We start from the raw sequence: 238,182 nt of genomic DNA, 5'->3' as shown, positions 1-238,182 counted from the left end.
GCATGTCACCATTCGAATACTTTGGCTTCATGCATGCTCTCAACACCAAAAGATTTAAGAAAAATGCCAACAGCAGCATACGGTCTTCTGTTTCTTTGGTCCATTCAAAGCCTAAAAACTCCACCCTTTAGTTCAGAAGTTCCCCAAAACATTTCCGTTTGCGCATCGCCTCTATTTGTTTATAAATCAAATTCGGCAGTGGAGCAGTTAAATCAGATTGACCCGCCCAGCACCAGCAAAGAGAACAGATGTGTTCCCAGATCTCCGAGCCATGTCTCATACGAAATAAATCATCTCTCGAATTGTCTGTCTGCCATTTCACTGTCAGCATTTCCAGAAGATACGCAGCCGAAGTTCCTGTCCTGGTTGAGTATTTATTTCCAGCGCGGCCATGCAACAGTGTCTGAATGAATAAACAATCGCTGAAAACATTTCTGACCCTCCCAAAGGTAAAACAGCCGTGTCAGGAGGGGAAAAAAAATGAAATGTATATTTAATCCCTTTCTCTTTAAGTCGCATACTTCAAAATAAGGCCGAAACCCCATAAAGGTTAGATTACTGCTCTCTTGGTGTTCTCTTCGTATTCATAATTTCACTCTCGTTCTCCACATGCCGCTTCATGATCATTACTTGCTTCCTGTACAGCATTCGTTGAAAAGCTGAATTTTACGATCGTCCACCTCAAATCATGTTTCGGGATTTAATACTGACCTTAAATGTACAACAACAACGTTAAGCCTTCCTGAGGCCAAGTGTATGCCAATACCAGATGTAACAAAATTCCCCTCGGGCATTCCTGAGATATCGAGTTTCTATGAACCAGGCAACCAATGGGAGAACACGCTGAAAACAAAACAGTTTTGGAAATACTTGTTGCTCACATGAAGGCTCAAACGCATTATTTAGAAATCATTTTCTACAGGTTACTTGACACAAAAAGATCAGAAGTCGTCCTGTGAAGACAATGACAAAATGTAGTCACATTTTATGGGTGGGCGGGATATTTTATTGCATGCCACTCATACATATAACTAATAAACTACTGATTACAGGTTCTTAACGGAAAGTAGTCTTCAAATAGGACCCCAACACACACACATGCAGCACTCATAATTCATAGTGAGGACACTTCTGGCTCAAGAGTGAGGTGAAAATAGCATTTTCTTCTCATCTGAGATTTCATCCAAGGTTAGCGGAGTGAGAAAGAGTTTACCACATGATGTGTTATTACTCTGCCCCACAGTTATGAGTGTCTGAAAAAGGTGGAATATTGAGTTCTCTACCTTTTCTTTCATTTACTGCTGTGTTCTGAGACCTGAAAATAGTGAAGCGGTGGTGTTAAGTGCAATGTGATAATTGAATGTATTCCTGATAGGATAGATGGAACCTTTATAGTTTTTTTTGCAGCTTTTCATTGTTCTAAATGATGCGTTATGGTTCAGGGTTAACATTCAAATTAATTACAACACAAGATATCAGACACACATGAAATATTAAATTAAATGAATTCCTAATTAAACATTTATAAGAATTGTGTCAAATATACGGATCATTGGAGGTGTGGATGCAGTGTCGGGATAGGGGAGAATGCCTAAAGCCTGGTGTGAGAATGAAACACTCCCAAGAATGGTAACCTTGTTGGCATCATGGAGATCCAGCAAAGCACAGGAGTTTCTATTTTTACGAAAAGACTCTCCTAGTCTGCCAATTACCTGTAGGGAGAGCAGATGGAGACAGGTAGGAAGAGTGTCAAATCAATAAACGCTCAAGTGAGTGCCAAATGGGATCAAATGGGAAACATGAGTGGAGAAAGTGTATTTTGGGGAAAGATGTCTGCCAATAGTTTGTTCGATGTTTGAAAGTGTGATTAAACAACATTGTATAGATTTTTGTCAGAATGATTCCTCCTACTGTACACAGACTCAAAAGTGTGTAATGTGCATGCCAGGCCTTTAGTTGGCGCTGAGTCAAGAAATGTTGCACAGGTTTAGCAACTGCTTGTCCTGGGGAAAACTGTCACAACCCTTCAATAGTGTACTCTTTGTTGTACAAAACGTGTGTGAAGATTTTTTGAAGGAATGTAACAAATGTACATCACTACTAAAGAACTATGGCCCATGATTTCACCGGTTTTGACTGGAGGTGCGTTATTTCGTAAAGGTTTATTATGAAACGCAAACCGGATGTTGTTGCGTATAGTACTTCCTGTTTCGCACGTACGGTGGCGCAATGAAAGATCGACTGCACACTTCGTCTTCTGAGCCAAGCACTGCCTGTACGTGTATATATTCTAAAGATTTTCTGATATATGTCAGTAGTCATTTGCTTATGATTAGCCTTTAAGCTAGCGATTAGCGCATTAGGTCGCGAACATTAGCATGTTATTTTAGCCAACTGTTTGTCATGTAGCAGCAAAGTGTGAAACATGTTTTTGTTGTGTTTTATTATGGAACAACACTTAAGTATTTTATATGTTTATTTTTACAGTTTTACACTTTCCTGACTCCCCTCTGTGGTGAATAAATAGTTGTCTGTCTGCCTAGCTGTAGCGGGGAAATAGCAAGCGCAGACCAACAGTGAAACCTCTGAAGTTGACGCTCACTTAAAGTCGAATTTGGAATTGAACCACCATTTTTCCAAGTCAAAATATTCCTTTTGCAGAAAACCTCAGAGTTCAAATTGCTCTCGTGGGTAATCACATGGGATGTCAGTGTATATCACGCAGAACATCATGACACTTTGGTTCAGTGCTGCGTACTTAGTCCAAAAGAAGGCACTTACACTAAAAATTGCCTTAACAGTCAGTGAGAATATATACAGTCACCTGAAATGAGCAGAATCAGGAGCAAAAAAGTGTCTCCAGGTCAGATGAGGAGCCGAAGGCGTCCGCTATGCAAATCACCTTCATATTATACTTTAATCATGCCTCATTAAATTGAAGATGCTGGGCTCTATTTTTGTAGACGGCGCATCTGCGGTGGGGCGCAAATGCCGGCGGATTCTGCATTTTGTGCCAGGCTTGCTGTGCTTGCCAATTTAGACAGACAGCTCACCGCCAAGATGGGCGTGCCGGCACTGCAGAGGGAGTGTCGTCGGAGATGCGCCTGCCGGAGAGACAAATTGGTGGATGGGAGTCGATGTAAACTTATGAAGGTGCTTTCTTGATCTGTTTTTGGTTGTCTTGTGTTCTTTGTGTTTCCCTTGTGTCTGCCAATCAGCTGCTTGTCTCTTGTCCAGGTGTTTCTCATTGTCTGATCAGTTGGCTTGCATTTAGTTACCTGCATTCTGTCATTCGTTGTTTGCTGTGACAGATTCCTTGTCCCAGAGTTGTTTTCCTACCGTTTGTTTTGGTGCTGATAACCATGTTTTTTTTTGGACTTCTGTTTATTTACTATTTTTGATTAATCCAAGTACCTTGTTTGACTTTTTATTCTTTTGAAATTACATTTTTGGAGTACACCCCTGCCTCACCACGTGTGGATCCTCAAAACTATCTAACCATAAGAGTTGCATGGAGGAAAATGCCATGTGGTGGATGTTGGCGGATTATATTAATAAATATCTGAACAGGAGTAATCACAGCCTCTGAATCGTTGTACACATAATTAAATGTGATGATTATCATTAAGATTATTATTTTTAGTCGTTGGCGTATGTTTTTTTTCATCCCACCGGTTGGTACAGCCGTGCGTGTGCGTGCGTGTGTGTGTGTGTGTTCTGGGGGTGTCGAGCACCATGTCAGTGCACGACTAATATGACACAATTAAAGGTAATGACAGGAGCTGCTTTGATTGGCCACGGTTGAAGGCAGCTGTGATCACTCCCACAGCGGTGCAGACCTCCCTCTAATATTTTCGCCATTACCAACGCCGGATTTAACCTATTCACAACATTCTTGAAAATAGAACCCCTCGTGTTCATTGGTTTTACTTAAAATGTTTTCAGTGGTTAACTTATTTTAACACGTATTCCAACAAACATACACACTCTGTTAGCAATAGATAATTCCAACAAGTTCCAACTTTATTTTCCTAAAATTCCAAACAGAAAAGATCATTTTGTTGAAGCTTTACTTGATTTTGGTCTTTTCACTTGAGTTCAAATAGAAGTCGAATTATTGCTCCACAGCCATGAGTGTACTTAAAATGAAATACAATCTTTAAAATTGCAGTGCTTTATATTTCGTTTCTTTCTGATCACATGCTCTCTGTCGTTGGATTGAACAGCACGCACTTTTTTTTTTTTTTTCACATCCATCATTTCTTCGATACTCTTCCCTCCAACTTCTTTACATATTTGCTCTGGAATCCTGAAATTATAACCGAGTGTGCGGTTTATCGTTATGGTAACGTGAGGAGACATGACTGCAGTGCTGCGGCCAGTCAGTCAAACATTTTTTCGCGGACAACTGATCCCATCAATCATCAGCAATTTGTTGTCCCTCAGCAGTTCTTGATGGCCCTTATTCCTTTATCGGTGTGTGCATTTTAGTGTGTCTGCACGCACCAGATGGGCCTCTGTAGGGGAAGCGAGATGTGTTGAATACACTTATCTCGCCGCTTCCCACCGCCCTCATAAAACATGGATAACAAAGAAGCTAATTAGTCCATACCCAAATACATGCGAGCGTACTGTATATACACAACTGACTTAACCTTACATTAAAGTTTTATTGTTGTGTCGTGTTTACACACATGCAGCCTTGGTCCTCAATTGACTATATTAATAGGAAGTCATTTGAGAACATTGCAAATTAATGCCTACTCTAGTTTATAGTGATTTATGGAACCTTCCGAAATAAAATTCTTGATAAAGCTTTTAAAAAGTGCTGTTCAAGCCAAACATATTGTTTCAGAAAGCTTTTTAGGAGCTTTCTTTGTACGGGTTTTCGTATTCCAGTGAATGTAAATTCCCCGAGTTGGAGTAGGTTGCCTCCTTTTGTTGTGACAAATGCTCAGCCAGCACATTTCATTTATCAGATCCATGGGTGCCTGATAGGAGCTGTGCTTATTCAAGCATAACCAAAATGATTCAAACATGTCAAGATGAGGCAGTAAGGCATGGATGCTGACAAATAAGCGGAGCGAACCCACGCTCGTTGTTTGTTGACCATGTTACAGTGCTGCACGCGTGTGTGAAGGTTGTACAGTGATGTGATGCACTGGAATTGGAAATGAATTTATAATTTGGTATTTTTGTGACTTGGTTCTTTCATGACCTTTTTTTTTTTTTTTTTTCAATCATGCCACAGCTGTGTACCTCCAGTCATAAAAGCTAATCTGATACCTCTGCTTGTCTGTGATGCAGCTGTGCGTGCATGTGGGCTTGTCAGTGATGAATCTCTAAAATATATATTTTTCAAAAAAAAACGCAGTATCATTGAACTTCAACGTCCAAGGTGTACAGTAGATACTGACCAGGAAATATTGGACTTTTGTCCAATATTTATGTGTGTGGCACATATTGCATGTATTAAGTATTTTGTCTGCTCCTTGGCTCCCCCTGGAGTTATAAAGTGGAATTTACTTTCATGACATTGTCATAAATAATGTCTGTCTGACATTTACCTCAACTTTTCTTTTCGGGTTGAGACATTGCCATACTTCAAGTTTCTGCAAGAACTGCATACAAGACTGCAATATACCAAAAATTTATTAATTTCCTTCCCATTCATATACAGTCACTTTATTAGTTTCGGTTTGTAGCCACGCATCGCGCAATATTTCTGGCGTCTTGTTTTGTTAACTTTTGTATGCGCCATCTGAAGTGTTTACACTTTTGCTTTTCACACTTTCTGAAAAGTGATGCTCCATGAACCGTGTCCACTCAATTGTTTTATTCGTATTGGAGATGTTATTATATCCAATGTCAAATGTTTTATTTGAAGATAAACGATAACCCAAATTGCTGACCACGAAATGGATTTGAATGTGGAGTGAGTTGACATCATTTAAGGTACGAAGTGAGTGGAAGGATAGAAGACCGTCCAATATTTTTTACATTTCAATCAACCGCCGTGAGTCACGAGTTTAGTAATAGATCCCTCTCTTTGGGAATTATTTGCCGGTATAATGCTTTATCCTGGATGTTTAAATGTATTCCAAAATGTGGTTTTCAAATGACAGCTAAATCCTTTAATACATGTTGCGGTTTGTGTGTTCTTCTTTTAGTTGTCATACAAATGAGGTGAAACGAAGAACTGGGATTTATCAATGTTCCTGTCGCATTGTTCATCATTCAAATGAAGCTAGAAGAGCTTTTTTTTATTGCTGTGACTGTTACATCACTGTGTGTACATTTAAAAAAAAAGGTTTAATGATGAAACTGGCGTGCACACATTTCTAATCGACCTCAATCGGAATACTGTTCAAAAAGTCACCCAAAAGGCGAACCATCTCGATGGTTTTACAAAATGTTCTTGAGAAAGAAAACAAAGATCCTCTCTGCGAATAAGATCGGTAAAACCACACAATGGATCATTGAGACAACCTTTCTCGGATATGAGCAATATTCAATGGATATTGCCGTTAAGAATCACTGATGGAAGTGATGAAGCTAAATGAGTTTTTTTTCTAATTAAAGTCAAGACTTAGAATGGCTTTCTCAGTGGCATACTAAGCCCCCCCCCCCCTCCTCATCTCTGCCCTCTTCTATTCTCTTCACACACAATGGCGGAGCACGGTGTGAGCGAGCAGGGCAGGGAGTCTCAAAGGCTTAATCTTGCCGCTTGCAAGGTACAGTCATAAAACTGACAGTCTAACTAATTATCCCTAAAATTACAACATCTTAATGTTCATGCTCACAGCATTGTTGTGTGTCTGTTGTGCGTGTGTGTGTGTGTGTGTGTGCACGTGTGATGAGGAGCTGTTCATTAAGCAAGCAGCTGGAGGTGGTCCCCTGCATGTATAGTCGAGAGCAGATGTGTTGCTGCTTATTGTTCGGGTTCTTACGCTTTGTCAATTTAACTAAGGCAAAGAAACACGTTAGAGTTTGCTACGTGTACAATTTTTCAAAATAAAATGACACATGGACGCCCTTCATGTTGATGTATAGTAGCTGCCTTCCATTGTCGCCTCATCGCCTGATTTGAGTCTGCAAATCTTGAGGTACATTTCAGCTTTAGGTTTCTATGACAGTGGATAGGAAAGGATGGTGATAAGAACTGTGCAAATACTATTTATTTCTGATTCGCATCTGCGCTAAGACTCAAATACCCCGTCGGAAAGCAGACACGGGATTACGACAATGACATCAGGGATTTACTTTAATCTCATTCTGCTCCTGACAAAATACCACAATGATATGCCGTGGTCGATGTGGTTGTGATTATTGTAAAAAAAAAAAAAAAAAAAAAAGAAGTTGGACATTTTAGGGTAAAAGCCAGCACATCACAGGAGTACTAATCTGTGTTTTTTTTTTCACACGAATTAAATTGAAAATAAGATGTGTGTGGTGTGTGATATATATTGCCCTTTTTACTTTATTCGCCATTAATTTGTTTTATTGTTTGTTGTTGTATGACTTAATTTAGTTTCATGTGCAGCACTTTGCGTACAGCGGTGGTTGCCTTCAAGTGCTTTAGAAATAAGAGTCGAGATGCGTTGAGTTGAGATTAAACCCCAGATCATGATATACTTTAAACGGTTAATGGTAATAATTAATAAAAAAAATATTTAAATATGAATATGTATTAGTGCTGTCTAATGATTAAATTTTTTATTTAATTAATCACAAAAAAATTCATAATTAATTACAAATAATAACATTTTTAAACTACTATTTTTTGTGAAGCTTGTAACAGATATTTACTTAATATCTTAGATTTCTGTAAGTGCTACAGTGGAACATGAAACAAGTGATTTTTGAATGTAACTTTTTTTTTTTTTTTTTTCTAATGAAGCAAAGCAAGAAATGCGGGTCACACAATTTCACTAATACCCCAAGGTCATTCAGTGTCCCAGTTTAATGGTGATTTCATTAAGTATATGAATACTGCATAAGAATCACATCACATAAAGCTTCCATGGCAGGCTTCTTTTGAAACTGATTTCCCCAAGTAGTTTTCCAGAGTAAAATAATACTGGTTAAGCAAAAAAAAATAGCAAGTCAGGGCGTAAAATTAAAGAGAAATGTTTAAGCTCACATTACAGTTTTTTTTCTGCTCTGAAAGTAGTGATTCTTCACTCTGAGAGTTTACCAGCTGTATCATAGTGACACAAGGCCACCGTCGCCGCTCACCTCAGGCAGAGTTTCGGGGTAAAGGTTTATGTCTGAAATTGTCTCTGTGCGACAATATGACGGCCGAAGCCCGTGAAGTAAATGAATGTGGGAGCAGGTGCTGGGAAAGCGAGCTGAGGATGATTTGTTACAGGTATGTGGTCAAGTGCTTTGCCGTCATCATTACATTCTGTGGATGACACGGCGCCATCTTTTGTTGACACGTCCTCTGACCACAAGAAAGGCCAAGGCGAGGGCACGCAGAAGAAATTGTGTGAAATAGAAAATTACACTTTCCGTCACACTGGCCCTCAAAGTGTCGGTCGGGGGGAGAGAAGGAATGTAGAGAGTAATTATTTTTATTTCTTTTTTTTTTTCCAAGATCTCAAGTGCAAGTTCCCCCTTGCCGGAGAAATATTTGAGTTCCCCTCTCAAATTGATCCCTTCATTTAATATGAAGTGATTTGTAGCAATGTAGGTTTTACCTAACATTGTTTTATCGTTCTTGCAGACGCTTGACAATTGTGTGCCAATACTGACTAATAATTGGAACTGATTGTAATTGCACCCCCCCCCCCCCCCCAACCTTTTCGAAAGCCCGGGTTCCATCTGAAGAAAACCAGACCCAAAGCATGACGCTGCCAGCACCAATTGAGATGGTCAGAAATCTGTCATGTGAACAGGGGTGTGTAAACTTTTTATATCCACTCTGCCTGGATATGTTTTTGACTAAAGATGATGACTTTGGTGCCAATATACATTTGTCAGCCTCCCAGTGTCTTTTTTTTTTTTAAATTTCTTTTTTTTATGGAGCTGTCTCATTAACTCTCTGGTGGAAATACATGAACAAATAAAGACGCGCCAGGAAGAAACAAAATAGACATGATAATATATCTGGTATTTATTAGACACATTTTTCTTTCCTTTCCTTTTTATAATGCCAAAGTGCTTTACACAGTGCCATCATGTTTATAATTCCGGTTACGACCTTAACATATCATCACATATCTCTTATTAATTAAGTGGGCGAAACTGCTCGCTAATTATATTCTATGCATTCACATTTTCCGCTTAGTGACCAAGCACAGGCACGTCGCTGAAAGCTCTGATGGGCTTTGCATCTGCTGTGTGCCTTATGAAACACGTTTAGCTTTTACGGACTTCCACTTATTTGCTGTGACATCTGGATCCAATGTGAGCTCCCCAAACATGTGTATATACAAACGAATATACTTGGACAGTCACAAAAAAAAAATAGAAAATCTGAACAAACAGAAAAGAACGTTTCATCGAAATGAAATTACACACTTGTTGCTTCTTTGTAAGGACTTTGTTTGCCTGATTTAAAAGAGCCCATAAACACAACTCAGTCACAAAATCAAATTTAAAAAAAGTGGATGTTTTTTTCTCGAACACCATATAAATATACCGTATTTTCCGGAGTATTAGATGTTACTTTTTTCCTATATTTTGCACCACGAGGCTAATACATTCTATCACCAGTAGGGGCGCTCTGTAGTTCAGAAAATACACTAAATAAATCTCGATTTTTTAAAATAATTTTTCATTTGATTTTTTTTTCCTCTTGGGTCTGTTCTCTTTTAATTAGCAAAGTTGTCATTGATCATTGACATTTTCTGGTGAGTTTTAGTTTTATAGTCCGAAAAAGCTACAGTACAATAAAGACTAATAAATCCAGAAGTCGATACCTGCACTGGTCACAGGTTTAATTTATGTAAAAAAAAAAAAAAAAAGAGGCAGCTACAGATTCTCCATCCAATTCCTGGCCACTGGCGTCTCGTCATCCATCAAGTGGGAAGTTGACGCCCAACTGCGGTATTCCGTGACACCAGGGCTGTTTCCCGTCAAAACACACCTATAAGATCTCTTTCACTCCATTTTTGTTACAGAGCTTTACTGTCTCACGCTCATTTTTGAGGAATTTCACTTTGAAATCTGTTTCTCACACCGTCTTTTATTGTTAATCCCGTCTCAAGGTCGCGCGCAGCTGACCAGTCTGCCGTGCGTCGGAAAAGCACACATGGTACATTTCACGTTTAATCCAATCAACATATCTGGACGGACATTTTGTTGTGATGTTTTATTTCTATTTTGAGAGAGCATTTCATTCTAAACCTCAGCAGCTGGCATCTCTTCAAAGTGGTATAGTGATATCAACAAGACATGCTTTAATCAGAAGACCACCAATCTGCTATGTTACTGACCCAGCGTGCATGGAACAGCTTTCCTGTGCTCCGTTTTTTTTTATTTTTTTTTTCTTTGTGGTAAAGGGATACTTTATACACACGGCGGTTGCAAAGCAAAGTTAGACAACAACTTACAAGGATGATAGCCTGCGAAGCAATCAGCTAGTAAGTCTTGGCCTAGCGAGTGTGTGTGCGTGCGCGTGTATTTATCTTATCGTATTAAACTCGTTTAATATCAAGTTAAATAATAGTCTGTTAGCATTTATTGATTTTGAAGCCTCAAAGTTGTTGAGGCTTCCCCACTGAGGTGTGTCTCCAATTTTTTATTTGTCTGGAGGAAGAGTGTGACAATGATAACGTACAAAAGCTTTCTGTATTCCATTTGTCAGATGACTAACATTCCACATTGAAGTCTCAGCTGTCCTCTGCCCACAATCCAAATGTAAACTTTTCGGAGTCGCATGCGCTCACACGCAGGGTTACATCAGAACTATTCTTTTGATATGAATCCAGGCCAATTGTTTAACTACATTTTGGAGGGGTGGGGGGGGGCAATTCTAAGATGCCCCCCAGCATTTTGTAATGCACAGACAGGAGCAGCATATCCCCATGGATTTATTTTAATACATTTCCACATTCCATGGAAATGAGCGCACTCAGTAAATGTAATCAGGAATACCTAATGCATACGCGTAGAAATTAAAGCCACCTTAGTACGAGAAGGAATAAATGATATCGCTGCCTCTTTGCTCTCCAGTGCGTTTTGCTTCAACCTCAAACTCATTACTAGTGGTCTTCGATGAAATACCACAATTTTTAAATTGGAATCAGAATTGTATTGCATACAAAAACATTTCGGCCTAAGTGCATCGCTTGTTGTTGCCACTGAAAATGTAAGGACTGAACTTGTTGACATTTGACATCATTAAGATTGTGACGTAATTGCAAATTAAATTACACGCGTGCACACCTGGAAGGGAACGAAGACATTACTGTAAAACATTACATTATATTTCATTATAAGCATGGACAAGAATCTTTCCGGAGTGAAATCATTCTGGCTTGTGATATAGTTTGCATTGCTGCTTAAAAAAATACGATTTTGTTAAATTCATTTTGTGAAGGTTTCCATGTCAGGGGCAAATGTATTTCTTCAAATAAAAACAGTTGATTAAAATGTGTTCACATAACTTAACTCATTACCCCCAACAATTTAGATTTTTGAGTGGTGACAGATTCCGCTATCGACATGTTTTACTCAAATATTTTTATAGTATAGTAGTACATACAAAGACACAGATGAAGAGGGAAGGAGGTTGTCGTCGTTCTATAAACTTTGTTTTAATTCTGAGATGATGGTGTTGCATTGCATGCAGAAAGTAAAATTTAACTCCCTTCGAATTCTGTCAAAAGTTATCTTGACTCCCAGCTGGACACAGGATCGCAATTCCTTGAACCTTTTTACATGATGCCTGACACCCCTGCTAATATTTCTCTCACCCTTGCTGTCCGTCTATTAATACTGTTCTCTCCCACTTCCTCCCCGTCTTCATCTCTCTATCAAAGTGTGAGACAGTCTCCGGCTTTGCCTTACGTGACTGCGGCTCATATCAGGGAGAATAATTTATAAAAACATGAATAAGAAATGCAGTGGCGTTTCCAATGATTCAAATCTGGAATGGAAACAGTCTGAAATATTTGGACAGTGCAGGATTGAGTGGGCTGTGTTCACCAGTCTGTTGTTAGCAAACGTGTCAGTAAAACCAGCTGTCAGAAATACCCACGGGGAACGCAATGTAGAGAAGAGGGCAGACAGGAAGAAAGGTAAAGGGAGGGAAATAATGGAAGGAGGTAAAAAAAAAAAAAAAATTATGAAGCTTGTGTCAATCAATGTATTGTATGCTGATGAGGCGGTTTATTCTGCGGAAATCTGGCATTACATTGAAATAAGCAGTAAACACGATTTGGACATTTAAAAGTGTGATCACTATTTTTAAGTTCATGATAAATGTATTTACTGTGTTTTCCGGACTATAATCCGATACTTTTTTTTTTCAATTTTGAACCACGCAGCTATTACAACGGTGCGGCTTTTCTGTGGATTTTTATTCCACCGCTAGGGGGCGCTCTAATAGTTCAGAAAATACACTAAATAAATCGTGATTTTTTTTTTTTTTCTCTTGGGTCCGTTCTGTTTTAATCAGCAAAGTTGTTGCCATGTTAAAAGGCACGTTTTAAGAATCTGTTTATGTACCTTTATGTGTATTCACAGTATAACATCGTTCCGTAAATGCAGTAAACAACACATTTTTGTCATCATAGAAAACTGCGGCTTATAGTCTGGTGCGGCTTGTATGTCGGGTATTTTAGTTATTTATTTATTTTTTAGTTGGTGCAGTTTATATGCTTGGTGCGTCTTAAAGTCCGGAGATACAAATGGGGGGAAAAATAATAATAAAAAAAAAAATATATATATATATGAATTTAATATGCCGAATATTTGCTATTGGTTATCTTTGTGTTTATTTATTAATATATTTATAGGACTGTTTTACTTCATACTACTATATTAACTCATTCTAAAGGTTTTATCGAGATTTGGCCGGACAAAGAAATTATCCAAGAAGAACCTCATCCGCCTCCCCGGAAAATTCACCAATCTGTCAAACAGCTCACAAACATGAGCTCATCATCGGAGAGTCAAGGGATGGAGAAGAAGAAGCTCAAAGATATCATTGCTCTCTTGACACACCTGTCAGGATACTCCGTCATTACTAGCATGTACTTTTCTTTTATTTATGACCTCGGAAGTGACATTGAGAGCTTGTGGAAAAGGTAGACTTTGCCATTTGGCCACGGGGTTATGGCGAAATAGCCACCGCGGACCGGCAACATATGCTGGACTTACTGTTTTTGACATAAGGGTTGCTTCCGTGGTTTCGCCATGATTGACTTCTCAGGTAGCTATTTGGATATAATCTCTGTGTCTGCTAAAGATTATTTTGATAAAGAACCATATATTGAGTGATAGGGAGTAATCATCAGCTGAGTCCCACGGGATGGCACAGTTGCTCCTCTGTATCAGCACATATTTCAGTAACGCCGCATGCCATAGTGTCACTTGTGAGGAGGGTGGATTTCAGCACCTGTGTGGGATCATTCTATCACAGTAGCCTCCTTAAATGGTACAGTGTACTAAACTTTTCTCCATTCGTGAACAGCTGTCAGCAAAGAGATGTCATACAACAGCTTCAATTACTTTTGCAATTCTTCTATATCACCCAATGGTTGGTGTGAAAGGACATTGGGTGCAAACCTTGATATTGTTTTTAGCGTGGACGTGTGCTAAAATGCAACCTTACAGACCGTAGGTCAGACATGTGACACCGGTTAAGTGCGGAACAGAGTCGATTTGAATCACTGGTCAAAACATGTGTGGCCCACACATCAAAATGGCTCATCCCCGATTTAGATTATCTACGAGCATACCTGTCGATTTGTTTCATGTTTTGATCAATTAGCTGCTTCTGTTAACTCTTAATGAGAAGAGTCTTTCTCGTCAGGTGGTTTAGAATCCCAAAAAGTGCAATTTCTCAGAAATAATGCCGATGACCGTCGTATCCGAGATGTTTCCCCGAACTGTGGGATTGCTGACAAGATAGATTATAGACCAGCACTTGGTTCCTGATGTCCACTGTGAAGAAAAGTAACACTGTCTCCAAAAGCCCCTTAAAACCATCATCTGAAGAATGTTTCTGTATTAGAAAACCATCTGTTCCTTCGTCAAAATGTCCTGCGAGTATTTATGAATGCTGTGGCAGCTGCGTTATTTTGATATCATGGGCTGATGTCTGTATTTTCTTCCATGGGATTCCTCCGTATGGATTTCATCCAGCATCCGTGCAACTAAGACAGACAAAGCAGCTCTAGTGGGGAGGAACTAAGTGGCGTGCAAGTGAAAATGTCCCAAGGAGGGAGAACAATGAGGTTGGATTTACACTGCGTGTGTGTGATGGGATGACAACCACCATAAGAAAGCACACATTTTGACATTTGAAAAAAAAAAAAAACAATTGAACGTGAAGTATCGTCACATGCATATGTTGTAAATTAAGATTCATGAGCTTAGTAATTAAAAAACAATTAAAAGTACCTTCAGAGAATTTTAGATGCAGGTACCTTAAAAGGCCAAATGATACCGTGGCATTTCTTTAGTTGTTTTTCTGTTTTAAAAATCTCACTCCATTGAAATTCTCAGTCCTCACACAACGAGACTGTTTATTTCATTTCCCATAATTCCGTTGGCCAAATGCGGCAAGTCCAGTGATAGCTCCCTGTCTTCGGGTGGTGGGAATCCCTCCCCCTTTCCGATGCCCTCCTCCACACCGAATCGCAATTTAAATGCCATTCATTTCACATTTTTGAAATCTCATTAACTGGGTATAAAGATCCCCAGAAATACATTGTAAATAGAATAGCTTGGCTCTGGATGAAGGATAATGTATTCATGATTAGTCTCCTTTTCTTCCCCACTTCCATCTTCTCAACACAGCACCGTTTAAATGCATGTGAGTGTCAGCAGTCACTATGAGGGTGAAGCACCTCCATACACCTCATCATCTTTGAAACAGATATGACTGAATGCGATATATAGCAAATGAACTTCAAATATGCACCATTGAACGTAATAAATGGGATTCAGAGAATTAAAGTAAAAAAAAAAAAAAAAAAAAAAAAAAATATATATATATATATATATATATATATAAGTGAATATAAGTGAATATATTTTCCACATCACCAGCTTTGGCAGCACAGTGGAATAGCGGTTAGCATGTCTAGCGAAGAGCAAAGAGGTACTTAGGTCCCCTCCCATTTTCCGAAAACAGGCATTTTTGATTAATTGATTTGCTCATAGGTGTGAATGTGTCTGTTAATGTTTTACAATTCACTATATGCCATGTGATTGGCTAGAAACAACTACTGTATATACCTCACATTTTGCCCAAGTTACCTTAAAAAGGAAGTCAACCCCCCCCCAAAAAAAAAAATATTTGCAATAATATGTTCTATGTGCCTTCAGTAGTCTAAATGTGAAATTCTGATTCATATTTGTAGCATATATAATAAATAAAACCATCCGTTTTTAGCCATCTCAAAGGGACGACGGCCGTTTTGTCACTTCTGTCGACTGAAAATGACATCACAGTTAATCAGGGCTCAGGTAATTACCAAACACGGCTAACCTGTTTTCTGGATTTTACTGCGAATCTCATATTCCACTAAAGCAATGTTTCCACTTTTGAGGCTGCCTAGTACAAATTATTGTAAATAACAAAACAAAACAAAATTGGCATAGATGTATTTTAATTCTGAAGCAAATGTATTATTTATTTATTTTTTTCATTACTCGTAAAATGTGAATTTTCTCATACTTATTTAGTTTTACACAAAAGTTGTCAATATCTCTAATCAAACCCACTGACAGTCAGATTGGGGGCAAAGGGATATGCGGTTGTGTGAGGCTAACAAAAATCTGGCCAAGAGTCAGGAGCTTTATGAAGACCCAGAGGTGGTTGCCGACTGGAGCCGGGCCACTGTAATCCATTACACTGTGACACTTGGTTGGGGCAGACTCAGTTCCCGTGCTGCAGGTCATATTTCATTAGAGACATACTTTGCAACATAAAGATGATAAATCAATTTTTATTTCAAGAGTTTGCGCAGTCTGTTTCAAACAGGTTTCCTTCAAATCACGTTTCATGTGGGTTGTCATTTTGAGAAAAAAAAAGTGGTATGGACAGCTGATCATTGAATAAAGTTGCGTATAAAAGTATAATGATGCGGTGGGGAAATTGGGATCCGCAAAGTAAAAAAGAGATAGCAGAGACAAAGTAAAAAAAAACGGTAATAAAATCTTTCAAATTACACATTAGATGTAAAATGTAGAGCAAAAATCAGGAAACTAGCCTCCAAGAATAAAACACTATATAATTACAGAAGACATATAATTATGTCAGCATATTTGGCTGTTTTGACGAGCGCTATGTCAGTGTCATTCGTTGTTCTGATTGTATTTAAAAGACTTACAATGTTGACATGGTAACACACACACACAAAAAAAAAACTATTCAGGATGAGCATGAATTTAATATTTTGGTGTCATAATCTTCTACAGTGATGGGCAACTGACAAAACAAGGGGGTGTGCTCGATTCCTTTAAAAAAAAAAACCCTACATACCCCAAAATTATTCAAACTGAGTATAATTCCACAAAAAATAAAATAAAATAAAAAATAATAAAGAGGAAAAATTCTGGGAAAAAATGTGAAAAATCCAAAATATTGGTTTAAGTTGCAATATCTCCAGTCCCCACTAGATGGCAGCCATTTGTCAATTTCACCTACACTGGGTCTTTTACCACTAAATACAGCGACATGAGGAGGCCTAATTGCATTTGGAATGATCTGCAGGACAAAAAATAATGCTTCAATAATTTAAAAAATTCAAATGAGGTGATTTCTGTGAAAAAAGTACAAAATTAGCTTTTGGATTACTGGATTTGTTTTTTTTTTTTTTTTTTTACATCTACTGACCTATGTACCTAATTAAGAGTATTCATTTTGCATTCTCGCACGTTGTCCATATTTAAGATACATTTGTTGTTCCTCTAGTTAGGAAGTGTGTGGTCCTACGTGGCCATCCCTGATCTACTCATTTCAAAAACTTCACAACAAATACTTTTCTCTCTCAGTGTAAAATACATCAAGAAGCGTGATGTCCATTTTACTGAGTGTTCCAAACCCATTGACCATTTCCTGTCATGTAATGAGGTGCTGGTGAAAGACATTTGGTACTGTCTGGCCCGACCAGACAATCTGATGGGCGCATTCATGCAGCCAATACAATACATCTTAATGTCAACAGCACAATTATGTTTGACTTGTAGACTACACACAACTTTCCACTTTTGATTAGGATAGCAGGAATTGTGCTGAATGCACTTACCGTATCTGCAATGGACCGCACACGGTTTCCCCTCTCAGTTATCCAATCGAGTAAATAACATTATGAAACTTTGGGAGCCATCTAATCAATTTCTGTGTTATTTGTCGACAGGGCAAAGTAGAACATGGAGTCGAGATCATATTTCGTGGTAGACTGACTGGACTAAGCTCTGACGATATCTTATTGGCTCATAATAGTCCGTGAGCTCTTTCGCAAGGTCAAAAGAATGACTTGTAAAGAGAGAGTAAAAAAAAAAAAAAACATAATTTCTGACCTTTTTTTTTTGTTTTTTTGTTTTGGTTTTTTTGCCTTTAAATAGAAATCTATAGGACGAAAAAGTAAGACTAATTTTACCACGAAATGTAAAGTCCATGCTCATTGTGTCCTCGCATGCTGGAGAGAATTTACGATTCATTCCTTTTGCCATTAAGTGAGACTGAGTCCTCAGAGACAAATTAATTCCCCCACATCTCAGTTCATTTTCACCTCACCTCTGTCCCAATGTGTGCCACAGATGTTTGCATAAGGCATAATGTCTGCTAAGGCCTGACAAATCGCCATTTATAATTATTGCATATTAGCTCCCTCTACTGGCTGCATCGCTTCTGAGCAGCTATCATGCATTTTTTAACTTACACATTGTATTTGTGTGAATATTGTCTTGGCATCGAATGAATGCAGCTAGAAAATAAGTCTCATTTTCATTGCAATCTAGGTTCCGGTCCAAACTGTAGCGATTGTCATATCACATCATATTTGTTGTGACATCACAATATGCTGACATTCGTCATTACGGAGGACGTAGATTGCTATCAACCTGCTTTGGGTGCATGAAAATGACAACATAATTAACACAATCACGTATCACACTTCAACAATAATTTTGTGTCTGAAATTCTTTTTGTGTCTATAGTTTCATTGAGTATATGTGTGTGTTTTGTGTTTATACATTTGGTTATGCATTTCAAGAACCATGTTTTAACAACAATGACCAGTATTTATATCTGCTGAATTATGCCATATATATATATATATATTAGGGGTGTTAAAATTAAAGCATTAACTCTGGAGATTAATTGACATTTATTTTAACTCAGTTTGATTTACTTCAAAAATAATTTGCGTACTTTGCAAATATTGTACCATATTAGCTGAGAGAGAGAGAGAAAATTGTTATTTTAAAAACTTTAAAAAAGTGCTATGTGATATAACACATTTTCTATTATTCAAGTTTTGTTCTGCGTGTAAAAGAACCATTTGGTGAGGAAAAAAATAAATAAATGGAAGAAAATTGGGTGGTTGTAAATATGACGTGTGGTGGGAGGACAATTTTCAAGAGAGACTTTCAGGGAATGTGTGGCTAAAGCTGGCTCATGGCCTTAAGTTGTCATGAACAATTGTTCCACAAAGATTTCTTTCCTGTCATCTTTAAACTTGTCTTGATTTGCCGATAATTACTTACAGTAAATCAGTAGAATGACATGGCATGACAGGAATACAACTACAGGATACAAAGTGACAACTCTCATTCTGTTTTTGTTGTCACTTTCAACCGGCAATTATGTCAGTGAACACTGGATGGCATTGTTGCTGCTCTGGAACCTGCATCTCATTTTTTTTTTTTCACTCTCTTTCTTTCTTTAGTGGAGTTATGCAGCACAGCATGCCGGGCAGCATAATCATATATTGTCATTTCCTTCCCACGTTGAAGCGTTCATACTTAAGACATTTATGTTTTTCTTTGAAAATGTCACCCCAATCAGTGCGAGGCTGAGGAAATACACAACATTTCTGATGCTGCTGAAATGCCAGTAAACACCTCGCAGAAATCCCACCTGGTTCCTCTACAAGACCCAAGGGGGACCTAGTAAATAACATGTTCCCTAAATAAAACACCATATTGATGGGTAGCGTTTATTAGATGTCTGGGAGAAAATGTCAAACTGACTTATTAAATGTCAATCCTGACAGTCAGTCTTAACATTTGTTGTTCAAGTTGAAACATGATTGTTTGTTTTTAACCAGCAACAAGCTAGAAAAAAAATAAATAAAAATCACCTCTTTAGAGGACGCTAACGGTTCTATTTACACAGATGGGCTTGTGGGGACTGAAGGCTCAGTCGTCATAATAGCAGACAAACCCGTTTTTCCCGGTTTCGTCTTGCCACACCCAAGTCACCTGCAGCTCTCAATTTATGAGCTTTTTTTCTGGTTTATTATATCTCACATGGGTGGAGCATTGTTAAAGTTATAAATATGTGTCATTATAAATTATTGAAAAGAATACATATATTATATACTGTACATTCAACCAATGGTATGATTACCGTATTTTCCGGACTGTAAGCCGCTACTTTTTCCCTCGATTTTGAACCACGTGGCTAATACAACGGTGCGGCTTTTCTGTGGATTTTTCTTTCACTACTAGGGGCGCTCTATAATTCAGAAAATACGCTAAATAAATCGGATTTTATTTTTATTCGCATTTGAAATAACTCAAACTGAATGAATCCATTGTAAATTATTTATGAACTTGGCTGGCAATGTTTTAAATTAATTTTTTTAACAATTTATCGTTAAAAAAAATAGGAACACTCTTTTTGCCAGGTTCCAATGTCAAATCTCAACTGAAATGATCAGACTATGAAATGAATCCCATTGAAAGGTTATGAAACAAAACATGTAAATTTCCCCCGCAATATTAAATTGAAGCTTGAACTGAAAGTGCAATGCCTGAATATCGCGTTTAAAAAAAGCTTCTCGTGCTTGTGGTCGAACAAAAAAGTTTGAACAACGCAATTTGTGATGAAGCTGCAGAGGTAGCAGTCTCGTTGGTGACCTCTCGCAGATGACAGTGAAGGTCTCAAATAAAGCGTCATGTTGGTGAAGAGCACTCAGTGAACTGTCTCTCCCAATAGGAGTCACTTCACACTCTCTTCAAAGAAATAAGTGCCTCAAATATCAATTCCTGGCCTCCCCCTTAATTGTTTTCTATGCTCTGCTGAATCTGTCTTCACCGTGGCTGTGTTCAACAGCAACAACCGCGCTACCGTAACCTTCACTTTAATGGCGCTCCAGTCCAATGTTGTTTACTTCCAACAGGTAAGGACGAGACTTTAAATACAAGCTGCTCGAATCCAATGCGTCGAACTTTAAAAGCAGCATTTCCAGGGAGGGCAACAGCAGCAGCAGATCTGACGAAGAGGGTTCTTTCTTTTGTAGCGGGCGGCCAACTTGAACTTCTCATTAGAGGCTGCAACGTAATCTTGGGTCCTCTCTACATTGGTCTGGATGTGCTCAATGTGGTTCCCTTGTTCCTCCACCAGCATGAAAATGTCCATGAAGAGGTCCCTCATCTCATTCATATTGCTTTCAAGGCTCAACAACTCCTGAAGGATAAGAGCATAGAAAGAGTGTCAGTCAGAACTAGAAAGGGCTACGATATCGCAATACCCAAAAGTGGGAGTTCAAAGAGTTTCCACTTGCATTTTTATATGAAATATAAATAAATGTAAAGGATCGTCTGTTCATTGAGGTTGCAAATCTGTTATTTGGGTCCCTCGTTAGGCTCGCAGACAAGAAATTTCCAGCAAGAACAGGACGCTTCAGTCCTGTTCCTCGTGGGATGCTTTCCTGGATGTTTTCCATCTCTCTCTGCGGCAACACACCTGATTCAAATGATCAGCAGTGTCTGCAGAAGATGGATAACGATCCTGATTATTTGAATCAGGTGTGGAAAAAAACATCCAGGGAACCGGTCCTCCAGGAACAGGATTGAAAACCTGTGAGCTAGAGGATGAAACTTGAATATAATTTTGGAACTTTAGAGAGGTCAAAATAACAAACGAAAAAAAATGGCAATCATTAGAAAATGTTTGTTTGCCGCTGTCACCTTGTGCCGCTGTTCAATCTCACACAGTTGGGACCGAGTGATTCGGACATCATTTAACAGGTTCTCGTTGAAGACTTCCCATTTTCCTGTGGCAACCATCTCGTTCACCCCCGCTTCCGTCGTATCCCTTCCCGAGACTTCCAGTTGTCGGATAATGAAGTGCTTACAGCGCTCCTGCTTGGTCAACAGTCCTTCATTATACTGCCGCATTACCTGCAAAAGATATAAAAGAATTAAAAAAAAAAGAGCGGATGAGAAAGGAAGAAGGAAATTAATGAGAAGAAGACATTTGGGTCCCATCTTAATCTCTTCTGGAGGCTGCAGGCAGAAAAGAGTCATAAAGTAAATTGATTGAAGAAATGAAAGTGATTTTCCCCGTATTGGTTGTAACAAGTTCCGTTTTCCATTCAGAAAATATGTCTTTTCATCTTTGATATATTTGCCACCCTCTTTACGCAAGTGTATATAGTTTATTAGCGAATGAGGCATTATTTATTTATTTGTGCTGCAATCTGCCAGTTTAATTGATTTTTTTTTTTTATGTTGTTCTAAATGACGATTAAAAAAAATAAAACGTCAATTTAAGCTAAGAAAGCAAGTTGTGTTTACCAACCTGCTGGAATTTGAGATAAATCACTGCATGCTGGGAACGTTGTATTCTTGTCGTAACAGCAGCAGGGCCGTGCTGCTCTTCTGTTTTTTGCACTTGTTTGGAAAGCTTGTCCAAACGTCGGTGGATGCTCTCCGCTTGGAGCTTGATGTCCCTCGTGATGCCGCTCTCCTTTTTCATGATACTAAAACGCCGCATGGTCGCAACCAACATCTTCTGCTGTTGGTTGAATTTAAGGACCTGGTTGAGATTAGTGAGAGTTTTTCTAACGTGTTGGACATGACAAAATGAAGCAATGTGAAATTCCGACATGTTCTCCAAGTCTAACCTCAATATCCAACGCAACGATATCATTTCGGATTTGCTGAATTTCCGACAGGAAATTGTCGATGACTGGCTCCTCTTCAAAGAGGACGGCTTGTGGTGTTATGACGTCGACAACCGCAGACTTGTCAGCGTCGTCCTCCTCCTCCGACTGGGGGTTGGAACTCTCACTTCCTGCATCGGAAAGCTCCCGAGTCCTCGCGAGTAACTCTTTTAAGCGGTCTCTCATGGTGGCGGAGCGCTAGCACAACAGAACAGAATTAGCTTCTGCCATCAAGTGGAAATCAAACACATGGGTTGGAATTTGGCTGGAACGTAATGGTGACATCGCCGAGTGGGTGATACGGCTGGAAGGAAATTTTCACGATGGATCTGGTGGGTCACGTCCTCACTTTGGCCCAAATACAAGTAGACTAAAATTGGTTATACTCAGTCAGGACCAAAATATGAAGAAAATATGATTCCTTTGTCATCTATACACTCATTCTCAAAAATTGATTTCATACTTTTGGAGTTTTCAGTGTACTGAAACTTTTACTTTTAGAGTTTTCAGTGTACTGATGTATGATTTTTTTTTTTTCTAAAAGTTGATTATCTTGCGCGACATCTCACGATACTTTGACAAATTTATAGAAATCATTTTCCATGAAACCGAGTGGTGTCAGGCCAGCAAATTAAATTAGAGTTTGTGCAGAACCTTAGTAAACTTCAAGACAGGTGTGGGGAAACTATGGCTCGGGGGCCACATGCGGCCCGTTAAACGTTTTGATCCAGCCCGCTGAACTTGAAAAAAATTGTTTTATTTTCTAAATACTGTGTTTTTTTTAATACATATATATTGTTGTAATACTTTTGTACATTTAAAATTAAATGTATTTTTTTTCATTTTCAGATGAGGTGAGGTTACCAAAACACTCCATCCATCTGCTACTGCTCCAGCCTCTCGGTCACATTTTAGAACTCATTGTGACCCGCCAATCAAAATGTTTGCCCACCCTTGCTTCAAGAAGTCAGGTATGTTTTCCTGAGTACCTTTTTCACTGTTAAACAATATTGTCCGTGTTGTAAAAGCACCGCGACATCTGAAATATAAGACTGTGCACACACATCTGTGGAACGGTGATATTTGCTAAAGCTGAAGCAAACACGCGGTACTTCTGATTCCAATGACGATTCAGTGCTACATTTTCTGAATTCCTTTGAAAGGTGAAGTGCATTGCATTCATTGAATTAGTCATGCGGGATTTTCAGTCGGACTTTGTAAAAAATGTTGAGTGGCTTAAGAGAATGTGAGAGTTTCGATGCTGTCGAGTGGAGGATCATAAAACGTTGAGGAACAAATATGATACAAATATATACTTTATGAATATGTGCAAAGTTTTTTTTCTCATTGGGATTGCGTCAAATGTCGCATATTTATAGAATGAATGTGAGTACAAGGCCATCCAGCTTGTCCCATAAGTGGATAAAATGTATAAGGTGAATTTAGGGAATTCCAAGATTTTTTTTTTTTTTCTTTAATTTGCCAAATAGTTTAAGTTGGGCCATGTAAACAAATGGTCGCAGCAAAGTGAAAAGAAATAATCTTGTAGAGGCTTATCAGAGCTTAAGAATAGAATGCAATTCATGCTTTCGTGTTTTCCTGTCGTGCTCACAGCTGGGCCGAGATGAGCCGATTAAAAACAATTATTGAGAGGATTTGGAAGCACGTTCTTTGGCATTTCAACTAAAAACCCGGAAGAAAGTGACAGGGTTCGTTTCACTTGAGGAACTATTTCTGCGACTAGAAAACAGAACTTGTTACTAATTTGTGTAACTATGTCAAAGAAAAAAAAAATGCAGCAATAATTTCCAAGTGATTGTAGATTCATAATGGAAAATGTATTTGATGTTAAAATATATGAAGTTATTTCTCAATACAGGATGGTTGTATATTGGATTATGTTATTAAATAGCAAATAAGTTATTTAATAATTCCTGTTGATGTCTTTTGTATCGGCACTTGACAAAACAACAAAAGGTAAACATATTGGGGAGTAAATGTATTTATTTTTTTTATGTAATGTAAATGAGAGAATCACATCGGAGGTCAAAGGACAGCAAGCGAGATTTTGACGATGGCAGATGCAGGCCATTTTTTTTTTGTACGCAAGCATCCATCTGGCTGCCAACGTTACGTGGCACTGCGATATGTGTCTTAAGTAGTTGCCGTAATTAATTGGGCCCTTAGATTAATATTGTGTATTTGGACAAGTTGCGTTTGATATTGTAAAATTTCAAGGGTTTGATTTGTGAAAAAAATAAAATAAAATTTTATAGTTTTTTTTTAGTTTTTAAGTAAATGTTGTAATTTATATATATATATATATATATATATATATATATATATATTTTTTTTTTTTAATTAATTATTATTTTTTTTAGGTTCAGTGATTTTACAAAGGATGTTAGTACTCTTTAAGATAAAGAGTAGTTTTAGAGACTGGTGTTTGACTTAGTGAAAAGTTAGGGCACATATTATCTGTCATTTAAGACAAACTCTTCAATTTGAAAACCTGAAATCGATGCACACACGATAAATACAGGGACTTTATTTGCTAGAACTTAAAGTTGCGTGTGTGTGTGAGCACATGGCATGTAGTAGTTTACATAATTCAGTCATTTCCGCACAGCTACACAAAAGTTGTGCTAAACCATGTTAAAAACTGAAATCTATTTTGAACAAAGCATTATATTTACCTTTAAACATTTAGTCATCCATTGTAAAAATCTCACTTGAGTTTTTCTTCCCACATTTGTCCGAGAATATAATCCATGATAAAAACCCTGCAATCTTCAAATCTCACTTTCATTCGCCATGTTCGAGCCCTCCATAGCAGCCACCAGCTGCTCGGCAACACTCAGAAAAAGTTGCACTCCCAAGCTGGGAAACTTTTGAGGAAGTCTCTTGGAGCACCTCCCTTCCTTGTGAGGAAGGCCACTAGGAACGGGGCAGACCGGCGGCTAATTTGCTTATCTAAAGAAACGCCAGATGACGTGATTACTTTCAGTTAAGGAAAGGGAAGAGACAACACAGGGGAGGAAGAGGATCCTCTCAAATCCCTCCCCCGTATTTCTGGTCAGGTAAACAGAGCACAGCAAATAAAAGTGTATTGTGTACTTTTGCTGGAGCCGAACAATAGGACTTAGGTGTCTAGCAGGGCGTTCGGTTTCTGATGCACAAAGTTGATTTCTATGTGAAATGTCTGCGCTCCCGGGATAAGCCCTCTGGGTCTGGGTTATTGTACTCCTTAGGCCCCAGTAAGTCCACTGAGTACTTTTGACAGATTTCAACTGACAAGCTCCCCAAAACCTCTGCGCCTTTTCAGCACGGCATGCGACACACTCGGCTAAGCTGCTCCAAGTGTGGTGTCATGAGTTTGTGGATGAGACAAGTTTGGGGAGGTCAACTCTTCTGTCTGGGTCACGTTCAACTTTCAAGGCCGGTTGCAATATTTCATTTTTTTTTTCCCCCCGCTCAGCCTACTGTGTGTTCATAACCTTGCTGCAACGACGATGTTTGGTACAGTAGCTAAATATGCCTCTGAGGCAGGTTAAAGGGTCAGAGAGTTAATTAACCTTAATGCATATTTTAGTCTGACTCTGAAGCTTGATTTACATTTTTTTTGCATCATAGCAGGTTGCCTTAATTGATTCATTTTTTTCCAGCACAAGGTGGACCAATTAAGCCTTTAAAAGTTTGTAAATCATCATTCAGTTTATTTCTAGTGGGTGGCATTGCTTTGCCTACATTATGACAATTAAAAGACACATTAAATATACGATGACGATGGTGAAAATGAATCCCGCTATACCTCCGTGCATGTAATAAGGCTGCGTTGTTATGTATACCATGAGTCAGTCATCCCTCAAGGCAAGATATTATGACAACAGAGCAAAACTGGTTTGTGAGCTACGAGCTTCACCCTCATCAGCATCAGCTGTGCATACTGCATGAGAAACTTTTCATTCCAGATCAGTCGTCATTGCGCATTCGTAAATCAGTCATCAAGAATACTTTTAAGGGTCGCCTTCCCCAAAGTTTTGGTTTATATAATTAGTTTTTCATTTTTCTTCAATTGTCCGAAAGGTTGTCTTGTTTAAATAGACTGTTCACTAACTTTGTTGACACAACATTGCGTTAAAGTTCAGCAACGTGTTTACATCTTCGAAGATCTCATCCACAACTGCCGCTACGAAACACCAGGCAATGTCTCTATGTTATCCCGATATATTGTTTTTTTTCAATCCGTAAGATTGAATGGCGACAACTAGCCAGCTGAAGTACAATTGCCATATAAAATATTAATAATAAAAAATAATTAAAAAAATAATTGAATCGTAAAAAAAACGTACGACTATTTTTGTTCTGACAAAAAACACGCAATAGCAAGACGAGAGCTACAAGCTCAAAAACAATCTCTGAAAATATACCCACCGTCAGATTTGTAAGGCATATGTGCTTAACAGCTGGCAACTGCGCCTGAACTTAAAACAATTCTTGCTAAATGGCTACTTTTTGGAGAGACGTGACACCCAAAATGGCATCACAGCGCCTTATAAACTTCCCGTACGTATCTAGAGAAGATAAATGAGTTTGGCGCTATAGCTGGTCAGAGGGCCAAGGATAATGAGGGCAAAGCCACCATCATTAAGCCAATGAGAGAGATTGATACTGAGGTTGTGGCCTTGCTTGGTCAAATGAAGAATTAAGAATCTGTATACATGTTCCCTTTGGTGCAATTTCAATTTATGGAACTTCAGTCAGACGCTCGTAATTTGCTTACTTTGCTGTCCTTATGAACAACTTTAGTACTCTTAGGGATATATTTTCCGCGACACGCTGTCTGCTGTGGGGCACAAATGCTTGTGCAATCCTGATCTATGTCATTTTCGCTGAGCGTGTTTAAGAGTTTAGCCGTAACTTAAAGTTTAGATAACGCAACAGATTTTCTTTTTACGCCGATTAATGCTCATCCATGTATGTATTGCCCTCAAGAAATGCACAGCACTGCAGTTAGTATACGCGATGCTTAAAGAAGAAAAAACTACAGTGGAGGAATCATCTGGACGGCGGAGCACCAACACAATCTTCATTGCTTCCAGGGGAGAACGTACTTGATATGATGCTGGTTACCAGTTAGCACAGAGCTAGTATAAAATTTACAAAATAAATAAAGGCATACAATGTTGTGCAAAAGTGTAATTGTAAGACATTTTTTGTAATAATAAATAATAATAAATGTGTTTCTGCGGATTGGGGACTTGTTATTTTCAATGAATAAAATGAACAGGATTTGATTTATGTTCTAACGAAATAAAAATAAACAAAAAAAACACACAAAAAAAAATAATAGGGATAATTTTTGGACTATGTGGCGCACCCGTATAAAAGCCACAGCAACTCTTTCTGGGAAAAAAAATTACGATATACAAAATTGAGATTTATTTAGCGTATTTTCTGAACTATAGAGCACCCCCTACTGGTGTAAAAAAAATCCACAGAAAAGCCTCACCGTTGTATTAGCCGCATGGTTCAAAATCTAGGAAAAAAGTAGTGGCTTATCCTCCGGAAAATAAGGTACTCTTAATTTGTAAAAAAGAAAAAATGTACCATTACTGTCATCAACGTCCAAAATATGAATGCCATCATGTGGCATAAAAATGACCTCAACAACAATTATGACTCAATGTTTTACACTTTTTAATGAATTAACGTAAAATTACATTATTAACTAATAATGTACATAGACTATATGTATGAAATAAACATTTAAAATACTTACCATGACTGGTTAAAGACAAAACGGAAAAAGTGGGAGGTGTCACAGGACAGGTTAGCAATGTGATAGACCACATCCCGTCATATCCTGCTGAAACACACATACATACACAAACATGCTCATACTCATCTCCTACCAGGCGGCCATCGCTAATCGAGATAGAGGCAGATCGAAATGCCTGCAGATGACAAGGTGCAAATGGATTGGCTTCCGTGCCCTTGTCATGTTGCTCCATCTGCACCAAACAGAGAGGAAGACAGATGGAGCCGATGGCAGAAGGCTCGGCAGGAAAAGAAGACGGGTAGGAGAAGGCCAACTGATGCATCCAAAGACAAGATGAAATAGACAAAAACATGTTTCGCTCAGTAAAAGAATAGATAAATCTCTTTGTTGGATTATTTGGTCAGCTTTTCTTTTTCTCACGACAAAATCCTGTGGAGTGTGTGTGAGGTGGGATAACTCGCTGCTTGTGATGACTACTTGACAATGACACATCGCACCGTCCGCTTCCTTTTTGAAAATCAATATTCAATATCTTGAGAACATCTTTCACTCATGTCCCCGAATGCAGTGTTGTGTTTCCCAACCTTTATTGATCCGAGGCACCCATCTACGTCATAAAATCGCACACGCCACAACCCGGACAAAAATGTCACCAACGTTGTGGATACGGAAATAGTGATGACAACTGTCTATCAACTGTCAGAGCCCGTTCTGCCAGCACGGATGAGCCTGAATGCTTACAATGAAATCTGCCTAGCAACACAAGTTAGCTGAATTCTGATTGGATATTATAAGATAAACAATTATCATAAATTCAATCATGATTTCTTAATTTTTGGTTATTAGGCCAACAGAGAAGGCAGAGAAGGCCTTGACCGCCCATCGCTGCATTATATGAATGGCAACAGGTGAACATGGATTTATTGTACCTTTTAATGAATGTACATTTCAAGTCATTGTTTTCACGATTTGTAGCTGTCATTAGTATGGGAGCAAATTTAAACTGTAGTGCAGGGGTGGGCAAACTTTTTGATTGGCGGGCCACAATGGGTTTTAAAATTTGACAGAGGGGCCGGACCAGTAGTTGATGGATGAAGTGTTTTGGTAACCTCACCTCTTCGGAGAAAATTATTTTTAAATGAAAGTGAACAAAAGCATTACAATAATATGTATGTCTTTGAAAAGTACTTAGAAAATAAAACATTAACACGGTTTAATCATTTAATTTTCTTTCAAGTTCGGCGGGCCGGATTAAAACGTTTAACGGGCCGCACGTGGCCCCCGGGCCGTAGTTTGCCCACCTGCTATAAAGCGTATGTCACTAGAATATTACCTAGGATTGCGCAATCGTAGTCGTACTTTGGAAGGTGTCAGTTACCTTTGCTGAGGTGCTCATTATTAGCTCTCCCGTACATCCCGTGTTTAATTCCTTCGATAATTATGTGGTAAAATACCATCGCGCTTCTAAACGCGTTCTATAATTTACTGTGAGACCAATGTATTTTCTGCAAGGTGATGTCGTGGCAAATGCTGAGAGGCAGGTTAATGTTGTTTCCCCTCTCAGGCGGATTAATCACCGACCTACTACCTGCCAAGGTAATCTTTGTCAGGAGATAGGGAGACTCTGCCAACTGCTAAACTGCGAGACAGCAGGGGGAAGAGCGAGGGAGATGGCAGGGGAGAGAAATTAACCACATTAAATCTCTTCATACTTTCCAGAACCATTTTTTTTTGTCATCCTCGCTTTGTTATAGTGCCGCTCTTTCTTTTTGTTTATCCTTCTATTGATGGCAAGTTTATTCTCGGAAAGAGCAAAACTTTGGTACGAGTTTGTATTTTATGTATGAATTTCAATTTTCTATTCATCATTGTAACGTCCCCATACAAACAATGATATGATATTGTGTCCTTATCTAAATAATGTTTGTGTTTTTGTTGCTCCCTTTCAGTGAGCTTGCTCAATAAACGACATACTGTACCGATTGGAGGTCAAGATGTGCGGAGACAAAAAAAGTGAATGCCACGCGGAGCCTTTCTAAAACGACATGTGAAATTGAGATCGAAGCAATCCCATTTGTTCCTGTTAGCTGGGCGTCTCTCATTGACATCTGCTGATGAGAGTTTGTCTTGCGCGATGTCCTTCATTTCACCTCCCGAGGTCTCTCCCATTATTCCCTCCCACTTTCCTTTCTTCCATACTCCTTTTCCGATGTTGAGATCATAAATTGCGGAATATAAAGCCTTGTTTCCAGTCCGTTAAACGCACCAGCCAATGCCAAGGGCCTTCCATCCCCTGTTGCTCCTCTGCAGGCACTTAGGTGAAAGCAAAAAAAAAAAAAAAAAACGCTTTTGTCTCAGTGCAGTTTCGCCGATGCGTATGCCTCATTCAAGCAGAAAAACTAAACAATATCCGAAACAACATCCCATCTCAAGGCCATGCCACCGCTACATCCGCTGAGCAAGAAGGCCAGATGTATTGATTTTATTGTGCAGTTAAGATTCTTTAGAATTATTGTCCTTCTGCGGTCTACTGAGCCCTCGGTCCGCAACAGACAATATCAAACTTTTCGACTACATTGTGTACTATACGCGTCAATCCATCCAACCTTTTTCTAGACTGCTTGTCCTGATTTGAATTTCTTTAAGGGATCCTCGTGTGTATGGGCAATAAACCTTCTACGTTAGGGGAGGGCAAATTTTTTGATTGGCGGGCCACAATGGGTTCTAAAATTTGACAGAGGGGCCGGACCAGGAACAATGGATGGAGTGTTTTGGTTACCTCACCTCATAGGAGAAAAAAAAAATGGATTTAATTTGAAATGAAAGTGAACAAAAGCATTACAACAATATATTTGTCTTAAAAAAAACACAGTATTGAGAAAATAAAACATGAACAAGGTTCATTCATTTATTTATTTTTTCAAAATACGTCGGGCCGGATTCAAACGTTTAACGGGCCGCATGTGGCCCCCGGGCCGTAGTTTGCCCACACCTGTTCTACATCTACATCATCAGAGTAGTGGCTTGTCTATCCAGGATACCACAAGATCATCAACGCCCTGCATAAAAAGTCACCAGAGAAAAAGAAAGGAAGATTTTTTTTTATTCTTTCCATGATCCCAAAAAGAAAAGCAGGTGAACGTGTACGAGGTTCTGTCCAACCCTGGTAGAATTCCTCATCAAGTTATGCCTTGAGGCTATTTCTGCTGCTTCTAAACTTGGCAGCAGAAGGTCTGCAGCGCTCTGATCATTGACATGTTATTTTGTTCGACTAAGTTGTCATGCCCTGCACGTGAACTCCTGTAAAAGACAGGTGAAGAAGACAATTGTTTGAAATGTTCTTTGTTGTGGTTCGATGTAGCCTCAGTCGCATGTACAGAAGGATTTGCTATAAACTGTTCTTTGTATGTAAATTTTAAGATATGAATCATTTCTCAGGTAATGGGCCTCTCTTCAAATTTAAAAGCAGGCATTTAAAAACAAAACAATTCCCCCCGCCCCAAAGTCACTGCAAATATATCGCTTTTGTCGGAGAGGACAATCACGTGGAATTGCCCGCCTGATCCACCCGCACGATCTTCAACAAGGTAGTTTCATTTTAAATCCCCGAGGAATTATTCATTTCCTTTCAACGATCGCCCCTCTGCTGTCATAAATTCTTGCAAAGACTCTATTAAATTCATGTAGGACACAGGTAATTTAATTCCTAAAACAGAGCAGATTACATCAGAGTTGTAACAGCCTAATGATGAAGCATGGTGTTTGAGTTTCGGTTAGTAGGATTGCTTAATAGATGACAGAGGCCCGGCGATCGCCCACTAGGCTACTAAGGAAACACAAGACACTTGCCAGGACCTCTTGCGAGCATTGAGAGCCAAGTGTAACTGATTGCAAAAGATGTGTGTGTGTGTGTGTGTGTGTGTATGAGAGAGAGAGATAGGCCTGTTTTGTTTTTGTTCGTTGAATTAAAATGCAGTCTCCACAACAACTCCCTTGTCGCTCGATGCTTTTTCTCTTAATTGGATTCATATCAGCTTCCTCCATTCCAATTAGTCCAACTTATGAGTAATACTTTATTTACAAAACAAATTATTTTGCTTTCTCTCTCTACTGCTGTTTTTTGCTATCCTTGCATACTTCCACTATTGTGATTTTGAACGACAGCATCTGCATTTCCCTGAATTTTGTCTTCGTTCTCCATGTGCAGCAACGTTGGATTGGCACGGAAGAAGCAGGTGGACATTTTTCCCTATTAGTAGTGATGGGAAAAATGAAGCTTCATGATGCTTCATGAACCATTTTTGACTACATTCTGTTCCACTAAGGTCTGAAAGCACTCAGAGTTGCCATTTCTTTAAACCAACAGTGCCATCTAGAGGAGGCAAAATATACAGCATCTGGTTCATGAAGTATTTTGAAGCGTCATTTTCGGATCACCATCTAAAAACTCAAGTGCCGGCAGATAAAAGTAAAAAAAAAAATCAATAAAAAAGTCCAAATAAGAAATCAAATAGATCTATATCGATATCCTAGTAAAAATAAATCTTCTTACAGTAGCTAAGACCAACCAGCAGGTTATAGTTTGCATTTGCGCCGTAATAACGCACTCCAAACTTCCGACATTGTGTCGCTCACTACTGGCATCAATACATTCGGTGAGAAAGTGAGTGAGTCTGTTGAATCTTCCAAAGTTGGATGGTGCTGTTAAAAATAGTGACCTAGTTCTGATAAAACCTCTTTCTCACTCTGTGCAGACTCTGGATTGGCCTTATATCTGTTTCATTTTCATTTTGTGACCAACTTTTTCTCCTGCTCACTGAGTGGGCCTTGTCCCCAGGCCAAAAGGGATAATTAGATTTGGGAATGCAGGGGGAAAAAAAGTCAACGCGCTTGCCAATACAGTAGCAAATGCCCAATACGGTCTAGATTATGCAAATCAGCAGCTCTTGCTTCCTTTGAAACGTAGAGAGATAAACAGAGAGTTCAGGCAGAGGACACCAGAACGAGTCGCATCATCCGCCTGTAATAGAGGCTGCATCACTCTCATTAAGTTTATTGGTTGTTAGAGCTGTGCCACGCCGTGTTTTTGCAATTGATACCAATTGAGATGGTTTTATTAACTGGAATTCTATCAACGTTATAACTGCCTCACAATTGGTGTTATAGTAATCGTCAACTATATTTCGGTTCTCGCGTCGCAGTCCCGCTAAACTGAAGATTTATTTTTTTTCTAAGCTATTCCCGTTGTAACTCATTTGTAAAATATTTTTGTGTTACCAGTTGCTCTTGCTTGCTCCCAATATAGTATGTGCTTAATTGTTTCAAAAAGTGTGTTTAAAGATGTAAAATAAAAAGTGTTGTGAATGCTGAAAAAACGTGCTGAGCGTTTATTTAGATCTTGGGATATTATATGTTCAAGATGGAATGAGGAATCTTTCTCTCAACTTCGCCTTATAAAATTAATTATTCTACCTATTGGTTGGTAGTTTAAAAAAAATGTTGTGCGAGCTAGCATGCGCGAGCTAGCATGCGCGGGCTAGCATGCGCGGGCTAGCATGCGCGGGCTAGCCCTTTAGTTGGTAGTTTTAAAAAAATGTTGCGCGAGCTAGCATGCGCGAGCTAGCATGCGCGAGCTAGCATGCGCGAGCTAGCATGCGCGGGCTAGCATGCGCAGGCGCGCCCAATCTAAATATTGAATACAGAAATAGCACCCTAAACTGGTGCTGCGTCCTTTTGAAATAAAAAATCCGTTAATTTTTTTAACCTTTCCGGCATTCTCAATGTCCTGTGGCACATTGCTGCGTCTCACAGGTCTATTTGGGCACTACTGTATGTAAGACTAATTTAACAGTAATCGTTAGACTGACTCCAATGTCACTGCCTCACGCATGTCACTGAGTTGAATTGAGTCATGGTGCCTTGCCTCAGTGTGACTGTTTATTTTTTTTTTTGTATTTATGAAAGGCTAACTTCTTCCACTTTAGAACTTCCACTCAAAGAAGTTCTAAAAGCGAGCCCACAGACGAAGCAAGTGCAAACTGGCAGCGGCAGATAGACGGTGAAGTGAGCCTTAAGCCGGAGCTTGGCGGCGTTTCGACGCACTTGAGAGCCTCGTTAGAACAAAGTCCTGCACTTAGGTATGCGGATCCACTCCTACCTCCTCTTTCCATCATCATAGCCTCCCTGTCATTAAAACTTTTAATTGACTCATTCCCACCTGCTCATGCACCGCCTCATTTGAGACATGCCACCACCATGGAACAGATAATATGAGCAATGGTGCGTTCAGTTACCTACGGAAAAATCACGGCGCCTCGTTCGTCAATTAAATATATTCTTACAGTCATTTGTGAAGTGAAGTGCAAGCTTTTGGAAAATGACGCTTATCGTGTTGATTTGGAAACTTTCAATTCAAAGATGGCGCTCTTGGGTTGGTAGTTGGGGCGATCTGGTAAGACGTTTGCTTGTTTACTTTCCGACTTAGCTTGTAGCAGACGTGCGTGGCATCCTGCATTCTGCGCTGTCTGATCAACCGGTGAAAGGAGACTTTGAATCGCTTCTCTTTCATCTGTAAACTCTTCAAGAATGCAGGAAAAGATTTTGTGGGTTTGTTATGTTTGCAATATTGTTCATGATTTATCTCGTTTTGTTACAGCTGCAGTTAAAGTCGATTTGAGTAAAACCTCATGAAAATGTATTGTACTTAAAGGTAACAGGTCCCTCGACAATATTTTATCTCTCAACTACCACTTAGACCGGGGGTGGGCAAACCTTTTGGTTCGTGGGCCACAATGTGTTCTAAAATTTGACAGAGGGGCCCGACCAGGAGTAGATGGATGGAGTGTTTTGGTCACCTCACCTCAGCAGAGAAAAAAATAAATAAATAAATGAAAGGGAATAAAAGCATTACATGAAAATATATGTCTCTGACACACCACAGTATTTAGAAAATAAAACATTAACTAGCTTTATTCATTTAATTTTTTTCAACTTCGGCGGGCCGGATTAAAACGTTTAACGGGACGCATGTGGCCCCCAGGCCGGAGCTTGCCCACACCTGACAGTTCATTTATTATGCATGGCAAATGCCGTGACATCATCTTTAGTAGACATGTCCATGAAATAAGATCGAGAAGTGTTGCCTCGTCCCCTCAAAACATTTCTACCTCCTCCCGCACCACATTGAGATGATAGAATTAACCCTTAAACGCGGAACCACTTTTATTTCCTTAAACACTATGCCATGTGACATCATCCTATGTGTGCATATGCGTCGCATCACAGACATATAGCTTTCACATAAGAAGTCAAACTCGATTTTGTAATGTAAACAATTACATAAAAAGATCGGATTTAACAAAAAATCCACATAAATCATAATTCTCTTTTTACGGGGTTTTGCATAACTGTCCAGCAATTTTTTTACTGTATAATTAATCGCACATAATTAATACAAGTACAGTATGTCTGCACTCTCCCCTGCCCAGCTTTCTTTCAACGTGTTTGCGCCCATTTTTCCAATTTGGCCTGGTCTCCTCCTTCATTAATAAAGGCTTCATCAAAATCACGTTTCCTTTATGTAAATCATAACCTTTTGGAGCTGTCAGGAAATGAAACGTCTCAAAATATCACACAGAAGCAGGTCAGTGGAAGCAAGTGGCCAGTTGTTGAGTGTCCAAATTGTAATCCATCACAGACCGAGTGTCTCGGCAAGGCCTTCGTACGCCATCATGAGAACATTTCACTTTTGGCGCTATTAGCGGCCATCTCGGTGTGCACCGCGCAGCTGCTAATGGTCTTCCCCTCTTCATATCCCTTTTTAATTCAGTTCCGGAAAATATGAATGACCACTTCCAGTTTGCACTGACGGGCGCCGATTCCGCTACATTTCACTTTTGCCAACGTTTTCCTCCACGGTGTCTTTGCATTTTGTGACTAATGAGACTTTGCAGTGCCCTCGGAGTGTCAGAGGTCAAAATGCTAACGTTCGACTGAATGTGTCAGCATGTATTTTGACGGGGGAGGAAAAGCAAACCGCCTACGTGCAGAAAACTCCCCCCACTCTGTAGACCAATTAAAATAATGCAAGTGTTTTTACTCGGAAATAACATAATTGTGTTCAATCGCCGAACAATTCAGATTCAGTCGTTATTTGAAATTAGCCATCCACATCCATCATTGACGACTCCAGTAATTGCTTTTGTTTATTTTGTTCAAAATGTGCGACAAAATCTGAGCTGTGATAGATTAACGCAGTGTGTCTGTGATGCGATACCGAAGCATGTCTAACAATTCCTCAAGCAGTTCAGTCAGTAAGATGATTGCATTTAAAATATGATTTAGAAATATGGCGGCGCACTTAAATCATGTACAGTATTGCAAAGCGTTTTATTGCGTGGAATGTCATAATAATTTTGTTTTTTTTGGGGGGGGGTGACTCAGGGTGTGAGTGTAATTTAATAATCTTTTTTTTTTTTTTTTTTTTTTTTAAAGTAAAGTTGCGTCGGAATTGCTTGGACAGTTTCTTCAACTCTTTTCTCAAGGTTTTCCCCTCCTAGGCCGTGTGCAAAAATGTGACTTCTCTTTTTTTAGACTTCAATTCCGTGTTTATTACTTTGCAGACTTTGTCCTGGTTTGCCTTTCCAGTTTTCAAACTTGCTCGGAGTCCCATGTTTGTTTTTTGGATGGCTATTTTTGCCTCCAGTGACTGTCTACCCAAGTATGGGCTGTGTTTGTTTTCACTCTCAAAGTGACACTCTCTTTTTAGGAATCCCAGTTTGGTGTTGCCAGAAGGAAATGCAAGCGGTACATTGCACTGGCAGAGCTAGAAGGTGGGGGCCGCAGGGGCAACGCCCACCCCTTCCCCTGTCGCACATTGGGGAACATACCATGACTATTTACCTGCATTTTATGATTTTTTCTTTTTTTTTTTTGTTAATAACTATATAAATAATTTTTTTTGCGGCCCCGCTCAGATTTCTTGATCAAACCTTAGCAAGTAAGAAGCAAGATTTTTTTCAGTTCACACACAACTGATGTGACAACTGATTGAGTCTTGGCTGATAATGATATGCGATTGAATTTAGTCATAATCACTTTAAAATTATCCTTATTAACCACGTGGCTCAAGTCATCATTTCGATGTCGGGGGGAAAAAAAACTCTGGATGGCCTAATGACTCTGTGGCCTTCAGTTCCGCTTACTTAAAGTGTCACACAATTGGTGACTAAAGTCTTGTGAAACTACACTGTGCGTGTGCGGTCTTTCGATAGCCTGAAAACAGAAAAAAAAACAAAAAACATTCCATAAAACCAAGAGCTCTTTCTGCCGTTTTCATACTCTCTGCCCCCTTCGGACTTCACACTAGAGATTAGTTCCCCTTGAGTGATCCTCGCTGCAGGAAAATGGCCTCATTAAGAGCCGGTGAAGCCACGTTGAGGGCAATCTGACTCTGTCTGCGATTAGGCTGCACAAGACCCTTAATCTGTCGTGCGCATAATGGACACTGGCTGTGAAATTGAAACCGTCCATGGTGCCGTAGGTCAGCACTATTGTGTAATGTAAAGAACGGCGGTCTCGGAAGGTGAAAGACGACAAATATTTGTACCATTTTCACATATTTGTACTTGACTTTATATATCCGGTAATTTTTATACCACTACATTTCCGAGATGCAGCATTCTTTTTATGGACATGCAGGTAGTGTCTTTTTTTATTTTAACCACTCGCGTTTACAAAATAATTCAATTTGAATGCTGGCTGGCTACACGAGCGCAAATTAAATTAGAGCCACATTTTTTGGAAGTAGCCCACTGCACAGAAACGAGACTTCTTCATTTGTTTTGAAAGCTCAACAAATTTTTTGGGGGGTAAAACCTCAGTTCAAAATGCATGTGAAAGATTTACATTTGTTTTGTTCATTATTTATTATGAAATTTCAGGATGTCACCAATCGGCATCGAGGGCAGTGAAATTACCTGAAATGTTTTTTTTCCCCGTGTTTAAAATGTTTTATGGTTATGTACCGTAATATAGCTAAAATTATATATGTTTTTTCGGAATACAAAATCCTTAAATTTTCTCACAAATCGACAGGGGACCTTATAATCAGGTGCGTCTTATGTGTGGATGTTGAATGCAAGTGTAGCAAATTATTTTTTGTGCTGGTTTGTTTAACTTAAGTTGCAGTAATGCGCTTTATAGTCCAAAATTGCTCATTGAGACTGCGCTTTATAAACCAGCGCCTTTATGTCCGAATTGGTTGCCAAATACCAAAAGATCTGTAGCACCGATCCTTCCAAAAATAGTTACTCTGAAAGTGTTGTTTATTTTTTTTAAGGACAAAAGTTGTCATCTTCAGCGTGTCTTTAAAATCCGAATCCTCTTACAGTACACCGTCCGCCGGCCTTCGGCAGTAATCCTAACTTATCTGATAATAGTTCGTTTAAGCCCCCTGCATCCTTGTGCCTTTCCAGATTGCTTAATTTGTCAACATGCCAAGGCCTTGCATACAATGCATAATTATAAAATGATGAATGTGCACACGGAGTGCCCTATAGAACCTTTTGTGCGCTGATAAAATACTGTGTAAGTTATCGGGCTGTTGAAGATGCTTCTTAAGGTTGTGTCACACTGTATAGCCGTGACAGATTTGCTGCTGATCACCGAAAGAGTCGTAGTCTCTCGATCAGAGTGCATCGCAACGGTCACACTGCGTGATCGCAGATGAGTTATTGACCACCCACAAAACAAAGGCTTTACAGCGACTGCGGCAATACATCAAATGCTCCGTGAACGGTGATCAAAATCTTGCAAGGCTTTGATGAATCCAACAAAAAAAAAAAAGTCCTTCTTCCGTTTTGCTTTTGCAAAGTCTGTTCTTTTCGATTCAAAATGGATCCGGACAATATTATTAAACAAAGTAACTCATGAGCCGTGAAATAAAATGGGCATATTGCATGGTACGTTGATTGGACCCTCTAAATCAGAGGTGGGAAAACTACGGCCCGGGGGCCACATGCGGCCCATTAAACCTTTTAATCCGGCCCGCCGAATTTAAAAATAAATTAAGTGAATAAACCTTGTTGATGTTTTATTTTCTAAATACTGTGGTTTTTCAAAGACATGTATTTTGTTGTAATGCTTTTGTTAAGTTTCATTTAAAATTATTATTTTTTTCTCCGATGAGGTGAGGTTCCCAAAACACTCCATCCAATATGCTCCGATCCACTGATGTTTTTTTTTTTGTTTTTTTTTCAAAACGTGTTCCTAACCATTATGATTAACTTCATCATGAGCAACAAATATAAGCGGATTGACAATTCTGTCAACATATTTATTTTGCTTCATTTTCTGTCCAATACGCAAACAATAGCAAACGTCCGTTGTTTGCTGCTTCCCCCGTGTATATTTGGATACACACATGTATGCACGTGAGGATCAAACCAATCATATACTGTTGGTGCTTTTGCGTGTGTACACGCCGGAGGACGACCCGCAAGGTGAACCCCGCTCAATTAGATAGAACAGATGAAATGTGTGTAATCCTCCCCGTTGGAGCACGGACAGGTCCTGATCAATAGCTGCCTCTCCGGGCCCAGCTATTAGCAAACAGCGCCATGCCTAATAACTGAGCGATGACCTTTTAGTTTAATGCTTTCTGTCCCCAGTTCCCGGACTCCCTCCGCCACAATGCTTTGTACTGGCCGACAAGGAGAAAAGGTGAGTGTTGTTTTAGTAGTTTGTAAATGTAATGCAGATTGATCACTGTCTTGCAGATGGTATTGCTGTTCGTCAAGGCTGCCGGGAATAAACGCCACGGGGATGCAGGGTTCTATAGAGAGGTGATTCATTGAGCTGGTTAAATGAATTTATATGCAGTCATGGTGTGTATAGAGGCGCTGGCATTTTTATACGTCACGTCATTTTCATCTTTCACGCATAACTGTGGGCCATATATCACTTAAATACGTTCAAGGGAAGATATTTTCCGAAGCCGTTCACAAATTCTCAGTCATATTTTGTTTAAAATAAACGATAACTCTGACACGAACATAATAGAGCAGGATGGTTTTTTTGTTTTGTTTTTCAATTGAGAAACTCCCCTCATACGGTCCTTCTTTGAATTCTTCTTGATCATCTAATTCACAGCGTCTCTGTGGACGCTCTCTGTGTGAGCGCTTTGCATAACGTAGCAGATGCACATCTCCATTATGGACCCCTGACTGAGCCACTTCCACAGTCTGTCCATCAAACTCTTGTTCTCTCTGATTCGCTCGCTCCTGCAGGGATGACAGAGGACAGTGAGGTCCGCAGTACTCCTGCAGTGAACTCAGCTGCTTCCAGTCAAGCCGATACTTAGTGATGGTGTAAAACCTGCATTTATCTTCGGGATAAGTCTCGGTAATGTGTTCAGCCATGCCAAAAAGTATTGAGTTGTCTAGATTTAAATTGCATTTGTGTCCAGTGTTGACAATATTCTCATCCAAAAAAAAAAAATGTGTTTTGAACAATATGCAAATGAGGCTTTTGTATTGATCTAAAGTTGTTCCTTTCCTGTGTTCTCGATAGCAGTTTGTTTTTCTCTTCAGTGTAGAAGTTGCCGCACATCTCGTTGTCCTTTGGGTGAACCAATATTTTATCTGAGGATGTTGCTTGGTTTCATTGTTCATTGTTTGGGATTTTGTAATTGTCGAAAATCCGCCCGTGTTTCTCTGCAAACGCTGAGGAGCCTGAACATCACTGTGAGGAGTATTTGTGACATCTCAGCAAGTAAAAATAGGAAAATATAAAATAAGGAATGTATTCAACCCAAGGGACAGGGCTTTTCATTTTTTTTTTTTTTTTTTTTGCTACCCGTCCCCATTTTAAAATAAATGTAATAACATACGAATAAACCGTTTATTACTTGCCTCTGATTTCAATGGGTTTATAGTCATAACTGCCCTCCGAACTACGATGTGGCCTGTTACAAAATACACATTTGTATCTCCAGGAAGGGTGCAATATAAGGAAAGTATCATTTAGGCTGCTTGTTTATTAAATTAATAAATTAAGTGAATTTCAGCTTGGTGAAATATTTTTTTTTTGTAATCCAAATATGGTACCTCATTTTCAAAAGTAGGCTAATTTCTTTTCTAATGGTTTTTTTTCAGCTACACTAGCGCAAAGCTCTATTTAAAAAAAAAAAAAAAAAAAAAGCTAATTTGAAGCAAAAACACAACAGTCAAGGATTAAATGTGTGTTTCGAGTTGACATTCACCACCGAGATGATGACAGGTAAACAGCTCTTTGCCATCGGAGGAAAAATGTGATAATTCAGCATTCTTGCTTGAGGGATGCCTTTGGGTTGTTTTTTGTTTTGTGGTACTAAATGAAAAATAAATTGGCTTGGCCAGATCAGAGGTGTTCCAAACAAGGATAATCACAAATGCGAGATCACCATTTAAGCGAAATATTATAGAAGAGCTAAAGCGCGAGTATTATTTGCGGACATATATATATATTTCAGAATCTTGTACAAAGTTTTTTCTCAGTAGAGGAGACGCTGTCCTGTGCAATAATGTTGCAGTTTTTCCATACTTTCTGGCTGAGGTTCAATTTATCCCAGCCACAATTTACGACTGATCTTCATGAAAGGGCCATGGATTTTTCTTTCATGTCAAAGCAAGAGCTCTGTGGATTATCTCGCCAAAAGAAGCTTGAGGTGACTGGGGTCATATTGATGCGCAATATTTTGTGCTGACAAACGAAATTCCTTCACTGACAATTTATTTCAAATCAACTCTGCACAATACGAGCTTTTAAAATGACTTAATGAGGGGTTTCATTTTTTTTTTTTTCCCTTTACGTGTCTTTTTTTTGTCTTGCTGCAGACAAGTTCCCATTGCAGGACAAAATAGTCTATCAGATCCGAATTGACAGAATAAAAACAAAACATTTACATTGAAGTTAATTGAGATGTTGTGAACACCTTTGTAAGAAATAGCTAACTTCCAAAAATAAACTGCACAAAAACAGCTGTGATAATCAAATACAATGTTTGTTTGCGTGTGTGTGTGTCTTGGAAGTAACACCCAACGCATTGAAAGAGTGTCACGCTTAGCTGTCGTCGCGGCAGATGGGGATGAAAAAGCAATGATAACACAGCTGGTGCTGTACTGCAGCTCTCATTGATCACCGGAAAGTGTGCCATCATTTGTCCTGCAAGAGACCCCTGTATATCAGCCTACCTTGAGTTGCCGCTTACCCAAAAATATCTCCTTATGAACACGTCAGCATTGGCTAATTACCGCCGTACTGGCGCTTGCGACAGCAGAAAGTCTCAGTTCGAATCGGAACGCTTTGCAGAAATTGGGTTTATGTATATTTTCTGTTTTAGATTTATGAAGCTAAAATATGGGCCAGTTCAGAATTTTCAAATGATTTTTTTTTTCTGGCAGTGAATGCATAATATCATTATATATTTTGTTATATCCTGATTTTTTTTATTTAGAATATAATTTAATCTTATTTTTTTTATTTAGTACTACATGTCCATTTAAGTTTCACTTTGTCAATTGTTGGTCGAGAACTTTTTGGGGTCTGATATTCCACAGGTCAGAGCCCAAAACAGGAACAAAGAGTTATTGGAAACATTTTCTAGGAAAAAACAAAGAATAGAATCAAACACACAAAGACAAACAAAGAAAAGACTTAAACACACAACACCAAAATGGAAAACGGCACTGATCCCCTCCCGAAATATGGTGCTACGTGAAAGCGAAAACAAAAGCACAACAATGAGGGGGAAAGACAAGGAAAGCGCGTGGCTTACGATGAGTCACGGAAAAATCTAAATAACTAAGACTCTCCAACAGGGAGGAGTATGAAAAATATCAATGGCGCGAGATATAATGCAAGATGGCAACACAATGGAACAAGAGCACCAATTTGGTGTGGGCACAGATCTTAAAGGGGAAGTAAACCCCCAAAAATATTTGCAATAAAATGCAAATCTATGCATCCCTAGTCTAAAAATAACATTCTGATTATGATTGCATTTATTTATTGTAAATTCCACCCATTTTTAGTCAACTCAGAGGGCTGCCATTTTGTCATTTCTGTCGACTGAAAATGACATCACAGTTACTCGGGGCTCAGCTAACGACCAATCATGGCCAAGCTTCATAAAACAGATGAGCCGTGATTGGTCGTTACCTGCGCCCTGATCAACTGTGATGTCATTTGCAGTCGACAGAAGAGAGAAAATGGCCGCCTGCTGACATGGCTAAAAACAGGTGGATTTTATTGCTTAGCTCATATTGCGCAAACGCAATATATGTGTTTTTTATTCCAGTCGAGAAATCTTTGGGGTTGACTTCCTGAGCTCCTTTCTCACTCCTGCTAACTCACCTTGTCAAAGAGAAACCAGAAACAACAAAGGTTAAAGCCAACCGATAGAAAAATTAAAGACAACTCTGACAGAATGGACAAAGTGAAAGCAAAACATCCCGTTGCAACATTATCATAGCACTAATTTTACCATTTTTTTGTTTTAGCCATGACAATATACGTTCAAGAGTCCACCTGCACTCTTTTGATATCACGTTTGAGAATCAGACTGATTAGAAATTATATTCAAGTGCCCTGATTTACCAACCTCAAGTTGGTTGTCAGAATACTTGAACCCGTTTGCATCTACTTAACTGCGCTTTTGTACCTGTGTGTTATTTTTTTTTATTTTATTTTTTTTAGATGGGTTATTATGGACATTTTGACACTGACTGCTTCTGACCTAACGCCTCAGTTGTTGCCAATGTTTTTTCCCAGCAAGAAATTTCTCCAATGACTCCCACAGCTGCTCCATTTGGAACATGCCTATCTCCCCCGCCCTTAGCCCCCCCCGCCGTGTCTCTGTATATTTGTTCTCACAGTCCGAGGGCATGCAGCTTGGGTTAATTAGATATTCTCGGCAGGAGGGTCTGTAATTGTGAATCATTTGTATCAGACATGTCGTAAGCTAACAACCTGTGTCCTCTCAACTCTGCCTTTACATCCACCGAGTGTGAACATGGCAAGATAAATGAGGCCTGCTTACAAATTGACATGATCTATGATTCTATGAAAAGCACAAATGGGCTGAAATATTATCTCCACTTTTGAGGCGGGGGGGAGGAGGGAAATTCCACTTATTGTTCCGGAATCAGCCAGCTGACAGATGGTGTGGTAAATGTGTGAATGCATTATCAAGTATGTATGCGGGACGATGGTGCACTGGATTGAAGAACGTGTTATGGCACAAAATGTCTTTTTGTGTTTGCCGTGAGATTCTTTTCAAGTGCCAGTTGTCGACGATGTCAATTCAAAATGAGCGTAACAACAGTCTCGAATAATATTTCTTTTTCCTTTCATCTGTGCAGCCGGCTGCGGCCCGGTCCAAGGTGGCCTGCGGGCCGGTACTGGTTGGGCACCACTGATTTAGCAAGTCACACATCAGGAAAACATTCTCTCGTTTAAAATTTGATTTAATCCTAAATGAAACAATTTGGGGTTTTGATCCCTGCTTAGTTACTCTTATTTTTTTAATAACAGTTTTCATTAAATTTGCAGTTGGAGCTTGAGCCTATCGCGTCTTTTTTACGGTGCAACACTGAACCGGTCACAAGCCAATCACAATGCAACTTAATTTTTTTCTGTTAATATTGCGTGCTTTAAAAAAAATGTAAAAAGTCGATGGGCATCATCATTCACCGAATTTTGCAGCCTATTGATTGCAGTAAGGCCACTATTTTACCGTAGTTCCGCATCAGGAACACTATTGACTGCGTGGAGCTGCAGTGTGTTGCGGCATTAAAAAGAAACGATGAGTGTGTCTGTCTCGCTATGATGGATGCTTGTGGGCTGCGTAGGAGCTAATTGGTCCTTGATGAGACCGGTGTTGCAGAGAGAAAATTTACCAGGCAAAATTAGCACATTAGCGAGGTTAATCAATGCGAGAATAGAGTTGTGATCGTCTATTTCGGTTTTTATGACTGAATTTCCTAAGCCACATTATTGCAGACGATTCATTAGGAACCGCTTTGCAATTTAAAAAAAAAAACTGCCACCATAATAATAAACGTATTGGTAAATGAATAATTCCCTCTGATGTGTCAATAATGAAAACATTATTATCTTTATATTGGATATCATTTCATGGGTTTATGCCTGCCAATTATGAACCGCCTTCTATTTTCATGTCAGGTTCCAGATGTCGAAGTTTGTGGCTAATTTTGCTGGTTCAAATAAGCAGATGGTTGATATTGTACATTTTGAAACGTAAATCAATAAACTGCGCTGAATCGTTCCTTTATCATTATTTTTTTTTTTTCGCAGCAAATATTACACAGATCTTTGTCATCGTAAATCTTGAGAGTGCAGTTGTATGCAAGGTTCATTCATAGTATACATTCGTTTCAATGTGTTGATGAGTGAAATAAAAGAGATAATCTAAATCTAAATCTTTTTTGGGTATTTTATTTTGAATTTATCTTTGTTGTTGTTGCCATATATATATATATATATATATATATATATATATATATATATTGTGTAAAAAAGCAATAAAAATATAGTTAAAAAAATGTAAATCTAAAGGGTAAGCGTCTGAGAGGTTCTGCGTTCTGGTTAGTTGATGAAAGACATAAGACCAGATTGTTTTTCACCATTGTCTCTACTGAGCCCCCCCCCCCCCCCAATTGTGTCTTGCGGTATTCCGATTTCAACTCTGTCTGAACCCTGCATTTAAATTCTTTTGTAACCCTCTGGACCCCTGTCATACAATTTTAAAGACGCCTATAGTATGGTCGCCAACTTTCATGTCGATCTGCATATCGTCTTTTCCGCACAATGTGGCTCATTTCTGAAATAGATTTTGCTGAATTGTCAATTTGATTATATTCTTCTGACATCGTTTCGGTGACTTCATCTATTTTCACTTTCTTCCTGTAGGTGGGTATTCATTTTTCCGTTTGAAAAAAAATCGCAATAAAATAAAATACATAATTATGGTTGATGCTTTTTGCTTTTCAAATTGTGCAAAGAAAGTTATCTTTTAACGTTCACCTCCAGATCACCTCCACCTCAATTTGGAATTATTCACCACTGCTTCCTGACGCATGTTTGTGTAGAATTATTAATTGCACTTGAAATTTTCTCTTCATCAGCTCAAACTGGTAACTTATTTTCTTACCGTTTATAGATACTTTGGATGTACTATGGTTTTATGTTATTATTTTTATTTGCTGATAATGTCCCTATTTTGCAGTAAAATGGGTACACTATGTGCTCATCATAGTACTAACATTCTTACAATATTTTCAACATAATATATTCGGAAAAATTAAATCTATAGTATAAATTATGTCATTTTCCTCATTAATTTGAAAATGATCAGTTAAGCGCCGGCAAATGATTTGCTTGAACGCATCAGTTTGTGATACCTTGATGTGCCAATTTCAAAAGAAGAGGAAGCGTGCCCCTGGACTCTGCTAGCTTTCCATAATCTTCAACTTTGTGCTTCTCACTCCTTTTCAACCTCTTCTGTCGGGCCCCGACTGTTTTATTCCCAGATGTGGATCAATTAGCCACATCAAAAAAAGCCTTCATCATTCTGAGGAACCACCATTTGGCCTTGGGGAGTAACCTCAGAATGAAGGTGGCCGGGGGTTGACCACGGATTCGACATTTCTAAAAAGACATTGGTGAATTTCTGAGATGAATGAGGAAGACTCCTCTGAGACGTTTCAATATTGTTTAAAAATATAGAATGATGTGTGTGAAAGTTTTCAGTTCAAGGTCTCACTTTTTTTTTAAGCACGCCTGAGATTGTGCAGAACATATTAAAAATAAGAAAGTTTGAAAGTATCCTTATTTATAATTGAACATGAAGCCATCTTTTAGATTTCAGAATTTAAAAATATGTACACAATAATCAATTGATTTTTTTTTTCATGTCACAAGCAAATATCAGCTCCCGAATAATGGGGCAAAAAAAAAAAAAAAAAGATAGGTCTGATATGATATTTAAACCTACCCATGCTGCTCAAGGCCCAAAGCAGCACATTTTTCTATGTGCATGATATCTTAAAATAAATATTGAAAAGGAATACAAGAAAATGTAATCTTCTAAAAGTGTTTGATCTTGCAGTGCATTGTGTCTGTTGCAGAGGAGGCCCATGTCAGCCATGCGCTCGCTGTGATTGGCTGCCACTGCACTGACTTCCTTTAGGGTTGACCCTTGTTTGAACCAGCTGCTTTTCATTTGCATAATACGGATGACAGCTCATCAGTGCACCCGCTCGGTAAGCCTCCTTATTTCCATCCCACAGTGTCTCCTACGTGTGTTTGCTTGTTGGCTCCTCGGCTGATCCCAACAAAGTTGCATTATAAAGGCTGTGGTGGCGTTCCTCATCCAGGTAGGAGGTATTTGTTTGTGGTTTCAAGTGTGGAGCATTGTCACACGGAGGACTCATTTTAGAGAATGATTCCAATGAAGGATTATGTCGTGTCAGACACCGACCAAATCTAGTCTTCAAATTTCTTGGTGGACAAAGTAGACCGAAATCCCATCGCTTTGCCATGGATCCAAAATGGTCGCCTCCTTGGTGTGTTCAAATACCTGCAAGGTCACATGCAAAGTAGTTTTTCTTTTCAGACAAATTTAAAATCTAGATTTCGGACAAACCTCCTGTAAGTTTTTCGGCAAACAACCAAGATTAATCTCACCCTGTACCCACGTGCCAACAACTACACATGTATTTTGTTGTTGTGTTTGTGACCTTTTAAAATGTGGAAAAGGATGAGGAAAGAAGAGACGGTTATTTATTTTTTTTATTCGTCCATATTAAGTGACCAATGTAAGCGCCTCACTTCACTTTTCCCCTTGCTGTTTTAAGGCCTACCAATCGCTAGTGCGTCCTATTACGGAGATGCAGTGAACTTTTGAGCGGGGCAGATTGGACTGCACAAGTTTCTGCCATCATTACACATCATACTTAGTATGCGCGTGCAATTTAACTCGGGTGGGTTTGCAATGTGACGCGTAAATTGCGTCACAATGCAATTTAGAATGGTGCACTAGTGTGTGGAACTGGATTAAAATTTGATGTACTGAAAGATCAAGTCAATCACAGTTGAAGGTCAACGTGTTTCCCAAGGCTGCCGTTTTACAGAAATAGTCAGAAAATAAAACACCGCTTGGATCTTCCAACGTGACACACGGCAATGTCCTTTCAGGTTCGCTCACCCCCCTCCCCTTTTCTACTCTTTCTTCCATTCCTCCCATCAAATCGAATTGATTTTAAAGTCTCTTGAGGATTCAAGTTGATTGACAAGTGGGAATTAGGCACGTGTAAACACTTGACGCATCCATTTGCATCCCATCATCCCGGGCGTCACGATCTCAAACACCCTCTACCTACACTTTTTCTGCTGTTCTCCACATTTTTTCCTGTTTGTTGAAAGAGGAGAGCAGAAGAGGAAATGAAATGAGATCTTTTACTTTAAAAAGGGCTCAATTTTCCTGCATTTTTTTTTTCCGCATAGCCAGGTGCAGGTAAAAGGGGGATTGGCGCCGTTGTGGGCGAGGACACGGTCACATTTTTTCCTATTCAGTGCAAGCGGCTCCTTTCTTTTCGTGTCCATGGCGAAAGGACTCGATTGAGTCCATGCAGGAGATCAATTCGGTGCGCGTTGGTCATTTAAAATGAACCGCAAAAAGATCTCCAATTGTGGATGTTGTAAAATTGGAAGTGGGCCACTTGGAGACCATCTTTCACCCATGATCGTACATCCGTTTGTGGCAGTGCACCCTTCTCATGCCCGTAGTTGTGCTGCGACCAACGGAATACTTTTAAAAATATTTTAAAGATGATGATAATGGTAATAATAAAAATAACTCGCAATGAGGAAATAAAATGCAGACAAATTACAAATGATGGAAACGGGGAAAATAAATGCGGCCTGCTGAGTTGAATCAGACATTCACTTTTTGACTTTGGTCTTTTATCAGAAATCCTTCAGAATAATTGGGACAACTTTTTCTGAGCCTGATTGTGAAATAATTCAGAAAATTTGTTTACTTTGAATTAAATTTAATTCATGAACATAAGACAAGAATATTTTTGAAGTCACTATTTTGTCAGAGTCATCGTCATGGCTTACATGGCGCACATTTTGGTTTTTTTTTGCTCATTCCTTAATTTGCCTCATGAGATTAATAACATTTATCCCGACTGCAACTATGACCAACTGTTTCAGCGTCCGGAGCGCTGCAAGTCTGAGCACGTTGTAATGACTGACAACCGAGCAGCAGCTAATGCAAATTAGACACTCGTACCGCAGATGAACCCATGCATCTGTCTTGGTGAATTTACGGCTGCACGACTCACCGTATTCATTTTGAAATGCCCTTCTGCGACTATTCGTGTATGGCTGAGCTTTTAACGAAGTGAACAGTTTCGTTCACTTTGTTTTAAAGAACACGTGTCGACAATCTGCTGTTAGGAACGTAGTGAATTTTTCTGCGGCTAACTGACAAAGACTCGTAAGACAAATAATAAAAACGTCTTTACTCATTCATTTATTTTCATGGAAATATACTGACACAAGATCAGGAGCCACTTCCTGGTTGTCGCCCCTTTTTGACCACTGAGTAAATTTGGCTTTACAAATGACACATAAGGTTCATTTACTTCTGGCACTGGATTTCGGAGTGAGTTGGGCTGCACACAAATGTGATCCCCTTGCCGGCAGACTTGATGACTTGCTGTGGGGAACCTCCTAAAAAGCAGGGGTGGGCAAACTTTTGGATTGGCGGGCCACAATGGGTTCTCAGATTTGACAGAGGGGCCGGACCAGGAGCAGATGGATGGAATGTTTTGGTAACCTCACCTCTTTGGAGGAAAAAAATACATTTAATTTTAAATAAAAGTGAATAAAAGCATTACAACAATATGTCAGAAAAAAACCACAGTATTTATTCATTTAATTTTTTTCAAGTTCGGCGGGCCGGATTAAAACGTTTAATGGGCCGCATGTGGCCCCCGGGCCGTAGTTTGCCCACACCGGTGGTGTGATTCTGCCCAAAAGATCTGATGTGAAACTCAACCTGTAAGACAAAAGCTGTGTTCGGACGGGGAATGTTGCGCAATCGCCACTTTTGATTTTAGGGCTCACCTGTGTTCGAAATAAAAATTCAGGTATTAATTTAGCAGATGCTAGCCTACTTCCTGTCTACTCGCAGGTTCCCAAAGGCCTTTCTTTCCTTGGTGCGCTACAATAAAGATGTACTAATTAAATGTATACTTTCGGTATTATGGTTCGCTTGATAAATTAAAAAAAATATAAAAGAAACAATAAATGAATAAAAAGCTTAGCATATTGCTGTGTGCTCATGTTGGCTCCGTTTGGTGTGCTCTGTGCATATGCTACAGTACTTAACAAGCTTTTATTTCTTGTTGAAATTCCAACGTTACTTTCCAGCTCTAATCCCACGTTGAACAACAAGCATCATTGCATCCACGCTTATGAGCCACTTACCGAAAATAACTATCTGGTCTAACAAGGATGATTGCAGCCAAAAAAAAAAAAAAAAAAAAAGTAGCCCCCTCGTGTATCGTCTGCAATGTAAAGCTGCCATCTTATCGTCAACAGATGGCACGAAATGCCCGGGCTGACTGAATAGCAATCCCGCTACCCCATCTGTTTTCTCCTGCTTACATTATTTTTGATGACATGCACTCAGTCTTCTGTGAGATGTCCCGACATCCATTTTGCTGCAACTACACGACAATGTCACGGAGCTGTTTTCATTCTCCATTTTTCTTTTTTTTCTTCTTTTTTTTTATCTTCAGGTATACACAGGTGAGATATAAATAATAATCAGTGCTGTGTGGAGATTCTTTTCTGATATGATTTATATTGCTTGACGGCATCCGAATGTGACGTGTGAGATTCTGGTAAAGCAGGAGCCTCTCGATATAATCACTCTTCCATAAAACTTTTTTTTTTTTTAGTCCCTAGATAGTTTTCCTAGCTTGTTTGTGTACGGAGTACAACAACACATGAGATTGATAAAATCGATCCTTTTTAGCTTTTTACACCTCAAGGTAAATTGTTTTTTTTTTTTTTTTTTCTACACAGTTCAGCGTGAGACATCTCAACGAGACTTCTGTGGGAATTGATGACAACCTTCAGGGAGAGCTCAGAGACGGCTAATAAGGTAAATAAAAATACAATTAAACACAAAATACATGACAAAAATGTTTTTAGAATTATTGAGTTGGCTACTTTAAATTTTTGTCAAATATTCCATGCCTGTATTGATTTCCTCGCGTCTCCGCCAATCAGGTCTCTTCTTCCACTCCATCGATTTGTCCTATCCAGGTGTGTCTCATTGTCTGAATTTCTGATTTAGTCTTAAATTAGTTCACTTGTGTGATGTGTTGTGTTGTCGAAATCCCATCTCCTCATCTCCCGCACCGTTTTGAGTTTTGGGTTTGAATCTGTGCTCCGGCCTTCCTGTGATTGGCTGTCAACCAGTCTAGCATTTCTACCAAATTCAAAAATCGGACTTGATTGAAAATGGGTGGTTCGCATCACATGAATTTTGTTCTTTTTGTTTGTTTGTTCATCCCAAAATACCGTATTTTCGTGACGATGAGGTGCACTGTATTAAAAGGCGCAGGCATGCTAAAACAAACCTTAGCTTAGCACGCATGCTAGCGTTATGTTTTTAAAAAGGCAGTGGAAGCAAAACTGAGTTAAGTAGTACTTCATTGAAGTATTCAACAATGTACACACACTATTTTTTTTTAATGAGTCCTCATCCATAAATCCATCTAAGTCCTCATTTTCTGTGTCCAAAAGGAACAGCTGGGCAAGTTCTCCATCAAACACACCAGGTTCCCTCTTGTCATTTTTTCGAGATAGGCGTGCATGGAGTCACAGATCAACGGGGACGTTGGATTTAAATAAAATAAAATCGGTGCATTTTATGTACTCATTTTCTGCTCATCCATTCCGCCCTTTTGATTGTCCTTAATGATGATTCCAGCTGGAAAATTTCCTTTGGGCAGCATCTGTTGTGTAAAGGTTACGGTTAACGTTGTCTATGTCTCAGCCAATCAAAAATGGCTGAGATGGCTCGGTTAGAGCGTTGTCGTGAGTGGTGTTGGAATGCGAGTTGAACATCGGCAGAATAAAGCTGCAAATCACCGCATCCATTTTGGGGAAAAAAAAATTCAGACTTTTAGGTGTGCCTTATGGTTGCAAAAATACAGCCAAGAATAAATTTGCGTTTTGTAGATTAGGACTCTAATTATTTCGGAATTTTCTTTTTAGTCAGAGGAAATTCGCCAGAGTGAATCGCTATGCTTCCAATCGTCGTCCAAAAAATGGTGACATGCATGCCGACCTGCATTCTGTGCGTCACCTGTTGCACCACCGACTATGATATAATAGCAAATAAATGCCTGGGCCAGGTAAATTGAGAAATTTAGCCCTGGTTGCTTTTATCGGTTAAAATAAACTGTCATATAATTCCACGACATGTAAACTCGATGACGAGATGGCTACACCGACAATTGAAGCGTCGGGACGTGAATGAAGCACACGGGGCCCAAATGGACCCGTTTCAGGGGAGTGTCCCCACCCAGTATTAATGAGGGTATCATAAACCCTGAGAAGCCTCCGTCTTGCAGAGTCCAGGGTCAGCACAGCCAGTCTTACGGCCATGAATTATACATCAGTCTATCTGTCTGGCAGGTATAAATATTTCTGTTCCATTCTGACTGAAGCATTGTGATACAAGGTCACAGTCCTTCCACAGAGTCCCAACACAGTTTGACATGGGTGGGGAATGATGATTGGCAGGGTAATGGGATGCGAGGTGAAGTGCAGTGGGTTTCCTATTAGGGACGCAGAATGATGTCCGACTGCCGAGGAGGGATTGACGCTGCGTGTGTGTGTGTGTGTGTGTGTTTGGAGGTGTGAAGTCAACCTGATCACTGCTCTTCAGCAGGACAGCCTTTTCTTAGAGAATTCATTTTAACTTCATTTAACTCATTTTGAAGGAAATGTATTTCCTGTTTTTATTCATTTTAAACAAAATGCATTAAAAGACAAAAAAAAAATAAAAATAAAAAGAGAGGGCATTTGTTAACACAGCTAGCAAGATTTAAGGTTTGGGTTGCCAACTTTAAATCACCCGCTCGTGCTGGTCTGCTTGCAGTTCCTCATAAAGGCAGGTTTCTTATTCAGGTTTTTTTTTCTGGTGGCAGATATTGTGCCATAGTTGCAGCCCAAGGTAAGAGGTCAGAGTGAGGCTGCGGTGTTGTGTCCGCTATTACTGTGCCCGCGAGTGCACCAGAAATGATTGACACCATCTCTGGATGTTTTTCCTCATGTGCGGAGGCAACTTGAAAAATAAACGAAAGGCACAAGATGGAGCTAAAGAGGATTGATTTTTCATAGATTATTTTACTCATGTACTCCTGTCTGGTCATGTTGATAGGTTCAAGAAATATGATAAAAAAAATATTTTAATAACAAAAAAGAGAAAAAATCATTTAAATTTAGCTGTCCCATCATGTTGTTGATTTTAAAAGTATAATTAAAAAAGAAATCTGGCCCATATACACTCTATAACCATTTTTTAAATTTATTTTTTTATTAATTGGCCACTTCCCATGCTCCCTTTACTTCAAACATTATGGTTAGCAGCAACCTGACACCTTACCGAGGTCTGAGAAGATACCAAAGGGCTTTATTTATTCCCCCCCCCCCCCTGTCTCCTCCCAACCCACGAGGTCGAAAAAAGGTCAGGCCAAAAGAGGATCAAAGCTTGTGTTCCCAGGCACTGAAGGGGAACCGTTCCCTTTGATCGCCACCTTGGTGTTGACAGGATTGTGAACTGCTGCCTGCTGCTTCGGACCACTGTTTACTTTGCCTCGGATGTGCTATTGTGGAAGACATCTGCCGTATTAGTGGATGGAACATCCTAGGAATCGGCTTTGGCTGAAACGGGCTGTATTTCCATCTTATTCTGTTAGCTTTTACCATAAGATGCTGTATTTATTTATTTATTTTGTGTTATACCCCCAAATCCAAGTACAAATTTCCCCTACATTCCATGTAAATGTTGCGAAATGCTAATACCAAGCCAAAATGGCTTTGGGGCATCCAATTTAGAGGGAGCTGTTCTGTTTTTTTGTTGTTGTTTTTTTTTTTAAATATCAACTTTGGACTGCCATTTCTTAAATCTCTTTCTTTAACCAACCATCTGGAGGAGTCTTAAAAAAAAAAAAATACAACTGGTTCATGAAGCATCTTGAAGCTTGATTTTCCCATCACGACTTGCAACTATTCACTGTTATGATAATAAAAATGATAATAATGACAATGATGAATCCTAGAATCGCCACTGCCAAGGTGGTCGGGGAAAATGAGCATCAAGCAACAACCTGTGATGCTCCTTTTGAGGGCCACACTGTAATTTTGTGCATCATGTACTGTAAATGCACATGAAGACTGTAGTAGTATAGTTTTTTTTTTTTTTTTGTGTACTGTATTTGTCAGTGAGACTCGTTGAAAATTAATAGTATTATGACTCGGAAATGATTCTCCATCATCTTGCTTTTTGTGTCAATTTACCGAAATGATTTGTGTGTATTTTTTTAAGTCAAGTCCGAGATAAATCTGTAAGGCGACACTTGATGTCTGCCTGATATTTTGTCACATGTATGTTGCATTATTGCACAGTCACGGTCAGTGTCACGTTCTATCTTCTGCTTCTGATCTTTAGTTTGCAACCAAAAAGTGGAGGTATTTCTCTTGAACTTTTAGCTCGCAAAGTTAGCCTGCTGGGAAGAATTGCCAGATTTTAAGAGGAATGCGATGCATCAGGATTCAAATATATTTCTTTATATTGACAGGGAATGCTGTAAGTGGACTGGTAAAGTTAACTTGAAAGTGTGCGACAGCGCGTTCAAAAATGTGAATCACGCAGCTACTCTCCAATGTACTGTCATAAAAATGGCATCCGTCATTGACGTTCAAGTCGATATGCAAGAGGCGGACTGTCAGGGAGGCTCATTCCAGATGACAATCATGATTGCGTTGAGTGCCATCTAAATTTAACACGAGTTGTAATTGGTCCGCTCTAAACATGTCGGTTCGGCTACAATAAATGCAAACGATACAATTGTCTCTTTTTGCGTCGAAAAAAAACAATGTGATTAGCGGCAAACGGGTTTAAGGGAAATTGTTTTCCAATTTTCATTTTAATGATTGCCTTTTTTTTTTCTTTGTATTTTGGGACCGAGTTATTTGTGTTGTCTTCAGTCGTAGAAAAAATATACGTAAATTCCAATTGTAACGGTATTGAATTTATGCACGTATATGGGAATCAAGTAAAGATAAGAATAACCTCTGGGGGACAGCATCTAATTAGAATCTTAACTTAAATCATCGAAATCTAATCAGCTAATGACACGCAGCGGTCCGTGTGTGTGTGTGTGTGTGTGTGTGTATTTGAGCAGCTTTTGTTGAACGCTATTGCCAAGGCCGGCCAACTCGTATGCATTCACACCCAATTCACACTTTCAAAACAGTTGTTTTGCTTGCACCAGCAAACTGTCACCATCCGAAAGTGTGACATTGTAGGTGAGGTGACGCCACAGTCCCAAAGCATTCACTGCACGAGCAGGAGAAACCCTGTTAAATTACTTTTTGTCACGCAAGTCACCACCGTGTTGCTGTTCGACTTTATTGCCGTTGTTTACGACTTGGCTCTTGGATCGACGTCGTACTATGTGTGGAGTATTTTTTTAAATTTATTTTGTATTGTATCTATTTAAAAAGGCATCATATAAAATTAATAGGTACTAGTTGGTGACTAAGATAAATGCATCATTTGAAAATTAGAGTTAAGATTAATTAGCATTGTTTTAGTGGCAAAGGTGTTCTCATTTGCCGTACAAAAAAATTCCTTTGCAGATATGAGGACTGTAGCCGTTATGGTGTTGCGATCTAGCTGCAGTCGTTTTTTTTTCTTTCAATGTATAAACTTTTGCCCCCTTCTTAAATTAATGACAACATTCGTCGACTGATTAATTCAGTTGTATATATTGCATAAATTCCAAAGAGGTTACATGCACAAGCTGCTTATAACTGCAGAAAAAAATGCTGGAGGTAAATTCATTATGCATGCGTAATTCCCACAAGACTATTTTCTGAACTGAGACATATTTCCACAACCTGAGAACAATTTTCCTATAGCGCTTTTTTTTTTCCTTTCTCTTCTGAGGAACACTTTACAATGATCGGTTTTAGGAACATGAATAGAATTCTGAAGTTGTTCAAAATGGCTGCTCACGAGACAGATTTCAAGTGTTTTTATGATGTTTTATTTAAAAAGGGAAAAATATAAACATATTTACAACTTGTGACTGTGTCATTTTTCGATCAATCAGGTTGGGAAAAGCTTTCTAAAGGTTGTAGCGTACCTATCTTGTTTACTCGTTGTAAAAAGTCAAACGAGCTTTAAAGTAGCAGAAAGGAATAAATTGTGAGGTGTGATTTCCTTTTAAATCACTGAACAGTATAATATAAAGCTAAACAGAAGGAAATGGACGTGTGGATTAATTCTGTCATTTGAAGTTGAAATTATTCCCTTCATTCAATTTGCATTTATATTAGGAATAAGAAAGCTGTGTAGAGTTTCAAATCAGATCCGGGAAAGTCGACCCACGTCTTATTTGACTTAGTCAAATATTGACTTCCGCCACCTATTCTTATTTAAGTAAACATAAAATGTATTCATTTCATTATACTTTTGTAAGAATGCTTAAGTCATCCGAATTCATTCAGCAAGTATAAAACCGTTTTTTTTTTCTATCCTGTTTCCACCCATCTGCACTCATCTGTCTCTCTTCCTTCACATGAGTGACTGATTTGAAAGTGCAAATGATCCTCCCTGCTGTCGTTGGCCTTGTAGTCCGTTTTTTTTCTTTTTCTATCCTCCTTTCCTCTTGGATTAAATTTTTTTTTTCTCGATTTTGCTTTTTTTTCCCCATTTAACAATGAGCTGATATGTCAAGAAACCTCATTATACCAATCAAGTGGCCTAATTGCTTATTACAATGTTATTATAGTCCTTTTTTTTTTTTATTAAGTTATCTCTGTGGCAAGTTTTTGCCGTGTTTTCTTATCAAGCAACAGCAATTCCGTGTTCCCTTGGTCATTCTCCCCAAGCACACAAAATAAAATGGCTAAATATGTGGCAGTAGCCGTGTGTGTGTGTGCGCGCCATTCATTTAGCGCCTGATGTTGAGCCTATTAGAACAAACAGCCATGGGGGTGTGGCTGTCAACACTCATTAGCATCGCTGTCACCGTCGCCACTCGAATAATTAGTCGCATTGTAAACGGTGCCGTTTCTCTATTCTCCGCCGCTACCTGTGGTAGCGTCAGCCCTTGCCGTGGACAGCCAGTTGGTGCTGTCGAACACAGTGAGTCATGACAGATTAACGAGCACGCAATGGTCCTTTTCAAATTGTGGCCGCACTCGGAGGCCGGCAATTGTGAAGATGCGAGGGGAAGGGGCGTCGGTTATTTTCTAATCCTTTTTTTTTTCTTCAGGTCAGCTTCAATTAATGTCATTTTCGTCATTAGCCATAGTGTTGCTTGGCGTGAAAGTTTGATAACGGAATAATTTTTGGCGCTGGAATGTTGCACTCCACAAGATTAAAAATGCACCATTCATTTTAAAAATGTCACTTTTTTTATTATGTCGATTACATTTGTTTTTGTTTTTTTAATCGTGCATTAATGAAGGATTGTTGGTTTAATGGCTGAAATTTTAATATTTTTCCAATAGTTAAATAAATTGTAAATGAATGAGAAGTTAATATTTACTCCAATTTTTTGTTTCTATTTTTCCTCAATTTGGACTTGGCTGCATAGCAAATGTCATAGCTGTGTAGCCTTTTGTATTTTATTTTTATTTATTTTTATTTTTTTAATTGAGGGGTGTGCTCTTTCAGTTATTGTTTTGCAAGGCATGCAATGTGCATTCTTAGTTATTCTTAGTAATATCCGCGTTCTCAATTGTTATGCGATAATTGGTTGGCCCTCATGTGCAGTTTGCTCTAAAATACATCCCTCAATGAATACATATGTGGCATTTGCAGCATGAGACAACATGCAATCAGGGAGGCACTGTACTAACGTCCTTTATAGACTGGTGTGGAATACTAGGAAAAAATATAATGCAGCTCGCTTGCGATTGTTTAATGTATCCCAAAAGTCATAGCATCTCGCTAATATAGTTAAGTTGGCTTCCAAAGCAGGACGGGAAAATGTTAGACTTAATTAAATCCATCCATCAAATTAATATTTGCTTTGACCTCACTTGGAGAAACCCAACGTCAGCAAACTTCACAAGGCTGGGGAAAAAGGAGGCAATCTAGATTTGCAGTAGTCGGTGCAAACGATAGCCCGCGGGCCACTTGGTGAGCACCACCCAGAGCGGGAATTTTAAACATGCACCCATTCACAAGTATGCAAAGACGCGCATGGTGTGCATGAGTTAGAAAATACAAAAACTTTGAAGCAACTATATATTAAATTCGATGTAACAAGAGCAAAAGCCTCATTTCTGTTTTGACATGTTTACCACCTGACCACAAAAAGATAGATGTGCTTGCTTATAACGGCTTTTTTTTAATTTGCATTCTTGCGGGCTTGTTCTGAAACGTACGATAGGTATGCCGTTATTAACAGCAAGGGGAAAGTGAATGATGAGGAGAAAAATGACAGTTAGGAAGAGAAGCCGGCCCACAAGGTCGGCTAAGGAAAACCAAGGAGAGGTCAACGCGGGGTCGCGGAAGGCCCGGCGGCCATGAATGTTTCTCTGCGAGGACAGTCACTGATAGGGTGCAGGTTGCTCGCACCGTGCCGAGGTTTAAGGGGGCACCGAGATAACAGCCTGCTGATAGCATGAAGCAACTCAGCTGGACTGCAGATAAGAAGCAAGGACTTGTTGCCCTCAACCGGAACAAGACTTGAGCTTTCTATTATTTCAGCTTTTTGTTTTCTGCATTTCCAGCACCATGTTTGTGTTTTTTTCAATTTACCCCGAAAATATAATGCATCACCGTGCTTTGGGTATTTTGTATAATAGAAGGGTGAGTCCGAGTTTTTACCCGCAACTGGAGATGATAGCGTAAATATTTTTTGACCTCTTTGCCATTGTGCATTTATTCACCTCTTAATTGGACAAAATGATTAGCTGGACGTAAGTGCCGTATGTACGATGCATTTATGGGAAGTATATTAGTGAGCGTGTCTTGTGCGCACCCATCTGCATAGCTCGGTCAATAATGTACTCCAAAGAATAGTTTTACAGTACTCGTTACATTTGATCTATAATTTACGACGGTGCAAAGGCTTCTGGGGAGGTGAGTCACGCGATGGGGCAAAGACTCAAATTCAACATTTTCTTTTAGCCGACCAACTTGTGTCAGAGATGAAAATGTGTTTTTAAAAGGATAATGAAGGCCTCCGTTGTGGTTTAAATTAAGTTGGTTAGTGGAGTGAATTGCAAATATATTATATGAAATTATAAAATGCAAACGCCGACTGCACAAGACCGTAACTCGATAGACATTTGCGTCATTTCCAATGAAAAAGATCTTTAATGGCTTCCATTTAAAGGCCGGGCGGCGAGGGAAAACAACCAATCATTAAAAAGTCAAAAAGGTATGACTGTATCAATATTGTGCACTACTTAAAAGTCAGTGGTTGGCCTTGAAAATTGCTCCCGTCACCGTATTCCTCATAGGACCAACTTCTTTATTTATTTTTCTTCCTCCTCATCCACGCTGAAACCAATTCATCCATTACCTTTGTCACTTCCTTCACACCGCCTCTCCCCGGAGTCACCTTTACTCCTCCTCTTCTTCATCCTCATCCTCCTACTCCGCTGTGTTTTATGACTAAAAGCTGTTATTCCACTCGGTTGCAGACTGAGTCCTCTCTGTACCATTTCATTCATCAGAATAATTAAAGCGGAACATTGGTTTCCCGGGTGATAATTAGGGTTTGATGAGTGAACCTGAACGGCACCAGGACAAGACAGCTTGATTACTCTCATTTGCTGGTGTCTGTGATATCGCTGGGTTATTATCCATTGTCTTGTCAAGCAATGAGATGATGAAAACAACCATGAAATGGAGAAAGGTGAACAGTCAAGTGATATGTGCCGTTGGAGTTTGCGATAGTTGGGTGAATGTTTTTTTTTTTTTTTTTTGGGGGGGGGGGGATTGTTGCATCAGCATTACGTTAGCGCTTCGGCGGATCTTCAATATGAACAATCGTGTCCTTTCGCCGAACTTTTTAGCACAATTAAAAATGAATTCTTCCACTTTATATTTTTAGTCTGCCGATTAATTATCTTTATTAATATGTATACTGTTTACAGCTAATTTTGAAAGGCAATTAAAGATGGAGGAGTTCTTCCTCAAGCAACAAGACTTTTTTTTTTTTTTTAACAATTGAAATGCGTAAAATCTGCGTGAATTTTTGTGCTGAATACACAGAAAATTGACACGTTCCCTGGTATTACACTGTTTTTAAAATAGTCTTTGTTGCATTAAATGATTCCGTTAATAGCTTTGATTTATTCAGAAATTCAGTTTTCTTCCCCACCAAGTGTCTTGGACATCACTGATGTATGCTAACATTATGGGCCCTATTTAATCTACGTCTAGCTCAAAGCGCCGTTGTGGGTGTGAGCACGGTTGATTTGCTTCATGGCCAATGGAAGCGTCTCCTCGCATTGCTTTTAAATGAAGCACAAGCTTAGTCTACTTTTGGCCACTAAATTGCCAGATAAGCCAAAAAGGAACCCCCCCCCCCCCGGTCCAAAGGAACGCCCACCATGTGGTCATCCAAATTCCCAAACATGTTCGTAACAGCACGAAACTCAAAATGTGCCCGTTTTTATGTGCGTGTGCCGTCTATGAAAATGAAGCCCTATGTCTGCAATGCGCATTTGTGCATCTGTGTTATCCATTTCCAGTTAATTTACATAAAATATTCCCTTAGATGTCATCACCAATCAATTCCTCAATAAGACCTTCCCAATTCAAGGTTATGACCTGAGGGGCTAAACCCACGATGGTTATTTTTAAATATTGACCTTCTCAACAATGAGCATCACTTTGTGTTTCTGCGCGTTTCATGTTGTGATATGCAATCGTAGAAGTACATATAAAGATAACGATTCAATCAAGCATCTATACAGCACTTTCTTTGAAGCATTCCTTGGTGTCCAGAATGGACTGAACAGCTCATAGATGTCAACAATTACAGCGAGGCCGTGCAAAATAAATCGTGTTCTTCCCCGATTTTCCCTATTTGAAGTTGCCGTTTTCGATGAACATCACCAAATGTCTTTATTTGTCTTAAGCTGCCCCCCCCCCCCCCACACACACACTCAGAAGCTAACGCCATCCAAAAATATAAAAACCCTAAAGGCCTGACAGATTTGTCACTTGCGAAATGAAACGAGTAAAACACGACCGTTTAAGAAAGGTGTTTTCACCCAAACTACAATTGCCGTTTTGAACCGTTTCAAACGCCACGGGGTCACGCTTGGAATTATTATCTTGCTGGAATCCTTTGTGTGTATGTATGTGTGCACACGCGACAGCTTTCCGACCATGTGGAAGTAAACTGCTCCCAGAGCTTCTTCCGTCCTCTTTTTAGGGCAGCTGAGTGACATTTCATGGGGCCGTGCATGGCACTTCCATCTCAATAGTAATCACTTCAAACTTGCGACGCTCCATTTGCTTCACGATTAAACAGAGAGGAGGCTGAATGAATGTTGCAACTAATTCAACGCTTTAATGAGCCTGGTAATTAGAGTTAAATGTTAATGAATAGTAACTTACGTGCAATTCCATGTCCAAGCTGAATTTTCCTGCTCATTTTAAAGGACAAATGTTACTAAACTGTAGAATCCTGTGACATCAATGAAAAATTGCAGCGTCACCATGTTAGGGGTGAACAAATTCCTTAACAGGCTTTAAAACAGTGGGCAAACTTTTTGTTTGACACACTAGAGTATTTAGAAAATAAAACATTAAAAAAGTTTATTCATTTAATTTTTTTCCAAGTTCGGTGGGCCGGATTCAAACCTTTAACGGGCCGCATCTGGCCCCCGGGCCGTAGTTTGCCCACACCTGCTTTAACATAAGTGCGTATTTTAGTTATGAGCTGATTGAGTTGGAAAACGGTGGTGAAAAAAGTCGTTGTGTAGTTTGTACACCCACCCGTGGGAATTTGAAATGGTTTTAGTTGCGTGTATCGGTTCAAAAAGCCTTCACGGGTCATTCTTGTAAATGCGAATTGCATTGTGGGGCCAATTAAGTGTGAATACTGTGTAAACCCATTATGATAAAACTGTACTCAACGTTATTGGAGGCAGTAGGTTAAGAGGATGGTACAAACGATGTACGGCGAAAATAAATCTAAAATAGCGTGGTCAGTACGTGGGGGTGGCGGGGGATGATGTGGATGATGATGATGATGCAGCCTGTGTGAATGTAGGGGAGACAGGGAGGGAGAAAGGAAGTGGTTCTCCCCCTGCAGCAGTCTGTCGGCTTGGCGTTCACGGTGGCTGAGCAGAGTGGAAGGCACAGCCAGCCCGCAGGGAGCACTTGGCACGCCATCAGCTCTGCACCGGGCACGCTCGCTCAGCCAGCACAGCCCAAACACACAAGCACTGGCAATCAAAACAACGCCAAACAAACACAGACCAGACACACTGAATACACGCGTGTGTGTGTGGGGGTGTGGTGTGTAAGAGGGAGGGGCCTCAGATACAGCAGAGTGGCGGTGGAGAGTGTACAAGGCAAACGAAGCATCTTTATCTTGCTTTCGCAGATCAGATGCCGTATTGATTCTTGGAATGATTTGTATATCAAGCTAGGAAAAAAAAAAAGTACTTTTACTCTGGTTGTCTTAAATATCATTCACTAATAGAAATGTGCGATATTAGTTTTTTGAGTTCTTTTTAGCTAAGCCGTTGCTATTGAGTCCAGTGAGTGTAACATTTCGGCATCAGTGACCCCAAATGAAATAATGAAAATAAAATCAAAAATACTTTTAGTCCTTTTGATATGCTTTGCTTTTCTCCTGAAGTAGTATATATATATATATATATATATATATATATATATATATATATATATATATATACATTTTTTTTTTTTTTTTTTTTTTTTTAAATCTTGATCACGTGTAAAACACTTTTTCCAAATTGTTTTTGGAAAAAAAAAACTTAAATTAATAAAAACTAACAGAGCAGCTCGGCGCACTAAATAAAACTAAATTAAAATAACTCCAGAGAAAATAAAAACAATTTTTTTCCCCAAACTATGATAAAGCTGCATAAGATATGTCACACTATGTAAATATTGCCTGACAAAAAAATCTTTTGCTTATAAAATGAAAAACTATCGCAGAGAGTCTCATGAAGTCAAAAGCAAATGTCCAAATTTTAGGTTCGAGGTCATCATATTGTATACACTCCCAAATACTCATCCTCGAGGTAGGACCAAATGAAAAAGTGACATTTTGTCGGAGCGATCATTTGAAAATGTCGAGCTTTAAAATGTTGCTCATTGATATTTATTAAATTTCCCCATTGTGTTAAATAATTATTGAGAATTATGCTGTGAAGTGTTTTCACATCTGAATATTATTGTTACCTTCAACATATTTATAATTTAAAAAAAAAAAAAATTCTAACGAGTATCAAACTGTTGACATTAAGCAGTATCCTAGAAGTGGCTTTCAGTTTCAAAAAGGTTGTTGACCCTTAGACTGGAGACTTCATCACTCCAGCTCGCAATAATCTTTACAAGCTCGCAGTTGGACAGCAATCCCATTTCAAGATGCTCCTCATCACCTACACGGCCTTTTTACAATCTGGCTCCTGGGATTCAATATTTAATCATCAGCTCTTTTGTGAGGGCTGAGAGAGCTGAATAGGCCTTCAAATGAATAACTCATTTCATTAATAAATCACCGTCTGACGCAAGAATAACGTCGACACGCCAAGACAAAAGATGATCTCGCCGTTTCGTTTGCGTTACTTTTACTCTCTGACTAAAGTTCGGACACAGCACCTCCGAGCTGTTCGGATGACTTCTTTCCAGGGCCAAAAAGGACAGTGCTTAGGACCTCCTTAAAACAGATAAATATTTAGTCTTCGTAAAGTAATTAAACTGTAATTACTAATGAGTAATTATTAATTACTTTGTAATAGCCACAGAGGCTAGTAATTAGTAATTACTGACGTTAAATCGAAGTAATTCGATTTAACGTATCATCGGCCGCATAGCATAAGAGCATTTTTTTTTTCTATATTTTTGGACAACAAGAAAAATAAATTGAGAACACCCATTGGGAGGTTTTACTGGGCCTTTTTTGTTTTGCTTGCTTGTTCACCTAACTGGTTGAAGTTTTTGTCGCAATATTAAGAGCAAAATACTAATGTGTATTTTTTTTATGTCTGACAACAAATATTGAGAAATTTAGCACTTTTTTTTTTTTAAATAGAAATTTTAATGCAAGTAGACGTTCATGTTTAGAAAAATCACAACTTACATTTTTACTGAATTCTCAGCAACTTTCGGAACTATTTATATGGCATTGCATGAAGATTTTAAATGTCTCATTGTGCCTTACATTTTTTTTTTTTTAATACCCAAGCAGCTGCGTCGTGGCAAAATGCAGAGCGTTGCCGGGACAGATTTCTTGATTAAAGAGTCAGTGAGCAAAGACAAAAAAAAAAAAAAAAAGTTGCATTGCAAATCGGTTAATAAAGTCAACATGGACAAAATAATCATTACCAAATACAAAACTGGCCAATTATCCACTTATTTTCATATATAGTTATACGAATTCCTTTACCTTCAGTGTACAAAATTGTGCTTTCACTATGCTGCTTAAATTGTAGCTATCCATGGTGCTGAAATCGTGTCGGACATAGAGGCTAAATAGCATCGCGCCCAAGCTAACTTTGAAGGCTAATGTTGCGAAGGCCCACATTATGCTCTGGTCCAAGAGCCCTTCAGCTCTGTGCCGTGTGCTTTGACCCAGTCAGCCGGTAGCGTGACCAAGAAGCGGCATGAGAAACAAGGGTGAGAGGAGGCGGTGGAGGAGACGGGCCGCGGGCAAGCACACAAGCACGCATACACGTAACTAACTTCATAAGCTCAGAATACACGTTAAATGGACATCTTTGCAACTGTCAGTGGGAGAAAATATCAAGTTGTTGCGGCCTTGACAGCGGTAACGGCTTTTATTCGTCGGTGGAGAAGGTCGTTGGGGTTTTGTCCGTTCATCCTGAATGATTTTCAAAGAGGGAGTGGCTCGCTACCTCTGTTTGAGTTCATCACAGTAGTTTTTGAGGTCAGGGTTCAGAAGATCTTTGGCGCCAAACTTATTCAATATATATATTTTTTTCTTTCCAAATCTTGCTTTTCGTAAAAAAAAAAAAAAATTGACCAAGCAGCTATCAAAAGAGAAGAAAAACTGCGTTTTTTTTTTTTTTTTTTAATTCAATAGCACAATTTCATAGTAAGTAAGACATGTAAGCATTAAAAAAAAAATATTCTCTGACATTTATTGACTCGGGCTGGACTGTACAGCAGATTATCGACTGCACCGTCAGACATCTGAAGCCAGAGGCCTCTCGCTGGGAAGAGAGGGCACATTTACCGATAATTTCGAGTTGCCATATCACTTGTCTGGTTACTCGCATCCAAGCAACTTGAAGGGCCCTGTTCTCGTAGATGGTATTCGAGCCGAGGCATGTCTGGTTGACCGTGTTTGGGAATCTGGCAGACTTATTTTTGAGCACATATTGCACCTGACAATTTTGTGAGAGAATATACGACCGCTTTTTAGACCACGTGAAAGCAGGTCTAAGTTGTGGCACAGGCGATGTTACACAATTTTGGTGGCTGTGCTTGCAGGTGCATTGGCAGAAATTCAGAGTTAGTTTAATGAAGGGGTTTGTTAGTTGTCTGGAATGTAACATTTATAATCCAGCTGCCGCAGTGATCCCATTTGCAAGTGCAAATTAAGATTTCTCAGCGACTGCTTCACACTTCTCCGTGAAGATCTACAGAATGCAATTAGATGCCAAATGATGTCTGCCTCTGCTTCCACGTTCTCCCTGTCCGTCTTTTGTGACTGCTGGAGCTTTTCTGACACACCTCACATGCCACATACGGTCGCAAATGAGCTGGCGTCTACACCAGCTGACTTTGTGCGAGAGGTGTGGTGCGCACGGCCTTCCGTTTAATAATTGAAAAAAATATATATTTCAAATGCATTAATAAATTGCATGTTCATGACTCAAATTTCGATTGAAGGCAACATACACATCCAGATCTGCCACAGGTGTGAAACCTGAGGCTTGGGGGCCAGATCTGGCTCTTCACAACTTTTTATGTGGCCCAATTTTCATGATCCTGGCTAAAATCTAGACTAAAATTCTTGAGGAAAATATTTTTGAGATTTTTTTTTTTTTTTTGCTGACCCTTTTGACAGTAAATTGACCTGACTTTTGTTTCCATCAATTTGTTGTGCATATGCAATAATTTCATGTGATGATTAAGCACTTTGTTTTAGAGTTCTATCACGGCCCTCTGAGGGAAGGCCTTAATTTGTGGCCCGCCACAAAAACGACTTTGACATAAAAAAATATATAATAATACTAATGCTTTCAAATTTCGATCTACTTACAACCACCAAATTGTCAAAAAGGCCCAGCTTCTAGAGAGATAAAAAGAATTCATCCACTTGTCGGCGTAGAAATCAGGATATACTAGTTTTTACGCTCAAGCGCCGTTTCCCAACAGAGCTCCAAAAATCCTGGTCAGTTTGATGCCTCGTGTCGATTTCAAAATTCTGATTTGATCATCGACACTGGTGTTCTCACTTCCGGTTAAAGCCTCAAGGTTTGAATGACATGGACATGGGAAGCTTTTGGTGTGAAAGCACAACTGTGGGCGTTTTTGCGTGTGCGTGTGTCGCTCAGCAGGTGGAGGCTTTTCCTGCTATTACCTGAAGGCTGTTATGTAGACAGATGCCGACGCAGCAGGGAACAAGCCTCCAATACACGCTTACCCACATGGGGATGTCCTGACTCGCATCCAACTAGCGTCATCGGACAAAGACGATATATTTTTTTTTTACATGACAGCAGACGTCCCGAAAAATGAGACGCTCACCCACGCAGAAAGCCGCGTGAACCACTACACCACATTTCAAGTCAAGGGTGACTGATTGCAAGTTTCTTGTTCTTTTTTTTCGGCTTCTCCTTGTGTTTCCACATTTCTCCCATAATTTTGTTACCTAGCACCAAGATGAGACGCGCATTACTCTGCCGGTGAGAATTGCAAATTAGCTTTGAGTTAGCTCTTGAGGAGGTGGGAGGAGACGGGAGTCGAAGGCGGAGGAGATATAAGCTGATGAGTATGTCGGAATTAGACCTCGCTCGCAGTGGGAGAGACGCGAGGCTGCTGATTCCCAGAGGGACTTTTGGTGATGCTTTGCTGTGTTTTATTGCAAACAGTGACCGGGTTCCATTTTTTTTTTTGTGTGTGCTGGGGATTACTGAGCAGCTTTGTAAAAGTGTACAATTTAATTTCCAAAGACGTGTTATGTTTTATTCGTGTTTGTCGGCGATCCAAGCTTATAGAAAAAAAAAAGTAAGCATTTTTTTTTCTGCATTTTTGAATAAAAAAAAAAAACATGGTTGTTTAGTTAAACACGCCTCCTTTTGATATTTGAGCATTTCTGCTCCTTTTTTTTTTTTTTTTTTTTTTTTTTTCAGAAAGGCCAGATTAAATTTCAAGCATAAATAAATATTGTGAAAAGGTCACCTTGCATCTATTATTTGTGCAACCTCTAAAAGTAATTACATCCAGAATTGTGTCAGCAAAGCGCTTTGTGTGCGTTCCTTGTCTAAACAGCATATCTCCCCGAGCTCATTTCATATACAACTTTGGACTGTGCCATTGTAAACAAGGTTAAAAATGTGTGACATAGTTTCATTTACAGGTATTAATTTTAAGTCACTCTCAGTAACTCTGCTTTCGTGTATTGGCCCCATAACCTCTCGCCATATTACCATGAGTTGAAACCATCCTTTTTTTTTTTTTTTTTTTTTTGGGGAATTACACTAGACCTCCTGAACTTCAATGCAATAATGCATCTATTATAAATGACATAACGGGATGCGTCCTTGGCTGCTGCGGCGATCGCGTGCTTGCCTCCTTTTAGGAGCAGCAGCAGAAAGAGGTCAAACGTGACATCAGGGGAAGGCAAGTGATGCCACAGAAGCAGCACTCCGCACTCCGAGGATAGAGACAACGAGGCAGACAGTGGAAGAGAGCGAGAAGGACGAGGAGGGGGGAGGGGGGGGGATCTCTTGGGATCGCCTTTAAATGCCAGGAGACTGCACAACTTTCAATTCAATTACATTGGCTCGTCCAGACAAAAGAGTTGTGGAATCAAACGTTTTCAAGTCAAAGCAACGGTACTGTCTATTAAATGCGCCGAATGTCATAAAATCCCGGCAACATTTAGGGGGGTGGAAATCGCCGTCAGGATGGGAATAGTAAAGTACATAAAGTAGATGCAGGCTCCCCTGGAGGGAAACAGACGGAAATCTACAGAGGAGCGGTAAGCAACTCAGGCCTCTGCTGGGTACTTTCATCTGAGTTGACGCTGAGAGACGTTTACTCCGCAAACTCCCGCAAGAGAGCACAAGTGGATATAGAATGTTTTTTTTTTTTTTTTTTTTAAGTTGCACCAGCAGGCTTTAGCCTCGTCACTTGCGACTGCCTTTGCTTTCACTCCATGGAAGTTAAGATCATCTCACACTGGAGAATTGTTATATTAATATTTGAACGTTGCTGTTGTCGCGTTGTATAGTAAGCTTCGTCGCATGGATATAAACGTACACGAAATTGCGCCTTGCAAAAGCTACCTGTGTAAAGCGTTCAGAGTGCCTCATCGTCTGCCCTGAGTGCACGCACATCACGGAGAGATGGAATCGAAAGGGGAAGAAAAATACATGAAAAGTTTGACCTGACAGCCAGTGAGTGGTCAGGGGCTTTCTGCTGGAGAGGCCGCTTTAGAGCGCCTCGTTGTCACTGCGTGGAAAAATGACCTGGTGGGATTTTCAGGCCACCTGTGGCTTTGTGATATCGACATTTTTAGCTCAAACATGTCGTTTATATGTAGACCTGAGAAAAAATGCTAGATGAAGTAGCAACCATTTCTTTTTCTAAGTTGAGGAAATTGTATTTACTGGACAGTTAAAATAAGCCGTATTTCGGCCAATTTGAGAGGGGAGACAAAGGCTTGATGTCAGCCACATTTTTTTTTTTTTATCCTCAATTTTTTTTTTTAAATCATTTAACTTTGGCAGGGTTGTTAACAACTCTTCTTCGTGTCGTGTCAAATTTACAAGACATTTATTTTCACTTTCCAAGGACTTTAATGGAAGTCATCTTGTTATAACTCAGTTAACCGTCTTAACAAGGGCCAAAGTTCAACCCCTCGGTGATGTGACTGAAACGACTCAGGCCAGAGTGTAAAACAACATTTCAGATTGATGCCTCTGATCATGTGACTCAGCACGCACGCACACACTCGGTGTACAGCTCCACGCTGTTTGCCTGTTTTCCCCCTCGTGCCCTCCTAGAACTGAACCGCCGTTAATGGGAATTTACTGCAGTACCTCTGGACCGCCTACTCGGTTGCTCATTGGTGAGATAAACAAGCGATTGATGAATCAGCCGTAATGCACGGGCTTACTGGCATAGACGGCATGCAGCCCACAGTAAATATGCGCAGACAGGATCACATTTCGACATTAGCAGCGAGGAGATGCATTTATTCGCCGCTCAGCCAGGATTCATAACAGTGCCGGACTTCAATTACCATGTCTGAGAGGTGTAGATAATACAAGCAATCGGCACCACTCTCAACCATTACCATCTGTCCGGTGTCTGTGTGAAGTGGCTGTACTGATTTTTTTCTTTTTTGGTACATCTACACACTTTTTGATCTCCCCATGATAGAACTGCGAGAATTTTTTTTTTAATAGAAAATAAGACGGAGAACAGGAAATGTCTCCAAGGCAAGTGTCCTTCCACTTATGCAGCAAATGAATGTATTAGCATGACTCATACGTCGGCAAACTCCACACAGGAAGGCAGAACTGAGGTGGATGAACAAAATACAAATAAAAACAAAGATTACAAAAGTGCCTCATCCTAACCTGTGTCTGAAATCCTCCGATAATTTGACTTGCACTTTAGTTTGAAATGCAAAACCATCAAAGTTACACAAAAGACTTTTCTCCACTGCCTCTTTTTCATTCCAAGGACGCCCACAAGCACTCATTATGGAGCTCCAGGCCTTTCCAAGCCAGCAGCTTTGCCCCGTGCCGTGCTTGTAGGCCGGGTCCGCTGTGAGTCCCCTCCCCTCTCGTTTCATCCACCCACTGGACGCTAGCCTTGGATTGTGTTTTGATGTTTGCACAGCCCTACAATTGAGCCCTATTCCAAGCAGCCAAAACAGACATTTGTCAATTCATATGCATCAGAGCACATTTTCCTCACACCCCACTCCCCCTCTTTCGCCTCCTTACTGTGTCTTCCCCTAGTTTTATCTCCGCCACTGTGCCCGGTAACATGAATCCAATATGAGGAAGCGAGTGACCAGGAGCCCCCCCCCCCGTTGCGAGTAATGTCACATGCTATTACCATTATTTATAAAACTCTCTCAGACTCGCTGGCGATGTTGGCTTCACCCAGCCCTCGGCCCTGCACACTACAGTCAATATTTGCACGCAATCCTGAACTGTTGAGAGTTTCCATGGTGGTGAGAGCCTCCATTACATGAAATATTCAGGACCCATGGAGACTCCCGTGAGGCCCAGCGCAGGGTTTTTACTCCGATTTGATTATACGGCATGATTTTTTCATGAGCTATGACAGTCCTGTTGAATTAGAGTCAGCTTTGAATCCTTGTGATAGTCACGGAAACCGGAGTGAAGGAGGAGCAGGCGCTTCTGTTTTCCAAGAGGCTCAAGAAAATGACCATTTCATTGAAAACAAACAAGATGCACGTCAGTGGCTTCGTGTTACTAAGCAATGTCACCGCGTGGCGTTTTAGTTTCGAATAGTAATATTTTTCTTGATTTAGAAATATGTGACTCTGGCTTGTCGACAACAATTTTGAAACTTATGAAAAAACTGTGTAGTATCACATTACAAGTTTGGTAAATGTAGAGCAGGGGTGGGCAAACTTCTTGATTGGTGGGCCAGAATGGGTTTTAAAATTAGACAGAGGGGCCGGACCAGGAGCAGATGGATGGAGTGTTTTGGTAACCTCACCTCATCTGAGAAAATAAATGCATTTTAATTTGAAATGAAAATGGACAAAAGCCTTTCAACAAAAAGATCTGTGTTTGACACACCAGAGTATTTAGAAATTAAAACATTAACAAGGTTTATTGATTTTTTTATTTTTTTATTTTTTTTTCTCAAGTTCGGCGGGCCGGATTAAAATGCGTAGTTTGCCCACAGCTGATGTAGACGGTAAATATGGAGTTAGTCACGTATGTGTCCACATTAAAGATGCGCTCAATGTCATTACAACAGAAAAACAGTCCAAAAAATCTTTATGTAGTTTTTTTAATCCAAATTGCAATTAAACTTTTCAAGATTTTTAAAAAAATTTTTTTTAGCAGATTACAAGTTTGCCCACATTTTTTTCTATAGCACATCGATTTTCATAAGAATCAGATTAATCCAATGAAACATTAAATATGTAATATTGGAATAAATTTAGTTCAGTTCAGCAACAGGTGGATTTTCCTTTTCTTTTTTTTTTTTTTTAAAGCATGATAAAATCTATATTGCGCAAGCTTTTATAGTGCAAATTTTTAATCAAAAACCTGATGTGCTAGAAAAAAAAAACATTCTCTAAATTGGCGTCAAATATACATTTATCAATCTATTTCTGATTTAAAATTTGCTTTTGGACAGGGTCATTAAACTCCCTAAACTGCAGCATGTGTGCGATTTTTTTTTTTTTTTTTTTTTTTTTTTTTTTTTTTTTTTTTTTTTGCGGCATGGGAAAAAGTGGTGGTGATTTATTTTGAAGCATCCAGTCAGTAGAAGTGTCTTCTGGAACCATTGCGTGCATGAATACAGAAAGCAGCGGATGAGAGCGGGCGAAAGCACGTAAGACATAATGAAGTATTTAACAGTGGTGCCTCAGATAGTCACGGTCTTATGAGCGTAAAATGATCATTAGGGGGCCTCTAATGGTAAAATCAGTCATGCTACCACACCCAGGCTGTGTTCAAGGAAGTTAACAATCTTGTGTTTCCACCGTGTGATGATTTTATGCTCCATAAAAAATGGGATCCATTTGATGTGATGGCCGTGAAGCGGAACGCGATATCTTTTAGGCACCTTGCAATGACTTAACATCTTTTATATAAACAACATTGTAAAATTAAAAGTTTGATGTCCAACTATTGTTAAACGGAGCGATGGTTATTAATTAACACAGTGAGAAAACAGGAACAGTCATGAGATTTTATTTTTTTATTATTATTTTTATTATTATTATTTTATTATTTAATATTTTATTTTTTTATTTTTTTATTTATTAAAATCAGATTTGGCTGTCTTTATAATATGATAACAATTCTACTAACGTGCACTTCAGGTTGAGGAAGATATGTGGAACATATTCCAATTTTTTTTTTTTTTTTTTTTTTTTTTTTTACATTATAAGAGGGCCACTCTGAAATTGTCGCCAGCCAATCGCAGGCCACAAAGAGACTAAGGACTCTTCACACGCATTTATATTTACGGTCGACATGGAAATTTCAAGTCTTTAATGAACTTTCAATTAACCTTAAATGAATGTGGGGGGGAAGCCGGAGTACTTGATGAAAACCCATCCAGGAGAGTCACTCAGTTTGGAATTGAATTGAAAGTTTCTGAGAATAAAAATAGTGGGAATACAATTTACAGTAAGAGTAATATCAAAACAGAAAGTTCATGAATACATCCCTGAAAATGCAAAATGTCCAAGTAGTATTTTATTTGAGATTTTTATCAAAATGTATAATACCCAATACGCCTACCAATGAAAAATCAGTTAAAAAAAAAAAAAAAAAGAATACGCAACTCAGAGATAAGATTTTGTCACCTGCATTACATGCATCTAGTCTATATGTACAGATTTTCTATTTTTATTTATTTATTTATTTATTTATTTATTATTTTATATTTATTTATTTTAGATGTATTTTTTATTTTATATTTATTTTTTATTTATTTATTTTTATGAACAACCGGAAGAATTAATTTGAAAAATGTCCTGATGTGAAAACAACATAATCCTTTGCATATCATGTTCCTCTAAAAACCAGCAAATTTGATCAATATGACCAAATTTTCTCAATGTCGTCACTGTTCACTATTCAGCATTCTGAACAGCAACGTGTTGTTGCCGTACGTCTCATATCTGCTGACATATGGACGGCCAAGGTCATTCTCAACGCCTGCCTTTGGTTCAGTGCACCACAAGATTGTCAGCTGAGTCCAACATTGTCAATTTGGCCTTTGGAGTCACACAAATACATCGAGAGGACGAGCGCACACGCATTCGTACAGTGTGCCAGTGAGCAATAGTTCAATTTAACCAGACGGAATCGAGGTAAACTACTTGCAGGATGTGCAATGCAGTTAGAAATAAATCATTGATCCGAAAGCAGTTTGTGTAAGTGAGACGAATGACAGTGCCCACACAAACGATACATTGCATTACCTTTTATTAAAAAGCAATAACATAATTAGAATAACGTAGAAACGAGACTAATGTGGCTCCTGAATGGGTTCATTGCCGGATGCAATTAGTGGCTCCTCTCTCGGTCACCTCAGTGTGGACGTTTTCTTTAACCGAGACAACAATTCTACAATGAAATCCATCTTAATATAGATCTCAGTAAGTAAATGAATTAAAGGTGTTTGGAAAATTCTACAAATTTTTGGTTCCACTGTCAATAATTTTATGTAGCGGTGTTAGTCAAGAGATTCAAGATGAATGGTAAATGTCTAGATTGAGGATATAAAAAGTGTACACACCCCAGTTTAAATGCCAGGTTTTGTTCATAAAAAAAAATTATTACGGGAAAAAACATTTCAAATTATTTCCCACCAAGAATGTGATCAATAACCTGCACAGCTAAAAATAATAATAATTATAATTATTATTTCAATAGGCGAATTAAAATAAACTACTGTAGCATCATTTCGCACACTCACTTATGACGGATGTGATGCAATTAGAATTAACCAATCACAGTCAAGACCATGCATACATAATTACATTATTTAAACAACCTCTGATTGAGCGGCAAATAAAATTTTCTGACTTTTTTTTTTTTTTTCCTAGTACTGTACTTCGGAACTGTTCTCATAGCCGCAAAGCATGATGTTTATTTTTTTGGGGTGATGAGCAGTGTTGTTGTCTGCCTCAGTCATACCGTTGGGGATCATTAAATTATACAGGATGTTCAACCTTGGTTGCAACGGACCGTAACACCTTTTCCCACATGTTTTTGCTTCATCTTGAAAAGAAGGCTGAACAGCCACGTCCTTGTTTATAAGGGGGTGTGCACATTTTTGCAACCACATCTCCGTTGTCCGTATTCTTTTCTCATTGGAGTTATACAAGTTTTAAGCATAGACTTTTTACATCCCCTTCATGCGATCTATTCTTTTTTTAGATGAATCACTTTAGTGCAAGAGATTTAATGCTTGTTTAGGATGTAAAATGTTGCCGATTATTTTACATCAATGACCATTTTGATATTGATTTAAATATTTCCTGGATTCTTCTTTTAGTGAGCTACGTGAGGTTTCGTGGTAATCCTCTCGCTCTCCTAAGTGTCATAAAAGTGTTTTGAGTTGGCCACTGCCCATCACTTGTCATCTATCTTGTCACTGTGACCATCAGGCTGAGCCATGCATATCTAAAATGAATCTATTTTGTCATGAGAAAAGGTCAGGTGTGCATATTTACTTATATCATGTATGTATTTATAGGAGGTCATCCTTACGGTTGAATCTCAATGTGTCGTTGTGAAGAAAAGCAAGCTTCTGTGGAACAAATCACTTTTATATGCTGCTCTTCCTCATAAATGTCGACTGACCTCTTTCTAGACCTCCGAATCCTCCCTTACATGAATGTCACTTTACGACGGGCTTCGTCCAAATATAATTAACCTTTACGGTGGAAATTTATAAAGGGGAAGTCAACCTCCAAAAATGATTTACGAGAAAATGTTCTATGCCACTTCACTAGTCTAAATATTGTGTTTGTGGAATTGGAGTTAAGCAGCAAAATCCGCACCTCTTTAAGATAATCTCAGGCGGCGACCATTTTGTCATTTCTGTCGACTGAAAATGACATCACAGTTGCTCAAGGTTTCTGGTAACGACCAATCATGGTGCACCTGTTATCTGAATTTGAGCCATGATTGGTCGCTACCTGAGCATTGACCAACATTTTCAGACCACAAAGGTGACAAAATGCAAAATATTCTTAAAAAATGGGGGTTGACTTCCTCTTAAAAAAATAAAAATTAAACACATAAACACGACTATTAACTCATTCAATCCATAACAATACATATATGTTTTCAAAAAAAACTCCCCCCCCTCCCAAAGACGTATTTATACGTCTTAGCCTTTTTTTGCGTTATAGCTCTATGTTTTTATAGCTTTAGACCACAATATTCTGTTGACCTCGTAAAAACGCTGGAATTGAGGGATTTCCTTCTCGTGAAAATTTCTGGGATTAAATGAGTGAACGCACACATTGAGAAACTGCCAAACTTGACTTGCTGTTGTCCGAACAAGAAAATTATGTTCCAGATTAGCGCGCATGAATGCTAAAGAGAAGTGGAGTAAAATGTGTCCATGCCTATTATTTAATTGCATGGGCATCCGTGTGTGTGTAAGTGTTTGTGGGGGTGTGCGTGTGTGTGTGTGTGTGTGCAACCGTGTGCGGCTAATAATGATGTGACAGCTGCTGACAGTGAGCCCAACTTGAGGCGTGCAAAGAGGTCATAAATAAGACAGGAGTACTCGAGGCCGGCGTACACGTTCTCTTCCTGTGAAAAGCGGGAATTAGCATGTCAGCTGCTATAACGCTAACATGGAGGAAACTAGCCAAGCTCACTCGCCTGTTCAGTCAATAAAAATGATGAGGAAACTATGAAATTAACCAAAAGGCACGATGGTGCTTGGGAAAAAAAAAAACGATTTTTTTTTTTTTTTATCCATGTTTTTCCAGCTATAAGCACAATCACAAGTATTACAATGACGTCTATTTCCGTACGTGTGCGTGAGAATTAGCGCGGTTCACAATTGTGTGCCGTTCTACTTGGTGTTACAAAATGCGCAGTTCTCAGAGCAGAGTTAAGCAGACATTCGTGCTCATCCGGTGAACTTCACCCTTGAGCAGACATTAAAATAAATAACTACCTCGCTAGTCCAGGTGCTTTTCTGTCAACCGTGAATCAAAATGTTTCTATTTTTAACGGTGAATGGGAACCTTTGCTGCAATTTTTTTTTTTTTTTTTTTAGTCCTCCCATTGCTGTTTTATATTGAGTAGTTTGTAACATAAGAAAGCAAGATGTGGATTTGAGCCTGATATTGATAATGACTTGATTTATAATGATGTTACACAGAGGAGAAAAGAAAAAATATATTTTGTTCAAGATGCCATAAATATCTATTTCTGGATAATTCCAAATAAATTCCACCGGTAAAAAGATGGCACGAGCGACTATGAGATTGAGGAATTATTGTTTTTGATTATTTTTATCTGATGTTTCTGCTTTTCACTTGACAATCTCGTCCGTTTCTCAAGTGTGAGATACTTCCTGCTATCGAGCAATGGCACCGTATTCGGGAAGGAGCGCAGACACAAGTTCACGTACATTATTTATTAGAGCTGAACTTCAAGTGTAGCTGACACGGGGGGGGGAGTTAGCATATATTTTTTTTAAGCAGTACAAATAAGATACAATTGCATACACTTGATCTGTGAATGTGTTCTTCGATATCATAGACCAACACACACACACACACACACGCGCGTCTGCATGCTTGGCCCTGTCAGCTCACGCTTGAAGACACACACACACACACACACACACACACACGCGCGCACACACACTCAGCAGGCCACCTGTCTGCAACTGACTGCAAATATTGCCATGTCATTGTTTATTGTTTTTCAAAAGGATATGAATTGAATTGGACGGCTTCCCTTAATCCCCGGGGTTATATGAATATAGCGCAGCAAAATATTGGAATGGAAAGCATTATTGTGAAGACCAAAAAAAAAAAAGTCTCTTGCCATCCATTTTGTCATTTTACAAACCTGCGGATTTTTGTTCCTGGTGGTTTTAGGGGTCGCATACGAAATGGTGAATACTTGGACTGATCACGTATTTTCAGACGATTCCCGCATGATATAATTGATCCTTTTTAAGTACATATATTGTCAAAGCTGATGAGGCAAATACTTCAGGATGGTTCCAAATTTTCGGTTGGTCTACTACTACTCTACTACTCTTGGGTTTGTCAATTTTTAAAAACTTTTTTTTTGCATTTATAGCAATATTTAATATTCAAAGTAATTAGCAGCGGTTATCATGTTTAGCGTTCATGGACATTGTTTGGATTCCTCCCATTTAGCTTTACGCTACAGAATCATCAGCTTTATACCGATATCCGTATGTCGCCGTTAGAGAGTTACTGACTTCTTTGTTATTCATATCATGACAAATTTCAACTTTTAACTTTCCGACCCATTATTGACTTGTCTCGCGAAGTCCACCTATGTGACTTCCGACTCATTCTGTGTCACCGATTTGTTTGACGCAGCCACCACTCAGCACCTCCTCAGGACTTCACGTCCGCTTCACCAATCTGGTCCAAACGCCTCTCATGCGATGCTTAAACGCACATACTATCAGCAGTTGAGGTCAACGAACTACTTCAAAAGAGATTCATGAGAACTTGCGAAGAAATCCATGAAGAGCCAAGCCGTAAAAAAAAAAAAAAAAAGGGTTGTCAGACTCAACTGCGCTCTCTGGCCGAATTTAGCCTCTTTGATGGACGGGTCATTTTATACACCGTTAATCCATCCATTTGTCAATTACTAATGGAAATTTGCGAGTTAAGGCGTGGAAGGCAGGATTCAGGAGCTGTCAAGTAGCTGTATGCCACCGAGCGAGGCCTTCGAGTCGCTGACTGTGATTCGAGTGTGTCTGCAAGTCAACTGAAAGGCTCCAGAAAAAAAAAAAAGTGCAACGGGTGATAATGATGTTTATTAGCCTTCGTGCTGATTATCAATGCTGCCATTTCACGTGGTGATTCATTTTGTGTATTTTTATTGTGCTGAGCGCCGTGCATTGTTTTGTTGCCTAATGAGCAAGTGGCTTGTTGATGACATGGAAAATTACAATCGAAAGATAATGGAGATGGATTTGTTCCCAGACAAGTTTTAAACTAATAATAACACGAATGGCTCGACATTTTTGGGCGATTCTACCAATAAAAGTATAATTGTGTAGACGCTGATTTCTTTTTAATTGAGTCTTCGGAGAGTAAATTAGTGAGACGGAACTATTTCAAAGTGTGAACCCATATAAATGGATTGTTTGTTCTAAAACTACGTTTTCAGTCTATTTTAAAAAGGGGGGGGTGGTAACAAAAAAAAATGCTTGCAATCGGTCAATGTTATTGAACGTCAAAAAGACAATTTGCAATTTTTGATATTGTGGCAAGAAACATGAAGTCGACACATGATTTGCCTTTGCGGACCACAAAATGATTTGGTGGGCCAGATCTGCGCCCGCGGGCCTTGAGTTTGACAACTTTTGTTATACAGTAACTTGTATAAGGGTATATTTAATCCTGGCTCTTTATTTTTTTTCCTTTTTTTTGCAATACATCAGTCTTATCCAAGCACTTGAGGTGAGAATTTCTTTTTTTATTGTAATTTCCCCCAAAAAATTAATTTTGCGAACTTTTAGCAGTCAAACTAATGGATCACACACTTACACTTCACGGAAGTTACAATTATTTAACGTATTATGGAAGTCAGCTTTTAACTAGTCAGTGCTGTCTGGCAAATAGCTCGCTTGACCATATATATATATATATATATATATATATATATATTTTTTTTTTTTTTTTTTTTCTTCACAAATCCATTCTAATGGGCCCTCCCCGCGTCGTCTGTAATTTTTACACAATTTTAGCCAATTTAAAGCGATGAAAAAGTCTTCCGCTCTTGAATGCATCTTATGTAAGGGCCACAACGGGTTCTAAAATTTAACAGAGGGGCTGGACCAGGAGCAGATGGATGGAGAGTTTTGGTAACCTCACCTCATCGGAGAAAAAAAAAAAAAACATTTAATTTTAAATGAAAGTGAACAAAAGCATTACAACAAAATATCTGTCTTTGACACACCACAGTATTTAGAAAATAAAACATTAACAAGGTTTTATTAATTTAATTTTTTTCAAGTTCGGCGGGCCGGATTAAAAGGTTTAATGGGCCGCGTGTGGCCCCCGGGCCGTAGTTTGCCCACACCTGCTTTAGACCATTAAGAAAGCGTTTGTGAAGATGTTGCAGGGCGGACGTTTGTTTGCTTTTGTGACTTTCTGCACAATGGGAGCTTCTTCACATGATCAGACGTTGAAGTGTTCCTCCCGACAGCGGGGATCTGATTAAAAAAAATAAATAAATAAAATTATCTGTCGGTTCACACGAGTGAACCTGTTAGCGTTATAAAGTTTCATCGTCTCTGTCGGTTTTGCTGATGTGGTCTTGTTCCAGCTTTTTTTTTTTTTTGCCGGTGATGAGTACAAATGGACGGAGCTTGTTCTTTCGGCACAGGGGGAATAATAGCTCACTGTTAGGCCCTCGCCACAACAGTCACACCTCACTGGAAACCATTACTGCAACGGAAACCAAATCATTGCAAGGGGCAGCGAGAGAGGACCTCTTGTAAGTGGGTTATCTCCTTCAATCATCATTCTTGTGAGACTTGTCACCAGCTTCACCTTCCACAGAGACATAATCTGCTTTTATTGACACGTTATTTATTTTATTTTTTTGACCAAACATATGTACTGAAAGGAAATGTAGTTATTGTAGCAGGAGTATCTTAAATACTGGTCCAAAATGGGAAATGGATCGGATTTAGAAAGACGCTACAATTCGGAAGGAAATTGTTTAAAAAGAAATATCTGACCCGTAATATAAAATTCATTCACTGCCATTGACGGGAATAGAAGTCAAAAAGTGGATTAATTTTACCTGGGCTGGTCGTGAATGAGTTAATCTCATGGGGCGGCCATTTTGTCATTTTCTGTTGGCAAAAAAGTTGCCGGTAAAAACCAATCAAAGCTCACCTGCCTCCAGCAGCTGATCCATGATTGGTCGTTAACTGAGCCCGGAGCAGCTGTGATGTCATTTTCAGTCAAGAAGTGGCAAAATGGCCGCCCATTGAGATGGCCAAAAATGAGTGCAAATCAAATCAGATTCCACAAACTTATTAAGCTTGATTTTTGCATCTGCATCTCTCCACATCAGACACAAAAGCACGACTGTTGTATAAATTCCATCGTAACATCTATATAACGTCTTTCGCGGTTGCGTGTGTCGCATAGAAAATGTTTGCCGGCGGTTTTTAACCTTTGTGTGGCGATTGGCTGGCGGCTAAACATGGGGGATGGATCGTGATGTTGATGTATTTACCTTCGCCGTGCTGACAGCGAGCTGTTTCTATATGCCCTGATTGACTGCGTCGCATCACGGCAGCCAGCGTAGCTTTGTTTAACCCGGTGAAACAGCGGACGGTTTGCTTATTCACTCATGAGCCGTCCATGAAGATGAGGGCAAGACCTTCGATCTTGGCTGACATTGCCGGCTCGGCGGTCCAAGCGGTGATGCGTTGCTTTTGGGGTGGAGATAATTGTTGTGAGACGGAATTGGTCCATTCGGATGCTGCGTTTGCGTCAATGTTTTTGCATTTTAAGGTGAAGAATAGAAAAACGGGGTTTGCACTTGGCCCTGCAAATGTTGAGAAAAATTCACCTGAAAGCAGCAGGGATGGAATCGACAACAATGTGCAAGTTTATTTGAGGTAGAAGTGGAGCTTTTTAATATGCAATGTAAATGCACAAAAGCAAGAATATTCTTTTAGCCAGCCTGTGTAAAATTAATGTACTTTTTGACGTCTATATCCGTCAATGGCAGTGAGTGAGTTAATAAGTTTGTGGGATCTGGGGGGTGCTAATCAGAGTAACCAAACCTTTATTGAGTCAAGGCGCCACGTTAGAAAAATCTTAACACTACCAAATGAAAATTCTGGAATGAAGAGCTTGTCAAAATGTACTTTGTTTGAAATCTGGCTTGATTTAATTGAACACAAAGTATGCATGGCAACAGGCGAATTAAATATACAGAATTTGTAATGGGTCAGCACGGTGGACGAGTGGTTAACTCGTCCTCTTCACAGGGAGGGTTCGGCTCCGGCTCCGTCCTTCCTATGTGGAGTTTGCATATTCTCTCCATGCCTTTGCGTGTTTTCTAAATTGTATGTGAGGTATGAGTTTGAGCGCGGATGGTTGTTCGGCTTTGTGTGCCCTGTGATTGGCTGGCAACCAGTTCTGGGTGTACCTCGCCTACTGCCCGAAGACGGCGGGAATTGGCTCCAGCACGCTCATGACCCTCGAGAGGAGAAACGGGACAGAAAATGGATGGATGGGTGTATTTTAATTAATAGAATGATTTTTATTTTTTTGTGTGAATAAATAACCCTAATAAGAATTGCAGTCTACTATATGTATGCTAATATTTTTTTTATATTTTTTTCTTTTATATAAAGTGACCCCCAAACTTTTGAAGGGTAGTCTAAATTTTATGCATGAGGGAGTAAACCCCAAGTATGGCTAGAATTTGCGAACGAAATAATAATAATAATATTCCCTTAAATAGTCCCACAATGGGGAAATTCGAGATTCGAACCAAGGCCTCCTGGGGAGACTGGGTCCTGATGCGGCGCCTTAGACCACTCGGCCATCCTGACAGCATAGTCGGGCTTGCGCAAGGATTCGAACCCCAACATCAGAACTCTGATCCAGATGAACAAACCACTTCCCCACTTGATTATCCACGACTCCGTATGTGGCTCTAATTATCTTGGTTGTTCAGCTTCACTATATGATGCCACTGTAATCTTATCGAAGCACATGGCACAAGCGCGCCCCCATAATGGGCTCCTGACGCACGCCAACACGCACACGCGCGCACACGCATTGCCTTGTCAGCTAACCCCCTCTAGCGCCGAGCCTCTCGTCCAGATGCGCACAGTCTCCGTCCTCGCGTGCTTCGATCATCTCCTCTTCCTCTCCTGCCCTCCTCGTCGTCATCTTTTTTAGAATCTCGCTCGCCGCTGCTGCGGTCCGGACGGGAGGCACACATCGGGACACGATTGGGACGCCACCACCACCACCACCACCACCACCGCCGTCGCGCGCGCGCGCGATGTCGCCTCGGTGCAAAAATTTTTGCGCAATGCTTGAAGTGATGCGGTAACTTGGGAACCGGCAGGAAATGTGCGAAGTTTGAATCTGCTTAATGTTTCTTGACTGATAATTTTTCTTTTTTTTTTTTTTTGTCAACTTCCGTCTTGGCACCTTTTTTGCTGCTTACGAAGCGAAGGAATGGATGTCATGATGTGCTACCAACGGGACCAAATATAAATCAGGAGCATTTTTTATTTTTTTATTTATTTTTTTGCGGGGGAGGGGGTGGGGGGCGACACTGCCAAGCTTTTCTTACCGGCCACGCTCGCTCTCGGCTCCGCTGCAGCCGCTGACCGATGTTGCAGCAGATATGAGTGTTGGACCAAGATTTGTCCCTGTTGCACTTTTTCTTGGAATGCTCCTCACTCGCTGTGGCCACTGCAACCAAGGTGAGCGACTTGGACGCTTCTTGCGTCTTCCTTGGAGACACGTTTCCAATATATGATTGCAAAAAAAAAAAAAAAAAAGTCTCTTGACATCATCCATAACTTGCATGCATGCGTTTTGAAAGGACAAAATATATTTGGCTAACTTTTCGATTGTGTCTGTGCTTGAGAAACCAAAGGATAGCATTGCTCCGTTTTTTTTTTTAAGCTTCTTATTGTCAACTGCTACTTTAAGTCAAGAATAAAATGTCTGCTTTTGAAAATTGGCTGCTTGTATCGAAATGCCCCTCAGCTGAATACACCTGCATTAAAATAGAATTATTTGTATTCAATTATATATTTTTTAAACTTCCATAAATATCATTGTCGCTCTGTTTTACGTGTAACATGCTGACAGACCAAATTTTGCCTCGCTCCAGGTTCTATTTTAAATACCAAGAGATAAGAGTGATTTTAATTTTACAAGCGCATATTTTTACTTCATTTACAATATTTCAGACTTTCTAGCTTTACGACGACATGAATATGCAAATACACAAAAATCGAGCGGCACGATGACAAATAAATAGCCATAAATAATAATAGTAAAATATTAGCTCACTGTGGGCAATTATTAAAAAAATTTTCAGCACACCGACTGAATGATAAATGAAGTGTGATATCTTTCGTATCGTGTTAACGTCAGCTCTGTTCGCACTGTGCGGAGACACATGATGGTTCCATGTGCTTTGTGTGAATCTGTTGAAGGTGGCAGGCGTGTGGTGTAAATTAGAGTGTGATTGTATTCACACTCCCACACACTCCTCTGTGCATGTCTGCTGTCCCTTTTTTTTTTTTTGGTCCGCGCGTGGAATTAGTGCCACTTACATGTTCCTTCCATCGCAATCTGTCGATTGTCCTTGCAGGTATCGGGCTACTTTATTGACGTAGATTAAAATAGCCTAGTATTTTGTTTTACACACTGACTGATTGAATCAATGAGACTAAGAACTCTCCGGCAGCATTTCCGTCATTTTCGCCAATTATAGGCTCAGGTGTAAATGTTTTTCGCCACTTCATGTTGTCCTCACATTGCTTTTGTTGATTACTTTGCCCAATTTAAGTCAAAGTGTGCGATTGTGCTCCGCGTGCTCGTTAGGAAATAATCCCTTCATTTGTCTACTGACGATTGGCTGCGTTTGTTGGCGTGTGACTTCTTGGCGAAAATATTTACCGGGTATTCCTCCTATGGAACGAGCATGATAATCGTTGACTTCGATTGTTATTAATTGTTGATGAATTGCATCTTGAGGCAAAAGTGACGAGCGCAGTCCTCGTCTGCTCTGTCAGCACTGTTGATTCCGTCTCAATGAGTCGGCATGACATTAGATAAGGCGCTCCCAACCATTACTGAGCCAAGGCAACCATTTGAAATGAGGAAAATCTCACGGTATCCACCATCAAAAAAAAAAAGTATGAATAAAATAATTTGCATATTTATTTGTAAAATTTTCATTGTTCTGCCTGTCATGATACGTCGCTGGCATAGATAAACGAACAAAATTCGATAATTTTTCCGATTTTTTTTTTTTAACAATTTTTTTCTTAAGTCGGAGCATTTCGCTGACATCAGCAACATTCACAGTCGAGTATTTGCTTCCAAAACGTCAAAATAAATATATTTGGACATTCTAAGTGAGATTATTAGATCCCATTTAAAAGTGTTTTAAAAATAAATTCATGTTGATCGTCTACCTTTCACCTCTGATCTCGTTGCACACTTGAGTACAATGACAATAAAGGGATTTCTGATTTCTGATTGTTTTATAAAGACTAATGCATCAACGCAATGGAGTGGTCGGTCCTCACCACACAAAAAAAAAAAACAGACACGGATTGTGTGTAACACAATCCACTCGGCAACGTTCCAGATAACAAATGACGGCCGTCTGCTGCATACGACGTGATATGAAGTCACACAGTCGCCATTCAGCATTCGGGTCCAAGATGGTCTCCCCCCCGCCCCCCTCCTGTGATTGAGAAAATGAAAATTCCCTTAAAAAAAATTTTCCTTTCATTGCTTAGCTGTACTTTGTGTGCCCGTATCTGTTAATGCTCTTCCGCTCAGACTCGCTTTTATAAATTGATGCGTTTGAAATCAGACACAAACGACTCCAAAGGCCTGAGATGTAAAAAGAAAAGAAAATAGAATCCTTTCCTATCGTTGGGGAGAACAATCAACCGCAAAACAACATTTAGCAATGTCATCTTTAAGTTCCAAGAGCATCACATAGACACACAACCCGTCATGAATTTATCTCCATTTTTTTTTTTTTTTTTCTCCTCGCCTTTTCGTCGACGGCAGCAATCTTCTCAAGAATGAGAATTCATGAATCCAATTCCCTAACTTGATTCCTCGAGACGCTTTTAGACGCAGCACAAAGGCAATCTGAAGATGAGGACTTTGTTCCTTATTTCCGACATTGCTGAAAATGCGATTGTTCTTCGGGAGGCAGAGTTTCACGATTTACAAATCAGGGATGTAATCCATCCTTGGCCAACGTGTGAGTCATGAGGAGGATCGAACAGACCCTGCGAGAAAGTCTAAAGGCAGCCACGAGTGCACGTTGGGAATACACTCGGTAATTTTCTCGCTATAGGAGCAGAAAGTGACAAAATAGGAAGTGTGCGTTGATAATAAAATGTAAATGTGGCCATTTTTTTTCGTCCTTTTGTTCTCAGAGGTGCCATCGGTTCGGATCAAGTTCAAAACCTTCGATTGGATTCAGAAGTTGACTTTGTGAGGGAAAAAAAATCAACTTGCCAATCAGGGCATCAATTTGTTGACTTGGAGCTCTGGCGTGGATTTGAATTCTTAACGCTGAGAGAATAACCATGTTTTTTTTTTTTTTTAAATATTTCTTTATTTTAATGCATTTCTGTGTAAAATGTCATTTAAAATATATTTAACCGTTATGTGTCAACGTGACCAATTCAGCCTTTCAAATGATCCTCAAGTTTATGTAACTGAGAATAAGCACCGTACATGTCTTTTTTTATTTTTTTTTCCTTCTCATGTCCTTGACCTTGTTGTACAGAATATACGTGAGAGCTTTGGAGACAGTCTTTCCTCATCCACTAAATGCTAAATCACACTTTATCGAAGTAAATGTATGCAAGCCTTTAGCCCGGGGGTCAGAAACCTTTTTTTGAAATACGAGAGCTGCATCTTGGTTACTGGTTAAGGGCTACCTGTTTGATGCTTGTGAATTTGTTACGTAGGGATGAGCAACTTAACTACCGGGGTGGGGATGGTTTAGGAACATACAACATTAGTTTTGCAAATAAAATCACATGAGAAAACTATTCCATGGATGAAAATCATCTTTAGATACTGGCAATGCCAAGAGTGCTGTCTCAATCTGAATACATTTTGGCTTTTTGCAAAATTTTTGTGCAGATAGCAGGCGGTACATGCGGGAGATTGTACTTTGAGTGCAGATTATCTTTTTTTTTTTTTTTTTTTCAAGTTCACTGTCACTTTAATTGTTCCAACAAATTGCTGCTGTTGCTTCTGTACAAAAAAAAAAACCAAACAAATTAATGACACTTACTTTGCACCACGTCGTAATTGTCATCAAAAGATGTAACGCCAGCCGACGCTTCGTTTTCTGTCTGTCAAGGTGTGAATCGTTTCCAAGTCTGAAAATGTGATTAAGCCAGGTATGAAATTTTTATTCTATTAGGGCTATGTGGCTAATCGATTTTCCACGCCATAATGATTAATAGGCTTAATTTTAAGATTTTTTTACTCCGTGTATTAATCGATTAATCGTTTAGATACAGCCCCTCAACGGTAAATGTTCTTTGATTCCTGTCGTCTTCCATGAGCGCAGACTGATCTTTTTTTTCAAGGCATGCAAATCTTCGTTTACCCTGGAAAACAATGATCAGCATTTTATTTCATTTTAACAATTTTATATATCAATATTGTTTTTCTACCGATTAATCGACAATCAACAGAATAATCGACTATTAAAGCAATCGTCACCAAAGTACTTTTTAAAAAAATTTTGCACGATAGTTTGATACACGTGTATTTATTTAAATTTTTGTTTTAGAAAATACGATAAAGTATAAACGGCCCATATTTGTCGCATAAATGGAAGAATATTTCAAATGAAAAAAAAAATGCCATGTATCTGCATCGATACATTTGCAAGAAGTTGTATTGGTGTCGAAAAGGAATTTAGAAAGTGTGCCATCTCCCAAGCTCTCCTCAAACATCTAAATATAACACTGGTAATAATTTTACCATATTGGACGCCGAATCCATGTTTGAAGCGGCATAGCTCATTCGAAATCTTTTAGGACAGAGTTTCTTAATGATGACCCATTATTCAAAATATATCTTCTATTGTTGCATGATGTGCCCAATTGACTGCAGACCGTATTGACCCGTCGCCAGTATCCCAGTTTTTGGAAGAATGCAAATTTGGATGAAATACGAGCTATAAGAGACTGTCGCCGGATATGCTGCTATTTCAGGGTGTTTGCGAGGCGTGCGAGGGCTCCAGGACAGACAGGAGATGTCATCATTTCGCAAGAGCTCCATTTATTTGTGAGTTGGCCGGCTCATGTTCTATTTATACCGAAACCAGTTGAAGTCCCGGCGGACCGCCTGCTCCAGGCTGAGTCTTTGGGTGCCCCTCCTGAAAGATAACTCTCGAGAGGATAGAGCAAGGGATTGATGGATATGTCTTGTATATTGAGGCCGATCTAGTCCACACTGTTGACGTAATGTACTCTTTTAGAACTACAAGTGTGGAGGCGTGAACTACAAATCAACGGTAAAAGTAAACGCACATTCTAGGGCTGCTCGGTTATGGGAAAAAAAAATTATGCACAATATTTTTTTTGGGGGGGTAGTAATTTAAATCACGATTATTCAAATGATCATTTATTTTTGGGAACAAAATGTATGATGTTTAAAGCTAAAAAAAATTAGTAAGACAAATCAAATTCCTGGAAAGACTGAAATTATTTAAGTTCTTCTTGGACCAAACAAAATTCATAGAATTAGTTACATAAAAAAGAAAGTTGTGAAAAATTCAAGTAAGGTTTGCTTGTATAAACAGTGCATTGGAGTTTATTTGCTATACACCATAGAACTAAGTCAGGGTATCGATTAAAAATTCCAAAATCGACTTGATCCGATATGCAAGGGCCCGATTAAAATCGATTTTCGATTCATGATTCACTTTGATTGATTTTCAATACGATCAAAGATTTCACGCTGTACCAATTTTTATTTTTATACGAGAGGCATTCTTGGAAGAAGCAATGCTGCAATTAGTACAAAGTTCTTGCTGTAACTAGATTCATTAGTAAAAATACTCATATTTACAGTAAGAATTAAAGCCAATACAGTTACCTTAATCATGTATGTTTTATCTAACTTTTTTTTTAACCCAGCCCTACATAGATAGACTATCGTAATATTTGAATAAACACTTAAAATCAATCTCTCAAGTGCAAATTTTGAAATCAAATATGCTCACTACAGTACTAGATATTGTAAAATGAATACTATGTGAAGAATGTTAGAAACAGCCTGCAATAATGTGTATGTAATGTATTTTTTGGTGAGTTTTTTTACAATTTCGCCAATTTTGTAATCAAGTGTAATAATTGAAATTGAAATTGAATTTCGATTAATTGCAGAGCCTTTTTTTTTTTTTACTCCATTTATATTCCTCGTTTCCAACACATTATTTTACGTGAATGAATGCATCATAAATTGTCCCCAAGGTGGGTTGCAACATTTACAAATGAATGATAATGTCTTCCTCCCTCATATTCATCGCTTATTATTTTTTTTAATTCAAAGAAAGTGAAATTGAACTGCCCGCCGCAGTGTGTGAGCAAGCGGGCCAACCTTCAGTAATCAGGCTGGGCCCTGGGGAAGGTACTGGGCAGGTAAGCAGCGCAACGTGGCCTAATGATGCCCAATTAAACTGTTGGCTTTTGCCAACTAGTCTGTTCAACCTGGCAGTGGCCCTGACGTGACATCCGCAGGCGACGAAAGACAGAGAGAAAAAAGGCAGCTCTTCCAAATCCAGCCACCGTGAAGCAAATATTAAATCGAGCTCAAAAAACAGATAGGACAAAAAAAAAAAAAAAGTAGGAATTTAAACATCAAGGCTTGCCTGGCAGTCTCGATGCTAAAAAATTGATGTCATAATCTTATTGAACATGTTTTCAAATCAGTCGGCATTTACGGGGCGAATTAAAAGTTTAGTGCTTGCGCTCCGCTTGCTGTTTGCAAGCCTGTTATTTGTTCTGTGGTAATTAAAGACCTGATTGTAAAAAAAAAAAAAAAAGTCTTCCAGATAAAATTGTGTGTCTCAAAGTGGGGAAGATTTATTGTAATTGTACAACAAAAAGACAAATTAAAACAATGAAATGAGATTTGTTACTCTCGTCCATGATTACGATGTCACACATTGTTGATCGCAATTTAATTTGTGGAGGACAGACTGCATAGTGTTTGTAACGTACTTTAAGGTGCTTGTAAAGAATCAATTTTGAATTCAAACTCTTTGAGCTCATCGCCTGCAGCAGAAGGTCAAAGCAAATGACTACTCACGCGAGCGAGAGCCACTTTGTATGTTTGGAACGTTGCCGGTCCACTTAAGTGTCTGGAGGAGTCTTTGGGACTGTCGAAAGAAATCGAAAAGGTTCTTTCTATGTGGACGAGAAATTTTCATTCACGCCAAGGTGGCAGAAATGCACACTGCCATCATAGTCGGGAGCCGCATGTCGGGCCTTCATAATTCTCTAACGACTGCACTTGATCTAAAAAAAAATAAATAAAAAATAAAAAACATAAATGGCTAGGAATGACAGTAAGACAAAAAAAAAACAGGGGAGCTAAATATAATATTCATGTCACAAAAAGAGACAGGGAAAAAAAATCAAGCTGAAGTAAAATGCTGATTTGTTGAAAACAAAAAAGTGAACATGGCAAGGCGGACGAGGGCTGACTTGAAAATGAGATACAAAACAATACAGGGGGGAAAAGAAAAAAAACAAAAACATCCATCGCTGTTCTGTGTTGTTTATCAACTTTATAGAAAGTGGATGAGCTGGCGCTGCCAACGGTATGAATGTCAGCTCCACAACAAAGACGACCAAATATTTGACCTAAAAGCAGCAAAAAGTCCAACGATGGAAACTTGAATATCGACGTGTCCGCCTCCTACGCATGCACGGCAAATTCACTGACTTTGAAAGTGACGGTGCGTGGATCAGCGTTGCCCATAGCAACTTTTGAGAACGTGTGACATACGTCAATGAGCCAAACAAACCCGATCATGAAGTTCTGGGTTCGATTCCGGGCTCTGGCCTTCCCGTGAAGAATTTGCATGTTCTCCCTGTGCCTGCGTGGGTTTTCTCCGGGTACTCCGGTTTCCAACCCACATTCCAAAAACATACACGGTAGGTGGATTGAAGACTCTAAATTGGCCCGAGGTGTGTGTGTGTGGGGGTGTGTTCGTCTATGTGTGCCCTGCGATTGGCTGGCAACCAGTTCAGGGTGTAACCCGCCCACTGCCCAAAAAATAGCGGGGATAGGCCCCGGCACCCCCCGCGGTACAGATTAGGAATGGATGGATGCTTGCACTTGGAAAGTTATTTTTTTTCAGTGGTACCTCGTCAAACGAAGTGCTGCCAGCCCGAATGAAAATGCAATTTTTTTTAATTTAATTTTTTATTTTTTTTAATTAATTAATTAATTTATTTATTTATTTATTTTAATATCTAGTCTCAGTTTTACGCAAGTGTGATTCACTTCCAGTCCGGGCACAAAGAGGTGAACTGTTCCTGTTTTTTTTAATTAATTCCTGAATTTTTTTTTTGGATCACTGGTTTCTCAAGGATCTTGAATATTTGTTAAATATGTCGTCAGCCGGTTTACTAGCCTTCCCCAAACTCTGCCGCTCGTCATCTAAGTAATGAAAACCATTATTTTGCACACCCCTGCCGTAAAGGAGAGCGGGGTGAGCAGTGGTTCATTTGCATGAGACGAAAACTATTTTAACTTATGAAAACAACACAATTCCTCAAACACACCCAATTTCCATCGCAAAGTTGGACTCCTGCTGCGTTTGTGTTTTTCTATCGCAGTCGCACACAGCCAAGGAAGCAGATATTGTGTCTGAAAATGACGTAAAAACGGTGGAAGGGCAGGCAAGGGAATGGACTGTTGACAGCAATTTGAGGGCAATCTATCAGCCCCCCCCCCCCAAATTGTGTGGCGAGTGGCAGCCCTGTTGTTCCTGCCGTTTGGGTTGCCATGCTGATAAATATTCATCCAAGAAAACTCATTCCTGTTATGATAAAATGCCTAAATGAACATGTTTATGACTGATATTTCAATTTCCAGTGTGAAAATGGAACTTTTGTGCGCTGACAGATGGATAATAGGCGGATTCCCCCCCCTCCCCTCCCTCCCCCTCCCTCCTTTTTTTTTTCATTTCAGTTGTGCTGCTGGATACAACGTCTGTGCTTGGAGAGCTCGGATGGAAGACGTATCCTATAAATGGGGTAAGGATTCCGCACACAACTCTTACACTTTCTGTATTTACTCTCCACGTTTCTTTTTTTTTTTTTTTTTGGGAGGTTGGTCTTGGTTACCTATCGATTACCGTGACGTGTACGTCTTTGTTTTCAGAGGCCTCTCAAGCCTCATGGGAAATAAAGCAACTCGGAAGCAAATGATGAGATAACATTTCTTCGGAGGCTTTTATAAAACGTTCAATCTTTCCCGGTTCAATTCCTTTCCGGTCACGTCACGGCCGAGCCACACCAATATTTCACTCCCCTTAAATGTGAATCGGTGGCAAGCAAATTGGATGGCCATTAGTCCGAATATCCGACAGCAGCTGGAATACGCATAAATACAACCAGGGAGAGCGTGGACGTGATGAGGGAATAACATTTCAATGTGCATCTGGACCTCATTTCACCTTTTGGGTGGCGGTGCTCCAAGACGAGAAAAATTATTGCCTAACGCTGTATTTATGACAGTCTACTACTCGAAAATTTCCATTTTGCTCAGACAAGGCGCCTGAAGCGCAGCAGCTGACTGAGAAATGTGAACACGTGTATTGTGCCATCCGAAGGTTTGGTTTTATTGAACTAAAAAAGGAGAACTCCGATTTTATAGTGCAACAATTCATTTTTTGCTAAACCGTGGAACATTTGCTATTTCGGTCAATTACCACGCGTGCCCATATTCCTCAATTTTCCGAGTCCCGTTTTGGTTGTTGCTTCCCTTTGAATGGACGTCCAGTGACTAAAAGTCCGGGGGGCCTAATTTGGTGCTAGTTGAACACAAAGTGCAGTCTAATTTTGTGCACGGGTGGACTTTTGTTCGTGTTTACTTAGACATGGGCGTTGGCGCTGTTGTGGGAGTGAACACCTGGCTTGGATGCCAGTCAATCGTAGCGATTCTTCTCATTCCCCTTAAAGTCAGCACTGGTGAGACACTCGGTGAACGTGGCGGAGTCACTCACTGGAGTCCTTGCAAGAAATCGGCGCGGGTGAAATACGTTTATAAGGAACTGCAGCGTTGCGTAGCGTTGTCTGCGTGACCCGCCCCACCACCAAAATGAAGATGTTACGTCACCAAAAGACGAGGCATTGTTTTTGCCCTTATTAACATTTGTCATGTCACGGCTGCTCTGATCATGCTCAAGTTTACTTTTCAGGAGACATGTTTAGCCTCTCACATTTGTTAACGACGAAACATAATTTATTCCCTAATTCCGTTTCCAAATGGCATGAATCTGTCCGTTGCAGTCGCCGAGTCCGACTTTTAAGTGGCACTTTGTACAGGATATATCCACCGGAGTTCTCAGTGGATTTCCATTTCCGTTTATCTCCCCAAACTACTCATCGTACTTTTTCATTTGTTTTCATCTAAGTTATTCTCTCACGAACCTTCGGAAAAAAAAAACCAAAAAAAAACTTTTATTTCCATACCTCATTCGCGGTTTTGTTTTTTTCTGCCAGAAAGCAATTTTCACAAATTTTAAAACAGCTACTTACCTCGCTGAGAACTTTTGATTGGGTAAACCGCCGCCTAAAAAAACAACAAACAGCCTTTTCTCCGCAAAGTGGCAATATTCAAAGTTTTGAAAGGAACGAAGATATTCGAGCGCTGACGACTGTGCAAAAAAAAAAAAAAGCAACTTCTTCAACTTTAAACAATTACTGCACAATCTTTTTGTTTTTTTTCCCCTAAACTCCACTCTTACTTTGAGTATCGTCTTAAATGCTCCTCTTCAGCAGAATCCCCGAGGTCCCCCCCTTTTCCTCGGCGTGCTCGTCTCCCTCCATGCGACGTCGGCAGTAACCCATATCAGGGTTACGGGGGGGGGGGGTGATGACATCATGTAGGTCGTGGTGACAGCCAGCCAGAGTATTGAGGAAAAAAGCAAGGGGGGGGGGGGGGCACTGGCGCCACGATTAAGCCGTCAGCCCTCTCCCCTCCTCACTCCATCCACTATCCACGGATTTAGCATTAATATTTAAGGCATCAAGGTGAGAGGGCCTAAGGGAAGGTGTGAAGATCTTGGGAGGTAAAATAGTTGAAATCCTCTTCTCTTCCTGGGACCTGGCAAGAGGAAGTCAATCCCCAGCGTATTAGACACAGCCTGGTATCAGGGCAGCTTGAGAAAGCCACCTTGTAGCTGCCTGCCGGGGATGGACCAGTGGTAGCTTGACATATCAAGCGGGACACCGTTTAGGAACGTATGAACAGCCGAATAATAATAGAAAAAATAAATAAATAAAATAAAATAATGCAGGGATGATCTTGAACAACCCAGGGCTCATTCCAAGATTGCGTCGCCAGCCCTCAAATGATTTCAATCAAATATTATGTATTTTATAAGAGCCAAGTGTGGTGAACGAACTGATTGTGCAACTTCCATCAAATGAATGTGACAATTTTAATTTAATTTAACATTCCATGTGGTTATTTGATGCCGATGGTCCATGTGAATTAAAGTGTCCTATTTTAATTCAATTACCAAGTAAATGCAATTAGAATGCTCCTGTTGGCATGTTTAGCAGTGGAATTAGACAACACAGTCACCCAGGATCAGAGGTGGGCAAACTACGGCCCGGGGGCCACATGTGACCCGATAAACGTTTTAATCCGGCCCGCCCAACTTGAAAAAAAATGTAATGAATAAACCTTGTTAATGTTTTATTTTCTAAATACTGTCGTTTTTCAAAGACATGTTTTGTTGTAATTCTTTTGTTCACTTTCATTTAAAAAGTTTTTCTCGGATGAGGTGAGGTTACCCAAACATTCCATCCATCTGATCCTGGTCCGGCCCCTCTGTCAAATTTTAGAAGTCGTTGTGGCCCGCCAATCAAAAAGTTTGCGCACCCCTGCCCTAGATGGCATGATGTCATTGATATTAGGTTCGTATTTCATCAAGAACCGATGTTCTTAGCAATAGTCAAAAATCGTTATTATTTATCATTTTACTATTTTTATGCATATTCTAAAGCTCACAAATGCAAACTCTGCATGTGAGGTGCCATATTATTTTTGTCCACTTGGTGTCACCATCGTCATGAATTTACAGTACTGTAGTATCTGTGACTGAATGCATGTGGCTTTCAAAGGCTGGGCCTGGCCTGTTGAGGGATGTGCGTTTGTGAAAGGGAGAATATATCATTTTAAAATTGCTAGCAAGATTTGAATGTAGCTTCATGTCACCATTTTCCTCATGGAGAAAATTACAGTATGTAATTCACGATTAGCTTTCATTTGGATGATTTTAGTCGAACCTTTGTATTCGTTCACCGCATCACTGCCTCTGTCCACTTGGAGTGAAATCTCTCATTCTAAAATAGATTTATTTTATTTTGGACTCTTTATTCCTGTCGAGACTGGAGAGAAATGTCACAAACTCAGCCCGGAAAGAGCGATGTCAATTAGTTGAGTCTATCCCAGCATGTCTTTCCAGGAATTACATCCTGGAAATTATTTTTGTCAAGGTGATAGTTTTGGTCATTTTTGAGCAAATGAGGCGTGTGACTGAAATGGCGGATTTTCTCTCCGTAATCAGAGCCATGATGAATAGTGAAGAAACTCAGGGTGAATGAAGGAAGGACTGAGTGAGGTGAAGGCAGAGAGGTCTGATCTGGCGTCTGCGTGGAGCCACATTAAGTACAAGTCCGAACGGGCAAATACTCTGCTGAAATATGCATGAGTCATTTCCCATGTGCTGGGTGGGAGAATTGCGAGGAAACCAGAGTGGAACAACGTCCAAAGCATCCCCTTTTTAGAAATGTCGCCATTAACAGAAGGAATTGCGATATTTTCCAGACCATAAGGCGCACCGGTATATAAGACGCAGTTTTCTATCTTGAAAAAAAAAGGAATTGTTTTCTGCATGCACAAAACAATTTTATACTGTGAACAGTGCCTTTTAACATGGCAACCACTTTGCTAATTAAAACAGAACAGACTCAAGAGAAAAAAAATATTTTGCATCATTTTGCGTATTTTCGGAACTATAGAGCGCCCCTAGTGGTGAAAGAAAAATCTGTAGATAAGCCGCACCGTTGTTTAAGCCACATGGTTCAAAACCTGGGGAAAAAGTAGCGGTTTATAATCTGGAATATACGGTATTCTCTACGTATTCAAATGTCTATAAATGACACATTGGTACCAGAAATTGACATTTCGTCTGAGTATATAGAAAACTGTTGTGGCCTGTATATCGTTTTTTTGTTTTGTTTTTCCTCCCCCACAAGAGTTATATTCTTGTCCTTATAGCCCTGAAAATACGATCATAGCATGCAAGGCGTAAAAGTGTTGCTTGAAAGAGGCAAGTTCAAGAAAAAAGTTGTTTGTATGTTATTTCTGCAAAGGCAGTTTCTCAAGTAATTTTTTTTTTTTTCATCGCAATATTTAACCGACTTGCATCTTATCTCAAAGCACTTTCTGCACACCTGATATGACTACGGAGTTGGAGTATACTTGTCTGAAGGAGACTGACATAGTTTACCTTCGGCGTCGTGCGCCATGGCCAGCGGTGGGAATTAAAAGAGGAATAATCTGGAAAACACTCAGCTTCCCCCAACGGAGGCTTTGAAAAAGGTAGAATGATTTAGCATGGCGCCGTTCATCCCGGTGACCTCTGCCATAACTGGGCTTAAACAGTAGCGGGGGGATTCCTTAATTGGCTTGTTTCTTTTCAGGGACACACGAGGGCCGAAAGCTAATGTGCTCCCATTCGGCATCTCGCTGACGGCTTTTTGGGCTAACCCTCACCGTGTGACGGGTACTGTGGGAGGTAGAAAGATCGGCTTTTTTCTAGTCGCATCTTCAAATCTGTCTAAAGACTTTGAAGAATTGCTGACTAATTTGAAAGCAAAAAAATAAATAAATAAATAAACTGATTGCACAATACTGCACCCCCCCCACACACACACAAAAATCTGCTGTTAAATTTGAATAAATCTCTTGTCTCTTAAATAAAATCAATTTAAAAAAAAAAAAAAAAACAGCACTTGACAAAGGACATGACATGACAGCAAATGAGTCACTCGACATTGCGCTTTGAATATTTTTTCAGTCATCCTTGATTTGCTCTCTTTGCTGTCTGCGACATCTTGTCATGTTTCACACGTTAACGGCGGTTGATTCAAACAGGATTTGTCTCCGCTGCTGCCTATATCGTCGAGTAATAGCCTCGCACCTAGCAGAGCAATCACAGCGCTCCATCAAGCTCTGACACATCCATTTGTCTCACTCTTCGTGGTCCGAGAGAAAACCAAAGGAAGACACGGGCACGTCGTGACTTTTATTGTATTTTGGATTTCTTAAGAGAACAAAATTTTCACTCCTCACCTGTTGTATTGTTTTAACGCACACGTGCCAGGCCACCGGCAAAAAAAAAAAGGATTTTGATAAAAATGCAACCTGACACTTTCAAATCGGGGGAGGAAAAATGGAAATACTGCAAAGTAGGATTGATCGATGCAATGTTGACATTTTCTACCTGCGGATCAATGTGGTCAATAAAAAGCGAGCTTGTGGACACGCGGAAGATGCATCATCACTCGCGGTCGCTGTTAATCTGTTAGTCTGTCATTGTACTCTTAATAATCACAGAAATATATATATATATATATATATATTTTTTTTAAATGTAGTCTGAATTAAAAATGAAACTATTTTCGAAATAAAAACCAATACATGTATTGTTTAAATCTGAGTTGGGGCAACTGGCTTCATTTTAAAAAATATAAAATACTTACATATTAAAGGTCTTGTTTGCCATAAAAGACGAGGGGTAGATGGCAAAAAAAAAAAAAAAAGAAATTAGAAATCTGCAAATAACAGCGACTGTGTATCACCTGTATTTTTAAGTTGTAATATCATCTTTCACCACTAGATGGCGGACGTGACTCGTTTGCACTTACACTGGGTCTTATACTGCCCTATACGACTGACTACATGAGTAGACCAAATAATTTTGGGCGGGTTTGGAACAAACACAGTATCTCAAAATGTTAAACTTTTGAGTGAGTTGAATTTTTGTGAAAATAAAATGCACAAAATTGAGTTGTTGGTTTGCTGTTCGGCGGTTTTGTGCCATCCTTTAATGGTCATTTTTATGGCCTTTTCACTAAGAAAATAAATAAATAAATCTGAATATGATTATCCTGTTTAGGTTGGAATAGCGGCAATATGAAACGAGCATTGAGAAATAAATTATGGAAAATGAAAAACATTACGAGCGCATATTTTGAACCTTTTTGTCCGACGTTAACTTGCCCGTCGCATTTGCATCGTCTTCCACGTGTGTTTTTACGTGCGGTGACGGGAGAAACGGAAACATCTTGTTTCATTATCAGCTCGCTGCTCTCACTCCTTGTGGATCCTGCGAGAAAGTGGGTTTGGGTATTCGGGGTCAGAGCGTGGAGCCTGTTAGAAGGGATACGATTTCACTGGGGTCGAACGATTAGTCTGGCAAGCTTTCTAAAATGCACTTAACATATTATCTATTCCGAAGATGCTGAAAGCTGCGCTTTACCACTTGCTCGCTCTGACAATGTGTCTTCTGCTCCCTTCTGGCCTAATTGATCGAAGAGACCAGACAATCCCATATTGTCTGCACTCATTTCCAGTCAAGCTAGTTTAGGCGCTGCCCGCTGGAGTCAGGTGGCTTTGAGCAGAGAAGACATCTCTCCTGATTCCACCAGAAGGACAGACAAGCCATTGACAGACCATAAAAGAAGAAAACACTTTTGTTCAAAAAAAAAAAAAAAAAAAAAAAAAGATTACTAATGTAAGTGGCCAGTTAATATAAAACGTTTGTTCCGGTTTGTGACGTTGGTGCAAAGAGAAAATTTTGCAATTGCTGGTTTCGATGTCCTTAAAAATACAAGTTAACTGAGCAAATCCTTGAGGAAGAAGAAAATACGTACCCCTGTGAATTTTTCTCACACTGCAATAATATCGGTGTTATGATTTTATTGCCATTCGAGCACAAGCTTGAGTTCCTCAAACCAGGTATTTGATTTAATAGATCCCGCCATCCACCTTAGCGAGCTTTAAAGACGCTCTGCGCTGGTAAAACATGTCAACGTAGCAAGTTCTACTTGGTTTAAAATACTACCTGAAGCACCAGTCGGGGCAGTTATTCTCCAAAGCAGCTTGAAAAAAAAAAAAGGGTTTGGTCCTCCAGATAAAGAGAAAAAGCGCAGAAGATGTCCGGAATTGCGTCATATTTTTCGACAATTTTTGGTCCTGAGATTGATTTTTTTTTATTTATTTATTTTTTTTTTTTTTTGCGTGTGTCTATTTTTTTTTGCGTATCGATTTTTTTATTTTTTATTTATTTATTTATTTTTTTTTTTTTTTACCTATAAATTGAATTCCAAGTACCGTTGACTGTAACTAAAACCACAAAGCTTCTCAGCCTTTTTTTTTTTTTTTTTTTTTTTTTACATTTATATAATCTTCCCAAAGCTTTTTATTTTCTTATGTGATTATTTCCTCTAAAGAACACTCGGACTTTACACACACTGTCAGTCTTGCGGTCTTTGGTTTCCTTCTGTGCCTATTTATCTTTGACTCTCTGTCCTGTCCTGTCCTGTTTGTCTGTCACCTCCACATCATTCTTTCCTTTGTTTTCGTTCCATCTCTCGCCTTCTCGCTGACAGCCTCTTCTCAGCGGTGAGTGGCAGGTGGCGAAAACACAAAGACAGTCAGCTGCGGATTTGCTTGTGTTGTCCTTTCAAAGCTTCGCTGTAGCCAAGTGCGCACTCGAGATAATGTGCAGAATGAGCTGACCCTTATACAAGGAAACGCACGACTTGCTGCGTCTTTCAAGATCATTTGTAATCTGTGCTTTGAAATGGGCAACGATACAATGAAATTAATTTATTTTTCCTTATGGAGGTCATATTTATTTCCGAACGTGTGTCGCGCAATCAATAGAACAGGTTTTTTTTTATAATTTACAGTCCAATTAAATGCGGCTGATTCAGGTCTGAGCGGGAATGAGATCGTAACGACCTTTTCAAGATTTTAGGAAGCTGAAGTTGTCTTCATCCTCGACGTCAGTATTTGCGAGTTGGAAGCGCTGATTTGAAGATGTATCGTACATAAACGCTTTTTAAAGGTCCGCTGCGGGCTACAGTTGCGACGGGAAGTAGTCTCATATCAGTTTTTCTTATTTCTTTAAATGCCAACACCATTAGCATTCAGAAAAAGTCCCAAGGAGCCTTTTTTTTTTTTTTTTTTTAATAAGATACACGGATCCCTTTTTGTTTGGAATATAAAAAAAATAAAAAGGATAACTCCATTTTTAATTAATGTTGTGTATTGACTGTGTGTTTGTGCTGCGTGCTTTTCGCTACGTGGGAGGGCCGGTCTTATCTAAATGGTGTAGTTGCACCCGCTCCTCAAGTGTGTGTGTGTGTGTGTGTGTGTCTCACTCGTGTGTGCAGCCATCACTTTGATCGCACATCAGTCAGAGGATGCTGAGCACACATTGACATTCTTGCCTCGGCATCTCTGGCAAAAATAGATATGTAAAACAATGAGCTCTTCCTTCCCGTTTTCCCACGCATATTTTGTCAAAGCTGGTGGTGGGCCGGGCGAAAGGTCGCTCGTCTGTATCCGAAGATGACGAATCACGCCGTTGCAGTGGAGATGAACGGCTCATCATCATTTAGGCGGATGAGATCAAGAATGGTGACAAGGATTCGGTTTAACCAGGAGTGATTTTTTTTTTTTTCTGGAGGAAACGAATGAGTTTAATGTGTAACATGACTGTTTACTGTAGAGGTGTGTGGCTGTTTTTCTTGCGACGTTAGCCAATGAACAAATTCTGCTCAGTTTAGTTACGGTTCAGGCAAACATTGCCAATATATATGCAAATGATCGTAATGGACGTGATCGCTGCGCATGATGTCATGTTGAAATCTGAAAAATGAAAATACGTAATATGTTCTTATTAGACCACTATTGCGACTATTTTTTAATGCGTGGAGATTTTGTCACTGTTATCTTGTTAAATCAACGTTTATTTATTTATTTTAATTTTTTTTATTAAAATTTTTTGTAATTATTTTTTATTTTTTTTACATTTTATTTATTTTATTTTTATTATTTTTTTTAATTTGTTTATTTTTTTTTTCTTATTTATTTATTATTTTTATTTTTTTTTGTTTAACCACAAAGCTATAATATATTTTTGATCCCTTCTGGATTATATTGCAGCCCGTTAACTCGGCACTAAATGGCATCATTATTTAATCTGACAAAACAGATACGAGGTTAATCAAGCATCTCTGTCAAGCAAACTCGGTATGCCAAGTTAACTGTGAAGGTTTTTGCCCGTCATAACTCAACAGCGATTTCACTGCAAATGTGAAACTGCGGGGCCGATTAATATTGAGTCGAGTAGTTTTGCTCTGCAGGAATCAATAAGATCTTGATAGGTGGTCTTGCTCATTGCCCTCGGCTGGTGACACATACGCGGCGGCGACCGGCCGGTCTGGGTTCTTTTCTCGTCTCTGCATGAATCCAAGAGTCAGACAACGAGACACCCGCGGGACACAGTTCAAATAGAACTCTTTACTCAAGAGTCATACACGGAAAGGCCGATGGCAGGAACAACCCGAAACATAAAAGGACAGACAAAATTAACCCCCCCCCGCTAAAATTGGATAACGAAGCCAAACGGGAACCTGAAAGACATCCGCTTTAGTTTTTCTTCTGAATACTTTAGGAAAAAAACAATCACTTAATATCAGCTCGAAATATAAGTTGAACCTCAACGGCCCTTAAAGGGTCATATGGGCTGAAGTCTATCTTGAGTGCCCTTTGGAGGATGGCTGAGGCCTTGACCAACCGGGTGTCACCGTTGCGATAACACTCTTGAGATCGCCATGGCGTTGACTGATGGCTGCTCAGGCTCCACCCCGCTGGCTCGCCATTTACGGTGATGGATGCTGGAATGAGAGGAGCGCAGGGTCTTTTGGATTTCATTTGCTCGCCGCTGTTCACTTGCCATTATTGATTTACGGGTGTACTGGTAATAGGTAGTGGGACACCGCCTGTGTGGGCGTGTGTGTGTGTGTGTTCAGAAGAGAAAGTGATGTATTGGTAAGCACGCTCCCTAAATGCCATATCATCATCACATTTAAAACAACAGACATAATCATTTTTTTGCCATTATGGATGTTTGCTTCATCGCATCTTTGTATTTCTAATGTGGCTCGAAATTGGGCAGTCAAAGCTCTGTGAGGGGTCTGCTTGAGTGTGAGCACTGCACTCTACTTTTAGCCGAAATTGTTTGGTGTAAAAAAAAAAGTGAAAGTGTAATAAGTTATGATCAACATTTTTTGGAGTTAAAAAAAAATCTCTCCGTGAAGATAGGTTAAGACGATGCTGGTAGCTAGTTTCCCAGATAAGCGCATGCGGGTGGATCTGCAAGAGGGATGGCTGTGCCGCTGTGGAGGTGGTCACATATTACTTCAATTATGATCTGTTCAAGCGGTTCCTTTCATTGCGATCAGACTAGAGCGTCAATTAATCAGTCTTTTTTTTTTCTTTGATTAATCAAATAAACGGATTAAAATATGAATTCATATCCCTTTATTGAAAAACAGCGCATTTAAATAATTTTTTTTAAAAAAATCATAATTCTAGTGGAATGTGATGTTTCTGCAATTAAAAGGCTGCCGACATTTTTTTTAACAGCACATTTTGGATTCTTTTATTCTCCAACCGTTAAAATTGCTTTCACACGCCGTCTTTTGGTTTTTGGTTACGAGACATCAGACAGGAGATAATACCTACAGTATCTAATTGAGAAGCTTAAAATAGCTCTGACATTCAGCCTAAATCCAAATCCATTCATCCATCCATCTTTGATGCACATTACAAAGAAGTGGATCTTCTTTTTAACATAAGAATGGTTTCCATCGATACCACCTGTCATGTACAAGGTCACAGGGAAACGAAAGTCTGTCTCAACTGACAGTGGGTGAGAGGCACGTATCGGCGAGAACAGCTCATCCATCGACCTCCTACAAACGATTCACACATGGGAGTGTCACCGGTGACTTATGACCTCGTGACCAAAATCTCACTTTGGGCCCACCCATGCCAACGCTACAAATTGGATATATCGTTTCCTCTCGTTTGACTGTCGCTGTTTCTGCTGATCTTCTGGTATCTCTTTTTTTTTTTTTTTTGGAATTTGCGTTCTAATTTCCCGCTAATTTATATTACACCATATGGAAAGCGCTTTTGTTACGGCACCAGCTGTTGTGAAATGCGCTATAAATGGGAGTATTATTTTATTTATTTGTATCTTACACAAAAAAAAAAAAATCTAAAACTGTTCTGACATTTTGTAAATACAGCTCGCCGGGACGTCTGCAGTGATTATGACAAAATTGTGGAAATTGATTGCAAAATATTGCAGTGAAGTTAGAAATCAATTGTGGAGGTGAGGTTGTCTGCCGCCTCTCACACACACACACACACACACACACACACTTAATTATTGTTTTGCTCATAAAGTCACAGAGCTGACATCAAGTTCCCCAATGAGTGCACACACTTCATCCATCTCCTTAATACTTATTACTGTACCAGTAGGGGTGTGTGTGTGTGTGTGGGGGGGGGGGGCGGCGTTTCCATGGGTGCGCGTTCTAAAGGTAAAAGTTTTTCATCCATCACAGAGGGAGTCGAGCATTGAATAAAAATATCTCAATCGCCGTGACAGTCACAACACACACACACACACACACACACACCAGTGAGTTACATGTTTTTGGCAAAGACAAAGACCGAGTGGAAAAAAAAAAAGCTTCGGGTCGACACATGAGTTATGGGAAAAGAGAGAAAGTGATGGATTAGAAAAGTAAAAAATATATATTCTAAGACAAACCTACAATTTTTTTTCAAGAATTCGAATATTTAAAATGTTTTGCTCTTTTCGTGGCCGGACAAGACATTTAATAATTATAATAATCATATACTTGTATACATCCGTCAAACAATTTATTAATTTTTTTTTTTTTTTATTAAAGACCGACGTCTAATAATAAGACGGAGAAACTCGATGATATCCTCAATCCCCCTCTGACACGGCTGAGATGCGCTGTAATAAACTATTCGAAGAGAGCGTCGCTAAGGGCGCTGTCTGACATTGCTACTTTGCTTTTTTTGGTTCGGGGGAAGGGGTTCACTGGCTTGCTCAGATGTCCTTCAGCAAACGGCTGCAGAACACGATTTTTTTTATTCCCACACTTAGCATCGCTGCTATTATCATGCCAAAGAACTTCATTGATTTGAAAAGCGAGTGAAAACGCAAGTGAGCGACGGGATCGACTGCTTATTATCTGGCATTATGTGCTTCTTCTATCTGTTTTCAATTGCGTCATTGATGGAGATGCTCAGCAAAGCGAAAAGATAGATGACAAATATTGTCTGTCATTTGATACGTGTTATTATGTATGAGTGAATTGTACAAATTCTTTGTTATATATTGATGTTCATACTTTGTGGATTATATGCTGTCAACTTCCCTGTGTTATTTTATGTCTATTCATGAGATGATTTTGGGGTTGTGGCGTAAGGACTTTTAACTGATTCTTCACCGCACTATCTTGGACTACTTGACTGAAAAAATTAACTCCAAGCGGAGTTAATCGTACAAATGACGAGCTGCCAATGACAAATAGTTTTAGAGCTGTTTGTTGAATGATTGAAGGAAATATGATTTAACTTAATAATGATTATCCTTGGCGTCAGATGAAATTCTTGTTTTTTTTCTGACTTTTCGGGAAATTAAAATTAAAAAAAAAAAAAAAAAAGGGTTCATAATACATCCTATTTCCAGCACTTTAAATTAGTCAATTTAGAAAAATAACAAATCCGCATTAGCTCGGACTATTCGAAGAAATTCGTCAAAGAACGAATGAAATTTGGGCACCGGAGGTTTTCGGCCCACAATGACAAACATTACCCAACATTTCAAATTTGTGTCTTCCACTCCCAGCGACATCACCGTCATTGAAATGTTCTTTTTTTCAATCCTCAACCCTTTTCTGTTGTCTCCATAGTGGGATGCCATCACAGAGATGGACGAGCAGAACCGGCCCATTCATACCTTTCAGGTGTGCAACGTGATGGAGCCCAACCAGAACAACTGGCTCCGATCCAACTGGATTTCTCGACAAGCGGCCCAAAAAATCTACGTGGAGCTTCGCTTCACCCTGCGCGACTGCAACTCCATCCCATGGGTGTCGGGCACGTGCAAGGAGACTTTCAACCTCTTCTATCACGAGACTGACGAAGCGCACGGCGTCAAATTCAAACCCGCTCAGTACACCAAGATCGACACTATTGCCGCGGACGAGAGCTTCACGCAGATGGATCTGGGAGACCGCATTTTGAAGCTCAACACCGAGGTGCGTGAGGTGGGACCCATGAGCAGGAACGGCTTCTATCTCGCATTCCAGGACATCGGGGCCTGCATTGCGTTGGTCTCGGTCCGAGTCTACTACAAGAAATGCCCGTTCACGCTGAGGAACCTGGCCTCGTTTCCAGACACGGTGCCTCGTGTGGACTCTTCCTCGTTGGTGGAGGTCAGGGGGGCGTGTATTGATCATGCTGAAGAAAGGGACACTCCCAAGCTCTTCTGTGGAGCTGATGGTGACTGGTTAGTCCCACTCGGAAGATGCGTCTGCAGTGTTGGGTATGAGGAGGTCGCCGGTTCCTGCATCGGTAAGTTGTATTCGCTTTTTTTTGCTAATCACTTGCAACCTAATAAAGATTTGCGGTATAGAAAATGGATTTATGGAGTGTTGAGATACATTCTGAGGCATCGGAAATTTGGACAATTAGATGAGTAGTGTGGATCAAAAATATCCACCCACTTAATACAAGATTTAAAAGAAAACTATCATTATTTTTTTATTGGTAAAAAAAAAATTCATTACCTCCATTTTTGTCTTAAAGGGGAAGTCAAACCCCCAATTTGATGTAAATGATGTTCTAAGCAGTCCCACTCGTCAAAACATGGCATTCTGATTAATATTGTGTTTGTGGAATATGAGTTAAGCAGTAAAATTTCAGGGGGGGGTTGACATTTTGCCACTTGCTATAAACTGAAAATGACATCACAGTTGTTCAGGGCTCAACGAACGACCAATCATGGCTCACCTAAAATGTATTTATTTATTTATTTTTAAATCAGGTGAGTCGTGATTATCACATGAGCCCTGAGCAACTGTGATGTCATTTCCTGTCGACCCGAAGTGACAAAATGGCCGCCTCCTGAGATAGACAAAAACTGTGTGAATTTGCTGCTTAACTGAAATTCCACAAATGCAATATTAATTAAAATGCCATGTTTAGAATAGTCAAGTTGCAGAGCACATATTGCAACAATTTTTATGGGGTGACTTCCCCTTTAAGATTACTCGTTGCCTTCTGCTGCTGCTTAATGCCCTTCTTTAATTTTTTTTTCTGCCTCCATGTTATTGCTTGCTGTTTAGGCCTCTAGAGATTAAGATTAGAAGTCATGTAATTTTGGACCTGCGCAGCGTTGTTGAGATCTTATCCGTCCGTCTTTGTTTTTATCTATCTATCATGACTGTTTACAGGAATTTTAATTATTGCCTGTGACGTGACTGTGGACTTGCAGCGCGTTTGTCTTCTCTTGGGTTGAACGAGCTTCTGTGCGTGGGCGTGATCGGGTATCTGCACTGTGCACGCCAACTGCGACTGCAAATTATCCACAGTGACTTGGTAGCAGTTTGAACCGCAGCTGTCTGATATGATTTTTGGATTATCCCGAGGACAATTCAATGGCACAAAGGGAGACACATTTATCAAGGTCTACTGAGAGTTTTGGGGAAAAATTGGCCAAATTCCTTTTTGTGACTTCGCATTTGATGCAGTGTAGTTGCATCATTGTAATTTACTCAAAATTGTATTCACAATCCCGATTTGGATCAGAACCAGACCTGACCTGGATCACGATTTAAAAAAAAAAAAAAAAAAAGGTTTTATATCATTTCTTTATACTCTGGCTTGTATTGCACAGTCCATTGTGTATGCCATCATCAAGTATCAAATTTGTTGGCTCAAAACAAATTCAAAGCCGATGCCACTATCGGGATACGCTGTGAGCTCATTTGTAAAATGTGTTTAACCAGATGTGCTTCTCCAGTTCTGTATGATTAATGACGTGGTTGCAATTTTCACTAGGCACCATTGCAATCAACACATTATAGGTTAAAAGCGCTGCTAGATCCGGAAAATATGCACGTGCAGACAATAGCCGCGTGTCAGAAAATGTTAAATCGCGCTAAATGAAGACTCTATTGAGGGTAAAACAGATGGCGTTCGGTATTGTGTCCGAGTTGTGTTTTCAAGCGTGTTGTTGATTCTACAGATGCTCATGGAATGTGCTGTTTTTTTCGCCATCTGCTTTTTATCATTCTGGACTTTTTATTTTAAATGGAATAAATAAAAAAACGGATTTTAAAAATGCATTTCTGCAAAAAAATAATAATTATAATAATTTAAATATAAAAAATATATATAAATAAATAGAATAAATATAAAATTTATATATAAATAAATATAAATAAATAAATAATATAAAAAATATATTAAAGAAATACTATGCTGTTCCATCTGCAGTAATGAGTGATCGCAAAATGATTGGCTATCCAATGCAGATACCTCAAATGCTCTACTCTGTACAATGTCTTGTATCCATCACCTGTCAATCAATGAGGAATGCATTTGGGAAGCTTTGTCAGCTGATGGGATTTTTCCACAAGCTCAGCAACTCAATTGAAGACGGTTCGTTGCTGTCTTTTTAAGAAGGGCTGACAGGATTGAAGCAGCAAGACTAATGTCCATATTCCAAAAAACGTGTTATTTAAATGCTAATGCTTAGCAAAACTACAAGTTTGTTGGTTCAAATTGAAATACTGAAGCAATAATCTTCTGTTGAAGAGTGCAATACCAATTTCAATTTCACTATATTGTGTCACACTTCCACATGTACGTAGACCGTTTAAAGCAATATTTTTCACAGCTGTGTCGTTTCTCTTGTAGCAGTGTCTTGTGAAAATGTCCTTCCATTTGATGTACGATAAAGCCATTTCGTAATTGCTATGCTGCAGTGGCGCAAGTAAAATGGTGGAAAACGACTGATAATTGTTTCCTTTTCAAATGCTCCCCCATGATCAGCTAATCTCCACTCATCTAATCGAGGTTACAATAAGTAATGTGAACGTCGGATGGATACACATGCTTCGCGGATAGCATTTTATCGACTATGATGCAATTTATTAGGACTCATTACTGCCCTCCATTAGGCCCTCATTCAGTGATTTGAGCTTAACACTGTATACAGTGCTAGATGTGTTCATTTACGGTGTTTGAAATTGTCATGTTGAGAGTGGCTGTTCGGTCCTTAACTCATTCACTACCAGCCGAGTAAAAAAAAATATATATATATATATAATTAAAAAAATAAATGGATCGTTGACGTCTTTAGCCGTCAATGGCAGTCAATGAATTAAAGGGCATGTCAACCTCCAAATTTTTTTAACAAGTATTGTTCGTTGTTCCCCCACTATTCGAGACATGATTATTATTGTGTTTGTCGATTATGAGTTAAGCAGTAAAATCCACTCGTTTTTATACATCTTAGGGGACGGACATTTTGGCACTTCTGTCGGCTGAAAATGACATCACAGTAGCTCGGTGCTCAACTAACAACCAATCAAGGCTCAGCTTCAGAAAACAGGTTTTGCCGTAATTGGTTGATTGCTGAGCCCTCAGCAACTGTGATGTCATTTCAAAGTGACAAAATGGCCGCCCCCAGAAATGGCTATAAACGGGTGAATTTTGCTGCTTAACTTATATTCCAGATATTAATATTATTAATATGAATCCAAATGCCGTGTTTAGACTAGTAAAGGTGCATAAAATATTTTATTGAAAATATTTTTTAGGGCAGACTTCCCCTTTAAGGAAGACCTCACAGCAAGTTTTTAGTGACGTGAAAAAATAAATCTTCATTAATCAACTCATTCGAGGGCAGTGCAAAAGTCTTGTGCCACCATTATTTTGGTAGTTATAAAGACTTTTAAAAGCAGTCATTTTGATATAAAAAAAATATATATATATTGTTGAATTACTATATGAATTATACAGATTCTTGAAAATAAACAGTGTGGGGAGAGCAAAAGAGATGTTTACTCACAGGTCACACTGCCGGGACACTCTCATTGTGACATTTTCCAAAGGAACATCTTCAGTTTAACAACCGTGGCCCTTCAGACTTCATTAGCAGCGAGGAAGCGAGAGGAGATGATGATTGTATATTATCAGGTAGCAGACAAACCACCCTCTCCATGCTGCATATAAACACACTCGCAGTTTTGCATTCATGTCCTTTATCCCGACGCTTTTATTCCCTCTCAGATTTTCTCTGCCTGTCAATTCATTACGTTCCAAACATTATTAAATGAGAATATTTGTCATCACACACGGGTACATTTGTAAATTACGAGTAATTTAGTGGAGGTTTAGAAATTACCCTCCTACTTTCATGAATGCAAATCATACAGTATGACGGAATTTGAATGCGAGGCTTTTTTTTTGTTTGTTTTTTGTCTCTGCAGCGACTGCATTAGCATTTGCTTCCGCGGCGATGACAAAGAATGTAATTGAGAGCTCTTTGATTGTGTGTACTGTATTTCCCCTGACTTGTCATTCAGCTCAGTGTACCGACTCGGCTACTCTGATGCGGCTTCAGTAATGGCTCATGCAAATATCTGGGAGCATATCTCCGACGAGAGAGAGAGTAGTGCTGATAAAAGACAACATCGTTAAGTCACTCTGGCTGTTTGCATTTGACAAAAGCGTCAAGAGCCTGAGTTTAGTTGTCGACAGCACCTTGGTGTGATGCAGCCGTGCTTAAGTATTCTGATGATGTACGTGTCAACACTTTTAATAAGGCAACGATGCAAAATACACCTCATGTAAAACTGGTACATTTAAAAAAAAAAAAAGGATAATTTACACTATGTTGCATTGAGTTGTGGAGCCCTTTGGAGTGTTTTGACATTGCCTTCTTTGAGAGGAATATTATTTATTTATTTATTCATTTTGGTCTCCAAAAAAAAAAAAATCACAATTAAAAATATAATAATAAAAAAAAAAAAAAAAAAAACTCTGACCTCACCCTCTTGTAAAAATAAATAAATAAAAACCAGTGGCTGGGGTTGCGGCATGACATTGATGTGTATATAGATCATAAAAAAAAATAATAATAAAAACATAGGATTAACTCAGGCGTGGGCAAACTACGGCCCGGGGGCCGCATGCGGCCCATTAAACGTTTTAATCAGGCCCGCCGAGCTTGAAAAAAATGAAATAAGTAAACCTTGTTCATGTTTTATTTTCCCTGTAATTCTGATGTGTCCCCACTAGGAGGCGCAATCTAAGACATTTTGTTGGAATGCGTTTGTACAATTTTCTTTTAAAATTAAAGCATATATTTTCTCTATATACTATATATTTTTTTTTCTCAGAAAAAGGGAGGTTACCAAAACACTCCATCCATGTGCTGCCGGTCCGGCCTCTCTGCCAAATTTTAGAACCCATTGTGGCCCACCAATCAAAAAGTTTGCCCATGAAGGATCGATGCTATAAAGTTTGTACGTGGATCATGCAAGTATCGGACGACTAAAGAGAGCCGTGCGTCAAAGCGCAGTTGAGAATTGCATGCCAAATGAGGTAATAAAATGCCATCTGAATTAAAATCCCACCCAGATGGCGTTTTCTTTTTAGATTTCGGGTAGAACTGAGTGACTTTTTAAACCACGATTGGATCAATGAAACATCAACAGCTTCATAAATGTTTTAATCCAAATCTATCAATAATATGGAAGTGAAGCGTTTTTCGAGCTGATGCACGACACTGTTGAAAACCAATGCAGGCGTTTTTTTATTACGAAATTTGTAGACCACATACAAAAAGAAGAACCGGTCTAGAAAAAATATCATCTCCTGGGCAGCTGTCCTGTATTCTGCCTTTGTTCTGCTTTAAAAGCTTATGCAAATTAGCTCGCCGCCGTCATGCCACATCAATAACATTTATTGTTGTAAGCATTGTTGGAGTTTGGCACGAGGGAAGTAAACATTTTGTGCAGCTAAAATCCAGCCGTGTCTTTAGAAAAGTATTCACTGGAACGTTTCTCAAGTGCGACTATATACCTTCACCTCTTTTATTCCGTATGATGCAATGGCCGTCAATCCAGTTTCTTTGGCATGCAAATTGGCGGCGTTTCTGTGATGTCGTATTGTGCCACAGGCAGATTCATAGTTATAAAAAAAAATAAAAAAATAAAAAAAGGTAAGTAATGTGGGATTTGTACTAATCAGGTTCAAACAGAGGTCAGGTAAAAAAAATGTGTAAGAGTATTTTTGGACCAAAAAAATAATTAGGGCCTTAGGATCAAACGGAATATTTCCATACATCCAGGATTTGTAATTACTTTAATAGAATAATATATATATATATATACTGTGTAATTAAAGTAATATTTGTGAGTGTCAATCAAAACTAAGGATGATAAATTTTCTACATGCCGTTCATGTCAACAATATCTTTATCTGGGGAAGCTATCGCGGACCTAAAAATGTCACTGCTGTGCTGATCGTCTTTAAAGACTTCAGTTCCAGTTACACCAATTCAGCTTTGTGACGCTTTCGCAACCGCCGACTATCGTCAAATCAGTCACTTGATAAGCATTAGACGCTCTCGTGTTGTCGCTCTTCAAAACTGTAATTGAGAACAAATGTGAAGAGTATTTAATTGGGCTTGTCAAGCAGGGAGGCGGGCTTTGTTGGGCACCTCGAGATCTCTTCATCTTTTTGCATTTTAATTGTTTCAAGAATAAATTATGCAAATTTAGCGTTTTTTTTTTGTTTTTTTTTGCGAGCCCTAGTTGCGGCGTGAACTTTCCGTGACTTCTGCTCGGCTTATTTCTGCCATCACTGAGAGTTACTTCAAAGCTGAAAAGTGATCAAAGACAGTGGGAAAAATATTCCCCAGCGTAGCAGCACCCTGCATACATACATTTATACAGCTTCTGCCCGTCTCGACATGGCGTACTCTCTCACTCTCGAAACAAAAGCATGTGACACCTTCTGATGTTTTGCTTTTTTTTTTTCTTTTCCCCCTCCCCTCCTCAAGGATAGTCCTGTCAGATGCTGCAACATTTCAACTGATTTCCATCTTCTCCGCTGCATGCGCGCGTGTGAGTGTTCTATTTTAGAACATCAGCCAAAGGACTGAATTAGTCATTAAAGTGTATGTGTAGCTCATCGTGGCCCAGATAGAATATCATAGGCCTCAAATGAAGGAGAAGACTTGTCATAAATGAAAGCCCACTTTGGGAGCTGAGACAGCTGCTACGCTGATTAAAAAAAAAAAAAAAAAAAAAAAAACGAAGAGGGAAAAACAGGGGTTATTTGGGGGTCAGCCTCACTGATGACTGGGATTTGTCTCCATGGTAGTTTGTTTCGCTGGCAGATGTAACGTAGACTTACCCGTGTCCAGTAATTGACACGTGTGCTCTTAATGATTTATGGGCAGCACTCGTAAGTAAAGGTTTGGCAAAGGTGTGTCGGAAGGTGCCACCGAAAAAAAAATCCCGATGGATGACCTTTTAGATTACACGATCGATTACACGACCCGGTCGTACGTACGTATGGTCAAACCATTTGCTCAGATTTTATTTTCAATTTTTTCAATGTTTTATAGCACATTAATTTTTTTTAAATAATTATTATTTACAGCAGACCAAATTTGGTGGTTTTAACTGAGATAAACCACAAAGGAAAACCCTGGAATTCTGTTGCACAGCAAGTTATTTTTTTTTTCTAACCGTTCAATGGAAATGTGCATTAAACCAGCCGAGTTTAAAAAAAAAAGGATTTTTGACGTATTTAACCGTCAATGGTATTGAACAAGTTAATATCCACAATCGAGCGTGGACATTTTTTTTCTTCCAGAAGGCGAGTAACCCGGGTATATAACACAAAAAACGGAAATTACAACAAAAATAAGAAGTAGCACCAATACTTTCTCTTAAACATAGAAAAAAAACTCTTAAGGTTAAACATAAGTGATTAATTATCCATCCAAATTAATACTAATCTCTTTTAGAGAGCATTCATAGTTTTTAACAGCATAAATTATAAAAAGTCCTTAAAGGCAACAAAGCAAAATATGTATAATAATTTGGTCATATACTGGATATTATTATATTATTAAATTAATAATACAACTTTTCATCATTACTATTTTACTAAATCCAATTATTCTACTGCATTGTTTATTCAACTAAAGAAGTTACCATTTGATTTCTTACTCATCCCTTTTTCATCCAGCATCTCTGACTTCAGTGCTACAATTGAGTCTATTTTCCATTTTATTTGGAAAGTCCTTCCGTATTAAATATTTACACGCTGCAACATGCCAGGTGTTTTTGGAGTAATACCACTCTTGTTTTGCCGCAAAACAAAACCTCAACATTGGAAAGGTGAGTGCAGTGACAAAATGAAGTGTCCTTTTTTTTTTTTTTTTTTCCTCCACAAAAGTGGACCATACCATGCTATTTCAGGACTCCATTCCGGATGAAACAGCACGAGCCTACATCAGCCGAAGGCTGCATTTTAGTTTTTGCTTTTTGCTGCTGCCACCAAAAATGTGCGCACATTAGTGGTTGAGTAAGTTACTAAGAACTTCCTTTTTTTTCTTCATCTTTCTCTAGTCACTGACATTTATGAGTTGTGTTACAGTTACAAATGTTTCTGGCATTCCTGTTGAGTTACTTTTCCAAAAACACCTGTGCAATTCTAAGGGATGACATGAAACTTTAATACAAAGAGGACTACTGTCTCACAAAATCCAACATTTGCTATCCGTTTTTACAGCCACTAAATAAAATAAAATGTCAGTTGCTGAAAATCAAATGTCAGTGTTGTGGGCTTTACCCTGGCCTACCTCCAAATAACCATTTATTTAACCTAAAAAAAAAAATCAATGAATGATAAAAAATAATGAGAGAGAGAGAGAGAGAGAGAGAGAGAGAGAGAGAGAGAGAGGAGAGAGAGAGAGAGAGAGAGAGAGAGAGAGAGAGAGAGAGAGAGAGAGAGAGAGAGAGAGAGAGAGAGAGGAGAGGGGGAGAGGAGAGTGGGGGGGGGGGGGGGGGGGAGAGGGGGGGAGAGGGAGAGGGGGGGGGGAGAGAGGGGGGGAGAGGGAGAGGTGTGTATATATTTATTCAGGGATCATTTAGTCATGTCTAAGCAAGAACTCAGTTTTGATTTTAAATACTATCGAGACTGCCAAAGTTTGTCATAAATCAACCCCCTCCAAGTCCAGCAATCCACAAAAATGTGACATTTACAAATATCATCTGTAATATCGCTTTACTGTCTCGCTCAATCGGAGGGATGTGTTTGGTCTCCACGCAAAATAAATTGCAAATTGAAATAGCGCCAAGAGCTTTTTGTTGCCGTTGACGTGTTGGTTGGTTCAGGTCACAACACAATGTACAAAATAGTCCTCCCCTCCCTGTTTTTATTTATTAATAAGTCTATTTAAATGCATTCAATTTGTTAAGCGCTTTGCCAACGAAAATGGGATTTTGGCCCCACGCGGAAGCCCAAGCGACTGGACTCGTCGTCCTCACCCTCTTCCTTCCATATATGAGCAGCAGCAGCAGTGAAGGGATGGAGCAAATGACCCCGGGACACAAAAGGCTTTGACTAGCAGTAGGTGTCTCAGTCTGTCGGAATGAAACTGCCAAGCTTGTTAGTCACACTGGTAGAATTGCGGCTGCTCGCTCACACACATGGAGGGAAACACACACACATGCACACTGTGGATCGACTTAATCCAGCTATTGAAAGCAGCAAACAGCGATAGCAAAAAAAAAAAAAAAGTGGGTCAGGTTTAGAGAAGACTGCGGTAGCAATCCGTTCCCCTCCAATTGGATTGAGGCCTGAACTTTGGCTGAACCCCGACAAGTAGAAACACACAATGAAGCTCCGAATTGACGCGATGATATCTGTGTGAATTAATGCTGGCACGCTTGCTTGATCAAGTTACAGCGTTGGTGTCGGACATAAGAAAGGTTTGCGCGGAAAACGTGGAGAGACTGCATCACATTGCAGGTTTTTTTTTTTTTAACAAATGGAAATTGCATGATGGTGGTGACAAACATGTTGTCGGTTGGCTTTAAAAAATGAAATCTGCTTACCCCTCGCTTACCACTGTCCTGCTTTCCGGAAAAAGTGACACAAAACGGCAAAAGGAAATTTGCCGAACCAGCAGTTATTTCATAAACGAGGTTGAGTGAGGTATGCTGACTTCTTGTTGATGCCGAGTGTGTGTTTCTTTACAAGGCAGTTGCGTAATGGTGAGATGTTGAAAGAACTAATCTCACTGGTGTAAACAACTCTATCCATTTTTTTTTTTGCATTCAAATTGTGTAAAGCCAACCGATAGCATGGTAACGAAAAACATGAACGGGTAAATCTATTTATCGAGCCGGTGTGTGTGTGTACAGGACGTTTATGTTCTTAAGACTCATAAAATATTTTATATGAGGTCACTATGTTCTTCCTGTTGTAAAATGTCAAACGGTTTTACGATTTGTGCTTTGTCACAAATCAGATGACCGGGTGGTCATTCGCCCAATTTTTTTTTTTTTTGACACCATCACTGACGACAGTCGCTAAAACCCAAAGAATGTATCGGAGATGAGTGAGCATTAAAGCTTATTTTGATTGATCGGACTCTGCCTAAATATGATCCAGATCAATACAACTTTATTTATATAGCGCATTTTCAGAACAGCTGGACTTTTAACAAAGCGCTTTCCATATGGTGTCATATAAATTAGCGGGTAATTAGAACATCACACAAACACAAAAATCACAGCAGTGTTCTCTTTGTTGACAACCTACAATAAAGCTGAAAGTTAAAAAGTATGCATAATATTTTATATAATGCACTTCTCTGTGCCCAAAGGTATTGAGGTCGTGGGGGTTTGGGATTCATAAGTCTTGGCCCAAACTGATCTTGGCCCAGGACGTTGGGATGGGATTCCTCACGTTTATGACGTTTTGTCATTCTATGGATGGAACCTGGTTGCCGGGCAGATTTGGAGGACATTTATTGGCCCGCCAGAGTCCGGTGAAGTTCAGAGTTAGCATCAGAACTGCGGTGACATGCCACTCAATAATGTTGGATAACATAATTACTTTTCTTGTGGTGGTATACTCGCTTGACTTTGGTCCAGGCAGGATGAGTTCAGTTCTCACTTGGTGAGAGTGTGAATGAGTAGAAGCCGAAAAGAAAATGGACAGGTGGATGGATGGAGCGGTTGATAGCAAGACATGCAAAAGAGACTGTTGTTCACATTCACAATGCTCTCTCTCTCTCTCTCTTTCTCTCTCTCTCTCTTTTGCATGCTCTCTCTCTCGCTTGTGCTCTCTCTACCTCTTGCTCTCTCTCTCCCTGTCGCATGGTTTCTGTCTCTTTCTCTCTCTCTCTCTCTCTCAAATGCTCTCTCTCTTGCATGTGCTCTCTCTTTCTTTCTCTCTCTCTCTCTCTCTCCCTCGCTCGCTCACTCTCTCTCTCACATGCTCTCTCAGTGCATGTGCTCTCTCTTTCTCTCGCTCCCTCTCTCTCTCTCTTTCTCTCTTTCTCTTTCTCTTTCTCTTTCTCTTTCTCGTTCTCGTTCTCGTTCTCGTTCTCGTTCTCGTTCTCGTTCTCGTTCTCGTTCTCGTTCTCGTTCTCGTTCTCGTTCTCGTTCTCGTTCTCGTTCTCGTTCTCGTTCTCGTTCTCGTTCTCGTTCTCGTTCTCGTTCTCGTTCTCGTTCTCGTTCTCGTTCTCGTTCTCGCTCTCGCTCTCGCTCTCGCTCTCGCTCTCGCTCTCGCTCTCGCTCTCGCTCTCGCTCTCGCTCTCGCTCTCGCTCTCGCTCTCGCTCTCGTTCTCGTTCTCGCTCTCGCTCTCGCTCTCGCTCTCGCTCTCGCTCTCGCTCTCGCAGACAGTTGTACCACGGTGGGATTGTTAGTAAATACACATGCCCTAGCTTTCAAAGAGTTGTAGATGGAGGTAGCAAAAATATTGTTAGTTTTTATGTTTTACGCTGTCATTTTACATATGATAAAAACAAACCAGGGATTGGCAGTGATTGATTTTGAATCCTTTTACTACATCTGTTATTCTGTTTAGTTTTTTTTAGTAGTAGTTCTCCATGAAATCACATTCATTTTAGCTCATGCAAACCAGTCATGACTTTTAGCATGCCCTGTGTAGTCTGCCTACAACACAAATTTATATGTCAGCCCCTGAGACTGTTGTGCATGACTGCATAGCTTCAAACACGCTTGTCACAATGCCCCCTTTCCTTCTGAGTGTTAACAGTAGCAGGACAGGATCATGGGCAGCGATTAACATTATGTGAGCTACAGGGCACCAGAAGACCCCAGGGTGTCAGACCAAAATCTCTGTACCCGAACACTGTCTGTTTGATGTCTCTGATACACACTGATGCACACACACAGTCGCAGACTCAATGGAAAGGCCACTTTACTGGCCACTGTGAGTGAAAATATGTGCTTGTGTTGTGCTTTTCAGTGGTCTTGACAACTGACGCAACATTCACAGCCTCGGTTTTGCAGATGCAGTGGTGCTGTTATTTAGCAGTGTGAATCACAAAGGAATTTTAGCCGACTGCTGACATTCATATAACACATTATTCCAACATTCCCTTTTTGTGATACTTTTGTTTGGGATATTTGTTTGGTGCCTTGGCTCAATAAAGGTCTGGAAACATTGATCTGTTGTGTACATTCTAATTGAGCTCCAGTAAAAGTTTATAGCCCAGTCAATTGATACTGGCCAATTGTTCAAGTAAAGTAAGTGGTTGATGGAGGATTTATAAGTAAGCTTATCCATTGCCACATTTATTTTTCACCCTCAGTTTAATTAATTATTAACCCAGAATTTTTTATTGTTGGGAGTCGTACAGCTCAGGAATCCATCTGTGAAAATGTGTCTCATGCTTCCTGAATCACTTACTTGCGATTTCAATGTTGATGAATTCCAAAAATTTTATATTGGCGCATATTCCCAGAAATGATTAATTTATGCTCACTTTTCAAAGAATGAGCTGGCAACAAATTTAGTCAAAGAGCACTGTGTACATTGAGCTAACCAACTGAAGCAAGGACAGGCTTGAGCAGTAAGCGCAAGGCATGCGAACCTCCAGTTAATCCAGATGTGGGCAACATCGGAAAAAAAATAATAATAATTTTAATTGAAAGTGAACAAAAACATTACAACAAAATGCGTCTTTGACACACCACAGTATTTAGAAAATAAAACATTAACAAGGTTTATTCATTTAATTATTTTCAAGTCCGGCGGGCCGGATTAAAACGTTTAACGGGCCGCATGTGGCCCCCGGGCCGTAGTTTGCCCACGCCTGAGTTAATCCTATGTTTTTATTTAATTTTTTTTTAACCCAGATGTGCCCAACACTCTGAAAAAGTGTAGATTTGGACTTACAACACGACTTGACCCCTTTCCATTGCTCTCGAGTCCGATTTTTATGCTCTCTGCTCAGGCAACATACTGTAAATGTTGCAAATCCCTTGAGCTCCTTTCGCACTGTGCAACGGAAAATGCTTACAATTCGCTATCAAATATAAATCTGAGTTTTACTATTAATTTCCAGGGATTTCTTTTTTTTTTTTTTTCAGCCACATTTTATGTTTCGATCGACTGATTCAGGACAGTTTGTCATCATTTCCGTGCTTATAAAAGGCCACCGCAAAGTTTTCCTTCTTGTTGTAATTTGGATGACTGAATGGATCATGCGTTCCATTTGAATATTGTAATTAATATTATTATTATTAGCCAACTCAGGGGGCGGCCATTTTGTCACTTTCTGTCGACTGCAAATGACATTTTTTTTTTTTTTTTTTTTTTTTTTTTTTTACTGCAAATGACATTGCAGTTACCTGAGTCCGGAGCTGTGATGTCATTTTCAGTCGACAGAAGTGACAAAATGGCCGCCCCGTGAGTTGGCTGAAAAAAAGGTGGATATTTCTGCTTAACTCATATTCCGCAAACGCAACATTAATCAGAATGCCGTGTTTCGACTAGTGGGCCTGCAAAGAACATATTCTTGTAAGGAACATTTTTGGGTTGACTTCCCATTTAAAGAGAGCACAGCACTTACTAATGACCCTTGTGAAATGGAGAACAACCGACGGGGAAAACTTACATTATTCTTTACATGAGCTACTTGAGTCATTTGGATCAGTTCTTTAGTCGATATGAGACAACCATCAAATTGGCAAGCGTGACACAACGGTGTGTTGCTGACAATATCCACATATCTGCAGTTTGCGCCGCAGCGGTGAGGAATGGCCTTCCATCACATGCCTGAGGGGACAGAAAGAGTTCCAGCTATTTCACTTCGATGCGGGATGCAAGCAAGATGTGTTTATCTGAAGAAAAGAAAGTGAAATTATATCGAAAAAAAAAAAAAAGAATAGTGAGGCACAGGAGAGGCACTTGCGAGGGAGGTGACACAGGACAGAATCTCGGCTTGGATTGTTTTGGTTGTTTAAGAGCTCAGGGGGACCAGCAACTGGGAAAACAGATGTTCGATATTTCTTGCTTAAAAAAATGTTGCCAATCGGATTTTTGCTCTTGAAATGTACACAGACAAAAGGCTCGTTCATGCAGTAACAAATACGACGTTCCAAAAGTGGATCGTTCCCAATTTGGCATCATTGATGTAATTTTTACTTTTTTGCGATAGATGCTGCAAACTATTGCTTTTAGTGAATTTACACATCACATTAGATTTTTAATTCTTTTAAGATCCTTTGCTGTGGCGGACACTTTTTTTTTTTTTTTTTAGTTCAGTAGTGTTCAACATTTTGGTGTAATAATTGTCAGGTTTTTCAACACAATTAAATCCGCAATTTGACTTTGGTGGACAGTTAAATCCCCGCAATTTAACTTCAAATATTAATATTCATTGATTTATTTGTAAGTCCTTGCAATTGTGATAACGCTTGATATTTTTTTTTGTTGCATCCAATAATTAAGTTTGGCTCATCTAATAAAATTTCAAAGTGCGCACATGCTTCCTCATAATTTTAAACGTCAATTTCTCACTTATTCACCGCCCAACTCAAGAGGATGTTTTAAAAACACTCCGTTTGAATATTCTTCTGAGCACTTTCACACATTCCACGTTGCATAACCATTTTCTTTTTGGAGCAACACATCACAGAGAAACCAGCAAGAACTGGAATGTGCATTGCAAAAATGAAACTTGTCTCTTCTTTCGCTTCTAAGCAATCATATTGATGTCTCAGTATTCCGAATATGCCACGTTGAAGGTTCAGCAGCCCACACGCGGGTGCGCGCGCACACGCACACACACACACACACACACAGTGTTCCGATGGGTCTGTCTGATAGTGCTGTCAGTGTCATTGGATTCTCAGGAGAACGAATCTGTTAGTAGATCCATCTGGCCATGCAATTAGCTGGTGAGGGGATTCTTTTTGCTGTTGGTTTTTTATTGTTTTTCCTCAGTTGCAGATGTGGAATAGGCTTTGACGAGGTCTGTCAAAGAAGTCGAAGGTGGCACATTGGAGAAAAGCTGATTTGTCGGATTACCATAAGAAGGGGCATTCATCCTTTGGTGTGTTTATCAAATTAGGTTATATTTCTTTTTTTTTTTTTTTTAAACGCTCAATATTGCATCTTAGCTAATTGCCTCGCCTGAAAATGAAACTTGACAGCGCTGCTCCTATTGCGATTGCTTTTCCAAATGGCTTTCGGTAGAAAATAAATACAGACTTTGTGACAGATGCTCAAGGTTACCTATAGAGTCAGATCATTTCCGCTTATAATCACAGGCATTATGTGAGCTTCCAACACACCTCTCTGCCAATTTCTCTGAAGGAGAAGCTCAAATGGATTGCATCCGCAGAAGTGCTGGAATATTAAACTGCGTAAACATTTCTTTTTTTTTTTTTTTTTTTTACCTTTGCAAAACTTTCAGATTGAACTGTGATGATTCTCAGGCAGGTTTTCTAGAGAAACTGTGAACTCTAAAGTTTTATTTATTTATTTTTAAGGGAAAGTCAACCCCCAAAAAATGATTTACATTAAAATATTCTATGGCAGGATTCAGATTAATATTGCGTTTGTGGAATGTGAGTTGAGCAGCAAAATCCACCTGTTTTTTTTTTTTGTTTTTTTTGCCATCTCAAGGGGTGGCCATTTTGTCACTTTTGTCGACTGAAAATGACATCACAATTGCTCGGGGCTCAGAAAACGACCAATCAGGAATCACATGTTCTCTGAACCTCTTTCTCACTCTCTGAGTCATGACTGTTTTTTTTTAGCTGATCCCTGAGCAGCCGCGATGTCATTTTCAGTTGAGAATCGTGCGAAAATGTCCATCCCCTACGATGGCTAAAAGCGAGTGGATTTCACGGTTTAACTCATATTCCACAAACGTTATATTAATCAGAATGCCGTGTTTCCACTAGTGAGCATCTACAGTACATAATCTTGCAAAAAATATTTTGAGGTTGACTTCCCCTTTAAGAATGTGAAAATGATATGGCCAAACACTTTTCTTCCCATAATTCTCTGCATGATGTCATCTTCACAACCTGCTCACAGCCTCTTACCTTCGCGTTAAAACATTTCAGTGCTCTATGATCAGGTTGCCGAAGTGCTACCAAACTTTGTGGAGGCAAATTTACACATTTTAATCTCACTTCGAGTCGGTTTATTGCTCCGGTGCTTTGATGCCAGGATGATCTGGATCACGCCGGAAAGGGCGAAGCAGGCGTTTATTGAAGCTCACTTTGCTGACTGACTGCTATCCAATAACTTAAAAGAAGAAACTAGGAAATGAGGACGCAAGTGTATGTTTTTGTATGTATTCTTGTTATGGCCTTTATTTTAAAAAGGATTCCATTATACATACCTGATTTATTTATTTATTTATTTATTTATTTTTGGAACTTACACATTAGACCATGTAGTATATAATAAACAAGATGAGAATGCCCGGTTGGGTCTACAACCATAAATTTCTGATTGCTGATCGTCACAATATGCATCGTAATAATCTCGCTTGGGTGTTGCGCTTCATTTGAACGAAACTTTGGCTTCAGCATCACACCCAAACCAATTTACAATTTTTTTTTTTTTGTTTTTGCTCTGCCGCAGTTATTACGTATTCACAGGTGTATATTTAAAAAAAATCAATCAAAAATCTCGCAGTTTTTTATTTACATTTTCTGCTTGAATTAAGAGTGGCGAAAAACATGCTTGGGGAAAAAAAAATTGGCGCCTAAACGCTACTTGAAAGAGTACATGGGCGTTATAATGCATGTGGATAGGCTCATGGCTTTTAGCATCATCCGTTCATATCAAGCATTTTTTTTTTAATATGTTTGAACTGCTGGAAGACGCCACTGGGGTTTAATTGCAAATGTGTATGTACTTAATTAAATCCCTTTACTGGGCTTTATTTGCATTTTATTCGGGGGCGGAGCAACACACTTTACAGAAGAACTCTTTTGTTCCGAATTAGAAAATATATGTTTGTTTTTTTTCTTCTTCCCACGTTTATATTTAGAAGAGACAGGCTGGCTTGAGGGAGCTTTTGGCTCAGTGAAATTATTTGAGAGCAGCACACTGAACAAGTTAAACTGATTTCAATATATTTTTGTTGATATAGTGTCTGTGCGAGCGGTAGACCCTCGGGAGTCTTGTGAATATATTATGCAGGCTTTGAACAACATCACAGCCGCATTATGACAAATGCGCCCGACTCAAATAAAACCTACAGCCCTCCGGTGCGAAGTAAGTTACGCTTGGTTATCATAAAAGAGAGCCTTTCCGTTTGTTTTGGAAAAGTTTCACGTACGGACGCCAACGTTGTCAAAATAAATCACATAAACAAATGCACGGGTGAAAACGTGATCAACGTTTCATGTCCGTACAAATTTTTTTGTTCTTGCTATCTTATTTAAAAGTGCATTTTAATTTGTAACATTTTGCGTGTCTCTGATTGATTCAAAGTTTGAGTTTTTAAGTCTTAGACATGCTGTTGTGATACTAACACCCCCGTAAACCTCACGACTTCCAGAGCTTTTAGTCATTACGCTTTTTTTTGTTTTTTTCAAAAATCTAATAAAAAAAAAAAAATCAGGTCCTATCTTCATTTTGCCGATAATGTAAAAAAAAAAAAAGCAATCAATTTAGTTCTGTGCTTTGTGAAAAAGAAAATTAATTGTTACTCAACAGTGAGCGCTTTTTATGTTCTTTCAATTCAATTAATTGTTACCAGGACATTAATCCATGAATATTTTTTTTTTAACGAGTTTTTGTTTGTTTTACCCGTTATAATTGTTTCTTTGTTCATTCCTCGCAAAACTAGGGCACTACGTGTGTTATCTGATGTTGATGTACTCACAGCCCTGACCCGAGCTACCCAGCTGTGGCGGTGACAGCTTGAATTTGAATGCTGGTGGTCAATGTGATTAGAGAACTGCAGGAGGCTTTTTAGAGTGAATCAACTACCCTGGAAAATGAGGACTGACAAATGAACAATTAGAAAAGAAGGCAGTTGCACTGAGGGGGGAAAATGGTGACGCGGTAATTTTAGAGATGCACCAGTATTTTCATTGAAGTACTTGCTGATCGATCGCAAGTACTGATATTTTAATCATGTATTTAATTTTGATCAAATCACAAATTCTTGAACATGGCTTAATAACACGTTAATAACCAACTGCATGTTTTTTCTCATTGTCTTGCCTCATACTTATGTAGCCTGCAACACGAGGCATTTTTGTTCAAAATAAAACTGCCAGGACAACTGACACGATGCATTACATCATCACTTAAAAAAAAAAAAATAAGTGAGGGACAGGGTCTTTTTTATGATGCATATTATGAATTAATTGACACAATTATTTATTTCCATTCAATAAGTTTAACTCAGTTGAGACTTACATGGATTAATCTTTATAGATTACATAGATATGTTACTGCCAGGACCGACTAAGACGACTTCGGGGCAACATGTTGCCTGCCTGGCCCAACACGATATATATAATATATTATAATTTGCAATTGGCAAACAGTCTTTTCCTTCAAGTACCTCCAAATTGCAGCTACCCAGAAGGAATAAATCAAACTGGTCAAGTGGTATCAGTGTAGTAGTATCAGAGCAGTTTTACACAAGTAAGAGTACAAGTATCGAGGTGCAGTATTTGCCCCTGACCCTGTCCAGGTATGAGCACATCGCTTGTATATATTGTTACATGGCTCACTCGCTCAACTGCTCGAAGGAATATTGTTCATTTTTTTTAATTCCTACAATTGTGAATTAACTACAACAATTCATTACGTGTTATACAATGGAAATTACACTGCACATATTACATTCTTAATTTCAATTATGAACAGAGAACCAGTCACTAGTTCATTTTCCAGTTGGTGGGATGCTGATGTATTCAGATATGATTTATTGATCACGTTGCGCGCATTTGTCTCCCCACTGTGTTCAGTTAAAAAGCAATAACACGTTTTACACCCTCCGTTCCACGTGAACGCAATAACACTAAACTAATTACACAAACTGGGGACAACGGTGTGATTTGTAAAAGCCACAGCTGGTTGTCGACTCACAGCCAGAGATTATTTGGAGTAACCCGGCACAGCACAATATTTCATAATTCACACACACCTTACTTAGTATGAGAAAAGTAAGCCGCAAGACAGATGCGACAGTGCTTACATATGAATGATCGCTCGTATCGTTCCGAGTCTGTATCCTCATTTTACTGCGAGCAACGGTGACTCATCCATGTCACTCTATGCTAATGCTGAAGACAAGATGGTGGTTTCAGGTGAACAGATTCACATCAAAGTCCACAAATCATGACAGACACAACAAACACTCAAGCCGCCGCAGATTTTCCTGCAGTGATGAGTTTCCTGATGAGTTTCCTTCCATAACCCAAAAAGATCCGTTTAACACGAGGACTACGAGAGCAGTCATTTTGACGGTTTTCAAACTATATTTCATTCTCATAGTGAAAATGCTAAAAATGTGAGTCATTACTCCTTTAACGACGACGTGCCGGTCAATTTGATGGCACTATTTAATCTTAAGCGCTTTGAGTCGGGACTGCACTGCCGGATTCCGTAGACTGGGCGTTAAATCAGCTTCAAAATATTGACGAGTCAAAGGATGAAATGCAAGTCAGGGTATAAAGAGGACCCGTGTCGTGTGTCGTAAAAAAGTCTGTTAGATGTGATAGTCATCGGGTAATAATCATCTTAGTCGATGACGTCATTGCTCGAGCGCAGCCCGTCAAAATGACGGCTCTGGGAGGTCTAGTAGTTTCAAAATTCTAAATTCACAGAATTTGGGATCGGCTCCAGCTCACCTTCACCTCTAGTGAGGATACGCGACATAGAAGATAAAAGGACGGACAATTGGTCGACTGGATGGAAAAATGGATCAATCGAATTGCATGGCGCTACAACAGTAATCGGCAATTGTATAGAATCGTATGCCTCTGCATCATAATTGTATCAAATCCAAGGGTGGTTCCTAACTAATCTCATCCTCTCTCTTATAGAGGACTCCCTCACAGCTAGCCAAGAAGTGTCTCCCAGGTCATTAACAATATTTACAACATTATATACAACAGAGGTCAGTCTAAAATAAGCAACACCTTGCAATGCGGCACCTTCTGGTAAGAAGCCAGGATGCTGAGAGGGGGACGACATCATTGTAAATTAGACGCCATTAGACTCCCTGGCAGTCAGCAACAAACGGTCCGAGATAAAGCCACACTTGAGAGATGTGCCCTTTTTGTGTTTTTACTTACCCAGAGGGAACATTGACACATACACAGCACAGAGGGCTTGCTTTTGTACCTCCATCACGGCAAAGAATGTTTGAGGGTTGTTTTCATTACCTTGTTTTTTTTTCTTTCATTTGACACATCACAGTGCCCTCTCTAAAATTGTGTCGCTTTAAATAAGTAAATACGAGACAGAAAAGGAAAGTTCCAGGACTGCTGTCACATAAGATATATTTCAAACGCACCTCCGTATAAAAACGTATTCAACACGAATGAATAGAATACCAAAAGGATTTAAGAAAACGAAGCGTCCATCAGCTTTCTCTCCTCGTTCATTAATTGATATTTGAAGCCTCGTTTTTGTTCATTGAAATGAACTTTTGGAGCGCAGAGAAAACAGCTGAGCCGATGGAAATGGAATTGGTTGTGTGTCGGTGCATGACAGAGTGGGATTATGCCGGTGTAATAGCAGCCTTATTAAACACTATTAAACTCTATAGAACAGACAGGAACCAGAGAGCAAAAGAATATACTGACTACTCATCTGTGTGTAAAAGTCGCCGCGTATGTGACGTTAAATGAGAGAGGAGCCACATTAAATTTTATATTTAGATCAAGTGAATGATGTGGTCCACCTCTAATAGAATCCGATAAACGAGTCGATGCAGTCAATGTCATTGTTAACATACGACATTGGGAGCTCAGCTCTGACAAAGGCGTTCGGTACGATATTTAATTTGGTTTAAGTTCAGCATCGCAGTCCAGAAACGCTATGCGGAACGGGGCTTCTGGATTTTTTAGCTCTCTAAACTGATTATTCGTTGACGTAGAGCAGGGATGTCAAACTTGATCACACACAAAAAAATCCATTTCACAGGACAGACACAGAAAATAATTAAAATACTTCAAAATCAAAATATTTCTTTACTCTTGTGCTATCCAAAGCTGGAAATTTTGCAATTCTTTTTCTTGGCATGATACATGTTTACGTTTGGGGGGTAAGCTTCTGTGTTTTTGTGGAGTTTCTCAGGATGTGTTACAGGCGTCCATTAATGAGATGAGATTATTTTAATATTGTGGCAATCTTGAGGAAATTGTCAAAAGCCTTCAGCTTTTCCGTGGAGGTGACTCTTCATTTATGCGGGTAATAGTCAACATTTGAGAGGCAAGGCGCTGGACATATTACGCAAACAGACAGGTGCTCGATAAACAACACGAACCTCACTCAAGGAGCGGACAAAATGACAGCACAACACAGAACAGGTCGTTAAATACACACAGCGACGACGAATAATATGCGGAGATTAGTGTGAATTTTGAGTCTCGACTTTACAGGTTTTCTTAGATTCCACAATGTTTGTGTCATCCGCCTCCTCCAATTAAGAGTCGATTTATGGGATTTTTCATTATGGCTCGTAGTCATACATTTGTGCTAGAGGTCTGTCAGACAGTGTTGTAAAAAGTCCTTGTTACTATCCATCCCAAAGCGATCGTCAGACAGCGTTTGCTCAACTCTAGATGGGAGTGCGTTAGAGCAGGCTTGGGCAAACTACGGCCCGGGGGCCACATGCGGCCCGTTAAATGTTTTATTCCGGCCCGCCGAACTTGAAAAAAATTTAAATGAATAAATCTTGTTTTATTTTCTAAATACTGTGTTTTTTCAAAGAGATTGTTATAATTACACCGTTATGATGCTTTTGTTCTCTTTCATTTAAAATTAAATGATTTTTTTTTTTTTCTCCGGCGAGGTGAGGTTACCAAAACACTCCATCCATTTGCTCCTGGTCCGACCCCTTTGTCAAATTTTAGAACCCATTGTGGCCCACCAATCAAAAAGTTTGCCCACCCCTGCGTTTGTGGCGAGGATGTGTTTGTGGTGTTCATGAGTGTCAGTTGTTTTCGCGAATGGTCATTTGAATGCAAGACCGAAATTGGCTGTGTTATGTTTGGGATGTGTCACTTTGTAATAGAGCTTGTTTCAATCATTAAAACATAACTTCATTTCAGTGCGACTGAAAGCTGAAGTTGCATTAAACGGTTCGATTCTGGTGGCTGAGAGCTTCATGTGACTGCTTGAATCTTTTATAGAGGCGCTTACACTCTCAATGCAGTCAATGGCAGAGATAATTAGCTCTGATTATCCTTTTGTATACTGTTTCTTTTGAAAATAAGCAGAATTAAAACAGCTTATTGCCTCTCTTACCTTTCCAATAACGAGACTGCTCCCATTTTATCGTAGCCAAGCCCGATTAAATTCAACAAACCGCCATACAAGACGATTGTCTTCTAATTAAACCGGTGAAAACTACCACTGTAAATAAAGATTAAATAACAACACCAGAAATCTTCCAATTTTACAGAGAATCAAATCCATTCTAAATTCACAGTATCAAATGTCAGCCTATTTGTATTCAATTTGAAATTATTATTATTAAGTGGTGTAGACGTTCTCAGTAAAAAGAGGTGTCAATTTGGGCCAGTCGTGCCGATGAACAATGAATAATTTTGGCATCAGGAAAGCAAGCTCTGTTGGATATGAACAGAAAAAATATAATGAATGATTGTTGCATCATGTTCAACTCATTTACTACCATTGACGGCTAAATACGTCTTTTTTTTTTTTTTACTCGGCTGGTAGTGAATGAGTTAATTTAACTAATATAACGACTCACATAAGCTAGTCAACTATGAACAGAACACAAGAGGACCAGAAAAATCATATTTACTTTGTTTTTTTGTTTTTTTTAAACACTTCTTTGGTTTGTGATTGAATAATATGGCACAACTGACCATGAACATACAGTTGGTAGTCAATAAAGGATAAACTCTTTAATGGTCTCTGTTTCACTCATGTTCATTTTACCTTACTGTCAAAACCCTCGTGGGCGTGCAAAGATCCAAAATTACAAAAATTGTTGTCACTGTCCAATTGAATATCGACCAGATTGTGCCTTCAGCTTCTGGCTGCTGTTTGTGTCCTTTACCCGTCCTCATCCATCCCAACAAACCAAGACACTGGTTCAATACTCATTTACTTGCCGTGTGATCACCAGACACCTGGCAGAGTAACTCGTGATAGACACTTAAATGAGGGCGGCCAGCGAAAACTGTGAGCGATCAAGGCAGTCACCAAAAAACAAACATATTGAATGTGATGCAATAAATTACAAAAAAAAAAAAAAATGAAACGAAAGCATGTAGACCCACTTTCCTATTCGTGTTCCGCGGGAGGAAAAGAAAATATTAGATGTGAGTTTTAAAGCAGCATTAGTACAGCTAATAAACGGTTGAGCAACTCATTCTCGCAAACTGAATAACACCATTCCCAACACCTCAGCCGAGATGCGTAGTGAGGCAAACTGTAATGCTCGAGTGCAAATCAGAGAGCGTGCACTCACGTCAGTTAATGAAGATGGTGGCGAGAGGAGAGGTGGGGGGTCGCATACGTGTTGCAGGCGTGTTAAGGGCTTCGCTCCGGATTGCATGAAATACCAAAACCAGAGTGCCACTTCTCAAGAGACGATGGAATATGGGAGCATACCAAAACAGATTCATCGAGTTGATTCAACCAGGAACAGTCATTTTGTCGGTGCTGGGGGATAATTAAATGGAGGAGGGAGGGGGATTTGGTTTTGTTAAAGTAGAAACCAGATTGACAAAATCCGAAGAGCCTAACTGCAAGTAATGAGATCCTCAATGTGGTTTGGGGATCGTATGCGTTCCCTACAAGAGTTGTAATTACTGCCGTGAGTAAAAACGGACAATTGAAAATTAGAAAGTTGCATTTCATTTTGGTTTTCCATGGTTTGAGCCTTTTTTTTTTTTATCAACTTGTGGTGCCGCCATCTCTGTTGCGATCTCTTCTCATTTGCATCGCCTCCTCACCACACTGCTTTTGATTTCAAGAGCTGAACTATTCTGCAACATTTGTTGATGTGGTTCTGCAAGTAAATGCTGCAGAATTGTGCTCCTCTTGGAATTGTTCTCCTTCGCTGACCACCGGGGAGAAGGATTCACCACCCCCATCGGCTGCAACGACTGCTCATGCTAACGACGAACCTGCGTATTTTGCATGCATTTGACCAGTTATGACGCAGGACTTGAATAAATGTCACTGATATGGTTTCGAATGTATGAACATGCTCATTGATTTGAGAGAAACAATAAAATCATCAGTTTCACAACGTGGGAAGAATGCTTGTTTTTGTTTCTGCCAAGATTTAGAAAATCGATACCACCTACATGCATGTCAAAAAAAAGAAAAATGAGGTTTGTTTGTTTGTTTTTTTCCCCTCGGAATTGGGTGGTGAATAGATCAATTGTCCGGGATTTCAAATGTATAAATCCTCTGCGCTTACCGTAATGATCATTATAAAGAATGTTATCATGAAAAGCAATTGTAAAAAAAAAAAAAAAGAAAAAAAAAAAAAGGGGGGTTTTGTTTCCTTCTTACTCATTCCATGATTGGCTTCATTTGAGTCTGCTTCAAAATGAGTTGCATGGCATCCCATAAATGTAGTGGGCTCACACTATTTCTTTCATGTCAAATAATTATTCAAAAGGTGGCCAATCCACTAGTTTGGGTAATCATCTGGAAGGCCTCTCAACGACTTAAGGCTGTGAGGATGTTCTGGATGACTTCCAGATCCCATTAACCTTGGGCGGAGGGCCAATGGTTGACCGCTGCCCCAAAGGCCAGTGAGTCAGAAAACTATTTTCTTGTACCCAGCTCGAATGTGTTCACCTCCGAGATGTGCAGAAGGGCTGCCCTCTAAAAGTGGCTTCTTCCACGCATCGGTCAAGAGATCCAGTTGGATGTCTTTTTGTCAGTTACAGAGCTCACAGCCATATCTGTACCCACACAGATAAGATACTCCATGTTTAGACTTGATGGAAACGGGAATGTCAGGCAAGCCGCCCTCTCTGAGAGTGAGCTATAATTTTTGTTTTCAACATTTGGTGCTTTTTACATGATCCATTTACAAAGTATGCCCTTAGTCATTTAGCAATCCGTTTGATCGAAATGTGCACTTACAGTACAGTACTGTTTGGGTGCGCATTCTTGAAGGCATGTTTGTGTGAGTTCTCAGTTGATTCAATGTCAGCCACCGTGAAGCACCACTGTGGCCCTCGAGTGTAGTCTGACCAGACAAATTGAGGCAGAATGTTGTTACAAGGGTTTAAAAGAAACATCGCCTCGGTTCATGAAAGATGGACCGACGGCCCCCCATTAGGTTGACAGAGTCAAAGGGATTTTGTATAGAGGGGGGGGGCGTCGGGGTTGACAGACAGATTGGTACTCAAGGACACAAGGTATACAAGGTTAATGATGCCGGTTGCCTTGCCCTGCCGTGAGCATTGACACTATTCATTGTGTTGCAATCTTGTTTTTGTGTGTTATTTTTTTTTTTCGCGCCTTGCTGCATCGATTTTCATACTTGACTGTTCAATGTTAAATCAGCTACAATAAGACATCACAGAAATAGTTTGCATTAACTAATCGTATTTTTCATTTTAAACAAAGAAGTTATTCAAACCTAAAAGTTGGTTTACCAATTGAGGCTGTTAATCATATTTCACGTCTGTTTGTCATATTTCACTCACTGCCTTGTTTTTATGTTTTATTTCTTGTCCCATTCAGCGTGCCAGCCAGACTTCTACAAGGCTTTTGCTGGAAACATCAAGTGTTCAAAGTGCCCGCTAAATACTTTCAGCTATGGAGAAGGAGCTGCAGTCTGCCGATGTGAAGTGGGATATTTCAGGGCCGAGAAAGATCCTCCAACTATGGCTTGCACACGTGAGTATGCTCGATCATTGGCACATGTTGCGGTTTTTCAAATTATAGATTACAGAAAAATGCAAAATTGAAGACTATTACTACTTACTATGAGTTCTTACGGAACATGTACACATTTTAGAGTTTACCCAAAAGCAAGCTTATGTCAACATACCTGATGTCCAATGCGAATTTGAGGACATTTTGGTGTACCCTAACTGTACAAAATTAAAGAATAAATAAATAAACAGTTGCTGGCTAAGCTAGTCAAGTCATCGCAACTCAGTCAGCAAATGTCAAAGGCTAACATAGCGCTAGCTAGCAACTCGTCTTTACCGCCTGTTGAATAAAATTCAGAGACACAAGGAGGTGAAACGTATCATTTTGGGTTATATGTTATATTCTGTTAAATTGTTTATGCATGAACTTTTCTCCCCAAAACAAAATTATAGTGTTCTGTTGACATAGTCAAATTGATATTTGACAACCAAAATAAGCTTGTGTTAATGAAACAACAACGACCTTATCTGCAGCTATGATAAATTATTTGTTTTGTCCTTGTTTAATTAAATTACCTTAAATTCATAAATAACAGCACTACATTTGTCTAAGACAATTTTTGTTGCTGTATTAATAAAAATCATCATCATTTTCATATTATCTAGGTTTTCTTCTAAATAGGCTCAACGAAGTTTAGCTACTTTTATCATTTCCTTGTAGCTTAGCTTGCTAGCTTAGCTTCTTTGGTGGATAGCTTCAGTGCAGTGACGCTACATTTACTGTCGAAATAACTTCAGTAGCTTGCCCAACACTCCTCACTGGACCCATACTGTATACATTTAACCGCACATTGCTGGGTTTTTTTTGCGTCACAGTACATAATCACGTGTCTCTATTCAGCTGTGAGTCATGCTTCATACTGGGGAAAGTGATTCGCCACTCGCTTTAAAGTGGCTAATTGTGATTGACGTGAAACACGGCAACTTATTAATACCTGCGACTCGGGATGATCCTTGTGATATTTAATACGTATCTGTTCAGAGTTCAAAGTGCACGATCTAATCAAATTAATTGCGCTTGGATAGGCGATCCAATCCTTAGCCTCCTCTTCGCCGTTGATTCCCGGACGGTAATTACAAAGTAATATTTGCATTTGATTAAAGTTTAATTAGACTTATTCCCTTTTAATTAAAACGCCATTTAGCTGTCGTTTAGATAGACGAGAATATCACTGAAATATTTCTATGGATGGGGGATAGTACGATTTGTACTATGAATGGTGCAAAAAAAGTCATTCTGGGAGTTAAATCTGCAAGGAAATTCTCCGCTTGTATATTAATATTTCACTCCTAATATGAATCAGGATCTGCCGGTTTTTTTTGGCGCAGCGCCACAAAATCATGTTGATGCGACAGTATATGACATGCTCGATAAGGAAAATAATTTTGACCTCTCATGTCATTGAGTTTACATTTTAGAGTTCTTGGCACTCCTCATTGTGACACAAAAAAATGCTCTTTAAAAGCCAAATACAGGAAGGAAGAAAGCAAGAATATCACATGGGAAGAGATAAAGGTGGCGGAAACATGGGTGGAGTAGACATTGAAGGAAGAAAGAAAGGAGGATACCGATCCCAATCTCCCTCTAGAGGAGAATAGAAGCTGATTGATGGCATTGGGGTTGATCCACAGGAGGGCCAGGTGGGTGGATTCTGCCCGGTGGAGAGAATAGAGGAGCTGCGATGATGGCCGATAAAGGCAGGGGCAGATAAAGCGAAGGGGAGAGAATGGACATACGTTGACAGAAGTGGAGGAGGAGCGTTGCTGTCTGCTGAGATTTCAAGCGAAGGTAGAGCGGGATGGAGGGTTGCTAAGGGACAGGGAGACATCGCATTGTCTTGGCAGACAGCGAGCTTGGCAGAAAAGGAATTTTCAAATCTCGCAGGCCTTTTAACTCCACCCTGTTGACGGCCGACTGCGTGCTACAGCACAATGCTTACTCTGACGCACAAACACGCGCATCCGGGGAGCACAAAAATACCGTAAACACTCAAATAAGAAGGAGGCCGAAGAATGTAATGGATGGCGTTGTTTAGTACAGCCGAGAAACAACCTGTTAACCTTCTCACGTTGCATTTTGGGGAAAACTTCTTCCTATTAATTTAGCAGCGCTTTGAGAATTCTCTTGCTCTATGCCCCAAGGGTCAATCCTAGGTCCTGTTCTTTTCTCACTACGTGTGTTCCACTGACAGTAAGACATTGAAGGTTGTTTCTCCCCAGAATAGCCAAGTAGCTTGGTTATGCTGAAGGAATGCTTTAGTGAGATGCAATTACAGAATGGACCGACGTGTTTTAAGAACTCACTTACGTTTGTGGGAAGGTGTATTTTGAGCGGCTGTTTTATTTATTTATTTTTTGCTTTTGGTTGTTTGTTCATTTGCATATGTGAAACAATTATTCTCACTGCAGTCTACATTTAAATTTATTTTTGTATGAGTCATACTGGCACCAAAACCATTCATTAAATTTAACCGATATAATAACCAATGTTCCCCTATACAATTTGTAATAAAATTAAAAAAAAAAAATGTTAAAAATCCCGATACTTATGTTCTCCTTCCTTCTTTTAACAGGCCCTCCATCCCCGCCACGTAACCTACTCTTCAACTTCAATGGCACATGTCTGCTGCTGGAATGGTCCCCCCCCAGTGACACCGGAGGTCGCCGAGACCTCACTTATAACGTCCAGTGCAAACGCTGCGGTCCAGAGCCCGGCCAGTGCCAGCTTTGCGAGGAGGAGCTGCGATTCCTGCCCCAACCGTTGGGCCTGACGACCGCCTCTGTCACCGTCATGGACTTCTCAGCGCACGCTAATTATACCTTTGAGATCGAATCACTCAACGGCGTTTCAGAATTGAGCTCATTTCCTCGACAGGTCGCCGTCATTACTGTCAGCACCGATCAGCGTGGTGAGTGTGAATCATTTGAAAACTTTTTTTCCTGCTTTTATTGTGACCTATCACTTCATTAGAAAAAGAAATATCTTTTCTGGCGGGAAAGTAGGAAAAACGCCGATATTGTATAGGCACGGGTGTTATGTGGCTGTGTGCCAAAGCAGACGCATTCAAGCTCACATAAAGGAAGAACCAATTTAAATTGCTTTGGATTAAGACCAATCTCATTTTTGTGGATCACAAAAAACTCATTTGAACAGGGGTGTGTTGACTTTTTATATACGCCGTAACATAGTATCTCGTCTCATTCCTTGTTAATAGATGCATTATTACATCTGTTGACGGAAATACCTAAAAAAAACAATTCTTGATTTTTTTTAAAAAATAATTTTGGTGCATGCTCTCCTTTTTTTGGCTTAAATACAATACATTTAAAACGGAATAACCTTGCGTCACTCCTCCATTGTTAAACTTTCATCACAAAAAGCACACCAAAGTCATAATTTCATCCATATGTATCTTCCTATGACCTTGACTTTCTTTCCCACTACACTAATCACACCTCTACCAATTGTCTCAAAAAAAAAATCACTTGCTCTCTGAAGAACATCCATGAGCAGATGTTCAATTAAAAAGCTCAAAATGTGAGATCTCAGTCTAACAAGCTCTTAACGACATGGTAATTAAATGAATTTTGACTAAATGCAATTAAGTACCTTTAGTAGTTGTTTGTTGTAATATTGCAAGCATACGTCATGTCTTTATCACTTTTTATATACCCTATTCAGTACTAAATTCCATTGCACTCTCTTATTTATTTATCTATTTTATATATTTGTCTGTATTATTGTTGTATTGCACTGGAGAGGGGAGCCCTCTAATCTCGTTGCACACTTGAGTACAATGACAATAAAGGGATTTCTAATTCTAATTCTAATTCTTTAAAGAGATGAGCCTATTGCCTGACGTATAACTTGACGGGAAAAGGAGAAGTTCGGACTTGTGGCTTTGGAGACAGATACGTTTTGGTCTCAAGCCAGGAGGGCCCGTTTGTATCCGGTCTATTTGTTAGTTTTCCAGAAAAGTCAAACATAAATCTTGCTGTGGGATTTGATGGATTGCCCGGACCCTGATGTGGGGAAACACCTCATTAGCTTTTAATGGGGATATTGCTTCTGCAAGGCCGTTTGATTGGTTGGCTCGCTTCTCTGCAGGTGAGCGTCCAACATTATTTTCGGTGCCATTCACCTGTTGTGGTTTGCTGGGTCGATCAATCTGGTTCTAGTTTTGTAAGATTTGATCCGGTCATTATTTTATATGGCTAAAAGGGACATTTAGTTTATCTTGATCTGCTCAAGGTTTCTTCCATAGATAAAAAAAAATTAAATAAAATATTTGTTATTGTTGCCAAAACCCTCATATGGGGATATGTTGGGCTCCACGCTTTTCAAAATGCCAAACTCTTTTTTTTTTTTTTTTTTTTGCAAACCCACTTCTGTAAATAATGACAAAAAATTAATGAGTGTTTTCTCACAACCCGTGTTCTCGTAATAAGAGTTTTTAAGTTGAAAGGACCATGTTTCCTGCGGGATATGGTATGGTGTGTAGAATGTAAAGGCTTTTAATTTCTAATTTGCAAACACATTTTTTTTTTTTTTTGTGTTCCCCCGCCTTGTGTTCTTCTCTAGTGTACAGTTTTCTGTCATCTTTGTTCGCTGGCTCCATCCCACCCTCTGCTCCTCTGTTGTTCAGGGAGTTTGGGGGAAAAACACATTTTCTCATACAGCCACAACACATTAAATGCATTATTCTGCGCGTGTCCAGGGACAGCTCGGCAGTCTTTGCAGGTAAACACAATGTCACACCTAGCCTTTTTATTTCATTAAGATTCCCCAAGTTCAATGCATAGACACACAGCAAGTCCCTTGGCTTCAAGACAGCGTTAATATACACTAGGTTAATATACTCAGCTACAGCTTTTTAAAGTGCTTTAGGGAGCTGGAGTCAGGTCGATCATTTTTTTATTTTTTTTTTCAGAGTAATTTTTATGGGCATGTTTGTTTTGATTTTGGCTCGATTGAATAGATATTTTGAAAAAAAAAAAAAAAAAAAAAAAGAAGAGTATCTGATCCCAATGAGGCCAGGAACCTGAGGCTCCATCCCTGCTCTTAAGTGGTTTGGGACTTTTTTGCAAAATTGTTTATGGCGGTATGCATCGATGTGAATATGTCTGGCATGCATACAAGTTAAAATATCATCATATTAGAAAGAGGAAGATATAATACACTCTACAGATCTCCAGAACTTTCCTCAGAACTGTGAGGTCGATGCGACGAACTCAAGACAAACTGTGCCAGGGTTTACCTTCTAGACCAGGATTTGATAGCTTTGTCAAATGGGAGGTTTTGCATTTTGGCCGTCGATATGTCAAACGACGTCACTGTAATGTTTAAAATGAATGAAACTCTGATTCCAACTCCAAATTTTTGTAAGATTCTTGAAGCAAATTTTACAAAAATGATCTGGCCATTGGGCTGATTATTTTTATTTTATTGTATTTATTTATTTACTTGTTTTTTTTTTTTAAATCAATTTATTTGTTTATTTATTTATTTATTTATTTATTTTATGCATAACTGCAGTTTGTGAGATCCACTTAAAACTCTATGCTGGCCGATTCGGAAAGGGGAAGAGAAAACACCATTAGCATAGAGTTGCCATCAGCAGAAAAGAGGCATGTGGTTTCCCCGTGTGTTGGGAGGGTTAGCAACAAGAATCCTGTAATAATGCACTGCAGCCAAAGATAAATTAGTCTTAGATATTAAAATGCAGATGGCGCTTTTGGTAAATACTTTATGCCTGTGAGGTTACCATATATGATTTGTTATGGCTTTAATGGGTTTCTTTGCAAACACACACACACACACACACACCCACACAAACCATCCTTTCGTACTCAGAAACTATATGGCCTGTGATAATTTGCTGTCAAGCATAACCTTTTCTGTATTCTGTGATTCATATATCTATATATGCACAAACATCAATCTCCATGACATGCATACTTTATACGCACTGAAACTGGCAGAGAACGGTAAAAATAGATCATCCATCCATATCATCCAAGTACTTCGAGATAATCTATTTCAATGCAAGACAAACTACTCTGCCATATGACCACAATTAGCTGCTTGCTCATACATGGATCGGCTGATGAAAATGAGATTCTCCAAACAGGAGAGGGCTTTAAAAAAAAAAAAAAAGGATTTCAATGTAAGCAGAGAGGAGCAGGACAGAGACAAATGAAATGAAAAGACAGAACCAGAAGAAGGTGAAAGGGAATATAAAATGAGAAGTAGGAGAATGGGAAGATGATTGCATGGGGATGTGAATAGAAGACAAAAAAAAAAGGGATGCCGGGATGAAAAGGGACTAAATTACCTGACAAAGAGTCAATCATTGAAGTGTAGAAGATGGTTCTCATATAATGTAAGTCAATTATTGTCGATCAAGGCTGAACATTGTACAGTCTATGCCCTATTTTGGGATGTGAAATCAAATTTACATTGAGGTCTGTTCCATTAAAAAAAAAAAAAAAAAAAAGGAACTGTAAAGGTGTTTGAGTTATATCAAGGAAGGGTACTAAAATCATAATAACATAGAGAAAGTGAATTAATTGAAAAAAACAAAAATGTCGGCTTGATTGAAAAGTAACATGGGTGAACATTTCATTATTTAAAATAAACACGTAAGAACAAGAACAAAGGAAAAGTATCAACTAAGAAATAATAATATAAAAAATATAATCGCTCTAATCTTATGTGGAAAATATTTCCATTAGTCAATGAAATAATGTTATTACGTTACTCATGTGAAACAGTCCTTTCAACTTCACACTGACTGCAGGAACACGTCCTGCGAACTTGTGACGTCGTTGTGAATTTTATAACTGACTTTCAAAATAGCAACGAAACGATCGAGTGGCGAAATGAAGGTGGCCAGGTGTGTGACTGTTGCAAGACGTGGCAGAAGCTGGCAAGAAGATGTCCTAGAAACGCGAGGGTCTTTAATCACAGGAAGCAGCTTGGTAATTGTCTATGTCACTGAAAGCAATCAGAGACGGACGGGTCAGGCTCTCAGCTGCCGTGTCACATCAGAACAGAAACTTGAGACTCCAATCAGGCAGTCTTTTGTAGATGGGAGGAGACAAGAAAGTCAGTGGATAAAATGCTTATGAAATGATGTGGGAGGGTTTATTATTTATTTATTTTTTTTGGAGTGCCATTCTTTACCTTCACACTGACTCTTAACGGTCTGATTTACTAAAATGCCAAATTATGTGCTGGGAAGATAACTTTGAAAACGTAATTGCTATTACAAGCTACGCTGTTGAAAATGTAATAGAAGTTTAAACTTTTTCAATTACTTTTATTATTTTAACTAATTGCATTTGATTACATTTTTATGACATTTTTTTTTTCATTTGGAATGGAAACTCTTCGCTGTTAATCATTTTCACATTTTAACACCTTATAGTGTTAAAACTCAACACTGTTGAAAAATGAATAGAAGTTTAACTATTCAATTGCTTTCTCAAAGTTATGTAACTAATTACATTTGTGTTACTTTTCTTAATTGGGAATGGAAGCTCTTAACTCGTAACCATTTTCACATTTTAACACCTTACAGTGTTACAATCTTTCCACAGTATTTATTGAAGACAATACGATTTAAATTTAAAAAAATGCCGCAATATTGTTCGGTTGCTTTTTTGTTTTGTCGCCTGTATACAGTGCACATAATTATCTAATATACCAGTAAACTTTCCAAGTCAAGAATTTCAACAATCAATGTCAATACCTGCAGATGTGACCTCAGGTTTGACCGACTGTTTCAACGTCGACAGCACCGCTGCCGGAAACCACTCTTTGCATTCTACTTTAGTTTCTAAAACTGTCGTCATGTACGCAAAGTGACTCAGTAATTGGAACTCCAAAAACAATTACTGTCAAAGTTGACTCGATTGTTCAAGTCAAACTCTATTAAAGATTACGTCTTTTCTTCCTTGACCTGTGATGACCTTCTGCCTTGGAGCCCAGCAGGCGCCAGGATCAATTTGTAGCTATAGTTATAAACGAGTTGAATGCATGAAACTGCTAGCCTTCTCCGCCACCACGCTCCTTCTAGGCAGCACCTCTCCCAGCATCACACCATGCTCTAACTAACTATGACAAATTATCCCCACACTTAATTACCAGCCAGGGAAAATCTCAATGATGTTTATTAGGCACGGCATCATAAGGCGGTTTGTCCATGGCCCGAGACCAAAGCGCTGTGCTGCAGAAACACTAATAACAACAACAGCCATACAAATTAGATGAGTTGAAAGACCGTGGGCCTCGATGCACCGGTTGGGGTGGCATGAGAGGGGGGGGGGGGGGAGGGGGGAGAGGTGACAGTCTTGAATGAATCAATAGCGATCACCACTGCGCTGAAGTGCTGAGCTCCGCTTTCCTTTTAGCCACGTTTCCTCCGAGCACGACATCAGTTTAGCTTGCCACCCAAGGTCTGAAATAGGAAATTCTCATCCAGCTCATATCCCCACCACCAGTTTTATACTGTGGGTGGGAAGGAAATGTCAGCCACATACACAGCGTGACGTCGTAGCCGAGTCGTCTTTTCCATTGCACGGCTCGCGATGTGGCTAGTCGCTGCAAACATTTACGCATTTTAAGATTCGCAGTTCGAGATGACAAAAAAAGCAAAATTCCAAAGGTAACATATCACTATTGTTGGTGTGCCAATGAGCAATACAATATTCGACATCTGCATATAAATGCAATCCATTTCTCCTCCCCCAAAGCATGTGTATGCCTGCATGCATGTGAGACGAGAGCTGGACTGGAGGCACCGGCCTTGGGGAGTGGGCGGCCATAAATATAACCTCCGTGCTAGCTGGCTTATTAGAAGTTGATTTATCAGCCTCTCTGTGAGGAATACACGCCCTTGGCACCTCAAGTGAGGAAATCCACCAAGGGAGCCCCAATTACCGTACAGCATATGGAAATATTCAATGTCAAGCCATGAATGTCATGTGTCCGCCTTGTGTCGATGCGGATGCTACTTCTCATGCCCGAGTCATCGTTGTCATGTCTTTCCGATGCAAACACACATACGCCCACCCCTACACACACACACACACATTCACACACACCCCTTAGCCTTCTGTTCAGGCAGATAGAGGGAGGAACAATTGGGCAGGATGAATGTGTTCGACAGTTCTCTGCCTCCTTAGTGATTTATCAAAGTATTTATCCTGGTAATTTGCCTTATCTCTTATTCCTGTCTCACTCCATCCCATCCTTCATTTTCTGTCGCATACATTTATGATGAAGCTATGAGTGCGTTTGCATCGTTAAAGTATTGTCAGCATGCACTCCTTCCGAATATATTTTACTGCAACATGATAGCAGTGTCGCGTTGACGGGCTAAAGGTTAAATGGCTTCGCTCATGTTCTCCAAAATTGGCGTATTCCTGTCAGAAGCTGTTTAGATATACGTCAAAAGTAATAAAGAAAATCCTTGGGAGCTTTGGATATTGGATAATCAGGCGACTAATGCGGGGAATAATATATTTTTAGCTTGTTTTATAGTGTCTGGCGAGTCTCTGGCAGAGCTCGTGGGGGAAGGGGGCGGGGTTTAGCAGGGGCACGGTATTTTCGTGTTTTTCCTAGGAATTATTTTCCGTATTTCCCCGGTAGGAGACATAATTGAATGTTTATCAGGATTTTATGAAGAATTTTTGGGCTTTTTAAAAGCCCATTCACCTCCCCTCCGCCTGCAAAAAGGGAAAAAAAATCCGAGTGGCTACAGTGTGTCAATTTTGTTCTGTCAGAAGATGAGTAAGGGACAAGGTCATACTTTGTTGTTATTCTGCAGATCTTGTATCAAGTAACTCCTACCGTAACGATTGCAAAAAGATGTTTGAACTTATTCCAAATGGATGAAGCACTTTGCGGTATTCAATTCCCATTCAGTGCAAGCGTGAATTATTAGTTATTTGTCTTGATATGTGCCCTGTGACTGGTCCGTGGTGGAGTTGACCTTTCGCCCGATGTCAGCTGGGATGGATTCCAGCTCCTTCCGATTCTTGAACAAGATGAAATGTCTAGAAAATGGATGGAGGGATTAAGAACTTGTTTTCATGCTCCTATACTTTTAATTGAAACCTGCTAGTGTCACAATGTCAGCAACCACAGCAAGTTCACTAACGACGACGTTTTGCACCGGTTAAAATGAGCAATGACCCTTCTCTGAAAGCTCAGCAGTTGTTTAAAAAAAAAAAAAAAAGTCACAGAAGTGGAGCAAATTATAATAAATAGTTTAAGGAAGCAATAGTTGTTCTCATTGACACTTGAATCTGTGATCATAAATCGCATAGAAGTCCATGACATCTGTGCTCAAAGTTAGTTGCCATAGCAACGTATGGAGCACAGTACAGACTATACTGGATGTACATTTTTTATGTATTTCACACAGTATAGAGCCACTTACAAGGTTATTTTGGTGAAAAGTTTCCCTTCATTTTTGTAAATGTACGAGAAAAAAAATGAAAACCAAAATGTGTCTTTATGAAACTAAATTGTATTTTTTTTGTTAAATAATATTTGAATGGTCAAATTGTTTTTACAATGACAAAAAAAAAGGGATTAATTTTTTCATTTCAAAGGCATGGTTAATTTTTGCTTCTATACGATTAGTGATCTCTCATTTAAACCAAGCCGTAATGAATATGCGTGCCTTAATGCAAACAAATGGCTAAAAAAACAACCAGCCAAGCTATTCCATGAGGACAGCAACCACAATAATGTTTTAGATATATATATATTTTTTGATGGATTATCCGATTCCATGTCTACCCTCGTGCTGCATCAGCATTTATGTAGACTTCACTTATCACAAAAATACTAATCCAAACTCATTGATTTAACTGAACTTTTTTTATATCAGTGAATTATTTGCAGAGAAACAAAAAGCACTACTATACCTTAGGTCAAAAAAAATATGTGGTCTACTCCAGTGTTTGATGCACTTGTGAAAGTCCCCGTGGCTGTGCAGTGAGCAATGACTTGTTTTTTTTTTTTTGTTTGTTTTTTTAAGAATATTTTTTTTCCTAGCTTGCACTGGTGCTGGGTTTCCCTCTAATAGATCCCCACCAGATAGTGACTGCCCGGGACAACCGTTGACATTGGGCGCTCACCACTCACTTGCAAGCTGCCGGAGAACCAAAGATGCTCCCTTGCTTTGGTGTTAAAAAAGAAAAAAAAAAATCGATCATGCTTTGAAGGTGTTCACCCTCAATGTGACCTTGCTCTCCGGCAGGACCCTTTTCCTTCTTTATCTCTAGGGGGGCTGTCCCCTGCTGCACTGGACATTTCTCTGCACCTGCAATCACGGCGACCGTCTTTGAACGCACACACATGAAGGAGAGTGTGAGTGAGGAAAAGAAGCGAGGACTACAGTATGTGGGCCATTTTCAGACTAAGAGGGCGAAATGGGAAAATGATACAGTCTGGAAAGTAAAATTCTGAAATTTTCAAAGATGAGGGCTGTTTCGAGTGGGAGCAAGCAACGAGCCCTCGTGATGGACGAGATAAATACAAGTAACCGTGTTGCTCTTGTCTCATGGTATTTGTTCTTCTTCTTGCAAAATGGAACATTTAAATGAGAAAACAATGATGTATTGAGCAGCACCTTTCAGAGTGCCAAATAATGCAATTTGATTTGGCCCGGGTGCTACTGCGCTGTCAGCATGATAACTGATCTGCAACTGTTCCGACAGCCGTTAGGAAAGTACGGTATCTTTTGCAGACGAAAAATCCAAAGTGCACTCCCTGAAACAGACAACTCCGTATGATGATTTGAAAACGTCACCTTCGCTATGTCTTGATCAAAATGTTCCACTTGAATCAATTCGTCAATCAGATTCATTTTTAAATGGTGTGAAAAATGCACAATGCATGTGTGCAGGGTGCTGGATTTAAAAAAACGGAACAACTGAAAACTACACGGCAGTATTCCTTTAGCAAGAATTTACGGTATAACTTTGATTTCAAAAACTGTGATGTGAGTGTGGTGAAGCTGGACGCTGGGCGCTTTTAATGCAAATCTGCTTCCCGGTACTTCACTTCATTTCCAGCGGCTTTTCTTCTTGTCTTAACCCTCCTTGTTGAGGTCGAGAGTTAATCCGTGGATGCTTGCTGAGCTGTGCTCTCATGAGGTACACTACATTCGAACATCTCTGTCATCTAACGTCTCTTGGAATGAGTTTTACAAAAACAGCCACAGTCGCCAAATCGATATAAATATAATATATATATATATGTCTATATATATATATATATATATATATATATATATATATATATATATATATATATATATATATGTGTGTGTGTGTATATATATTATTTTTTTTATTTATTTATTTATTTATTTTTTCATTTTATTTTTAGATTTTTTTTTTTTTTTAAGTGGCCATAATCTTTTGATATGTTGAACTTGGGCCTTGCAAAATTTGATGTGATTTCTTTAGATGACAAGAAGATAACTGAAATAATATAATAAATAAAATAATAATAATTTATTCATAATTAAAAATAATCTATATAAATAGATGGAACATGTACAAACCTATTTTCAAGCCATTACATTGGCTAATTTTTGCTGTAATTGAATTGGAAAAAATTTACTCAAAGTTGGTCATAAATTTGTACCCTTATAGGCTGATGCTGCAAAAAAAACTGAGAATTTAACCGTTTAAAAAATGCTTGGCCGGATTATTTGCTGTACAAATTTGCCAAAGTGCAAACTCTGGCTCCTTCCAAGTGATGCGGACACTTTCACAGCTGCCAGAGAGGCAGTCCTCTGCAGCCAGGCAGCCTTCTCAGCCCCGGCTGTCGCGGCTGGGGATTTTTGGGTCCATTTCCCCGAAGCCTCCCTCTACTCAGTTCAGCGAGCCATCAGAGCACGCGTGGCCGACCAAGGTGCACTGTGGGCAGCCACGAAGGCGTGATGCACTGCTACCCGAGCGGTTCTTCTACCCCCCCCCTCCTTTTTTTCTTTTGCAAAGACTGATGTCTTGCACTGGTTCGTCCTCCCGAAGTCCTTGCTTTAAAGATTTTCGCGTCATCGCAACACCAGCCGCGTTGTCTTTTGGACGAAAACCAAAACTGCCCTCATTTATGGCCCAAATTTTCCTTGATCAAATTTTCGGCGCATCCCTAATATATTGTATAAATGATGATAACTGCAGCCACATCAAACCGTCAAAAAATGTTGAGTAGTAACTAAATCGCTTTTGGCATCACGGCATCATTGGTGATTACCATTGAAAGTCGGCTGATATATCGCCGCTATAAACAAACTGCAGGACGGCACTCTGCTGCACGCAGCTCAAAGAAAGTAAACTCGGCAATCCGGCACCGTATACATCCATCATACAGCGCACTGAGTACACAAACTCGCATCATAAACTCCCAATGTCACTATTTAACCTGAAACTTACTACACTATCGCACCATTACAAGAATTGCTTCACAAGTGGTTGATGTAAAGAGGTCAAATAATCAAACGTATAAAATGGAATTCTGTCACCGTACATCTTTTTTATTACCAACCATCAGGCCACTGGGTAAGAATGCATCGACGGTATAACATGCTGAGCATATGTTAAAATGCCAAATATAAGAATAAAATGGTTTTATGTTCGTTTCGATAGCTTGAGATAAAACCAACAGTTCCTGAAGTGTATTTTCAGAGTGAGTGGCACTGGCATAGTGATGACATCTGGCCACATGACCTTTTGGAACAGAAGATGCGCCGCCATAACTGATGTCATTGCCATTGTAAACCGGTCCAGTCAGCAGTAGGCGAGTGTTGAAGGGCGCTAAAAATTTCTGTACTGTCTGAGTGCAAGCTGAGATAAAAAGTGGGAGGGGAAAGAAATGCAGCAAAATGTGTCATTTAACAGTTTTTGTCGATTAATCTATTTTTTCACAGTGAATAGATGTGGAGAGAAGACGTAAAATGGCAAAAAAATCTCGTTTGTGTTTTGGCATCTGAATCCAGATTCTCACTCCAGGTATTCATGCCCAATTCTGATTCAGTGCGTTGTTCCAATTTCAACTTGAAATTTTCTAGAGACCAGTCACAATCCACTTGCATGAAGATCCAAAACACAATCCAACAAATGGACTGTGCCCTTGTTGTAAGGGAAACAAAAACATTTGGGAAGGCGTCCTGTCGAAAAATAAAACGAAACTGTTTGGCGGAATAATCGCACCTCCGAGATCACTATTTTTCAGGGAACAAAAATTCCTTCTGCAATTTTTTTTTACTCGATTATGTCAAAAAAATGACTTTAAATCTTGAGGCTACATAATGCGGCAAGCCTCCCGAGGATTGAGATAGTAGTCATGACACAACACGCATTTAAATTAATTTAATAATGCGGTGAAAAAAGGACATACGACGCAGGGAAATACCAATATTATCCATTTGAGTAAGAAAAATGGGAAACTGACCAAATTTGGACATAAAGGATTTCCACCCTTCAATGACGATATTAATTACATTAAATTGAGTCAAAAACCTGACGTTCACTAAGCCTCGGCAAACAATAATATAATACGGCTATAAGAGACTTAATCCTCTTTCACACTTCCTCCCTGGCAAATTGGCACATCGGTGGTGTAACGGTAGAGCCGCATTTAATCGCCTCTCAAGACAGAACTCACAGAAGCGGGACACTGCTGTTTTCACACAGCTGATGCGGTTTCATGCCAATAATTAGACGTGCGGTGACCTCTCCGTTTGCGCTAGGGACAGCCATTTATTGCTTTCGAGACAAAGAAGTGAGTGGAGTGTACATCGTTAAACGTCACTTCGGCTTCCCAATACCGATCATTGGGCTTGTGATGTTTTTGAAATAAAATCCTGATGCGTGACGGGTTGAATCGTCGTTCAAAGGAAAAATGATGATTTTACGCTTAATTGAGTTTTGACAAGCATTGAATATTTCTCTCTTAAGTCTTCTATTTTGTTGTTCTTTGGCCTTTTGTTTTTCGAGCACGCAATCAGCTCTCGGCATAATCACGGGATTTGGAACCGAAAGATGAAAGCTGTGATGTGGCGGCATTTAGCTTAGCTCGCAGATATTGAAGGGAAGAAAATGGAACAGAAAGTCATTAAAACATTTGTTTACCTTCTGTGCCCTTGGTGTAGGGAGAAACTTTTGTTAAATGACTCTTGGACTTTTGTGGGAGTGCACAGTTTTCACGCCTGTGTGTTTATTTCCATTTAGACAACTTATACATTATTTATCCTCACACGATTAAAGCATTAGAGTTGGCCGGTGGTCGCGTATCTGAATACATTCTCACGGAGGAAACGCATTACTTAGTTCTTGCATGTGTGTTTGGACATTAAATGGCCATCAATTGTGCGGCGTGTGCTTTCTGCAACAGATGGATGACACACATAACTCACACAAACACACACGGCGTGCTTTGTGGGCAGTAAATCCCGACAGACTACACAGTCTTGTTAGCAGACGGTTTCACAGTCAATGTGTCCTTGAGTTTGACAGTCAACCTCGTCAGAAGCCACAGCGCAACACTTTCTAAATATTTATTCTGATACTATTGTCTCATAGGTGCCAAGTACGGTTAAAAATGTATTCAAATGATGGGGCAGTTCAATCATTGATATCAGAGGCAGTGAATTGTATGTTACTAAATTATTTATCATTTGCTATGCATTTTTAATGCCTTAATACAACCCATTACAGCTAATAAGTGGCTAAGCTGCATTTACTAGACACGGTGGCTACTTCACGAGATAATGGAGCAACTTGTGCTCGGGGAAATGCGTCGCTAATGCAACTCACATTGCATTGCCCATAAACTTAATAGAAACATGATTAACATCAAATTATGTTTGTTTATATTTGGACTGAATGTGTAAGTAGTCTAGGCAATGTGCTGTGTATTTCAGTGAATATAGGAAGCGGGATAGATTATTCAATAGCGTAAGGATGAAGCAACTTCACCGAAAAGAAACTTGGAAACTGAGAAATGGCTTGGTTTGAAATGCTTTTTTTTCTTGTACATTCCAGTTGTGTCTGCTGTTTTCTTTTTATTATTATTATTATTATTATTATTATTATTATTATTATTAGTATTATTATTATTATTATTATTATTATTATTATTATTATTATTATTATTATTATTATTATTATTATATATAATAATTATATATATATATATAATTATTATATTATTATTATTGCTATTATTTTTATTATCACTATTATTATTATATAATATTTATTAATTAGTATTTTATGTGTTATTATTATTATTATTATTATTATTATTATTATTATAAATGGGATGGGTAAAAATCTCTTGAAATGTTTTGAACTCCTGTTTCCATGTCAATGATGAGCAAAATTATGCCACCTGCAATCTATTCCTCACAGTAGACCCGAATCTTAGCAACCAACCGATTATCATGCCCGTGTCTCATAGAAATATTGGATTTCATATTTACTGTAGTCACTCCAGAAATGGTAAACTGACTGTTAAGAATTTTTAGTGAATGATCTTTGGATGTCTAAACTATACTGAATGTATATTTCACTTACATGGAATTTTGGGAGGTAGTGGCCAGGAAGAATTGAAATAAGTGAGGTCAAGACAGAGAATCACTGGTGTGGAACAACGACTTGCCTGTGTTGACAGGAAGTGAAAGGTGCATCCCTTTTCCCAAAGCAGCTTATCTTGCTGACCCCATGGGGGGCAGTGTGTGTCTATATATCTCAAGTGGACTGTCTGGCTTCCTGTACTCTTTCTCCCCCGCAGGTGAGCCGAGGGCAAATTGTCCTAGCACTCAGCATAGACAGACGCGCAACGTAATGACTTTGTTTTAAGTGTTTTAATTCAGCAGCACTAATAACGTAACCGTCGGCTATTGAAAATCTGAATCACTGTCCCCCCCCAAGCTAAAACGCAAGTTATGTAAAAAAATTAAACTGTGTGAGCTCTAGTGAAATGAATGTGCTACCTTAACACGTAACTAAGATGTGAAGAAATGGAGGTAACAAGATGAATGATGATAATTGGGTTCATCACCTTCTGAAAATTACTTGATATGATTAATTTGACTGAGATGCAAATGGACTCCCGTATCTCGCTATTATGAGATAAAAGTTTCTGGAGAGGCACTGGGCTTAAAGTTTATCCATTTTTCACTCCGAGGACTTTGTTGTTTCTTAGAGAACAGAAAGTCGATTCTACCTTGGAATAATTCTTCTGAAATATTTTTTCAGACGAGTGGTCCTCTGGATGAGACGATGTGGGCAGTAACGAAGAGAGTAGACCCTGGTATTTAAGACCAAAAGAATTTTTTTCGATTCGCCCCAACCTGACTTGAACAGTTTAACCTCACCGGTCTCATTCAGTGAATTCTAAACCAGTGTTAATATCCGGAAGATTTATAATACAATTTTGTATTTAGGATTGATTCATAGCTAACTGTAGGAGTGGCGATAAATCAATCCTGCTGCCACCCTGAAAAACCGCCTATGGACGCTCTATAATTTGAATAAATCTCTCATGTGTTTTAATATTACCATTGCAGTGCTAAGATGAAAAACATTTCTGCCAATTTGTGTTCTCCCGACCAACCAAATAAATACAAACTTGACTAAAAAAAAAATCGCAGACCATATTAATGTTGCAGCCATACGACATCAGCAAGGGAAATCATCACACCTACACAGCTGAATAACTCTGTAACATCTGTAATTATTTGTCAAATTTATTCCAGAGCTAAAACCATCATTTTGTAGCAACCAAACATTTTTTGGAATACTTCCAAACAGCTGTACAATTAATTTTGATATTCAACCAGAAAGGCACACGTGCGGAGGAAGTTGTTTGTCCTTGGACAACTTAACAGATGTTGGACAAGGACACGGTAAATAGGACACACAATAAGGGTCGTGATGAAACACTCTGTATGAGGCGAAACGTGACACAAAGACCCCAATAGTGCATTCAGAAATTAGGATTCAATAATGCAAGAGGCAGTATGAAAGATATTGGTTCCGGGACCCAAGCTAATAATCTAATAAACTACACGGTAAAAACATGTCCGCGACCTTCGTGAAACTAATGATCCATGAAGTGTTCATGATTTAAGAGGAAATGTTTCAGCAAGCCATAAAAGCACTGGGGATGGTGCCAGCATACAAATCCCATAATGCAATGCACATGTCCACCTTTGAGTAATATAACATCGGCAAAGCGGGGCTCACTTGCATCTCGTCACTGAAAAGAAAATTGTCATGCTATTATTTATCCACAAAAAGGTATATTGATTTTGTACACGGTAACTTGTGCATTTTCGGTGGAAGAATAATAGGCAGATCTTTTAATACGATTTCAGGTTAAGGTTATCAGGCAGATAGAATGCTTGTGTCATTATATATATATATATATATATATATATATATATATATAAATATATATATATAAATATAAATATATAAATATATATATATATATATATTAATTAAAAATTAACATTAATTCAAAATGTTTTTAAAAAAATATTTTTGTTGAATTTTCTTCTATAGAATAGTTTACTTGGTCTTTATATAATATTGCACACAAGTAAACTATTAATTTCTCGAAAAAACTCAAACTAATGCTAAAACTAAAATAAACCTGTGTTTTTGAAAAAAACTAAAAGTAATAAAAAACTAACAAAGCAGCCCCAAAAAACAATTAAAAAGAATACAATTTAAAAAACTAAACACAAAATGAAATGAAAACCAATTCTAATTAAAATTCCTATCAAAACCCTTGGTAGTGGCCCATCCGTTCCCACGAAAGAAGGCACGACAACGCATTGTGAATCAGGTCCTTTCATCTGAGTCCGATATATATTTAAAAATTGGAAAAATCATAATTATTAAATAATTATAACGTCTAATTCAGCTTAATTAAACATGCATTACCTACAATGATAAATTAAATTTGACCAGATTTAGGGGCGAAACTGCAAAATAAATACAACCAAAGTTACTGGCCTCCACTTAATGTAGAAACTGAGTGGGGTGGATTAAAGAACAGCGTGAGCCATACTTAAAATGTCACAAGCAATTTCCGTATGTGTGCCCAGAGCAGCTTGCAAGCGCTCTAGAATTGAGACACAAAAGATCCTGATATATAATTTATTTTGGACAACCAACTTTCTCTTGAATGTCAACATCCCCCCCCCCTCCCCCGACCCTCGGATATCATTTTAGTCCCCGAAAACACTTGAATCAAGAGCTTCCGCGGAGAATGAAAGCTACGGTATGTAACACAGACGCCAAAGCAATGGTGGAAAAAAAAATATCTTTGTGTGAGAGAGTGGGAGCGAACGCATCAATATGACTGTTTTCACTGGCGCGCTTCTCAGCCAGCTGATTCTCACACATCGGAGATCCCGAGTGAGGATTATAAAACCAATCAGCAGACAGTGATTGCTGCAGCTAGTCAGTGATTGGATCACAACCCGGGTTCTGCCGACGGCACTGGAAGGAGCGAGAGAGAGTGAGAGGGTGCAGGGAAGAAAAGAAGCTTGATAACCCTGAAATGCAAAAGTTTAATAGGAGGGAAGACCAGTCCCAGACATAACAGGAGATCAAGAACTCTAATATTTCTCATCAGCCTCAATTTTTCAGACACGTGCATAACATTTGGCCGGTGTTGGTTTTCCAAAAGTGGGTCGCAGACCCGTTGTGAGTGGGTCACGGACAGATAGTCGATTAAAAATGATTCAATGTGCATGTGGCTTTTTATTTGGGCGTTTTTTGGGTTTGCTTATTTATTTACTTCTCAATTTGTGCACAAAATGAAGAGGTGTGTCAAATGTAAAATTGCCTCACCATATTTATTGTTTGCAATTTCCATTTAGTTTTACTCCACAGTTCCCAAATGATGTGCTCTGAATAGCACTTTGTCTTTATTTAGTTGTTTATTTGCAGAGGCAAATCGTGAAACTCTGCGAGTAATTGACACCCCCTCAAAAAAAACGGTTTGTAAATTCCTATTTATAGTTTTCCTTTGTTGGGTACCAACTGAATAGATTTTTTTTAGTCTTTTAAGTGATGGTAATGACTAGCTTAATTTAGAGCACCGGTGTCAAACTCCGGTCCTCGAGGGCCGCAAATGATCAGGATCGGTACAACTGCCCATGATCCGTCGCGTTGTCGGTGAGCAAAATTCTCATTTTGCGACTCAGCAACACGTGAGCAAGAGCAAAGAGCATCCTCTTAATGACAGCATTTACTAGACCGAGAAGACGGGTGCTTTAAAAAAAAGTGGGGTGAAGGAGGTCGAGTGGAGGAGGCATCACTCAATGGCGGAGGTGGTACGTGACAACCCTAATCAGTCAGTGCTGTCCTTCCATGTCTTCGTTGTTCATATCTCATTTGGCTGCAAACACTTCAACAACTGTCACATCAGGAATGGAGCAGATCATGTGACCTCCACCGTCCTGTAGGTAGGCTTTCTCAGCTGTCAGTCAGAAATGAACATTTTAGGCAAGTCAATTGTTGGAGAATATAGAACAGGTGCATTGTTAAATAAAGATGAGCGACTAACTTTAAGCAAGTTGCTGTTATTACACCATAATTACCGTGTAATTGTTAGCCTCATTGCGGAGATGGGTAAATTACACTTAGGTCCATTTTTTTTCAGATTTTTTTTTTTTTTTTTTTTTTACTTGAAAGGGGTTTCGGCGTTCCAGGCATCCCATTAACGAACATTTTTTTTAAATATTGTAAAATTGAACATACGTGTTTTTCACTGGACAGCGACAATTTAGAATTTGATTCATCCCATTATCTTTTTTTTTTTTTTGCTCTTTTGAAAATATCGTTTGGATTACTCCACTTGCTTCCCTGCACTTGGTTGAATTTTTTTATTTATAATAATAATAATAATTATCGTTAGTATTATTAGTATTATTAATAATAATAATTATTATTATTATTATCTAATCATATTTAATATTGTTAAATATTTTATTATATAATTATAATTTTCGCCACCATATCAGCAAAAACCTTCAATCAAAACACAAACAATAAAAAAGTCAATCTGTTTTTTTTTTAAAGTGGAAGCCCTTTGTTACGAGGCCTGCAGCTTAATGTGCAAAAGTGTTGTGTGTGTGTGTCAGATTTTGTGCAAACGTAATGAATTTATGCATATGTGGTATGTTAGCAGGTGTTGGCTCCCTGTAAATGTTGGCAGTTCTGCTTAGGTGCTCATCCCGAGGGAACACATTTGACCTGGGGCATCTGTTGCCCCCTACCCATTTCCTGCCCTTCAACACCTTTTCTCGTGTGTTAATGACCTGTTGATAGCACATGCGCCCACACGCGTTGTGAGTTTTACTTCTAAAAAAGAAAAATCAAAGCATTTGAGTTAGACAATGTTTTGGGAATTTTACTGTATCAGCGTTTGTGTTCCATGTCGAATTGCTTAGCGAGATTTTAATCAAGTTTGTAGCTTTGAGAAGGCTGAAGGAAAGTGATGTGAGAGGGGATGAATTAGCACAGCTGTGCCTGGGAGGAAGGCCCGTATCTATGTTGGTCGTCCTACTGTTTATTAAAATTCAGGTTGCGGCACACAAATACGCCACTGATTATCATCCCATCAGATTAGGTGAGCAAAGTCAAACAGTTGGCTCAAACTTTTAGGGACAAAAAAGGGTTATCGGTTTATCAACAGAGGAAAAGCTATTACACGGCATTTTATACAAGACAAAAGGACAGTTAGCACTGACCTCTTTTCTGTCATGGATTATTTTCCCTGTATGTTTTAAGCGTTCCAGGAGGGCTGCAACAGTGGACTTCCCACATGTTGTATCTTGTGTGGTCTTCTATATCGTGAGCTCGGTCCTCTGAGCCCCTTGCACCTTCACAGGTTCTCCAGTCAGCAAAAAAGGGGCACCCCCCCCCCCAGGATTGCTATTCAGCAGTGTTCAGAACAGGTGGGGAGTTTTGAAAGAAACGAGATTAGCTGTTTCTACCCCACAGAATGATTTATGCCCAGACTTTTATCAGTCGGCTTCCCCCTGCAAAGATAATTTCCCCTGACTTCACCTCACAGCAGGAACTATTTTAAGCATTGGCTCATTAATGCAGAGTGATTGGATTCATTGTTCTGCACAGCTGACGGATGTTCTCTGAAGTTTTACTGTCTTAACTCCCCCCCCCCCACTTCAATCTTTGGGTTGAATTTCCTCCCAATAATGCAAGCCATTGTCTTTGGAAAGTTTGATAAATCAACTGCGGCAGGCCTTTTGTCGCTTCTAATTGAAGCTTGTATTAGCCTCACTTTATCAAAGGCTGTCGCTCATATTGTGATCTCTATTGCTTACATTTCGGTAGCCTTTGGAGACACAATCACATCGCGTGGATTTTGATTTTTGGACTCGGTCAGAGCACAGGCAGGAAGGGACAAGACTTTTTAGTTTCCTTTACTGAACTTGTCTTGCAAGCGAACATAATTTGATGCACAAATAATAATAATATTGATCGATTGATTGAGTCTGCAAATAAACAAGAGAAATATGAATTAGTTTCAACTTCCAATATTGCAAATAATTTTCAGAATATATTGGGAGAGATACACTGTCTAAAAGTGAGCGTTTTTCAAAATAGATGAACGTAAAAAAATGAATCATAGAAATGACTGTAGAACAGCACCACCTAGGGGCCACATGAATAACTACATTCAGTGACGACTAGGGACGAACGACACTTGCATTGCGAATTCAATCACGCCTTCGTCAACGTAACAAGGGGGCGGCGCAGAAGAATCCATGCCCCTAGCGTCACATATTATACAAACCGTAATTAACTCAACTCAACGAGTACACCAAAATGTACTTCCGTTTTTGTCATCAACTCAAGGCTTAAAATAACATCAATGAGGTAAGAACATCAACATCACGAATCAACGTCAAAGAGCACAATTTACTCGCTTTGCGACACGTTGAAAAACACAACACTTGCTTGATGGAATTGAGCTTTTACTTGGAACATAAAATCAGCTTCTCATGATAATGAAACACTGAAAAATATTTTTCTTGCTTGGCAAAAGCCTGCACCTTGCCACAGCGTGAATGATTTTTTGTTTCCTTTCAGAAAATAATATAGCCGAATGTGTGATCTTATACTGTATGTACTGCATATGGCAGGTACTATCTCAACCAGGAAAGGAGGTCTTTGACAGCAGGGTTGTGTGCCGATTGCCCTGTTGGAAATAAGCTCCACAGGAACGCATTGCTTCACTTCCTGCTGTGTGTTCTGCTGCAGAAAGTCCGCAATGGCTTCTATAGGAGGCTCCTCTTATTATCGTGTGTGTAATCCTCACTGCAATGGTTCTGGACCCCTTTTTTTATGAGGAAGGTCCTTTGAATGCTTGGTTCTTGTAATCGTTAATTTGGTCTGTAGCTATTTAAATGACGTCAGAGAGGCTGCCAAACAGAATCAAGAAATCGTATCCATTGCCAGTTGATGTGAAGGGATTAGTGGATTATGGGTTTCCACATTCGTCTTGTGCTTTTAAATTGAAGCCTACCTTGATTTGGGAGATGGTTCAACACATTTCTTTGGATTTAAGAAAAATTGTGTTATGTCTTAACACAACCTTGGGCTAGTCAAAAAAAATCGTCTTTGTTCAGAAAATGGAGGTTCTTTTTTTTTTTACTTTTACTAGTTTCGACGTGCAACTGATGTCTGAAAAAATGAAAAACAAAATCAGATATTTAACATAAAGAAGACAAGTTGATTTTTTTTTGGGGGGGGACTATGTACCCAGAAGTGATGCCACATGAAAGTGATTGGATGATCAAGAGGCCTTTTTTAAAGCACCTGAAGAAGATGGCAGTCGAAACTAGTAGAGGTAAAAAAAAACAAAAAAAAAAACTGCGTCTGAACAAGTGAAAAAAAATATATTTGTTTTTCTTCCATCTTCAATTCTGCGAACTCCCTTGACTAATTTCTCAAATGTAACTGCAAAATACTTAATCACTCATGTGCAGTTGATTGCCCCTGAAACAAATATTCTTTCACGGTGAGCCAGTGCTTTTGTTTGAAAATGTTTTGTTTTTTTTACTACGTTTTAATTTCCTCTATTTCGAAGAGCAAAACCAGTGCAAGTATTTGAAGTAGTGGCACAGCAATGCGAACTTGTTGTCAGCAACCAGCAGAAAGTCAGCTGTCAGCAGCCAAATACTTTTCTTCTTCTCATTAATTACCTTTTGGGGAGAGCAAGGTGGAGGACAAATGACTATTGATCAGAGCGGGCTAGTATTGGCTCGCTTTACCGGCCTTTCCCCACATGTCATTTCTTCTCCACATCCCCATTAAGTGGGAACAAGAGAGATCAGTGGCGAACTTGGACTTTATTAAAGGCGGGTGAGACCCTTGAGTCTGAGAGTCTGGCGAGGGTTGTTGCATTCAACATTTTAAAGTCAAAGGCCTTCCAAAGTCAAGTTTTCAGTTTTCCACACCCGCTTTCCTGATTTGTCGATGGTGTAATTTGATTTAAATTAGCTGTAAACTTCCCGTAAGCCGCATGTACATTGTGTATAATTGTTGCGATGACTGTTGTTGTGACCATCTGCTAGGTCAAAGTAAAATAAGAAGCTTCCCTTTCACGGTCATCCTTGAGACAACCACCACAGCAGGAGGGGACTGCAGGTGTGCGAGAAACTGTCCCACTTTCCATCCACTTGACAGCCCGCGAGTGTCACTGGGGTCACAGACAATTATTCTCTTGTGGATTGCATGCAACGGCGGATGCATTTGGTAGATATATTGTTGGGCATGGTTGGGGTTGTTTTATGGAAGAGTAAGTAAGTGTATTATTGGAACAATCATGCCAGTAGCATTCATCAAATGTTCCGTTAAGGTCGGTATTAAAGTGACGACGGGTTATATTTAATTGGCGCTGACTCGGAATATCGAGCAAATTTAGTCAATGTTCTAAATTTGCTTTAATTTTTTTTTTTTTGTGCACAAAGACCTGTGTGAATTAATATTTGAATATATGTTGGCCACAAATTAACACTGAGAAAAGAGTTGATAACTTCGCCGGTTGAGTGACCACAATGGACGATGACGTGAAAAATATTTTTTTTAACAATGTTTAATGAAAGTGATGATATGATGTATGATGACATTTTATATTATTATCCAAACTGATTTTCTGCAGTATGGTCACGGCATGCCAGCTGTTTTTTGGGTGTCAAATTACTTGTATTTTCCCGACTATAACACGCTACTTTTTTCCTAGATTTTGAACCTTGCGGCTAATTCAACGGTGCGGCTTTTCTGTGAATTTTTCTTTCGCCAGTAGGGGGCGCTCTATAGTTCAGAAAATACGCTAAATAAATCTTGATATTTTTTTTTTGGTTTTGTTTTTTTTTTTCTCTTGGGTCTGTTCTGTTTTAATTAGCAAACTTTCTGCCATGCCGGCTTATAGCCTGGTACAGCTTAAATAACTTTTCTTTTTTTTGGGGGGGGGGGGATTCCCCCCAAAAATTTGCTTACATACAAGTGCACCTTATAGTTCAGAAAATATTAATAATCTAATTAAAAAAAAAAAAAACGTCTGCTCCCTACCCATAACCATGTCGTTATGGGTCGAGAAAAGTTACAGCTTCTTTCGTTCTTTTTTTACAAGGTCAAATAACTATTAAACCTAATGAACTGTTTCAAATAGGAAGCAAAAGATGCTGTCATTCCTAGAGCTTTATAAATCCGTTTCAGACATTGTGCTGGCACACAACAATTGGGCAACACTCTGAAAATGAAAGTTATGGATGCCCAGAATGCAGGAGAAGGACACGAGAAAAGTTTTTAGCTTGCAGTTTTCACACTGCAAAATGTAATGACAATATGACCGTTTTTGGAGAGGTTTGGAGTTTATGATGAGATCTAGAAGAGGGGTGCAAAAAAAAAAAAACATTTTAGAGAGAAGTGCTATCTACGGAAATGCTATCACAAGCTTGACCTTGACGGATGAATCAAGGGAAAGGAAAACCTTGATTGACCTGCGTCGAGAATGATGTTAAATCTGACTTCTTTTCCGCATTTTTTTATTCCTTCCTTTTCTGCTTTACCTTCACTGACGTAGATGAACTCACCTCATTGAAACCCGTGGCCGTCTTCCAGCAATATCCTGTAAATAATAACCATTTTCATTTAAATGACGTCATTTGCATAGTCCAATGGGACCGAAATGGGATCTAACTGTCCTTGTGTGTGTGATGAGCTGATTATTCGCGACTTGCATTTCAACTGATCAAGTGCTGAAATGATCTGAGATTGAACTAAGCATCATTAAATCAAATAGAGGTGACATGAATGTAATAATAATCGCTCAGCTCACGCTCATGCACGAACACATCTTTTCGCCCAGATTTGTTCTGAAAGTGTCGTTTAGGGCACCCGCAAGACAATCCTGAAACAGACGTCTAGAGAAGAGACTTTATCAATACGGCTGTTGTAAACAACGATACCGATACGGCCATGTGATGATTTCCGCTCACTCGTTCTTTCTATCAACAGTGAATTGGTGAAGTGTTCGGACATCGTTTAAACTCTCGCGCTGCATCAATAGCAGCTCTATTGATTTTTTTTTTTTTTTTTTCTTCCGTAACCGTTAATGGAAGCCTTTGGGGCAGGAAAGCTAATTAAAATCATATGCAGGTCAAGCTCATTTAAAGACTGCCCATTAGTTTATGTTGAGCTTAACCACGCTTGACTGCAAAATCTATCCATCGGGCATTGTAATTGACTGGGGTTTCTAATGGCTTTCCGATGTTCCCGCCTCTCATCGAGGTAGTGATGTCCTCTGGCAGGTTTCGTGCTGCACCTCTAATAATATAAAATCATTAGAGACAACTACCTTGTGTCCCGTTCTTCAAAGTGAAACTTTCACATGTCTGCATTTGCCAGGAAACATGTTGAGAATCAGTCGGTAACGCAGATGTTATTAGACCGTGATGTGACAATCCGGGGTGAGAGGAACGTACAACAGTCGCCTTTCTATGGAATGAAGAGGTTCTAAAATATTCTTAAGGGGTGCAATCAAATAGTGCTGTTCCTCAATCTTTTTTCCGCCACGGACTTATTCAAACAACTCCATGACTTTTGCAGAGGGGGGCTTAAAAGTACGAAGAGTTACGAGCGGGCTTCATACGTGCTATCGTCACTCATTTCGCTAGATTGTGTGTTTAATTCATGTAATACCAGCCGTTTTCACTAGAAGAAACACTGAGGTGGGTTTTTTTCTGTATTTTGACTGATTTTGCAAGGCCTACAGAATATTGTGTTCTAAAGATAAAAAAAACATGGACCTATGACGCAAAAAAAAAAAAAAAGGCTAAGACGTATAAATACGTCTTCGGGAGGCAAGGACTACAATTCTGAAAACGTATCTATTCACCTTATGGATGGTATGAGTTAATATTAGCGCAATGTGACCGAGAGCATCTTGACATGCATCAACTACAATTATTTTTTATTTTTTTCCCATCTGCGCGGCCTGGTACAAAGTGGCCCGGGGACCGGTACCAGGCCGCAGCCCAGTGTTTGGGGACCTCTGCTCTCGTGTCTTTAATGAGGAATCAAGAGTGGCATCTAAACAATCAATAAGGTCGGAGTTAGTTCAGTAAGAGTGGATTTGGCTGAGAAGTATGTCTGAGCGTACGTGTGCATTTAGCAAGCGCAAGCTAATTGGAATCTTTGAGTCGGGAGGAATATTGCGTTTAGTTTGTTTATTGCTTTCTGTCAGGGCCAATATACCAGCCCGAGATGCCAAATATCTCGTCGCCTTAAACCCTATTATTCACTAGACGCATTCAGACCACATTTGATGAATTTTTATTTTCCCACTGAGGAGTAAATGCAATATGAGAGAGGTTCTATAAAAGTGATAGCATCTCGAAAGATGTAAACGAATCAAGATGCTCTGTCATATCTTAGTCACACACACGGTACACTTTGAGACAATGTTATTGACCATAAAATAGCTCCACCCATTAATCTTATGTTGGTGATCAGTGCCATAGATTTGGACAATTGTTTTGCTTTCTTTTAGATTTTTTTAGTCTATATTTATGGACTGTCCAGCTTGTCAGTAAACTTAAAAACAGGGGTGGAGCTACAGGGTGACCATACGTAGGGGAAAATTTTGATATCTGTGATTTTTTTTTTTTGTTTTTTGTTAAGGACGGATGCAGTATTCTTGGACCTTAGAAATTCTGCCAATTTTTTTTTCTGCATAATTAAAGGGACAGTGTGTATGTTTTGAATTTTCACAAATTCTTTCATAATAAATATAAATAAATAATATTTATTATATTATATTTAATATCAATAAATAGCATTATTAAATCTAAATCATATGCAAAAAAAATTTAAAATACACATTTGTTTAACTTGGGTTGTTGCATTCTATTAGTTCACCACTAGATGGCACTAAATTGGTCCCAATAAATGTACAATGGATCAAATTCTAAAATAATAAGTTGTATTTAATTAATGTGCAATTTTTATTTTTTTTGGGGGGGGGGCGGATTAGACCTCATAGTGAAGTTAGCTTTGCTAGACTTTACTCGGCAGGTTCTGATTCTTGCAAAATAAAATCAAATTGATGAGAAATCTCATTTTCAATCAATTGGGCCCATTTTAATTGTTGTAACATCCAGGGCTGCTCATTTGTTGAGCAATACGGGAAGATGTTACGTAATGAAATAACCCAAGGCGTGGAGAATCAAGCAAAAGGGGGCTGTGAGCGTGAAAAAGACGGATGGATGAAAGAACCCAAGGTGGTCACTCTGAGCTCAAATCACCAGCAGTGGGTCTCTGGGCGCCTGTTTAACAAGCTCAAAGCCCCGCAGTTCTCATCTGGTCTTAGCCTGATCCGAAACCACAGGTCTGGAGCTCTTGATCAAAACCTCAAACATTCAGTAATGATCCCTCATTTTCCCCGTGAGCGCTCTCAGAGCTTCCTGACCATTACAACCAGCAATGGAGAAACTCCAGTGTTCCTCCTCGAAAAAAAAAAAAGAATCTCTATGTAGCATGTCATCTCTCACTCGGAATACCCTTGAGAAAAGCAGGTCCACCTTTTATATCCACGTAATGATTCGGCTCAGTCACATCATGTGTAATATATAATAATGACACTCAGGACAGCTACATCTGCTGACCTCTCTCGGGAGCCGAGTACAATTATTTACACAGTAAAAAAAAATTAATAAATAAATAAAAATAATTGAACAAAGCAAATGCTATTTAGTACAGGAAAATAAGATGCAGCTTCCTCTGCGTGTTTTCAATTAGAACTAAATGATCTAACAGGATTCTAAAAGAATGTTGCGTCTTGGGTTTTCCCAGTAGATTCGGAGGACTCGAGCTTATTATGATGTTCGCTCATTGAGTGTGTGCATGCATGTGTGACACTAATTGGACAGCTTTGAGTTAATCAAGCATTTGTGGATCGTGTCCGTGCACCACATCATTATGTCGAGGAAGTCGTCTCGGAAAAAAGTATTTGCCATAACATGTTCTATGCGGCTTCACTTGTCTAAACATGAGTAAGGTAGCTCAATACACCCGTTTATAGCCATCGTAGGCGGCGGCCATTTTGTCACTTCTCTCGATTGGAAAATCACAGTTTCTCTGGTTTTCTATCAGGAACAGAATTTGAATGTGAACGTCTTGCGTTAAATCAGGTCCCTCGCTGGTGGGGTCTCTGAAGAAGGACTGGGCCTCACCCAACAGCATCGCTCTCTCCTGGCAGCAGCCCAAAGAAACAACGTTGCCCATCCTGGACTACGAGATCAAATATTATGAGAAGGTACTGCGTTGGGCCGGGTCCAGTAAAACGATAATAAAGGCTCAGTAGACACGATCAGACAAATGTTTTGGCTGGCTATTAAAGTTTAATTTGGCCTTATTTTGGTCTATCAATACACAATTTTTTGTCATAAAAAAGGACTCCAATTTTTATTTATTTATTTATTTATTTAACTTCTGTTGGGTTAGGAACCACATGCTGTAAAAGGATTCTGCATATCTCATGCAGAAGAAGCAGTTTTGAATTTCAATGCGCTGTTACTGGAAGTGAAAAATCTGTTGTTTGTTTTTTTATATATATATATATATATAATTTTTTTTTTATAGATATTAATAAACAATCCTTGCAAAACCTTGATCTATTGCCGTGTTTTATTTTCTTTCCGCCATAGGAGCATGAGCAGCTGAGTTATTCTTCAACAAGCAGCAAGGATCCTAGTGTGATCATCACAGGCTTGAAACCAGCCACCTGGTACGTCTTCAGCGTCCGCACCCGCACACCATCTGGATTCAGCTCCTACGCCACCAGATATGAATACAAAACTACTGGCGATTGTAAGTTATCATATTGTCACTATATACTTCCGGAAATGGTCTGTAATTGTTTTTTTCCTGTTCGGTTTGAACTTAATGGAGCAAAGTTTATTTTGGTAATATTAGACCCTCAAATGCATTTTTTTTTAAATGGGGCTCAAAGGGTAACATTGTTATTACATTGTTAGTGTCCCCTGATTTTGTTGCCTTTTTCGTTTACTTTTGTCTGTATAAGCCAGGGGTGGACAAACTTTTCGATTGGCGGGCCATAATGGGTTCTAAAATTTGACAGAGGGGCCGGACCAGGAGCAGATGGATGGAGTGTTTTGGTAACCTCACCTCAGCTGAGAAAAAAAATAATAGATTTAATTTTAAATGAAAGTGAACAAAAGCATTACAACATTAAATATATTTTTGAAAAACCACAATATTTAGAAAATAAATCATTAACAAGGTTTATTCATTCGTTTAACGGGCCGCATGTGGCCCCCGGGCCGTAGTTTGCCCACCCATGTAGCTGTATTTGTGATTGGTTTGAATGCATTTAGATGCATGGTAGTTTTTAGTTTTGTTGCATTCTTGACATGAAGGTGGAAAAAAATCATGTATCAGCTGGTTTTTAGTAAAATTAATTCCTTTTTTTTTTTTTCAGTGGTCTGCTCAAGTTTGATTAAAAAAAATAGTTTTGGCTCCGCTGCTGGCAGCCTTCCTGCATTTGTGCCGTCGTTAATAGCAGTCATAAATAAGCAGTTGTGTGCTTCCCCAACATCAAAACCACAATCGATGTAAAGACTGACATCAGTTTATAAGATTACATTGTCGAGTTAAAGTCGGAAGGCTAAAAAAGCTTGTAAACGTCAGGATATCCGCTGTTCTATCGATCGGCAAATTGAATACAGTGAGCAAAAGTGTCTGACAATGGCGCCTTGATGTTTAGTGTATTTGAAATCAATATTTGTTTGTGTCTTTTTGAGACAACGCAACAGCTTTATTGCCATTCTAATCATAAAATACAAAGAGTCCAGCTGCCCTTTTGTGAGGGGTCGGCCTTTGTTGAGGGGTGATTTGGCACAGTGGCTCTCTCGCCGCGGCTTTCTCTCCCCTCCCAAGCTGCGGCGCAAGGTTTTATCTGTGGATCGTACAGCGCTCGGCCAAGCCTTTGTACTTCCTGGCCTTTTATCTGAAAGTGAAAGCAGATTTGCCCCCTGTCGCTCTCTCTGTCGCCGTCAGCCTGTCTGTCAGTCAGCGACTCCTACTTTTTTGTTTTTCCATCCGTCTTTGTCAAATCTACCAGTCGTATTTGTCTTTATCGCGCCGCTGTCATCTTGTTTCCTCATCCCTCACACCGCATCCTTCATTGTGTCCTCCCCTCAATGTCATTGTCTTCTCGCACTACACCTCATTATAGCGGCATCAGTCCGCCACGTCCTTCCTGGTGTGAGGAATATGTGAACTGGTGACAGGAGTCTGGGGTGGGCATTTAGACGCCTTTTGAGTGGTCAGTAATGGCTATCATCGGTCGGCTTGGCTGAGGTGCGAGAGTGGCTGTCAAGCAATGAAAAGATTGCAGATTTGACTCCGGGTTTACTTTGCACGCCTGTCATAGATGCTCATGATACTGTATCATGATACTGTATCATGATACAATTTCATCACTGTGGGATTAATATGGAATTTCTTAATAAATAGTTGAGCTTGATGTGCTAGATAGCTTTAATATGCACTCACACGATACTGTAAAAAAAAAAAATCACACGGATCTCTCAAAGCGTGTGTGCCCAAGCACCCTGATCTGCAATTCATATTCATTAAGCATGAAATATGATCGAAATAAATTGGGTAATACCAATCATCTTTCAATTATCTGGCCTATGTCAGCCGTGTGACAAGACACCGAAAATGGGGAAAATCATGAATATCAAATGGGTCCAATTGAACCAAATGATTATGGACTAAATCACGATTTAATGAATGAATAATATTAATTAAACAGAAGCAGGCTGACGAATCATTCCAGTAATAAGGCTGATGGAGGGCTTTTTGCATCACAAAGAACTGATCAAACATCTCGATATCTCCCAATGGAGAAATGACACGGTCTGTATCCATAAATAGCACCATCTGGGAGAAGATTTATGATTCATTTCCAATGACGTATTTTTTTTTCTCTTACCTTCCCAACGTTCCATTTTCGCTGTTGACCCGCACCCCTGTTGTCCCTGTCTTATATATTTCTTACTTTGCCGCTCGTCATATCTTCCTAACCGAAAATGTATCACTTCTAGCCTCGGATCTGGCCTCTGACCAAGGTCAGGTTTTGGTCATCGTTACGGCAGCAGTGGGCGGCTTTACCCTTCTTGTCATCCTCACCCTCTTCCTCCTCATTACTGGAAGGTAAGATGACTTTACTGCCCCTGGCTTCAATTTGTGCGCTCTATATGCAGCAGTCCTTTTTTTTTAGAAATACAATAACACTAGACATATGGAGACAAATCCTTATATATTATGTTATACGATCACAAGACATGAGCTCTGGTGACTTTATGGTTTGTCTCTGCTTTACTTTAGAATCCACCATGAGTTTGAGAACAGGTTTTCTTTTATATGTGAATAGTTTTCGTTTGTTTTTTATTATTATACGTCATTTTCCACGCTGCTCTTGTCAGGAATAATGTTGTATTTGTATTATTTAAATAGAGTCTTTAGGGCTAGAGGAGCCTTTTGAAAAGTCCGTAATTTTGATGCATCGACTTGGAGAACCCCTAAAGATTTTGGCCCATATGAGCATGATGGTGGATATTTTTATCTGAAAGTTTTCAGACGAGTGTAGGAGGTTGTTCCTCAAGTAGCAGACGAAATGAGTCGAGTAAATATGGTGAGCAATGATGACGTTTTTCTGTTTTATTCCGAGATGGGCAGTATGACCTCCGTCCGCGACCTGAGCACCCTTCCATCATCGTCCCTCCGTCCTTATTCAGAAAATAATCGTCCTCCATCCCGACAGTCCTCGTCCTTTTAAAGCGCTTCCGTCCTTGCATTTCACCAGTCCCCGAAATGGATGTTCATCCAGGACGAATCGACGTACAATTCCGTCCTTGGGATGGAATGCACATCTCTGGTTTTACCATAATTTTATTTATTTTTTTAACCAGGTTTACTTTTGGTGATATCGCTGAAAAACGTTCCCAAAAAAGGAAATATTTTCCAAAACAAACACAAAACAAATACTCCAAAGCCATCACCCATCTAGCAGTTTAATGTCTGGCAGATGATTTCTTTATTGACATGAACAGATGTCATTACGACGGTAAACTGCACACTAACATCATATACAAGGAGCTTTACTTCATAGTTGGCGATGAACCAAAGCCAGCTTCTTTCCAGGTTCATGATATTCGCAGCTTGGCCACAGGAAATGGTGAAATCAGTCCATCGCTTCACTCCAGCGATGTTTTTTTTTTTTTTTTTGGGGGGGGGACTGATAATAATGAGGGATTTCCTGCTAGCCAGGTTTTTCATTCTTTGCTGCCTTGTCTTTTTCCCGTCATTACACAAACACATACTGAGCAGCAAACCACTTGATCACAATATGTAGTCCTCTCGCCCTGAGTAGGCGGGACTTTTGCTGTTTTTTTTTTTTTATATAGTTGAGCAGCTTGTGAACGATGAGAGCTTTCATGAGGCCCGTGTGGAAGGGAGGTTTTGCACGTAAGAGGAACTGACATGTGAGGAGGTGGACCTTACCGCTCTAAAAGCTTCCTGAAATTTGAATGTTGTTGCCCGTGGATGATACAAGCTTTTGTATACATCCTGTCCTTGAATTGATGCGCCAACTTCTTTTTCCTCGCGTACGCTTCAATTCTTGGGTGACCTCTGCTATGAGGACGTGACTGTTGAGGATGTGGAGGAGGCAAGAGAGGAGTGGCTTCACTCCCTGTTCCGCTTTGATTAGTGCTCTGGGCAAAGTGCTTTAATTGAAGTTCCTGTTTTGGAGTGCTTATGCTAATGTGAGTGTGTCCTGCAAAAAAACTAAAAAAAATCTCTTCTCATAACAAGTATTCATGTCAGTGACGGCATGTGCGGCCTGGACATGAAAGCCAGTCAGGGAAAGGGAGCGGACCAGGCGGATAAAGGGGATCAGAGGAAAGGACTGGAAAGCACTGATAACGGCGTATGGCGCCATTTCTTTAATGAACAACTTGACCCCATCAACAGAGGTCAAGATCGGCTTTCCAAATCCCCTTCTTCTTCTTCCTGTCTGTGTCACCTGCCATGTTATCCGCGCTGTCCATCAGTGTCCGGGACCCCACAGACTTAACTCAGTCAAAGCACATGCTGGCAACCTGTGGCTCGGAGCTCCCTGACACCACTTCTAATCCGGTCACTCAGATTATGTAAAATCTGCACACACACACACACTCACATTGAGATGTGGCAGGGTAGCTCTGCGCACAGAGTGTTTCAAACAGTCGCCACTTTAAACTGCATCGTCATCCATTCACGTGATAAACTTCGCCACCCCAAAAGCTGAATATCAGCATGTGACTGAATAATTGCCTATTACAGTCATTTCTGTAGCAGCTCACCAAACAAGACTAATGAACAACTGGTGGTTTGGGCTGTTCTGCGCTCCCTTAAATGCTGGGAATCTCGTCATTTAGTAAAAATGATATTTCTTTACTTGATTAAATTTCTTGTTCTAAGCAATCTGAACATGGCATTCTTATTAATATTGTGTTTGTGGAATATGAGTTAAGCAGTAAAATCCATTTTGTCACCTCTGTCGACTAAAAATGACATCACCTGATGACCAATCATGGCCCGGCTTCAGAAAACAGGTGAGCCGTGATTGGTCGTTGAGCCCCGGGCAACTGTGATGTCATTTTCTGTCGACAGAAGTGACAAAATGGCCGCCTCCTGAGATGGCTAAAAATGGTGGATTTTGCTACTTAAATAAGGCACTATTAATCAGAAAGCCATGTTTGGAATAGTGAATGTGCATAAATAAAAATATCGCAAAGATTTTGGGGGGATTGACATCCCCCCTGCGAGCAAAAATCTAAATTGCCAACATTGAAGTTCATTCAATGTGTTTTGCAGGTGTCAGTGGTACATCAAGGCCAAGATGACCTCCGAGGATAAGAGAAGGACCGATTATCAAAACGGACATGGTAAATGCATCAGCAAACCTCCTTTATTTGGATAATGTTCATAACGTGAGTGTCGTCAGCATATATGACTTTTGCCTTGAATTTCAGCTCTTAACTCATTTACCACCATTGACGGCTAAAGACGTCAACAATCTTTTTTTGGGTTTTTTTTTACCCGGCTGGTAGTGAACGAGTTAATGATCTTTCATAGTCTGTAAAAGTTTTTTTTTTCTTGACAAAAGTAGTTTAGTGACTCACAACGATCCAGCAGATGGCGCTGTAATGGGATTGGGGGGGGGGGGGGGGGGGCGAAGCAATGCTGCTTGACAGTTTACATCATGGCCTCGCACAACACTCGAGATGACCAGAATGTGCGACATATCTCTCATATTCAAATTAAATGGTTTACTTAATGAAGTGGCCAGTGAAGATACAACCGTGAACCTTTTGTGTCTATTATCCATACTCGAAATGGAGTGTAGCCTTGTGAGAGGAGGACAACGTCCTCGGGGTTTTGCGGATGTTCCTTCATGCATCACAGACAACTGATAGCTATTGTTTTTTTTGGGGGGGGGGGCTTTTTTGGGGGGGGAGACTGTATCGATCACTCGAGGCGAAGCGCGGCTTGTGTCTGGCTTCCCTCCTGCAGGCAGTCAGGCTCTGCGAAAGATTTAGTGACTTGCTCAAGGACACGTGTGCAGCATGGATGCTTGCATTAAACAAAGCTTAAGCAGGTTATTAAAGTTCAGTAATAAAGTCAAGATGTTTCTAGATTTTATCAGAAGATAATTTGGCTGTGCGTTCCAGTAGAGATTATTAGTGAGATTTTTTTCCCCCACTATAGAATAATTTCTGTTTTTAATTAAAGGAGCTCAAGAGTTTTATTACATTTTTCTAAATGATGATCGTCTCTGTTTAATTCATTTCACCCTACAAGATGAACATATTAATGAGCATAACAACAACAACAACAACAAAAACAGTCACATCATACTATTTTTTTTTTTTTTTTTTGTCATTCAAACTCTGCAGTTCCTTTCCCTGGCATTAAGACCTATGTGGACCCCGACACATATGAAGACCCCGCGCAGGCCGTCCATGAGTTCACCAAGGAGATCGACCCATCTCGGATCCGTATTGAGAGGGTGATTGGAGCCGGTATGCGTGCGCGCACACGTTTGTTCTCTCTGCTTTATGTGAACTCTTTTCTTGAATCGCATTTGCTTTGTGGGTGATGAGCTGATGATGTTCATAACACACATAATTAAGAATCCCCCTACTGCCATTGTACACCCTACAGAGAATACCTCTTAGCATTCCCAACGGTAATGTTGTGTATTGGTTCGTGCAAATGTTCCATTAAAGTGTGGAAATTTACAGAGAAAGATAAAGTATGTCTTTTTTTTTTTGTTTTTGTTGCCGAAAGAGACATCATTTGTACTGCTTTGAGGCAATCGGGTGAGTGTAAATTGCAACACTGCCCCCAGGTGGCACTAAAAGGTACTTGTTGGTAAAGTGAGTTGACTCATGCAGTGTTTTCCAACCTTTATTGAGACAAGGCACGCAAAAATCTCATGGGACACCACCAAAAAAAAATTATGAAAATTATGTGCTTTCTGCTTTTTAAAAACATATAATAGATGATCACTTTCGGAACAATGAATTTAAATTGGATAATCTTCCACAGCACTTCCCGAAAGTTTTTGTGTGTTTTGCACTCCTCCAGGTGAGTTTGGAGAGGTGTGCAGTGGCCGCCTGAGAACACCCGGCAAGAAAGAGATTGCCGTGGCAATCAAGACCCTGAAAGGTGGCTATGTGGAGCGTCAGAGGCGGGACTTCCTGCGCGAGGCCTCCATCATGGGGCAGTTTGATCACCCCAACATCATCAGGCTGGAAGGTGTCGTCACAAAAAGTAAGAAAGCCGACATTCTTGCAACGCTACAACAGTTTTATTCTTATGATTCTTATTTCTTAACTTCCAGGACCTTACATACTCTGGCTGACTTTTTTTTACACGACCATTAAATCATCTGTATGCTGTTTTGTTTTGGTTCTGACGTTTATATGCAAGCGTTGTCTGCGAGTCTGTTGTGTTAATGTAATGAGAACATTATACATAGATTATCCTCTGGTGTGGTCGTGAGTGTGTAGTTCCAAGTGTCATTTTTACGGAGGGGTAGGTTTTATGCATGCAGAGTGTGTGTATGCACGGCGCGTTGACTTGTTAAGGACCTCTGTTTTACGGGGCTCACCCAGCACAACATATGGTTGTTTTTACACAGGCTGTATAAACGGAGACAACTTTCTGAATATAAATTTGTTCCTTGAAGATTTTCAACACCTCACTAAGACCAAACAAGTTAAGATGACTGAGTTTGTCTCATAATTCTGAGAGTCTTTGTCTTGCCAAATAAAAGCTACACATATTCTCCAGTTTTGCTTTATAGGACAGACCTTGGTTAAGTAACAAACAAATTACATTGCAGAGTATATACCTGGGAAACTAGTATATTTTACTGTGTTGTATTTCATTTCAAAATTTAGAAATGTTACAGACAGCAAGAAGAAAAAACAGTTACAGGGAATGATTTAGCAGAATCTGAAATAGCAGGAGCGTATTTAAGAGAGTTTTTGCGCTTTTTAGGTTGCTCTTATGGCTTTCATGGTAGAACGTAATCACCGGCAGCGCAAAATGACATTTGAAGGGATGGAATGATTGAAAGTGTCAGTAAAAGAGACAAACAAAACGGAGTTACAGAAAATAAATAATTATATATATATATATATTTATATATATATATATATATATATATATATATATAAGCCAGTAGGTCTGTCACAAACAGATGTTTTTAGAATCGATTATTTTATCGATTACTCAAGTAATCGGTGCATAAATTCAAGTAATAGAACATTTTTTGTTATTAGTTTTTGTATTTAATTTGAAAGTGATGTGCGATTATTTTATTTGCTATTTGCAAATAGTGTTGTGGGCAAATGTGAACTTGATTATTTAAAAAAAAAAAAAAACTACAACATAAAATTTTTTTATTTTAACAATTTTAATGTGATTTATTATCCTATTGATAATCCCTCAAGGTCAAATTCAATTTTCATTCTTATTTTGTATTGAAAGGGGTATGAAAACATCGCTGTAACTGCACCTTTTGAGCAAATGTTGCAACAGACGAATTCTTCAACACCTTACTTGCCTTTTTTTCTGCTGACAATGGGACTGAATCCATGACCTTCTCGTTATATTTCTGAAACGTGAAATTTATATACTCACAGTGAACGTGCTATTGGCGAGGGAATATCAATAGTTTAGTCGTCTGACATCGTTATTGTGGAAGAATTTGCATAAGCCATTAAAAAATGTCTATTCCGCTCTGTTGTATTGTAGAATCGGGCACAATTTGTGCTTGGCAGTATAAATCATCCGTCAAGGCCTTTCATCAAAAAAATCCCCTTTTTGTGTTTTTCTGTCTCACTTCCTCCCCTCCATCTTTCGGTCCCTCCATCTGTTGTTGTTCTTTGGAGACTAATTATGGCGAGTATTGTGCTGTGACTGACAGTCATACCTGCACTGGAATAACAGTTGACACACTAGACTGTGATAAACAGGTGCATTCATTTATTTATTTATTTTATTTTTATATTTGCTCATAAACTGTACTGCAGAACTTCTATGGTCCACATCCTGCTAATTAGTCCTGCTGAGCCAAACTTGGCCGACTCAATTGCTAAAACTTAAAAAAAAAAAATAAATCATAATAATAATTAAAAAGCAAGAAAGATAATTCCTTGCTTTGTCAAAAAGAAGTTGCTCTTCACTGGACCGCATGCTTGGAACAGGTCACCTTGGCCGCTATCCCCTGCCGACACCATTTTTTTTTTTTTCTGCAAGAAATCATAGCCTCACTGAGCTAAACTTCAATTTTAACATTTTGTCCCCATTAGGGTCATATTTCCTATTTTGTTGAACGTCCTGTATCACCGTTCCTTTCTGACAGCGAGTCGCCGCCGGGAATTTGTGGCCCTTGGTGGCTTTGCCTCTTGTCGCTTGAGGGAGACAAAGTTGACAGGACTGATTCAGTGCCGCAAGGGGTCGCGTCAATCATAGGACCTTAAAATCGTTGCCCACCCAAACCCCGCTTTTGAAACCACTGTTCGGGCTCATTTTTTTGTTTGTTTTGATTTTTCAGTTTTTGTCATTTTAGGGTGGCATTTAAGTTAGGTTTACATTGTTCCCCACATATTTGTGATTGAAATTCACCTTTTGGCAAGTTGTTTGTGAGAACCTATTCGCCGTTATTTGCTGAAACATTCGCCAAGTGGCCTTGTCTGATATAAAAGTAGTGCATTGGTACCATCTTGTCATATGTTGGTGCCAACAAACTACATTGACATGCAAGGAGGAACTTCAATCAGCCTGGCCCCAAAAAATGTCTGGTTGAAAATGAGTGCTTTGCTGCCATCTTGTGGCCTCTATAAGCAATTTGTAACCTTTTTTTTTTAGGAGTGGCGTCACTTGCTTGCCTATTTTTTTCTTTTTCTCATTTATTTTTTTTTAGCTTTGCCTTCATTTTATTTGATCTAAATAGAGTCCCTATGTTTATTTTAATAGCTTCCTTCACTACCTTTCTTTGTGTATTTTTCACTTGACTTGTTTTAAACGCGTATTGAGTTGTGAGAACTTGTCACATGACTTCACCTGGCATCAATTCTCGTGTTTTGTTGTGTTCTTTCTGTTGTTCAGTTCCGTTCTGTTCTGCACTTACTTTCGCATGTCTGGCCTCTTTTGTTTGGTTCCTTGCTTTCTTTAAATAAGACACTGTATGTGCATTTGTACTCGTCCAATTGTTGGCTGCTTCTAAAACCGCCCGCTTGCACTTCTCGCGATGCCTCACATTGGATTGAGGTGACGAATGCTGTTTTGGTGATATATTTCTGCGCGTTTCCACTTTTCTTTCAATGTTTCAATGTTTCATTAAAGGCAGCGAGGTCAACCAAAGTAGCTTTTGTTCAGCCTGTTGTCAGCGTTGGAATCCACTTTCTGTCATTACACGTTGTGCTCCTGCATCATGAACTAGAAAACATGTTGCTTGTCAGTTTCTTCTTCACTCAGACGGATTGTTTTTGGAATAATACATTATGGAAGGCTTTTATTTCACCTTAGTCAGATTTTTTTTTTCCTCTCTTCACTGTTCCACTGTCACGCAACACCCGCCTCTGAGGTGTCAGGGAGTTGCTGTCTTTGAAAGAACAAATGTAATCGTGGGAAATGTTATCATATTTAATTAACGATGAAGGGTATTTTGTGCTTTTGCGTTTGCAGGCAGGCCAGTGATGATTGTGGTGGAATATATGGAAAATGGATCACTGGACTCATTTTTGAGGGTAAGTGCTTTATGAAGGGAACTGTTTGTCAAATTACCTGGGGGGGTCCCCTCTAACCACTCTTTGTCATTTTATTTGATTAACAAAATTTATTAACACACCCTACAAAATTAACTGCTGGTAAGTACTTTAGGAAGTTAGCATAATATAGAAAATACAAGACAAAGTGTCGATTAAAACATACTCACCGTTTGAAATAAAAATCTTGAAATTAAAATCTTTTAACCTTTGGAAATTGTTCTGTTAAAAAAAAGGGATCGCTTCACAGTAACAATTTTTGAAAGTATATTTGTAAGAAAGCTGGAAGAAAATCCGGGACAAATTGCAGTATCACTTAAAATTAGTGCAAGACAAATACTTGCGGATCTTATTTTCATGACTGCATGATATGCTTTCAAAACGCGATCGCCGCTATGCTCCATTCAGCCACTAGACGGCGCTCAAGATGCTGCCTGGCTTGTCTTGTAATAAAAATCGACTCTTGCTCCCCAAGTTTTTTTTGTCTTTTTTTCCAGACAATTTTTGTCATTTGCGTCTTAAATACAAAAAATAGAATTTTTGAGTGAGGTTTTCAACAGTTAGCGGGAGGTTTTATTTGTTTGTTAATTACGTATACGATTAATTTTAAGTGAAATGTGTAAAGCGGTGATGTTTACTGTATGCTGAGCAATAATCCATCGATGTATTAAATGCTGATGCAAATGCAAGAAATATTTTCCTTTTTGATCACAATGGAATTGTCCCCCATGCTCCAAAATGTCCCTTTTTTATTTTAAGCCAAAATTGCTATTGTCATTAAGTTACAAGTTAAAGAATCTATTACCAGCCATGCTTTTGCTATGTTTTATTTCTTCGAGTCGATTCTCTTTTCTCTTTTTTTTTTTTTACCCCCCATTCATTTCTGTGTGTTCACTCCTTTTTCTGTCAGCAACACGATGGTCACTTCACTGTCATTCAGCTGGTCGGCATGCTGCGTGGCATCGCCTCGGGAATGATGTATCTGTCCGACATGGGCTACGTTCATCGAGACCTGGCAGCTCGAAACATCCTGGTCAACAGTAACCTGGTGTGTAAAGTGTCAGACTTCGGTTTGTCCCGGATCCTGGAGGACGATCCTGAAGCTGCGTACACGACCACGGTACAACAAAAATCTATGAAACTATTCATTTGAAAAATCGCGATAATTCCTTAATTATACAACTGAGATGAGTTTGTGGCTTTTGGCTTTTTTTTTTTTTTTTTTTTTTCTTTACATAGTGCTGATAGTTTTTCCAGTTGTTCCTGTGAAAAAATGTTTTTTATGAAAAAACTCCGCCTTAAAAGCATATTTTAATACTGTTGTTATCACATACTATATGTGCTAGTGAATTAATTTGCATGTTCATTCATTCATATTTGTGTCAGCAGGGTGGAAAAATCCCAATCCGATGGACTGCACCAGAAGCCATTTCATACCGAAAATTCTCCTCAGCCAGTGATGCGTGGAGTTATGGCATTGTTATGTGGGAAGTGATGTCCTATGGGGAGCGGCCATATTGGGAAATGTCTAATCAGGACGTGAGTACTGTTTATGGAGTGAAATTGTTCTTTTCATATACCGGTAGTTAAAAAAAAATGATTGTGCATTTGCTTCACAGTTTTAGCAAATGTACCCATTGTGTCGCCTACTAAGTAAAACATTAGCCACAGAAAATGTAGGGTGGAATAATTTTAAATAACCTTAAACTTAACATTATGAACTGTTGTAAAGATTAAAAAAAATGACTTAATATAAGTTAAAGATACGGGTGGTCCATTAGCAGGTCCGGAGTGGTAATCTGGACTCTCTGGCGACTTCCCGGTGGGCTCGGCTGTTCTGGGGCAATCATAACAACGGCAAGCGATGAAAATGGGTTTCACACCCCCACTTCTAGAAAATGAATGGATGGAAGTTTTAATATATCCTGACACTTCACTTGACGGCAGTGACTTCAGAGACCAATTTTGTCCAAATTTTCCATTAGTTCTGTCTCATTAATATTGTTGGCACAGCGAGAGGAAGGTGGGAGGCGAAAATGGAACAATGCAAGCGTCGATCGTGACAGGGTTAGCCGAAGAGCGAGTGTAAAGGTCAAAGATTTATCGGACTTTGATCCAGTTGAGGGGAAGTTTCAAGTTGTGGCTTCAGTGTGCCTGAGTGACCCGCTGATCCGGGAGCTGTGGTGAGGGATTGGGAGGGCCTCGCAAGCACATCCATCACTCACTCAGATGAATGTGAAAGCTGCACACGTAATCCTTTTAGTCTCTGTCTCACACACATACGTGCACTTACAGTATACACATGGAAGGGCACAGCCGCCTTACTCGCCGTGGGATTCAGTGAGGATTTGTGTTGTTTGAGAAGCGCTTCAAAGTGCAGCCCGCAGTTTTGCAGCGTCAACTTGTCCATCTCCTTCGGGTCAGGCGCTGACCAAAGCTCGTCTTGTACACAGCAACTGAACGTCCACTGAATAGGCACGTCGATGTTCATGCTATCATTTTGGATTTGCCGCTGTTTCCTGACGAGAACCCCACGGATCTTTTGTGCTTTATTGGTTACAATTGACACTTTTTTTTTTTTTTGTTCCAGTCAAAGTGGTATCAACTGAGGAGCAAGCAGTTCTTTATCGCTTTCAACATTTTTATATAGCATTGAACATGTTGCAAATGCCGTGGGAACAATATTTTTACAAATATCATGACGCAAAAGGGAATCAATAGTGTTCCAAACAATCAGATAGTGAACAGTAATAATGGGAAAATGAAGCTTCAAGATGCTTCATGAACCACTTGTATTTGTTTTGCCTCCTCAAGATGGTTTAAAGAAAGAGGTTTAAGAAATAGCAAGTCAGTGTGCTTTCAGTCCCATGTTGAACAGACAAAATTCAACAAGGCTTCATTTTACCATCACGACTCAGCATTTCTTAAGAAAAGGCTTCAAACAGCTCTCAGTTGAATTTTGCTGTTAGACTACTTATAAAACAAAGAGAATTACACGTGACTTTAAAAAGAACCATGCCATAAAATCAGTTAGCTAAACGCTAAGAGATAATGAGAAAGGCTGAGACGATTACTATTGCAGTATACTGACCCCTGGTGGCCAAGCGATGCACTCCAGAAGGGGCCACGGTGAATGAATCGTGTTGCGCAATCTGTTTAATCTTTTACATTCTATTTAAATATGTTGTGTTTTTGTAGGATACTGTGTTATTTCCCTTATTGAGAACACCGTCTAAATGCCGTATGATACTGACCTATTATAATCCTTGTCTGTGTCCAGGTAATTCTATCTATCGAGGAGGGCTACCGGCTTCCAGCACCAATGGGCTGCCCCGTGGCCCTCCACCAACTGATGCTTCACTGCTGGCAGACAGAAAGAAGTCATCGGCCCAGATTTGCAGACGTCGTTTCCTTCTTGGATAAACTCATCCGCAATCCCAGCAGTTTATTGCCGCTGGTAGAGGATATTCAGAGGTAGGTCGTCTCGGGGAAAATGGCTTCGTAGGGCACCTTTCGAAAATGTTGCTTGTGTACAATTGACAAATGACGTACAGCTGGAGAGCAGTTGTTTGACAAACCTTTGAATCGAGTAATTAGCTTGACACATGAGTTGAGATTTTACCTCGTAGATTAGCGAAGGACACCTGCTATTTGTGGATGGACCATGATGAAAATATGATTTTAAGAATTCTACTAGGAATTTCCCAGAGTACTTTTCTGAGCGGTGAAATCTGTCATGCTGGGAAATTAATTACGTTTCAAATCCAAGATGCTGATAAAAAAAAGGCTGCCGGTATCTGATCGTACTGCGTTTCTGATTATGTCAGTCTACCGGAGTCTCCCGTGGAGGAAATGGACTACCCACTGTTCATCTCTATCGGAGACTGGCTGGACTCCATCAAAATGAGTCAGTACAAAAGCAACTTCATGGCGGCGGGCTACAACACACTGGATTGTGTAGCGACGATGAGCATCGAGTGAGTACCAAAATGACACGAGGCATCACAAACCAAACAGGAATTGCTGGCTGTGTAATAACCAGTTTCACTACAGTCAACTAGAAAAATTTACTTGGATACGTTACTGATTAATAAGTAATCAAATTAACTAAGTTAGTTAACACGTTATTTTGATTAGTCAACCCTGCCGAGCATAAAACTGACAACCAAGGTTGCCAATACTTAATTGGAAGTACATTTTTAACATTTTGTCAATTTTAACCATTTAATGACAAGCTTTCTTTGACTTAATCGGAGAAGTATTTTTTTTTTTTAGTCTTTCTAAACTTCACTTAACATGAATATGTTTTTGAAGTCTCTGTTGTTCATGACATACTTAACGGCTAATATTGTCAGCCTGAATACGCTGCGATCCACGTTTTAGTTTTTTCCTTTGGGGTACTTGTAGAGTTTTTGAAGCTAAATAACACTTTGTCAACAGCAATGCACGGCCATATTTTCTTTATCTGACGCAAACTCCAAAATGGTGACTGGACAGATTTTTCCAATAATAACAAATTGACAAAAACAATTATTTTGCGATTTTACTTTTAGTCGCGTTAGGCCTGCTGTCTACAAAAGCGAAAGATTTAAATGGATTTTATGCCACCAAATTGTCCTTTCGCCGAGTGTATGTCCGTGACTACACTTCTGCTAATTGTTCTTCCCAGTTTGGCAAAGACGAGTATGCCAAATTGGCCTTAGACTGTTAGGAAAATCAGCATCCGCCGACATTTGCACAACAATGCATTTGCGCCATCTATAAAAATAGCACCATGCCTCTTATTAGTTGTCCCCTCCTCACCCAGAGATGTGAGGCGTATCGGGGTGGATCTGATCGGCCACCAACGAAGGATCATCAGCAGCATTCAGAGCCTCCACCTCCAACTACTGCACGAACAGGAGAAAGGCTTCCACGTATGAGGTCGCCCTCTCACATGGCCCGGGATGGACGCATTGATGGAGCCGATGTCAGCCAAGTGTAGACTGTGTGAGAGACGCTTCACAAACTGGCGCCTGAGTTTAATCCCGTTAGTCGGTCTATACGAAGGACATCATCGGACAGGACAGAGCGCTTCCCAGGCTTGCAGTTACAAACTCTTTTTTTCTACTACACACCCCTTACCCGGGATACCTGGTCTGGCCAGACTATTTTTAGACCGCCCATAAAGACTTTACAGTCTGGCCCAGGCACTCACTTAGGGGAATGTAATGCCTTGTTACAGCTGCGGTATTTTCGGTGTGGAGGTAAATTATCGTAGATATATAGATTTACAGACATAATCTACTAAATCTTTGGATTTTTCTTTTCTTGGGGGGAAAAAAAACCCTCACTACTTTTCATTTTGTAATATGATCATTTATCATGAAGGTGTGTGCATTACTTGACTCTCTCTCTCTCTCTCTCTCTCTCTCCCCGGAGAGTCCGGTTCACTAATACTTGAAGGAAGTGGTGAGAAGCAAGTGGAGGAGATTTATTGAATGTTAAAGTGTAGAGGCAACTATTCAGTAATTATTATCATGACCTTATATCGATATACAGTATGTGCAGATCTATATGTCAAAGCCCGAGAGAATCTGAATCTTTTTTCAAATTGTATTGATTTATGTCGGATCAGCAATAATCATGCCGTCACCTCAGTGTCTCCCAAAGAGATGAAGAATTGTGCAATGGGAGATTTAGGTGGAGCCTTCAAACCGTCCGTGTTTTTAGTGCCACATTTGGACCTCGCTAAACTCGATTGTTTGCCTTCATGAAAAAAAAAAAAATATACGAAGAATTAAGTCTAAATGATTTAAAATGCGGATTTTTAAGAGTTGCCCGGCAGAAAAACAATCACCGCTGTCTTAACATATGAATGTTCACATAACTCATAAATAAAGTATATTATTTCATATAAACAAATATATATATATAACATAGATGTTTATGATTCTTCAGGATTATGACAAATACTTTTCGTTAAAGGTATTATTCATTTAAACACACGTGATTAATGGCAAATCCGGTCAGAACAAACGGTGCATGTTCAGTGCCAAGCCGCTGGCTGCGTTTTTCCAGTCGTTCTGCTCGGCCGCGGTGTGCTTACCTTGTGATCATGTAAAGGTTGTGGAATTTGTGGCAGTATAGGAATCAAGTGTACATAAGAGTAGCCTGAAATGAAAACATTTGGATCTACAGTAGTTGATGTCATGTCGTCGGATGTTTGCCATTGAAATTATTTATCTTCATTCGGGAAAAACAATGGTAAGCAGACGGCGGTATAGAATCGAAATATTAAATACGAATAAGCCTTCTTGGTGGGACCACGGACGTCAGCGAGACTGGCGGCTTTTCATACTTATGGCTTGGTTAGCAGAGTGAGCACGAGCATAAACAGCAGCATCTTAATTTAAAACAGTAACATGCGCACACATGTATGCCTTACAGTCTGTTCACACGTTAGTCTATTTCTTTCAGTGCAATTAAAGGACCTACACTATCCCATATAATGACGTTATACACCATATCCATAAGAGTGAAAAATAAACTGGCTCCATTCTGTGGTACGCCTCCAGCCATCAGGTCTAAGGAAGTTGCACACACACACACACACACCGCAGAATCTACTGTACATTACATGCACTTTCACTAGCACAAACCCCGTCTACAGTCAATGGAGAATATCAGATGCTGTTTGTTAAGCATGTTCTACTGCTGAGCAATGTTAGAACGTTCTTTTGTACAAAGTACAAGTATACTAATGATTACAATTCTTGTATTTTATTTTTTTATAATTTCCAAAGAGATGTTGTAGATCTTGCACACTGTAAGAGGCAGTTAACTGCGGATATTTATTTGCAAAATAAATCTGAAAAGCTCTGCAGGTTCGCTGTTTTATTTATTTATTTTTTCAGGTAAATGAAAACAGGTTGAACATGACTCAATTTTATGTCAATAAATTAGTGTAAAATTGAACCAATGGAATTTCTCAGATGGACTGAAATACAGTGAGGGTGTTTTTCCCCTCACATTAAATTCAGCCTTTAGAATTTTATGACAAAAAAAAGTTATCTGAACTTCTTTTTCTTGCGCTTGACAAATACTGCATATATTTCCAAAACTAAAACTAATACTAAAGCTAATAAAAACTACACTAAACTTTTTTTTAGATAAATGAATAAAATTAATAAAAATAAAATAATGCTTTAAAAACTAATTAAAACTACCTGTAATTAAACAACAAAAGTAAAAATGGAATAAAAAACAACAACAATAAAATCCCAAACTATGCATTAGCTTTGATGTTCAATCTATTGAGTGGCAATCGAACTTCCGTACAGTCCGGTCATTACAGCACTACGAAAGCAATGGTGGCCAAAGACTTCTTGTCACAAGTCTTGCAATTTTATGAATTTTCCTGATAAAATAAATCGCCAAGAGTTGATCGGCCAAGAGGTGGCGCTGTTGCACCACTGATCAGCTGTAGTGTTGATCTGCTGAAAAGTTAAATTCCTTCAATATAAACCCTAACCTTGGTTTTGCGCTACCATTCTTTTCAGATGAACGAATCGGGACTGTCAAGAACACCGCGGGGTGAACACAGGTTTTGAAAGAGCGCAAAACAGACTAAAGAGCAGCTTCAGCATCTGTTGTTGTTGTTGTTGTTTTTGTTTCTGTTGTCAGGCAGACCACCGCATTACACTAACGAATCAAATTCATCAGGAAGAAAAGCCTTGGAAGGACCATGATCAGGTCACCGAGTGGTTTGCAGATCTTAATTCGTCCTAATAGGATTAGCAGTTGCAAGCTGGGATGCACAAGCAGCGGCATCGCAACTTGTTGTAGTATTCACTCCAAATACAGCGAACATACTTGTTTGCCTCAGGTTGTGACTTTTAATTTTCCAGTAAGCAGACAATTAACGGGGTGATGCGTAGTATATTTCACAAGTGGAGCATCAATCGGGATTAATGGGGCTGCTGGATAAACTGTCAGCGTGGCTGGGCCTGAGGAAGAAGGAAGTCAATGTTTTATGTTTGGGACTGGACAACAGCGGCAAAACCACCATCATCAACCAGTTGAAACCAGCGAATGTAAGTTACTGATCCGAACCTTTTGGAACTAACGGCAGCGGCAAAAGTCAGCTGTTGATTGATTGCTTGTTTCCAGCATTCCAATTGCTTAGGCCCATTCTCGGAGGAGTGGAAACATGTTAGTCAGGTAAAGCCTATCACACTTGGAATACAACATTTCCATGTTGACATATTTGGCATTACTTGTCTGTTTTGTGCGTGTGTGATTGGGCGCAAACAGACACCAGGACAAGAAATAGTCCCAACAATTGGGTTCAACATTGAAAAGTTCAAGAGTTCGAGGTAGAGTCCCTCGGGTATTGTCGATGTATAAGAATTCCTATTTTAAACTCGCATAATTTTTTTTTATTCTTCTCTGCATAAGCAGCCTTTCCTTCACAGTATTCGACATGTCTGGCCAAAGCCGATACAGAAACTTGTGGGAGCACTACTATAAGTATGCGAACAGCATTGGAAATTTCTTACAATGTTTCTCTAAAATCGACCCTTGTTTCCTACTCAGAGAAAGCCACGCCATCATTTTTGTCATCGACAGCAGCGACAAATTGAGAATGGTTGTTGCCAAAGAAGAACTTGATACTCTTCTCAGCCATGGAGGTATGATGCTACAAATAAAAATGTAATGTTCCTTAAAGTTAAATACAACTGAACTGTGTTGAACAAATTCTACTGGATTAAAAAAAATAATAATAAATGAACACGCACCGCTGGACATTTATTTCAGTGAGTCTTTTGCGTACCATTAGAAGGCGCCCTCACATCTCTAATGAGACCAAGTAATCAGACTACAGAACATACTATGCAATTATTTTACTTCACCCTGATTTAGGAGTACAGCCTCTTTTACTACTAACAGCAATTACAATTTACCACCTCCAGGTTGCAGAACTGCACATGCATTGACAAAACAAATAATTCATTATAAAATACGGGAGGACACCTGAATCCCAACTCCCTAATATTCACTAAAGGCACTCAACAGATTTTCAGCATGATGACGACTCACGAGTCCATGCAATACCACATTGACAGTAACAGAGGAAATCGAATGATTTGGTTCGTCGCGCACTCTGTGCTGTCAACGGACTGTTATCTAGCTTCAATAATGGTATGTCAAATTGTAAAAACAAGTCAAACTCAAGGCCCGGTGGCCAGATCTTATTTTAGCTTTTGTCTTTGCTGAAGATTGAACCCTTTTCAACTGTTATAGATATTTGCCGCAAAAAGCTGCCCGTGTTGTTTTTTGCGAACAAGATGGATCTACGTGACGCCATGTCGTCGGTGAAGGTCTCCCAGATGTTGCGCTTGGAGAACATCAAAGACAAACCGTGGCACATCTGGTAATTCTTCACATATCTAACTCTACTTCTGCATATTAGCTTCACGTTTGTAAAACAAATATCCTTGAACTGGGCAATTTGATTCAATAGAAATTGGCAGTAAGAGCAACGTAGACTTGAACCTGAGTGACTCGTTTCTACATGTTTGCCACCTTGTTTACTCATTGGGCAGATGGATGAAGAGCTCGGCAGATTTAAATGTTCGAGTTGTGAAAGTTAACGTGCTCTATGAGGCGATTAAATCCTCAACCTGCTCTTTTTCGTCCCTCAGTGCGAGCAATGCCGTCGAGGGAGAAGGCCTGCAGGAGGGGATGGACTGGCTCCAAGGTAACGCGTCTTTCTTACTGTCATAGTGTTGTGAAATAAACGGACGTCAGATCATTTCAATGAATAATGCCCTCTGCAGCCAGACAGCGATCCTTATTTAAACTTATTTTTTTCATACCCATAGAGCAAATTGCACAGTAAGTACATTATTATAATTCTGCATGTTGATATGCAAGTGATGGTTGTAGCAGTTTTGTGTTGTGTGCTGTCTCAGTAACGTAATGTCTGAGGATCTCCACGATAAAAAAAAAAAAGAAAGCTGAAATACTATAATGGGATGTTTTCCAAGCACAATTTAGCCTCAGCCATTGCCTTACCTTTTACCTTACCTGCTAGCCATTTGAATTGTTGTTTTGTCAGAAATTGTGTATGGACGTTTTAATAGGATTGACGATCTTTAACTACTTAAAATGATTTTTTTTTTTTTTCCTTGAACTAGGTCATATCAAAACAATGAACAAGTGAATGAGTGAAAGACCAATGGAGAAGGACGCGCAACCTTGAATCAGGAATTATATATTTATTTATTTTTAAGTTTTTTTTTTTTTTTAAATGTCAAACACGAACATGTTACAGTATTATCCTAAGAATGAAATACAAATACTGTCTTTTGACATCTAGAAAGGACTTTGGTATCGTTTCAATGACATTGACCTGCACAAAACAATTTCATTACCATCTTAGTATTCATCAAGTTTTTAATCATGCATTTTTACTTTCTTCTTTTGTTTTCTAAATATGTTTTACGATGGGTGAAAATAAAAGCCTGGTCATGTATTTTAAAGTGTGCATATATTATTTAGTTATTTTTTTTCTTGAAAGAAGTCATTAAATAGTACAGCTTTGAATTCCAAACTTTCGGACCACATTTCTGTGGCAAACAACCGACCGTGGAAACAATAGTCCAATATGAACAATCTCTACAAATACAACAGTAAACACATCAACAAACTGCAAGTACAAGCTCAACTACAGCGAGGGGCAATGCGAATAAATAAATAAATATCATTAAATAACTACATTTGTAATAAATATTAAATACTTTTGAAATGCGGCCTTAAAGCCTTGAAATTCATCATTGAAATGTAACCTCCACAAAAAGTCTTTTCTTTGAGTAATCTCCCAACAACTCATTTTGCATCGTTCCTATTTAAGCAAAATGTGGAGGAATGTTGCATGAAATCGAGCACTGGCATCCAGGAGGAGGCACGTGGTCGTGAAAACCTCCCTGTTGTCAGGACGATTTCCTAAGAAGACGTAAAAGCGTTCATGAATTTTTCATGGGGTGTCATTTTTAAAGAGAGGCGCGGCTGACGCGACCTACCGTCTTCATACAAGTAAAGAAACTCAGCGATAATGTCTGAGAACATGTTCTCGAGATGGCGGATGAAGGTGAACCTTTGGACGTCTGTGCTGAAGCCCATGTGGAGCTGCTGTACCAGATGCACCACCCAATTCATTTCATAGCCATCTTTTTCACATACCTACAAATAGCGAAAAACAAGTTTGATTTGAAACTGATTGCTATCATTTCCATATTTAGACTTTTTTTGTGGATGTTTTGAGATTGTTTAAAGGCTTGGAAACAATGAACAGTGACAAAATCATGTTGAATTGTATCCTAACGCTTGTCATCTTTTTTTAACTAATGATTATACAATTCCATCAGTACCTACCAGAATAATGTACACAATGACTTTGGCAATGTCTCGCATTAGTCCAGATTGGGCCCTGCTTGCCAAGACAGTGAAGCACAACTTATTGCCACATACCACCATGAGACGGGCAACATTCTCCAAGTGCCATGGCTGAGGAATAACTGCAAATTTAGAGCACAGCAGCAAACAAATCAGCTTATTCCAGTTTGATTCTAATATACGTTTCATTCATGGCGCTGATCTATTAGATAAAATGGACGGCATTACCAATTATCTCCTCAAAGACTGCCAGGGTGGTTTGCAAAGTCCAGTCTTTCAGTTCGGGTTTGTTGAAGAGCAAAAGGATGGCCCTGGCCAAGTTCCACAGAGCATCCTGAGGCAGCACCCGTTCCACGAGATCGTGCCAATTGACGGGGCCTGCAAGGAGGAGGAAGCCCTGCCCGCTTTCTGTTTTAAAGGGCTGGATGAGAGGCACCTTACCTTCAGCCAGCTGTGGCCCATATAGGATTAAGAGTAGGTGTGCTTGGCTAACCAAGGGCCAAGGTTTCAGGAGCTGCAGAAGCCAGAATTGGCAGTCCAACTGATTGGGTGAGAAGTCCAGCAAAACCTTGCGGCAGAAGTAGCGGATCTCCAGCTCTTTATTTGAATTAAGCCCTTTAGACATGGAGAGAAAAGCAACACGTGACATTCTGTTTTTCTCGAACATACTGCCTTGGTAACGGGATATAGGTGGAGGGCGTTTGGAATGGGTAACCAATCATAATTATAAACTATATATGTAGCGGTTGAACGACTTTGTTGGTTAATCAACAGCCAGCATAGAAACAAAAAAAATAATCATTTAAAATTCAAAATCCAAAAAGTGTGAAATGGAAAGTGTTGCTGAAAGAACTCTGGAGCAAAGAAGCTCCTAAATGTTTCAACAATCACCAAATGCATCGAAATCAAATTGTATTTTTTTTTTTTTTTTTTTTTGTTCAAGCGTTATTTAGACTCCAAGATGAACTCGACACTCATCTTCTCAGCGGATCAGACCTCAGAAAGCAATTACTCGACTCTTGGAAATAATTATGAAGTATGTTTTAAGGTTCAGAGTCCATTGATAAATTTGGAGACAATTTTAATCAGAGGCGCATACCAGGTTTCCCAGTAGTTGTGACTGCCTCAATTTTATGCAGCAAATCGGTGACTTCGCACAGGAAGTGGAACACTCTTAGACACTCAAACTCATCCCACCCTGCAATTATGGCCTGTAAAAGAAATCAACATGTATTTTTTTCCCAGTTATATCTATCCATCCATCATTTGAGTGTTCACCTGCAGAAAAACTCCATATCTGACTAAACCAATGCAGTTTAGTGCTGAGCAGGTGTCCCGCAAGAAGCAAGGAACCTGTAAAGATGTTAAAAATTCACACAAAAATTTTGTACAGTATAACAAATATCTCACCATGTTTTTTTAACCGTCTCTTACCTGTGAAAACCTGTGCAGGATACATTTCAGCCTCTCCTTTGTGGGTAGTAACATGGTGCATCGTTTGAACAATACACCTGAGAAAAACGAGAGTAACTCAAATATAGCTACACTACAAATAGTTCGGGATATTGGGTTTCAACTGAACCAAAAGTGCAGTATTACCTTTATAGGTGAACTTAATTTCCCTTCCTACATTTCTCCAAATATTTAATCTTTCAGTACTTTTTTTTGCTAAACTTGCTGTTCTTTATCAAGGAGCTATGGCAAAATTGAGCCAGTCTGTAAAAAGACCAATAAATTTCCAAGCATATCCTGAATGTTTTTTTTTTCGGAAGTAACAAAACATTCAACGGTTGCATATGTCCATATTAACCTAAATAAGGTCTACCTGTTAAGGTTCCAATGCATTTTAGGTTCACCCTGTCACCTTAGTATTTCTAACATTTTGGGAGAAGTGTAAGGTAAGATAGACTTTAAAAATCTTGATATACATTGATAAAAATCTCCACAACTGCTTACCCAGGTCTCTGAAATGTTGACCAAAACATCCTTGTTCTGGGCAACTGGTATTATGAAGGTTTTGGTGCATCATTTTGTTCTTCCATGCCAGGGAGCTCATATAGTTCACCACATAGCCATTCATCTGCTTGGACGCTAAGCAGAACACACTCACCTCCAGCACTGGAAAAATATTTTAGAAAGTACATTTGTTAGTGAATGAAAAGCAAAACCTATTTATTCTATTCATTAAAAATGTTTCTACTACTCTGTTTTGATTGGCACAAGCAATATATTTATAATTATGGCAACTCTTTTCTCTCTATATTTCATACTCAGTGCATGTGTTGCCTTCTCAAACATTACAAATAGTTTTGAATTTTAAACTTGGACAAATCTTTTGACTTTGAGTAGACAGCTGCACCTTACCAGACAGGTTGTCCAGAATCAGATGAAAAACCTCGAGTGGAAGTTTCTGGAAGAAGTTTCTGCTGTCTTTCATCTGACTGCGAGTGCGAACGGGTACTCGACGGTAAGTCCAACTGGACGGGTTCGGTCGACTATACCTTCTTGCTTTTACTCTCGCCATTATTGACTGTAAATGGCCAAATTGATACGCAAATATGTATTCGCTGGAAATTGTGGATAAATATAGTAATTGAGCTTGCTAGCTAGTTGGCTAGCTATACAGTATCACCTATTATAAAGTACTTAAAAGAAGCGATATATTTCCACTTTTTTTTTTAAATCACACAACTATACACTTACTTGTAACACGAATACACCAAAGATGTTTTACAAAAACCTACCAATTTGTTGTACTTGTTACGAAACGCCGCATTACGAGAGCTTTTAGTTGAATGTCAATTGGCTGTGGCGCGAGACGTTCAATATCTTGATTTATTGTCGTTCGCTATAGGTGATAACGCAAAGATTTCACGAAATACCGTTACTGGTAGAAATAAAACCTCTGAAAATTAGAAATGATAGTTTATGGCCTCGATTGATTTTACAGCAGAGAGACAAGAAATCTGCTTTGACTAGTGGGTCTAATCGTTTTACACCAACTTCCATTTCATAAAAAAGCAATACTTTTCTCTCCCGTGTACCACCTTAATAATCTAGTACAAAACTTTAGTAGGCTTAATTTTGTCATTTATTTAAAAAAATAATAAATAAAAAAGAAATAAATATATACATAACTATATAAATAAATGAATAAAAGGGAAAAAATTATATTATTCGCAAGAGCCTTTTGGGGGGGGCAGTTTGGACATTTGGCCTATCACTCTATGTAAATCCTGTATGGGAAAAGAAAAAAAGTTGTACTTGAATAACGATCAAATGAAAATATATTGCACATAAGAAGGAATAAACATCGCCCGTGACCCTCGTGAGGGTTCACATGATGGATGAATGGAAATGGAGTTGTGAAGTCTGTCAACTGTACAACTCCTGGTACTAAAAAAATGTGGCTCAAGTGTCCCCTTTCTAAAATCTTTCCTTGAAATTCAATATGATGGGGCGGTTACAGTATCGGGGCTCCCACACTCAATATAATACATAAGGACCAAGAAGTATTAATGATTGTGTGAATTTTGGTCTGTTTACCCAGTAGTGTGCAAATGTGAAGTTGGCGCCTGATTTACAATCTCTAAATGGAGGTGTCCTTGAATTCATTATACAGCAAATTTACAAAGATGTGTGTCACGCAAGACAAAGTATTTGCAGCTCAGGACACCCAAATACATTGTGTTATTGTCAGGCACATTGCACAACAGCTACGCTCAGCTGCTAATCACAGGATTATTCCATCGAACTAAGACTATTAGGTGTTCCACATTTAAATGGTGTCTTTCACACCACAGGCACGCTTTGTGTAGAATCATCGCCTCAGAATTGACCTTTTACAGTCTACCGTATTCAGGAAGGAGCTGGAAAAATTCATGTGTTGCTCACCGGCAGGATTTTTCCTTTGGTTGCAGATGGACTACAAAGGGCAGTGATGTTCCTAATAGGAGACGAGAGAACAGCTTCTGTTTTTTAATGACTACGCGGGACCGACCTCGGGGTATGAACCGCAACACATGTTTGTGTTCATTAGTTTGCATCGTATTGACCACTCTGATCAGAACAGTTACAGTTGTCTTTTGCAACAAGCCAATATAAAACTAAATTCATTTCAGACACTGCGTCGAAGCGCTTGTTGAAGGGCGACACGTTGCTTGCTTTGAGGCCAAATGAACCTGCAGCGCCCCTGTGACTGGACTATGGATGGATATCTCAAGCCGTTTTTCCCGTGTGGCGGAATGTTCAGGTGTGTATTGACTGCCGCATATCGTAATTTGCCTAATGTCATGTGATGTTATACTAAATGCAGTGAAACTTCCAGAGTTGTTGGTCGACGTCCGGTTTGTTCAGACTTGAAAGCTTTTTTTCTATATTAGTTCAGTTGAGCAAGACAAATTGGTACGGTCATGAATTGTATCCAACATTGTTTTAAGTAATATTAAATTGCTACCTGCCTATTTGTAATTTTCTTATCTATTTGTTGTGTAAACTGCCCCAAGTCGCCCGAGAAAAACAAACTCATCTCAACTCAACCATCCTGGAATTTGTAGATGTTTTGGTTGTTGAATAAGTGCCCAAAATGTGTTAGGTCATTTTAACTAAGCACAATGAAGTTTATATCGGTCGTGGTATCTGTGTATGAAATTGCAAACAAAATGCTGGCACGTGCCAAATTTAGCTTGCCATTGTTGTGAAACAGCCAAGTCATTTCTCAAGATCTTTTCTCCGTGACCTTTTGTTCAAAACACGTAGCAGGAAAAAGACGACAGAGGTAAATGCTTAACTCAACGAAAAGAGTTGAGCTGCTGTGAAAAAAAATTCCCTCTCGATGAACTCATATCACATCGATATCATACTATTGGTCAGTCGATTGCCGAGGTCATAATGCTCCAACACAAACTTTATCGTGTGAGCATTTTCAAAGTTAGTAGTTTATATCAGTGCAGTACGCCAAGCTTGGCTGGTTTCTGTCAATGTTTAATTTCTTCTCTCCTGAGGGGCGGAGAGGATGTTAGCAAATAGACCAGCGCAGCGTTCCCTCCTGAGAGAAGCTTTAAACTGAACACTGCTCTCATTAGTTACAGATGCAGACACCTGCCACTCAGCGGAGACTGACACCGGAATAGTTTCGGCTCCTTCGCTTCACACTTGAGGAATAGCTCAGAGTCCGTGACAGAAATGTAAGCTCGCTGGAATTCAATGTACTACCGGGGACAGTGCCCTTCACTGGAAGAATTAACCACATCTGCTGCCTGAGGGACTCAAGAATGCATCTGTTGTTGAAGGTACTTTGTAGTCCATACTGCTTTCTTTTCTGTATTTTAGATGTGATAATTATCACCCGTTTGGGATTTGAAACTACGTGTGGAACTTTGCAGCTCGGGAGTCTTTACAAGTGAGTCAAACATGGCCAACACTGCCGTGCAGCTCCTCGGTTTCTTCTTGAGCCTGCTCGGGTTCGTGGGAACTTTAGCTGCCGCTCTGCTTCCACACTGGCGCAGCTCCGCTTACGTCGGTTCAAACATCATCACGGCCACCGCCTACATGAAAGGCCTGTGGATGGAGTGTGTATGGCACAGCACGGGCATTTATCAGTGTGAGCTGTATCGATCTTTACTGGCACTGCCGCAGGACATGCAGGTACAGTACTGCAAATGCAGCTTGTATGATTCCTCATTAGAATAGAGGTGAGAAGAATCATGTTGCGTAAAATGTCTTCCCTCCTCTTCATTAGGCTGCTCGTGCTCTCATGGTGCTCTCCTGTGTCACCTCCATCTTGGCAATTGTGGTTTCTGTGATGGGGATGAAGTGCACCTACTTTGCCCAAGGCTCATTAATCAAGTCCCCCCTAGTCATGAGCGGAGGGATATGTTTTCTCTGTGCCGGTTTACTCTGCTTGACCACGGTATCCTGGACCACCCATGATGTCATCACAGATTTCTATGACCCTTTCCTCCCAAGTGGTATGAAATATGAGATTGGCCTGGCGGTGTATCTCGGCTACGCGTCGGCCTGCCTCAGTTTGTGCGGGGGACTGGTATTGTGCTGGAGTAGCAGCGGTGAGCGGTCCCGGAGGCGTCCCCAAAGACAAAGGAGTCAGCCTTTATCCCCTCCTCCTTACATTAGTAACACCTATCCACCGGCTCCTCCATACAATCCTCCAGAGGCTCTCAAGGGCAATCGCGCACCTTCACTTTGCTCGGCCTCCAACAGCGGCTACAGACTGAATAATTATGTTTAACATCTGCGTGCTTAACACCAGCACACGTAAGCATTTCATGCAACTGAAAAACACAGCACTGGAGGCCAAAAACAATCAAGTGAACTTTTCTCATCGCGCTGCAATGTGGGTAAAGTACCACTAGGGAGCGACATTTATCAGTAGATAGAAATTGTTTTGTACTGTTGGAACGTTCACTTTTTTTGTCTAGTATTTATATTGGAATACTATGCGAAAGACAATGCGACTGAATACTGCATAATAGTGACCGTTTTAGGAATACTTTGTAACAAGATCACATCAAGAAAATCATGTAAGATTTGTTTAGGTGGTTTCTTTAACCACGTCATTGGACAATATCCATCTTAATTTGTTTTATGCAGATCATTTGTATTATTTAAGCAACATTTTTTTTTAACCCATATGTAGTGTTCTGCCATGAAGCAGTCATTAGCTGCTCAAGGAACGCTCCCAATTACACTTTCGCTGTGTGCAATGTCAGGCTGTCAGCTGCATAGCAGCTAAATTATGGAACCTGTCATAACATTGTCGCTAACTGCTGTCACACCAAGAAAATTTACATGAAGGAGTCAGTATCGCTAAACAGTGGGGCATTTTATTTCAAGATTTTGCTTATAATTAATTCAGGCTTTTTTTAACACATCATGATCCTGTATTTTTACTCTTCACTTAAGAAATAATGTAGCACAAGTCTTTATTGAGTCGTGGTGGGAGAAAGCAGGCCCGACCGACCAGTGACAACTGCTTTTTTTTTATGATTTCTTCAGAAATCTGGATGAGTTCTGCGGTTTTAACAGCCCTTGACAGCCTCCCAAATGGGATTCTCAACAAATGAATCCACTCTAAAGTCCATTGTTCATCCAGTTTAACAAACTTATAAGAGTGACCAGAAAATCACCTGTATGCATTGTAATCGGTTTATGTTTCTAGTCCCAAATTAAAAGGAAAAAAAATCTACTTTATTTGTCATGCACACACACACACATGAAATTTGACCTCAGCATTTGACCCATCACAGCAAGGACACACTGAAGCAGGAGGTGACTTTTAGTGTCTCAAACGAGTGTAGAGGGGATGTTGTGGGTGGATGGTCTTGAATCAGCGTCGCCACAGCGGCAGGCAACGATCACAGCTGCCCGATTACTGACAAATTCTTTCAATGGGTTTTATTAAAAGAGGTTAAAAGAACAAAATATGCCCCAAAAAGTGGCCCATCAAATTGTCAATATTTACACACAAATCATTTCAAGTTAACCATCTTATAACACGAGTACGACAAGTGCTTTGAAATAATTGAAACGAGCAAGGCCGGTCCATTATGAAAGAAGGCTGAAAAGTAACCAAGTGAGCACGATTTCGCCCATTGCCAATTTGATGTTCACATATTGGAAAGCTTTGGAGGAGAGGCTGTGCGTCACGCCACTCTCTATTAGTTTCTATTTTGGTTCTGCCCTAGAAGACATTCATCCAACAACATACCCACCCTGACAGCATCCAATAAACCCACCACTCCCATTCATCTCCACACCCACGACAAACCACCCCCACCTACCTTTTCCACTCTGTGGCTCGCTCACCATCTCGTTCTCTCTCTCACACACACACACACACGCACGCACTTTCCGCAGATGTGCCTGGGGTTTGGAGACTTAAAAACACTGTAAGATAATTGTGTTTGGACTTACAACACCACTACAAGGTGAAACATAACTTCTATCCATCAGGCTTCTTCTTTAATACAATTTGTGGGACCTTCTTATTCCTGTTTTTGGCTGTGGTTATCAACTCCGTCATATCCCACCGAAGAAAAAGGTGAGATAATGTTTTCAATTCATTATTTTCCACTACCGGAGCTGTTATGTGACATGTTGAGTTGAAACGTGGATCAATATTGTTTAGCCTTCCCTGAGAAATCGTGAGGTCAGGGAAAAGAAGGATCTAAGTCTGGGATCTGGTTATTGGGATGCGGCACAACCAAAGCTCTAGATTAACTTTTCTATTCGCTTATATTCGACACACCAAGTTACGTTTGACTTAACTCATTAAAAGAAAACTATGAGGGACTTTGATTTAAAAGATACATATTTAATGTACCTGCAAAGGGATTTACATTTGAATGGCAAGATATATTTTATATAGCAGCTAATGAGAGTTCAAATCTTTTTTTGTGTGTGTTCATTTTGAGGCTCAAATAATGTTAAACTTTTTTTTTTCATATGTGAAGGCAAAATGAAAATTACTGTGTTATATAGCTGGGTTAATTTTCACTTCAATGGGCAAAAGAGATGGTAAATAATGTGCATCATATTGTGTAAAAAAATATGCACTATAAAAATAAAGTTGTATTGTATAAAATATTGAAAGAAGGCTTTTTATTAATTTTAGTATTTCTCAGATTTTGTTATTAGTAATTATATACACAGGGCACAAATTAAGTGAATACATCCCAATAGATATTGGAAAATCTTTCCTTTTAGAAATATTTTCTTTGGCATCCAATAATGTAAAATACCCCCACAGAAGAGAGTCACTCGTCACTAAAGGTATGAAAATTGCTCTTTTGTTCACTGACAAATAACTGATAAATAAAAAGCTTGGTTTTTCACATTGGGTGTTATCATTTCTGACTGTGAAAATTATGCGGAATTGATGCTCACTTCTGCTGCGAAAATTATTATTCACGTTTCTACTACGGGCCATTTATTTTGACGGCACTTTTGGAACATGTTTGCGCTCCATGCTACTTATTAATAGACCTGTTCGACATTGTCTCAAATTCACCAAGTCGTCCTTCACAACAATTAAAGATGATCTCTAGCTTTGGACCGATTGAATTCAGAACTGCCTACCCATGTTTCTTTCTTCCATTTCTTTCCACGTAGTGTCGTTGTATTCTCAATGAGCACTTGAAGACACCGACCAAGATGACCATCCACGTCGAGGGTCTCGTGGCCATTGTGGTTTTTTATTTGGTGATTCTCTTCGTGGGCATTTGGGCGGCGTGGAAGAATAAGAATTCCGGCGTGGGTGATGGCGGGGACCGGAGCGAGAGCATCATGGTCGGTGGCCGGGACATTGGCTTGTTTGTGGGTGTATTCACAATGACCGGTGAGTAGACCCACTTTGTTACCATAGAAACAACCAATGGTGGTTAATATGTACCGTGTCTTGTTTTTTTTTTTTCCAGCTACTTGGGTGGGTGGAGGCTACATCAATGGGACAGCTGAATACGTCTACTTGCCCGACTATGGCTTGGCTTGGGCCCAAGCACCCTTTGGCTACGCTCTCAGCCTAGTACTGGGTAAGAGTTACACATGGGACGCTAGTGCTACTTAGTCCGACTTGAATATATTCCCCTCATAACGGCATCATTTATGACAGCACGGCTGGAGAAATAATATACAGACGAACTTACGCACTACTAGGAGTTGGCCGGCCTTAGCTCACGGGAGCTAGCTTCTCCATTTTGAAAATAGCCTCGCAAGTATATCCGCAATCATATCCATACTTTTCCCTCCTTCGGTCATTGTGGGTTAAAAAAAGCAAGAATATATTTTAGATTTTCAAACGTTTGCCGGGTAAGACTGTCTGGAGTCAATTTCCGCACCGCGCTGTCCTCTTATGCGATCATCGAATCACAGCACACGTTCGCACAGAAGTCTCACTGTAGCCAACCCGTGATCTGATTGGCTATCGCAATTGTCTATCAACTGTGAGAGCCCGTTGACTCACACAACATAGATGCCCGCCAGGTAGAATCTGAAGGCTCTGAGAAAAACGCGCAAGCTAGCTCGTGGCTAGTGCCTCTCGTTGTGGCATGCGAAGCACCTTGACAATGCTGTGGGCTATATTCCAGCCACCAGGGGCGTTTATCAAAAATATAAATACTATGTTGTGCCTGATAGTGAGGCATGTGGCTACCATTTGTACCAGGCCATTAGTTAGTAAGGCGTAACTGTTTTGTCAAATCCGATAAAATACACATTCCGAAATGATCTGTAGTGACATCCTTTCTCATTTCTTCCAGGTGGCCTTTTCTTTGCCAAACCCATGCGGTCCCGTGGCTATGTCACAATGCTGGATCCTTTCCAACAACTCTATGGAAAGCGAATGGGGGGTCTGCTTTTCATCCCTGCTGTCATGGGCGAAATCTTCTGGTCAGCAGCCATTTTATCTGCCTTGGGTAGGTGGTTTCTTCATGCGATCTATATCACGTAAGGTACATCTGCCGTGCAACAGAATATTGCTTGTGATTTTAACATACCCACTTATAAGTAGATTTGTGAGTGAAATGAGACATATTTTTTCGTGGCATTTTTTGTTATGCGGGATGCCTTGGCTGAATAAAAGTTGGAAAAATAGATCAGGACAAGTTTGCTTTTCACAATATTGTCCCACAGGGGCCACTCTGAGTGTGATCGTGGACATAAACATCAACATGTCAGTGGTGATCTCAGCCCTGATTGCTATCTTCTACACCCTCGTGGGAGGACTCTACTCGGTGGCTTACACAGACGTAGTTCAACTCTTCTGCATCTTTGTGGGTTTGGTAAGTTTCACCATCAAACAAAGTGGCAGAATTATTTTTTTTATTATTATTGATTATCAATGAGCTGTTGCAATATTTTCATTCTATGTCATGTGACCATCAGTGGATCAGTGTTCCCTTTGCGTTGTCCAATCCTGCCGTGTCAGACATCATCGTGACAGCCAAGGAGGCAATCCACCAGTCGCCCTGGCTGGGGAAGATTGAGCCTGCTGACAAATGGCTGTGGGCAGATAATTTCTGTTTGCTGGTAAGTTATACGTGTCTTCGGGAAGATCAATCATGCAAACCAGTAAATCTGTCAGTGTTTATTGGTTTGATGTTTATTTTGAGGTGGGAGCAATTGCAGTTACTTCATGTGATAAAACTTGAAAAGACGTCAATCCAATTGTATTTCTGTTTCTAGATGTTGGGGGGGATTCCCTGGCAGGTCTATTTTCAACGGGTTCTTTCTGCCTCTTCAGCTACCTACGCCCAGGTCCTTTCCTTCCTCGCTGCTTTCGGCTGTTTGGTCATGGCAGTTCCCTCCGTCCTCATTGGAGCTATCGGGGCATCCACTGGTAAATACACACTCCCATATCTGCGAGGGCTTTAGTTTGCCTTTGTCGGCATTTAAACGCAGGGATTCGCAAAGGATGGAATGAGCGTTTAAGTTAAATCACTTTGATTGTGTCTGGGGAAAATGAATGAACTTGTATGGATGTAGCTCAAGGTTCATGTTGCTGTTCTTGAGATCGCAAACTAGTTTTTCACCGGATCAATTGTGCTTCTGCTGTTTGCAGCCAACCTGCTCACTGCATCTTAAAAATGATTGTCGATACCAGGTGTGGGCAAACTAAGGCCCGGGGGCCACATGCGGCCCGTTAAACGTTTTAATCTGGCCCGACGTACTTGGAAAAAAATTAAATGAATAAACCTTGTGAATGTTTTCTTTTCTAAATATTGTGGTTTTTCAAAGACATATATATTGTTGGAATGCTTTTGTTCTCTTTCATGAAAAATTAAATGTATTTTTTTTTTCTCCGATGAGGTGAGGTCACCAAAACACTCCATCCATCTGCTCCTGGTCCGGCCCCCCTTTCAAATCCATTGTGGCCCGCCAATCAAAAAGTTTGCCCATTCCTGGTTTATACCAAGCCCTCTCAATTTCAGGAAGAACATAAACGTGTCCAAAGCGTTCAACAAAACAATTGAAACATCCAAGAACCTTCATAAAAAGAGGTCATTTTAATCAAAGGGAAAATGATTCCTCGTAGGGTTGTTTACAGCATCCAAGCTTATATCGGATGTGTAAATGTAGACGCCTACTGCGACTCGAGGGTAAACAAACAGCAGAAGCATCGGGCCACGGCTAGCACCGAGCCATCAGACCGCGTACATTTAGTGAATATTACATCTGAAGACGAGCTCATTAATCTGGCCCATCTGAAGCTGTTTCATGTACTGTATAGACTTGCAGTATTAATCATCCTCTGCTTGTTTGGAGAATGTACACCTCGAGAGAATAAAGTCATTTTTGAAAACATGGCATAGAAAATATGTTACATGCTGGACAAGTGAAGAAAGTCAGATAGCAATAGTGGGAACAGAACCCAACAGAACCTGATACAATAGCACACTCAATCTAATATTAGACCCTCAAATTTGTCTATTTAGAATATATGATGTACCGACTACTCCATCTTCATCTCTAGACTGGAACCAGACTTCTTATGGGTCGCTCCCTCCAAAGGATAAGGACGAATCCGACATGATCCTTCCAATTGTGCTTCAGCACCTCTGCCCACCTTACATCTCCTTCTTTGGCCTGGGGGCAGTGTCGGCTGCCGTCATGTCATCCGCAGATTCTTCCATTCTCTCAGCCAGCTCCATGTTTGCCAGGAACATCTATCAACTTGCCTTTCGACAGTCGGTAAGACGGCAACCTGTTTGTTACAAATTGGCGCATTTTGCAATTGCATCAGTAAAATGTTCATATAGCAGTTCCAGTTTAACGTTTATTTAATTTCCTCATTCATTATGTTTGATAGAGTAGTCAAATCATTGTATATCAATCGAAACGATTAGCAAAGACAAACAAATATCTCATCCAGCATTTGATGGATGGAGATTCCGATCATGCTTTTCTAATTATCCTCTAGGCCTCGGATCGAGAAATTGTCTGGGTGATGCGTCTCACTATCTTCGTTTTCGGAGCCCTCGCCACCGCCATGGCTTTGTTAACAGGAACAGTATACGGCCTGTGGTACCTGAGCTCGGACCTGGTCTATGTCATCGTCTTTCCTCAACTTCTTAGTGTCCTTTTTGTCAAAGGAACAAATACCTACGGGTCGGTGGCCGCCTACGTCTTTGGTCTTTTGCTACGAATTGGCGGAGGTGAACCCTATTTAAAACTTCCGCCCTTTATCTATTACCCTGGATGGGTGATCCAGGAGAAGATCCACCACCTCACCGGCGATGCAGAGTATTTTGTCCAGCAGAGATTCCCATTCAAGACCGCATCCATGCTGGCTTCCTTTTTAGCAAATGTGACATTCTCCTACCTGACAAAGTACATATTCGAAAGCGGCACGCTGTCGCATAAGTACGACTTCTTCGACGCTGTGGTCTCCAAACACAGCAAGGAGATCATGGACAAGGCCACACTGGTGAGCCACGATAATATCATCCTCTCAGAGATGACGCCCGTCAAACAAGCATTGGGTGCATCCCTCGCCGCGACCTTCACCAACAGAGAGGTCCTAAGCAATGATGAAGGCTCAAGTCCTGAGGAGTTTCAAGATGAAAACTAGGCACAACATCAAGAACATTCACGACTGCCACGCTAGGAGTCAACGCAGTAGAGCTCTGCGATGGCTTCTATTTCATCCTACGTATTTTATTTAATGCTAATAATGTTAAAGGAGGTTCCCAAAGTCAAGAATGTTTCCAGGACTGGTCGTTCCAGATTGGCTGCTTCAAAGGTAAGACTTGAGCCTCAATTGGAGATTGGAACAATCTTCTGGGTCTTCAATTCTAATGGTCAAATGGCTAATTTCGGTGTTAATGATGAGGTGTTGTTTTGCTGTCTGTAATCATGTTGTGTGTAGCAGAGAATATTCCACAAACCAAAACGTATTGGTCGGTTTTGTCCTCAAGAGCTTAAGCTTCTAGTGTGGTGGGTACCAATCATGACGGATCCTTGCTTGACTTTGGAATATCAGATGCCTCCTTCGATTGGATTTTCCTTACCTCAAACCTGAGAGTTGACTATTGACCAGTTGAGTCATGCATCGTGTTATGTTTTAAAGGAATATCTCATTACAATCATAGTTAAGTGCCACTACATGTGATCAAAAGGAAGATTATGATATATTTATGATTAGAATTTAGGTGGGTATTGAGAATAGTGTCAATACCATACCAAGGAATTGTCTTTGTCTAGTGTTGTGTAGACATGGTGTGTCAGAAAACTTCCAGGACCGGCGTCACAGAGCATATATTTCCAACTCGCACTAAAGTTTACCGATTCAATGTCAACGAGAAGATCAACCCGCAAATCTGGTTCAAGGACAACTAATGAAGAAAAATCATTTCAGGAGTCCGTCTGTTTAACTACTTTGAAGGGGAAAACCAAGATTGGATTTGGACTTTATCTTTTGTACCGCCAGTCCTGCGAAATTTGTGACACACGTATTATATGTTCTGTTTACCAAGAGTCATTCCAAAATACAGTGCTGTGCAAAAGTCTCAGGCACCATTTCTGTGTTGTTTTACAAATTTTATCGGGAGAAAAAAAAAGTGGCACATCACAATTTTGGCTACTTTCTGATTCATGGCCTCTTTGTGATTCTATCCATTGATGGCATTGTTGGACTAAAAATTAAATAAATTCCTGTTTCTGCACCTTTGCTCACCACTCCCAAGCAAAAAACATGACTTGTTCCATAGAACAGTCTTCTGAATACAGAAATATGAGTCAGACTTCTCTGCAAAATCCGGCGAGCAAAGGTGTTCAACAGCAAAATGATTGCTGAAATTTAAAAACTTTCGCACAGTACCGTAAAGAATACCAACTTGTCCTAAGTTCCATTTGCATAGAGTAAGTTTATGAATAGAGCAATAATATTTTTCGTACCGGTATCCATGTTGTACAGATATATGTAATATTAGCTGATGGATTTTCCTTGTATTCACGCTGCTCTTAAAACACCAGATATCACATTTGCAGTAAAACCTCGTCCAGACCTCATATGAAGAAACTCATAACCAAAGTCGATGGTTAGATATGAGATTTCATTTAGTCACCAAATAAATGTCTGGTGTTCAACTTTTCTGTGAATGACAAATAATGTACGTGATATTTTTCATTATAAATGTTTTTGAAATATTTCAGTCCTTTGTTAGTGTATGATTGCTTTGTTTGACGCCGGTTGTAAATCCTCCCAAATATCTCTATTTGGTAAATAATGAGGCATAATAAAATATTATGCTTCATTACATACATGCAATATTTCGCTGTTGAATTTGTTTTTTTAGTTTATTTTTCAGGGCTTTTTGGAGGCTTAGAATACGCTTAAATCGTCATACTGCCGTCCATTTGTGTCTATGCTGAACAGAGCATTATAATATCAATAAAATCATGCAGTAATGCAATACTGCAGCCTCCCCCCGCCAGCGTTGGGGATGAAACAGACAGACTGACATTTTCTTTCAAATTGCACGCAGTGACAAAGGAGTTTTTTGTGAAGGATGAAAACAGCTTCAAAGGTTATTAAGGCCCAAAAGCAAAAGACTGAAATGAAAGAATCGAGCACTGTCAAATTGTGGGGATGACGCACGGAACCTCTTTGCAATCGCAGACAGATGATTTTATTGATAACATTAAAACAATATGTCACTTCCTCACCATGGTTAGGAACTGATATATTGGACATAAAGTCAGATATTTAAGTGTATCAGACGGACTCTTCTTATTAGAAATATAACAGTTTGTCACTGCAACGTGGCTTTCCTTCGACCAGTCTGCCACTGCAGGTTAGCTGAGACAGGAAAAGATTGTTTCTCCTGCAGGATTGTTTGTCAGCACTTGTCATCATTGATCCAAACAGGCCATCAATTAGTCCTCAGGATACTTGTTTAATGATGTCTGGATCAAGGTTGATTGTACGGGGGGGGGGGGGTGCGGGGACACACAATAACATGTTGGACTTATTTTTCCATTATTAAGCATCGCTAATGTTTAGGAACATGTTGGTTTTTTTTGTTAAGTTAAACTTAATTGGTTTTCTTGTTAGAAGACTCAAGAAGTTATTATTATTATTATTATTATTATTATTTTTATTTTTATTTTATTTTTATTTATTTATTTTTTTTTAAATTGGTCCTGTTGTTGCCGTCGCTTACGTATATGTCTCCCGTGTTGTCCTTTGCTGGTGTCTTCTATGAATATTGTGGGCCCAATTAACCAGCAAAGACTGGGTTACACGCCACCACTTGGTTAAAAAAAAAATAAAAAATCTGTCAGAGTGGGAAGGTGTTGTCACTTCCATCCGTGGTACAGTTCAGCCAATACGAAGCAGTGCTGTCCGCACAATCCCATGATGTCTCTGAAAATTATGAAAATGATGCAACACCACTAGGAGTGATTCAAATTGGGAAAAAAAAGTCTCTGAGAATATTGCGGGATTTTAAAAATACTATATTCTTCAATTAATAAGCCTGAGAAGGCCAAACTCAACGAAAAGAAGTAGGTTTTGACTCAGAAAAGCTTCAATGATCGGTCTTTTTGTGTGCTAAGTGTACTGTACACGGAAAAAATAAGATGCATTAAAAATTCAGTTTGTTGACATTGAAATTACAGATGACTATTTATGCATACACTGTGTATAAATGTAAATTTGTGATCATATGTTGTCGGTCAAATAAATTATTTTGCAGACTGAAAATGTCTTCACTGTATGTACATTTGACATATTTCATCGAATCTGTGTACAAAGATTCCGACTGCTTCTACTTGCTAAATTGTGTCGACAAATACCTTTACAAAGTGAGCTTGAAATTTTACTGGATTTTGAGGTCACTAAAATAGCAGTACCAGAATGTAATTATTGAATTGATTATGAATCATCAACTTATTCTATATGGTACAGACCATTCAATAATAATAATATGCTGAACTGAAGTCACGGACAGAAAAAAAAAAAAAACGTCACCTTTTTTGCCATGTGAATCCAGTCTTCAAATTAGTGGCTGTTTGGGCAAATGCTTAATTGCTATTTAAAGAATCATTAAATAAAAATGTAATGACTTTCAGTCAAAAGAAAAAAATGATTTTCAAAAACATTTATATAAACATTCAAACGATGTAACCAATCCTTCGACTGTAAAGTAGTTCAGTTGGAAGTGCAGGATCTCAAATCCTTGCAGCGAGCTGAGGCAAAGAATAGCCATTAGTGTAACTGTCAAAGAAACCTGCCACAGCACCAAAATGATTTTTTTTTGCCTGCAGGTGACAGACGTGAAATTGCTGCCATAATATTGAAATAGCATGTTAAATGTTGTAGCTAGGCCCAACAAAATGGATCAGTGGGCAACTGGTAAATGGGGGCACGGGACAATTCTTCGCCTTTGTAATGGCTGCCATGATAGAAATTCAATTGAATACCGCATTCTCTCGTTTTATAAAGAGGCCCTGATACAAAGATATATTTGCAAGAATTGGTGTGCTTGAGTAATTCACGGCTTTCTCACCACAATCCTTTATCTGAACTCCTTGATAGTCAAGTGTATTGAAAATCTCTCCGCTTTTTACACTCAGAGCAAAGCCCCCCGGGCTTCACTCCTATAACTCTGTCCTTGTCGCGACTTCCCGTGTGTTTCAAATGACAGTTCATTCCCTGAACATCATAAGCAGCCTGCATGCATTCAGCCCTGCTGCTCATGATTTATTCTCACTAAACGGCAGAAAATACAGTGTGTTATGTACAATTGGATCTTTTATCTTTTAATTTCATGCATAATGAGCCTGCATTATGAAATGTTTGAGGATTTAATAACTAATGTCACGAGATTTATTCATCTGTCTGTCTAAAGTATAGACACTGAATTGAATGAAGCGCGTTCTTCAATTTTTTGTTGGTGTGCAATATTAGATTAGATAAAGCCTCTTCTTGTCTCCAATTTCCGCAACTTGTGTCATCACTTCCTTTCCTTTCCAGCAGCCATTTGCATATTCAGTCGTTAGCTTCTGATAATACTGCGCAATTTGTTTCCACTTCAACTATGATATGTACCATATTTTCCGGACCAGGAGAAAATATGGACCTGAAAATAATTAAGACCTCAAAGTCCTTTTAATTTTCTCACAAAGAGTGCACCTTGTAATTGATGCAATTTTTATATACGATGTCCGCTTTTCAGTTCATCATCTTTGATTCAAATTCCTTTCTATTACGTTTGTGTTCTCATTCTCATTCACTTCTAATCACCAGCAGACGTCAATGTTTTCGTCAGAGCGGAACCATAAATACTTCCTGCTTCCCTGTTTAAGAATTATGGGAAAAGTAGTCCCACTAGCCTAATTTCTGGCAGCTCGTATTAGCATTTAGCATTAGCCAAACACTAATAAGCCAACCACCAGCCACCCGTTTGACGAGCGATTTATTTATTTTTTTCATCTGTCAGCGTATCCCCCCTAATTCTCCGCTTCAACCAACCCCCATTTAGTTGCTCGGCAAACAAAAGCAAGCGAGATACGCGGTGCTACCTGATATGACATGTCAGGTCATACACTAGCATAATAGCGCTAACTCTATCAAATAAACATAATTAGAGTTAGAATAAACCGTTTAACAGATAATGCGCCTAATGTATGAAAAAATATTAAAATAAACCCATTCATAGATATTGCGGCTAATACGGTACACCTGATGGTCCGAAAAATACGATAGAACATGCTTGCTAAAACTGCTAGTGGAGGTTGCTGGGCGGGGGTTCATGATTAAAGTTGTCCGACCTTTTCTATCCAACGATCAATTTAATGTCACATGTCCAGTTCATGGTCAAGGCGGAAGATGCTGGAGCCTTGTCTGGCTGACTTTGGATAAGAAGCAGTTGAAACCATGGGCCATCTTGTAACTCTCGCACTCATGTTCACAGCAATAATTTAGTCTGCCATGAAGCTAACGAGCATCCTTTTGGACTGTGGGCGGAAGAAGTAGGCCTGATGCCTAATTGATAACAAAAAAAAAAAAGCACCATGTGGTACCAAGCGTTTGTTCTCTAAAACTACTTTAGCTTGAATTGTGAAAAAACACAAAAACAGATCTTTGATGGTTTTGTATTTTTTAAACTCAGAGAAAATAACATGCCACTTAAAACCGAGTCTCCTCAGAGCAGCTAGTGCATGTCCTTGCTTCAGTCCGTCACCATCCAAGCGCAAATGCCCGGAATGGGCGCAAAACACATTTCTTCGGGAATAATAATAATATTTTCTTGGCGGTAAAAAATGGCTGACATCAATTCACTCTCATTTAATTTAACAGCAAAGGATGATTCTGAGGACGCCATGTGTAGAAATAAAACGTTACTATGGCAATATTTTGATCTGGGCAGATATTCCTCCAAATTTGCTAATCTTGGAGAGCATTCATCAATGTTACGGCAACCTGCCTATGAGTATAACTTTAATAGAGAGATGAAACCACTTTCCAGAAAAGATGGTGTCTGATAGTCGACGTGTGTAAATCAAACTCATTCCAGCGGCTGTCACTGGTTGGCTGCTGAGTGTATGCAAATAGACTTGACAGCAGATGGAGTATAAACACACACACACACACACACACACATACCAAGGGTTCCCAAAGCACATTTTATTAATGCTCAGTAGACAGGCCCGTAAATTCTGTTAGGATTTATTGCAGATAGGGTTATGAGGAGTGTGAAAGCTCAGTAACAGGCAGTGCCTGGAAAAACACACACACACACACATATCAGACATAATACTGTGGTGTGTGTGCATGTACTCCGCAAATATATTAGTCAAACTGATTATCCCACATAAATTCCACATCATGTCCATGAATAATTTATTCATGAAATATTTCTGTCTACCCCACAAATTAAATCATTCTCGTTTCATTTTATGACTTAATTGCATGGAGTTCAAAAGATATTTTTTTTGTACATACAGATAGTTTAAATGAGATCATTATTGAAATTATTGCATAAATGCACATGTGACATTTGTGTAAACCGTGCTGCCAGCGTATTAGCCACGATATAGCACAAACAATGGCACCGTGTTCCTTAGTACCAGAATTTAATCGGATAATATAATCAAATGATGTGATTGGATGTTCTCCAGATACATTAATATCCTAAGACAGGTACAGAGTTGATGTTCATGACAGTCATTAAATTGTCTACACGTTAATCATGTCTGTGGGTCCTAACTGGATATTTAAGAAGACTGAAAGTATTCTTGAATGATTTGTATTTATTTGCTATCACTATATTGATAAACTGGCAACCAAATTCACATTGGACAGGTTCGAACTCCCCCGAAACCCTGAGCAGGATCAAAAGGTGCAGAAAATGGATGAATGGATGAATGCAATATTGCAAAGAAAGGCTAAATGAATCCAGCTTTAACTAAAGTCATTTGACTTGCATCATAGACTTAACATGCAGACTTGAATTAATGCCTTTAACGGTGTCATTTAAGTAAAAGGCTTTTGCTATCGACCATTTGGTTCTTTTATGGAAAATTGAAATCACCAGCTACTTCGAGGAATGATTGGCAAAAATGGTCTCTGTCCTGTGACAGGTGCTCCGCTTTCCTGAAAGCAACTCATCACTGCAATGGCTTCCGCTATTGAATTGTGGTACGTAATGAAAATGGTCTTTCCCACCTTTGGTTCTTCATATTGATCCTGTCAGTGGTAAGTTCCTCGGCGCCAATTAAGCCTTGTTAGGCACAAACGGAGTGGGAAGGATATAAGAAATGTACACTGTGAAATATAAAACACTTTTTTTTAAATATATTTAATCACTTATCAAATTTCACTTAATTGGTCAGAAAATTATTTATACTTTGTATGCAACAAATAATCCATATTTGATTGTCTATCTATGTTAGTGACACACAGAGAAAAAAAATGATCGATGAAATGGCAGAAAGCATATAACTGACGTGGACCTTTTAATACCACGACTAATCAGTTATGGTACTCATCAATGCTATACAACCCAGGTGTCAAACTCAAGGCCCAGGGGCCAGATCTGGCCCATGACCTCATTTTATACGGCATGCGAAGGGCAAATCATGTGCGTCAACTTCCTGTTTCTAGCACATTTTCTTCACTCTTAACAATATTGAGATATGAGATATCGCAATTTATTTATCAATCCTCCCCTTTTAAAATAAATTGAAAAATTGTTAGATATAATAATTCTAATTATTAAATGCATTCATGTGTGCAGATTTGTTTGGCTGGTCAAACTTATTTTCATTCCATTTTTAATGCCAGTGCTTCTGATATTGTTTTGCCCAGTAGAGAAGGCCTTACTCATCTTGCCTTCCCAAAACTGGTTTGGGCTGTACTGTTTTCATTTATTATTCTCTGGAGGTGTGGGGCGGCACCTGTTGCAGAAAAGCAGGCACTGTTGTTGATTAGAAGTGACACCGGCGGCAGGCTAACAGGGCAGAAACATTTATCTGGCTAACAAAGCTCTGGCAGGGCTCCTCCACTCGGCTCTCCTAATGCTTTACGACGCTGTCATTTAAAGATGACTTATTACAGGAGAAAGATTTCACTTGCCAATATCCTCCTTCATCACACTGACTCAAACATGCACACACACACACACGGCAAGACAAAAAAATGGCCAAGTACAGATGCTTCTTCCTCTATGCTGTTTGTTTTAGTTTTGTATCCAACAAAAATGTCTGACTCGAGTCGCTCACCTACCACCAGAGCAACATACACTGTTATAATGTCGGGTGACTCTCGTGGCCTCGTAACTTCTCACAAATTGGACACGCACATTACTTATTGACAAGTGAGGTTAAAAATGGATTCATTAACATGAGAAAGTGAGACTTAGCGTGCGCTATTTAATGCTGACAGCAGAGATACGCTGTGCAGTTTCTGTGGATGCACAGATTGAAATATAAACCGTGGAGAATACATCGTGTATACTAAAACATATTGAAATGAAAAATTCACGAGATCAGACATGCTTCCCCATGAAATTGTCGACATATTATCGAACAACGCATTTTCACAATGCAGTGAAATCTGAGCTACCGCTGTTTGCAATCCTGCCGTAATTCCAGTTCTCCCTCCGCACAGGAAACGGCAAACGCTAATCACATTACCCGTCCTGAATGGGGAATGCTAATTCAATCTAAACATGAGCTAACCCATTTAGCAATTGATTGGTCCTGTGGGTTGGAACACCCTATTTAAATGCAGAGGAATGGTCGTTATATCGAGGATCAGTCGCTTTATTTATGTTTTTACAGTGGCATTATTTAATCAGTTGTTCTTCATGTCCTTTGTTGGAATTCATTAAATGACATCGAAAAGGGCTTGGGGGAAAGTGAAGAGCGATGAGCCTATAAAGGATTTGTTTCCCTGTCAGGTAAAAAAAAAACTGCATGTGTTTGCGTCATTATTTTATTTTATATTTTTGTATTTCGATTGCATGGTTTTATTATCCCGTCTCATTCTTGCCAAAAGAGTTCAGCCCATTTTTGTCTCACTTTCAGCAAAGTGCATGATCCATGTCCCTCCAAAAGTGGCTTTTGGTTGGGGGCAATGTGAGTAGAGAGTGCATTTAGCTCATTTGCATAAGGCCCTGCAGACTGAGAGCTTTGGAGCTGGAAAAACAAAACACACACTCTCACACACACAATAAGACCAGACGGACTGAGACAGGCCTAAAGTTGTTTCGAAAGGATGGTCTGCTCTTAACACAAAAGCTGACCTAAATTAGCAACAATAAGGCTGGATGTCAAACCGGTGACTTGTACGGGACAGGAAATGGACATGATTATTGCAAGAAGAACAAGAAGTGAACATGGGATTTAATGTAAAGCTCGAAAAGCATCCACTGCAACTGTGTAGAGTACGGGGGTGGAGACTTTTTCGAAAACCCCGCATGCTTGGAATTATTCGTGCCCATGCATGTGGTAAAACACATTTATCGTCTGTGTGTCATAATCAGCATATGAAAAGTGACGATTTAAACATTTCTCAGTCAATCAAAATTAGCGATTCAGCGGGAATATGTAATAAATGCCACAATTAGCATGCAACCTTCCCCGCTCGCCATTCGGTCGTGGCATTGAAATGATCCCGCGCGCTGATCCAATATGACCAAGAGCTAGTATATAAAAAAAAGATAACAGAATCGATCGCGCCATTCTTGAAATGGGAAGGAAGCCATTCTCACATATTGGGAAAAAATTATTTTTCATCAGCGTGATGGATACGCCTCTTCTGTCATTTTGACACAAACCCAAAACAGAAATCCCTTTGGTCTGTCAAAGTGGAGTCCTGTTTTCTTTTTGTATTAGCCTCACATTGTCATGCAGCGGTTTTTGAGAAGTACAGCAGCGGCAGATTTTGAAAAAGTGACTCGCTGAAATGAAATGGCTTCCTTGAGAGAGATTTCGAGGCTATTTGTCTCCGCGCTCAAACAAGCCCAAGCTAACTAGGAGATCAATACTGATATCTTTAGGCTTCTAACTGCGCCACTAATATATTATCGATGTCTGGGTCTCGGGGAGATTGAATTTGGCCTGCACGTAGTTGTTCATCTTGATGAGCGTGCACATGCGGTCGCATAGATGTGAAGAAAATGGAACAAAAAATTGGTGCGTGGAGAAAATTTAAAAACAAAAAAGTATTAAAAGTTCAAGGAACATTCCAGTTGAGTAATGATTGGGTTCACACACTCTGACTGGGGTTCCGTTTGAATGATTATACGCAGACTTTAGGTGAACTGCAAAATTTATCTCTAAGCAGCCACTTGACCTTTGACTTCGCTAACATGGTAACTTGCACTTAATCTTTTTTTTTTTCTTTATGACCTTGATGTTTCAGCAGCACATTGTTTAAAAATACGCAGGACACTTTTTTGTTAGAATGTAAATCTTTTTATAGGTAGTCTTTTGTTTCATAAATTTTCTTGCGGGCATTTTTGCTACTTGTCACTTGTTCTTCTTTGTATTGTTTCTTTTCCTGCTCCTCTTGAAAGGCAAGCAGTTTCTAAAACAAAGGCAAGACATGCATTCATTTAATTATTCAGAGTTTGAATATTCAGCTGAGGCAGCATACCTGAAGGCGTCTGATCTCAGTGATGAGGATTTGGTTCTCCTGCTCTTCCTGGCTCACACTCGCCTTCAACTCCTTCGTGTCTTCTCGTTGCCTTGTTTCAGTTTTTATGGCTTCCTGATCTGGCTGATTTAACTCTTCTTGGGTTTCCTTTGCCAAAGTTGGATGTATTTTCGCCGTGTCGTCCAAAGTGAACTGGTCCTCTTTCCTACCATCTCCTTGGAGCTGGCAAACTTGAGACCGGCTGTTCTCCAGAATGTCCATCCAATCCCACAAGCCTGTTTGGAGCCGCCGTTGTGAAAGAACCTCTCCGATTGCAGTGGACCTAGCTTCCATGAGAGCTCTCGCACTGGCATTCAAATAAAGTTTGGCAGGGTTCTGATCGGCGGACGCTGGGTTTTCAGCGTTCGGGTCACACGTGGTATCGCTTTATGAAGAAAGTCACAAAAACACACAAAGATAAAATTACTATTTTCGATTAAAACAACTGACCTTGAACACTAACAAAACTGACGGAAAGTAAATGAAATGTTACCTTGCTTGTTGTGCTGACATTTCCATCCATGTCAGGTCAGGCGCTTGTGTGGAAAATGCCAAAGCCTCAAATGCCATCCTTATTTGGACCTAAAACGGTTGCATTGAGAGCTGCTCAGTGACTTTGTACAAATCTAAACATTTCCCAGCCTGTGATGTTGCATGAAAGAGAAATTAAATGGTTATGTATGCGCCAGACAGTCAGCGCAGCGTCTATGTCACAAAGACATTCTTTGAAGATTTTAGGGAGGAAAATAACTAGCTAACAAAATACAATGACAAGTATATTTCTAGAAGTAAATTGTTCATTTTAAGGTCCGGAATCACTCAAGTCAATTCATCGGAATTCACATTCAGTGGCAAGTCAGGCCAACTAGACTATTCTAGTTGAAAAGGGATTGTCATTTTATTTCTATATTAATGCACAATTGTTATTATGTCACACGAGGCAAATTCACAGAGGAGCTCAGACTGAGTTTGCACCTGTAGAGATGGTTTTATTTATTGCACTTCATCCCTTTGCTTAAATTAAACACAATTGAAGATGCTTATTTTGACTCTCAATTCCTTCTTCACATAGCCATGCGTAATGCTTGTGTATATTTGCCGACTTTAAGTCTCTCTCTCGCTCTCTGTCTCACGCTCTCTTTCCTCTCTCTCTCTCTCTCACTCTCACTCTCACTCTCTCTCTCTCTCTCTCTCTCTCTCTCGCTCTCTCTCTCTCTCGCTCACTCTCACTCTCACTCTCACTCTCACTCTCTCTCTCTCTCTCTCTCTCTCTCTCTCTCTCTCTCTCTCTCTCTCTCTCTCTCTCTCTCTCTTGTCCAGATCTATTTAGAACAAGTGAGCAGAGCGCCATGGTAGGTTTTGGAGACCTTAAAGTCCCTATACGTGGCTCGGTTAATGGTCTGCGTGTATGCACACGCCATACTGCACACTAAAGAGGAGAGAGACCCGGGCAAAGCAAAATTGGCCATGCACAAATTCACGCAAGGGGTCCAACGTAGACACATCATACTTACTGTATACTTTCCTTTCACTGCCCTTTGATGATAACCACCACCTTTCATTCTAGAAATAAACTGACAACTCGACGTGAACGACACACTTGCACATGCACACGCATCCACACACTGAAGATTGGTCTGTACCATTAGTGGGAATGTGTGACTCTCAGCATTCACGTACCTCATTGCACCATTTGTGCATTTCTTGGCTGACATAAGTGCCTAATTAGCATTTGGGGATCATTAACTTCCCTAGTTTGCTGGTGTCTCTTTAGACTACCATGAGGTTGCTGTAATTCCACTAATGGAGTGCCTATGTACTGTTCAGTCCCGGCATTCTGACAGTGACTGATGTGGCTTAATTGCTGAAACAATTGCATATGGTTCCCAATCTATTGCCTTTTACAGCATAATTGTCACTCTTGGTACTGGAGATCATAATAATAATAATCTTCCGTGGTATATTTAAGTACTTGCTGTTAGGTGTCCTAAGGGAGTCATAAGGATTACTTTTGCACATTTGTGCTGAATCAGGTCTTTTAATTTCTGCTAAGCAAAATGAGGTACAATTTCATTGCCCGTCAATAGATACAATTCACATCTTCCAAATTTTCCATGACATGATTAATAAAATGTGATCAACCTTGTGTAATAAAGCATAAAAAATAGCCAAAAACATTTTTAAATATATATGTGTCATCAGCGCAAATAATGAAATGTTACGTGTCACGGCAGGATGGAACGAAGACCGAAAATGACCATTTTTGCACAGTCAAGTATCGTCACAGTGTCGTCGCATTTAATGAATGAGTGGCTGGCCCGGTCGTCGTGGGGATGTTGCAATACGATTTGTGCTGAGCGATGGGCTGACCTTAAGCCAACGCTTCCATTAGCTCTGATTGAAAGTGAGACAGCGCACATGAAATTCATTCAAGTTAGGATTCTTCCTCTCTACATGCAGACACGATACGTATACGCCGTTCACATACATACACACAGCGGTTAAGATTCTCAACTCGGCTGATAATTGAAGAGATAGACAATAAAAGAAATAAAAGGTGACCTAGTGAAGGAGGAGGATTTATTTCAGCGACTCGGTGAACCCAATCACTGTCAGCAATAAGCAACGATTCTGCATCCACTATCGTTAATAACCCCAGCGCGGGGCTTCTCATGTGCGTGTTGCTCTTTAAATGCGAGTGTTGTAAGTGGTCCATGGATTCGACTGGGCTGTCACTTCAAGGCAGCCCTTGATAAGCTGAGTGAGTACCACATGGACATTGGCTTTTACGGCGACACCATGACACTGATGAATAACAGACTCTGCAGTGAGCTTAACGCAGTCGTGAGCAAACTACGGCCCGGGGGCCACATGCGGCCCGTTAAACGTTTTAATCCGGCCCGCCGAACTTGAAAAAAATTAAATATGAAATAAACCTTGTTAATGTTTTATTTTCTAAATACTGTGGTGTGTCAAAGACATATATTTTGTTGTAATGCGTTTGTTCATTTTCATTTAAAATTAAATGGGGTTTTTTTTTCTCGGATGAGGTGAGGTTACCAAAACACTTTTCCATTGTAGTCATTTGTGGCAGTCCTACATCACTCAAACAGTTCATCAAATATTTGTACAGGATTTGCAAAATGTTCTGCAAACAAGTAGACAGAAGGGCGCTCGCTGACTGGCTGAGCACAGAAAGCACGGGTAATCAAGACTGAACCGTTTGCTTAAAGACGGATGCAGCTTGCGCTGGTTGGTCTTGATGAAGCGTTGCTCTCCTGCTGAGGCACCAAACTATTTATAATCAACACACTGGCAGCCTACAGGCAGGGAAGAGAAAATTGCTGCTCATGCTGTTCGTTCTTTCTTTTCCACTGTATTCCACACGTCTATCGGCCATCTTAAAACAATGGCAGGGTGAAACCGGAGAATAAATAGAGAAGAGAAGCAAACAATTGATAAGTGATTTCACAAGCGTGCCGTTTCATAGAAATTGTAAAATATCACCTTCTCTGTCGTCATGGACCTAAATGTCAGCTACACTCTTTGGAGTTGCTGGATCAGATACCCAGCTCACATGCTGGGATCATCAATAATTGACAGATTTCAGGCCTAGACTGGGAAACTCAGAGAAAATCAGAGACCACAATATGTCACTGATTTTTGTGTATTTTAAGATTCCAATTAAATGTTGGTGTATATTCACACTCAAATATTACCATAAATTTCATATGTACTTCATATGTCGGTCAGTCTATAATGCGATCAAAATTTACTGTATTTTACGGAGCCCCCAAAATGACGTGAAAGTTAAAAAAAAAAAAAGTGTTCTCTCACAAAGTTTGCATTTTTTTTTGTGCAAGGGAATGTTTTTTTTTTTGTTTTAATTGCGCGTTTATGTCCTTCCGGGTCATTTTTCAGACAAGTCTTATTGAATCACTTTGAAATTCGCATGAAATACAAAGACATAAAATCAGTTCTTGATTATTTAAGCATGGTTTCTAAATAAGTGAAAGACATTTGAAGCGAGTGTTAAACATCTATTGACCGCAAGCATTCCAAGTTCTCCACGAAACGTGCTGCCAAAATGGACCTGGAAGTACATAAAAAAGCATTCCCTTGTAAAAAAAAAAATAATAATAAATCATGCGTTATCTGGCAAATTTTGCAAACGAATGTAGTTTTTTATTTATTTTTTTATAACTTCCAGACATGTCATATGAAAATAAGAACACGGCAGTGTGGTTTGTCGAGACGTCACAGCTTCTACCATCATAACGAGCCGTGAAAGGCGACTTTCTTTTGATATCGCAACACCGCGGCTTTATTAACCATTAGCCTATTATGTAACAGGCCAACATCGTTAACAAACAGCCCAGGACGTGACATATCATTTATCTTTGGGAAATTTAAGCGTTGATCTTTATTTAGGAAACACACTCTCTCGAGGTCTAAACTGAAAAGAACAATCAAGGGTTCAGTTCCGACAATAACACAGTGAAATGTCAAAGCTATATGTTAAAATGTCAGCTCCATTAATGGCGCTGCCAGTCTACTGGAGAAAAATGTCAGGAAGAAAACAAATTCAGGCGGCAGTGAAGGAAAATGTGAAGTCATTGACACATGCAAATACTGAATACATTGGCATGATCCTTCACTTTCAAACTTAATCATTTCTTTATTCTTTAACGGCTTTGGTGTATGTTGATGTTTACCGAGGCAATTACTGATTCCATTTTAGTTGGGCTTAAAGAGTCCTTCTGGACGGCTTCAATCATGCTCGAGTGGGTTAGTAACATTACCAAACTCCAACATGCCCCCGCTAACACCAACGTCACCTTTCACTGATTGGAAGGAAGTGGAGTGCGGTGAAGTGGAGGGGAAAATGGAGAAGTAGGCCTAAAAAAGGTCAAGAGGGGATGACAAATTCACTGCTGTACACTCTTCAGTGAAACCTCGAGTGGGTTGATCACTCATTTTTTTCCTCATTTTTAACAAATAGAGTGGAATTTGGGCCTCAAAACTCTGGAGTACATCTTGTGAGACCACGTAACAGCGCTGTTTCGTGAGTGTTATAGATGACACAAGTTTAGCTTTTTTGGGGCTAGCTGCATTAGCATGATGTAGTGCCGTTCTAAACCACTTCAGTGTTTCACTAAAGCAAAAGAGAAAATAAGAGTATAGCTGTTCCTTCAGCACATAAAGTTGACCCGCCCATTCATTGAGAGTGTCAGATATTACCACAAAGCCATCGCAGACTGACAACTTTGGAGTGGAGGGGGAAAAAAACACGACAGCAAAATACTGCTCGATGCCCAGGGAGGAAACACAGCGGGCTGTGATTGATGGTTCTGACCCGAGAGGGGGGGAAGCGTAGCGACAGAGATAGTCTCTTCCAGAAGAGACAAGGAGTCAGCAGAGCGCCTGCCCCTCTGCCCACTGCATCCAATACTTGTCAGGATGAGCGGCATCTTGCTAAGCTCCCTCTGTCAGTACTTCTATCATTCATGTCAAAACAGTCTCCATATTCAGTAGATGAAATTTGCTGGTACGTGATGGGAATGCTGAGGCACATCTACAGCATCCACCAGTATTGTAGCATCAGGGCACATAAAAAAAAAATTCTTTTAGTCCTGTTAATGACAGCACCCACCATCTTTCCTGTCATTGTAGGTAATTGAATACTCGAAAGTTTAATTTTTGTGAGAAATGTTGCTATGCTACCAAGGACTCTGCCTTTTTAATTAATTTACGACCACAGATTAAATTTTGTGTTCAATTAGCCGAGATGCCCTTAAGCAAGGCATTAACACACTAACGCACAACTCTGTCATCGATCTTTGCATGAGTGCGTGATCGGGCTCTTTGTATTCAAATTTACACAGCAGTGTAAAAGTTAAATTTCATCTTTTTTTCCTCCTATTTTACAAGAGCTGTAACAGGTAATAAACGTGAATGTATTAGCGTTGGTTTGATTTAAAAAATTCTCATAATTAAAAAAAAAAGAGATAAATTCCCAAATCAACAGACGCTTCTTTATTCGTCCTCCCGAGGGGTGTGACGAAGGACGTGCTGACGTCACTCGTCTGACGAGTACGGAAGTGATCCGTTAACACCATTGAGCACTTCTTAAAACCAAAACAGTGACATTAGTGTCGTGTTATACCCGAAAGCAATCGGACATTAGTGAATACCCCATTTACTGAGTCCTGTCAGCTTTGCAGTGATCGTGTCGTGGATGTGAGGTGATTTCGAGGACACGAAACAATTCATAGACAGAAATGGAGGTAAGTGAGTGCCTAAGCGACACTCAGAGCTACGATACGAGTGATTTAAATCAAGATACTCATCAGAAGATACTCGTATATGAGCGAATGATATAATAGACGTGCAACAAGATAACTTGATCAGGAAACAGACCAAGTGATCTTCATTTTGATCATGTTGAAAGCCAAACTTGAATAATTTCTTGAAATAGTCGATACACGCAAGTGTGATGTTGAGACATCGCAGGTATTTGTTTTTTATTACTATAATTGTTTTTTTTTCTTTACCACAAATTCTGAATAATGTTGTTGCGGACCGTAGCTGTGTTCTCAACGCGATGTGGGTTGGGTAGAGCAGCCAACAATTGTTCTTTAACATTAAACATAAAAAGCGAGGCCAGGGATATTATGATTCCTTTGACTGCAAGGAGTCACTTTATAATGTAACTTCCTTGTTCTCTTAGAATGGTCAAATAGTTTCAAATGTCACTAGTGATGTAAATGAAGTCTCTCTAAAAAACAACGACGACAAATAAAAAATAACACTGAAACAATAGCGGATAAATACAAGTAGAAGCAAAATGTGGCTGCCATTTTTGTGTAATTTTCTAAAATAAAAATATGGAATGAGCACTTCAAATGCCTGTAAAATCCTCCATTTCAAATAAATTTCACAAAAAAAAAACCAGAGTGCTGAAGAACATCACCTCTTGTACTGCCCGCACTGCTCTTCTCACCAATAATTTTGCTTTTATGCTGGTTTAGTTTCCAGAGGAAGTGTCACCGTTTGAAATTTCACCCTAATTTTGGCCCGTTGACGTCGCAACATTTTGGCCTGTATGAGCAATTGATGGATATTTCTAACTGAAACCCGTCAACGAAGAAAATTGTTCCCAAGTAGAAGATGAAACAAAAAGGTCGAGAAAAACATTGACAAATAATGAAGTCACACCATTTTACTCTCATTAGAAGGTGTCTGGTTTTGCCCAAAGTTCCATTAGGCAATATAACGCAAAAACATTCTTCAAAAATGACATCTTTGAATTTTCAGTTTTGTGTGTTGTCCTGAGTTTGATTCAGAATTTTGACAGACCTGGCATTTTTGGAAAATATCGCCACGTTCCTAATATAATGAAAAATAGTCGAATGTTACTCAATGCAATGGAGTAAAAAAAAGTAGCATTTCTTATTGACAAAAATACTATTCTTTATGCTGCATTAAATCTACTCTGACATGTACAGTTCATCCAAAAAATTACCGAAATGTAGTGTGTTTGACTCATTTCTCCTCCCAACTAAAATGAAACTGAAAATGTTTTTTCAGGAGAACTCAACTAAAATTAAACATGACATTTTCATAAGGAAACGCCGCAGTGGTTCGAGCTGCTTTTTCTGAACTCCTCAAACTCTATTTTTAAGAAGTGTCGATAAAATTTAAAAAAATGCCGTAAATAAGCATGCATGTGTCGTTTTCTGTAAGTTGTAACTTTATATTTTACTCAGCGTGAAATTGCTTTTTCACAGGACCCTGGTGGCACAGTTGCTGAATCAGTGGCTTCACCGCCAGCTGGTGCACCCAAGTCAAAGGTTATTTGTGCTCTTGTAGCGTGTAAAGACCCGAATAAACCACATTTTTTTTCGTCTTGATGTGTGCAGGCATTGATAACACTGATTTTGTCTTCTTGTTTCTTCTTGCGGAACTCTCAGCTGGACACGTTATCCAAAGATGATCTTATTAAATTTACCAAAAAGCAGATGGCTGCTTTCCAAAAGATGAAGAGCAGATGTGCAGGTGACCTCATGCTTATTTTCGAGCTGGTGATAATGACACTCCAGCAGCATTTGACCTGATTTGCATTTTCAGATTTAGAGAAAGAAGTTGAAGCCCTCAAAGAACATTCCAAAAACATGACCAGCATTTCAGATGACGCCACATTAATACAGGTTTGAATGTTTCTTATCAGAATATTATTATTGTAAACCTATCGATATTATCTAATCAATGAATCTTTTACTGTATATGACAGGAGCTGACTGAACGGATGGATGCATTATTATTGGAGAAAGCAGAAACTCAGCAAACCCTTGCGTTGTCTCGTAAAGAACTGGAGCGCACCAAGCAACTTGCCGAGGTTAACTGAAATGCCAATTTATTAAAACTGCAGTTTTAGAAAGATATATTCTTAATTGGACGTACTAATTGCTCAAGTTCTGCATTCAATTGTCAGATCAAAGGATTTGTACAAACATGCATAGAACTGAATCCCACACTCACACTTTGTTCTTTGCAGGATGATGTCACAAAACTTGGAGGCGTCATAGAAGACCACAAAAGGACGATTGATCTTCTAAAAACTAGCATTGAGGAATCCAGCAATAAACACCAAGATGAAGTTGCATATTTTCAGAAATTACTCAAAGAGCGAGAAGACAGTGATAGGGAGTTGGTCAGTGAAAGAGAGAAACAAAACCTCACAGAGGAAGCCAGTAACCCAGAAGAGTACAAATGCTCAATCGAAGTCCAGCTTAAAACTCTTCAAGCCGAACTGGAAGCAATCCAAGAGAGAAACTCCAAGGAGATGGCTGAGCTGCAAGAGAGTCACCAGAACGAACTGACTGAAGCCCAGCAGGAGATCGAGAACCTGAAAGAGGAGTTAAGTCAGAGGAGTATGCAGCACGAGGAGGAGTTGAGGGCTTTGGAGGAGGACTGTGAGATTGAGAGGGAGCGTCTTCTGTTGCTCCAGGAAGAGCTGACTGAGCAGCTGGCCCTCAAAGGTACGACAAATGGCCTTTTAAAACGAGCTTCTTGTTTGCAGAGCGACTGGATTGTTTTTGTGTGAGCGGTTCTCTTGAAAATGACCACGTGAATGTTTTTGTGTTAAAATGCCAGTGTGTACTAAACTAATGTTTCCAATTCAACATTGCCTTCATTTATCCAGATAGCTACCTCCAGGATGTCCAAGAAGAAGACGAAGAACCTGGTCGCAGTTTGGGGATCGCCAAGATGCTGGCACTCTCCGTGAGCAGTCAAGCGGACTCCAGCAACGTTGATGGCGAGGTGACTCAAGGAGGAAGACTGAAAGCAGCCCTGGAAGACCTTAACGCTCAGAACACAATGTTAAAAGATGAGCTCACCTTGCTCAGTAATGTGAAGACCGAGCTGGAGGCAGAATTGGAGAGAATCAAGGATGAATTCCAGATGGAGAGAGAAGAGATGGACTTCAAAATCAACGAGCTGCAGTTGAATCGCGAGAGTGACCCAACAACAACAACAACAAGCCGAAATCTCATGAATGCTCAGTCTGAGACAAACGTGTCAGGTGAATCCATGGAGCCAAACCAAAACTCATTTCAGCAAGATGAGCAAGAGAAGCTCAGGTCCCACTGTGAGGTGTTGACCCAAGAGAGGGACTCTGCTCTGGCCGACTTCCACCACATAAAGGGCATCCTGCAAAACCTGGAAACAGAACTCGGTCAGAAAACAGCCGATTTTGTTCTCCAGTACAACGCCATGAAGGAACAAGGGGCAAACGCTGTTAAGAACCACCGATACGAGACAGAGCAACTCAGCCACGAGAATGAAGAATTGTCAACAAAAGTCAGAGAGATTACAGAGGAGAGAAATATTCTAAGTGAGACTGTGGAAGACCTAAAGCTCAAACTTGAGAGTCGCTCTGCTGACGAGCAGAAACTCCAGTCCTCCGCAGAGAAACAAACAGCCTTAGCGCAGGAGCTCAGTCAGTCTGTGGAAAACCTAAGCAGGCAGAATGAAGAGATCCTCTCTCAACTCCAAATCAAAGAAAACATGACTGAAGACCTCAATGAGATGGTGAATACCCTGACGGAAGAGCGAGAGAGAACGCAATCCCTGCTTCAGCTTCGCGAGGAGGCGATACAGAACCTTAAAACGGAAAATGCCAGAGACATTGAGAGCCTGCAGGAGGAGAAACAGGCAGCACAACTACTGAAAGAAGAAACCGAAAGGGAGTTGAAAATGTTGAAAATGGAGAAGGAGAATGACATGCAGGTTTTAAAGGAGAAGGACAAGATGGCGGCGAGCCTGAAAGAGGAAGTTAGCCGATTACAAGAGGCTGTATCCTCTTCGGAGATGACGATGAAAGAAATCTCCTCAGAAAATGCTAGCCTACGTAAAGAACTGGAAGTGACTTTATCTACACTTTCCCAAACCCAGAAAGAGCGAGAACTTCTGGGCTCCAAGTTGGCCCCCGCAGAAGCTCAACTGGAGCAGCGGTCTTCCCAAAAAACTGATCTAGAATCAACGGTCAACTCTTTAACTGAAGAAGCAGCACATGCTCAGAATATTAGTCGCGAACTTGAAGCTCAGTGTGAAGTACTAAAACACACAAAAGAAGAATTGGCAGACCTCCAAACACGCTTAGAAGAGCTGGAAAAAGAGCGAACCTTGTTGAGGAGCAGTCTTGAAGAGGCTCGAGCAGAAACGCCAATGCCAAACGAGCTCGAGGCTCTGCAGCTGGAGAGGGACTTGCTGAGAGCCAACCTGGAAGAGACGACTAGCGATACCGCAGGGCTGCTGAAAGATCTGCACGATATGAAGTCACTCAATGAGAAGATGTTTGCTGAGAATCACACGTTACAACAACAAATCAATCTGATGTCCCAAGAGAAGGACGAAAAGGTACAGGCCGACGTTGATGTTCTCGAGAGCGAACGCACAGAATTCAAAGAACGGCTCGTGGACAAGGACTCACAAATATCACAGTTGAGGGCTGAGATGGTCGCGCTGCAGGTCAGTGGAGAATCACAAGTTCCCTCTGTGTGATTTTTTTTTTTTAGCTTTATTTGACTAAAGTTGCACAAAGTTTGTGATATTCTTGATCTCTTACTTTTACTCTGTTGACTGTCACTGTGTCAGGATTCTGCTGCCAAGTCTGCCTCGGAAGAAAATAAATCCACGGAAATTGCACAGAAAATAGGTATGGTCCTTGAAGCTAACACATTTCTTTTTATCCCTTCTGATTAATATTGCGTTTGTGAAATATGAGTTAAGACGCAAAATCAACCCGATTTAAACCATCTCAGGGGGCGGCCATTTTGTCAATTTTTGTTGACTGGACATGACATCACAGTTGATCAGGGTTCAGGTAACCAATCACGGCTCATGTTCTCTGAAGCTCAGCCATGATTGGTCGTTATCTGAGCCCGAAGCAACTGTCATGTCATTTTCCGTAGCAAAATGGCCGTCACCCTGAAATGTACAAAAACGGGTTGAGTTTACCGCTTAAATCATATTCCACAAACGCAATATTAATCAGAGTGCCATTTTTAGACTTGTGGGGTTACATAGAACCGATTATTGAAAATAAAATTTTGAGGTTGACTTCCCCTTTAAAAAAAACAAAAAAAAATCATCTTTTGTGTTTACTAATACTATCGTCGCAATTTTTTTTTTATGTGGAAATACGTACAGGCTTTTTATTGAACACTAAGACATCCACAGAAGTGGTGATTTAATTATTTATCTTACAATATTCATAATATTTATTAATATTTATTCATGTTATGTATTTTACATTTCATTTTTTTATCGTCTCGAGTGGTAATTCAAAAACATCTCTCAATGGTGTGTGTTAAACACTTAGACATTATCTTGCATACTCGTCTTCCTTCGGTTTTTGGAGCATTATTGTGAGAATTCTTCTTTCAGGTGAATTGGAGAAGGACAACAAAGAGAAAGATGAGATGATGACCAAAATCAAAGCAGTGGCAGTCAAGGCAAAGAAGGAGCTGGACTCCACTAAAAAAGAGGTACAATGATTTATATGACTCGAAAAAACTGACATAAATGCAAAGCAAAACTACACAACCAGGTTTCTTGAAGTGCCCCTTTATCTAAAAAAAAAAAAAAAAAAAAGATTTGTACAATTTTCTTTTGCAGGTTGCAACCCTCAAGGAAGAAATATCATCCCTGAAAGCAGAGCGAGAGAAAATGACAATCTCAATGAAGGACATCATCCATGGTGCTGAAGGCTACAAGGTATTATATCGTAGGTTGCTCAGAAACATCCTGTAACTCACATTCGGAATTATTTTTAATCATTCATCCATGAGACCGACGGACCTTTTACCTATGACCAAGCTCATGTCCAAGATCATTCATGATATACGTAACTGATCCCAAAAAGCCTTTTCTGTCTAAAACAAAGCAGCCCTCCTTCCTGAAGCTCATTCCAGTAAAAACAAAATCACTGAGCCACATCTAATAACCGCCATGTCCCTGACTGAAATGTAAATGCAGGTAATATCTGAGATGCATAAAAGCTTTCCTCCAATGAGCTCTTCTCTCTGCGCCGTGTGTGTCTGTGCAGAACCTGCAGATGGATTACGACACGCAGACGGAGCAACTGGATAAAGAGAGAGAGAAGGTGCAGGCAGCGGAGAGACAGATCGCTAACTTGACCAAACACCTCAGCAGTGCTCTCACACAGGTAACACAAAAAGATATTTAATCACGAACAAAACAAGACAAATAACAAACTCCTCACACTGGTAGGCTCGTACACGTTCATCCTGCTAACACTCGTCCAATACCGCTCACATACGTCACATTCCCTCCTATTTACAGCCGGCGACACTTTGCGCCGTTATGTTTGGCAGCGCGGCACTCGCAAATGGCCCATCAGATTTGAGTGGGTGAGCCCGGGAGGAGTCTGGTTTATAAAGACTGAACGCTCCTTCTCGCCCAAACTCATAACTGTCTGTTTTCAGTAAGAACCACTGGCAGGTAAATGGAGCACAGTAAAGCTTCCATCTGCCGCCCGGCAGTGTAGCGCCGTTTTTTCCAAGGAGGTGGTTACTTTTTTGTGTGAGCTCATTGGTCTCAAGGGGGGAGAAAAGCAGACTGGAAGGCAGTGAGGGAATTTAGAGTACATCTGGACATCCCTGTTTACCAAGCGTAGTGTCAATGTTTGGCTGACAGATGATGAGTAGACGGCGGTTGCTTGGTTCAGTGTTCCTTGCAGAGGGAGCCCGCAGAGTCTGCCGCTGTCAGATTTGCATGAGCGATTTTCAAATGTGTAAATGTAGAATATATACGCTCATTAGCATTTTCCGGCTCAACCATTCAATTTGTTGTTGTTTTTCAGGGTTTAGCGTCTCAGTGGAATTCAGAAGAAATATTACCAAAAAAAAAAAAAAACGGGAACATTAAACTGAATAAATAATGACTGTGGTTCAATGCAGAACTAAGCAAGAAAAATAATTTGCATGAAGACCAAAGATAATCTTGGTGAATTATAATACGTTTTGATTTCCAGGTCGATGTGATCAGCAGTGAGAAAGAGGACCTTGTGACTGCTTTGGAGACCTCCAGGAGCATGATGAAACAGATAGAAGCTCAGATGCAAGAGCTGCAAAAGCACTCAGCCAGTCTCAACAGAGACCTCGTGGCTGAAAAGGCAATGAAAGAACAAAAGATCAAGGTAAAAACGATGCCCGATGATTTGGGCTACTCTGCCACAACATTTGCCACTTTCATTGTTTGAGGTCCCCATGTGTGTGATTCAGGAGCTGTCAAGGGCCACCAAGGATGTGGATGAGCTGAAAGCACAGCTCAACAAGCAGCAGCAGCAATCGCAGCACACTGCCCAGGAGCTGGAGCAGCTACGCAAGGTACAACAATTCACTAAGACACACTGCTTTTTCAACTCTGCTGTCTCCGAGGAGTTCTCCAGTCAAGTGCAGTGACCGGTGATGGGAGGCCTGCAGCTAGAGCAGTCGCTCTCCAGAGAGAACGAGAAAGAAAGCAAATGTTAGCCCGCAGCAAACAAAAGTGCTGCTGCTTTTCCATTAGCTGAGACGTTGACAATACGGAAGTTTACACGAAGGCCGCCGGGAGGGCTGACTTTTCATTCATTGTTAGTGCTGTTGGGACATTGGATGCTGAATCCGACTGCACCGCGGCATCACTGTGATAAAAGCACCACAAATACAAAGCATTTGAGGGATAATTATCATGTCTGGTTGTGTTCTCTGACTAGGAGGCGCAGCAGAACTCTCTGTTAGACATGGAGATGGCCGACTATGAACGTCTGGTCAAAGAACTCAATGCCAAGATCTTAGAAAAAGACGAGTCTTCTGAGGCGCTAAAGGCTCAGTTAACCAAACTGAGTGAGAAGGAGGAGACGCTCAAACAAGAAATTGGTATGTGTGACGCTTTCATGTCATTTCGGTTATATTGATGCCGTTGAACTTATCTTTGAGATTTGAAAATTGCGAATTGGATTCCGCCCTGCTTGTTGCGTGACGCCTTTAGCCTGTCACCTTTTATTTATATCTGTTCATTTGTGTGCCCAGAAACTTTGAAATGCCGGTTGGAGCAAGGGGAAGAGAAAACCTCCAAAATCAAACAGTTGCTGGTGACAGCTAAAAAAGACCTGGCTGATGCCAAGAAGCAGGTCTGTTTTACGGCCGTTGTCTCCAATGATGAATGATTCTAATTTCATCTTTTGTGGTTGGACTCTTTGAAAAAGTCGTGTGACTAGAAATAGTGCGAATGTGTTTTCACCTTTATTGCCATTGTCACACCAACAGGAAAACTCCCTGGCGCTGTTGCAGGCCTCGTTAAGAGGAGAGCTCGAGGCCCACCAGCAACAGTTAGAAAGCACCAAAGTAAGGCATCTATAATATCTTCGTTTGTCAGTTTAGCTCCAAAAATAACACATCATATTATGTGTTTGTTCCCACGTGAGATCGAGGTGTGTGACCTGACCGCTGAGCGGCAACATCTGCAGGACCAGCTCAGGTCTGCATTAGAGCAACAACAAAGGACCAGCAACTCTCTGCAGCAGAAAATGAACAACCTGCAGCAGGAACGAGATATTGCGAAGGTACAAATACAATCACACAACCAATTTGACACCGTAGCTTTCGGTGTATTTTCTATGACGGCCCGTCTTCAATTTCTACAGATGAACGCAGGGGGTTTTCCCCTGTTGTGGTACAATGCAGCACTCTCAAATTACTTCAGGGGAGGTTGTAATTTACCGGCCGTCAACCATTAAAAAGAAAAGTTTTGATGGCTGCAAACTTGTTTTGATGACTTCAGTTCACATTTTAGCATTTAGTTATTAGACCATCAGTACGTAAATTCTTTACGATGCCCCTTCATACACACAAAAATTGACATCACAACAGATATGACCATGCTAACCAAGATGTTCTTTACCACGTTTGTCCATGATGTATTTTGTCTCTAGGCTGAACTTGCCGCAACTGCAGAGGAGTTTGAGAATTATAAGGTTCGAGTACACAATGTGCTAAAACAGCAAAAGAGCAAGCTCAATGGACAGGGTGAAAGCGACGCAAGCAGGCTAGAAAGGTAAAAAAAAAAGACTACAACAATAACGTCTATTTCTAAGAACATCTTGCTATGGGGTGCATGTGGGATTTAACGTTTATAGGAAAGGCGCTTCGGTCATAAGTCGAGTTTAATGACTGACATGAATGTGTTGCGTGTCTGCCAGAGAGCAGTTGTTGACTCAGGTGGACCAGCTGCAGTCCAGACTGGGAGAGAGCCAGCAGAGTCTCCAAAGCAGCACCTCAGACCTGCAGCAGCTCCAAACTGAGCACGATAGTCTGTTAGAGCGACACAATAAAATCCTGCAGGAAAATGTTAGCAAGGAGGCCCACCTCAGAGAGAGGTGAGCTCTTTTCACCTTGTTTATATTTTGCCCTATAGTGACATACTGCCGTTTTTTTTTTTCTTTCTGTTTGCCACTCTATATCTGGCCGGCTACTCTGAATACTAAAGCGTTCTTTCATATTCCCGCTCCGTTTTCTCCGCCAGACTGCTGTCGATGCAGTCTGAAAACGGGGATCTGCGGTCAGAGTTGGCGCAGGCTCAAGCTGACTCATCTTCCCAGATGGAGGCCCAGCGACAGACGCACAGGGAGCAGCTGAGGAAGCTGCAGGACGACCACCGCGCCACAGTTGAGACGCTGCAGGGTCAGCTGACTCGTGTTGAGGAGCAGCTCTTTGACCTGCAGAGTCAGAACAGTGAGTATGGGGGGGGTTTAACCTGATCCCCCCTAAATATAATGAAAACAAATTGCATTACCTGAAATAATGTTTGCTCCAACTCAGCTGGAAAAAAAAAGTACTGAAAGTAGTCCTAAAAAAAAAAAGATCCTTGAGAGCAGCACAACCAAAACAGGACCATCTGCTGTAAAAGGCAACGCTGGTCCCAAAGAAATCATCAAGGGTTTCAAGTTTTCTCGCTTGTTAATTCCATGAGAGAAATGATGCAACAGAGAAGTAACGATGGCAGGTCGTCGGTGTGTTTATCGGTTGGAAGCTCGTTCATCACTTCCCACACAGCTGCCGCGTGGAGTCAAACGGCAAATACACACACGCGGCAAGGGCTCGGAAAACGTCAGGTGTTGGCGACTGCTCTGCTCCGATCCCGCCTCTCAGTGTGGCGAGCAGCTCACCGCGGCATCTGGACGGACGCATCATTAGTGGCTCGCACATGCATGCCAGGCTGTGAAGATGGGACCAATGTTAGTCCAAAGCAAAGTCATATTTCAGTCTGACACCGTGTTTGAAATTGAGTGCTGCTAAATGATAAAGGGTTGTCCAGCTTACGCCTTTTTTTTTTTTCTATCGCATCATTTTTTCTTTAATTCACCAGCCAATATGGTTTTAGATGACTATTTAGAGGTATCAATTCGAGATGGACAAGCTGAATTTGTGTCTGCTGCCCCCTTATGTTGTAATTAAATGAAACAAGAAAATGGAAATGACATTGAAGAGAGAATCAAGGAGGGGTTGACTTCTCTGATGAAAGGATGACAGTGTCCGGCTTTACAGCGAATGTCAGATTTACATCCATTAAAAATGTGTTCCATGCCCGCTCCTCAGGCTCTGTATTGGTTCAGTCCAACCGGAAGGCACTTGATACTCAGCGCAGAAATCCAGACCAGAATCAAGCAGGGCTGGGACCAGTTGCCTCGGGCGACCTCCAGTCCATGGCCAGGGAGGAGTGTGAGGGCATGGAGACGACAGAGAATGAAAGCAACTCCCTTGCGCCAATACTCTCTCTGGAGCACCTTCTAATGTCACCGGACCCCAAGCAAGGTGGGATCAAACCAAGATTCATAACATTTACTTTGTAAATGAAAGAATCGAGACTTGAAGCATTATTGAGACGTCCATTAAAACTAAGTTCTCACATATGCTCTTTTTAGCAGCCTCTTCTTGTGACTAAAGGGATGTTGTGGTTTAATTTAGTTTCTTTTTATTATTAACACGTCTTGGGTTTGGTCTCCAGAGCCCTTCGTGTGGACTGTAGAACCCACCAAAGACGAGCTGAGTAACAAGCTGAGCACAGCCACACGCAGTCTGGAGCACATGAACGGCCTCCTGCATGAAACTGAGGCTACCAATGCTGTACTCATGGAGCAGATCAACGTAAGTGAGCTTTTACAATGCATGTTTTTGAGTCACTATCATTCATTATCAGCCGAGTAAAACAAATGGATCTTTGACGTCTTTAGCAGTCAATGGCAGTAAATGAGTGAAACAGCACTGACCCACAGTGGGGAAGTGATGGCCGGATATATTAAAAATAATTATCACTGTTAGATAACTATTTTATACATTGCACCAGGTGCTGATAGTTGGTCATTCATCTGATTATTGGATTCCTAATCACGCCCATTTTGCATTCACTTACGACAAAGATGCAGTATGAGAACGTAAACACAAAAGTGCTCACACATTTTCTTTGAAACTAAAATATTAGGTTTGCATTTATGTTTTCATGCTTCTCACGCTTAAAACCGACACCATCTTTCCAGAATGGAATAATTTAACAACAAAAGAAATGTGCTTGATTATGTGGACATAAGTGCCATTGAGCGACTGGTTTACTTTTGGGGAAAGAAAAACCCATTACATTCCCATCCTGTACTTGAGGCAATACAGTGAATTGTGTTTATTTGTAATTTTCACAGAAATAGTAGGATTTTTCCACCACTATTAATGTACCAAGAATAAAGTTATAGAGGACGGTAAGCCCCAACAGTTACATCAAAAAGTTTAGCATTGTTCATAGTGCCCTCATTGTCCAGCAGAAAGTAGAACTTGTGTCCCTTGATTTTGAGGGGGATGAATGAGGGCGACTCTAGTCTGTGGGCGTGGCAGGCGACCTGGGACAACGGGATCGTCATTCTCCTGCCGTGGCGCATTCCCAGAGGTGACTGTGTGCTTACTGACACCATCCTTCCACCTTGGTGCAAAACCACCTGACTGACAGAGCGCCGACAAAACAGAATTCCCAGTCCCAGTATACCTGCTCCAATTGTCACACATCCCAGCGTGAAGCCGTACCTCCACGTGCTGGACCCCAGGTTCATTTCAAAACTCCACATCCCAGCCAAAGCAGTGTTTGTGGGAGCTTTTCTTTTCTCCTGCTCCCGAACGGACCCAGTGTCTCGGAGGCCGGTGTATGCGAAGTGAGCCAAGTACGTCCAGAAGAGAAACTGGCCCCCGCAGAAGACAGCAAGAAGGCGGAAGAAGCCCGTTCTGTTGTGTTGGAACAGGGTGACGTCTCTGGAGGGCTGAGTGGAGGTACAGAGGCTGCGGTGTGCGAAAACACGTCTACCCGGTCCGGCAAAACAAACAAGACCAAGCCGGATAGACGCGCCGATCACTGGAAGCTTTGACCGCAGTAACACGTCTTTTTGCAGCATGGTGATCGACCGGAGCGGACGTAGTGCGCCGCAAATTCGAAGTAAACTCATATTGTCTGATAATAGATGCTCTCGGTGTACCAAATCAGAATACAAACATCGATGAATGGCTAGGATCTCACTTCCGTTTACAAAATATATTTTAGCAATGTTGAATCCTCCAACACATAGGGCGACGCCATTTTACTGATGACGTCAGCACGCGTGACTACGGCGACCGTCGGCGACCAAAACCAGTTTTTTTCCCCTTAGGGACAAATTAAATAGATGATGCTAACGTGTCTGATTGATTCCCCAATTACCCATAAACCTTGTGAGGTGAACGTAATTTGATCTCCATATATTTGAATACACATCCGTGTGTTTAGTGCATAAGCTTTTTTTTAAACACGTCTGTACTTTAAAGAGCAAATTAAGTCCACCTGTAAAGGTCATATCACATTTTTTGTTGATCCCGAAATGTCACCGGGAAAATAAAGCTAAGAAAGCCCCAACTTGTGTAAACAAAAACTTCATGGAGCAAATAACCATATTTTTGGTCACTTCAATTATATATCTTAGAACCATGCAATTAAGCTCGGTAAAGATCATAAAAAATGTGGTGAAAGGTAACTCTCATGGAAATATGTATCATGTCAAAAAGCAAATCAAATATTTAATATGCATCTTATTTCATCTTAGAATATTGAGAGCTTTAGTACTCGTAGTGAGTATATAAAACGTTGCCAATATCTTCGTAACTTTCAGCTGTTGAAGAGTGAAGTGCGTCGGTTGGAGCGTAACCAAGAACGGGAGAAGAGTGTGGCCAACCTGGAATATTTGAAGAACGTTTTGCTGCAGTTCATCTTCCTGCGGTCAGGCAGCGAGAGGCAGGCACTGCTTCCTGTCATTCATACCATGTTGCAGCTCAGCCCAGAGGAGAAAAGCAAACTAGCTGCCATTGCTCAAGGTACACGCAAATACACAATGTTTTTAGTCTCTTGATTCTGGCAGTTCTAATGTGTGCTCTTTTCTGTGTGGTGTGTAGGTGAGGAGGACGCGTCAGGCACTCGCGGCTCAGGTTGGGGATCGTATCTGCACAGCTGGTCTGGGATCAGATAAACCAATACTGCATCAAACAGCAGAGGTTAGGGACCATGGACGTATGACTTGAAGTCACAATAATTTGAAGGGCAAAATCGAGGTGACAAAGGAATGTATTTTGACAATGTTACTGATCACGAAAACCAAAATGTGATTTTCTTTTCTTTGCTCCCATTGTCAGACGTAATAGTCGATCACGTTGCAAGTTGATCTATACAATGTATTTGTCATACAGTGCACTGACAATACATCTTTTTTTTTTTTTAAACGAAGCTAAGGGCTCCTCCAGGAGGTAAAGCTCACGAGGCATTATAAAAACGTAATCTGTCTGGAGTGTACTCAAATTTTTGTGTTGCCCTTTGCTTGAGATTTGGTTTAGTTAATTTCTGGACACTGGGTACATTTTTAAAAGGCCAATTAATTCATCTGTTTGAACTCTTCATTCCCATGACGCGTTTCTTATTTAAATGTATTCCAAATTTGGCAAAACATTTTCCTGATTAAAATGGAAATGTTTGTCCAGTTGAAGGACTATGACATTATATTGTTTCATCCACTTACGATTTATTTCATTCCATTTATTTACTCTCAAAGTGTTCTGCATTTGCTGTTTGCGTGTTCTAAATTATGAATCGGTTAATGGTGTTGAGTCTTCATGTAATCAAATCAACTCGGAATGAACTGGGCTTGTTTTCGCAGGCTTCCCCGGCCAGTATGTCTGACAGAAATTATTTGTTTGATGAGGAGTGATTTGGAAGGTGTTAGTTTTACCTCAAACTCTGAAAATGAACATCTGGAAGTTCCACCCATTAAGATGTGATTCATTGTTTCCTGTCGCATGGATAGTTGACTGATTTGACCTTTTATTTATTTTTGTTGTTGCGCTTTATTCTATTAATCTTCATTTGCAACTTAATCATCATCGAAGTTCATAAAACAAATGTTTACTTTATCATCTCATTGGCAGCTGATTTTGGGTCCGTCCTCACAAAATGAATGCACATTTTTATTTGGGTTTGTTTGTAGTTGATATGGTTATTATCATCTGGATGTTATCATGTCAAGCAATTGTAAATGAGGGTATGTAAAGAGGTGATTGAGCACAGCAATTAATTCATCTTAATGTCAATTCTGCTTGCCTCTGTGCTTTGGATTATAGTAAATATCACAAAAATGAAGTTATGTAATCTATGATACAATAAAAATTCAACTTTGAGCTTCCATTCACTTGTTGTTCATTTAATCCTCTACAAATATAAATATAATTTATTAAAAACAAACTTATGTAACAGAAAACCTTGGTTTTGATTTAGAATGAAAATGTCAAAAATGAACTGCCATGACTGCTGCTGTCACAATTTTTGTCCAAATCATTCTGTCTGCATATTTGGCTCAACAACATGAAGTTTCCCATTTGATTTTAAATCATAGTTGTTTAGTTTCCAGGAATGACAGCCTGATGCTGTCAGAGTATCCATTCCCTCCCATAGGCAGGAGGCGGGGGTTCTCAGGATTTCCTTATAAGGGAATAAATGTGGCGCTTCTACTATAATGATACAGTCACTGGAGAAAACGACAAATGGCTTCTGTATCTGTGCCTGAAGAAAAGACACGCTACAATAATTTTGCCTTGCATTAGACACATCTGCTGTTATCCTGTATGTTTGTTAATGTCTTAATTTCTCTTTTTCCAAATTAGCATCCATATATAGACTTTTTTTTTCAAATTGCAGAGGTGCAAGAGAGTGTGGCAATGATGAATCTTTTTAAGGTATTATTTAAAAATCTGTTGAAACTAAGAAAACGCGTGTTTGCAAAATACTGCGGAAAAAAAACAAGAACGCTGTTGTTTGAAGGTGGCTGTTAAAGACGCTTTGGCATTTCTGTAGGGAGAAAAACGCCTGGCTTCAACTTCGGTTACATGATTCAGTTACATTGAACACTTAGGGTACTAAATATTGTGTTGACAAAAATGGGCATAATGTCGGGGAAAAAGTTTGAAGGGTGGGTCAATTTCGGCAGAAAAATGCAATACAGCGGCGGAGATTACCGATTGTAAAACGTTATTGTATAAAGCCTGAATAACCCTCAATATGGGTTCCTTTTTGTAAAATAAAAGTTCAACGACACGTGACAAAAAAGAGTCACATAACAATGTACGAATACATGGTTTGGATTTTTCTGAATAGTATTCTATGAACCGACTAGTTTGATTAATTACATCGCGCAATTATTATTTTTTTTAAAACATTCTTTCGCACCGTTGTTTTACTTTGAATTCTCAAAAGCGGAAGTCTTGTGTCCAGTCATGGCTAGCTTGAAGGCATCAGACCCGCTAGGAGGAGGCCTCTTGCCATCGTTGAGCGGAGACCACCGCTCGATCCTCGCCTTCCATCCGAGACCTTCAACATCTGTCAGCCTGAACGCACAAACAGCAACTCCGGTCTGGGAGACAGCCGAAAGATGCTCGCTATTACTGAATTGACTAATGGGTGAGTCAGAAGTTCATCTTTCTCTACCAAGGGGAACAATTTCTTGAAAAGTTGGGAAGTTGACAGTTTTTTTTCTCGTGGGGGAAATGGAAGGCGGGGGTCAGTACCGGCATTTTTCTTCTCTCATATATCTAGGTAAAGTTACATTTAGCGCTGTTATCCACCCATTTTAGTTTAAATAACCGTGTGATGCGCGTGTCGATCAAGCATTAGAGAGCGCATCATTTATAACGTCAATGTCTAGTATAAATCTGACCACCGTCACTCAGATTTCTCGCTCGCGCCCCCTACTGTTATTTTGGTGAAAGGACATGATGCTCGAACTATTCTCCCTCGGTTTCTAAAAATCGAATGCACTCAAAATATAACGTATCCATTTTCTACACTACGTGTCGTGTACTTTTTTTTTTAGCTAAACAAGACTATGATCTGACTAAATAGAGGCGCTTCCTTCACTTCAATGCAGTTACTTGGTACCAAAAAGGCGTTAAAGCAGTGATTGGGAAATGAAGCTTCATGTAGCACCTGCTATATTTTTGTTGTTTTTTTCCCTCCAGTCTCCCCACTTTGATGTTTAAGATCATTGACTAGATAACGCTAGTCTATATAATATGCAGTTTTTCAATGGTGATTTTATTTATTCATGAAAAAAAAAAATCAAAGCTAAATGCATGAAAAATGATTTTCCCCCTCCTACCCCCATTGCTGTAGCCGTATCCATTTAACAATATGTTTAATAATTTAGTTGACTTATCTCCTTGCTCTAACGCTGTCTTATAGAAGCCTTGTGATGCATATTTTCACATTCTCCAAGTCCATATCTCTGAAATTATGGACATTCTTTTCAGTTGGTAAGGGAATGAAAAGTCTTTGTTGAAATTGCAAAAAGGATTTTCTTGCATGAAGTGCAGATCAGCCTCCTCCCTTGCCAAAAATGTCCACACAGACTCCCCGACAGTACTTATTGCTTTCTGCACCACTTCCTGTCGGTCCACTCCCTTGGGGACTGTTATTTCTTTGTGCACTAATGGTGACATTCTGGCAGGAATCTGGCTTTCTAAAGCCGGCTATGCTTGTATGAAGTTAGCATTCTGCATGTGGGCGTTTTTACATTTTGCCTCCGTGACGCTCCACTTTGTTGATACAACTTGAGCTCGGCTCATTCTCCGGGCTGAACGTGACCTTGTTTGGAAGAGCACTGCTCCTGTGAGATGAAGTAATGGACAAACCGTTACATTGTTATTGTGAAATTATATTCTTGATAATTTCAAGGGACTTTTGTCTCGCTTACAGTTAAAACCGAACGAAGGATGACAAATAACCTCTACATGTTACGACACTTTTTTTTTTTTTTTTTTTACTCTTCACAACTTCTGACAATGCTGATCACATTGTTTCAAACATTGCTTGTGCATCATATGTGCCGTTCGTCATTAGCAAAAGTGCTAACACACAACCTGTGATTGGAGGCAAAAGACTTTCAGTCAGAGGCAGACAGTCTCTGCAACGGCAGATCAATCCACGTAAAAGAACATGAATAAGCGGCGAAAATGTTGTCTAACGGAATTTGTGAGAAGTGCAGCACTTTTGACCAACGATGATCATGTCATTCTGTGGTTGTGGTTTTGCTTAACCAACATTCTTTTGGATCTGCAATAATGGCTTAGCTTACTTTCAGTCTGATGTCAGATGGCTCCTCTCACCTCCCAGCACCGCAAACAGTCTGTTTATTACCCTCCTCCTCTTCCTCCTCATCCTCATTGTACCTTCTCTCCATCCCTCTCATCTGTGCTTTCTCACCCCTTTTCTCACAAAGACATGCTGGCATATAACCACAAATGGACACACACATACACACGCTCCCACACACACAAACACATTGACACCCACCCCCATCAGACACACACACACACACATGCAGGAAGTGATGTGGCCATGAGATAGAAGCGGTAGAGTTTGCAGTGACGGCAAAAGGAACTTTAGCAACACCATAATGATCCTCATTCCTGTCTGACATACCATACTGGTAAGACGCGGATGCTGTACGATATTATTATGTTATTAAATTAACCTCCCTGTTGCATTGCAGAGGTTTCTTACCAAGTGCATTGCAATTGTAAATTCAGTGCCATATATAGTTTTGAAATTCTAAATGGTTTTATTTTTTATTTTTTTTACTCTCGATGTACTTCCTCTTATGAGTGAGTCATTATAGGAGTTAATTTTTACAAAGACGAATAGTTTTTTTTGTGCACGTTTGCTCTCAACCTGAAGAAAGACGTTTTGGGACAAAAAGAGTTTTTCAAGTTGACGTGCAAGGAGAAGCGCTGTTGTACCTCTTTTGTCCACACGGTGGCAGTAAGGTCGTTTGGAATTATCCATTAGGTTTGTTTATCTAAATCGAAGATATATTGTGTTAAATTACGAAGATAGATTCACTTTATCACCAGTCAATCTGAAAAACACAAAAAGTATTTTAAAATGGTGACAATGTACAACTTTCAGGGTCTGTAGTTTTCATCCAAATTAATAATCCTGAGTTCTAGAATCATATTGACTCGACTGTGATATTTGGAAAAATATTTGTAGGCATCTACGTGAATTCTTGTTCCTCTCTTCTATTATTTGAGTTTTATTTTTTTTTTTTTCATGATATTGCATTGTCTTCTTTCTTTTCATTTGAATATGTCAGAGAAGCAATTTTCCTATCATGTCTTCAGAGAAAGTGTCTTGCTCCCAGTCAAAACTGTCATGAATTATTCATTGGTTGCCATTTTGATCTTTCAATAGCTTATTGTGACTGCTGAGGGAAGAAAAAGTAGAATTTTGATCACGAGGATAATACATTCAAATGTGGGAATAAACAAACACCCATTTTGATTCAACCCAAAACATTTTTTTACTACGTGTTGCTCAATTTAAGAACTTGTGGGGCCATTATGTTCTCTTGTAGATGTTCCTGTGTTGCCAAGTTTGTTTTGGGTGAACCCAACTCCTTCACGCCCTTTGCTAATTTTCTCGTCAGCTCTATCTAGTGGACTGAAAAAGTAATTCACTTGTCCTGAAATGTCTTACAATAATTTTCTTTATTCCTGGTGACTCATTTGTCGTCAAACAGTGATCCATTGATGAAAGGTGACGCTCATTAGTTGTCATTAAATTATTTTTTTAATGTAAATGGCTCGATAAACGTGGCAAAAACAATTCTGGATTAGTTGTATTTATTGTCTCTTGGTTTGGCGTTGTCCAAATAAATTTCTCATTGGGAATAGTTAGGACTTGTTTCAGTTTTAACTGAAATTAAAAAAAAAAAAAAAAAAAAAAGGAAAAACTGGATACGAATGGCAGTTTTAGGCTTCATATCATATGAATGCTTGATACCGTTTATTAATGATTGAAATTAATCATTGTTTCACTTAGCCAACTGTGATTCTTAATTATTCATCATACCAAGACATTTTTTTAAACGTGCAAGTGGGCGTCATGAGAATCAATTCATTGATTTTTCATAACTCCTCTAGCTGCAGCAATAATGTGCTTAATATGTCATGGGCGTCAAAGCACTGAGTAGATTAACATATAAAACAAATCTATTAATTGTTATTCAAAACGACCCAATATATCATCTATCAATCATGTCAACAGTCCTTTTTCTGTTGCGGCATGAAAAAGATGCATGATGATTTAAATGACCAAACAAATGTTGTCCTTTCAGTCAAATGATGCGCTCTGTTTGCTAGTATTGCGTTACTCCACTGGCATCCTTGGATTCTTATTTCTCCAAGAATGAGCTCTTGAGTTGTAGGCGGCAAACAGACTGTGTAGGCAAAGGCCAGAATGCCTTTCTCCCCCTTCTCTTCTCCACTCAGACATATTTGCCTTCTACCTGGAGAAGGCGGTCAGAGGCAGTTGATAGGTGTGCAGGCGGTGTTACCACACCTCCGCGCGTCCTTCCTCAAGGAGGTGTGTCAGTCCGATAAGGGGCCAGAGCGACACGAGCCTAATCTTTTGATTCGGAGCAACCCTGAAGACACACTTTCTCTGCCACATTTCTGGCCCAGTGGGTCGCGCGCTCGCAACAGACGAGGAAGGAATGACGGAGGTTGGCGAGGGGGGGAGATGAACTCTTTGAGACTCAAGGCGTTGTCAAATTCGGGCTTGTACAGGCGAAGACAAGAGAGACCAGACAGCTACGGTGTGCTTGAGGATGGCTTCAGGTGCGTCGATCTTTTTTTTTTTGTGAAGCGTTTTTTACTTGATGTCAGAGTTCACTGAGGTTACGGTAGCAGTTTCTCTCCTCCTCCATGGATTGTTCTGAGTAAATCAGTTCAGTGTTGCCGTTGTAGGTTGGTCACCATTGTCGTGCAATCAAAGACACAGAAGAATAATGGAAGGACTGTGCAGCACGTTTGGCTGTCCAGCCTCTGTCATGTCCGCACCATCTCATAGTTTCTCTTCTTTGAACAATTTAGGTAACTTTGCTGTGTCACAAGAATTCACAGATTAATCCTCATGGTGGTGAAAATAGAGGATTATTTTTTTCCACTCACACTGCCCTCATTTTTAGGGGGATTTTTACTGAAATTGTTAAGAGTTTAGCTGGCCTTTGTCCCAATCAGTAGCTCATTATCTGAGCCTTTGGACTTTACGTACATTTTTCATCAGACTGGGGTTTCTCTTTGTTGTCTTTCGGAGGAAATGTATTGACAGACATTGATTAGGCAAGACCTTTGCAAAGTGGTGCAAATTTCATTCTTTTAAGATGATGCATGTGGAATTGCGGTGTGACCATACATCCACACAAGTCCTTCCCCTTCCTCAAGTGGTTGCAGGAATGTTGCAATGTGAAGAATGTAGACACCAAGTGGGGGTTCTGTCTTTAGAGGTGTCGCCGGTCAAGTTAAATAAACTTTTGATTTGTGCCTGGGTACCAATTACAATACTCGCACAAAGATATTTAGGTATTATAAATTTGCTGTAATTTCAACCCAAAAATATTCCTCCGGACAAATATTAAATAACTAAAGCTTTAGTCGTGTTTTCCATAAAACATAATGTGACATGAAAAATAACTAAACGACCCTGTCAAAGGGGTTGATTTGAGCACTGGTTACTGGTGAAGCGTATTTAACGTTTATATATTGATGGGTCACTCGGAGCGACTCGAAGGTTATACCGCCCAATTGTGGTCTTTGTTGCCGTGCTGATTCAAGTGGGACTCGAGATAGTGCACGTCAAAGTGGGCGCCGTCACTTGAATGTGTGTGCGCTCGTGTTTGTTTGGGTGGGTGTGTGCAACCACTTGTACGCTTCCCAAGCGGTGCTCCAGTCTTCGTTGCCATGGTGTCTGTTGACACTGTACATGTTTATGTTAGCGAGGCGTGCGCTACATTTTTTTAGCCTGTGTCTGCTTGCATGGCACTCGTTCAAAATGATTTGAAAATATTTCACTTTCCCCGAATATTCATTGAAAGTTTTTACCTGCGCCACACATGCACATTATTGTGTTTAACAATGTGAAGTCGATTTGTATCCAATTACTCGATGGGATGGTTGCTAAAAAAATGTTTTCTGAGTTTGGTCATGTCACTTTCGCAAGCTAAGCGGTGATTGGTCATTATCTGAGCCCTGAGCAACTGTGATGTCATTTTCCGTCAACCGGAAGTGGCAAAATGGCCGCCCCCTGTTATGGATGAACTGGTGGATTTGGCTGCTGAATTCATATTGCACAAATGCAATATTAATCAGTATACCGCGTTTAGACGAGTGGGCCCGTATAGAACATATTGTAATAAAACAATTTTGAGTTGACCTCCCCTTTTATAGCAGCGGCTCAGCTGATTATTATACCAGACACAACTCAACTTCATTAAAAGAAAAAACAAATGAAAGAATCTTTTAAAATGAGCTAAAAAATATACAGGGGACCAGTGAAGGGACGCCAGAGTTGGCGTGAATATGCTCGCTCCAACGAGCACCAGTCAGGAGGTGAGCGGCAGCATTTTGGACCAACTGGAGATGCTTGAGGGAGGATTGTCTGACTCCAAAGTAAAGTGCATTCCAGTAATCCAGTTCTATAACCCACAACATAACCACATTTCATTTCTCAGACTTTCCCTCCTTCAACAAGTACACGTCTGGTGAGAATCGTGGCATGCTTCTTTATCAGTTCAGTCAATCGTCTCTTGCTACCTAACACATTGTAAAGGCTTTTTTGATAATGCCTTGGCTGTGTTCTTATGTCCTGCTGCTGTTTTTGTACAGCTCATCGAGCCTGTCTGGGCAATGTAGGTAAGGAGAACTTGGTTATGCTACTCAGTCAGATGAATTTTTGTTCTTACGCAACTATTCTATCACCAAACTTACGACGTGGCACTATGCAGAAAATTGCTTTTTGAGAAAATCAAATTTCGAAAAATAATACCAGAATTCAGCCATTCCAGTGAACATTCTTTTTTTTTTTTTTTTTTTTTTTTAGAATTAATTAATTGAAAATTGGCTTTTCTCATTTTGTTTTCCCTTCTATTGACAGGCAACTTAAGACATAATCGCACGTAACAACACATATTGAAGTGGAATAGATTGACCGATGGCTGGATGGATACTAAAAGATCTTGCTTAACATTTTCTAGTACGGCTGAGACACAGTTGGGAAACTTTGTTTTTTTTTTCCAATAATAATTTTCCTTGTAATAGGGTGGTACACTTTGCATCATTGTGCCAGTGCCTTTAATCAGGAGGAAGGGTTGCGAGTGTTTCCTCCTCTCGCTGATTAGATTTTCCCGTCTTTCCGTCTCCCAAACTGGGACAGATGACTTTTCTGCATTCAGTATTGTGTTTTGGGAAGGTACTGATAAGTTTTTGCCTGTTAAAATCGTTCCCTCCTTGAATCTTTTTCCAGCCCATACGAACACAATCCATTGATGCTCAAGTATTTTTGTATACTGTGCAGGCTTTACTTTTCATTCACATTACATGAATGTCAAAGCACTCCTCTGAATAGATGGCATTGAGTCTGACTCGTGGAAACAAATACAGCTGTAAAACCGTATATTATATGTATACAGTGTCATCCCCCAAACCCCCTCCTCTCACACTCACTCAGACACACACACACACACACACACATGCACAAAAGCAGCTGCCAGCACCTAGTATGGAGATGAGGGTTCACTGGGTGTCTATTTGTAGAAAGATGGAGTCACGTTGAAGACTGGAGGACTAGGAGACGTAGTTTATAAACAACAAAAATGCGCATACAACTAGTATGCACACACACACGTACACGC

The 238,182-nt window shown here is 39.7% G+C and overlaps 8 protein-coding genes across 13 annotated transcripts; 5 read left to right on the top strand and 3 right to left on the bottom strand.

The window, feature by feature from the left end:
- Positions 1-17,681: 17,681 nt before the first annotated feature.
- Positions 17,682-25,217, bottom strand: stx19 (syntaxin 19). The gene is made up of 5 exons (XM_088315887.1): positions 24,998-25,217; positions 22,263-22,499; positions 21,938-22,174; positions 21,325-21,537; positions 17,682-20,821 (listed from the first exon to the last, which is right to left on the bottom strand). Exons 1-5 carry the CDS (start codon positions 25,013-25,015, stop codon positions 20,585-20,587), a joined length of 942 nt encoding a protein of 313 aa, XP_088172013.1. The 5' UTR covers positions 25,016-25,217; the 3' UTR covers positions 17,682-20,584.
- A 22,062-nt stretch (positions 25,218-47,279) lies between these two features.
- On the top strand, positions 47,280-179,588 carry LOC148323576 (ephrin type-A receptor 6-like). 4 transcript variants are annotated; one of them, XM_088315886.1, is made up of 18 exons: positions 47,280-47,405; positions 51,247-51,325; positions 91,815-91,879; positions 104,960-105,623; positions 131,530-131,685; positions 134,297-134,632; positions 161,498-161,622; positions 162,014-162,176; positions 164,441-164,549; positions 167,256-167,326; positions 168,338-168,463; positions 169,032-169,217; positions 172,644-172,705; positions 173,634-173,843; positions 174,110-174,262; positions 176,004-176,197; positions 176,551-176,700; positions 177,531-179,588. In XM_088315886.1, exons 4-18 carry the CDS (start codon positions 104,978-104,980, stop codon positions 177,643-177,645), a joined length of 2,802 nt encoding a protein of 933 aa, XP_088172012.1. In that variant the 5' UTR covers positions 47,280-47,405; positions 51,247-51,325; positions 91,815-91,879; positions 104,960-104,977; the 3' UTR covers positions 177,646-179,588. The 4 variants fall into 4 exon arrangements, with proteins under 4 accessions (XP_088172012.1, XP_088172011.1, XP_088172010.1 ...); XM_088315885.1 differs by having other exon boundaries at positions 47,401-47,519; XM_088315884.1 differs by lacking the exons at positions 47,280-47,405; positions 51,247-51,325 and adding an exon at positions 82,666-83,296 and having other exon boundaries at positions 174,113-174,262.
- A 587-nt stretch (positions 179,589-180,175) lies between these two features.
- On the top strand, positions 180,176-183,242 carry LOC148323575 (ADP-ribosylation factor-like protein 6). 2 transcript variants are annotated; one of them, XM_088315811.1, is made up of 9 exons: positions 180,178-180,798; positions 180,875-180,925; positions 181,019-181,080; positions 181,166-181,234; positions 181,301-181,395; positions 182,009-182,138; positions 182,410-182,465; positions 182,590-182,602; positions 182,905-183,242. In XM_088315811.1, exons 1-9 carry the CDS (start codon positions 180,676-180,678, stop codon positions 182,936-182,938), a joined length of 633 nt encoding a protein of 210 aa, XP_088171937.1. In that variant the 5' UTR covers positions 180,178-180,675; the 3' UTR covers positions 182,939-183,242. The 2 variants fall into 2 exon arrangements, with proteins under 2 accessions (XP_088171938.1, XP_088171937.1); XM_088315812.1 differs by lacking the exon at positions 182,590-182,602 and having other exon boundaries at positions 180,176-180,798.
- LOC148323574 (F-box only protein 47-like) lies at positions 183,016-187,146 on the bottom strand. The gene is made up of 10 exons (XM_088315810.1): positions 186,527-187,146; positions 186,119-186,280; positions 185,597-185,673; positions 185,441-185,515; positions 185,262-185,373; positions 184,604-184,777; positions 184,391-184,540; positions 184,142-184,284; positions 183,790-183,949; positions 183,016-183,712 (listed from the first exon to the last, which is right to left on the bottom strand). The coding sequence occupies exons 1-10, from the start codon at positions 186,684-186,686 to the stop codon at positions 183,612-183,614; spliced, it is 1,314 nt and encodes a 437-aa protein (XP_088171936.1). The 5' UTR covers positions 186,687-187,146; the 3' UTR covers positions 183,016-183,611.
- A 786-nt stretch (positions 187,147-187,932) lies between these two features.
- On the top strand, positions 187,933-191,366 carry LOC148323573 (claudin-14-like). 2 transcript variants are annotated; one of them, XM_088315123.1, is made up of 5 exons: positions 187,933-188,168; positions 188,284-188,414; positions 189,253-189,453; positions 189,547-189,808; positions 189,903-191,366. In XM_088315123.1, the coding sequence occupies exons 4-5, from the start codon at positions 189,575-189,577 to the stop codon at positions 190,407-190,409; spliced, it is 741 nt and encodes a 246-aa protein (XP_088171249.1). In that variant the 5' UTR covers positions 187,933-188,168; positions 188,284-188,414; positions 189,253-189,453; positions 189,547-189,574; the 3' UTR covers positions 190,410-191,366. The 2 variants fall into 2 exon arrangements, with proteins under 2 accessions (XP_088171249.1, XP_088171248.1); XM_088315122.1 differs by having other exon boundaries at positions 189,247-189,453.
- Positions 191,367-191,513: 147 nt separating this feature from the next.
- LOC148323572 (high-affinity choline transporter 1-like) lies at positions 191,514-200,876 on the top strand. Its single transcript, XM_088315121.1, has 9 exons — positions 191,514-192,221; positions 193,292-193,517; positions 193,597-193,710; positions 194,437-194,592; positions 194,810-194,958; positions 195,062-195,205; positions 195,362-195,515; positions 196,650-196,867; positions 197,097-200,876. Exons 2-9 carry the CDS (start codon positions 193,334-193,336, stop codon positions 197,745-197,747), a joined length of 1,770 nt encoding a protein of 589 aa, XP_088171247.1. The 5' UTR covers positions 191,514-192,221; positions 193,292-193,333; the 3' UTR covers positions 197,748-200,876.
- A 13,548-nt stretch (positions 200,877-214,424) lies between these two features.
- gcc2 (GRIP and coiled-coil domain containing 2) lies at positions 214,425-229,625 on the top strand. The gene is made up of 24 exons (XM_088315043.1): positions 214,425-214,609; positions 216,113-216,175; positions 216,296-216,380; positions 216,453-216,532; positions 216,616-216,720; positions 216,880-217,363; positions 217,528-219,356; positions 219,483-219,543; positions 220,275-220,375; positions 220,506-220,604; positions 220,936-221,055; positions 221,884-222,048; positions 222,134-222,238; positions 222,607-222,769; positions 222,923-223,023; positions 223,160-223,237; positions 223,318-223,455; positions 223,825-223,946; positions 224,092-224,268; positions 224,415-224,623; positions 225,488-225,703; positions 225,897-226,036; positions 228,067-228,268; positions 228,347-229,625. Exons 1-24 carry the CDS (start codon positions 214,604-214,606, stop codon positions 228,418-228,420), a joined length of 4,923 nt encoding a protein of 1,640 aa, XP_088171169.1. The 5' UTR covers positions 214,425-214,603; the 3' UTR covers positions 228,421-229,625.
- Positions 226,534-227,569, bottom strand: tmem223 (transmembrane protein 223). The gene has a single exon (XM_088315044.1). The coding sequence runs from the start codon at positions 227,368-227,370 to the stop codon at positions 226,627-226,629; it is 744 nt and encodes a 247-aa protein (XP_088171170.1). The 5' UTR covers positions 227,371-227,569; the 3' UTR covers positions 226,534-226,626.
- Positions 229,626-238,182: the final 8,557 nt, after the last annotated feature.

This window comes from Idiotropiscis lumnitzeri, chromosome 14 (genome assembly GCF_059441095.1).
Source record: "Idiotropiscis lumnitzeri isolate Australia: NSW breed Sydney's pygmy pipehorse chromosome 14, RoL_Ilum_1.0, whole genome shotgun sequence".
NCBI lineage: Eukaryota > Metazoa > Chordata > Actinopteri > Syngnathiformes > Syngnathidae > Idiotropiscis > Idiotropiscis lumnitzeri.
The sequence above is the reverse complement of the archived record's forward strand: the minus strand, read 5'-3'. Positions and strand labels throughout refer to the sequence as shown.

Bases quoted from the DNA above. Each gene is read 5' to 3' on its own strand.
- stx19 (XM_088315887.1), bottom strand. The intron at 21,538-21,937 runs GTTGGTAAACAC...TATCTTTTGCAG, and splicing joins TTTATCTCAAATTCCAGCAG to GTAATGCGGCAGTATAATGA. The intron at 20,822-21,324 runs GTGACAGCGGCA...CTTATCCTTCAG, and splicing joins AGATTGAACAGCGGCACAAG to GAGTTGTTGAGCCTTGAAAG.
- LOC148323576 (XM_088315882.1), top strand. From the start codon at position 83,218: ATGAGTGTTGGACCAAGATTTGTCCCTGTTGCACTTTTTCTTGGAATG. The intron at 161,623-162,013 runs GTACTGCGTTGG...TTTCCGCCATAG, and splicing joins AGATCAAATATTATGAGAAG to GAGCATGAGCAGCTGAGTTA. The intron at 168,464-169,031 runs GTATGCGTGCGC...GCACTCCTCCAG, and splicing joins TGAGAGGGTGATTGGAGCCG to GTGAGTTTGGAGAGGTGTGC.
- LOC148323575 (XM_088315811.1), top strand. From the start codon at position 180,676: ATGGGGCTGCTGGATAAACTGTCAGCGTGGCTGGGCCTGAGGAAGAAG. The intron at 181,396-182,008 runs GTATGATGCTAC...CAACTGTTATAG, and splicing joins TACTCTTCTCAGCCATGGAG to ATATTTGCCGCAAAAAGCTG. The intron at 182,139-182,409 runs GTAATTCTTCAC...TTCGTCCCTCAG, and splicing joins GACAAACCGTGGCACATCTG to TGCGAGCAATGCCGTCGAGG.
- LOC148323574 (XM_088315810.1), bottom strand. From the start codon at position 186,686: ATGGCGAGAGTAAAAGCAAGAAGGTATAGTCGACCGAACCCGTCCAGT. The intron at 185,374-185,440 runs GTGAACACTCAA...TTTCTTTTACAG, and splicing joins GATATGGAGTTTTTCTGCAG to GCCATAATTGCAGGGTGGGA. The intron at 184,541-184,603 runs GTAAGGTGCCTC...TCCTCCTTGCAG, and splicing joins TGGGCCACAGCTGGCTGAAG to GCCCCGTCAATTGGCACGAT.
- LOC148323573 (XM_088315123.1), top strand. From the start codon at position 189,575: ATGGCCAACACTGCCGTGCAGCTCCTCGGTTTCTTCTTGAGCCTGCTC. The intron at 189,809-189,902 runs GTACAGTACTGC...CCTCTTCATTAG, and splicing joins CACTGCCGCAGGACATGCAG to GCTGCTCGTGCTCTCATGGT.
- LOC148323572 (XM_088315121.1), top strand. From the start codon at position 193,334: ATGACCATCCACGTCGAGGGTCTCGTGGCCATTGTGGTTTTTTATTTG. The intron at 194,959-195,061 runs GTAAGTTTCACC...TGTGACCATCAG, and splicing joins TCTGCATCTTTGTGGGTTTG to TGGATCAGTGTTCCCTTTGC. The intron at 195,206-195,361 runs GTAAGTTATACG...TTCTGTTTCTAG, and splicing joins CAGATAATTTCTGTTTGCTG to ATGTTGGGGGGGATTCCCTG.
- gcc2 (XM_088315043.1), top strand. The intron at 222,049-222,133 runs GTAAAAACGATG...TGTGTGATTCAG, and splicing joins TGAAAGAACAAAAGATCAAG to GAGCTGTCAAGGGCCACCAA. The intron at 228,269-228,346 runs GTACACGCAAAT...TGTGGTGTGTAG, and splicing joins ACTAGCTGCCATTGCTCAAG to GTGAGGAGGACGCGTCAGGC.
- tmem223 (XM_088315044.1), bottom strand. From the start codon at position 227,370: ATGAGTTTACTTCGAATTTGCGGCGCACTACGTCCGCTCCGGTCGATC.